Genomic DNA, 288,358 nt, shown 5'->3' with positions numbered 1-288,358 from the left:
AACAGCAAGGTCATTCTTCTGCACTGTCTTCTACCCAGCATAGTGGTATTTATTTAACAACAACAAAATAAATAAGTTACCAAAATAAAGACTTTCTCATCCTTGACTTTAGAATTCATGCTTTGGAGCTTCTGTTTTCTGTGATCTTACCTCCATGAAGAAAAAATGTCCATCCCGAAATGAAAACATGGCCTGGCCCAAGAAATGCCAAACACAGCAAAAGAAATATTTTCCTTTTCTCTGCCTTTTCCTTCAGTAACAGCCCCCCATTCAAAGGGGTGATTAGCAACTGGTTATATTTCCGAGTGTTATTCAGCTATGAAAGGGATCTCAGTGTTTTTACATAGATGAAAATTTTCCATTGAAATAACCTTTATGGGCTCTTATCAACTTTTGTTTGTTTTAGCTGTTTTGATTCAGGCAGCTCCATACAGTTCAGTTCACCTGATAATAATAGAACAAAAGGAGCAGAGAAAATCTAAGTAGACATGAAAAGTTCCTAAAGCCAAGATTTATTAAATAAAACAAATACTTATTTGATGCAAAGATGTTCAATATTTGCAAAAGCCATAAAATAACCTCTTCTGCTTTGAACACTGATGTATGTTCACCTTACTACTCTGGCATCTCACCTTACCCTAAATATAGAATAAAATTTGCTATAATAAATAACTGTTGAATTTTTATACATCTAGCAAAATTGCTTCACCTACAGATATTCATGAGTCCCCAAGCTAAACAACCTGTTGATTATCAGCTACAAAATATGTGCAACCAACCCCTGAATTGGTGCTACACACATTTAAAGATACTGTCTTCTAAAGTTTTTGCCCCCACAAGAGTAAGAACAATTTTACATGTGAAAGCTGTAGTAAATTAGACTATGCCTAACAGTTATTTAAACATCCATTTAAATAACTCTATGCAGACACGTTAAACAATGTTTTTGCTCAATACATAGTGAGGTAATTAATAACTAATGATATATATCAGCCTCTGACTATAGCATTTTAATTTGTATGAAATTAAGTAAAGTTAGAAACAAAAACATTATTGACTTAATAATTTCTCAGAACATATGATAAAAATGCATTGCAGTTTTAAACTGAAAGAGAATTTTCTAGAGGACACATTGCATTTTTGCTGCTGGAGGGACACAAAAATAACTAAATAAGCTGCTTTTTAGAAAGATGACCAGTGTAAAAATTCTGGAAACAAGGGCATATAAGTTTTTTACATTTTACTTTAAAGTAAAATCTTGTTACTAGGGTTGATTTTATTCCAGTTGTAGCTGGAAATGGGTCATGGCCTCCTGCAGATGGCAGAACTTTGGCATAGTGTCTAACAGCATGCTGAATGAAAACAGCTTTTCCAGGTTGACTATCTCTGCCTATTTTTAGATTAACTGGATGATCCTGTGGAGATGTATTTCTCATCTGATGATCAGTAAAACCTTGGGGCACAGTCTCTTCTTAGCCATTCCTATAACTCTGTGTGCAGCCATATTCTGGCAGGCTCAAAGAAAGCAGGGAACTCACTCTGTGTACAAGAGAGGTGCTGATCAGGCTGCCTGTCACCTGCCTGCACTAACCTAGAGCCTATGAGCTATGAAACTCATGGGTTATACCCACATGTTCTGGTGCAGCAGCGCCAGAACAGTCTGTGCAAGAGCAGCAGCATCCCGTGAATGTGGTCTGTGAGCTCCACATGTTCTGCCTGCACCACCCTGAGCAGTTTGGGAGGGAGCCCAGGACAGCTTGGGCTGTGGTCAGCAGCCTCTGGGGCTGCCTGTGGGACATCTCTTCACCTGGCCCCACTGAGTCCAGAAACATCCATCTGACCCCCCCAAAAGAGGTTTAAGCTGAAATATTGATTTTTCTATTCATGTCAGTTGGTAGCATTTAACCTTTGTTTTCTAAGCACGTTCCCTGGCAATTTTAATGTACGCTACAGCTTGCAGTTTTGTTTAGAGACAAGAGCATGTCCCTCCTTTTCCAATGCAGTGTCAGTATATGCTAATGAAGCATTTCAATCGTTTGCCCTCCTGCCCTGTACCAATAGCCTTCCTCTAACCAACATGTGGCTTTTCTTCATGGCTCTCCAGTCACCACAATGCTGCTTGAACCTGCTGAAAAAGTCATATTTTATGCTGAAATGGGGTTCAGTCAGAAAGTTAGATCACAGCTAGATCAAAAGCACTAGCAAAACCCATTTCTCTTCTTATTCATGTGAACTGGGTTCAAATCCTCAGATTTATTCAATTTTAAATTAAGTGGGATCAAATGCAGGGGCACTGTGTGTTGGAAATGATTGTTTGCCAGATTCTGTAATAAGAGGATACAGTAAGTAAGAATGAGATTGAAAGTTTAATTAAAAATTTAAAAAGAAACATAACAACACATGAGTATCTCCAAAAAGTAGGAGTGGAGGGTCCAGTGTCCTCTTTCTGACAGTTCCCGTCAGGTGTTAAACAGTGTAATATAGGAAAAAAAGTATATAGTAATTCTTCTGCATTAGTCCTTCTCAGTAAATTATGACATTTCTTGAAAGAACTAACTAAAGTTAATTTTTTCCCTTGTGCTTGGTAGTAACATCCCATATCATTAGATACTTTAAAGAAGAAGGATTCCAGGCAAATGGTCTAGTCTTGTCCCCGTGAATATGCCATGTTTTAGCTTTATGGGAGCTTTTCAAAAAATTCTTTCATTTTAGGTAAGTGACAACAGGTTTGATGAAAGAAAACACAAAAAACCAAACCAAAACAACCACAAAAAAACCTACCACCCCCCTGCCCATAATATATGCTTTACTGCACTTACTGGAAGTAATTTTACAGTTATAATATATCAGCCACTTCAACAACAGCATGAAATCTTTATTCTGAGGATTTAACTGAAAGCATCTCTTCAACAACTTGAGGAGGACTTGGTCATAGATTAGATAGCACAAGTAGAGGGTGAGGCTAAAGACTTTAAATTAACAAATGTCTTATTTGCTTCTGAATTACAATTTAAAGAAAAATATATAAACCAGGAAGAAAGTTTTGTTTATGTGAAAATTTTTTTCTCCTAGTTCACAAAAATGGACACCTTCAAATAGTACATGGCATCAAAACATTCTTGGGCAAAAGCAGATGAAAGTCATCCTGTATTAGAGAATGGTTTGGGTTTTGTGCAGCCAGGTTATGGAGTGACTGCTGCTTCATTTTAATGCAGAAAAAATATCTGTTACCTCTTGGAGGCAGGATGATGCATTTGCCTGATACTTCTGGTTGATGGAGTCACAGAACCAGCCATCAGGTTTGTTTTATGTCTTCTGAATTTTAGTCCAGCAGTCTCCCACAGTAGTTGTTGATTACTCATGACATTTTGCACTCACTTCATATACTAGCTTAACACAGGTATAAATATGAAGTCATCTGGTGGACTGAGGAAATCAATCCCTTAACCTATACTAAAAACCATCGTTTCTTGTATAGAAGCAAGTACAAGAAATACACCTGCCCTGAAGCCTCATAAAATGCATTTTGACAGGACCAAACCATCAAGTGTTTAACAGCTTTATATTTGCTGAAAACATGGAACATGAATGCAGTATAAAGGTTTCCCAGGCTTGGGCTAAAGATTGAAATATGAAAGTAGGAAGCAGGGTGAGAAGGAAACAGGGTGTTTGAACTTTTCCTGTTTTTACTTTTTTTGTAGAGCTGAAAAGTCTCCAATTTTTATTAAATTTGTGAATTGATAACATTTTTATACATTATCACACTTATGTTTATGTATTACTGTAGAACAGCTGCATTGATTCTCAGATGAGAAGAAAATCCAGAGACGAAGCTAAGAATTTCAGCTGGCTTTGTTCTGATATGCATCTCAAATAATGTGAATGCAGATACAAATAAATGCAAATACATAAATATACAAATATATTCTAATAATTAAGTATGCTGTCTTTATATAACTAGAGATCTGCATGCAAGGAGCATATAAAACACCAATAAATCATCATGATAACAAATTTAGATCCATTTTGAGCTGTGAAAAACAGTGAAGGATTGAGTTTATAAACTGTGTTGAATTTCCAATTTAAAATTTAATACTCTTCCTACGACCAGAACTACAAAGTCCACTTGAAGAAATGGAATAAAAACATAAGCTTCTTATTACCTCCACTGCTTACGATAAATAACCTCTAACGAGAAATTTGACTGACAATTTTTTCAATAATGCATGAAGCAGAATAACATACCAATTTTTTATTCCTGTGTGTATTGGATTTGCATTATTAACAGTGATAAAATTGTTATCTGCAGAGGTAAGATGGGCTGAGTGAAAGCAAACAGGAATTCAAAGCTATTTTTCTTTTAATGCCTGTTCAGATAGGGGCAAAATCAGAAGAGCCAATACACTTACAGTAGTGTGACTCTGTTATAAGTCAAATTGAAATTAGAGCCATGAGATCAACATTTCAAGGTAAAGTCCTGTGCCACTCCCAAACAAGATCAGTGGAGCTAATGAAAGTTCTGGAGCATGAGTCCTGTGAAGGGTGGCTGAGGGAGCTGGGAGTGTTTAGCCTGGAGAAAAGGAGGCTCATGGTGTGTCTTTATGTATGACAGGGAAAGGATATCATCCATATAAAATAGATAACTTGATGTTTGCCTTTGATGCCATTACAGAAAAGTAGTTATAGAATCAAATATAAAAAGAAATTAAATTATCACAGCATGGATAATTAATCTCTATACTTTTTTTTGAAATAAAGTATTTTTATGAGGCTATTACAAGTTAGATTGAAACAATCATGTATAAAACAGATTTTAAAATAAAAGCTCAGTTTTTGACTCAATTAACTTAGGTGATCATCTTGCTTGAAAATAATTTGTATTATTTTAGCCCATTCCAGATATGAGCTAAAGTTTGGCTCAAAATTTAAGAAATATCACTTCTTGGAGATGGAAAATGTGAAGGACTTACAGCACGATAACTTTAACATCCATATTCAGTCACAGTCAAGCACACACACCTAACTGGAGACTCCTGTAAGAGATTTCTTTAACCACAATTATATTCCTACCGGAGGCTTAACAACACATAAAATTAATTAAAAGCTGTTCAAAAAGGAGTTGCAAAGGGCACATTTGCTTCCTTACAGGTTCTTGTCTCATGGGCTCCTATGTACAATGTGCATTTTACCAGTGCCAAAGCCTGCAAAGGCAGATGGCTTGGAGAGAAGGTCAGAGCAGCACTGGAGAATGGCAGAGGGAGGGAAGCAGTGGAGCTACTCTAGCAGTAACAGCAAAGAGGTCCCTGCTCTGCAGACCACAGTGGAGCTGCCCTTTTCATACCATCCCTGCTCTTTTCTTGGGTAAATGACTGCAGGGCAGCTCGTCCAGAACTGCCTCTAGTGTCTTCTGCCAAACAATCTGCTGCAGCCACGGGGCTGACCAGCGGGTGTTAGTCTTGGCAGGTGCTAAAAAATATCTTACTCCTCAGGGGTATGTCTGGAGACTGATTTAGCAAGTGCTACAGCACACAGTGATATTTGGAAAACATAATATTCTTCAGTGTTGCTTGACTGTATCCCAAGGCTACATGGGTTTGATATGAGGCACTTGGACTAACCTCATTCTGTGGCAGACTATATTCCCAGAGGGTAGCTCAGAACACACCTGCTAGCAGTAAATGTCCCAAACATTACAGGAGATGGTGTCCCAGTGGCATCCTTACTGTTCTGGGAATCTCTGTGGGATATTATGGGAAGAAGGAAATCCTGTCAGTTTGCATAACAGCTGAAGAGAGGGGAGAAAATAGCTTGTGTTTACCATGAAAGCTGTGTTTCAGTGCAGTGTCTTTGCAGCTTGCTGTTATCATGTGCTGAGACTGGGTGGTGAAGGGGGTACCCCAATGCAGGAGTGAAGGGAAAGTGTACACAAGGGGTAGAGGGGGGGCAGGAGGTAAAAGAGGCCAAATGAGCTTCTGTGGATGTGCAGTGAATGTGTGCTCCTTGGGCATCTGGTGCCAGTTTGACTGTGGTGATATCATATTAACCCATTCAAGAGTTATGTGACAGGCTAAAGATACAAATGCAGCTGTATAAAGGGGGGTCTCAGGACCTTATTTTCCTGGTGTTGTGTTCATGGTGTCTTTTGGGGAGCAGGATGCTGGGTCTGGGATGGTTTCCCTACAGATAATGACTACAATGATAATTTATGGTGTATCTCATGCTGTTACTTTCAGTTCTACAGAGTTTTATGGTATTTTTTTCTCAGCATTTGAATTTATCGCAAAATAAGGAAAAGCCTGGATGCCCAGGCTTCATAGCCCAGATGAATTTATTTTTGAAACTCTGTTCCAGAGGTTCTGTTCTCAAACAGCAGCACAGTTTACTGTGCTTAACAGCAACAGGTTTAGTGTGTGAGAGTCTGCTCGGGTAGCTTTGGAGGACTGTCCTGACTAGAAGTGAAATTTAGCATTCTGTAGCTGTGCTGCTTGTAGGCTACTCAGTCTGTTTCTTCTAACATGCCTTATGGAATAACATGATCATAATTTACAAACAGCTACACAGGGCAGTATTTTCTGATAATAACAGAATATTGATTTCCATGGAATGCAGCTTAACATGATCCTTGGTGAACAACTTCTGAAAAAAATTGTGTCTTGAAATACAGTGCATTCTCTGCTTTTAAATCAAGTTGTCCGTCTATTTCTAGATGTAGAAATATCTCTGTCTCTTTTTTAATAAGATATGATATAGTGGAAGAAGGAAATAGTAATGCTTTTTCAGAAATAGATGACTTAGTTCTTTGTTAGATGGGAGGTGAGATTAGATGATAATTGCATTGTTTCTTCTGGTCCTTAACAGTAAAAGCATTTGTGGACTTGATTGAATAATCAGGATGCTTTTGCTCTCAAAGACATCAGTAAATGCTATTTTTTGTTGAATGCTTTTTAATAGAAAATGAAAACAGGAAAACAACATTGTGTTATTTTATGGATCAAAGGCAAATGATGAGGTGAATTAAAAGTGGGAAGATCTTTCTGTATGTGAATGAGGAGACTATTAAGAAAGCTAAATAAAATAGAAAAGGTATGAAAAAAGACATGCAAGCTGGACTTGGATATGTTATTCTTTATTTTTAAATAACTAAAAAAATTAAAATAAAATATACAGTTGGTAAAGAAGCACCATCACTTTCAAGGTTGACAATAGAGAAACAGAGATTGGCAAGACAGAAGGAAAAATTCATGGCAAGAATCATCTTATTTTGCAGGGAAGAATGATGATTGCTTGCACTATTCTGTTTTTTGTTTTTGTTTTTGTTTTTTTTCTGGGATGAGGGATTCAAAACTGTGGACACAACAGCAAAATATTCCTTATGAATGTTTTAAGTCAGTAAGCTTTATGTGCTATTCTGTCAAAGGAAATATTGCTGAGATCTTAGGGAAGTGGAAACAGAAAGAGCAGATGTTTTCACAGATATTTTCAGAAGTTCACTCAGTTTAGGCAAATTCCTGAGGACTGGTCACAAGAACTAGATAGCCTTCAAAAAGTATAGGAGTATACGAAATATGACAGAGGCTAGCTGATGGATACAAAAAGTGTAGGAAGTGTTTTAAGGACCTCAAATGGAGAAACATTTGTAAAAGCAGTGTTTGAAGATGGACTATCTATTTTCAAAAAGAGAAAACTGCTTCATTAACTTGACAGGACACTTGAAGCCCAAGGTGTTAACACACAAAAGGGGTAACAGTTTCCATCAGAAGGGCCAGCCTTTAACCAATTTGAGGTTATCTTATAACATATAAAGCTGAAGAAAAGACAGTAAACCAGTTGGGAATTTGACAAAACTAGAGGATAGCTTCACATAGACTGACTTCAAAATATATTAAGAAAAACGAAGAAAGAAAAGAGCCCACAACAGCCCATCCACTCTGAAAATGACCAGAGTAAGCCCAGTTAGAACCCAATAATAATGAGACAGACACCACTTATTGTGATAAATCTATCTTAGAAGAAGATCCAAGAAAGGAATGTTTCTGGTCTTTGCAGTGTTTCACTGGGAATATGGGACACTTGCTAGATATCAGAGCCCTGCAAATAAGTACCTACTAAGAGGGAGTCAAGATCCATACGGAAACAGCTGAGGCTGGTGAAGTGCTGTGAAAACCCCCAGACTGGGACTGTGAGATTCTGATTGTGGAAATTTAAAGTTGTTATGAATATAAGCCTTGATTATTACCTGTCCAGAAGTCTAGCTGGTGTTCATTACTGGGAAAGATATTTGGCCAGGAATGGAAAATGTGCTTGAAATATGCATTCCCTAAGATTGCATATATTTTGGGAACATGAAACAGCCAGAGTGCTATGCTGGATCGCCCTTCTCTGTCATTTTACTTCCCAGGCGTGCTACAGTCAAATTTCTTTCTTGCATATGTCTAATATCTTGTGCAATGAAGCTCAAAACTAATTTTTCTCTTTTCAGCCCAAGTAGTCTCTGAGAGACTCCAGAAGAAGTCTGGAAGGAGCAGTATATTGCACACACTCTCAAATCTGGATGTTTTATTATTTGGTTTTTTTGACAAAACTATGAGAAAACCTCCCCCAGACCGATGCCTATGTTTCATCTCTACTGCCTATCTGGCAACCAGACATACCTGAAATAGTTTGGAGAGGTGGAAAAAAAAAATTGGCTTAAAGAGATCTGAGCTCCTTAAAAATTTGGCTCAGTATGCAGTACAAAGTGTCTGTCTCTTGTGTACCAACTTCTCACTCTGTTTTCCTTCAAATTTCAGACATATAAGGAGTTGGTTGCATGGCTTACTAGAAAATGTGGTATGGATAAATACATTTCTAATTTGATTTGTCTGGCTGTATATAGTAAGCACTGTAATAATATAGCATTATCCTGTATTATATGGCATGATCTCTACTGCACCCAGGGAGATCCACCCTGGGTGGAGAGCATGGGCTGAGAATGTTTTTAAAAAAAATAAAGTAACACATGCTTGGGATCTTAAGTTTATCAGTAACCCAAAGTCACAAAACCAAATGCCTCGTAACCTCTCAGTGAATGAAGTTGTCCTGAGTGCATTTGGTCCTGAGTGGACCAAAATGTATTTCTACTGAAATATGATTGACTGTGGGAGATTTTTGTGCTCTGTTTAGGTTTAGGTTCAGGGCTTTTGTGCTCTGTTTAGGTTTATTCAATGCCATCACTGTAAAGCTTTCTCTTGTATGTTATTTTGGCTAAGCTTTCTTTTGCAAAATATTTTTCATAAGCCTGGTGGCAGTGGAAAGATATTTTTATCCAGAAAGAGAAAAAATAACTTTGCTACTGTACAAACTCTTCTCCCTCCTCTCTGGGAGCAGTCCAAAAACAATGCATCACAGGATGAACTATGTGTTATGCACTTGTACTTACTTTTACTGAAGCTCAAAGCAACACAGAATCTTCTAGTTGGTAAAACAATAGAATTTAAAAGATAAATCCATAAGTGAGCAAGAACAAAGAAGTTTTATTTTTTGCCTTTGGGATCACCCATTAGCAGATTTGCTTTATTTCTTTTGAAATTTTCATGCCCTATTTTCAAGGCAATTGTGAAGCGAAGCAATCTAAACTAGCAGAGGTGGAGTATCAAAATCTCCAGTTCATATAAAGCCAATGCTGATCTAAATTTGCCGCAGTGTCAATATGCCATCACAGACCTAAATAGCATGTGCCTATTAAACAAAGGAAAGAAGCTTCCTTGCTCTTATTTTCAGATATAAAAAAACCCCTAATTTTTCTGCCTTTTGTATTTGTTTTTCCCTTATGAAAATTACATGCATGTCTTGGCATACTAAAAAAATCCAACAAACTTAGTCTTTGTAAACTTGTTTTTCGTTTGGTTTTGGCTTTGGTGGGGTGTTTTTTTGTTGGTTTGTTTGGGTGTTTTTCCTTGTATGGCAGGAATATGCTAACTGTAGAAGCACTACAGATTAACTGTGTAAGGGAACTGTAAGGGGCCACAGAGAGCCCCGGCCTCATGGCAGACCCTGGCTGGAAGTATGGGAATGGATTAAAGATGTTTGGGTGGCCCCCGTGCTCTCTATGAGTTCATAGTGGCAAGAAAGCTATCCTCGCTTTCATCATACTTTGTTTTTTTTCTTCTTGCAATTTATAATTGTGCAATCAACAACTGCAAACCTGTATTGGGCATTGGAAGGACAAGTTCTGCTCGTTGCTTTCAGGCATTCAGAGTCAAGTAGTAATTTGTGGTACAGCTTTTTTCCATGAGAAAGAAAAGAAGGAAATCTTCCTTTTCCAGTCCAAACTGGTATTCTGCTGTTTGAGATTTTTTTTTTGCTGAGATGAAAACACATTTTTCTTATCAGAATTCCTTCCTGAGAAGTGAAGCTGTGGCCTGGCTATAAATATGCACTATACCACTAACATTTTAGAAGTCTTAATTTCCTCGAGTTTGAGTATTGATGGTGTACTTTTAAAACGGGATTTTATATTGGACTTCAAAACCGTAAGCAGATGAGAATTTTTGTGGCAAAAAGTGCTGAAGGTTAAGGAATTCCCTACTCCAATTTTCTGGCAAAAATAGAAAATCACATCCAAACCCCAAATTTGATACGCATAATTTTTCCTCAAAATAATAAACAAATTACATATTTGTTGGTAGTGGAAATAAAATGAAAATAACAGAAGTCTTCTGCTCCTCTGGTAAGGGATAAATTTGCAATTAAAATTCTAATTATTTTTTCATCTTATTTTCCTCTCTCTTAATTTGACCAATCTGTGATGAAGAACTACAGCCAAATGGAGTGTAGGCTTGTGTAATGAGGAAATAAGATCTGATCACGCTACTCAGGAAATTCTTGAGCACTGTAGGACTCCAGTATAAACTGAGTGGGGTTTAGTGAATGGAAGGTGATTTAGTAGTAGTAATTAAAAAGTCACACAGGTAAGCAGAGTTCATGGAGTCCTGCCAGAAGCTGCTTTGAGAACATGCATTTTTAAATCATTAATATAAGTAACCCATTCCAGTGTTTTCCCAAGTTCTCCTGTTCTCTACAAAATGGTATATTTTGTTCTACTCAAATTTTATAGCTTTGTATTATACTTGTCATTTTACCCTCTTCCCCTTACACATTTCCTTTCATTTCCTTTCCTTCTCTTTTAATCTACTGCAGGTGACAAATGCAAATGACAAGAAGCATAAACTGTCAGCAGAGTCCTGGTATAAATGGCAGACATCCTACTGACTGCAGTGGGTGTTACCTTTGCTCATGCCAGGACTAAATTTAGTTTACAAGTTAAGAAACTGGGGCAGCAGGGGAAGAATTCTGGCATTACTATGATCCTCCTTGCCGTGCTTTTATTTTGCTCACTTCTGACATTACATTTCTTTTTTTTTTTTTCCTGTGTGTTGTAAATCAAGAGAGCTATCCCAGACCCCCTGCATTTGGAGAGCTGAACTTCTCCATATTGGAAAAAAACCTGTCTTTTTCCAAAGCTCAGTCAACAACACTCATCTAAATTGATACAAAACCCACAAAACCCTTCTTCAAAGGTATCACGTTTTCTCCTTGTGAATCCCAGCTGGTTTGAAAAGAACTCTATCAGAATAGAATCAAATAGGGTAACATGTTTTAGGAAGCTGAAATGGACTAAAAAAATGTCTCTCCTCCATATTTATTAATTTCCAGTGTCATAATGTTCAAATGAAACCAACTATGTGTCCATAACCCTTTCCTTTATTTCCTCAAACTCTCCTTTATTCTTCTTTTGTGAAGGTTAGGGACAGAGGAAGATATGTGATGCTGGATGTTCAAGAGGCTGCTTCAAAACCCCAAAGTAGACTTGTGGGGAAAAATCTTTGAGGAATGCTCCTCTCTCCCCTGGAAATGGCTGTTTTAAAAAATTTTAGAATCACAGGACTGCCTAAACCAAGAAGTTGTAGTGCTGTTGGGATTTGCAAATGAGGAAACTCACAGGTATGAGTGAGATAAGGAAGAACAACCTCTAGCAAACCAGCTGAGTTTTTTTATGGTTATTTTTTTTGTCAGAGGACACTGCCTTTCCAGACAAGCTTTGTTTCTTGTTGAAAACTGAAAAGAAATTGACAAACTGAAACTCCACTGAACACTTTTAGAAGATTAAACCTAGATGGTAAAACTACTACTGATGTAGTGATGGGGCTGGAATGTTTCCCTAATTGAGAAACAACACTGCCTTTCTCAATGATTCTCAATGAGGCATTAATTTAGACTGTGCTATTTACTCTAGTGAGAAATGGTGACTTTTAGGAAAAGGAAGACATTTAGAAAGCAAAATGAGAGGAGGAGCTCAAGCCCAAATCTATTGGCCAGCCCATGCCTGTGCTAGAGGGGGTGAGGACAGAAGCCCGGGGCACATTTTAGGTCCCCCAAAGTCCTCTTTTCCCAGCTACTCCAATCCTCAGCAGGATTTAGCCACTGGCAATAAGGAAGGGGGAATACAGGAATACCTGTGTCCACCTGGGGTTATCAGAGAAGCTGTAGCTCCTCAACAGAGCAGGGGTAAAGCTGGGCCGCTGCCAGTCTGCTCACCAGTAAACAATGGCAAACAGCAGCTGGGGCTGTCTGCATGGGCTTTCACTTCTTCTGGGCCTGCAAACCTTCATGGGGCAATGAATGCTCCAAAGGAAATTAGCATAAAGATTGATTTTTGTCTTTAGGCTTTAGTGGACCCTAAAACTGGGACTTTTCTGTTCTGATATTGTTAGAAAAGATCGTAGTTTTTGTCCATATTTTTGTGGGGGCTGTCATTATCTATCTTCCGACACATTTTTAACTTCTGTTACAAAAATTATGATCCAATTTACTTTATTTTCACTGCTTGAGATAGTTCACTTTTAATTTAGTACAGACTTGGTTGATAATGAAATATATATTTCAAATTTCCACAGGTATTTCCTCCTTTATCAGCAAGAGAGAGTTTTGCAGGAAATCGCTGTTAAGTAGTGATACAATCCCAGCTACACTCGCCTTTCATGCAATACTCCTTTACTGTGATTTTCACAGCAGAATTACCTTTCTTCTTCCATTTCTCTTTTCTCAGCCTATTATCCTGGTTACCTTTAAATAGAGACATAATAACAGACTCAGATTTATCCTGTTGATGTTTGGATTACTGGAAGTCATGCTGTAAGCAAAAGTGGTGCTCTTTCCATACCATATAGTGGTCTAACTGCCTGGGACAAGTTCCAGAGCTATACTTTCCTGGTTTGTGGGGAGAAATCTAAATGAGGCATAAGGAAACTTGGCTGCAGAAGGTATCAGTTTATAACAGGACTCAAGTCTGCCCAATGTGCTCAGCTTCTTGAGAGATGACTGAAAGCAAACCTAACTCCCTCTCCTTCCAAACTTTGGATACAGCTGGCGTTCTTGTGTCATGTCTTGTTCACACGGGCTGCTCTTCCCTTTGTGAGAAGCTCTAGCACAAGTTTCATTGCAGATAGATATTGCAGTTGCAATGTTATGTTAATGCCTGCTGCTGCTGTACTTTGCCCTACACTGACAAGGTCCATTTGTGAAAACAAACATGTGAGCTGCAGATTTGCTTAAGGAAAAAAAAAAAATTAAGAAAGGGACATCTTAAGAAAAATTGCTTCAGCTGTGGTGTTGGGGGTATGATATAAAGACTAGACTGTGTATTTCTGAAATATGTAAGCACCTGAATTTTGTGGGTGCTTTACTTGTGGCAATACAGGTCCCTTCAATAGAAGCAGAATGTACTTGTGTCAGTCAGTGGAGCTTCTTCCTTGGTCTTTGAGACAATGGTGCTGCAATCAAAGGCTAACAGAGAAATAGAACTGGTCACAATTTCCCAAAAATAACTCATGCTTCAGATTTTTAGATGGGAAAATCTAATTATTTTATTTGTTGTGTTTTCTTCCAAGCTAGTTTGTTCTATAGTTTTTAATTCCTGAATCTCCACAGCAGCTGGGGAACTATTTACACTGGACGCCACAACACTGTTGAGTTTGCTCAGCCAACTCTATCAAATAACATGAAGGCACAGCGGACTGTCAGTTCTTGTGGCTTCCTTCAAGTCCCACTGGAAATATTCCTTGTAAATAACAGCTTTGCAGAGGACCACTGATTGTTAATGAGGTAACATGAGAGACAGTTGCCAGGATATCATGGATAAGGATGTGCTGTTCTTACAGGGCTTTCAGGACAGAAAATAAGACAGGATATTTAATAAAATATTTAATCATTCGTCAGCCATACTGGTAACCTGTTTGGCTTTTCTTTCAGAGCTCTCACTTAGCTTTTTCTATCTGAGAATTATCCTAAATGCTTATCCTAACAGCAGATGAGTAAAGGAAAAATATTTGCTACACAGGACTTCAGAATGTGACCAGGTAAAACTAAGTCTCCAATATTTCTGATTTTTTTTTGTAAAACAAAAAGAACCCAGCACTCTTAGTCTTCAGGACACATAGACAGGGTTCCATTTGAGTACACATCTACCCTCCTCACTTTTTGTGTCTAGTTTTATTTCTGGTAGGAGCCAGAATGCATTGAAGAAAGAGGGTCCACTCAGCTCTTGTACTGATGTCAGTACCTAGTATGGGATGCAGAGCCATGCGTGTTTTACAACTGGGTGATTTGGATGTACCTCGGGAGCCACTCTGAGTGGTGAGACTCAGAAGGACTTCAGAGACTGGCCTTCTATACAGCTATGAACCTAAGAAGCACCACTTCCAGATCTTCCACTTTTGCTTTGATGTTAGCCTAGAAAGAACCCAATTTAAGGGTGCTAATAAGCTTGCAAGTTCATTTCACTGGGCATTTTAAGGGCAAGGATTTTGGAGGAGAGAACCCCTCCTTTTTAAACCTGCCATGTGAAGTAAAACATTTATGTTCAAAGACAAATAAAAATTTGAGTTTAACCTATTGTCTGAGAATCTCTTAGAACTAATATAAGAATAACAGATTAAAGGAAGCAGAGAAATATTGCACTAGGCAGAATAATTAATAAATAAGAAGATTAGATGGAATTCATTTGGAGTCATTTCCATAAAAGAAAAAAAACCCCATGAGATAAGAAACTCTTTGCAATACCCCAGGCTCTCAGGTAACACATTCTTATGTTGTAAAGTTAAAGAATGTGTTTTTTTGTTTTGTGAAGATTTGTTTAAGTTGTGGATTTAGGATTGTCTTGTTTTACTAAATGGTCAGGAGCCATTGGAGTGCAGGAAGTATTGAAAATCAGGAGTGAAGTTGAATCTGCCAAGAAGGAAGGAGTGGGGGGAAGGTGTTTTAAGAAGGTGTTTTCAGATTTAGTTTTCATTTTTCTCATTACCAATCAATTCAAAGTAAAAAAATTACCTAATTGCCCAAGTTCAGTCTATTTTTGACGGGGCTGTAACCACTGAGTGATTGCTCCCTGTCCTTATCTGACCCACAAGCTGTTCATTGTATTTCTCTCTTCCCTGCACAGGTGAGGAGGGAGTGATAAAGGGGAGTGATAGAGCAGCTTTGTTGGGAACCTGGAGACCAGTCATGCTCCAACCACCTGTTTGCTATGTTTGGGAAGAGCTCTCAATAAAAGTGTGTGTATTTATTCATTTTTTCCCCATTTAAATATTTCCTTACATGCTCCTTTTATAATGACACCTGAAAATCACCGTTCTTTGTCAACAATAGTGATAACCACTATTGCTTTTAATACCAACAAGCATCTGAATCTACCAAATGTGTTTTTCTCTTCTTTCATCAGGTTGTCTAGTCACAGCCTGCATGTAGCCTGTGGCCTATGGCTATGAGGGTTTCAGAACTATTTGCAAAGTAGGAAAGAACTAGAATTTATGTGGGAACTATGTGATTCTCCTCAGAAAATATCATATAAATAGCTTACCTATGAAAACCAGTTTATGGATCTGTCTGTTCTATGTCTGATTTTGTCCTAGTTCTCCCCATGTTGCTTGAACTTCCCAGTACTAAGATGAAACTGGGCTATTTAAATAAGCTAATAGCACAGACTCTTTGGAAAAAAAATAAATTTTTTTTCTATATATGATTTCTACCTATCCACATGAGATTAAATTAAATAATTTCTTCAATGAAAACATTACCACTGTGTTTTACAAGTTCCCAGCCTACAAATTTCATGTTCTGTTGCAATGGAGAAATTGTTTTCATAATATCAGTAAGAATAAGTATAGTATATACTTATATATATGTTTCATATATATAACATATATAGAAAAAATACAATCTTATGCTTTTTGCATGCTAAATGGTGTATACTTCTTCAAATGTGATGGATTTTACTCCCAGCAATGCACTTTTGAGCAATTAGTACCAAATCTTTTCTGGTGGAGGGAAAATACAGTATTTCTTGACTACTCAGCAGGCAGGCCATTTTTAATGAAATGAAAACATCTTATGTAAAGCTAAAAGCATTTGTTTTATTAATTAATATGAATGCTCTTACTATCAGCTGCTCTGTTTGAGAAAGTAGTCTACTAAGTCATATTGGATTACATGCTTATATCCATTTTTAATTACATTTGGAGGAAACATGATAATAGAAAGAGGAAAAATAACATCCCTTGATTATGTGAGTAAGTCAGTGCTTGGCCGCCTCCTCTAGAATACCTAACTTTTATTTGGCTTTGTTTGGAAAGAGTCAGGGTCATGTGATTTAATAAAGAACATCATTATGCTCTTTAATCCTGCCTAAATGTGTCATGTTTGGTATTAAGGAATGCATGAATTAATGTTCAAAGAGAAAGTGCTGAATAAATGAATATAAGAAATCTGTGAATAACCTGTGAGGGAAAAAAAGGGGACAGAGAAATGAATGATGAATGGTCATATAAAATTTTTCATTCATCTTTTTAGTGACTCCAATTATTTTCCCTGTAAATTAGTAGGATTTGGTTTTTTCCAGTTGCCAAACTCTTCCCCCAGTATGCTGAAGCCTCTGTACCCTTTCAAAATAAGTGAATCAAATCAGTTATATAGAGGGTGGTACAGGTACTCCTAAAGCAGAGACAGAATCAGCTGTAAAGGGCGCCTTGGGCTTCAGGCTCACCTGGTGATGCCTAAATTGGTAGATTAAGTGTGCCATACCCCATTTTGAGTGTTGTTTCTATAATCTAAGTGTACATCCTTATTTCTCAGCACAATTATCACAATCACAGACCAAAATGTAAACCAGAGAGAGTTTGGATGACTCTGCAAAATTTATCTATGTTAACAAAGAGATTGGGAAATGGAAAAATTGTATTTTTTACTTTTGATTGCTGTAGTTTCTAATCTATATCTTAATCCATTTTTCCATGCTGGAAGTAATTAGTCAACAACTCTTCTATGAGCACATCAGGTCCAGATTTAGAAAGTTTCAGACAGATCTATTTTATTTCATAGACCTTACATTTAGTGTTCATCTGTGAAGAAATAATATTTTGACTGCACCATATTTTTTATAGGTTCTGTCCTACATCCTTAGAATGAATTTTCAGATCCTCTTGGAATGCCTAATTCAGCTGAAGAGGAACAATCCCACTGATTTTGTTCTTTTTCTCCTGCTGGAGATTTCCCATTAAAGGAATGGCAGATTTCTTTCCTTTCAAAGCTACGAACTCAGGAATTATACCAAAGAAATTTTTGGTGTAGCTGTAATAGAAGATCTGTCTCACTAAGCAAGCTAAAAATAGAAAAGACTCTCAGACACACAATGGCAAAAAACAACAACCAGATTTAATATTGGCACCTATACGCAGTGGTCCGACTGTCTACAATAGTGTTTAATATATATATATATCTATATACACATATATATACAATAGAAATGACCTCCAGTGTTGTTTGTGTTGGTTTTTTGTTGTTGTGGTTTAAATTTTTATTTGTTTTATTGCCTGTCACAGGTCACAGTTAGTTAGAAACAGACTTCAGCCTACTTAGGAAACAGTATCAGCAATGAACGTTTTTATTACCCCACCACTGCATGTCTAAAATTTAATGATGATGATGATGTCCCCAATGAGAGCTAGTAGTTTGACCTATCTTGTCCAAATGCACAGAGGAGGTATGGAAGGACTTTGAACAAAGGCAGGTAGATTTCCATTTCAGCACCCATTCAGACTCCTGTTTGCCACCAAGAACTATTCAAAATGACCTCAGGTAATTTTTGCTGTGTTTAGGGTTTCTCTGTTAGGGACAATCATCCATGAAGAACCTGATTGAGACCACCTTTTCTTTCCTTAGGGACTGCCAAAGAGGTGCCAAAAGACTGCCAAAAGGTAGTAGTGAGTTCCAGTCACTGGTGGCCTAGGCCAGGTTTGAATGTAGAAATTAGAAACAAAACAACATCCAGAATCTTAATTGCTCACCCAAATCATGATTTATCTCATTTTCATCCTTGTTGCAAAACTCACAAATTTTAATTTTTTATTTCTGGACAAAGCAAAAGTAAGTGGTAGATCCTAATTTGTTAATAACAAATCAGCTGGACTTGGATCTGGAAGCAGTGAAGAGGCAAAATCTGGGTAAGACCACAGTGAGTTTTTGGCTTTGACAACAAACTGTCTGACTTCACAACCAGTTTCCTTAATTTTCTTGGAAAGGCAGCAGGTTTTTGGGAGCTCTGGGTAGAAGTGTGCTTAATTGTGCATTTCACTCTTGAACGGTCATGCTGCAATAGAAGGGAAGCTTGTTGAAATGCCAGAGTAAGTTTTCTGAATATTGCTCTCCGTGATTTGGCCTAGAAACCTACTGGCTGTTGCACTAACTGGACCTCTATCAGGATGAACATTTGCTTTCTGTTTCATATTTGGAAAGATAACGTTTCTCAAAACGTAATGGTTTTTAAAGTCCTCATTAGACAATTCTGCAGTAGCACTGAAGTTTTCTGTGCAGGTAAGTGGATGGTTACTTCCATCCATGGGGCTGTCTAGTAGTAAGACCTTGCAAAATTTCTTTAAGATTGTTAAGGGATTTTGAACAAAGTAATTGTTAAAGGATTTTGAACAAATAAAAAAAATTGTTTTGCCTATGCTTTCTCTCATAATCCTAGGCTTATTGAATCACCAACATCTATTGCTGTCTTATGACCTGTGTTTCTCCGTCATGCAAGCCCTGTGTGCCCTTTAATGCTGTGCTGCAACAGTGGCTGCTATTTCCCAGCTTCGGTCATTCCTATCCCAGCCCCTTTCATATTCTGTACCTGATGTTCAAGTTCTTCTGTTTCATTGTCTAGGTCATTACCTTGTTATATAAATGCACTGTTTGTTCCTGAGAGCAGGGTTACACTTATGTAACTTCTGCCATTTAAAAGTTAGGTCTCTGAGCTGAGAGGGGTCTTCTGTGTTTCCTCTGTTCACAATTGAGAGAAATAGGCAAATCCAGAGGTGGATTTGTCCCATCTGTTTCAGGCGCTTAATTTAGGATGAGATGAATAATCTGCTGAATGCATTTTATCTTTCTGCTGTGACTATAAATGGAGGTAGATGATTATAGGAGGACAGATGCACAAATGTAACATAGTTGATGTTAGGTGAGATGAACCTGGATTCTAGACAAACTTAATTGTCCAAGTTCCCTCAATAGTACAGAAAAAAATTACCACAGCAAATTGGTATTTGTTCCCCTCTATATTTGGATGGCATGAGTTGCCGTTGGAGTGCCTCTAGAAATTAGGGCAGAAGCCTAGCCTTACTTAAATTCATTTCTGATAGCTAAAGCAGGAGACATGATGTCACTCAAACTGGACACCACAGATATACTATTGTTATCGGTAGTAATATTTAGTAATGTTTTCTTTCTCCTTAAAAAACAGACTTAAACATACTGCTACTCTTTCATCAACTATGACAACTTTGAATCTAATTTCCCACTGCCTATGGGCTAAATCTAACCACAGAAATTATACAAATGTATCCCAGAGTCTTTCCCATGTCACTGCAAATAAATACTATTTTTCTTTATCACTCCAATCTGAGTTCTATAGAAATTGTCCACATCCAGGAAGTCACATAGAAAATCACACTTCTCTTTTCACCATCCACAAAGATAATGTTAATTTTGTCTTAATTTTCTTGTTTTAATACCTTATATTTAGTAAGTTGAAAGATATTTAAAAAAAACAAACCCCTCCCCCCCCAAAAAAAAAACAAAAAAAGAAGACAGAGAGAGAATTAATTAAGAATAGAAAGTGAATGCACAATTCTCCAGGATAAAAATGAGCAACCCAAATACAATGAATGAGCTGTAAAGCAGAGTCTGGAATCTGAAAAGATCTGCTCTCAGTTAACCATGGTAAATTTGGCACATTGGGCCACTGGGAAATGACAAGTGTGATGATTTTCTGAATGGAGAGCAGCGAGTCTCATTTAGACTTCAGTTTTGTGAGATAACTATCATAACCAGTTTAGCATGAAAGTTTGACCTACTCAATAATTAAAAAAAATTGCAAGTTGGTCACTGAGAAATTGAACAGACATCTGCTATTCTCACAATGTGCCTTATTTAAACCCTTATTCCAGTTCCAGTTTGCAGCCAGAATCCATTAGTTACTGAAATCAGCTGGAAGACACCTAGGGAACTGAATGAGAATACTATCCCAGAAACAAGTAGACTTTGTTGATGGATTATTCATGTTTCAATTAACTAAACCAATTCAGACTTTGTTTGTCAGCTGTCAAATTAATTAATGGCAACCATTTTCCTTGGGTCAAAGTGAAGGCAAATGAAAATGGTATTGCAGAAGGATAGGTAGCATCTCCTGGCATCCTGGTGCAGTATCCAAATGGTTTTATGGGTCTAGAGAGGTTTTCAAACTTGAATTAAATATTCGCATACCTTAGAAGTGTACTTGCTCAATGAGCAGCTGCAAATTTTATAGTTTTTTAATTTAATATATTAATCTTTCCAGGCCATTCATCCTTTCTGCTGGGTTTTTCAAACATAAAAAAGTTATAGTGGTAAATTCTGACCTTAAATGACTTTCTCATAAGTGAGAATAGAGTAGTTTTTCATAGTCTTTATGGTGGAACCAGGAAATGAATAAGGAAGGAGCTTTGACTTGGCAAACCATCCAAGCCAGGGCATGCCATTGATGGAGTTAATGGGTATTAATGGAGAACAGCATGGCTGCAGAAAGTTGGGCATCAAGCCTAACATTTGTTTAGCAGGGACATCCCCACCATGTCAGGCAGCAAAGCTGGGTAAACAGAGAGGGAAAGACTTCTGTGAGACTGAAATAAGAAGAGGAGAAATTCAAATTAAATGCATCAGTGAAATGGGAGTCAAAGGACCTTAATTTATTATCTATGTTCTTCTACTTAAAAATGTCATTCTTTGAAGGAAATTTGGAATGCTTTGTCCCATTTGCCTGCTATGATGAACTACGTGTCACAATGAAAGTATAATTTCTTGAACTCTCTCTTGAATTATTTATTAGTCTAATGAAAAGGATTAAACACTTAATTGAAGTTTATATATCTACTAAATCTGGATTTCTATGTTATTATTAAGTCTGTGTCTCTATAGGTGATGTAACATTTCATTTGTTCAGCTGTGGGATTAGATTGTTTTTTAAACAAGGGAACTCAGGGTTCTTTACATGCCTTGGACCTATCAGTGAGATTATGCATGGGGAAGTGATGATCACTGGAAACAGTGGCAAACCTTGGCCCAGGTGCCAAATAGAGTCCACTGGGACATTTTGTGCAAGTCTCAGACCTGTTTCAGATCTGCCTCCTTTGCCCTAGTGAGCCTTGAGGTGCTCCTTACCCAGTGTCTGTGGGCTTGTGTTTCTCCCCGTGAGATGAGCCTCCTGCTCTCTGAGGACACACCTGCCTGTGGGATGGGTGTTTGTGGGCGATAGGGGTGTGCTGCTGGCTGAGCACCTTGACTCCACCACCTTCCAAATAGCACCTTAAGTCCTCTATGGGTGAAGGGAAGGATTTCTGCTTTGCTTCTCTGCTTCCTCGTTAAGAGAGTGCTTTGATAACTCAGCTGTTACTATTACCTGCCTCTCACATGGAAGCTGATGATCTCCAGAGTGAGAATGAGCACTGTTGCTGCAAGAGGCTCTGCTGAGTTCTCTTGTGTCTCTGTGCAAGAGTGATAGAATTTTTCTATGTTTTATGGATTTTTTCAGTGATTTGGGTCTTACACAATGGTAAATAGTTTATTTTCTTTTACTTCTTCCCCTCTGATCCCCACATTGCTGTGGGACATGCCACCTGAAAGTCATCTGTAGAAGCTAAACAGCTTCCTACATTGGAGTGCCACTCAAAATTCTTTCTCTTTTTTTCTGTTTTAGTTTGAAGAACAAATGGTAAACCAAAATCCTCTTTGCTAAGCCTAAGTATACCCTTTCTCCATTTTCCTGGTATTACTGGAAAACTGCAAAGCTGTCATACCTTTTAAATGATGCATCACAATGAAGTGCTAAACCAGAGTTGCAATTTACCCTGGCTTATAAATTTCTGACATACGCCAAGAAGAGGCAGGGTGCCCCATTTGACTAAACTGGAAAATATTCCACGGAAGACAAGTCTACCTCACTGTTTTATTTATCATTTCCGTGAGCTTGTCCACCTCTTCAGTCAATATCATAAATATCAAGAGCAAACAGAAAATGTCTGTAGCTTTATGCAGTTACACAGAAGACTGGCAGTGGATTCCTGTGCTTTTTAAAGGGCTGTCCCAGTCTCAGTCAGGGCTGTAGTTCACTGCAGGTGCTGGAAAAAAAGACTGTGCTGTGGACATAGCAGCAAGATTTCTGTCACTGAATTTCAGAGGCTGCCTCTGCTTAGCCCAATGGGATATCTCAGCTGACCTTATCAAACTCATAGGCAGCTGATTAATACAGTTCTCAGTGTACATTCTAAATACTAGACTCAAGAAATCTCTTCAGATTTTTGGTGTCACATTAAGTTTTACCTGTAGGCAATCTTTCAATGACTTTGCAAGATATAAAGAGGGAGAATTATAGCTCTAATTCTGTGCATCCCAGAAGGCAAGAACTTGGAACTTAAAATTCACATTCAAAAAAATAAAACTTCTGATCACAGTCTGAAAAAATTCTAGGGGAATCTCTTAGTGGGCAATAGAGCTCAGCAGGCATTTTGAGGTGGGACCTGTCAGTCTGTTTCAGACATCTGTATGATGAGATGATCTGCTTCCTAGAAATGTCTATTCATCCATTAGTGAAAAAAGCATGGAAAAGGATTATCTGTGTGGGTGCTGACTATCAAACTGACTCTGATAGTTTTGCCAATGTGACATTTACAAGGTCCTGACAAAAGCATTTGATAGAGAAAGAAGCTAATGGAAGTCCATGACTGACGCCTTAGAAAATGGACAATTTTTGTAGGATAATCTCCACTAATCACTACTTTAGAAAACCTAATTGTCAAACTTTGTAATAAATTTTAGTTGGATTGATGATTTCTACTCCAGGGTTTGTTCTGAACTGCAAAGCAGAGGGATGCTCCAGGTAAGGATCAGTGTTTTTTGGCAGAGGTGTGTGTGGGCAGGGAATGTTTAAACAGCACCTGTCCATGCTAAACTTGATTCAGATCAATGCCACAAGAACATAATATTGTGTGATATATTACTAATGAAATGAATAATGAAAGAGATGTGTCAGCCCAGAGGAAAAAAACAGGAAAACTCTTTTTTTCCTTTCCTTTTTTTTTTTTCATCTGCACCTGTATGGACAATTTCACTTTCAAAGCAATATGCTTCCAGAAATAAACTACTGGTGCAGATTCAGAGGGAAGTGTTTCCATATTAAGACAGGTGGGTAAAGAACACTTAAATTTTTATTATTACTGGTGAAAAAAAAAAGATGGGTAAATGTTAAATTCCTTCATGTCTGTTTTAAAATTTATATTTAAAATAGCCACTCTGAAAGCAGTTAAAAGTGAACATCCTGGAGAGAAAACCTAGATTTTTAAGATTTTAGCGATAAGTACTCCCATCCTACTATGAAAATTCAATATTTTCTACTGACTTGGCATATGATTCTTCAGCTGTGTAAGAAGTTGTGAGAAAGAGATAATGGGGCTCCAGTAGTGTGGATAGGGTGCAACACAGCAAAAATGTTAGGGCATGAAATTAGTCCATACTTTATCCTGTGTCATGCTTCTGTGGTAAGAATAATCTGCTGGAATAGGACAAGGATGGTAATGGCTTTTAAATGTGGCACATCCATTTTGTTGAAGATTGTTAAAGTTGCACAAGGAAGGGCACCATGTTGCCTTCAATGGTTAGCTATGGATCTGTTGTAGATGTTAAGGCAAGTGTAATTCCTACACAGGCTGGGAAAGAAGCAGAATGAACTTTCAAATGAATAATTGGTTCCCTTTCTAAGCAAATATTTTTCCATTTTTCAGTAGCTAGAGAATGCTGCTGTTTCTGTTGACTCTGCTCTCTAGCAAGAGAACAGTCTTCCTTTCCAGACCATTGGTATTTGCTTGAAGATGAAATCTGTTTGGAGATATTTCCTGTTCTGGAAATGCAGCCTGAAGGAGATGAGCCTACAAGTAGCTGACATCCAGAAGAAAACTGTGGTCTGACAGTTTCACTGGGGCTCAAGTGCATCACTGCATTATACCAGGAGTTTGTGCTGCCAGGACACGTGTACAGAGCTGAACATCATAAAGCAAGCTGAGGGAGAAGCAAGACCTGTGGAAAAGGAGTTGTAACATATCCTGTGACACTAAAACAGGAAGGGAGAAAAACACAGCTGATGGTCTGCTAAAGCCATGTTTATTCACCGAGTTTCTCTGTATTTGAACTGGTAAAAAGAACAATGCATGACTGTCTCACTTGGTTTCTAGCAACTGCTTAATCCTATGGGACATTGTCCCTCAGTGGAGACAAGTCTGTAAAAGATAAGGGGAGAAAGTGAACAAGGTACAAAGATTACCATGTCTGCGAAACCTCAGGGCTGGCAAAATCATGCAGTGATGGAGGTAGAGCTTACCTTGTCAGTCTGAGACAGAACCAGGTTCACTCAGACCGTCTTTCACCAGATATTTGACTTTATTTTCTTAAAACTACACAAAACTAAGGGTTTTTTAGCACGTCTGCTACCAAAACCTTGCCATGCAAACTCAATGAAAACATAAACATTCTTTGGAGCCATTATTACCTGCTTTTTACACAAGCATTAAACTTTGGTCCTTATGTTTCTTTCCTTCACTTTCATTGTCCACCTTGCAGAGGGAAATTTTTTTCCAAAGTCAGGGCACTTGGAATTCCACTCTTGACAAAAATACATTTAGGCTTTCCCAAGTTGCTTTGAGGTACTGATTTTACATGTTAATTGCACAATCAATTTTGGTTACAGCATCTAACCAAGAAGATTGCTTAGCAGTGTATTTATTATAGTGGACTCCTCTAGGACACTACTTCATTTGCACAGCCAATTTCATAGTTACTGACACATGTTCTTTGAGCTTGACTGAAGCTTCCTCTTGGAGTGTTCAAAGATTTTCTAGCACATGTCGCCTTCCCCAAGCTGGACTCACTGCACTCATCACCCTGCATTTGTCTTTTGCCTGTAAGAGTACATATTGTACTCATTGACCTGCAGTGTTTGGGAGGCCATTTGCTCTCTATGACCAGCAATTTTATAATCACTTCATTTCATTCTTCAAGTTTTAATTACTTTGGGGTAAGTTGTATCAGGTCATGATACTGGTTTATCCAAATATTCATTGAGGTCTCATGTCCCTATCCTTCCTGTGTTTTCATTTCTATACCAGGTCAGTTATCCTACACATATGGTCAGAAATTTCCTCCTCTTTATGTGTGTTTGTTAGGAAAGAATCAAACAGGATATGGAGTATTTTGATTTTATTAGTGGCACCTGACTGTTTCTTCACAATTGTTTCAGCATCTGCTTTTTGTTTTTAAATGGCCATGCAACTGTTTTTGAATGAATATTAAATGTGTCAAACAGTGGAGCATTCATGACGTGAGTTCTTGTATATATACCTTTTGTGCCCTTGGCTCATCCTCTGCCTTTGGACTGCAGAGGCTTTTTTCTCCTGCTACCCAGTATAATGCACTCCTTTTTGCTCCCTGCAGTGACATCACTGTTTTTAAAGCTGAGGAAACAACTTGAGGCTAGGAAAACCATATGAGAGCATAATAAAGATCACTGTGCACCCTGAACTACATACTGACTTTGTTATTGCTCCCGGTATGACAAAATCAATAATGCTAACTGTAATGTAAACCTCTGCTTCTCTTGAGAATGCTTGTAAACTTGCTGGCCTGGTTGTATATGGCTCCTGGTGTGCATAAAGGGACACTTCAGAGGTTTCCTGAGCCTGCCTTTGACATCTCCCCCTCTGAGCTTCAGGCTTCCTCCTGTGCCACTCACTACACATTTTATGTGTGTTTTCACGTGCTGCATGCTCTGCAGGAACTGAGCCTATGGACATGCATTTGTCACTGGAATGCCCTAATGGAGTGTTCTGAGTAGGGGAAATAATTATACTTGTAGCATCAGTCCAATTCATGCAAACAGATTGTGGATGTTGTTCAGGACTCCAGTTGAAGAAAGACAGAGAAAATGTTTGCCTTTAAAAGGCTTTTCAAGAGCTAGAATCTGTCAGAAACCTGAACTCATTCATTGCTGAACACTATGACCAGTTCACCTAAGGGGAGTTCTTGACAAAGAATGAGCTACACTTTCAGATTTTTTTGTGTGTGTGTAGGGGAGGAAGGAAATGATTTTTTTCCCCTGCTTTTTGTCTCAAACAGAAAAAGAAGACCTGGGCAAAAAATGATTAGAGGTTTCTGTGTTGAACAGGTAATACAAAAAATACTGTATCTTCCAGTGTCTTTTGAAAAAAGCTAAGAAAAAAATGAACCAAGCACAGTATGGCAAATTTATAGAGCCAAGTGTGTTCTGTATTCAGGTTTATAACAACCATTGTATTCAGAGAGCTCAATTGGGAAGCAATGGCAAGAATCAGTGTAAAAAGATATAATTTTTCCTCAGCCTAGAGATGGTTCCCCTTTCTTTGCTGGTGAGGCACAGGAGCTGTGTACAGGTGAGACGTGGGGAGCGTGGCAGGTACCAGCCATGGTGGGGCCCCTGGCATGGGAGGCAGTGGTGCTCATCCACTGGGTCATGGCCCGCTGTCCAGCCACAAGCTCACTTTGTCACCAGCGAAATCCTTCCTCACCTTCACTGCTGTTGCTCCATTAAACATTCATGAAAAAAACTCAACTTCCTACTGAGTATCCATTAGCCACCAATGCTGATGTTAATGAGCAAACTGTGAATGCACCAAAGAGCAAATTGAAATGAGTCACAAAATACACTTAGGATGTGCTTCCTGCCAGTATTGGTGCGTCATCGGGAAAATGCTGGTTCCTTAACAACAGGCATATAAAGAGCAGAAATACAGCTGATTGAAAAAAAGGCATTATTTAAAGGAGTTCCATTAAAAGAGATTAACTGATTTATGAGCAAATGAATCATATCTGCACATTAGCTCTTTATTTGTCATGCCAACTTGTTTTCTATTACATTAAAACACTTTTAAATTAAAACACAGCATTAAATTAAATTAAGGCCTGCTACAGGAAAAAAAAAAGTCTTTCAAAACAGACATAATTTAATTATAGTTAACCTGTGTAAATAAGAGTAAATAATTAATTTATGACAGTAAAAATGTGTTGTCTTACATACTTTGTTCAATTAAAGCCATATTAAGGCTTGCAAGTACAGTGCTTTCCTGTCTTTATTCATTCCTTTCAGCTTTACACCTCTGAATATTTAATGCAAAACAGAGTGCTGTTAAAAACATATTGACATGCATCACTCGGCTGGATGGGAGGAAATTCTTTCTGCATTGCACAGGATGACCGCTGGTACTGATCACAATTTCAGGTGACAAGTCAATCCTCAAAAAAAAAAGGCCTAAAAAGAGTTTAATCTGTGTTCATCCCAGCTTTTCTGCTGTCACCCAGGCAAGGGAAGGGACATGTGCATTTGCAGTGAGGTGCTGGCCACTGCCTGTGTCAGAGCAGTGTGGCCACAGCTCTGTGCCTGGGGACTATTGGTGCTTTGAGGATCCTCCAAGGCAGGGAAGAATGATGTGCAGAACTCCAAGATATCAGAAGGCTAATTGATTATTTTGTTATACTATATTATACTATAAATATATTCTTTAACAAGAACTATTTCTAACTGACTGACTAACTAGAAAAACTCTCTGCCCAAGAGTCCTAACACACACATGTGGATGCAATTGGTCAAAGAATCAAAACACCATCACCTCGGGTAAACAATCTCCAGAACACATTCCACATGGGCACAAACACAGGAGCAGCAAACGAGATAAGAATTTTTTTGATCATTCTTTTCTCTGCTTCTCTCACAGCTTCTCTCAGGAGAACCTGAGAAAGCTAAATCACTCTCTGTTCAGAGGGCACGTGAATACCACAGGGGACAGCCACTGTATGGCCTGCAGGAACCACACCAGGCTCCAGACACCTGCTTAGTACAGAATTTCTGTCTGGGATGGTAGCAAAGTGCCATTGCTTAAAGCAGGAAAAACCAGCTTGGAGTCATGTCACGAGGCTGGGGTGAATGGAATCCTTTCTGGGAGCCCCTTGCTTTTCCTACTCCATGAATGAGGTGAAAGACCCAACTGTGCTAGGGTGGCTACAGTTGGGCAAATTCAAATTCTAATATCTGGATATGGAATTATCTGATGCAGAGTAGAAACAGCTGCCTCAGAGGTGAGCTGCAATCCGCTGGCAATTCAGGTATGTACATGATATATAAAAAACTGAGAGATGAGGAGGTAAACACTTAGACAAAAGACCTCACGAAAAAAGTGCACGATCTCCTGAGATTTTACAGTGTTTGTTGTGACTAGACTCATATAATCCACTTCAGTTTCCCCTGAAGTCCATGGAAAACCACCAGCTGAGCACAGAGGGGATTGAAATTTGTGTGCAGTAAGAACATTACTTATGGTTGGTTGAAAAGCTACTATGGAAGTCTCCACTTTGACCATTCTTTGATATAAACAGCTTTGCTTTTGAAGAACTTTCACAAAAAATATTTGTATGAATGCTTGTGAAGATAAGCCTGTGAGCAAGCATTGGTTAATCTGGAAATCAAATTTACTTCATGAGAAAAATAAATTAGTTCTGGGCAGAAATGGAAGTAGTTTATTTATTAAAAGGGGGATTTTAGGCCATCTGTCAGGAAACTCAAATTAAACAATCTGCTCAATTCCCAGCAAATGTAAATCTGTGAAGCTCTGTGGATTTTGAGTGACCAACAGCGCAGCTCAGGTGAACGTGAAAAAATTACAGATAGTTTCATCACAACTGATGGGCTGAAATTTGATCACAGAAATATTTTTTAAAAAATACTCTAAACCAGTTGAAAAAAATTCAGTTAGAAAGTGAGATTAAATCTGCTACATTTTTCAAGCATGTATTTAATTTATCATTATTATATCTGTCTTGCTGCAATAACCCAGGATATTTTCCCTGGAAGCCTTTTTTTTGGTTTTGCTTCTTGAAGATCTGTGACACACAGAAAAGCAGTCCAATTACATGTACAGTCTTGCTAAATATAAACTACCCTATTACTGGGTGGTGCTATTGAGTTCTCTTAAGAAGTCATACTGGCAGAAATGATATTCTCCTCATGAAGGGGTCTAGAGAAGACAGTAATGCTGGGTTTACAGGGGACTTTCTGCTTTTGATCGGTGCTTTTTAGCATTCTTTCTTCCTAATAAGGGGCACAGCAAAGAGGAGAATATCCAGATTTAAATATTTGAGGATGTCTTGATTTATTTTAGGGAGGATGTGCTTGCTGGGAGATAAGTTGCAGCTTTCAGCACAGGGATGAACACTGGGTTGAAATTTCACACCAGATCTTAAACAAGCACCAGTGACCACTGTCCATAACAAACCATGTCCTGGCATGTTTGAAACACAGCTCTGAGTTTCATTGCAGAGCTCTATTGACATTTTGAAAAAAAAACAAGGTCAGTTTTTTAACCAAAATGGTGCATGATGAATTTTCCAATGCTTTATCTGAATTTTGACAGTCCTATACATTACCAGTATCAGCTCTGGAGTCATAACAGCATCTAAAGTCAGCAAAAATGCAGAGCTTTTTCTAACATGATAAAGTCTGTCTGTCCGAGCCCTGAAATTAGGACAGCATGTTTGCAATACATGAATAAAAAAAACCTAAAGGGGTCACACTCTGTGAATTCTCAGTGCATTTGTTGTGGTTTTTTTTTAATTAGTCTTATATTTGATGCCGTTTGAAATTTGTACATTCCAGAATCTTAAGGTTTGCTTCAAATTGGACTATAAAATAACTGCAGAAAGAGGCAAACAAGAAATGACTGGAGGTGAGAGAGAGAAAAAGGACATGACCTAAATTTCTAATACCTCATAATTACCAAAGTTGGAGTAAAAGTTTATTCCATTATAATTTTGTCCAGCTGTCTCTTCAGTCTCTGATTCTGTCCTTACAGTCTGTGGTGCTGCTGGTGTCATAGGGAGGTGGCTGACAAACTCCATCTCCAGTAATTCTCCTTCCAGCCACCGTTTGTTTCTTCTGCCTGGATCCCCTGAGCAGGGTCAGGTCAGGTCATGGGGAGGAGGGAGAATCTGGCTGCAGGGCTGAGCTGCCCATGTGCTACTGCTTTCTTTGGGCCTGAATCTGTAGCCACTCCCTCTTGAGAATTCCTCTTGATGGCTGTGGTAGATTCAAACTTGTGCAGCTGCAAAACCAAGCCCTAAATCAATTCTATGTCTCTCCTTGTCAATATTGTGCTACTGCTTATAACAGCATTGACAGAGAGGTTTATGTATCCATGTCACTTGTGTTTAGGTCATGAAAAGAAGGAAGGAAATTATTCTAGTGCAGAGTGAGTAGGTTCTGGGAGCAGGGGCACAGAGGGGAAAAATCCTTGCTGAGTTTTTGGCTTTTTCAAGTTTCCAGAAACTCTCAGTACAAGATTTAATGATGAACTGGAATATATGAATCTTCACAGATGATCAACAAGTACTTTGGAAGGGATTTCTGAATTCTTTTCCCCCATCAAGTCTTTCATGTAAAATAAAACAGTGCATTGTGGAAATCAAGAACTGAATCCTAAGAAGGAAGCTGTATGGATCAGAGAGAAGAATCTTGTAGAAGCCTTTGACAAGGCAGCTGGTGCTAGAAACAAGTACCTCCTAGCACTAGAAAAGGTGGAATAAAGTCAGCCTGAGTCATGTATGTCAGCTCTCAACCTGGGTTTGCATTTCTGTCCTTTTAAAATGTTCCTGCCATAGCTCTGTCAGCATTAATCTTCTCATTTTAAGGATGTTTAAGACAGTGAGGTGCAAGGAAAAACATTACTGAAATAATGCCTCTTTTCTCTGGCATTGTATTTATTTCATTTAACAAGCAAACAAAATGTACATAGCTCAGTCTCCCTGTAGAACTACTAGCACAGCTCTCTGGCTCCCAAGGGGCTTAATTACAATATTAGATTACAAACATACAGGGACTCAGATCCTGAATATATTAAATTCTTCCTCTACTCCAAGGCTTAAAAATATGACTCAGAGATGTTGGTGGCAGGTCTGATCCTTTTGAATCAAGAGGCTATGCTTGTCTTCTGTGGGTGGATAATGTCAAATTTCTTTCAGAAAATCCAAACAGGTGTTGCTCTTTTGTTTTAAGTGTGGCAGGAGAGAGGGGAATGCCAAGGTCTGGCTTAGCCAGGCAGCAGGATGAGGAGCAGAAGTGTCAGAAGCACAGGTCTCAGCTTTGCACTTCCAGGTGTGTCTCCTCCTGCCCATGAGTGGAGGAGGCAGAGGGGCTGCCATTTCTGAAAAGTCTGTGGGCAGCCTGGGAGGGGACAGTGGGCATGTATTGAGCCACTGTGACTTCTCAACCAAAATACCTGCAGTTGAAATGGTGTCTCTGGCATCAGTTGTTTCCTTGGATCAAAGGATTCGTGTCCATGTCTCCCAGGAGAGAGATTTCTGTTCTCTGAAAACTTGGATCCAAACTAGATATAAACTCTCTGTCTGTAGTTACATTTAATAGATTTCACTGATATAAATTTGTTTTCTGGTGAACTTTAGTTTGTCTAAGGGTGTCTTCACTGAAAGCAGATCGCGTTCTATCACAAGTGGGAGAGAAAAAAGGAAAAGAAAGAAAAAGTCTAATGCAGTATTAATAAGCCTAATATCCAGCAGCAGTTTCTGTTCAAACAGTGTTAAGCATTCAGACATGTACATTTTTAATCAGCTGCTGATTCTTATTGAAAAATGTACAAATACAACTTTCAAGAGAGGATTACACAACAAGTTTCAACTTGTTTCATTAATTACCTTTCTTTTTCCAAAGGAACAGCAGAAAATTGCTGGCAGGAACCTCAGTGAACCATGTCCATGGGCCATTAAGAATGGATTAAATTTACTTTTATAACCTCATTGATTTAAGACTTTTTATTTCTTTTTTTTCTAAGGCAAGCTCACTTGCTTGAAAATGCTATTCAAGAATTGTTCTTTTCCTGCAGTAAAAGTGCTAAGAAGAAAGAACACATTATTGGATTTTATTGTTCTTTAATACTGAAAATGACAAAGGGAAACAAAACTGAGAAAAGATAAGCCCATGTATTATATACCATCAGGCACAACACCTCTAGTTATGCTTTTGTCTGGTGATGAATAAATTCTACTGTCACTTGCTTTGACCATTATCATGAGAATTTAATTAAGAGACGGTGGTCAAAATGAACTCTGTCACCAGATTATAGTGCCCCACAGCAGGACTTCTACTGAGGCATTAGAGAAATGTTGACTTCATTATTCTATCTCATTTCAAACGTGGAAAATATTTTCCACTTGCAGCGTTAGTTGCATTAAGATTTCTGTTACCCTACTCAAGGCAAAGGCACAAGCCAGTGTGTGTCTCCTTGAAGGGGTTAACAGAATAGCAGCTCAACTCGCATGTTTAAGAAAGTAATGCACATCTACCACCCCATCATGGTTTTCCATACTTTTCCAATGTTTAGTTGGAATGCATGATATAATTTGGAGGCAAAACACTACAGTTAATATTTTTGTCCAACAACTAATTTAGTTACTGACTTAAATACAACCCTTTTACCTAAAATCCTAAAACCTAAAATCATACATAGTTCTACTGTTATTTTGGGGATGGTCCAGAGCATCAAAGCATGCAAGCATGAATCTTGTATTACACACATGCATTGTCTTCTGTAAAAAGTGGATTACTTGCCTTATAGAACTGAGCTCATGCTTAAATACGTTGCAGGATGACAGCTAATTCCAGGGACATTTCTGAGTTTCTCTATTTGTTTATCATTGCATCTGAAAGCATATTCCAATGCAAATAGAAAAATGTTCCGAATTTCAATGGTGTTGGTGGGATTTTGCAGCCTAACACAGGGTGTATGGCTGCATCTACAGGAGCAACTGAATTGCTTTTGTTCTTATATATTCAAAGTTCAGAAAACATTCTTTGGAACATCTTGGTCACACAGATTTAGAACAATCTTTTCAGTTGGAGGTGCGATGATGTCCAAATATGTCTTTTTGGGATGTCATTGAAAATGGTGGCTCTTAACATTAGCTCTCCTTAAGATTACATCATCCACTGGTGGTCCTTTTTAGAGGTAGGAAGAGTTTTGGCCCATGTTAGAAAAGTGCTTTTGCAGAGTGGTGCAATATAACCACAAAATGTGACAATAATTTACAGTTCGAAGAATGCATGAAATTAACTGAACCAACAGAATTTAAGATTGCAATATTAGTAGTGTGGGAATATAAAACATAGTAAATTTATTTTGTGGAAATGATTATGTGGTGGAATGGATATTTCATTTTTAGGACAGAAGACAAACAACAATCCAATTGTAGTTTTCCATTTTGGTATTTTAATAATCTTGACACAATTTTTAAGACAGATGATGAAACGCTATTAATCAAATACACAAAAAATTCACTAGGAAAATTACATTATAAATGAACTGAGGGTGAAAATTGCATTCACATGTACAATATAGGAAAAAGGCAATATGACAAACTGTACTGTTGAATAAATAATTCTGTGACAGGGAAGGGTTTTTTTTAGAAATGAAAGCTGCAATAGAATTTAACCTGTTTGCTTCCAGTCCTTTCTTTTTCTTTGAAAGCAGATCTACATGTTGTTCTTTGTTTCTATATTCAGCTACTTTCTGGAACTGCTGAGGCACATGGAGCATAAGGCCATAAGTACTGCCTGCTCAGACAACACTGAAGATCAATCTATCCTTCAACACTGGCTCCATCAAGGAAGGAGAATAAAATCTGGAACCAGACTAAGTAACATCCACCATCTACTCTTTCCATTCCTTTTGTTCCCCCTTTCTCTTACTACACAACAATGTCAGTGAGAAATCAGTGGGCCAGATGTGACCTTGAGAAATAATGAATCATGATTCCCCAGTCAAGTGCCTTTCTTCTCTCTGTGACTGCATTACACTCCTCCTCTACCCCAAATTGTTTTTTAATTTTGGACTCACCTTAGTTCTCATCCAGTGGCAGCTGCATATTTTTAATAGTTTAATGAAGGTCCTTTTATATTATCCAAGAGGTTTTATCAACGTTTTTCTCTTGGCTCCTTTAAAGATGTCCGATTGGGTATTATTTTCTTCTAGAGGCTGAAGGCTGAATAGATCTAACGAGCTACAATTATTTATTGATTTGTAATTATTTCTTACCAGTTTACCTAGCTTATCTGGCTAGCTCATATTTTCCAGGATCATGCCTGAAGTTTTTTAAAGAATGTTGTCACTGCTGCTGCTTTTATTCTTCTAGTGATTTAAGCTATAGGTTATGTGCTGTGGTTACTAGTTCCTCAGTTCCACATACAAGGTTCTTTTCCTGAATTTTTGGATAAATTCTGCCTGATATCTTGGTTTGATACCATTCACTTCATTACTCTGCTCTGAAGTCTCTTTTGTTAGATCATTGGTTCTTTTCCTTATCTTTCATAGTGCTACCTACAGAGCCTTGGCCTAATACAATTTCTTGCTTTATATGGTGTGCCCTATTCCATTTAGCCTTCAGAAAATTGGTCCCTCACAATATGAAATTATTCCATTATTTGCAGTGTGAGTTTTTAACACAGGCTCAGCATGACAGACAAGTTACCCCATGATAATTGACTATTTTATGGAATATCTACAGGTTTTTATATTTTCAACAGCTTATGATTACATTTTTGGGTCAAACACATTAAAAAGTAACAAGCAGACAATATAGCTTGGGGAAAATTGACAACTTTATTTTCCATATAGTAAATAATTTTCCTACTATTATTCAGACATATCCACCTGGATGGATCCATATTTTGGTACTCAATTTCACAAGTGCATTTTAACCAGCTTTCTCAGTGAAACTCATCTTTTTCAACAGAATGTTGCTTTAACTTGAATATCAAAAAGCTTGAAACTAAGGAAAGAGAATATATTAAACCCAAATGGACTAATTATACACAGCTGTAGATATTTCAAAGCATTAGAAGTTTTTATAGTTTTGGATTTGTATTGACAGAAAGAGACACAAGGGGAAAAAACTCAGAAGTCTTAGTTGTACTTCCCTCAAATTTTGCAGCTGGGGTTTTTGTATCAAAATGTGTTGCATTCCAGACTGGGACATGTGGGAAGGCCTGTGTTCTCTGCATGCCTGATTCTCCAAAAGAACCTTATTGTCATATTATTGAAAAGTTTAAAAAGAAACAGGAAAAAGAACAAACTCAATAAATGTAACGCCAACTGCAATAATGAAGTGTCACTTTTGGCTAGTGTGGTTATGTGGTTACACATACTTCAGTTTACTCTGATTCATTGTATTGCCTTGCCTTCTTTTTCTTTTAGGAATATGTAACAGATCATGCTCCATTTTAAATCATAGCTATATGGTCTGAAATACCACTGGATTAGAAAATAAGCTTTGTGAATCAATAGAACATGGACTTTCTCTGATTTATGCACATTGGGGATCTCACTCAATGTGTTGAATATGGTGATGAGTTAGGGTAAACAGAAATAATACTGTGATTTTTCTCTATGAGACTTAATTCACAGGACCTAAGCTGGTATTTTCTTGCAGAATGTATTCTTGGAAGGAAGAAAAACTTCTTTTTTTCCTTATTTCCATCTACATGCAGCTCCCCTTCTTGCACAAGTGAGGTGGCCCATAATGGGAAAAGACTTTGTAGACATCTTTTCCCTTTCTAGCACTGCAATTTGTGATGTAATATAATACAATTCCCATCAGTTCCCCATACAGGCCAGATACTTAAGTCTGCTCCTTCCTTTTTCAGTGAGTGAAATGATTGGTTTGTTTTCTTTGTAAAAATGTTCTTTTGGCTTTGACCTAGATGTCAGTTCATATAATGTGTTGCTCTTTCAAAGATGTGGCCTTGAAAGTATTTTAATGTAGCCCTTATAGTAGGCACCTCATGACAGGATAATCATAGTAATGATATTGATCTATTTCCAAGAATTAATGTTTCAATATTTATAATTTTTTTGTGTAGGAATATCAAAGATTAAGCGTGAGAAACTCAAATGCTTAACTAAGAGATTATATGCTCCTTAGAATGTATGTAATCCTAAATACATTTGCATTGTTTTACAACTGGCTCTGAAGGCTCTGATCTAAGTTGTCTCCCAGTCAGTCTTCCAAAAAAAATTGAGGAAATATAATTAATAAGATAGTAAACATCATAGGTGACATTCAGCTCAAAGCTGGATTTTGGTTCTTCTTTTTTAAGTTTTACATGTCATTTCTAATGTTATCAAGGTAATTCCTTTAGTAAGTTTTAATGGTGAAGATCAGAAGTGGAATGTGGGCCTTGAATTTTATATCTCTTCATAATTCTTTGAATGTATCCTGCAGTAGTTTCTGCTAAACTCAGCTATCATTAATAAGAAACTGTGCACAAATGAACAATTATGCTTTGTCACTTCAGCTTGACAGTGGAGATCAGCTGGCCATCAGATGATATTGCCAAAGGAAAGATGAATTTCTGTCTTTGGGCTGTGTTTAAGAGACTGTACCTTTTGGAATGCTATTTTGTTTTGAAATATATATTTACAGCTATGTGTTACAGTACAATCAGCTTAAACTGAATGATCTGTTGGTGTAATGGAATTTATCCCTGACCCTAATGGAATAAATCTATGGTTGCAGAAATGGTTTACCATGCCTTGTGGGTTTTTTTCAGTGCTAACAACAGCCAAATGTTTGCAATGTAAGTTAAAGCCATCTTGCACCTGCTTATAATATGTCAAATGGATAAGCTGCTCATCGGCCACAATGCAACAGGAAAGGCCATTTGTGGACAACAGGGTTTATGACTGCATCCAGTGCCTCAGACGAGACTTGTGATGGTTCTGGTTACATGTTTGTGATTTCTGTCCTCTGAGTTCTTATTCAGGTGAGATAAGACAGACTGAAATCCATCTTCAATCTTAACATCAGACTTGAAGTTTTTTCTGGCTCTCTTTCTTTGGTCAATGAGGTAATCCTCTTATTGTGGTTGCAAGTATGCTTCAAGCCTCTTAGGAGTAGAAACAAAATATGATATCAATCTAAAAAATCTCTCCCATAAAGTTAAGACTTTTTTGGTTCTCTGCGCAACTCCAGTGAACATACAACAAAAGTTTAAAAGCACAATAATGCCCACTTGGGAAGACTCAGCTCCAGACAGAGTGCTGGAGACATTTAAGACATCATCATCTTGAGCAGAAAGCTTTCTGAGATCATCCAATGGGGAACCCAGGTACTGATGATGCAGTCACACATGGATCAGGTATCTCAGTGAGGGCTGTGGGGAGGTGCTGGCACCTCCTGGGGACACAGGGCTGCAGGAGTGGGCAGCCACCACCTGCCAGCCCCAAAACAACAGGCATCCTTTTTCCGTTTAGGAACTTGATTCCTGAGGTAGGAGTGGATGGAAACAGAAATAAAGAAATAAATAAAATAAGAAATAAAGAAATAAAGAAATAAAGAAATAAATAAAGAAATAAAGAAATAAAGAAATAAAGAAATAAAGAAATAAATGGGGAAAGCTTTGGGAGATTCATCAAGAAGAGTGACACTGACCTTTTTCAGATATGTGCATCTGTGACATTCCCCCACAGCTGCTTTGAACTCAACACTCTTGGAAAGCAGAGAGATTTCAGACATCTCAAACATTAGACAACTACATCACTGCTGACAGGGTGTAGAAGAATTCACTCCTTTTATCTCTAGAAATTTTGCCTCTTCCTCAAGATGAATTATTAAGAAGGTAGTTCTGACTACCTCCAAGACTGACTGGGCTAAAAAGACACAATGCAGCAACTTACCTTCCAAGGCTGGAAAGGTAAGTTAGATCCTAGTTTAGAATTTAAGGCTTTTAATGTATTTAATTTTAGGCAGTTTTGAAATATAGAACTAAAAAACAATGGGAAAAAATATCAGAAATCCACATACCTTCTCAAAAGAAATGTCTGCAACCACTGATTTTAAGAGTCTTTCTCTCTATTTATCAGACATCTGATCTTCAGAGAGCACCAGCTTTTACAGGAACAACCCTGATAGTGCTCTGCCTACAAAATAGTGACTTAAGGCATGGGGAATCCCACCAGGCAAAGAAAATGTTTTTCCTGTACGGGTATTCTAATTGCTAAGCTAAAATATTAAGATGTTTCACATCCACAAGTCTCCTCCTCCTGAAGTCCTATTGCAAAACAAAGAAGAGTTCATCTCTGAATTTTAGGGTCTGCCCCTATCAGACGATGTCCCACTCATGCAAAAGGAGGCCTGGTCTTTGAATAGTGACTGGCTAAGGAGGTAAGTTGTAGGTTGCTCACACTTTGGTAGATTTGAGCATGGGTATGAGCAAGAACTCCCTCTCAAAGGGAAGGAGCACTATCAAGTGTATGCATGTGAAGGGCTGGCATAGTTAGTAGAATCACTGCCTGAGTAGAAGTTTTTATGACAGTGGTTTGAGATTCAGATCACTAAATTCTGCCCAAGTCCTGCTTTTGAGCATTTCCTTTATAATCTAGCACTTTGTTGTAAATGTCAGATCCAATAAGTTCTGATATATATATATCAGATATCTATATCAAGAAAGGCATATAGCTAGTGTATAATATAGAGGAGATGCTAGCAGACTGTAGTATTGATAAAAGATCAGGGACTATAGCACAGTTTCTAATACATGTACAATTACTTAAATCTACATGTAGCTCTGATGATGCAGGACATCACTTACAATTGGAAAGGTGGGATCATTGTGGGATTATAATTGCATTCATTTGAAGGCATGAACACCTGAACAACAGATTAAGGTCTGCTCTTTCCAAATGTCTGCTCTTTCCAAGAGTCTGCTTCACCCAGCTACAGGAGCTACAAGACAAACCTGGGGTGTAAGGCACAAAGGTGGATGGCATGGTGGCAGATGTATATGTAGCAGCAATTGAAAAGCAAAATTGCATTTGAAAAGTAAAAAAAGGAGGACACGATTCAATAAGAAGGAATCTGACCACTTGACAAGTTTAGCTCTGATATACCCAGGGGAAATTTGCTTTTTATGTGATGGATGTAGATATACTTTAGTGTTTAAATCATTGGTCTGAGGCTATTTATAATCATGCCAGTTTGACATTCTTGACAGGTTAATCAGGTCTATAGTCTCAGTGAGACTTTAATAGACAGGAATCAAAACAAAGCAACTTTATTTTTATGTGCTTTAGCACCAGCAGTGGAAACACCAGGCAGAGAGATGTCAGTAGCTTTTGAAGTTGATGAGTCAGTGTGAATAGCAGCAGCTTGAGAGTGGTTGAAAAGACCATTCCTAATTTGGACACCCTACAGGTCATCATATGTGATTGATCCAACACAGAAGATTGATGAAAAGTTAGATATGGATATTTGGGCATGATCTCTTTCATATTTGACCTTTAGAAAGTGTCAAGTATTATTTTTATCCATCTGTATTTGGTGATACTCATTTAAGGTACTTTTCAGGTGTTATTAATACTGGAGATTCTTTGGAGGTCAGTTTTTCAATTTCAAATATCAAGCAGTTTATTTCTGATTTTCACTAAGTGATAGGCATTAACATTTCTATAGGATTTATTGTTTCTCTGGATCAATGGAAATAAGTTTCTGTCCTGGTTCCTGGGAAAGGAGGTGGAGTTTTTAGTGCTGTGTGGGTGTGACCAAGTTGTTTGTTCCATACCATGTACATCATTGCTGGGGAGTGGGACTCATCTGGAAACAAGGAGTGCCAGAACTGGAAATTCTCAATTTTCAGAATATCAGGTGGCGTAGGTGCAGGAATGGCTGCCATATTGCCTTTGTCTGGAGACCATGTGGGTGTGAGCTTCAGGAAGTATTTGTTTTTGTTCCCACTGGTGAATACCCTTGTGTTGGTAAAACACCTTCTCTTTTGTATGCTTTTAATATTCCTGTCATTATTTTGTGCATTTCATTCCACTGCTCTGTGCTTTTAGGAAATTGTTTCAATTCATAATCTCTCAGTTATTGTCCCTCCGTAACTGGAAGGGACAGGGGAAGGGGAGTGGTTTAACTGGAGCTTAATTTCCCTGCTGGTCTTAAAACCAGAATAGTCCCTTAAGAATCTGACTTCAGAATCTGTTCAAAGCACAGGATTATTCTACTTAAACTTGTAAAATTTATTTTGTGCACTGGTTAGATATAAAGAAGCAGTTATTGTAAACTAATTTATTCATTCATGCATTCATACATTCATTAAAAAAACCCAAACAACTTTTACATTCTGGACCCTCATTATGTGGATCATGACATGTTTTAAATATAATTTCACATCCTAATGAATACCTTGAAATCTAGATTTTTTTTTAAGTCTGCAAAAATTAAGTTTAAAAAATGTTGTGGAGGAAAAAAAATAAAGCCACTCATTATTAATAAGCATACCATTACTCATATAGAAAATTAGCAGGCCCATACCATGTCAGTAACTGTATAGGTAGCTCAGCACCTGTCTCTGGCAGCAGACTCCAGCTGTGCAAGTGGAAGGTAAAGAAAACTACTGAATAATTCTCTCCTAAACGTCAGTTATTTTTGGTTCTGTGAATTTCCTGAGCTACATGTGGGTTTTGGGGCTTCAGTGACCATAGTGAATGTCTTTTCCATCTGTTTCTTCAGACTGTCCTTAGCTGTCCATAAACTTTGCACCCACAGCATCCTTTGGCAAAGAGTTCTTATGGCCAGGTGTCTGGTGTCAGACATTCTTTTCTCCTTGAATCTCACTTTTTCTTTTCTTTCCTATCCTGTATTTTTTTTCTATGGCAAAACAGAAGGAATAGTCAAGCCCTATCCAACCTGCCTATGTCATCATAATTTCTGAGAGTTCAATCCTTCCCCCACCTCTCCAGCTCTCTCTTTTCCAGACTAAATCCAGTTTACTTAGTCATTCATACTCCTAGAAGGTATTCTATTACTTTAGCAGAGATGAAAGGTATAAGGACTATAATTAGTTGCAAAAAGAGTGCTAACACACTTTGGATTAAAAACAGTGATTGGGGTATGGGAAGATAATTGAGTGAAAAACAGTTTAGGAGATAATGACAAGCGTGTCCCTGTTAGCTACATTTTCAACTCCAATTGTCTCAGAATTTGCCTCTGACACTGGTTTAATGAGGGATTCTTCCCAATATTACCCTGTTTGAAAGAGTGTTTTCTTCATATTTAAAAGAGAGAAGAGGGATGGTTCTTTATTTGGCTTTTTATCAGCAGTTTTGATATTTTTAAGATATGTTGAGTATTTAGAACAATACTATATCTAAGTAGTAAAAACATATATTTATTTTTCTTTCAAATACTGTAAACACTGAACAGTGAAAATGAGAAGAACAGAAATTAAAATAATAATCTTTTTGTGACTAAAAGATGGAAGAATATTATACTCTTTTTGCTGTTTATCCAGTTCTTTCCTAGGAGAGATCCAGTTGCCTGTGGTTTTGCATGTGATTTCAAAAATAGTAGAAACAAGAGCTGGTCTGATGCCAAATAGAAATGACTATGGTACTGAGCTAACATTCGGATTTGCAGAAATCCCCTGCCTAAATCTGAGATGTCAGTCCAGATTTAAGGTTTTGTCTTATTAAAAATAAACTGTTTTAAACAAGAGTTTATATCAAGATTCTATTTCAGTTTAATGCAAGAGGGATTCCTTCCAGCTGACATTTAACTCAATGTTTATAGATATTTATAATGCATGGGGAAGTATAGCTGGATTTGACCATATTGCTTTCTCAGAGGAAGTAAATGAATAATTTTTAAGATTAACTGTTTCTAAAGAATCTAGCTTTGATTTATGTGAACAGATTACTCTAAATTATCTGCAATGATCCCTGCTATGTCACTCTACTGATGGATCATTTCTTTACAAACTGAAATGATGCTGCTTAAATTGCATGGCAGTGCTGATAAGACATAAGGTATTTGTCCTGTTCCCTGATTACACAAATATGCACAGACTTCCAGTCTCAATGCCTTCTAACCTTACATTTAAATGTGGGTTTTGAAATTACTCTGAAATCCATTTTCCATGAACATGAAATGCAATCACTTGCATATTGTCAAAAAGAAATCCAAAAGGAACATGAACATAAATAAAGCTAAATTGATCTTAAAAATGGCGCTAGAAAATCTCAGGTATTATTTTCTCAGGTTTTAGTAAAAGATGTTAAGGGATTTTATGTAAATATTATTGGAAGGTGATATCCTCTCTTTTTGCAATGTAGACACACTGCTCATTGTGTCCTAATCCAGCTGCTGTGGTGTTCAGTATTTCTGTGGCAATTTCTTTATGGGAAAATACATATATTTCACTTTTATGTCCCTAAAGATTTACAGCAGCTCAAAATTAAGTTACATATAGAACTGTCCTATGCTTTCATTAAAAAAATTGTATTTGTATATTGCTCACTTCACGCAGAAGTGAAAAAACCCCTAGATTCAGGCTTCTAGAGATTTGTGAAGTTTTTATCATCTGACAAGAGTGCTTTTTGTGCTTACTGATACATTGTTTTGAAGGTAAAGTTGACACAGAAGCAGTTCACCTCCTCCAACATCTTTCCCTTCTAAATTATAATTTCACCTCTTCCTTCTCAGTTTAGCGTGTTACTTCTAACTTTTTAGCTGTGAAAAGCACAAATATTCCTGTACTTTGTGGTGAGTCCTTGGGTGATTGAGAGGGTGCTTCCTGGCACTCTTCTGTTTTCTGACTGTGGGCTGGAGACCATAATCCAGTTTTGGAAAGTTATGTTTCCTCCACTGTGTTCTTGAGTGGAGACTATTTTTATTATTTTGCACTGATTAATTCACTCAGGAACCTATGACATTCCAAATATTAGGTTTAGCAGAAGCCATGCACTGGAGCCAGTGATGTGGAAGTGAGAGACTCATATATTTCAAAATACAGGCAGAGTTGGCTGCAGCAATCTGTTAAGGAGATGGTGAGGGGCCAGAGGCAACTGTGAGGAGACAGAGATTGCAATTCGTTTGGGAAGGAGCAAAGGGATAGAAGGAAACCCCGCTTGAAAACTGGAAATGAATGTGCTTTGTGTGTCCAGGAGGAGTTCTTTCTGTCAGGCTTCCTTGGCCTGGCATTCCATGCAGGATCTGCAGTTCCACTAAAACCTCTGTGACTGCAAAGCATTTTTGGGGCAGGGGGGCATGACAGTGACAGCAGAGGGTGTCTGTGCAGAAACAGAGTCATGGAGAAGGGACACTGGGTACCATGCAGTAAGTGTGCACCCCCCAGGCGCAGCCATGGCAAACCCAACCTGCCTTGTTGTCTCGGGGTGTCCAGAGGATGTCTTGTGTATTACTTGTGTCCTATGACTCTGCGTTTCTGTCCATCGACCCCAGGAAAGAATTAACTGGCTGATCCAGGGCAACTGAATAATGCAGTTTGGGAAAGCCTGTAATTACACCTTGGGTGCTTAATTTAGGGGCAAGTTAGATGGTCTGAGAGACAGCAAGCCCATCTTATCCCTTAGCAATTTGAATGACTTTACTATGGCTCCCACTTAAAATCAGTGGTGAACCGTACATCTGCTCTTTGATGAAAGCTGTTCATTCCCTGAATCTCCAGTTGAGCCAGCTTCCTAAATACTTTACATAAACTCTAGTGACTGTTTCACAGCACTGGAATTCTAGGGTTCCTCCATGCTAATGAGTTTCTTAGTCTCATATTGCTTCTCTTGTACCATGATGTATTCAAAAGGTCCCTAATAAATACAGCAGAAATCTGTCAAACAATGTCACAGGGCATGACAATATATGCCATGCCATAGCTCCTGCATCTTAAAACATGAGAAACTTGACTTAGAAGGCATGGGCATTTGCTAACTTTTAGAGAGAAGGACACAGCTCTGGAGGGATTAAAAAAAATGCAAATATAATTCAAAATTGCAAAGAGAAAAATGAAATAACATGTTCTTACAATGACCATGATATGTTTCTTCTCTCACTGGTTAATGATTTAATATTTTTATGGAATGGTGTTCATCCAATTTTCTAAAGAAGCTGCTGAAAATGTCTTTTTGAAAAGTTTTGCAGTGTGCTTGCTGTTGAGGGGTGTAATGTTTCCAACCACACAAACTCAAGAAAAGTGTTGAGAAAAAAGAAAAAAAAAAAAAAATCCCACCAGCATCTATTCAGCTTGGGATTTCTTTGGCAAAATATCCACATAATTCCTTCTCAAATGGAAGATTCAGTTCAGGTTAAGACACCTAAGCATAGTTGTTTTCATCTGGAGTACCTAAGCTTCTGCAGAAGTCAATAACCCTGTTGTATCTGTGGGCTCTCAAGAGCCTTGCAGCTGACCAGCTGCCCAAGGCAGGAATTCAGGTACCTCAGCTCTCACATCTAGTGCTGTTTTGGGTGTCGGACAGTACTTAAGGCATCTGCAAGAAGCTTAGAAATGCGATTTAAAAGGAAATCCTTTTCTGGAGCTGGATCTGGAAGTTCAGTGTGATTTCTTATGATATTATTTTCATAAGGCACTCAACACGTTTGTGCAACAGAGCTGAAAAACACAGTAGGGAGATTTGTTTTCCCTGTTGTATCTACAAAACATATCAAATTAATTTGTTCCATTAAGAACTAAAGAGCTCAGAATATGGTTGCAGTATTTTTTGTTGAGAAAAATGGGTTTTTTTATGAAGGTCTGCAGAGATGCTGTATAGAGGTATTAAAAAACATCCTTATATTGATTACAAGCTTAGGATGCTTCTTTATTTTTTCCAAAATAAAGAATTTGGATCATCGTGGGGGTTTTTTGGGTTTTTTAGCTCTTGTGGCAGGAATAGACTCCATGTCTTCGATATATAGATTTAGAAATGATGTATTGAAAAATCCATTTACAATCATTATGACTACTATTACATTTAATAATAATACAAAGAGAATTGGCCTTCACACATCTCAATGCAGCATTAGGGTAACATAAATGTCCAGGTACATTCAATGACAGTAAAGTCAAGTGTGAATGTGAATCAGCACCATTCAATGCATCTTCTGATAAGTTTTTTGTGTCAACAATGTTTCCATAAAAATAATTTTTAGTCTTCAAGCATTTTTTTCCTACATAGAAATCACAGAAACTGTGTGCAGTAAGCATTGATGTTTCATATCCATGAGTTTCCACAGGTAATTACCACGCCTTTTATATTAGCAATAAGTGAAATGTCCTCTTTCCAAAATTTAAAAACCTGAAATGAGGACAAATAATATGATAAAGACTTGAAAACAAGGGGATCAGTCCAAAAAAAGATCCATTAGTCAGCTATTTACAAAAGCTCATTTGTGCCCTTCTCTGTTGTAGCAAGTACATCTTCAGCCTTTTCCAAGCTCTCCCACTTCCCTAGCAGATGTTTTTTAGCAGCCCTGGAAGGTGCCCAGATTCAGGCTATTTTGGAATGAGAGAAGGAGAAAGCTCTCAGTCCTGGAGCGCTCACAGAGAAGGCTCTGCCAGACACAACTTCCTTTGTGCAGAGAGGATCCATCCCCAGCACCCTGCTGACCACTGCTGAGAAATCTGACACGGCAAGAGGATTCCCCCCTGCAGAAAGCCAACACCGGCAATTTAAGGCTTTGTGTGTTTTAATCAACTTCTTTAAACAAACCGCACTAAGTAAATCTGTGTTTCTGAGTACACATGTGGGGTGATTAATAGTAGATTTATTAGCAATACAGTGTATCTCTGACAAGTCTATGCTTGACACAAGCCAAAAATGCGTTGTAAACACTTATGGGCCAAATAATTTCCAAATTCCTCATTTGTTGTGGAAGAGTTTGGTTATACATATTCCACATTTTTCCTTCTTTTTTTTTTTTTTTTTTTGACAGTAGAAAGAAAAATTTCCTTTGAGGAAGATGATTGCACCAACCCCCCTCCCTCCTATTTGATTATTTCTTGGGAAAGGTTCAGCACATTTTTCACTCTTTGATTTTATGAGGTGGACATAGCAGAGAATGGCCTCAGTGAACACAGTTTTTGCTTATGAGCCCTGGTTCCAAATTATCTTGTCATGGTTACAAATATCTTTATGAAAAATAATTTTTCTTTGCTGCATTACAGAGAATAGATAAAAGCTTGGTTAAGTTTATGCATGCTCGAGTAAATTGTTATATTTCCAAACTTGCAAAACAAAAGCAGAAGACAAAGGTGGCCTGAAACACTCTGAAGTATTTCCAGCTTTCTTTCTCTTTTATAGATCACCAAGTATTTGCAAGTAATTTAAGGAAGAAGAATAAATCATATAATTTCTACTTAGCTCTAGGTCACTTATTCTGTTTTACAACAGACTTTGGGAAATTCTTTTGATTGAATGCCGTTAAGGTAATTTGGGCAGGAAACTATAGTCTCTGCCAGTGGAACAAATAAAGTATTTTATTAGAAAAACTGAGATCTGTTTAGTGTATTTCTAATTGATATTTCCAGATCTTTCCATATACACTGTGCCTATTTTATTAGAGGTTGCCTGTGGAAAAGAACACTTCACATCCAGAAAGGCGAATGAACTGGGCCATTTCAGGATACCTTATAATCTTTTTTGTCAAACTTTCTTGGCACTATCACCAGAGCATTAAAAATCTGCTAATGCAAAAGGGAAAAGTTGACGTGTGGGATAAGAGCCTTCCAATCCAGACACAAAATTAATTAAAAACATACAAGATAGTCAAGAACTAGATAGTAAACACTTGGCTTCAGAAGGTAGAAATTATCTATTTTGCTTTTTAATTACCAGTGATACAAAGAAAAAAGTTATGACACAACTTTTCTTTTTCATCTTTTTCTTCTTCCCTCCCTCCCCACTGTCCCCAGTTTATGATATATTTTCAGGATAGCTGGACCATGAGCTCTACTGACTGGAAACCCTAAAGGAAGTTTAAATGTAAGGAATATTTTTTTGTTTCTTTAGACTTTGCTTGTTTTTGTTGCAAGGCTCTAAAGCCTGCAAAAATACTCTACCACTGTAAAAATTGGCCAGAATAGATACTTTCTACATGAAAATCTGTTAGGATTTTGAGTTAGCACAGATTGCATTGTGGCACAGAACTGCCATGTTCCTAAATGCCTGTAGCAACATTAATTTCTGACTGAATGTAGTTTTGGCTATTTTTAAGAGATCTTGGGGCTCAGTATTTTAAGGCAACGTTTATACCAGTGATTTCATACAGAAATGCTGGTCAGGAGATCACAGCCATTCAAAACAGTCTCCACAGCGCACATTGTGAAATTGTCAAGAAAGTACTTTCCTGTAATTTATATTAAAATCATATCTGAGTGAAACAGAAATGAAGCACAAATACTTATGTTGGTTTAATTAGCTTTCAGAGTGCTTTAAAGTAAACTTGAAATTACATCAGAGTAAGGTAAACATATTTCTTTTATCATCCTGATACAATCATACCATGGTCACCTGAAAGAATCCATAAAGTACCTTGTTGTAAAGCCAGAGGGCTCTCTGCTGCAGTATAGTAAATAATATTCTAAAAATCAAAATCACCTGAGATGAAGGTTGCTGTGTCCTGTTCATGCAAGTCTGGCTTCTTTTTTTATTTTTTTTCCAAATGGAATTACCTTTTGGCTATTCCTTGTAACATGAGTTTTAAGTTCTGTAAGCTAACGGGAGTAAAAATCAAAATAAGGCAAATTCAGCTCTTTCAGTAGCTGTACTTCTTGAACCTCAGCCTGAAACATTCCTCATTTGTACAAGATTCAGTTAATTCGTGTGCAGGAAGTTTTATACTCTTATCAGAAGTGTGGGAGGAAGTACAAACTGATAAAAAGTGCTTTTTCTGCCCTTGAAAAAACCAGACGTTGTTGATGGATGATTTACTGAGGCAAATAGAAATACTACTTTGTAAGGGATCCCAGGATGCAGTGTAAACTATCACAGCAAAGAGGGCCCAGCTCTTTTCAGAGCTGCAGGCTGGATGCTAATTCTGGCAGTCACTCGCTGGTCCTGTGAGAGTGAGTCACGCATCGCCTGCAGATACAGCAGCAGCAGCAGCAGCACGTGGGGCTGGGAGCCCCCCGGCCCCCAGCGCAGCTCCCTGCACTTGGGGCACCCCAAGAGCAAGGCAGGACTCCGCTTTTCCTCATTTCTCGTTAAAAGGTGCCTTCCCTTCCTTCTCAACACTGCTAGAACCAGCTTAGTAATGCAAAGAAGTTGTGCAAATTGAGGCAAATAGGTATTTCTGTACAAAGAAAGTAGCATAAATATTTTGCGCAGGAATCACACACCCACTTAAATCAAGTGAATAAGGTTACACTATGTACTGTAGAATTATGGTTTAGTGTTATGACTCATTGCAGGATAGTAGCAGATGTTCATGAAGCTCAGCACAAAAAAAATAGGAAAAAATGTCCCCATACATTCTTAATTTTCTCCCCACATCATTAAAGAGATGCAAGACGCCTCTCTCTAACACTTTGAATGAGTCACTCCATACAATATGAATAAGTGCAGAAAAATACAAGATTACATGAGAGTCAAGTAAGCAGGCAGAGTCAAGAGTTTAGAGACTTTCTCCTGGGAACCAAAGATTTAGATAAACAACTTTATCCAATGCTAGGACAGATACAACTGCTCAGCTGCTACAATTTTCTGGACATATGAAAAAGAATATAGAAGTTCATGTTGATGCACCGTGTTTGTGCCTGTAAACACAGTATTAGTAAGATGCTGCTACACTCATCCTGATAACCAGATCTGTTGAAGGATGTGGGATACATCAGAGTTGGGAAAAAGGCTAAAAAGTAGTCAAGAGTCTGGAAGAAAACCGTTCTGTTGTGAAGCTTAAGTGGTTTAAAGTGGTTCTTCTTGGTATAATCAAAAAAGATACTGAAAGGCAAAGCAGTCACTATACCAAATCACTGACAGGTAGGAAAAAACCTTACATCTGTTCAGTCTAGTTTGCAAAACCTTCCAGGATCTTGTGGCTGAAAGCTGACCTTTGACCAGTTTACCCTAAGAATTTCCTATTCATAAGGGTAGGAAAACCTCAAAACAACTTTCAGGGGTGATGGTGGAAGGACATTGTTTTGATTATTTAAAACTAAATTTGATCTCTCCAAGCATTGGTTTAATACATTGTATTAAATAGTATCTGAATTATACTGTCTGAATAACTTTGATGGATTTTGTGGTTTTATTTTTTTGAGAGACAACTTGTAGCCATTTTCCTTTCCTTTTCTCAGGCTCAGTTTCACTTACCATTCCTGATTCCTATAATGTCTTTTTCCTCAGCAGTGCAGAGGGTTGGGGAATAAGATTTGTTGTCAGTCCATAAGCAGCTCCCCTCTGCTGCTCCTTGCTCCACACACCTCCACACTCCTCCCACCCTTGCTGAACTGTGGGACTCTCACAGGTTCGCCATTCTTACTTCTTCCTGTGTGGGCTCTTTCCACAGGCCACAGCTCCCACCTGAGCCTGATCCTGTGGTGGATCTCCACAGGTTGCAACTTCCTTCAAGTGTGCAACCACCTGCTCCTCATGGCATCTGCCATGGGTTGCTTTTTGGATATCTGGTCTGCAGTGGACTTTCATGGGTTTCAGGGGAACAATCTGCATCACTTCATCACAATCTGCCCTTGTTGAGTTGGAGAGCACCCCCCCCCCCCCCCCCTTTTCCATGGACCTTGCCGTCTTCAGGGCTGTTTCCCTCACATCTTTCCTCACTTCTCTCTGCCAAGCAGTATTTTCCCAGAAAGAGCACTTACCCCAGGTCACCACCACGGGGGTTTCTGGGCCTGGCTGTGTCCTGTGGAGGATCTGCTGGAGCTGACTGGAACAGGCTGTGCCCAGCATGGGGCAGACACAGCCTCTCCTGGATCACTGAACTCAGTACAGGGATAACTAACTGCAATGCAATCACTTGTGACACAGAGGAGGTCAGTGTAAGTCCTTTATTTATTTCTTCTGGCATTAAACTCCATGAAAAAGTATTTTGAAATGGTTTCATGGTCACCAGGGCACAAGTGCTGAAAGAATAGAATCAAGTAGCATGAAGTTTTCACACCACATCACTAAAAATATGTGACAGCATGCAATTAATTTTATATAAGCTAGTGAGAGATTGCAGCTGGATGCCTACTCTATTTGCTACCAGTTTATGTTGCATTCAAAAAGAGGCCTTGGAGACAAAGGACTCTTTTTCATGTTGCCAGCATGTGAGATCAGGCTGCTAAGGGTGAAATCATATCGTGGTAGCTCAGGTGTGCAAATTTGATAGCACTATTACTTTCAAGTCACCTGCAATGTACAGGTACAGCTCCACAGTGCCATGCCCTACTGCCTCTGCAACAGGCACATAATGCAGTGTGCATTCAATTATAGATGAATTTTTATATCCAATAAATAAAACTGTCTACATTATATCGTATACCATTGTAACTCACAAAGGAATCTGACCAAACTCTCCAAAAAGTCACTTGACATCCTAAACAAGTCCAAAGAAAAAAATGTCTCCAAACTCCAATAAACCAAGATAGAGGAATACTTTGAAAAAAACCACTCTGACAATAAAAATGTATTTGTGTGTATGTCAAAGCCTTCCCTAACATGAATCGAGCAATACAGATTTAGGGCTGCAGATAAGCTCATTCCTAAACCTTAATTCACTAGCAAAATAATTTCACTGAGCTGAAACAGTCATCAACCTCTGCAGGTTTGAGTTTATGATGTGTAACTCAAGGGGGCACAAGTGCTCCCTGAGGCAGTGAGGAAGTGAGTTGAAATCCAACACTAAACAGCTACACACCTCCAAAAATCTCCAGCTTTTACTGTTGCAAGAACTCCAACTTAACTCTCCAGGACAACAAACCTTTGAGCTTTCAAAGAATGAAATTAATAATGAGTATATAGAAGTCATGGTTGAATATTGTACTGGAGGTCAAAAGTATATAAAGTAAGAGCAACAAAACCAAAAAAGTTGAAAAAATATTGGTGATTGACTCTTTGGTCAACATCTACCTCATCTCCTAGCACAGGTTATCAGCAATGCTTCTTGCCCCGTGGTCCTCTGGACTGGCAGACTCATGCTCACATCTTCAGGACAATGTAGCTACAAAGTAGTTTCTTTCAGTATTGTTTTTATTTTATTTTCTAATTGGTTTTATATTTATTTGTGCACTTCAGTTTGCATGTTAATATTTTGTCAGAAACAATTATTCCAGACATGCAGACCACTGCAGAAAAATATGCATTTAAGATGATGGTCTTCAAAGGTAGGTTCACCAAGAAGACATTCCAGCCAAGGAACGACTGTTTCTCTCCCTTGATTTTAGAGGGAGTCTAAATAACGAGCTCTGTCATGAACATTTGAATCCTGGAGATGTCTAATGGCAGGTCAGTATCTGCATCCTAGACAACACATTGGAGAGCCTGGAGTTGAGAGCAGAGAGAATTTAATGTCTTGGAGTAGGTGATCCTTGAACCAACTTTCTTGGGCCTGTCTTCCCTCCAGGGCTTTATCCCATGGTACTTGACCAAGCAGATCCTTGAAAAGGCTGAAGTCTGCTCTACTGAAATTCAGGGTAGTGAGCTTGCAGTGTACCCTCCTCACTGCCCTTGATCTTGAGTTCCAACATTCCATAGCTGCTGTCCTAAAACCTCCTATTTGCCACCAGCTCCTTCTCATGGGCAAGAACAAGGTCCAGCATGGCACATCTCCTCGTTGGCTCCTCTATCACTTGGAGAAGAAGTTATCTTCAGCATATTCCAGGAACTTCCTGGATTGCTTATGCCTCCATCTTCTTTGTCTTTCTGGTCAGGTAGCTTGTGTCAGACCCCTGCTACAACATCCCCTATCCCTGCCCTCCCTTTCATCCTCACCCATAAGCTCTCGGGCATCTCTTCATCCATCCCACACCAGACATCACATGCTCTGGCAGATCACTGACAGAGTGTGAATGCCCTTGTCTCCTCTACTTGTCCTTCCTAAAGAGCCTGTGTCCTTCCAACCCAACACTCCAGTCACAGCATTCATCCCACTGTGTCTCCATGATGGCACTAAGATCATAGCCCTGCTGGCTTGGTCATACCTTTGACTCCTCTTGCTTATTTCCCATTCTCTGTTTGCATGGAGGCATTCAAACTGGGCCCCCAGTGAGGCTGACCTGGCTGGAATGGCTGGAATTCCTTTGGACTGGTCTGCATGTGCTTCTGCTGACCTGTGATCCCTCTCCAGGCTCTGGGCATCTATTGCTGATGCAGGCATCAAACTGGTAGGAGTGGGATGGGCTGAGGTTTCCTTCCCCTGGCAAGTTTAAATTAAAGCACTCTCCACCAGCCTGGCAACCCTATGGCCTATGTGTGTGCCACAGATGCTTCGCTCTGGATTCCGAGGCTCTGCAGGGTCCCTTTTCACTGGGACAGAACCACACAAGGGTGCATGTGCACCAAGTCAATAGAGCAGGTTGTGAGTTTTGAGGATCTTGGAAAGTTAGGGTCCAGGTCCCATCCTTGAAAAAGGCACTGTAAAATAAGAATGAGATTCTTGTTATCTCAGTGCTATTTTTTACTTTCTGAGAAGCTCTTTTAAAAAGTATATAATAAATCATTGAACAGTTCATTGTCAGCCTCAGTCTGAACAAGTAGCAGAAGTTAATTATAAAAGTGTCTAAAATTAAAGAGAACAAGTTGATTAAAGGCATCAAAAGGTAAAATCAAATATGGATTTCTTTTATTTTGCTTTGTTTATTAAGTGCTCCTTCTCCTAAGTAAGCAGGGGAAAAAGACTATTTTTAATTTTTTTGTGTCTTTCTTTTTTACCTTCCTCATTTTTTTTTTTTAAAGTACAGCCCTGGATTTCAGACTGTTTCACAGGGGTGTATGAGCTGGGCAGCAGCTGCAACAGTCAGACTTTTGCTTGAAAAAAGGGACAGAAGCTTGAAAAATTTAACATTTAGCAAAGGTCAAAATGTGTTCCAGGCCAGGTTCTCACTTGGTGCTGCTGGAGGTTAGAGTCTGACGTCAATGGAATGGTTCTCATTTGCAACAGGTGCACTCCCAGCCTGCTAGAGCAGTGCTTGCACCATATACACCACAGGGGAAACAAAGGAATACTGAGAGAGCTTTATCTATTTGCCTAAAGTAAAAAAGCTGTTTTCTTATGGGTGAGTGCTATAAACTTGCTGGTTGAGTGCTTGTGCTCAAATAAAAGGCTACATTGTTTTCCCTGCTCAGTATAGTCTGTTGGATTTTCAGAGCTGGTTTGCTGTTTACCACAAACACAGAGGGCTTTGTGCTCACTCTGACCTTTGGATAAGAATTCATCCTTTGAAGTGTTCATGATTTCTCTAGACTTGACTAAAACACATTTTTAATTTGTGGTCTGGCCAATTCTTCCCTCAGGAATCGCTTGATGGTCACAATATGGGCCCTTCATTTCAAGAAAGACTGAGATACTGAGGCATGTCCAGAAAAAGGCAACAAATCTAGTGAAGGGTCTAGAGACTAAATCCTGTGAGAGGCTGAGGGACATGGGGTTTAGCCTGGAGAAAAGGCAGCTCAGGGGAGGATTTATTACTGTCTAGAACTGCCAGTAGGGAGGAAGAAGTTGACCTCTTCTCCCAGGCAATTCATAGCAGGACAAGAGGAACTGGCCTGAAGCTGCACCAGAGGAGGTTCAGGTTGGACATCAGGAAGCATTTGCTTGCTGAAAGGATGGTTAAGCATCCTTTGGGCTGCCCAGGGAGATGGTGTAGTCACCATCCCTAGAGGTGTTCAGGAAGTGACTGGATGTGGCACTGAGTGCTATGGTTTAGTTGGCATGAGGGTGCTCAGTCAAAGGTTGGACCTGATGATCTTGGAGGTCTCTTTCAACATTAATGACTCTATCATTCTACGTCTCCTTGGGAAATTTTATGTTTTTAAATGAATGAAGAAAACTTACATATCCATATGTTTACTTCTTAAGACACCCTCAAGGTCATCCTACTGCATCCTGCTGTAATTGTGGCAGTATGATGCTCAAAGTGGCTGAGGCGATTTCCTTTTCCTCTCAAGAAGACCTATATTGGAGAAGATTAAATTCAATGAAATGGCTCAAGTGATCCAGGAAGCTTTCAGATGACAAATCTATGGAAGTAAAATTACCTCTCTGTATCTTTCTGTAATGACTTTTGTGTCTCTCTTCACCCTCCTCTGCCTCACAAAATAGTTATTGAAGTACTCCTGCCACTGTCAAAGTCCACTGTGCTTTCACTTATGAAGATCATCTCTGACACCCTCTTATCATTCAGCTCTTGCTGTAGGACACCTAATAGGGAGGAGCTTTCCACTGCCTCGAGGGCAGAGAGGTCCTGCTGAGAGACCTCAACAAATTACAGAAATGGGCAATCATGAACCATATGAAGTGATATCATATGAGATGCAGTTTTCTAGAACACTGATCTTCATCAGGATTACCTTTATAAGTAACCCTTTGAATTTGCTGCTTCATTTTTGAAAGCAGCATCTTGTTACTGTGGTCACGTGTGCCAGGGCAATGAAGAGTTAAATAACAGACATTGTCAGAGCATTACTTTCAACATTATGGCAATGGTTTACATCCTCTAAAATTCCCATAGTTATATGTGAGACAATTCATTATTGCTTTCCAATGCTTGCCTACAGATTTTAGGCCCCTCTCTCATATCTTGGTGCAGTGTGGAGCTTTAGCCTGCCTTGTTCCAACTGCTTATTTGGTATCTTTTACAGAGATAGAAAGCCATCTTTCACCCAAAATCTTTCCAGTAGTAATACATTCCTTGCTCTACTGATTTGTACTGTTTGGATCTTCCTAGTACTTAGATAAACAAAACCTTTGATTTCAGATGTCTTAAATGATTGGTTGCTGTTTCTACCATCAGGTGAATGACCAGGAAAGAGACAGAAACCATCCTTGTTGGTTCAAGGAAACCTTTAAGAAGACTTAGAACAGCCTAAATCTCTTTGGGGTCAAAGGGCAAGTAGCAGCAACAAGAAAAGTATGTGTATGTGTTTCAAATAACTGTGTTTGTTCTCCAGACTTTTAAACCTCTAAAAATATCCTGTCTGATAAGATTTATGTATTCATAAAATTTTCAGTTTGCAACTGCTTGTTGCTGGATTAAAAATCTGTGAGAAACTGCAGACTTTCACTACACTATCTTTGTACATCCTACACTCTATCCTGTCTTTGGCTGGGATAAAGGTAATTTTCTGTGTTTTGGATTTAGGATGAGAATAATGTTGTTAACACACTGATATTTTACTTGTGGCTGAGCAGTATTTACACTAAACCAAGGCCTTTTCATCTTCTCATAGTGCCCTGTAGCAAGGAGGCTGGTGGGCCACAAGAACCTGTGAGGGAACACAGGCAAGATAACTGACTCAAACTGGCTAAAGAGATATCCCATGTCATTAAATGTCATGCTGAACAAAAATGCTGGGGGGAGTTGACTGGGGGATGGTGGATTGCTGATAGGTCAGTGAGTGATGAGCAACTGCATTGTGCACCTCTTACTTTATATATTCTTTCATCATTATTCCTATTTACCTTCCTTTTCTGTCCTGTTAAATTGTCTTTATCTCAACCCACAAGTTTTACAATTTTTTTTTTTCCAATTTTATTACCTCTCTCACAGCAGGGCAGTAAGGTGTTAATCCTGTTACATTAAATCACAACAATCCTTTATGTGGCCCTGTATGTGGCTTGCAGCATTGAGATAATGACAAATGTGACCAGAACATGTTGAAACAAATTTGTTACAAGCATTCATTGTATTAATTTAATAGTCATTGGTCACAATGATGATTTATTTACTCTCAGAGTTGGTACACTTGTTCTCAGGGTTTTGTATGCAACACCTTGCTTGCTGTATGTGTTTCCTGTTGTGCTGGGGGTTGGGTTAAGGCTATAATTTTGCTGCAAATTTTGTGTAATACTGGCTTATGATAAGATAAAATTACTCGATGTGAGACTAATCTGGTATTTCTACTGAGTATTGATGTCATCTCCATATTTCAAGAACTATCTATAAGAACTAATAACAATTACACATTTTACCATTTCTCCTCAAAGAAGGACCCTCCAGGCTAGCTCTTGAGAATGTTGAATATCCTTGGGATGTTCAACCAGCATGTTCCTATTACTATGCCTCCTGAATGTGCTGCACATCTTGCTCAAGGTTAAACACCTCTTCAGAACAACACCCAAATATCTGCCCTGAGGCTGGATAGCTATGAATGGCAGGATGTGTGGGATGGAATGGAAAAATACCAAGGACAGTGGGCACCTCTGGTGTTTTGGAACTTTATCCATTAACAAGTCCAGAATCCTGAAAAACTACTAAAATATTTGGAAAAAGTATGCTGTGAGCCTGTGAATTCCGGAGGGACACGAATCACTGGAACACCATGTGCTGGAGCCTGGTCCATGTCTTTTGAGCCATGTGCATTGTCCTCAGAGAGAGGAGAAGGTCTGTGCATCTGAGGACCAAACAACAGACACCACAGCTCATCCAACCCCTGCACTGCAGCCAAACACAAGAACCAACTCGTGCTGGTATCAGTCACTCCTGAACACAAGAAGAAATATTGGAAGTCAGATCATTTAGAGAGGGAACGAATTCCTGCTAGGAGTAGCAAGGAGGAAGAACTGGACAAAGCAGACTACTCCAAAGCACAGCCATTACCAGAGGAGGACAGGCAGAATTCATAAATGAGGCAGTAACAACTCAATCCCTATTCCTGAGGGAGCCACAGGATATGTAAAAAGCTTCTGGCTATCATCCCAGGTGAACACATTGTCACCTGGCTTCTCTGATGCCAGAATTGGAACAGCTGGGATTACTTCCTTGGAATGGGGGCATTGATGAGAAAATTGGAAAAGGGACACAAGTCCTCAGCCTCTGGAGAAGATTCTTTTCAGGCATGGAGGAAGTGAATCCCTTCATGAAGATGCTATATGTCACCCAGACAACTGGATGAATATGAAGGGAGATTTTCAGTACCTGAAGGAATTAGCAGTGCTAATGTGATTTATAATGACCTGGACTATGAAAAGTCACCCAAAGATCCAGATGAAGGCAAGTCTGCATGATCCATATAGTGAAAGTTTGTATAGAGCACATCACCAGCATATGCCAACTCCTTCATTTGTGGTAATGACTTGGAAAGATAATGAAGGAAAAATGGTGGCTGAAATAGCTAACCAACTCTGTCAATAGAGAAGAAGTCTCTCTTCACCCTATGGGCCTGCATCATGGCTGCAGAAAAACTCTAATGGGAAATTCAGCAATTCAAAAAGGATATGTTCTACTCCTCACCTGCAGACAGCAGTACCTCAGGTATTAGAAATAAGAGCTCCTCTCTTCAAGAGGGAGGATATAAACTATGGGGCAAATGCAGTTTGCCTGGGGTTCCACAAAGGGGGATTTTCCCACAAAATGGGATTTTCCATCCCATTTCCACTAGGAAATGGGATGGAAAATCTACCTCAGCCCTAGAGGTACAGGTGTCTGAACTGAAAGGAAAAAAAAAAAGGTTGCAAAAAGAGAAACCCTTTTGTGCAAAATTTCCAGGAAAATTGCTGCTTCAGTTTCCAGTGGGAAGGTTCCAAAGAGGATAGAAAGGCTGATCTTAGTTCTGATATTAATAAAGATACTTTTAATTTGTATTTACAAGAAGGGAATAACAAATACTGTATCAAGGACTAGAGGGGCCCCACCTTCAGCCAGGTGGGACAATATAGTTCATTGGACTGTGTGGATCCCGTTGGCCTGGCACAGTAGATCCACAGGCTCTAGCAGACACTGGTGTGGTCCCATCAGAGCCAAAAGAGGCAGAACCCATCTGGATTCTGTGACAGGAAGGATTTGGCTTTATCATCATCTAGGTTCATATTAATGAAAGAATGAAGTAGTATTGACTCCTGAGGACCAGTCTGACAACGACAAAACTGATCTGTGTGGTGTCAGACCCAGTGTGTGGTTCCATGGCTTTTGGCACAGAATTTTTTATCTCCTGAGCTATGTTGTTACAATCATTGGAGGAATTTAATCTGTGATTCCGTAAATAAGATCTGAATCCTCTTTTAATTTACAATTACAAAATAGAATATGCTTGGCCATTCCAAGCTTCATTGAGCTTGGGGATCTGGTTAAAATTTGGTTAGAATTTATTTTTGTCAGTGAAATGCAAAGTTTTTAATGCAACCAAATCCAGTATAAGGGAATAGTTTTAAAATATCATTTTCCGCATCTAGACCACATATTTCTTCTGACTACTTGGGCACATTCAAAAGTTTTTCCAGAGTCTAGGGCTACCTATTCCAGTAAGCTATTTTTCCACTTAACAATAAGAATAAAAAAAGATTTTCTTTTATGCAAATCTTGACACATTAGCAAAGTGCATTTTTTAATATATACAAAATCCTTCTGAAATCTCTCAGAAATTATATGCTCTACAAGTGATGCTAGATATAGTTTTGAATCTATAATGGATACATTGCACTTACATGTTACACCTCTCTTCCTCTCAACACAAGACTGGTATCCACATCCTTCAGAAGCACTGAAATATTGTTTTGGGGCAATTCTATTTTTCCCTGCTGACAAGATCTGTTGACACACTAGTACTCACATTTGAGACTGTTACTTTTTCTTTTTTTTTTTTTTCTTTTAAATAAGAAACAGATAGTCTGGGAGAATTTCATGGCACATTTTCTGTTTGTTTCAACAAATGGAAAATGATTATAAATGATATTGTTTCTTAATGAGCTTCAGTGGGTATAATCAAATGACAGAACTAAACAAATCCATTCCTATACTCTTCAGCTGCCAGCAGCCTAACACATTCATCAATTGACCCCTTTCAAGCTACAAGGAACCATTTTCTGCCTTGCTTCAGCCTCTTGCCAGTCTCAGACAACCACAGTAACTTATTTCATCCACATCTTTTAGTTTTAGGACCTTTTCCCAACCTACTGGGGATGGGAATGGAGGAGAGCAGACTATGTTTTGCTTGTGTCTTTTCACAAAACAGCAAAATCAAAGCTCCGTATCCCACCATTTCTCATATGTGAGCAGCTGATCCTTTTTTTAACACAATGTTGTCCAGACTTATCACTGGACAGATCATGACATTTGTTTACGATCACAACAAGGTAGGAGTGAATTGAACTCTGTGGCAAAGAGTTTTTGTGCTGGAGTATGTGAGACTTTTTCCCCCAGTATTTTAATTTCCAGACAAAAACGCTGTCATGCTCTTTTCCTAATGTTGTGATAATATGCTTCTAGGCTGCCAAAAAGGTATTGAATATTTCTAGGTTGATTAATTCCTAATTTTTATTCTTACAAAATGTTATTTTTACATTTTTTGATTTACTGAAATCTGTCACCTGACCCTAGCTATGTGGCAACTTGCCATAGGAATTAACAACTCATTACATTGCTTTCTTTTTTTGACTTCATATTTCCAGTTTTCATATTTTTATATCTATGTGGGAGGTTGATGCAATGGCTGATGTGCTTCTAAATGAGAAATCACCTCTCATCAACTACATCAATAGAGTACATTTTGTTGAATTATGCTAGGAGCTTTATGGTGATGAAGATCAAAATGAAGTGTCTCTTGAGAAAGAGAGAAAAAGTACAAGATTTTATCTTTGAAAATCTTTGAAAAAGTCCTCAGCTGGTTTCTAAGTATTTTTTCAAAATGTTGAATCTGTTTTACCTGCTCCACTCTTCCCCAGCAAATGTAATGCACAATCAGCAAGCTATTCTAGTGTTTGGACTAAACTTATTGTGCATCAAGGGACAGACACACTCAGCTGGTCTGAACTCCACTGAAGATGGAGCTAGAGTAAAGGCAGTTCCAATTGCTTTGCGTCTTATGCAAATGATCTCGGAAGCTTAGCATTCCTGGGCTTGTCCTGTGCTTGGATAAGAGACCATCTGGAAATCCCAGATAAAGTAGGCACAAGCCAAGACGTCGTGGCTGAACACTAGACCACAGAAAGTGAATGAGTGAGAAGGCAACGTTCTCCCCCTCATCACTGGTGGATGAGTCAGAGAGCTAAAGTTACCAGCACTATTTTCATTCCATCAGTGAGAAATGTCTCAGGCTTATACTGTAACTTGAAAACATTAAAATAAGTGAGGTTATATGAAACTTTAGCTTCACAGAGACCTTTAACCAGGGTTAAACAATCCTACCCTCTATGATGCCTACACTTCTGGAAAATTATACAAACGTACCAAAACTTGTATTTCTATATTGGGAATGAACATAGGGTACAGAAATAGCTGTTCTCTTGTTGCTGCTCTTACCTATCAGGCAAGTCCTGTGTGGTATGACTGGCATGACAGCTCTTTTTAATGCACCTCTCATTTATTCAGAAGTGAAGAGCTTATTTTGGCCCCCATTTCAGCAGAGAAAGTGAAAACTTTTCTGTGCTTCTGAAAGAAACCTCCTGCAACCATTCAGTGAACAATATGATGTGGGACATAGCCTGTGCAGTACAGTAACCAGCATTTTTCAAAGGAGAAGCTTTATGTGAAATATTCAGTATTTTAAGGAGGGTTCCTGCTTCTTTGTTTGATGTGAACTGGATTGTGTGGATCACAGAGAATGTAGCAAGGATGGGGAAAGGGAGCATGTAGAAAAAACTCATCTAAGAAAAAAGAGAGGCTGAACTACTAACTTTTCCTTTTAGGCTAAATTGTCAATTCTCTTTTTTCAATGCAATACCACTATAACCTGATAATATGTATACCATTGTTGTGGTTTAAGCCTAGATGGAAAAGATCATTAGTTACAACACAGGAGGATTTAAGTGCATTTAAAATTTGTGAAGCTGAAATTAATATTTCGTCTGATTATAACAAAGATTAAAGATATTCTTATGGCATACTAGAGGATGTGCAACTTTTAAAACAACTGGTTTAATCCCATAAAACCAGAAGAATGAAGTCAAAATGAAAAGCTACGGTAAATATTTTCCTCGCTACTTCTCACCATCCAAATTCTGAATATGGAAGCTATTCCAGCTTTGTGTTGCAGAATTTCTCTTCACTGAGTAGCTCTTTTCACTCTTTCATTCTCTCCTCCTTTTCTGGCAGTGAAGCACATTCTTTTCCCCTGTAATGTAATTATACACAAACTCACAAACTTAACCATATTGCCATGATCTAGCATCACCCACAATCTGGCAGATGCCACTGACTGAAAACACAGCTCTACTTTAAAGTAAGTCATACAGATGCACTGTTTCTATATTTAAAAACACAGTTTCCATGGCATGACAGCACTGTCTGTACATACAGAGGACTGACACTAAAGCTTCTTTGTGTGGTGATTCTTTCTTCATCTCTCAGAAGCAGCATTAATTCAGAATTAAAAATGTGCAAGGATTCTTATTTAAAGATTCTGAATTTTTAATAATTTTGAAGTTACGGTAATTTTTACTTTAATATCATTGCCACTTAGGTTGCCTGATTCAGAATTTGTGGTTTTAATTTGAAACAGCTATTGACTCTGTTCACCTGGGAAGCAGGGTCAGTATTATACTTGGAGATCCTCATACTCACTGAATTCATCTTTTCATTCCCATACTTTTTGTACATATAAGCACAGTACACAGACAGAATCTTCTGTCTGATACAGTGGGTTTACTGTAGTCTAGTGACAGCTATTGCAACTCCAATGAAGTTGTTTGGATTATAATGTCCAAGAATAATGTCACAGAACATGAGCTTGAGACCTTGCAAACATCGAAGTGCAACTAGCTTTACCTAATATGAATTACAAGCTAGTCACAGGAGAGACAAACAATTATATTTTAATTACTTGAATTCCTTTCTTTTTCCTTTGCCGTAGAAATAATTTAAAACTCTGCCTTACAAATAAGTTTAATTATTTAAACAAATAAGTTTAAAAATGTGTGCAACCTCACTATTTTAAAGTAATTTATCAAAGTTGTAAAAACAGAAAATCAGTGCCTAACAGTTTGCAAAGGCAGAAAGCTGGATGTCAGCATTTGAATCTAAAATTTCATGTAAGTTATAGTTCAGATAGCTGTTGCAAAGAAGAAATTTTCACTGTCACCATTGTTGTCTGAGATACATAATTTATATCTTTGCCCCATTTGTAGAGAAGCATGAGTTATGGAAATTGGAAGGCTGCATCAGGGTTGTAAATAAGCTATCCAGTCTTTCAGTTACTTAACTCAAAGGGTTAAGCATAAAGTAATCTTAGATGAAAAAGTATTCATACCCTACAAAAGCAAATCACAGTATTTAAATATTAAAGAAAAAAAATATGAGGAAAAGGAGAGACGGTCTTTTCAAACACATATTTTCAAATTTGTCTAGGCAGAGTTTCTTGGAAAGAAATTTTTTGAAAATTCTTCCTTGAATAGGATTCTAAAAGCACTGTCAATGATGATGATTGTTTATAGGTGAGGGAGTATTTTCATTTAAGGACTGATGAATCTTTCTTGTTTTGAATCACAGCTCATCATACTACTTTGTAAATAAGCAAATGTCATATTAATAACTTATCTTCCTGAAACCAAATACTTCAATCAGGGTTTCACATAAAGTTTTTATTCAAGGGGTTTTTTCAAACAGCCAGAACAATCAAGTTCAAGAATCTTAAATCTGAACCAGATCACCCTTTTTTTTCTTTCTGCTTATAAAACTTAGTCTCTCCTACAGCCATAAAGGGGATAGATGGTTTTAGAAGAAAAGTTCTTAAATTACACTCATTCCAGTAGCTCATCCAATAATTAAATCTAACCTTTCAACATTGTTTTTGTTTTGTTTTGACATCCCCCCAATGGCTTTCCAAAAGCTCTGGGACACTGTAATCTCTACTGGAAAGTCCCTTCCTCATTGAAATATTCTTTAGTTTCCTTTGTTCTCTTCTCTCCTTGATGGGCTGGTTGCTGCTTGTCCCTAGAAATTAATGGGATGGGTTCCAGTGAGCGTTGTAAAGTCAGGGATGTGAGTCAAGAGACAGACAGAGATGCTTGTTCAGAGTCATTCATCCAGTTACTTCACTGAAAGAGGGAAATTAATTTCTCATTGAAGAAAAATGTTTGCCTTTTAACTTAATTGCTCTTACACTCACACCATAAAGTGAATGCTACTAAGAACACAGAGAACTGGGATGAAACACCACAGTTACTGTGAGAGTAATTCTAGAAATTCCTTCTCTATTGCTGTATGTCGTTAAAAGAAAAAACACTTTGTGTTCTTGGCTCTGTCAAAATATTGGGAAGCCATAAGAGCTAAGTTTTGATTCTGCTTGATAACTAGACAGGAGCAGGAGGGAATACTTTCCACCCTCTTGCCATGAATGACAAGCAACATATGTCCTGTAGAAAAGACTCTGCAGTATTGGATCATCTAAAAGTTAGCATATTCTATATTGTATTGAATACACAAGGATATATAGTACACTCATAAACTCCAGATTTTTCAACATGTTGGCATTTTTTTTTTTTAACCAACACAAGCAGATCTGAATTATCTCTATTTACTTTTATTTATAATTCTCATCCTGGATGAGGAGATCGAGTATACCCTCAGTAAATGCATGGATGACACCAATTTGGGTGAGACAGTCAATTTCCTGGAGGGCAGGAAGGCTCTGCTGAGGGATCTGCATGGCCTGGAGAGATGGACAGAGACCAGTGATATGAGGTTCAACAAGGCCAAGTGCTGGGTCCCACACTTTGACTACAGCAGGTCCATGCAGCACTGCTGTGGCCAGAAGTAGAGGGAAAGAGTTCCTGGAGCTCTGCCTGGTGGAAAAGGACTGGGGGATGCTGGTCAGCAGCTGAATGTGAGCCAGCGTGTGCCCAGGTGACCAAGAAAACCAATGTCATGTAGGTTTGTATCAAGAATGGTGTGGCCAGCAGGACCAGGGCAGTGATTGTGAGCACTCAGCACTTGATGCCACACCTTGGGTGCTGTGTCCATTTCTGGGCCCCTCACTATAAGAAGAACATTGAGGTGCTGGAGTGAGTCCAGAGAAGGGCAAAGGAGATGTTGAAGGGTCTGGAGCACAAGTCCTGTGAGGAGCAGCTGAGGAAGCTGAGGATGTTTGGTCTGGAGAAAAGGAGGCTCAAGGTTGACCTTACTGCTCTCCACAATTTACCTGAAAGGAGGTTTAGCCAGCTGGGGGTCAGTTTCTTCTCCCAGATAAGCTGTGACAGGATGAGAGAACACAGCCTCAAGCTGCATCTGGGGAGGTTCAGGCTTGACATCAGGAGAATTGCTTTACCGAAAGGGTTGTTAAAAACTGGAATGGGCTGCCTAGGAATCTGGTGCTGTCACCATCCCTGGAGATGACTTTAACAGTTCTTTAAAACTATTGGACATGGCCCTCAGTCATGGTCTAGTTACATGGTGGTGTTTGTTCAAGGGTTGGAATGCAATGATATCAGAGGTCTTTTCCAACCAAACTGATTTTGTGTTTCTCTAGTTTTCCATTAACTTCTGGATAAAATTCAAGATAATAACACTATCTGAAGTCCCAGACCTACACTGCTTAGTTTTGGAGGGTTTTGTTGTGGTGGGGTATTTTTAGGACTCTGTGCTATTTCCTGAGGGCATCAAACCACATTCACATACTTCATACAGTGGTGACATCACAAACTGTAATTACAGTCAATTTCCAAACTCTCTACAATTTTATAGTATATTCCTTGTTACACAACATTTAGGTCCAAGGTAAGAATTCAAAGACTCATTACCTCTCTGATATGCTGTGAGTGTTTTAGCATAATTAGGAACTAAAAAATCAGCTCTCTGCTCTGAGGACTGATACACCAGCAGAGTCAATACATGACAGAATAGATTTGTAATAGTGCTGCAAAACTTTTTCTGTTTCTGCTAAATATTTAAAATATTTAAAATTTTGACAGCTTATGCTGTCAAAATTATATTTAGAAGAAAAGCTGCTAGGATAGTAAATACAGAGCAAATCATTCAAGGACAAAGGACCATTGTTGCTGGTAGACTGATGCAAGATGGGATTTTGGCTGTGGAAGCCACTAGATGTAACTGAGTGTTTTTAACTAATACTGTAGAGAAAGGGTATCTTTACTTCTATGACACCTGTTGTATCATAACTGTCCTGGGACTGGAAGATATTCTGTGTTTTATTCAATGCCTACGTTTGAATATGTATTTGCAAATATATTTGTATATATGTGATGGCACATTGACATCTACTTACCTATCCATCCATCTGCAGATAAAACTCTTAAAACATAATCATACAAGTCAAGAAAAAGGAAGAAGGAGATAAAAAAGGAAGCTGGATTGATTAATTTAGTGTCAGAGTTTAAGAACGAATTACAAAGTCCTGCCACATTAAAAATGCTTTGGGGAAGATTTATGGCATTTACTTTTAAAGACTGGAGTATTAATAACTGTAAAGGCAAAGGAAAGGTTTTCACTGACAGTAATAGTGCTTTTACAGAGTCAGAAGATTAAAGTTTCATTTCTTCTACAAGAAATCCATTCTTCTTTGGGAAATAAAAGAACACACTGGCTATGTTGTTGAGCACAACCAATCATGCTTTATTCAGCCCCTGGATGAAGGAAAGTTTGGAAGAGATGAAGCTGGTGTCCAAGAACGCAAAGGTGGCACAGAAATTTACTGTGAATTGAAATGTGTTCTCTGACACAGGAACCTGATATACTCTGCAGGTCCTTTGCTTGGAAGTGCTGGGAGGAGCTGGGACCCCAATTTTGGGATTTATTTGCTGTCAGAAAATGGGCAAAGCAAGACCTGATTTCACACATTGGATGAGAATGGCTGTCAAGGTTACTGATGCTGAGTGGAAACTATGTGGGAATGTGGGAGGAGACTGTCGGTATGAGATGTGGCATGGGAACAGATATTATTTCAAAGACTTACTAGAAAATGGCTTGGCAGAGAACATAAAGGCAAGATTAGGAGAAAGGTTTGGTAACATAAAAAGACCCGGTCTGATAGCATTATGGAAAACAAAGAGAAGGAAGAGATGCAGTGAAAAGCAGGTCTCTGTAGTGGTTGAGGCCTTTGTATTTGAAGCATACCAAGTAGAAAATAAATGGTTGCAAATTATAGGAATTTGAAAGTAGGCAGTTATCTTCAGCAAATAATCTTTAACGTTTTGGCCTTATGCCTTCTGTTAGGCAAGACTATCTTGGTGGCACTTACTTGATTAGATAGCCTTATGAGCAGCTGTAAAAACCAAGTGACGTCTGTTTCTGAGAAACCTTTCTTCCCTGATTTGCAGGTCGATATTCCCTAATCTTGTGTGTCCTGTGTGGACAATTTCATCCATGGCAGGTGCACCTGCTCCAGCAGGGATCAAGGCCCTCCAGTCAGTGGCTTGTGTCTGACCTCAGCCATGTGACATTTGGCTTCAGCCTTTTAGTACTGACCGGCCCTGGCTAAAGTGACCACATGTGACCACAGATCAGACTCAATGAGGGAATGAATGGAGACTCATCAGAGGGGCTCTGCTGAGTCTGTCCTGCTCAGAGCACAGGATCTACAGGGGATCCGCAGCTGGAGCCTCTCCCCTTGGGTGGGATTGCTGCCCAAGGTAACCCCTGGAGCCTGAGATCTCTGCCTGATTGGGTGGATGATTGCACAGTCTGGGTTATCCCTCTAAAACCTCAGGAATTCTTAAATCACTCATGTCCTACCAATTCCATTTGACACCACAAATCGACATTCAATTGCACATAGAGTTTTATTTGCTTTAATTGGTTTATGTGGTTTAACTGGTTTAGAAAGAAAGCCTAATTTGAATATATTATATCTCTCAATTTTGTAAGCTTCCCTGACATCAACTTGAAAGTCTATGCAGAAAGAACTATATATTTGGAAAGTGTGAAAACTTGCAATAAGCAGTACAGGAAGTGCGTTCTGCATTCAACATCTGAAAATCAACAAATATCACTGTCATCATCCAAGCTTGGATCCAAAAAAATTAAGGGAAAGACATAAATCTGAAGAAAATAAGGGAAAAGAGACTTCACATTACATATTTGCTTACCCATTCTTTCAGCCTTAACACTCGTTAATCAGTAAGACAAGATTACCAATATGAGAGCAGATATAAAAGCATTTATATCCAAACTACCCTCCCTCCTCCACCCTTATAAGTACTGGGGAAAATACAATAATCATATTTCTTTGTCTAATGAGACAGACACATGGCCCATTTTGGTTTTGCTGCAAGTACTCCTGATGTTTTGTTCCTAGCTCTTAGGAACTACTACTAAAATGTTCCAAAACTAATTGGCCTTTGCCTTTAAGTTTGGATGAGCAGTTTTTTTTGCCCACACAATTTCACTCAGCAAAACCATTACACAGTTGCAAAAACAATAACAGCATCAAAACTATAACCTCAAATTAGGTCTACTGGGAACTGATCATGTTTAACAGTCAGGTGAAAAATAAAAAGCCAAATAAATACAACAAACTATTTAGAAAATATCTCAGAAAATATTAATAAAAACCTTTCATATCAGACAAAGGAAAATACCACAAACTATGTTTGGAGCTGCAGGAAAATTAGTACGAATTGTTTCCTTATCATTCTAGAGTAGTCAAATTTTATCCCATTAGTGATCTGAAAAGAAAAGGAATAAGATGCAGGCATATATAAGACACTGCTATGAAAGCATTGAATAAAATTTGCAATGAAACCTTTGCAGGTTTGGGGTTGCAGGCAAAAGGTTTGGCCTTTGCAGGACAAATTCATTAGAGTCAGTGAGTAATCAAGATCAAGAAACAGGTCTATCTTGATAAGGACAAGATACTACAAAAGAAGAAATAGTTAATCCCTTCTTGCTTCTCAAGGAGAGTCACAAATTGGGCTGCTCTATCTGATAAGGTTTTCTGGACAGAAAAAGACAGTAAAACTGTATACACATGAAGAAAGATGCCCTTTCATACAGTTATGTATCTGGCTACATTGATTTTTCTTGTTTTGAAAGAAAATAGCAGCCCAAAGTAGTTCTTGAATAGTCACTGGTGATTTGCACTCCCAGTTCCTGATTTGGGTGAACTTTGGTTTTGACATCAATTGATTGTAAACAATTCATTGTAGACTTATCTGTTCATGGAGTAGTCTCATCATGAAGGTCTGACATGTCTTTAGCTTTATTCTACCTGTTCAACATTTATGTCTCTGTGTATCAATTCCACTGGACCTTTTTATACTAAGATAAAATCCAGTTTTGTCATGTACATCCAACCTAGTCCTACCAAGTTCTTCCTTTGATGTGACGCCAAGTAAGGGTTTAAAATCACAATTAAAACTCCCCTAGTATAAAATACCTTGTTGGCACTGTCTTTCACTGATATTTATAGACGATGTGGATATATTAAAGCCAGTTCATTAACTGGCATTTCTTCACTAGAAGTTTAATGCATAAAGGTAGGTGTTTTTAGTACTTGCATGTTGACTGCCTGTGTTATCTAAAGTAATCAGCTTTGGGATTAATAATCTTTTTGGGACATCCCCAAAAGGAGGCCTGAAAATGATTCCATGATATAAAAATGTGATATAAAATGCAAATGAACTCAAACACAGAATTAGTTTATTTAAATGTCTTCCTATTTTAAGAGATTTAGAGAATTGAGCAACTATGTAATAAATAAATCTAGATAGGAAATTTGCAGAGCCTTTGCCATGTATCAATTTTATCTATGGCAAAATTTCTCTGCTTCTTTCTTTTGGGGCTGATTTGCTTCAATGGAAAGGTCATCATATACAGCCAGCAGACAGGCAGATGCAGCATTTACACTACAATTAATAAAGTTCTTAGAGAATGCAGGCTTTCTAAATTCAGCTAATATAACTTTATTGTGTCAAATCAACTTCACTATGGAATGGAATGTCATAAAATGCCTTGTTTTAAAGCAATTCCTCAATTTATAAATTGCATTGACGTATCAATTAGAGAAGTCAAACCCACACATGTTACTCTTTAATATACTGGCCTCATTTTATAGCTCATTTTATAATATACTGGCCTCATATTTCAGCCCTCTCAAACAGCAGCTGAATTTTGCATTGTCCTTCTCCCTCAGACAGTGGAGTGGCAGCTGTTCCCCTTGGAAGTCCTCTTCCACCATCCTCATGAGCAATGTACGGATGTCTTTGATGCAACATTATCAGTGGTGGATGCCCCTTGCCTTTGCAGGAAGTGCCACTCCTCCTGACTGTTCCATGACATACTTGCCGTGGAATCCCAGTCTTCCTCTGGTCATTTTTCCTCCACCTCCTTCCATCCCCTTTGTTAAAATGGCATTCCCATGAACTGGCAGGCAGCTCTCTGGCTGGCTGGCAGGACCAGTGGTCCCTTCCAGTTAACTCTGAAATTCAGCAGAACAAATAATTCCTGACTACCACATACACCAAATTCATTATCATGGAAAATGTCATAACCTCACAGGCTTTCATGTGGCAGGTTTGCCATTTTGATCACATTGCCGTGTGATCACAAAGCACCCTATGACTGGCTGCTTGTTTCCTTTGGGCATGAAAGTGCTGTTATATAACAATTACCTTTACATTTTTTTCCCTTGATTTATAGAAACATGAATACAAATATTATGAGTACAAATATGAATAAATATTGGTTTAAATTTATTTATATATTAATATATCCAAATATAAATATAAATATTTAAACATCAAATATATATGCACAAGTGTTTAGGTATATATTGTATCAGACACTCTTTATTTAGAGCAAAGGAAACTGTGCAAGCTTGGGTTCCACCATTTTACAAGACTACTGAATAAGCCCTAGCTTCTTTAGAGTGGACAGAGTCCACAGAAGTGTGGGACCACGAGCAAGTCACAACAGGCATACAGTTAGTCTCTTTCTGACAGACCAGCTGCTGTTCTCGGGAGCCATGTAGCTGAAGGACAAGCTGACCTGTCTAGCACAATGGGCCTGGCCAGCTCTGACTGCAGATTAGTCTGGGAGGAGAGAAGAGCTCAACAGTATGGCCCCAGAACCCAGGGAAAACCCATCCCATCTGGCTGTGGTGTTCCTCAAGGCAGAGCAGCATCCATGGGTGTCTTTGGCAGCACAAGAGGACCAGCTGTCATGGCCTAGGAAAGCAAAGAGATTGGTGGCCAATATTGGCAGTGATGCCGTGCAGGCATTCAGGATAAAGGGGGCCTTTCCTTGTCCAGGCTGAACAGTGACTATCCTCTTTTCATATCTAAGATGCTTCAGTCCATTATCTCTTTGGCCCTGTGCTAGACTTGCTCCGATAAGTCCATATTTTTCTTGCACTGGGGTGCACAAAACTGGATGCAGCAGTCAACATGTCATCTCACTAGGGATTAGGAGACAGGAGGGGTAAACCAGATGGCAATGTTCTTCCTAATGCAGCCCAGGATACCCTCGACTGAAGAAGATATTAATTATATTTACAAGCAATATGACCTAGTGATGAAGTGAAATTGGAACAAGCTGCCAGACTGATGAAGGACGTAGTTAGAATTCACAACGATTTTCACCAGTTGGAGAAATGATCTGAAAAATATTGGGATTAAAAGCTACAAGTATGAAGGAAAGGATCCTTGATTAGGGGGAAAAAAGTGTAGAAAGAGCTACAGAAGACCTGTGAAAGAGAAAATAGTGCTTATAGGAAATGACAAACTGAACAAAGTTAACAATATCATGTGCTTACAAAAAGAGACAGCTATCATCCTGAGATATATGAAAAAAACCAAGAGATGTATAAAAAGAAGTTTCAATTACACAAAAGATAAAATTATCTTACCATTCTTCTCAGATTTTAGAGGTCAGAGGAGAGAATGCCTTTTTTATTCACCATAGCTGGAAAAGATGAGGACTTAGAGAGACCAAAGGAGAACCTCCAGAAATCAGTGTAAAGAGCTTACTCCTGCCAAGGCTGGCTTGAACTTCTGGATTGTATTCTGAGTTCACTGACAAGAGAAAAACCAACCCATCACTTTTTTCTGCCTTCCTCTTGCAAGACCTTCATCCCATCCCAATGAAAAAGTCTATTATCTTGAGAAGTATAGAAATAAAACCAGAAATAATGACCTGTGAACCTAGCATAAAAGCAACTGGATAGTTTAAGAAATATGATGGAAGAGAGAAATAATGGCAGTCTTCAAGATTATAAATCTCTCATAGAGAGTGTGGGATCTGTTCTTTGGATTGCCGTTGGACAGGATGAGGAGATTAAGTTGCAGTAGGAAAATTCAACTTGAATATTATAGAAACTTTCCAGATATGTACAGGTCTGATTAGCACTGGCTTTTATGGTTTGGGGTGTTGGGGAGGTTCTTGTCACCAAAGGTTTTTAAGAGATGTTTTGATATATATTTGTGAGAGCTTACATGGGACAGAGGATCCTGGTTGTGTCAGAGAAATATCTTTTCTCTCCAAACTTTTCCTTCCCAATGTCTTTTTCTGTAACTCTCTCACAACTTAATAAAACAGAAATGCTTCAAGGATGTTTTTTTGAAAGGGTAGAGTTTGGGATGGGCAGATTGATTTGTGAGATCAAAACAATGCTCAATATTCAAATGAAATTCAGAATAAGAGATACTTTAGAATGCAAGGCCTCTTTCTCTCTCCTTTCTTTCTTTCTTTCTTTCTTTCTTTCTTTCTTTCTTTCTTTCTTTCTTTCTTTCTTTCTTTCTTTCTTTCTTTCTTCCTTCCTTCCTTCCTTCCTTCCTTCCTTCCTTCCTTCCTTCCTTCCTTCCTTCCGCCACTTCCTTCCTTCCGCCACTTCCTTCCTTCCTTCCTTCCGCCACTTCCTTCCTTCCGCCACTTCCTTCCACCACTTCCTTCTGCCACTTCCTTCCACCACTTCCTTCCGCCACTTCCTTCCTTCCGCCACTTCCTTCCTTCCTTTTCTCTCTTTCTTTTCTCTCTTTCTCTCTCTTTTTTTTGTTTTACTTGAGCAACTAATGACATTTCTTTCACTTTTGGCTAGTACAAAAGAAGAGAAATATGCTCCTACAGACACAATTTCCTGTGCCAGCTCCTCTGGATTTTGAGTTTACAAGGATTATATTGTGTCAGCAAACTGAGACACATGTTAAGAAGTTACATTAATCATATATAAAAAGAAATTTTTACTGAGACCTGCTAACTCAATAAAAAACCTCACTGAAATATGTATAAGGACATTTATTTTAGCATAGGAAGTACAGAAAGTACAGTCAACATAGAAAAAATTATTCAAGAAAATTTCCTTAGCCAGAGCTTCTGTTTCAAAGGTGGAGTGATCTTTCCTAAACCAGTCTGGAATGGCAGGATGAGAATGCCAGGTCTGCTGGGGAAGATGAAGATCAGTTTTTGGCCTGTTGCAAGTCTCCTAAGGTTTACTTTGGACTTCCTATTACCACAAAAAAAGGTACATCTTTTCCTTTCATAAGTAATTCCTGCAGATAAGGGTAAAGGATTTTGTACATTCATGAAGACTGGAGATTTTACAACCCATTCTATAGCTTCCTAATGGCAATATTAGCTAAGGGAACCTGACACTTCAATATTATCAACCTGGATGAGTTTCAGGTCTTAGAGAAGGATCCCTAGAGGCAACATAGGTACCTCCAGTTAAGGTTTTGCAAAGCAAAAAATTGGTTTTCTTTGTCTGTATAAAGTGAAATAAATCGTACCACTTCCTCACTATTCTCATATGGTCAGTGAGAGATATAATTTCCTCCAGAGATGAGCTACAGATTTTAACAAGCAGCATAGAAAGCCACTAACTAAAGCAGAGCTTGGGAGTTCTACACACTTGCTCTCTCTTCAGAGGAAAGTTTGAGTAATATGCTCCCTGGGGAGCCAGAATAATTTCTTGCAACTCCCCTTGCTTCTGGGCCCTGAGCTCCTGCGTGTGGCCTGGCTGGGCTGTGACACCACACCAGGCTGAGCTCCCCTCCTAAGGGCTGGCTCCAGCTGGTAGGGAGCCACTGCGGACTCTGGAATGGAACTACAGCGCACTTCTAAATGACCATGATGTTCAGGTAACTTCTCAAAGACTTCCTGAAAAGATGAGGGAGTAAAAATGCACCTGAAAAGATGAGGGAGTAAAAATACACCTCACATTTCTTTCCCACAGACAAGCGCTACAAGTGTTCTTTAAAATGACCAACAACAACCACAGCAAAATTCTCAGTTTGTTATTATTGTAGCAGGATGTGAATTTGTTTAATGAGCACTTAAGCAGAGAGAATGGAAAGATCTTGATGTGTCTGCTCTTAGGGGCTGTTTTTCCAGGTATTTAGTAGCAGAACAGATGACTCTCTAATCCCATGTGAGACATTATTTATGCTTATACTTGGAACCTGGCCCGTCAATTAAAACTGGAATTAGATATGACTGAATCTCACACTGATTATATTTTACTGACTGAAAGGGTATCTGGATACTGCAACTTTGTTACTTAATCTTACTGCGATTCAAGCCAATGAAGACAAGTGCTAAAAATGTAAACTAATTTCCATGTTTTAAAGAAATGGTGTTATAAATATTGTGAAATAAAAGCCAGAGTTAATAGTATTTTTTCAATAGTTAATGTTTAATTGTTTATCAGCCACAGAAAGTGCTATCCTTTCTTTCATGTCTCAAAAGTTAAAAGATTTTATAACTGACCTTCCATTAATTTACTAATGTTGTACTGTCTCACAGAAGCAAGCTGTTTTGTCTAAATTTGTCTTATTCCAGCAGATGATAATGTAAGATAAGACAGTTGGTTATACAAGAATCCTGTTTTTAAAAATTCTGCTAAATAGAGCCAGGTGTTTTTGAGGTCAAGATGCAAGAAGAATCTATTTGTGCTTTTTCATTTATCAGTCTGTTACAGTTATTTCCACAAGCAATAGTGTATGCTAATAGGACATGAAAAATAAATGCAAGATAATTAAGATTGCATATTAATGTTTTCTACCTAAATTCTAAATTAAACAATTCCTTAATTTGTTCTGTTCTCTGCAGATGTTCCCTCTGATTTAAATATGATGGCTGGAAGCATAGAAGACAGCATGAAGCAAGCAAGTAAACTAGCCTAGTGCTAAGATAACTAGTTCTTGGTCCAGTTTTGGAGATGATGAGATCCATAGAAAGATCATATGCTGCAGATGTTCTCCAGAGTTGTGGATCTGGAATTACAGGACATACAGGCAGTTCAGATGCCTCATAGTTGTTGTGTAGCCATGGTCAGGATTTTCTGCTATATTTTACAGTTTTTAAAAGACATTTATTTATTTATTTATCAGAATTGCCTTGAAAACTTTAGAGTGTAGGTTGATCATTCCATGATCAGAATGAAATAAGGCTGTTCCATCTGGCTGTTTCAGCTTTTTGGGAGGGCTTAGAAAAACCTTAGGAATCAAAATTACCAAATTGTGAGCAGAACAATAAAAAGTAAAATACAGGGGAGAAGGAACTGAATCCACCACTAGCTGAAGACAAAAGAGGGCACAACCACCTGAGCTGACCTTAAGAGCACATATCAGTAGATATGCAAAGGGTTAACTGGAAATTCATGTAGTGATAATGAAATTATATCTACAACACTCCTCTAATGCTAGGAAAAACTTAAGCTACAGGTATATAATTTCTCAATTAAAGAGTTGAAGAAGTTAATCCCTCTTCAGTTCTGTTTCTAAAGGAGAAATATCCTAAGAGGAGATTTGCATAAAACTAGGGTTTTGAAGCCTGTCTGATATACCAACGTAAGGGGCCTCTGGAATCAAGATTCCTTTTTCATTAGACTTGAGAAATGCTGGCTGCAAAGAAATCTTCACTCTTCAGAACTGTTGCTTAACACTCAGTGTTGTAGGGTAAACTTGGGAAAATGCAATTTGGCCAGTTCAAACTGGGGCATTTCTCTACATTTCTCAAGTATGGCATTTCTCTTCTCCTCAAATGTGTACTAGGTACAGGAAAATTCACCCACTTTCCCATTAACTGTTGGTCAGATTCCTTAGTGCAAGAAGTTTTCTTTCTGTTTTATTATCCTGAGTGGGCACGCAAAGTTGAAAGCACTCCACAGTGATCATTATATTAAAATCATTCATCAGTATTGACCTCATTAACAGATAAAAATGAAACAGACATGAAAATTGAAGTGTGTGGGATTTCCTGCCATTTTCTCACTTTGTTAAGGTGAGTTTCATTCCAGTTGCTCTGGGCAGGCATAATAAGCACGTGTTCATATCTGGTACCTCTGACTTTCTTGGCTGGGCTATGTAATTTTCTAATTAATTCTCTGTTCTTCTTTATATTTCCAAACAAACTCAATGTTCAGGATGAACTGCCAGATTCCAGTGCTATTACTGTTCTTTCTGGCCATTGTAGATGTTCCTGTACCTGACACACGTAGATTGGTTTCCTTAGGCAGAATTCACTGAGACAAAGAAACAGATTTTCATGGATCCCCAGAGGTTGGCAACATGCATATAAATCTTCATACTTAATTACTGCATTGTGCTATGATGATAGAATTAAACCTTCTTTACAAAAGATTTTTCCCCCATGCTTTTAATTAGCGCCTAGATTATCTAAAGGAAAAATATTAAGCAAGAAGAGGCCTTTATGGTATACTGTATAATTTTACTGAGAACTGAATTAATTTAAGCACAATTAGTGACAGCTGAAAACCATGCAAAACATTGTTTACTTGAATCTCATTGTGGGTAAAAATAAGTTTTTTTGCAGGAGATTTCCTTTCCCTAGATCTTGTAAGGACTGGAATACTAGTAATTTTTTTTCAATAATACTACAGTACTTAGGAACTTGGTTTCAAAAAACTGTAGATTGATGGCAAATTTGTATAGCTGTCCACCTTTCCAAAAACTCCCTGGTTTTGATAGCAATTTGGAAGATTAAACTAGTTTCATTGCACGAGACAATAGCTAACTAATATGAAGTTTCTACACACCTATACTTTAAGCTCCTTGGTCTTTTCTTAAATTATCTTGATTTGTTTTTGAAACTTAGCAATGCAGATGAGAGTGATACAAGCAGATGTTAGCTCATTCAGTGGAAGCTAAATGCACAGAAGTTGAAATTAATCTTACAGATGCAATTTGTTTAAACTTTTGCAACTTTTCTAATAAACTGAATGTTTAAGATTCATGTTTTCTGAATCTAGACTGATTCGCTCAGCCATGTTGTGTGGGAAGAGAATTCTCTGTAACAACACATTGTGGAGGAATAACCTGTTATTGTATTACTCCATTCAATAGTGGTTTGTGAAAATTATGCGGTATAATAAAATGGAAAAAAAATGAGAATAGAGGAGAAAGTTCAGCAAAGACATTTCCACTCAAAAGTTTCCAGCTTTTGTGTCCAGTCAGAGCAATGCAGAACTGGAGTTGGGTCTTAAGGTCCCCTTGCATTTTATCTGACAGAGTGATCCTCAGAAACCTTCTCTCCAATAAATTTCTAGGCTGTATTGAGGTGAAATGCAGAGGAAAAGGATGAGTTTTGGCCACCTCACATTGAGCCACACAGGAGAGCTGGATGGGGACTAGACACAGGTCTTCGGTCTGAATTCCCAGCTGTGAACCTTCCTTTGGAATGCAATGCCAAAGGAAAGGGATGATTATACTGAATGTCACACAGGTCTTTGTTATGAAAATTTAAGGTCTAATTCCCTGCTTGAAGGACAGTTTTGAAGTTGTGTCTGCCATGTTAGAGGGGAACAGACACACTGAACTTTGGGTCTTTGCTAACTTCATTGTTTTCAGAGACTGGTAATTTTGCTTTGTAGTATCTTGGGATGTGGACCAAATACGACAACCCACCAGTTGAAAAAACCCTTCTCTTCCCAATATCTGTGTAACTTCCATGCATTTATTTACAGAAATTTAGGCATTTAAAGGCTTTAGTGATTAGGCAGCTGGCCTGAAACTGTCAATGACACTGAACTGAAAGACTTGGACAGATTTGGCCTAAGTCTGAGGTGGTTTGTTTGAACTCTTTTCCTACTTAGTTTTCAAAATTTCTCTCACAGTTCATTGCAAAAGAAGAAGCTTTTTGTAAAAAGCCAACCCAACCCAAAGCAAACAAACCTCAAACAAAATGTCAGGCTTGATTAGCTTTCTACTTCAGGATCATTCTATAAACCTGACACGTTATTGTGTGCTTTTTTTCCCCCCTCTGATTCAAAAAGACATGTCAGAAACTTAGGAAATAACAAGCTCACAGAGATTTTGTTGTTGTCAAGGAACACTTAAAACTCAGAGTGAGATAAGAATTGAACAAACAATTGTCATTTCCTAGAGCAACTTTTGTCACAATTAGTCAAACAGAGAAAGTGGAAGACTGAAATACAAGATTAAAGAAAATATTTGAACAGTTCTAGTAGTTGTCAAAGTTACTCTTACAATTAAATAGAAAAAGAAACAACATCATGGTTTAATCAAAACAAAACCACCAGTAGATCTATAGGTTGTAGTGTTATGGGGCTCCTTCTGTTAGAATCAGAAAGTATGCTGAGTTGGAAGGGACCCACAAAGATCATCAAGTCCAGGTCCTGCATAGGACCATGCCCAAGAGTCACACCAGATGCCTGAGAGCATTGCCCAAACACTTCTTGAACTCTGTCAGGCTTGGTGCTGTGACCCCTTCTCTGGGGAGCTGTTCCAGTGCCCAAGCACCCTCTAGGTGAAGAATCTTTCTCTAGTATCCAATCTAAACCTCCTGACACAGATTCAGGCCATTCCCTTGGTCCTGTCCCTGTCACCACAGAGCAGAGATCAGTGCCTGCCCCTCCTCTTCCCCTCACAAGGAAGCTGTAGCTGCACTGAGGTCTCCCCTCAGTCTCCTCCAGGCTGAACAGGCCCAGTGCCCTCAGCTGCTCTTCACACAGCTTCCCCTCAAGGCCCTTCCCCATCTTTGTTGCCCTCCTTGGACACTCTCTGATAGTTTAATGTCTTTCTTACATTGTGGTGCCCAGAGCTGCCCCCAGTACTGGAGGTGAGGCTGCCCCAGTGCAGAGCAGAGCAGGACAATCCCCTCCCTTGCCCAGCTGGTGATGCTGTGCCTGATGCCCCCAGGACAGGGTTGGCCCTCCTGGCTCCAGGGCACTGCTGGCTCATGTTCAACTTGTCATGGACCAAATCCCTTTCCCTGGCACTGCTTTCCAGTATCCCATTCCCCAGTCTGTCTGTACACTCAGGGTTGGCCTGTTCCAGGTGCAAAATCCAGTATTTCCCCTTGTTGAACTTTGTGTGGTTGGTGGTTGCCCAGCCTTTCATTTGTCAAGGTCTCTGCAGGGCCTCCCTGCCCTGGAGGGAGTCAGCAGCTCCTCCCAATTTTTGTATCACCTGTGAACTTGCTCAGTATCTCTCCCAGTACTGCCTGCAAGTCATTTATGAGAATGTTGAAGAGCACAGGCCTGAGGAGCCCTGTGGAACAACCCCAGTAAATGACAGGTGACCAGTCTGATGTCACCCCATTCCCTATCACCCTTTATGTCCAACTCATGGGCCAGTTGCTCACCCATCCCATGATTTGTTTATCCAGCTGTGTGCTGGACATTTTGTCCAGAAGGATCCTGTGAGAACAAGTATCAAAAGCTGTGCTGAAATCCAAAAAGATTTTGTCAACTGGCTTCCCTTGGTCAGCTAGGTGGGTTACCTTGTCATCAAAGGAAATCAGGTTTGATAAGCAGGACTTTCCCCTTATGAAGCCTGCAGGCTGTGACCAACGACACCAAAGTTGTTTTTCCCAGAATAATCTTCTCCACAACTTTATCAGGCACAGAAGTGACGCTGACACACCTGTGGTTTCCAGAGTTCTCCTTCCTGTCCTTCTTGAAAACTGGGACAATGTTAATCAGTAGCTGTAACCTCTCTGGATTTCCAGGACTACTCAAAAATCATCAAGGGAGGCTTTGGGATGACACCAGTCAGCTCTTTGATGATTCCCACCAGTCCCCATAGCTTTGTAGGGACCCAGCTGGAGCAGCAGATCCCACACGGTTTTGGGGTTGACTGGGAGTGGATCATTCTCACAGTCATAGGCCTTCAGATCAGGGCACTGAGACCCCCTTGTTAAAGACAGAGGCAAAGAATGTGTCAAACACTGTGTCGTTTCTTTTTTCCTGTTTGTGAAGTGACCATCCTCACCCTGTGTTATTTTTACATTTCCTATTGCCATTAATATAATTGAAAAAAAATTTATTGTCCCCCATGTTTCTGGCCAGCTTCAACTCCAGCTTTGGCCACATCAATTTTCTCTCTTCAGAGGCAGGCAGCAGGTCTGTATTCTTCCCATGTCACCTGACATTATTTGCGCTGGGTGTACACCTTCCTTTTTTTCTTTTATTTCCAAGAGAAGCGTCCTGTTCAGCTAAGCCAGCCTTCTGCATTGCCTGATTGACTTCCAATGGTTGGGAATTTTCTGTTCCTGTGCCCATAAGGGGAGATGTTTGAAAAGTGACCAGCTCTGCAAAACATTTTCTCAGGGAGCTTTACTTGTTAACTCCCTGAGAAACCTGAAGTCTCCTTTCCTCTTGCTCAGAGTTGAGGTTTTTCTCTCAGTTTTTCTCCTGTCAACAGAGATTTTGAACTTAGCTGCTCTGTGGTTGCTGTGCCCAGGATGGCCACCGTTCTCCACTTTGCTCATGACACCCCCTCTGTTGACAAGCAGCAGATCAAGTCAAGATGAAGCAGGTCAAGTCAAGATACTCTTATTTTTGTGCAAATTCACAAATCCAAATTATGTCTAATACTTCTCAGTACAGGACTGATTTGTTTGTGCCTAATCTGAGAGCAATACTTACATTAGACATTTTCAGATACCCAGATTGAGATGCTTTTCTATGGGTTTCAGTGTAGTAAAAGTCAAGGGAACGATTTCTGTCAAACAAGTTTTGGATCTGTTTCCTCCTGGTAGGATACTTGTTATGCAAGACAGTGCTGTTGTTCCTGCTGTCTTTAATATGGCAGATTTCTCTTAAACAGATGAAAAGGCCCAGAAATTTAAAAATTTACTTGCATAAATGCAGTTGAAATTGGTACAAAAATCTTATGCTATGACTGGCAAATGCCCGATAAAAAGAGTACATCATGCAAGACTAAAAATAGATTTCAACTGGTGGCACTCTGGTGACAGTAGTGTCTTGGTGCTCCATTGTAGCCAGCATTATTCTCGGAATTTGAAAATGGCTTTGTGAAATTATGGGATTTATGTTTAAAACAGTTTCCTGGACTGATATTTTAATATTGAGTAACACAAGTAAACACAAACATTGCTTATTTAATAAGAAATAGATACTGTATGTGAAGTTCAAGATACATGAATAATGCACCTTCATAAGTTAATTAAACTTAGATGTAAATAAACGTGGATGCACTCATTTGAATAGAGTAAAAGCTGGGGAGTGTTTTAGCCTTTTAAATACCTAACCATTACAGAACTGTCATTACTGTAGGAATTTTTAAATACATAAGCTGCAGAAAAGAACTGGGCAAAAACACTAGCTCTGAGAGATTTATGTCAAGGATTATTTTTCCCTTTTTAAAATTTTTTGTTTGCTTGTTTGTTTTTCTTCTACTTTCTTCCCAGTGGGATTTTCCTAGGAAAAAAGAAGAATCAGAAAACTTGAAATTAGTTCTTTGCACTCATTTAGGTAGAGTTAATCAACATTCACGTTCACAGGTATACGTCTGATATTGTGATCACAGAACTTTGATATTTTTAATTAGTTTTCATAAACTGTACCCTAAACCAGACACAAATATAAAACCATTTGCAGCTTTTATGCTTTAGCCCATGCTATTGTCTCATAAAAATCTGTGGATAAATATTTTGCTCATTCTCTTTTACTGGGTTTCAAAATATTTTTGTTTTTCTACTCACCCTAGGTTTGGATTGTAATCCATGTAATCCATGTAAAGGCTGCCTTTTCTGTGTATGCTGATGTCAAAAGCCAGAAATTCAAATAAAACCTTCTGTCAAAATCACCAAGTTTCACCTAATCTTGTGAAAAATCCAGAGATTTTGCATGGTGTCCATTCAAAACCACAAATCAGGACAGCTTTCCTCAGTACTATGTTTCATAATACAAGAATGCTTGTGAAGTTCAGAAAAACTTTCGAAGAACTTGGGCTAAGTTTTGGATTTTAACAGAATTAAAAACCAGATGTTTTATACGATTTGGAGTTTTACACTAAAAGCTATGCCCAGCTCTTATTCATGGCTAAATAAGACAACATTCACTAAGACAACAGTATTTTATAGAGACTTTTTTCCTATTTCTCTTAACAAGGTGGACTTTGAAGAATCTTTATGAGAAAATTGATTTTTCTGAGCCCCTAAAACGAAGAAAAAATAACAGAGATTGACTTGTCTCTTGGACTCTCAGTTTTATGACACTCTGAATGCATAGTATGTTGAAAGAGAAATAGAAGATTGCAGTGGAGATATGTCCTGGTATCCAGTAGATTGCAGAAGAGTTTCTAGCCTCCTACCTAACTCCAGACTGACCACATTCCATTGCTCCTTCTACTTTTTTTGTCATCTGAGTTGCTCATTTTCTCTCCTTTCAAATGTGTGATTTATAAATACTATTGCCACATTCAGCTTATGTAACTCTGCATGTGGCTGCCTAAATAGAACAAAAGACAATTTCTATGTAGCTGGCACATATTCTTTGAACATTACTAAGGTCTTACTACACCAATCATTCACAGACAACTGTTGGCACTACTAACTCATAACACCTCCCACAATACAAACTGCAACATGGCGAGTTCCTTAATATATCCTGTGGATTGTGTTGTGCTAAGGGAAACACTCCAGAAAATATTTTTCCAGAGGCATGTATCACATTGTTGAAGCAGAGCTCACTTTTCCTTGAATGTTTGTAGGGTGGAATGGGTTGAGAGTTTCTCTATTTTATATGTGGGCTGAGGTACTCTAGATAGAAAAATGCAAACCTCACTTACAGTTACTTTGAAGTTCAGTTTTCACATGTTGCCATTTATTTTTGTCCAGTCTCCTTCAGAATTTGCCATCTAAGCTCTGAAAATCTGCTTCCTACAAGAACAATCCAAAGAACAAAATTAGGGGAAAAAGAAAGACCTGTAGACGCAGCAATGTTTCAGTGATAGAACAAGGGACTTTAAGGTCACATTCTTGAAGCTGAGCATGGGTTGTAGATATGCATCAGAAGAATGTTCACAGAGCTTTTAAAATGTAATAGGCAGACTACAAAGGGAAAGGATGTGGGGAGAAAATAGAAAGTTCTCGAGAGTTTTAGAGAAGGTATAACAACTCCCTGAAACTGAGTTAGATAAGACTATATCCAAAATTATTCTGACACCTTGAGATTCTAGATAACTAAAAGAAATTTTAAAAAGAATTAAAGAACAACATGAAGCTCAAAGAAACTACAGCAGCCTGCTAATCCATACCTTTTAAGACACCAGAAACAAGCATATACCTAAGAGGAAAAATACAGGTTTAGTTGGAAACGGAAGACAGTGGAACTTAGAAATGCTTATCAGGTGGCAAATATCTCCTTGTTTTCAACCCAGCATATGAAATTTAAATGACAAAATAAGTAATAAGAGTTAAAGGAACACCAATCCTGAAACACTACAATCAGTTCCTTTAGCATTTAACATTTGCAGACTTGTACTTAAATGCCAGACAACATTTAGGTAAGTCTCATTTTGAATATACTGATCCTTCCACTGCAAAGACAGATAAAAATAAGAAGTTGACCCATGGAAAAAGTAAAGGCAAAAAGATATTTTACAGCATTGCCCTAGTAACTTTAATAGTTATGAAAGGTACACAGAACATCCATGATCTCATAGTAAAAATATATGTTTTTAACACTGGGCAATAGAGTTACGTAAAAAACATCTGCCAGCCAAGCTCTGTCTACCAGACACTTATGCCAGCCCTTTCAGGAGAGAAAGTGTAAAAAAAAACCTGAAACCCAACCCCAAAGAATCAAAAAGAAAACAAAATTATGCCATTAATACAAGGAGTTCAAGATAGAAGCCCTTCACAGAAGATCTCTATTAAACAAATACATAAGCTTACCTAACTGGCTTTGCTAAAAAAGAGATTTTTTTTTTTCAGCTGATCTGAAAGAAAAATAACTACTTGGCAACCTTTTAAAATATAGCTTATGGCTAAATGTCCTCACAGTTAAAGGCAAACAGAAAGAAGCTTTTGGTAACAGCTGCAGCTCTACTTTCCAATGATGTGACCGACTCTTCTAAAATACTTTGTTTGTCTTTTTCTAAAGCTACATTTAAAAAATATAATCTTGGAAATTCAGTGATTTCAATACTGGCCTTAAACTATAGACAATATATGTATTTTGTCCTTAGAGCAGTGCCCATAGCATGAAGGTATTTTTCCAAAATAAAAGTTGTGGAGGGAGTTGTTTGATTTTTTCTTTGTTTTGGGGTTTTTGTTTGTTTGTTTTGCTTTGTTGTTTGGTTTTTGTTTGTTTGTTTGTTTGTTTTCAGAAAGCAAGTTTTTCTCTGTGAAGGAAGACATGGGAAAAACTGGTATTGCTTTAGAAAACAATTTTGTGCTTTGTGTACCTTATGTGATATTGTAGTGTCTGCTTTTCTGTTCACATGGATTTTCCTCCTTTTTTCATAATAAATTAGCTTATTTGATTTATGGTTTTGAGTCTTTTTCCTTTAAGTGTTTAGGGATGCCTAAGCTTTAAAGGCAAGGTACCAACAACTACAAGCAAGCAAGCAAGACACCAACATGAAAGAAATGAAGAATGTAGTCATTATGAAAATGTTGCTGCTGTTGAAAAGTCTGTTTTATACAAATTCATTTTTTAAAAAATAGAGTATTATTAAGATTTATTATTTAGTGGTCATAAGCTTGATGTAAGTTGCTCATGTCTCTATGGGTTCTGTTGAGTTTTAATGAACTTTGGCATTGGAGGTGCAGATTTTATAATTTTAAATCTATTTGCAAATTTGTGTAGGAATTTGACAAACAGTCTTTGAAGGGAGTCGGAGTGCAGGCTCAGAGACATTCTGAAGAATTTACTGTTTCTTATTCTAACAGTTCAGTTGTTGCAACAGTTGTTTAAAATACAAACTCAGCTACTAGAGCTTAATGATGGCAATAGTGGGGTAATTTGTTATGGGTAAGAGTTTGAGGGAAGGCCAAAAAGGCAGATGTCATGGGGCAAGCCTGTTCTAGACCCCTAACTAGGATTAAGAGGTAGATTCTACAATTAGCTGGGAGATGTCTCACAATTGTGATGACATTCAAAATCATCTACTCCATAACCTTCTCCAGCACCAAGGTCACATTGACTGGGCTTGCTTTTAGAGACTAGTCTTGCTGCTAAAGACTTCTCCCAGAACAGTAAAGGGATTAGACCCAGCCAGTATAGGTTTATGAAAGGCAGATCCTGCTTGACCAAATTGATCTTCTACTTTGACAAAGTTAAAGGGTTAGTGGATGAGGAAAGGGCTGTGGATGTTGTCCACCTGGACTTTAATAAAGCCTTTAACACCATTTCTCATAGCATTCTGCTGGAAAAACTGTCTTTCCGTGGTTTGGGTAGATGGTGGCTTAGTGGTGGTCTTGGCAGTGCTGGGTTAATGGTTGGACTTCATGATCTTAAAGGTCTTTTCCAATAGAAAATCATTCTATGATCCCATTCTTTTTGCCTGGGTGGATCTGACTTCTCAGTTAGAGTATGGCTCAGGATCAAGCCAGACTAAAAGTGTGTACCTGCTGTCTTCACCTTGTGTAATTAGGGAAGTGCTTTCTGGATCAGGGATTGGAAGCCAGGTGTCACACCTCCCTGGCAATGCCCCAGCCTTCAGGCTAACAGCCAGATGGGGCTTATGGACTGATCCCTATAGAAAGTGGATCAATTCCAGTATTGAACCTCATGTAAGGACATTTACTAGTGAAAATGAGAATCTTGGGTTCATTCTCCTCAAAACCATGCATTTGACTTAAATGTCCCTTCCATTCTTTCATGTAAATCATTGTATTTTGCGTAAAATTTGGAGGTATTAATTGAATAAATAACCCGAAAAAAGATTTGGCAAGCTCAGTACTGAAGAGATGGGATACCTGAGCTCAGACACAAGGCAGGTTGATAGCAATAGCAAATAACAAGAGAACCACAGTCCAGAATTTCAAGGAGTTTTAAGGCTTTTACATGAGTAGGTATTCATTTCAGGGGGTGGGGAGGAGGGGGAAATCAAAGCATTTAAAACAGAAGACTAGAAACAAAGAACTTCAGAGAAGTGAGGCTCTTTTCAGCTGTTCAAGCTACAAGCCTGCCATACTTCCTCTTTTACAAATACCAATATCACAGTTCTCTCATTTAGGAGAGTGAAAAGTGTGTTGTATTACTAATCATTTCACAATCCATTTGTGGTATCAATTGATCCTCATGACCACGGAAACATCTTGGCACCTTTCACAGCTGTGGTGTTTGTGTGAGACCAAGAACTCGTTACACCTGCTCTGAGCTCAGTGACTGCAAGCACTGGGAGCAAGTTCCTCCCTGCTGTGGCTCTGGCCGGGTTATGTGCTGCAGCTAACATTGCTGACATGGCTGTGCAAGCAGCCTGGTGTTTTGTTAAAAAAAGAAAATGCTGTTTCTATTATATATGTATATTTCTGTAACTAGACAAGGTTTCATTATGAGTCTAATAATTTTTAATTGGTATTTTTCCCCTCCTCTAGCCCATCTCAGTGATTACTTTTGTGAGTAAAAAGGAGTCCTACCAGCTAATGTACTGGTCACAAATATAAATATTTCTAGGAATTGAACAAGAGATTGGGTAAGAAGTGGCTAAAAATATGATCATTGTACTACAGGACTGCTTCCAGCCTTCTACAACAAATCTGCATTGCAACAACTAGTTTTAGATTGGGTTAGGAAGACTTCAGGGAAATACCAGGTGACAGTTTGCTGAAGTTGAAGGGCTATACTCTTACTGTTCATCAAATCTTCAGTAATATAGGAAAGGTTTTTAGGGAGCTCTTCTTGCTTTCTCTACTTGCTCCCCCAGCTCCCAGGCTGCCAAAGAAACAATAACCCAGGACCCCAGCACTACTTGAGAGGGTGACTTCATGCAGGCTGCTCTGAGTTCAAATTTTCCCAAGTCCTCTTTTTTCTCATGTGGTCCCACAGCTTTTCCCTTAAAACTGGGACAAATTTAATTGCTTGTTTCACCAAAAATTTCAGAAATCTGGGACTGTGCTCCGAATCAGAGTATTTGGAGATATCAAAAACCTCTGTTGATGAGAGACATTATAAGTGCACAAGTTTCTTGTGTTTCTGACCTCCAGCCAGTCATTTAGGGATCTACTTCCAAGGCTTCTCCAACCTCATAACTTCAAATGAAGTTATGGGAAACTCAAAGTGTTTGAATATCAGGCTCAAAGTAGAATAGCCCATCTTGAAAATTGCTTTGATTTGCTCAGAATCCCATTAATTTTTAGCAGTGCTGAAACAAGTGTTTCATAGGATGTGGAATAGGTATTTATCATACATTTGGAAAAATGTTCCACACAGCTTTTGCATTTAAGAAATACTTCAGCAAGTCTTTTGGGATCCACTGGAGAATCAGTCAGTAGAAGGTTTAAGTGGTGTGATTACCTTTTCATGCAGGTATTAAGAAGAAATCCAGACTAAAGGACTGACGATATTCCCCAGAAAGACTCTTGTTACAAGACATGTAGAAATTGGCTCACCCTAGAATCTGGTAGATGTTAAAATTAGGTAATTATCCAAGAAGTCTTAACAATTGCTCTTACACAATGATTCACTTAACTGTGTCTTGTGAGCCCCCAAGAACTCAAAAGTGACCGCAGGGATTTAATGTGATTGCTAGTAGTCAGCAGCTCAGCTCCTCTGGCAGAGAAGGCCTCAAAAACAGCTGAAGGGATCGCATTAGGAAGAGAAAATCTGCTGTTAAGTGCTTGTAATGGCTCGGTCCCTCCAGGGCTGGAAGTGGCTGCTTGCACCTGCGGCCAGAATGTGCAGCTGCTCCTGCACCCAGCCTGGGGAGCTGAACTGCTGCTGGATGAGCTCTGGATGAAGACAGATGTGCCTGAACAGAGCTGGTTTTGACACAGTTCAAAAGTGCTAAAGGTCCTAATTTGGACCTTTCGGTAGCTCTGGCTGTGGGTTCCTAAATTCTCTGTCCAGTCTGGAAATCAGTAATTCCCCAAGTAAGTAGTTGTGAGCGGGTTTTTCAGCTAGCTGGAAATGCACCTTCAGTAGGGCAACCTTGTAGTGGGAGTGCTCTGATGAAAGTGAGACTGCCAGAAGCTTGCAGCTTGCCTCCTTAGCTGGTGGCAGGCAGCAGTCCTTGGAGCTGAGAGCTCACGCAGTTGGGATTTTTTTCTGCTATCTTTTTAGATTTGGGTTAAATACCTTTTTATTTTTTTTAAACCCCATCTAAATTACTACTATTTCAAAAAGCTTAACTGCCTTCTCAGCAGTTCTCAGGGAAGTCTTCTGCCTGGATGCCCTTCACATAAAATAACATTGCCCTGCAGATGCTTGAAGGGAAATTTTCAGAATGATATATTTATCTGTGCACAAACACCCCCTCCCTGCCCCCAGCCCCTGCCTTCAGTAAGTATTAACTTTAATTTTAGCCTGAGAGAAAAAGGCAGTCTGGTGCTTCCCCAGAGAGCACGTGTCTGTTTTTCTGCTTTCCAACAGTTTGCAGTGAAGAGTATCTGGATATCTTCATTTCTGTTCTAGTTCTCTTTCCCAGCTGCTTGTGTTTGATGACAACAGTACTTTCAGAAGTAGAGGTGCAATTCACAAGAAGCTAAACCACAGCAGTTTTATAGATACACATAAAAACACAGTGTTTTTTTGATTGACTAAAAAAGAAATGAGACCGTTTTCATCATCTGAGCTAAAAACCAAAGTAAATGGTCCTGTGAGGATGTAAAAAAATTGAAAAACTCTATCTGTTTCTTAAGTTCTATTTTTTCTAGAAAGATAAGTTGAAGTAAATGAAATAAATGTCAAGGGATTTTTTTGGTTGAATTATTTCTCATTCATTTACTGCCTCAAATTAGCTAATTTAAATAGGATTGGCAAGAGTGGAGATTTCATTCTGCTTCAATTCTCAAGGTCCTCATGCAGTACTTGCATTAATTTTTGGTGGACCCTGTAGAAAAGAAATACTGCCAAGAGGGCAGAAACTAAAGGGTTGAACTGCCTTGTCAGGAGAAATATTTTTCCTTCAGACAGAGTGGTTTCTCCTGCCTGAGCAGAAGGGTCCATACAAAAGAGTTATGAAAATGATGGCCAGTGCAGAGAGAGTGGAAAAACAGCTCTTGGTACTGTGAGTTGGAACTTGGAATTTGAATGATGAGATTTTGTCTTCCAAAGTCTAGAGGAATGAGGCTGTATATATTCGTGGTAAAGTCGTGTCAGTAAGTCACTGCTTCCATTAGAGCTTGCAGGGCCCTCTGAAGTCAGCTGGACATTCAGATTAAGATGAAATGTTGAGATGGAACATTGCATGGAGTCAGCAACCACCAGGGCAACAAAGAGACACTTAGAGGCAAGGAATGCCAGAGGTGGACACCTGATGGAATGAAGCTGTGGCAGCCCAGCCAGAGAGGTGTTGAACCAAGCTCCTGGCATGCTCCAGGGACCTGAGCCCGCCCTGCCAGCGGAGGCCCTGCTTGCTTCAGGCCTGGGAACATCAGTGACCAATGAACAGGAGTCAGAAAGGTCTCTCACTTAATGAGACTGGCTTTTGGATAAAGCCCAGTTCTCTTTAAAGATGAGGACAGCTTTGTAATCTACTTTACATAGGCTTTCAATTGTATGTGATAAGTAAAAGATAAACTTTAAACAATAAGCATGAGTTGAGTTCATTATCCTACCTTGATTTTGTGCAGAAAAGGAACGGATATTTAGGAGTAATGTCATGTGGTCTTCATATCTTCTGGAAGTATCAAACTGCTTATTGCCTCTTTGTCTTTGTTCTGGTTCAGTGATCTCCAATATCCTTCGTTTTACAAATTAAAGCCTCTGTTGTGTGCATTATTGCAAGAAAACCATTTATTCCAAGGTGTCATTTCTGAACTTTTACGTTTCCAAATAATAACAATCCCAGCATAGTCTCTAGTCACAAATTGAGAAATCATTTTCATTGACACATTTTGGCTTCACAGTAAGGCTGTTCAGCTTTTCAAAGGGAGCTGTTTCTGGCACTGACTGTTGTTTAAGGAAGTTACTCTTTGTGGAGGTTGTTGATGTGACTTGGCTGATTTTCTGTGAATTCAAAGCTGACTTGTTTAACAGATATTTTACTTCTGAATACTGGATTTTGAATGTCAATATAGTACCAAATGAACTATTTTAAAAAAGATTCACAGTAGGTGCTAGCCCAATTGAAATTATTTTTATTATTTGCATGTTAGCACCTGCTGTATGTGAAACTACAGTTACTGATAAACCATAGGACTGCATGATAAATGTGACATCAATCTTTAAGTGGCACACCTTTATTAATTTTCCAAACTAACTTCACACTGTGCACACTAATGTGCTTTAAAGAGGTCTGATGGCACATACACAAGGGAACTATCTCAATTTTACACAGTGGCTGTCACCAACGCCCATCTGGACGGAGGTGGAGAGATTACATCTCTAACCGTGGACTGCTGGTTATACAGTGGTTTTGAACAACCATATTCACAGGGAAAAGGGAAGCTATTTGAGGTCAGGAACCAAGCATAATCACTTCAGTAATTTTATGAGCAGTGTGCTGTGATAACTCACTATCTAATAGGTGAGTGGTGGATGGGTATGCAGGTCCCATTATGAAGTCATAAGGCAGTCACAAACAAGCTGTCATGAAGCCAGCTCGGGCATGGCTGCTGAAAAGCAAATCACAATGTCCTTTTGATGGTTTTCTGGTTTTTGGGATTGCTTTAGTCACCTGCAGTGCAGAAAAATCTGTGAAAAAGATCATAGAAGTGTATATTGTATATTATCAAGTTTACTGATATTCCTGTTCTGGAGCTAAAGAATGAGTCAAGAAAATGAAACACCAATCCAGCCTAAAATATTGAAAAACTGAAAGGCTAAGTGGACAAGAAGAAATTGTCCTCTTCTTGCTGGGACAGAGGCTTGATATGGAGCAGCAGCTGTCATTTGCTTACCAAGTTAATTTTGGATAATTCTTGCACTCCCACTGGTATATTTACTGAAGTGCTTGATAAGTGAATAATGTGGGAAGTGTCTAAGGTTTCATCTCAATGTTGTTAAATGATCAGTGAAACCCACCCTGAGAAATAATCAATCAGAACATTTGTGTACTGGTTAAATCTCTTTCAAAAGGTGCAGGGAAAACTCTGTGGTGAGTTTTCCTCTCACATGTAAGGCAATAGCCTTACATCAAAGAGCCTGGTCAAACATCCAGTCTGAGAAGACAGCAGGCTCCTTTTGTGTTAGGCACAGAATAAAGAGCCTTGGATTCAAAACCAGCCTACTCCTTGGTCTGAGGGGAGCAAAATCATCCCATTATCAAGTCTCTGCTCTAGAGCTCATGTGAGAAGAAAATGTCCAGGTCTAACCAGTTGCATCCCATCCCCTGTTTCATAATCCATCAGGGCAATGCTGGATAAATAGAGAGTGCTGATCCCTGCTCTGCAGGTGGGCTGTAGGAAATGAATCATTCTCAAATGTGGAAAGACTAAATGTCAGTTACAGCCATAAGAAGCTGGAAAGGAAAATGAGCGTGGGCTGCTGAAACTACTGGTGTGATGCTATTAAGAAATGAAAAGCAGGAATAACCTACTATGATGCTGCATGCCATGTCTGTGGATAAGCTGTTGTAGTAGATGGTGGTGTGACAGTGGTGTGACAGTTCCAACTGTTTGGAAAAAGATAAAATATTTGCCATGCTTCGCAGGCTGGTTCAGGAGCAAAATCTCCATTTCCATGAGATTGACAAGAGAAGAACTGAAGGAGAGTGAACTGCCACAGGTGTATGTGCACCGCTCAGAGCACAGTGGAAGGCTGGTGACATTGGTGAGGTGCTGACCAGGAGCAGTGGGAAGGCTGGTGGGCTCAACAAGGAGAGTTGAAGAGGTGCACAAATGTCAACTCCTCCCTTGCACCTGCTTAGCAACCCAGCATGGCCCCGTGAGGAGTGAATCAATCCTTTTAAAAAGCCAAACTAACTTTCCTATATGCAAGTATTTCTTACTCCAATCTATGCTGAGCCAGTGACTACATTTTCTTTTTTTTTTGTGATCGAAAACATTATTTTTCCTATGTAAACACAAGAATAGCAAATCATGGGGAAAGAAATCTCTTTAAACAACAAAGCAGAGATTCCTGCACTGAGCACTCTGAATTGTCTGCCTTAGGGGATCATACAAAAATGCTTCTGACAGGAAGAAATGAGATCAAAATGTGAACTTTTTTCTAGTTTAATATTTATATATTTTCCTCATATTCCATTTTCATTTTCTACAAGAAAAACGCCCTGCCTTGCAGGATGCTCTACATTGCAGTAATTAAACTCAGTTAGAATATTTTTTTATATTTGTAACTGATTTTAGTGAGGTGCTGCTGGAAGACGTTAATCCAGTTTAGACCTGCTTAACTATTTTTGCCTGACACTTTCTATTTCAACCTAGCAATTATCTTTTTTTACATTATTGTACCTTTCCACTGTAATTTTTTTTTAATACCTACACTATCTTTTAGCACATGCGTTAGCTGGATACTCTGGTGTAAAGCAGTGGATAGAAATTATGTTAGCCTCTAGAAACATTTGCATCACTTCAAGTTCCTTCATGTGAGCCAAATTGAACTGCTTCATTTGAGCTTTCCCAACTCAGGCTTCAAGCCTGTGTCTGGTGTTGGTCTTGCCTGGTTGTTTCTGTTTTCTGCCTCCTTCTTCAGGAACTCCAAGCATAGCTAATACTCAACCACAGTGTTATAAAAGACATCTGAGCAAGCTGCCCTGCCAGAAACACACAAGTTGTTGATGACATGGAGCTCAGCATGGGCTAGTTAACCTTCTAAAGTAACAACAGTCAAATTTCTCTGATTGTTACATATTTCCTCTTTGCCTACTGACGGGGAATTCAGTATGGAATTAATTCTAATAAAATGTAGATTGTTTGTAAAATAGTTTTCAAAGGGAATAAAAGACTAATCACAAATAAAAATAAGGCATATGTGGTCAGGGTTGTCAAAATAATATCCAGACCACTGCTGAAGCTTTAACACAACAAAAGATCATGTGGCACACAAGGAGGCACAATTGCTTAGGGCAGAATTTTTCCACCCTAATTTAAGTGCCTTAAGAGATGGACACCTGAGTCTAAGTAGGATGTATGAGTAAATACTGAACTAATAAAAAGAAGCAAGTGCTTCCTGGTAGTCATTCAGGTAATCTTGAGCTCAAGATGGTATGATGACTTTACCTCTGGAAGTGACTGTTTTCCCCTTGAATACAGGGGATGATTTAGCTATGTGATCTTTAGGCAGTAAAAGTGGGAAAGGTGAGAAAAAGAGATGCTGCTATGAAAAAGGGATATTTGATAGTGTGTTACCTGGAGCTTTTCTGGTAATCATTGTAGGGTCCTACTCAAGCAGATATTTATGGTTTTGAGAACATTCTGACAATACATGAGAAAGTGTGCTACAAGTGTGGCCACTCTGCTCCCCTTTTAAAATGTGTATTATTGCAGTGAAAATGTGTAGCAGAAAGAATATTAACACACTGAAACCAGAGTGCTGATTTCAGAGCACCTAGCATTTCAGTTGCTGCTGTAATCTGATGCTGGATGAACTATGCCTCATTAAGAGCTCTCCCCGTAATGTAGAAGTTGCCTGCAATAGAAATGGGTGAATTTAACAATGGGTAAAACTGGAAAAAAAATCTGTGAGGTCAACAAACTTTGTGAAGCTTTAGGAGGACTTCAGGATATTTACATACTTGATGCCCTTTGATTTAAATGAATGCCAGTGTCGCATAATGTCTCTGGCTTCACGAAACCAAGTCTTGACTTTCAGTGAAAGTCAAACATCAAGGTGCTTTCTAAAATAGCTCAGGTATTTTTAATTTAGGTGGTATTTACATTTTAAACTAAAAATTTAAACTGCTCTGATCCAAGAAAAGGTTACAGATGTCCCCTCTGGATATGACCACCAGCAAGGATGAGATAAAAAAGGGGCATAGGATGTGAGTCTCTGGATTCTGTCATTTGGAGCACCTGCTTCTCCCCTTCTCCAGCCTGACATATAGCACAGCACATCTGCTCATGATGAAATTAGGAGTGCAGATCCTGGTGGTATAAGTCAGGTCTTCACCTGACTTGGAGCAAGGCTGATAGTTTTATGGAATGCTTTAGGACCTTGATGATAGCATTCTGGGGGAGGAGAGGAGCAAAAAATCACAGGGCATTTTTTATGTCTCTTTTGTATTTCAAGTTTTTCAAACCTTAAAAAGCAAATAACCTAGGAAATGCAAAATTTGTAGTATAATAGTATTTCTTTAAACTCTTATGATTGAAAAAAGAATACTTCAGTCTTTATTAAAAAAATTCATGACAATAGACAGCTGGACAAGGATAGAAGTACCACTGTTAACCCTTTGATTTTTCCATTCAGCTACTATGCAAATACCTCGTCTGTTCATTTCTATCTGGTCAGTCTTGTGTCTAAAAGAGAAAAGAAATTAATCTTGGGCAGCTTAAGAAAACATCTCAGTGATTTTTAATTATCATATGGAGGATCCATAACTTCCTGAGTCATTTTAATGCAATTTCCCAGATGTGATGAATCTTCACCACCACTTGTCAATTGTGCTCTGCACAGGCTGGTGTATCCGCTTTTATTCTTTGCAAGTACTTTTTTTTTTCCCTCAGGAAATATGTACCCTTACAGTTCCAAAATAAAAGATACTGCAGCTGCTATACATACTTATCTCTTATCACCTGTTACTTCTATGGAAAATGTTAACTCTGGCACCTTTTCAGCAAGGAAGTCATTTCATGCTAACAAGCCTTGCTTGCTTCAACAGCTATCTTTAATATGTCAATTAGTCTCAGAAATGATGTAAGCATATGTGGTTACAAAGGTATTTCTTTAATATTTTTTCTGTGGCAAATTTATCATCATTAAATTATGTCCTATTTCAGAACTCCCTTTGTTTTCCTGAATACATACTGATAAAAGATATATGATTTTAGATATTCTTTAAAACAGGTGGTAGAAATGCTGATCTTGTGGGTAGTGTAGGGCAGTTGCAGAAAATTTAAATACTTCCCTCATAGAGTCCCTGATGCAATACTAAAAGTCACTGAGCTGTGCTAATTTACATCACATCTTGACAGTGTGTGCACTGCTATCTAATCCTGAGTAAAAATCTTCAATTTAGGGTTTCTTTTTTTCAAAACATATAAGACACTTTGTCAGTAACTAGAATTGCTGTGTGATTGACCAGGGCAGAGTAACACTGACCAGTCTGAGTAGCCAGAACCTGACTGTAGCCATCCCTTGAATGGTACTTGGGATTTGGGAGAATTTTGTGTCTGGCTCTCCACTCAGCAATCCAGGACCTAATTCTGCCAAGCCTCTTCATCCATCTGGCAGAAGAACCTGAAAGAGGAAGCAAGAACAAGGGTTATGTGGGAGACAGCCCTACCATTTTCAAGTCTGAGGACCAACTAGTAGTGCTCATGTTAATTTTATTTGGAAAAATATAATAATAAATTATAAAAACCTCCAGATTTAGAAAGAAACTCATAATTTGAAATTATAGGTTTTGCAAAATAAAAGAGATTTTTCTGTCACCATTAAACAAGAAATATTCTTTTTCTTTTACAAATGGTGTCATTGTGTGCTAATGCATTTTTTAACATTTCTGATTCATCCTTTCTCAGAGAATATCCTGGTAATATATCACACTCAGAGAGAGATTAATCTAACTGGCAAACAGTTACTGCATTCACTCTTCCTGTGGGCCATCACTTGTCCTGAGGATAATATTTTGTATCAAATCATTCTGCCTTGGTAACACAGGAGGTTTTAGCTCTCATTCCCAACTTACATTTCCCAAGATAATTTAATATGCATTCTATAAAGTTAAAGGTCATATATTTCATTGTTGGAAATACTTCAGTTGAACAGAGCTAACCAGTAGGAAAGATCTCATCTCAAAAGGATATTATTTCCCCAAACTATGCATTTCTCAAAAGGATGTTATGATTGTTGTTGTTTACAGAGTTAAAATAGGTCAAAATATTTTTTAATCTATTTTACTTTTTAATCTTTTGGAGTTTCCAAAATAGTTGCATTTGACAGATCTCTCCACCCGATTCCACTTATTGGTCTACTCTGCAATGTATTTGCAACCTCTGAGAGATTTTTTTTTGTTACAATACATCAAGAACAAATTCTTTGTTTCAAGTGGATGAAGTTATGACAGATAAGGACAATGAAGGAAAGAATCTCATGGAGATTTCTCCATTCTTCACCTACAGGTTGTTTAAGGTAAGATAATTTTACCCCTTTAATAAAGGAAAATAGCACAAATGCATGTAACTCATCATTTTAATACCTACTGATGTCAGTGGGATGGACCACATTGCACTTGGAAAAGAAATTTATTCCAGCAGTTAAGGAGTTGAAGCACACATGCTGTCTCAAACTAGTTTTTTTCTACTATCTCTTGGTGGCCAGTATCCACATATTCAAAGGAATGTTGAATAGGAGAGTATAATGAATAATTAGCTTCTAATGTCATTTCTGTTTGCTTCAGTTCTAGTTGAGAGAGAAGATCTGTGGGAGGATTCAAATATCAATGTCAATGTAGTCAGCATACTTCCAAGATGTAAGTTTTGAAAAGCCCCAATGAAATGTTACCTAGTTATTGATGCAGGTGAGATACCAATGTCTCAGAGTGGCCAGTGTTCAAATTCTTAAGACATTTGAAGAGTTTTGGATAAGCTTTTTAAAATGCCTTTACTGCAGATAAAGTTAAGCTCACCTCAGCTTTAACTTATTTTGAGTTTCAAAGAGGGATTTCTCCATCTCTTTTTGTCTTTTCTGTAGTGAAGCATACAAGTTTTCACCATTTCAAATGGTGGCTGAGTTTCTGGTGTTTTATTTCTTGCTTTAGTAAATTATTCTTTTTCACATAACTGTGCAGTCTTTCTAGATGACAACTTTGAAGCTTGTAGCCCTGTGAAGGAAATCTAAAACTAACCTGAAAATAACTGCAGGGAATACATGCTAGAAATCAATTTGATCCTGGCAAAAAGAACAGATCAGATAATTTAGTATCTTTTCAACTCTAAGTTCTATTATCCAGTACTGGTTCAGTTGGTCTGCTGTCAGATTTCTCTGTCATGTTGAAGAGAAAAGAGAATAAAGAAAATGGATGTTTGCTTTGTATCAAGTTTTCACAAGATGACTGTCAGTGTTGAATACGGTTTGGCATTTCCATCTGATAGACAAACAGTTTCTAAAAAATTTTAGTGAGGTTTTTTTTAATGTTAGTGACTTTCAGAAAGTTTCTAGATCTACTCTTTCACATTTAAACAGCAAAAAATTAAATGAAAAGAGAGGAAAATTTTGGTTTTCAAAAATAAGGTTGTTTTGGTTGTGGTTTTGTTTGTTTGTTTGTTTTGATTTTGTTTTTAATGGTAATACTGCTTTTAAGTCAATGTACAAGCCCCACAGCATCCTTCACCCCAGAAATATACTTGCCTTGAAGTGTTCATTCAGCAATTTCCTCCACATTCACACTTTGTGAACCCTCATATCAAAATACATTTTTTCATTATGCAACCTTTGCATCACCATTTCTCTGTTTTGTTCTTTCTTCATTATTTTCCAAAGAAAGTGAAAAGAGAAGTAACATAAAGACATGGTTTTGAAAAACCTGTCTCTAAGAAATCATTGTAAATGAGTTCCTGTACTCCAAGCATTAGGCAGAAAATTGGAGGGAGGTCACACTGGATTGTTATTAGCCCTGTCATCCTTTTTCAAAGTTTTCACACACTGTCAGGAGAGGCACTGTAATATTTGGTATTCTAGGATTAAATTAGAAACCAATTAAATAAATTAGAAACCAATCCTTAGAAACATATTTTTCAATCTGTTCTGTACTGTTCAGCTTTAATTGTCTTTGTTTGATCATAGATTTCTTAATTTCTTTTTACAAAAGTCCTAGTTATTAATTGAACAAATTACAATAACCCATTATTTCAGTATCAATGTGTTAGCAACACACAGTATGCCAGGAGAATTTGAAACACTGCTGGAAACCAGCTGTCAGTTTTGGGGGTAGAATTCAGAACAGTTTGGAAGTTCTCCATGACAGCATGTACAGGATGGAGGCACCTGTGAGGGGAGATACTTACTGGATTTAGGTTAGTGTCAGGTCCTTAATGCCTTTATTAGATCTACTCCAGTGCCCCTGTTGCCTCCAGCCTACAGCTACTACCAAAGCAAAGACTGGAAGAGGTGTTGCAAAGTTACTTTAAAGTTAACACTTATTTGTGAGACAACACTGGTCATGAATTATTACAAACAACAATCTAGTTAATAGTTTCCTTAGGCTATTTTACTGGATCTTTTCCTGTTGCAATTGCATTGCATGTGCAGTGATGTAACTTCATCTTTGTTATAGAAAGCATGAACCAGAGTTGTCAACCAAACATTATAGAGCTTTAATAGGAGCAATGTGTCAAAAACATCTTTCTGCAACATGGTAAACTTTGTAACCTTCATTTTTTCATACAACTTTTCATTTTATTTCTGGTTTCAAGATTTTTTAAAATTACCAGCATATGTTCATTTATCTCTATAAGTATATAAAACTCTCAAAGCCATATGTTTTTCTCTAGAAAGTTGGCAGAACACTACGCTATGTATACACAGGCCAAAAAAAAGAGGCTACTGTTATTGACTATCCTATGTACTTTTCTCTCTAATTATGCCATTTCTGACAGATAAAATGTGAAAAAATTATCATCTAGAATAGACTGTGCCCACTCTTGTTTTTTACACTACGTTGATATACCTAGGAGAAACACAAAATGCCTACATCATGGACTTGTGAAAAAGATTAGTATACTGCCAAATGATGACATTGTAATGAAGTATAAACAGATAAAATAAACAGTTATCTTTCTGAATTCATAGAGATCTTTTTGTGGCAATTAAAAGTAACAAGATGTTGAGATAGGGGTGTAGGTGGAAGATGAAAAGATGGCCTTGTAGAAAATGAAGCATTCAAATATGCCATGTAGTGCTTGTCACAAATCGTTCCCAGAGAATATCAGGGATTGTGAAATGCGGCTGCATCTGAGCAAGCATAATTCAATCCAGTACTTCATAACTCCTTGTTTATCTCTTACTTTTCCTTGTTCTTTGAAAATATTCCAAGCTATTGATGTAAAGGAGGTATTTTTCAAAGTCACTCTCCCTCTAAAGCTTCAGCTCAGTGAAGTATCTGGTAAAGCTCAGCCTTTCTTTTTCTCTGTGACCGATCAGCTGGAACCCAGCAGTCTGGCTGTATTAGCAGTCTATGACAACATTGTTCCTTATTTTAGTAATTCACCATGATAAAGGGAGATGCTTCAACTGAGTTTTCAAATATATAACAAATTACTTATTAAATCAAAACTTTGCTGAACTGTAACTGTGGAAGGTATGGCTGCTACCCCAGAATCAAGGGGCTGTGCTAATTCTGTAGAAGCAGTGATGTACATAGATCTGGGTTCCCCTTGGAAGAAAATGGCAAAGGGGGATTCACATTTTCATGTATGGACAAACTACATTAGATGTACAGAGTCCTGCATCTTGTATTCTGTAATCCCAGGTTGTCTGGGTGTTTGATTTCTTATTTCTGTGGGTTCCCTCATTATTCTCCATATCCCTGCTTCTTTTTCAGACAAGTGTCAGCAATGTGCATGCAGCACTAGGTAGAAAATCTCAGTGACCCCCTACTCAGCCTGACGCTGATCTCTGGGGGTAGTATTTTATAGAGAAGCACAGGAACTGCCAGGATACAACCACCCATGGATGCAACCTGGTACTGTCACCATGTCCCTTTCTAGGCAGCAGGGAACATGTACTTTCCCTAGAGCATCTGGTCCCCAAGTACATGGAGCCTGTTTCAGCTGTTTGAAGGTAAAATGGTGGTATGGACTTACTGAGTCTTCACTGACACTATGCAGGGTATGTGATCTATGCACACAATATGTGACTATAAGGAACCAACTCCTATTTTTAAAAGCCTTTGTTTCCTACAAAAGGCAGTGCAGTGAATGTTTCCTGAAAACATTTGTTCCTTAGGATCCTGGTCAGATTTGAGTCCCCATGTTTACTGTCCATGTGCTACACACTACCCCCTGGATTTTCCTGTGTCAGGACCCTGTTCTTTCCATATCAACATGGAGACAGAGATGAACTTTGCTTTTGTGAGAGAGATATTGAATGATACAGCTTAAATAGCGTTAATGGTCTCTCAGTGTTGAGTTTAGCCATTCACTGGGTTTGGTTAGTGATGATGGCTGTAGCTCTCTGGGAATCCCAGATCATACCATCATGTTTCCCCTCTTTTAGTGGCTCAGCTGCCACTGTCCAAGGGTGTCAGCAAGCAGGGAAATGAGACATTTTTGTCTTCAGCATTATATCAAGCATAATGGTGACCACAGCCTATGTTGTTACTAGAAAATAAGGACTGTAGAAGAAATAAATGTTTCAAATAGACACAAAGAACTTCAGAAAGCTGCTTGGTTCCAAAAATTGACCAAAAATAGTACATTGTGATACCATGGATAACACCACAGAACTGAGTTCTAAAAGTGGAGAATTTACAAAAATAGTGAATTTCAACTAATTTTGCTAAGAGATAGTCTACATTCAAGAGAACTTGTCATCTATGAGTGACAGGGGCAGTAATTTTTTTAGTGTCTTTTCTTAGGTTGCTTGTGTATTTTTTATAAACACTTCATTTCATGGACTTTATTCTAGGCCTTGTACAGTTCCATGGAAATTATTGACTCATAAATCAAACTTGGCACAGAAACAGCTATGCTAAAATAACTCATCATTTGAATCTTAGCACAGTAATATATTTAAACTCATGCTTTACTTGAAGTGAGGCAGCACAATATTTAGATGCTATAATGCTGTAAGGGAGCTTGCTGTTCACAGTGCTGACAGGAAGGAAAAGGTCATTGGTCTCTCACTGTACTCTGGCAGGAAAACTAAAATATGAATTTTAAAAAGCCCTTGCAGAATGAAATGCTCCTGTCATTTTACCATGTAGAATTTGAGTTTGGGGAAAGGAAAGTTAAAAAAAAATGCAACTAAATCTTTGGACATACATTTATTTTCAGAAATAATATGAGTGTGTGGCAGACATTGAAATTTACTGATTTGAATCTGCACATGGCTTGCAGTGTTGGGTTATGAGAGCTGCTTGTCATGGCACATCATAGCAGGACAAGTAGAAAATACACTCTAAAATAAAACCATGAACAAACAATGGAAAACAGACTAGGTTTAGATTCCTAAGGTATTTCAATGGCCAGATTTTCAGAGCATCCTTTCATCAGGAGCTGAACTCTGGAAAATCCCAGAATCTGCTTTAGTATCTCATCCTTGGAGTTGTCTTAGCATCTAAGCTTCTCCTGCTTTGCACAGAAGGAGTTAGACAAAACTCAGTGCCTAAACCTCTGTTGATGTGGCAGATATGATGAGACAAGCTGCCTCCCTCATGCACCTCTTGCTTGCACCCTTGAATCCTGTTTAGCAGGTCAAGTCTTGCATGAAGCTGGACCATGAAAAACTAGGAGAATTTCTTGGGCTATCAGCCTACTGCTTTTCAAGATCCTTAAACTCCATGGGTGCTGACAGCTTGTTTCAAAGGTACACCAGTAGTCTCCAGACATAATGTAACTCACCTCTTGAATTTCTCATGACAGCCATAACAACCAGAGAATATACTCATAATCATGGAGTTCTATTTATTCATTACATTTAAAGCATCATTTTTTCCAGTAAGAAAAATTATCTAAATATAATTGGATTTAATGAAATATTTTTTCCCCCTAGTAGAAACTTACCCTCAGATCATTCTCAGCCAATATTTTCTCTTGGATTTCTTCTACTGGCCCAAACCTTGGTGAAAAGATCCAAAAGATATTTTAGATGGAGAGAAAATACAGTAATTATAAATTTATATGTAAATCAGTTATTGATTTTTACTTGATACAGTGAAAAAAGTGCTCGTTGAAAGTAGGAAAGAAAATGAAAATCACCAGACATCAAACCCTCAATGTTCTCTCATTGTTGAGGAAGTTAAAATACAACTATCATTTCTAACTGAGAGATGGGAAGGAAAAATATGAGCAAGCATTGCCAAGTACTTTGATTTACTTTCTATTTTCAAGACCAGCTAGTGTTTTTTTTCTTGAAATTTCAAAGGTAAATTTCTCATTACACTCCAGATGGCAGATTTTTAGTCCAATATTCTTTCTTCTTTACCCACACAGAAGTCTTCCTAGCTTTTCTTGTTTCCAAAGTTAGCATACTGAGATCAAAATTTATAAAGTATTTGTAAAAGGTGACAACCCCCCAAAGCTGGAAACATGGTGTCTGTCCTTCATCAGTGGCATCAGTTCAATGGGAACAAACTTCACATTAGTCAGAACAAAGAAGAATAAAGTGCAGACCATTTAATATACCAAGGTACCAGCACAATGAACAAGGACAATTTGAGGTTTGTCCAGTTGTTGATCTATGCTTTACCTGCATGACTGAAGTCTCAGGGGCTGAATTTTGAAGGCCAGTGTTTTTTTTCTCCTTGGTACCTCTTCCTCTCCCATTTCATTTTCAGCTAGAAAATTTTCCTCATGAAAAAAATAGCTTTTGTTTGTTTGTTTTATGGCAGCTCTAAAATATGAACTCTGAATTGTCAGAGTTACAACAGTGATGTTATATCATGGCATCTGAGTAATATGAACATAGGTATATGCAGACTTCATAAAATTTGGAGTATTTCTACAAGCACATAGAAATATGTGCATAAAAGACAGAGATATTTTCTCTTTTATCAAAACTCATCCACATGCTTAGCAGTTCTCTACTAACCAGGGACCTAGACATTTCAATGTTATGAATATTTACAGTATCCCTGTAAATGACTAATTGCTCGTTAGACATTGAAAAACCACAATTCCCAAAGACCTAAAATCAAGAAGAATTTATTTTTTTGTTCATTTCTACAGTTCCCAATTCTTTTTTCAATAAGCCAGTAATAAGGCAGAGAGCAGCTGAAAAGCTTAGGCAGTTTTGTCGGATACACAGTGGTTTTTTCTGCCATACTCTCACTAGTCCCCAGCTAACCTGTATAAGGAACAACAGTATGAGGAAATTGTAGTGAGTACTGATGGATAACACTATCTTATAAAACTTTCCTGTTCCATGGGGGCGATGATACCACATAAGGTTTTTGCACCTGGTTATTTTGCACCTAAAAGTCTGATTAATGTAAAAATAAAAAAAAAATCCTGACAGGCGCAGAAGAAAATCCTGAAACTGAGGTGGCATAAACATGCACTACATAATGATTAAACAAGAAAAAAAATCTAAAAAAATTAAAAAAAAAAAAGAAAAGAAAAAACACCATTGGGTTTGACAGGAGCTATCAACTTTTGAACAAATATTGTAGTAATTTTCCAAGACAACAATTTCCTCTTGGCAATTTTTGTTGTACATTATCAATGGAGCCTACATATTTTCTTTCTCCTTCCTTGTTCTTTCTGTCTGCTCTTTGGATGTTCAGTCTCATAGGAGGACAAGATTTTATGATGCATTAGCTGACATTTGAAACAAGCTGAATAACACAGAAGCAGCCAAGAATTGTAGTGAACTAGAAAGAGAACAGCAGGTAAAATGATTTATATATTGCCTCCATTTATGATTAATATTTCTCCTTCTTAGTTAAGTCTGATCAGCTGGACTTATTTTCTGTAACAGAAAACTAGGAACAAATGTGGGGTTTATTTATTTACTAATCATTCAAGAAATTGTGTATTTGCTGTTCAGGTTTTTTCCTATGATCTAATAAAAAGAACTTTAGAATTAACAATAACTGCAATTACTGACTGTTTATGTAAAATCAGAATTAATTTTACACAGATGTCTGAAAATATGCATATATTTCAAGCATCTATTTGTTTTGGTTTACATATTGGCCTGTTTCACCATGACATGCTAAGATGATCCTTTTGAGAAACAAATTATTATCTTCAAGAATTTTCCATACTTTTAGAACAGATTTTACCACTTAAGATTTTCAAGAAGTCTCTGTATGAAACCATATGCTGTGCAGTGCACACATGTATACACATGCACACAGAGTTTTGGCAGGACCTAAGCTTTATCCCAGCAGAGAGATCAGACCTCTTTTGAGGGCCTGAGTTTCACAGACTGTTATTGAGGAGAGTTAAAAGAGTGGGAAGCTGGTCCAGAAGCATGACTCTTTCCTTCCCTGGGGTATGAGTTCCTTCCACGAACTAAAAATTAAACCTGCCCTTCCATTTGGGCTCCAGAAGATTTAGCTGATTTCTGAGGAGTTATGCCTGAGGAAACATCTCTTTGTCAAATAACTTTGACTGTTTGGATGCTCACCAGGCAGGATCCTTGACTATGTGCAGCTTCAGATGTACTGCTGCTGCAGACACCAGGATGATGTACTGGGGCAGTCTCTGTGACTCTCTGCTTCCTTTCTACTGAACAGCAGTGGTGTTGCAAGGGATACTTCAATCCTGGTGCTAAGAGGGTGCTTATTTCTATTCTTACGGTTTGGGCATGAAGGTGGGAGAATTTATGCTTGAAAATTTTATGGTGTTTTAAGTTAGTCATAAGGAACAGACTCTCATTAATTTTGAGGCAAGTACTCTCCTTTGTTTGTATCTTTTTTTGCTTCTGCCCCTTCTAGCCTGGTTATTTAAGCAATCATGATAAAACGAAGGCCATGCTTCAATAGAAAGTGGGAGAATGTGCCCATCCAGAGTATCTGACTGTGTAACATTTGAAGAAAATTTGGGCCCTGGTTCTCCAATGTTGGGATGGACAGAGCTTTGAGAACCATGGTTGCAATGCCCTGGTAGGGACCTCCGACAAAAGGTGCTTGCTCTGTGCCATGTGGGAGTTTGTAATTAACATCACCATCACCGACTGCAAATGAACTCAGACCTCATCCTGGACGATGGGGACAATCATCTTCCTATACCGGGGGCTTTTAAACTGTTTTGTATTGAAGTTTAGACATTCACAGCAATTTTAACAGCAACCTGAAAACATTTTAAATTACCAAATATTTGGCCAGTGTTGAAGAATTAACAGGCTGGCTGATAGGAGAAGACCTTGGCATCAAAGGAGTGACTGAACATCAGATAATATGGTTGCTTTACCTAACTACTGCAGGATTATGATTTAATTTGTTTTGTCATTTTCATTACAACATTGTCTCTGTATGCTTTTGTAATTGCCATAGGTTTGAGGCAGTTGTTTCATGTTTATCAAAGGCCAGAGTAATATGTCTTTAGAAGACCTCTACAGATATTTTTCTTCTGTTAAGCTGTAGTTTTAATTCAATGCAGCATCCACAATCTCCCACTGAAATTCTTGTCAGCATCTTGAAAGTGTAAAAAGATCTCTCGTGACATTCACAGATACTGTTTTGTCAGCGCTGACTGATTCTTGGAGCAATGTTTTGCTGATATTATCAACTGTTAAAGAAATGTAACCTCAGAGGATGCTTCAGAATTTTGTTCATAGTAGTCATAGAAGATGATCTGAACTGATTTGTAAAGCAGTATGAAAAACAGAGGATACAATATCACTGACAACAAGCTGGCCACTTTAGCATCTTCTTCAGTGTCAAGATAAGGTAGTAGGAAAATACTTATTGTAGTAGATTTTAAATGTATATTTTAGCTCCTGAGTAGATTCTGTAAAAGAAAAACTCGTGGGAGGATGCTAGGTGATATTCAAACATGATTTTGTAAAGTATCTTCTATGGCTGGCACCTTATTTAGGAACTAAAATAAAAAATCATATCCCTATCCAGATCATATCACACAGACTTGCTTAGTCACTAGGAACTTGCATTTCTTTCCCACAGGTTGTTGGAGCCGTCTATGTCCACAGCATGAGGCTGATCTCTAAACTTCCCCACAGTCTTCAGATTTACAAGTCTGAATTTGTGGTTCATATGGGTTTAGTGAAGTGAAATGAGCCCTCATGGTGCTTGAACTCCATCCTACATGCTTCTTTTCAGCACCTTGAAGTTCCCTGCTTTTCAGAGAAGAAAAAGAAAAGTCTGGCAAGGTAATCCTTGACAGGTGAATAAAAAGAACTCAGTGAGGAACTTAATTAGTTTCCCAGTAATTATCATACTAAAATTATAGTTAAAATTTATCCTCCTGTCATTAGTCAACTGCTGAATATTTGGCTCAGGTTTGGCTGTTTTGCCTGAAGATAAAAACATCAGGTAATAAGTGATTGTGATAAGTGATGATGCAGTCCAAAGTACATTCTGAGGAGTGATGTTAGGAAAGAAATGTGATTACCAAACCACAGAAAATCAGTACAAATGGTGAACTATTGCCTAAGCTGTTATAGAAATCTGTAAAATCTGATGGATAGGGAACTGATAGAAATGTTATCAAATGCAAGAGTGGAAAAGGAAAAAGCTTGCATTGTTATTGCATTATGTTCCTATATAAAAAAATTATAAGGAATAAATCAGACAAAATACAGTTTTATTAAGAGGAGACAAGGTGTTTTCTTAGTCCCTTATCATTCAACCATTCCCATAAAATTCTTCTTTTAGTTGTTCAAAAAATCAGTGCGGCTGCAGCTCATTTTTCCTATACCAACAAGTGTGCAAACAGCTTCCTGCACCACATCTGTCAGATTCAATCAGGTTTTAATATATATCTAAAGCATACATGAAAATAAATGGAAACAATTAAAATTTAATTGTTGAAACAATTGAAATAAATTAAATTGCTTTTGTTTCAACATTCCCTATTATTTCCAGTGGTGCTAACTTGGATGCTATTTATTCCTATATCCTTGGAAACCTTTGATATTATTCTGTTTTGCAACTCTTCATCATCAGTGGCCCAGTGCCCAGTAGAGTTTTTAACCCTGAATCAAACATTTAGCTTTTCATTAGTGGGGAGAACACTTTAGCAGCAGACCCCCTGGGCAGGAATCACTTAAATCATCTTGCAATGAAATCACCAGGGCAGACATAAAAGCTTAGTGCAGCTTAGACAGCTGTGACAGAGCCCTGATGCCTGTGGAGCGTGCAGAACCTTTCCTTCTTGCTTCCAAATTATCCTGTTTACTCATTAACTGCAGATCAGAAGGGAGGGACAGATACCACTCTTATCATGTCATTAATTCAGACAAACTAAAAGTGGATCTGAACTTTTTTTCATCTTCAAGAGAGATTGTGATTGAGGGTGAGTCATCTCATGCTTAACAATCAAAGAAAAACATAAATTCATTTCTATGACAACTTTCAATGCAATACCAGGGTGATTCTTTTGCAGTGTCTAGTTGCTGAGTCCTTGGAGAATTTTACATCCTGCATCTGAATACATTTTATTAGAGTATGATAAGCAGCCCATGTGCTAGACTTGCAGACTGACACTTTGCCTTTCCTTCTCCTTTTTCACCTCTGCTGAGACATCCATAGTGAGAAATGTTTCTTTTGCCATTGATGTGCTAATGCAACTCTAGATAGAAATTTTAAGTAGCACTGTATCAGACTAGAACAATTATAACTGAGAAGCCAGAGGAATTCCTCCATATTGCTTTGGCCTTGGCTGCTCTCTTGGTTAATTTTTGCAGTAGCAGTGAGGAGGCAGGGCCAAGACCCAAATGATATTGATACCACCTTGTGCCATTGTCAGGCCTGAGGGAAAAGGGAGTCTTCCCCCCTTCTGGGAAGGAACAGTGTTCCTTTCTGGTCCTGGGAAATCGTGGTGGGCAGAGGGTAGATTCATAACTGTTTTCATTGTCCCAGGCATGGTGGCATTTTGCATGTAAATCACCCTCTCTGGGTGACACTTCTGTCACTGGTATTTTTGCTATTTGTTTTCTTATCTCATTGCTGTTTCCAGTAAACTGTTCTTATCTCAACCCATGATCTCTGCCTTTTGTCTCACTCTGGTTTTTTGGTTTTTTTTGGTGGGAGTACTAAATTGAGGAATACCCATGACAGCACCACACCCACCAAGAGATCATCTGTGCCAAATGTTTCACCTGCATTTTCAAATATAGGCAACTTAAAAGTCAGTAGTTTGCTTTTATTAGGTATCTGTCACTGATTCCTAGGAAAAAATGAGATTTCAATAAACCAGATTGTGCAAACACTTTGATTATCCCTGAAAATGCTAGATGCTGTCCCATCTGGCTTCTTCCAGCCTAGTGAAGAAATATTATTTATTAAGAAATCAAAGAGAATGCACAGACCCAAATTTCTGGACTTTTTAAACAGATTATAAACTTTCCCTAAGTTTATTACATTAAAACAGGAAACTTCTTTCCAAATAACTGGTTCCTGCATAACAGGCAAAAGTGGTTCACTGAAGAGTATAAATAACCTAAATCCCAGCATATTAAACAACTGCAAGGGTTATGAATCTGTCTCTTAAAGAGGAGCAATCATCAAAAACAACTGATCATGTCTGTGTGTCTAGGATTTTCATTCTGCCTGTGTGGTAGAGTATTTTTTTGAGCTTCCTGTTTCAGTGAACTTTCCCACCTGCAAAATTATTTGCTATAATATTTACAGGACTTCAAAAGGTGTTTTCCAGAAAAAGTGAACCCAAGTTATATTTCTCTTAGTAAAAAAGCAGGACAAAGGCTTTCCTCTGGCATATGCTCGCTCAGCTGAGGTGCCTTAGCCCCCAACACTGCATGTTGAATCTGAGCTAGTTATTTATTAACAGTCTTTAACACATGTTCCCAACCAAGCACTGTCTGTGGTCCTGCCAAATCTCTTGCACCAAAACCATGCCAGGCAGTTTGGGAACAGTTAAACAAGGTACAGGTGCCAGACCTCAGCCTGATTCCTTCTTCTGCTTAGTTTGCTAGCATAGGCATAGTCTATACCTTTATTTGACTTGGTTTTTTGCAAATTTTGCAAAATAACAACAGGAAATGTTGTTCTTTTTTCTCTTAAATCTAATTTGCGTTAGATTTTAATATTAGGTTTCCAGAGAAGCCTTGCAATTTTTATATAAAGAAAGGTTTTTCTAATAATCTTAAAAACACATTTCTTTTTCTGTGTTCCTCAGCTATGCTATACTGAGGTTAGTAATGATAGTGTCAGGAACAGTAGTGATGAAGCAATTTCTGTGGTGCTTAAAAAATAATTTGCTTTTAATAAAATGGATTCGTTTTCACATAAATGTTAGAAGTGGAATTAATTCACATAAATCCAACCAATTATTGATAGTTTAACTGTGACAGAGATTTATATAAAATATAAGTATAGTTCACATATAAGTGCATTTGACAATAAAGGGAAAACAGGAGTTGTGCAGCAGAGAATTAAAGAATAAAAGGTGTTCAAGAAGAACATGGTAAATTGAAAAGAGAAGGTCAATTCTAATGCTAAAAGAATTGAATTTCAGATAGCTTTGCTGAAGTTTGAATGAGGTAGAGGACAATAAAGGAATCATGGCTGCATTTTCCTTTTTAGAAAAAAGTTAAAAGAACATTTAATTTAGTTTTCTTAGTGCAGTTGAAGGGGTAGAGTCTATGATATTCTGACCCTCTAAAAAGTGAAATTTCTAAAGGCTTTTCAATGTTTTCCCCCCTGTTTTTTCTTCTTTTTTTCCTTTTTTTTTCCCCCTTTGGACAATGAACATTGTGAAAAGCTGTTTTATATGGTAGAGTCTCCAGTCACCATGACAACATCTATACTGTGGGACTCAGGAATTCTCCCAGTTTCTGGTACCATGTGTCTCAGCTGTATTTTATTCCTTTGTCAAGGTGAAAAATGGGCATTCGTATCTGCCCAAGGCCAGAGATTACTTGGCTTAAGAACAGAGAAAACCCAGACATATGGGCCAAAAAGCAGACAAATCTGAAAGGCACTCCACTGCAGGCCAGCTCTCCTGATGCACACACAAAACTCCTCACTGAAGGAGAGAAAGATTCCAAAGAAAGATAATTATGCTAGTATCTGGTAAAAATAAATTAAAGTCAATGGTATTATTTGCATTTTATTTTATTGAAAACAAAAATGTAGGTAGGATTCTCAGTATTTCATAGTACACAGGGGTCTTTTGTCCATTAAATATTGCAATTTACACAGATACAATAAATAATATAATTTTCATCTCATGCTTCATGTGCTTTTAGACACAAACAGAAAATTGAAATATCTTTATTTGCAGAAGAGAAAAGAACACCAACATTCTTACCATGTTTACAGGAAGGTTTTGGTTTTTTAAAAAAGAAATTCAGCAGGAGGTATTACATATTACAATCAGCTTTACCTTTTCTCACAATACAATTTCCAAGTGGGTACTTCAGAATATGTTTAGAGTGGCATTTGTGTAACACTTCAGCATTCTTGTTAGGAGAGGAAAAGGAAGAATGTGAAAGAAACAAATTTTCAACCCTTTCAAAACTCCTATTTCACACAGCTGACTTTGCTCATTTCATTTTTCCTGTGCAAGGACGAGACCTAGATGCCTGCAAAAACTGTACCTAGATGCCAGTGGAGCACCAAGAAACATTGAACAAATCAATGAAGGTGCAAGGTCAGAGGCCCTGTGTATAATTTTCAGAAAGTTTCTTTCTTGGAATTTGTATGTCACCTGTTCACACAACACTACTTCTCATTAAAAGTTAATCCTTTCATAATGTCTCTGAGTAGATTTTAGGTTCATTCACTTGGCTTTTACTTTTTCTGTTGCATCTTCACAGGTAACAGCTTTTTTCCCAACTGTTTCTCTTCTAAGATATTTTAATTTTGATTTCTAGTTTTATCTTTCTTGGTCATTTGGGTTTTTAGAAGGTTATTTCAATAATTCTAGAAAAATTGGAAAGCATTTGTAATTCATGAAATGGTCAAACAACACATCATGGATTGCAAGTTTTATCCAAAATCAAAAAATGCTTTTCTAATGTCTAAACTGTCCTCAGCCAAGAAGTGAAACTTTTCCTCTAAATCCTGGAGATCTTTTCAAGTTGCTACTTATATTGATCCCTGATGCATTCTAAGTGGTTAGACAGACAGACAGACAGATATACATTGCAGTGTTTCCTATCCTATCTTCTCTTGTGAATCTATTAATGTCATATAAGAAGATCATAAATTTGGGGGGAAAGTTGGGTTGGTTACTTGAAGTGAGTGACTGAAGTAACAATGTTGAGATGCACTCGGTCAAAAGTAATTCTGATTGTCTCTCCTCTGTGTACAGCTCCGGCTGCAGGTTGGTTCTGCTGGCACTGTGAAACATTTTGGTTTAACAAGCTAGATCTGCAATCAGAGAGGGAGTAACCCAGATGTACAGGCAGGTGTTCTGGAGAGCTTCAGTCATGGTTTATGACTGTCATTGAAAGGCTTATGGGTACAGACATTTTCCATTACCTCAATGAAAAATCTGCTTGTGGAACTAAGAAAACTCGAGACATGTGGCAGTCCATAGATTTGTGGAGCCACCAGCAACAGATGCACATTTATTCGAAATAAATGAAACAACTAATTGTAGGGCAGAAAGCAGTGTAGCTCTTGGGTAAGATATGGAGGACAATATGGTATGGGTATAAGGAGAGGTGCATGAAGCAGAGTAAAAAGCAACTAGAACAATTAGTTTAATAAGTATCTACTGTCCATCTTATCAAAAGGATATATTTCCAGAGCTTATGAAAGATTTAAATGCCACTCCTTCTTACAATGGTTGGACCCCAAAGGATACACATTTTTGTGTGCCAACACTAGGAGCTGCATGAAAATCACAAAGGTCTCTTCAGTGCTTTAATGAAGCCCTCCACCAAGTAAGGGTTTTGCAGAGGCTTCAAGGCCAGATTAATAATGAAAATTGCAAATATTATGTAATATGGAATTTTTTCTATAAGCTTATAATTTGTGGAATGATTTCTCTTTTCTTTAATTCATATAGGTCTGACGCTGCAGTTCTTAGGCAAGGGAGCCTCTCAAATGTGAAGTTTAAAAGAGTTTTGTCTGTCTAGCTTCTGTCTTTCTACAAAAAAAAAAATATTGACTGGGACATCAAATTTACTTGTCTTGGAGTTATCATACCTCTCTGATCAAGTCTTCAACTCAGGTGGTCAGAGAGCATGGGCTTAGAAAGGATCAGAGTGTCCACTCTGGTTTTTATCGTAACCAGCACTTAAGGACTTCAGGTTTTTGTCCTGGATATCTTTTATCACTATCAATAATTCCTTGAACTTTAAATGTCTTACCATTTTTGTGTATGCCTGAACAACATCCTAAGCATGCTCTTTTCCACATTTTTTTTCTTTGTTGCTATTTAAGACGTAGCTGTGCTGAGTGATCCCCATCACAGAAAAGACTGAAATTTCTTTTTTGCACATTAAATATAGTTATGTCTCTGACAATTCACCGTTACTGCCTAGAGGCAACTATCCTTCCTATTTCTATTCCTAAATGCTGTCCTACTTGTGAGTTGGGACAACATTTATTTAAATCCTTTATATACCTGTAATGGAAGCACAATCCTTTATGTATCTTACACTGCTTATGCAGAACATAAAATAACAAGGGAAGGAGAATTTATATTTGAAAGGTGTGTTCTTGATCTAATGACTAGGAAGGTTTAGCCTGTTACCTGGTGCACTTTCTGGTCAGCAAAGAAGGCAGGGCTGGCCCCACCTGGGTTTTTTTCAGGCATGTGGCTGAGGGAAATCACAAGGCAAACCCAGGATGCATATAATATTTCACTATTGTTTGGTTGCCATATGACTTGGGCCAGAAAAACAGTGCACCACCTACTTTTTTCCTAATCTATTGGCCTTATATTCAAGCAGCAGTGAGCTAACTGGGAGCACAGTTAGAAAGACAGTGACAAGGGTGACAGGCACAGAAGCAGGAGAAGGTGTGAAGGGCAAAAGCACTGGGGTTGCTATGAAGTGTCTGTGAAGGGAGAAGGGAGAAGCAGTAGGAGAAAGGAAGGGCTTGCTAGCATGAGGGAGCTTAGACTGCAGCAAGCAATATAATGACACTTCAGTATTTTTTTGTCCTTGCTGCTGAACCTGCTGATATCACTTTCAGCTCCTGCTGTTTGAAAATGTATCATCAAAACCCAGGGGAAAAAAAAAAAACCCAGGATTTTGACCAAAATTATTATTTTTTCCAGATACCTCTTTTGTTTTTTTTGAAGAAAACATTGGAGAGTCACTGAGAGTCTCCCTGCTGTTAGCTTCCATTTCTTTGGGCCACCCTCATGGCTTCCTACGCTCTTGCTCTTCCATGGACCACACAGTTAGTTAATGAGAGGGAGAGGCTAAAAAACTCTGCCTGAGGAGGCTGGTCCCTCCAGAGTGCACAGTTAAAGTAACAACTCTGAGAGTTCTTGCAATCTAGTGATAGAGAAAAATTAAAAAAAAAAAAGACCCGACTGTGCAGATTTTTAACATGAATTTTGATAAGATTATGGATGTTAAAAATGTTGTTCACAGGGCACAACATCATCCTGTCTCTTGGTCAGAAACAGGAAAGTAAAAAGCTCCTCCAAAGTGGGAGATTGGTATTAGGGCTGCTGAACTACTGTCCACAAATTGCTCAGTTTTAATTCACGATCAAAGGTGAACAAAAGCCAAAAGTGAGCAGCAACAAATCTTTTCAGCATATATTGAGGATAGGGTGGTTTTAGTCTTTAATTGCAAATATGTATAATGAACATTAAAGCTGAGCTGTGTTATGATGGCTCTGTTTCAAGCACTCGTGTGCAGAGGGCATTTTTCTGCCTGTAAATAGTTAATTCTCCATATGAACTATGGATTAATCTGTCAAAACTGTAACATAAGGGTATGGTTTTTTTTGCATAGAGAATCTCTTAGGTGATCCAGAAGTGACACATACGATAACTAGATTATGCTGAGGATGCACTGATCCTTTGGCACAGCACTGTACACAGGAATATCCTCAGGTACTTTACTAAGTTTTAGTTGCTGAGTTTAATTTGATTGATGCAACTCTGTGGCAGAAGAATATGTCCAAACTTGGGGTCAATGACCTGACCCTTCATCTTTTGAGAGAGCTTGCACAGCACCACTGGCAAATGTAGTCTTTGACCCAGGCAGATCAGGTAGAGCATGCATTCTTCAGCACATTTCTAATACAAAAGTACAGAGGCACATCAGGCAATTGTGTCAGAACACAAACCTCCAGCAGCCACCTTGTCCCAAGGTTCTAAACACTTCAAAGACTGAACAGGACCAATTCTCTTGTCTGGGTGTATATCCAAATTTTTTTAGTATCTAACTGTTTTAAGTAAGACTTTAAAAGACGTCTTTCAGCTCATTTACTTTAGTGGAGTTACTCTAAGCTTATAGTTGTGTGATTAGTCAAAATCAGGTCCTACATAAGCAGCTATTCAGACTGTAAGACTTGGAAAGATACTGTCAGAAGAATAACTTGCCAGAATGCTGCAGCAGTCCCTAATGCAATGCATCTCCTTCACAGATGTGACAGTTGCAGCCAATGGGCCTGCTGTCATGATTGAAACCCTATAAATATTTCCAGAAGACTGAAAAGCAAAAAATGAAAAAAGAAAAGATTGAATATAAAAGCTAAAGATCATGTAAATTTTTATTCACACAGACAGATGAGCTTATGTAAAGTTCAAATTGTATCTTGGGTTTGCATTGCCAGGTTTTGATAGTGGGGGGATACAGGGATGGCTCCTGTGAGAAGCTGCCAAAATATTTCCCCGTGTCCAACAGAGCCAATGCCCCATGGCTCCAGGATGGACCCACACCTGGCCAAGGCTGAGCCCATCAGGAACAGTGGTAGCACCTCTGGGATAACAGATCTGGGAAGGAAGAGAAAAAACTCTGTGCAACTTCAGTCACAGAGAGAAGTGAGAATATGTGAGGAACAGCCCTGATGACACCCAAGTCAGTGCAGAAGGGGAGGGAGGAGGTGTTCCAGGCACTAGAGCGGAGATTCCCTGCAGCCCATGGAGGGCCATTCTGGGGCAGAGATCCACCTGCAGCTCCCGGAGGAGCCCACACCAGAGTGGATGGATGCAGCCCGAGGAGGCTGCGATGCCATGGGAAGACCATGCTGAAGGAGACTCCTTGTGGACCTGTGGAGAGAAATCCCACTCTGAAGCAGGTTTGCTGGCAGGACTTGTGGCCCTGTGGGGGCCTGTGGGAAGGACACCAGTTGTAGAAGTTCAGAAGGACTGTCTCCCAAGGAAACGACCCCACTCTGGAGCAGGTGAAGAGTGGGAGCAGCCCTCCTTGTTAGGAGTCATGAGCAGTTAAGAGGTAGGGAAATTGGGAGTACTGTTGAGCCTAGGAAGAAGGGATGGGTGAGGCAGAAGGTGTTTTAAAGGTTTTGTTTTTTTCTCATATATCCCACTCTGATTAGATTGGTTGTAAATTCAAACTAATTTCCCCGAGCTGAGTCTGTTTTGCCCATGACAGAAATTGATGAGTGATCTCTTCCTGCCCTTATCTCATCGACCCATGACCCTTTTGTTATATTTAATCTCCTCTGCCCAGCTGAAGAGGGAGGGATAGAGAAGCTTTGGTGGGAACCTGGCATTCAGCCAGGATCAACCCGCCACAAATGTGCACAGTTTTCTACCTTAATATTTAACATGTACACTAGGCTGAGATTTAGATTTAACCACTATTATAAGATAAATTGTCAACAATCAGGTAAAAAGAGTCTACTTCCACTCTGTAGGTGTGCAGCTCAGAGGTCTTGTACATACTTACTTATTTTTTCCTAAACATAGTATGAAAGCAAGCAGAAGAAATATGATATTTCAGGAGCTGAGACTTGGGTGAAAATTTGCCAGTAATAATAAACAAGCTTTTCAGCTGAAATGATGATACATTTCCTCAGGACTGAAACACAGTGACATTATGGTATTAGAGAAAATTGTTCTAGAAAATCATGCTTCAAACTATATATGGATTAACTGCAGGTTTAAGTTATTGTTGCTGACATTGGAAAATTTAGGATGAAAATACTGCTGGTTTAAAACCTGAAAGAAACAAAGGATGTGTTATACCTAAACGGACTAATTTTCACCTAATAAAAGAAATGTGTAACTACTCTCTTCACCGAATTTACATTTTATTTGCACTTCAGAGGCTTTGAACTCCCTGTGGAGAAGCACATCTGGGAAGCGTCTTGCATAGAAGGTTAGACAAATGAAGATGCTTTAATGTTTTATGGCAGTCATGTTAAGGAAAATACTTTCATTAGCTCTACAGACAGATTGTACATTTTAGGGCTGTTTTGTTTTATATTTTGAAGTATCATAGTTCATTACTTCCTCGAGAAAAGTTCTGAAAATGCAGATTAAATGCCTCAGATGAAACAGTACAAATGATACAATTTGTATCAGTGGAGAAGATTACGACTATGTCCTCAGGTAAAATGCCTTGTGAATTTATATTTCCCATGGAATTCCTTTCACTGCTCCAGGATAATATTGCTCTATTTGCATTACAGTCTGTGCTGTATGTGGAAAGTATGAAATAGGAGTTCTTTCCACCTGCACCACAAACTAGACATTTTGCTGCTTCTGTTCCTTACAGAATAATCCCCCGCCCCCACTTTTTTTAAAAAATTCAATTTGTTGTGACACAAAAATCTATTAAGTACATTAGCCTTTAATAAAGTTAATCTCTCAAGTAATCCCTTTTGCAAAAGTGTATTTTCAACCATTTTAATCTTCTGTTTATTTAGAAAACCAGACATTTTGAACAGCCACTGCACATTCTTGAATCCTGCTGTGCTAAATATGTGGATAAGAGAATTAACATGCATGGTTGTTAAGAAAACTAAAACTGTTTAGAAATTTTTTTCAAAAGATGGCAGTATGTCATTTCATGCATAGAAGTTTGGAGATTTGGACTTCTCTCAGCATTTACAGCAACAGACAGCACTTAAGGCAAAGGTTAACGAAGGCCAGAGGAAAATGACCATGAGGATGTCATCAGGTTGTAGAAGACAGGACAGGTTTTAGATCCTGATCATGATATTGAAGTGTGGGTGTCTGTATGAAGATCTTTATGTTCTCATTAGTCAGTGAAGCTCTGCTCTGTACAGGCAGGTGTTAGCCAGGCAGGCAGTCACCAGGTGCCAGCTTCAGAGTGAATTGAATCACTTTGAGGCACTTAAGAAAAAAAAAAATTACCTTATTCCTCCATTATTTTCTTTTTCTTTCTAAGGCTTTAAGAGCCTATTATGTACAGGTCACAAGCTGACATGGGACAGCTCTATCTGTACTAGAATACTGCATTTATCTTTGATTTTTTTTTCTGATACTGAGGTATGAAATCACCTTGTTTGTCTTGTATTGAACAGTCCTACCCTGCCAAATACAATGGATACATCTAGACTGATTCTGTGAGTGGTTTCTGGTGTCTGCTAGCTGACAAACTATGCCTAGGAATTACTTGTGAAACTGCTAATTAGATTAGGCCAAAACTGTACAAGGACAACTAACTACAGACTTAAGATCCAGTGATGGAGAACACTCCCTGGTGCTTTTTAATTTCCTAGCATGAACAGGACTACCAAGTGTGAGCATTCAGAAAAGCACTAATTTCCAATCTGAGCCATCTTCCTGTCTGCTTTAGGAGCCAATGACCACTCTGCAAGGCTGTTATCGCAGCTTCTATCCATTCTGTACATTCAGTGGTCTTCTCTGGTCCATGTTTCCTAGTGAGCAGAAAATAAGTCAGCCTTTGAATGTCATCAAGTATGCAGTGCAAAAAAAGTTTTTGGTTGCATCTCCAGCTGACTGGGAACAGTTGAACCCACTGAGGCTGAAGGTTAATGCCTCTATGGCTGTTCATTAGTCATGGTCTGCAAATGGTCTGGCCATGAATCTGTTACTGGACTCTGACCAAAGGCCTCCTAGGGTAACACAGATGTTTTTTGTCCTCTGTGATCAAACCAGGCTATAGAAAAGACTCGCCACATCATGTTCTTCTTGTCAGTGGCAGAAGGAAAGTTTGTGGTAGCCAAGTTTGAGACCTTTGATTTCCCGTCCCCATTGTCAGCCCCCCAAAGATTTTAAAACTGTAGAGGTGGAAAGCCAACAAGGCATTGTGAATCAATTTGGCCATAAATATATTCCAAAACCTAAAATAATTTTAGAAAGTGGGAATTCTTGTTTAAATAAAAATCATCTAAGACACAATTTTAAATATTGCTTTCTTTGCTTGAAATAACCCTTGTCATACCAAAGTTGCAGTAACTGTTGAGCTATGTACTGAGACTATTTGTCAAGCTGACTTTCCTCAAGCTCATCACAATCCCACATGAAGAAAAGTTCAGGCACCTTGTTCACATTGCAAGAACATAACCTTTGTGATACTACTGCAAGTTACATTTGCTTTACCTAAAATCAGTTGTTCCCAAGCTTTGTTGCACCTAAAGCAACAAACCGATTTATACACCTTATAAATGCCTTAAATCTTTGAGGTGTGTATACTAAGAGAATGAAATATTTTTTAAATTGTGGATCTTGTTTCCAAAAGGTTCTGTGACTGTCAAAATGGTCAATGTTTTCAAAAAAGATATAATCTGGACAGATAGTCATTGATGGATAGTAAACATGATGTTCCAGATAAAGTTTTGGCTCATAAGGTTCTGAACAAGATTCAGTATCTGGATTTTAGTACTTGTGCCAGTGAAATGGTCAAAAGGTGTTTTGGTGTTCCCAGCAAAAACTACTGGCCTCTGTTGAAGTCAGCCTTCAGACTGTTGATATATGATCATGCTTACCTTATTCCCTAAGCAAAACAGCATTGTCTTTATCCACAGACCCCTTTTCCTCACACTTAACTACAAGTTCAGTAGTCCCACTAGCCTACAACAAAATTCTATGAAATCAGTATGTATTTGTATTTTACAATATATCAGAACATATTTATTCGTAGTATAGAGATAGGAGGCAAATGTTATTTGGAAGAATTCTGAGTCACATGTGAGTGCTTCAAGTTGCTTAACTTGAGACAGACTAAGTAGCAGTTTTTTAAAAATAGTTTTGATGACTTGAAAGCTCAGGAAGTTAATACTGTTCAGCTCACTCCACTTGGGAGCAAAGCTTCCGTGGTATACCTCGGAGTCTTACACACACCATTTGCTCTTGCTGCCATCATCCAATGAATGCTTCTAAAGTACAGCATGTTCTAGGGATAACAGCAGCTGCTTCTGGGGGAGCTCCTCCAAGGTCTCTGTGTGAGCTATACATGATCTCTCTGCCAGAGCCCTGAGGAAGAGCTGGTAATTTCTTTATTTTTGTAGCCTTCTAGCAAGGCTAATGAAATGTCCATTTTTCAAAAACATATCCATAATTCTTGAAAACATCACTCACAATCTTTGTTGTAATTTCATATATTGTGATCAGCTGGAGACTTCAAGAGCTCTTCTGGCTTAACCCCAGGGTTATGTTATTCCACTGCTGATTATGAAAAGCTAAAACAAATATGTAAACTGAATAGCTTTTGTCATTGATTTCATTATTGTAATCCCTACTCCAGTTGCTCTGGTAAAATAATGAATCATCAACAACTTACTGTAAAAGAATATGTTCTTTCATCACCAACATGATTTTCATGGCAAGAACCCTATTCATTCTGAATTGTGAGTATAATCTTCTGCACATTTTTATGATTACATGCTTTTTTTCAGAAGTTTTTGTGTTGAATCTTAACAGCAGTGAAGAAGTAATGTAATGAAGAAAGGCTGGAGATGTAATGAAGAAAGGCTGGAGATGTAATGAAGAAAGGCTAGAGATGTTTTCAAAACCCAGATTTTTGTAGTATATTTGTGATTTATGCCACTGTTTTTGTGGAGTGAATGTATGGATTTACCAGTTGCTGCTTTTGTCATCGGTGGGGAAGAGGGAGATTGCAATTTCTGGTGAGATATCTCATAGATGGAAGTGCCACATGTAAAAGTCCCTCTTGAATGTTTTGTATAGCTTGTATAATTTATCTCAATGTAAACCAATGCACAAGAAAGTCTCACAGGTTTTTGTGTAAGGTCACAATCTTTTTTACATGACTTCCTCCTTTTCTGCAGTGTGACTAACTTATATTCTAAAATATATTTGAGATATTTAGGCATTTAAGGCATAATAGCGCTCAAGGAGCCATAAGAACCTTGTAGGCAGAAGTCACTGCTGAGAGACAAACTGGGTTGATAGAGCCCTTAGAATATTTTGAAAATGCAAGTTTTACCTCTGTTGTTCACTGTTATTCTAATCACTTGTCACTTGTTTTGAAACATGAGGTGAAATAGATCTGCATGTCACTACATCTAAATGGTCAGAAAAATAGGTGCGGTTCAGGTACTTTTTATTTATTTTTGATCTCTACTCTAAGATTCCATTAATTAAGTCTTAAAAATTATACAAGTCTTTTCTAAATTGTAAAGAGAAATAAGAGTGACTAGGTCAGATTTAGTTGACTAAAACTTTCATGCTTACATTCCACCAAACTTTTGAACTATGCCATCATCTTCAGCAGCCCTTTGAAAATTTCATCAGACAAATATTATGAGAAAACCCCATAATTCAGACATAAAGGACCAGGCCAAGTTTAGAAGGGAAGTCACTAACATGAATGAAAAGGAAAGGTTAAACCAAATATCCTGAGCAATGAATCTGCTGACAATCCCACCACTCTGAAGTGGGATTGTGAGATATTCTGTTCAAACTAAAAACAACTGAGGGCTAGGCACTGCAGTAAGTGCAAATTTAAGAATGTGAGAAGCTGTTTCATCTAACATCCAAGTCCAAAACCATGAGTTTAACATTGGGTTGATCAAACACTTGAATTTTCATTTCATAGGGACATGGTGATTTTTCAGTGGTGGGAAAGGAAGGTATGCAAAATAATTAAAAATATATTCCAGTCACACACAGAGCTTTCAGAGAAGAAATTTGTACAAAGGTTTCCAGTAGTATTTTATCACCTGACGCAGGATATTATTTTCAAGAATATGGTGCTCATGATTTTTGGTCCTCAACCTTCAAAACAATTATAACACAAAACTTGGGCAAATGACTTTAAATCCTATAATGTCTATAGCTACGAAATCTGCTGAGTGGAATAAAAAAGAATCTGCAGTTTGGGTACAGCTAACTCAGTTCTCTTACAGACATTGGGTCATGTTTGACCATGGAAATATTGACACTACAGAAAAAATATTATGAATGCACAGGTCATGGCAAATTACAACACACATACACACAAATGTGCTATCTTATGATTCACTGACTACAGTAGAAGTCTTAGTCTACAAGAATGTACTGCAACTCTTACATGAATTCCATTTCCTCCCATGGAGGAAAACAACATTATTGCAGCACCTACTTGTGGTGTGCCACAGTTGCATATATCCTCTAGTCATTAGCAAGCAATACATTTTACATTGCTTACAATAATCTTCTCTCATTTCAGCCAACTTTGTTCCAACACAGGAAAAGAACTGTCTACAAGTCTGATCTAATTTGTCAGGTTTGTGCATGGTTATGCGGGAAAATCTGGATTTTGTGGAAAAATATTTCTGTAGAATCCTATGGCTGTTCAGGGAAAAAAGGGTCCTAGATTGTCATCAGAAGGTTAGATTAAGTGCAAGACAGTAGTAAGCTGACTCAGATTTTGTAGATGTGTCAAGGTCCTGGCCTAAATGGCTTTACCAGAGCATGAGATCAGTTCTTTGAGGCATACCTGCATTGATGTGAAATCCAAGACCCCTGATAGTTGCTGTTTTGAAATATACTGCCTCCCTCTCCTCCTATGCCCATACACCCTTATGGAACTTAAACCAGGTAAAAGTGCCCAGTCAGCAAGCTACAAGAATTAGACGCTGTAACACAGAGCAGATTGATCACCAAGGACTTTTACTAGCCTTAACTAAATCTGAGCTACCATTGTTGGGACTAGTAGAGAATTCCAAAATCTTGAGACAAACCAATAAACATCAATTGTGTTTCCTGTTTGGTTGTTTTCCTCCATCCAACTGCTATTGTCTTTTTGAGGTCCAAACTGTGCCTGCTCTTCATCAAATTTTTAAAGTCATAATAAAATCTGATTATATTTAGCAGATAGAAAACCATTTGTATGCAGAATAACATAGTGAAAATCTGCACTAATTTCCCACTGTTCCCATCCTGCTGACCTTTTAGTTGCCTGGAGAAGAAGCCCAGAAAAAGCTCCTTGGATTAGCTCTTAATGGAATCCAGAAGAAAAAAATATCATGTTTTGTATTACTTATTCTGTATCATTAAGATAATTACATAAAAAAATCCCATCCGAGGATAAGGAAACAGCATTTCTGTACTGAAGAATTGGGAACTATAAAAATTAATTGCATACTTCTTTACAAATATAGATGCTGTTTTTCAAATTTTCTTTCCCACACAAGCTGTAGCCACAGAACCACTGAATTAAAACTTGTGAAAGGCTGGGGCATGTCCAGGGAGCACATCTGAATCTAGGAACTTGGAAGCCTTCGTTATATTCATAATTCATATAGGTCAAAGGCTACACCCAGTGTGCACATGAGCCCAAGTGGTTGAACTCCACAATATAAACAAAATTGAGGCTTTCCATTTGGAGGCTTCCTGAAGCTCCTATAAGTGGAGATAGTCAGGGATAGAAAAGACACCTCTAGGACATGGAATGAGGAAGAGGTGGGGAATTACGTGTAGTCAGGCGTGGAAGGAATGAGGAGCAGCCGAGGGTCCCTAGACACCTGTGAAAAAGTCAGGTAACCTGACTGCTGCTCCATTTCTATCTTGTTTTCTCCTAGAATCTGACTCTGGGATACATAAGCCAACTAGATATCAGTGCCTATTAAAGTCATGGTAACATAATAATTTGTGTTAGGAGAGATGTCTGGAAATCATCTGATCCAAAGCCCATTCAAAGCAAGGCCAGCTTCCAAGTCAGGCACAGGTCGATGGTAAACCAGCCTGCTCAGGCACAAATCCAGATCACTTTTTTGGAGATTCTCCAGTCCATCCTCACAACCATTTTTGCAGACAACACTAGAAGCTCAGCTGCTTCCTCGACTCTGGCCCTCCCAGCTCTGAGTACCTTTCTCGTACACACACCTCCTACTTCAGAGCTGCCTAACTTCCTGCTAATTGGTGTTGCTGTTGCAGAGCTGAATATTCTGTGCCACAACTGCCCAACTCTTCACATAATAGAATCATAGAATGGTTTATGTTGGAAGGGGCATTGAAGATCACCTTGCTCCAACCCTTGAGCCATGGGCAGGGACACTTTTCACTAAACCAGGTTGTTCAAAACTCCATCCAATCCAGCCTTGAACACTTCCAGGCATGGAGCATCTACATCTTTTGGGCATCCTGTTCCGGTCCCTCACCATCCTTAGAGCATAGAATTTCTTTCTTATAGCTGACATAAAACTAACCTCTTTCAGCCTGGACTTATTGCTCTTTGTCCTGCCACTGCATGTCCTTGGTGAAAAATACTGCAATTGTCTAAAAATCATCTGGGTAAAAAAATAGTAGAATAAAAGATTTGCATTTCTTATATCAGCATTGAAAAATTCAGAGAAACAGAAGGTGCAAGTTTAAAACAAACATGTTTGAGGGAACACTGTCTGATTTCTACAAATGCTACTACCTAATTATGCTAATTAACATCTGCCCTTGTAATGAAAATTATATTCTAAGGAATAACAATTTTTCAATCAATATTACAAAACTGAGCTGACAGCTAAAGATAAGAGGGTGCTGTGCCATGGGGAAAACACATTTTTATTAATGCATTGGGACTAGGAAGAGATCAGGCTGAAAATTTTTATGATTTATATATAACTCTTAATTTATTTGAGTGAAAATATTGAAAAACTAGCTTACTGTAGTACCTGGTAGACAGAGAAGGTAGAGTTTTTGCTTGTGTCTGAATACATACTTAATGCTAAAGGAGACTTTTGTTTTAGATGTTTTTCTACTTTCCAAAAATAAGAGAAGTCTTCAAATCCAATAAAAACCATTCTGCAGTAAACATGTTTTGTAAAAATATTGCTTTTTTTCATTTATTTTTAAAAGTAAGTATTTGAAACTAGAGACCTAATAATCTCTCTAGACTGAATATATTTACTGAATCAGTAGCCTGAACACTTCCAGGCCAAAGTGCACTCATCTGTTACTCAATACAGAATTCAACTCCTCTGACCCAGATGTCAAAAAGAGAAATCAATAAAACTTGCACTACTTGAAACAGACAAATCATGAGCAGGAGAATCATTCTCTGCCTGTTTAATAATAAGTCTCTTAAATATCTGAGAAGAAGGAAATACTGCATGAGTAATAGAAGTTTAAAAGAATTTCCTGGCTACTGTTTATACAACAAATATAAAAATAATAGGTTATATTTTAACAAGCAATATGTGAGACAGCCTGACATATGGTGATGATGTTAAAGCCTGGACCTCCAATCCCAGAGTTGTGGTAGGGAAACCCTGAAACTGGAGTGTCTTTTTTATTCTTCCAACTCCAATAATTTGCTTCTAAAGTTCATGTAGTGATTGTTTGCATGAGTAGAAGTCTCCAAAGGCCTTACTTTCTATGATCCAGTCTCACAATGTCTTTTGCAGGCTTGGTGTGGAAATTTGCAACACCCTGTTCTTCCATGGTTTCATTGCTAACAATGTGGTTTACTGATGAACAGCTGTAAGCGTCTGACAATTTGGAGAAGGGTTGTGCGTGCCACTTGCTCTGAATAAAGGCTATCTCTGTGCTGTCTGCTTTTTTGCTGACTGTATATCTTTGTAAAATAAACTGATGACAACTTTAGAGAGTGGTGCTTCTGGAAAGTCTGTAGCAGTTGACGGGTTGGATGGGCAGTGCTGCATTTCTTTTTCAGAAAGTATAATTTGCAGGAAATGGCCTAAAATTTCCAAAGTGACTAGAGAGATTTTGAGTGGTGCTTTTTAATCCTTTCTTTTATTAATATCTTTTTCTTCTGCTTTGTTTTTACCATCTTTCTCTCTCTCTCTTTTTTTTTCTTTTTTTTTTTTTTAATCTCTCTGGACTATGAAATTTAAAATTGTCTTTGTTCTTAGAAAGGAACAACTTAGCCAGTGCTGCGACAAAAATATGTTCATCTTTCAAATTAGGTGCACACAAATTCATGCTGCACATTTTACCACATTTTACTTTTTTTATACAAGGCCAAAAATCTCATAAGTGTCAAAGCAGACTTATTGATGTGCTCACAACATCAATTCATTGGAGCAACATGAGTCCATCCCATGAGCAGCAGTCCTCCCCAAATTGCTTCAATGTGGGTCACTCTTCCACAGGCTGTGGTCCTTCCAGGACAGGCTGCTCCCATGGGTGCTGCCTTCTCCACAGGCCTCCCATGGGGTCACAGCCTCCTCTCAGGCATCCAGCTGCTCTGGTGTGGGGCTCCTCCCTGGGCTGCAGGGGGATCTCTGCACCCCCATGGCCCTCTCTGGGCTGCAGGGGGATCTCTGCATCCCCATGGCCCTGCCTGGGCTCCAGGGGGATCTCTGCATCCCCATGGCCCTCTCTGGGCTCCAGGGGGATCTCTGCATCCCCCTGGCCCTCCCTGGGCTCCAGGGGGATCTCTGCATCCCCATGGCCCTCCCTGGGCTGCAGGGGGATCTCTGCATCCCCATGGCCCTCCCTGGGCTGCAGGGGGATCTCTGCATCCCCATGGCCCTGCCTGGGTTGCAGGGGGATCTCTGCATCCCCATGGCCCTCCCTGGGCTGCAGGGGGATCTCTGCATCCCCATGGCCCTGCCTGGGCTGCAGGGGGATCTCTGCATCCCCATGGCCCTCCCTGGGCTCCAGGGGCACAGCTGCTTCTGCCTCACCCTGGGCTGCACCAGGGGCTGCAGGGGGATCCCAGTTCCAGTGCCTGGGGCACCTCCTGCCTCTCCTTCTCCTCTACCTTGTTCCTCTTTCATGTTTTTACCCCACTCTTCCCCGGTGCAATACAACTGTGCAATACAACTTTTTTTTTTTGCAATTACAACTGTGCCATTACTTTTTTTTTCTTCTTAAATCTGTTATCACAGAGGCCTCACCACCATTTCTAACTGGCCCAGCCTTAACCAGCGGCACATCCAGCTTTGGAACTGCCAGGGATTGGCTCTGCTGAACATGCTGGAAAATTCCAGCAGCTTCTCACAGAAGCTGCCCCTACCAAAACTTGGCCATGCAAACCCAATACACCACTTTGTTCTCATGTGATTATAACCTAACAAATATGACACGATATTTTATAATGTACTGTAGTAATAAAAAAAATCTGAAAAACAGAATTATATATAATTGCATAATACAATAAATATAAAATAATATTAGAACATAATGTTTTATCATGCAACATGATACATATATATATGTGTGCTTTGTGTGTGTGTGTGTGGTGTGTGTGTGTGTGTGTGTATGTATATATGTACAAAAATATGGCTGTGTAATACCTTTGAAGTCCTTAGCATTACTGGACACACAGGCCATAATGGTAAGCTAAACATTTCAGTTCAAGCATCCTGAGGCCAGCAATGCAGCTTGATGTAATTTATACTATTAAATTGTCTCTCCATCCAGAGCGGGTGGTCACGCTCAGATATGATCCTTGGCACATACTTGCTTCTGAGACATGCCTAGGAGTAGTTTGGGAGATCCTTGATTGCCCAACATAACCATTCTAGGGACCACTGTTATTAGTTACAGATGTGCCAATAAAGTAGAAAAATCAGACAACTTCTCTCCCTTACTCCATGTTTTAGACAAGATTTAACCAATTCTCTTGGCAGATTTACAGAGAAATGCCACCCTGCTTTAACTATTGCACCTCATATAATTTCCATTTTAAAGAGTAGACCAATACTCCTACTCATGATTAAATAACATGCTGAATGAATATGTTATAAAACAGCACATAGTGTAGCTGATTCCAACCTTTTTCTTTAATTTACTTTTAAAAGACTGCTCTTACTCAAATGTTGATGCTAGGAGAAAGAAGCTTCTGCTGGAATGCCATGTTTTATATCCCCATTATCATCCTCATCACAATCTTGACTATGATATTTGTCACACTCATTATGACCTACAATTATTTATGTTTTGTGCTGCCATGCTGTTTAAAGAATCATGTTCTTGAGCACATTGTAGTTGTGTTTAGGTAGCATACCTGAAATTTCAGGTCTCAAAGAGTCCTTTTCTAAAGCTGTGGGAAGAAATAATAGTCAGAGATAAAGAAAATGGCAGTAGAAAGAAGAAAATTGTGATAAACAGCTTTAATGAATGTCAGTCACAGCACACCAGCTGCTAGAATTTTGAGTGTTTAGCCAAAGGGCTGATACTTCAACTACTTATTTTCCTGTATAAACCTAATGAACTGAGCATCCACAGGGTCAGGACCCCTGCTTGCATTTTGTTACAGCTGTCTGGGGAGCTATGAATTCCATGGTGTTCATGTTCTTAGCAAATTTCCGTGACTTTCAACATGTTGAGGTATTTGTGGATGGCTGGACGTGAAAGTAATCAGCTGTGCTAAATTCACTGAGAACCCCTGAGTGCTGCCAATTCAAACTTTAGGCTGAACAGACAGTTGATAGAAGTAATTCGGCCAAAAAATTTCTGTGGTAATATTGTTCAAACTGTAGTTCTCTTCATTTGTTAAGTATTGACCTCCTTTGTTTCTGGTGCCAGAAAGAACCACTAAACCTAACCTTCCTTCAAAGTGCAAGAAGAATGAAGGTAGTTAAGAACTGTGAAATTCATTTTGATTCCTTAAGTCTTTCTTCAATAAGATAACTATCATGCTACTCTTCTTGCTGGCATGTTTGTTGGAAAATAAGATTTTAAGGTTCTCTTCACAGGGTAGGTAGACAAAACAATTCCTTTTTCAGCTTGAGCCCAAGGACAACCATTACAAGCTTCAGGCCTAGAGGTATAAACAACAGGAAACTGAAGAAGAGCAAACAAGGAGGATGGGACTTCATAACCTGGAGTTATAACTGGACAATTAACTCCAATATGCAAATGGACCAAAACTTATAAAAGTGTGAGATTCGTGACAGGTCATCCATTTTGTGACCATTCAGGATCCAGCTTGGGTGTAGCCCTGGCCAGGCTCTTGTACTGCCCAAGGGATGTCCTTTAAGGCCTTTCAATAAATTTCTACTTTATTCCTTTAGCTCTGCTTAGTCTCTGTTCCAGGTCAGCCTCTCAAGGCATCAAGTCATCCTAAGTATTAGCAAAAAGCAGTACCTCTGCTGTTTTCTGTTTGTCAGTCTTTATGCCTGGAAGAATGATTTGCATGTGATCCTACTGCAGTATTTCTTAGGATCAGGCTAGATTCAATTTGGCAACTGTCAGCAAAAAGTCCTGTATTTTGGCTCTGAAAAAAGACCTTGGATCATTTTTTAATACTCTGCTAACTCTAAAGATACAATGACAAAGGGAAGCATGTAGGGTAAGATTTATGCCAGCTAATTTTAGTTGTTTTAAAATTTAACCCTAAAATCTAAAGCAGTTGCTCCCTTTATAGTGATCAACAGGCACTTTCAATGGATATTTATTCAGGCATCAATTAAGTACTTATTTTTAGAATAAATTGATCTGATTTGATATCCAGAGGTACCTATTTCATTGTAGGACTATAAAGGGACTCAAAGCACATTTAGGATTTATCTGGGATTTAGAGCCAACTTTTATTTATGCTTGGGCAGATGTATCCTTCTGTTAACACCAGCCAGAATGCTTTTGTATCTCATGGATCAATATCTGAGAAATAAATCAATTGAAACCATAGGAAAGGTTTCTTATTCTTGTGAAAAAATAGGCATAATGGTTCTAGAAAATATCCTTGCCATCTTACAGATGTGTTTTCACTCTCCTGAGTTTCACTTGTTATATATAGTCAGATGAAGTCATCAGCATTAAAAGCTCTTTTTTTATGATCAAACCTTATTCAAAATCTTTTCCTTCTCAAAATACCTCATTCTCAACATTAAGTGAGAGCTGCAATTTTTTTCTAGCTCTTCAGAGATACCTGAAGTTTAAGTGAACTTCTGGGCTAAGGACCATCAAGACACAAAACACCAAAGCAGAAAGTGATGTTACAGCTCTCTCCCCAGAGCTCACTTGGTTCCCTCCAATTTTGTCCATTTAAACTGAAAATCAGATTAGCAATCTAAAGCCCTGCTTTTTAATGCTGTGCTCCAGTTTACCCTGTGCCTGGAGAAATGGCATGGATAGGAAGTTACTCAGCTTACTGTAAAACTGGGCCCCTCACTCCTTGGCACATCACATTTCTTTCAGTCTGACAGCCAGGGCAAGTCTTCATTTAGTGGTGTCTGTGCTCAGCATGGTATTTTGTGGTACAAAACTTGTGCTGCTGCGTCACCCAGCAAACAAACCAGAAATTCTACAGCCAGATTATTTTTGGTTTCACTCATTATTTTCACATAGCTAATAGGATTAAAAATGTGCTGCTGTACTCAAAACAAATTCTTCTCAGATGCAGATAATGTCAGAGACACATGACAATAATCATGCTGGATGATCAAAACTGACCTGATATAGAATTTGGTTTCTACAGATTTCTGAGCATTAGGATAAAACCAGAATTAGGTGCCTAAATTGGAATTCTCCCATTATATTTTTCAATTATTTTGTTCTTCTTCAGTCCACTTTCTATCCTATCTCTCCTAAAAATAATTGACCAAATCCATATTTTGGAGATTAGTTTTACAGTTTTCTGCAGCCGTTATTGGCAAGAATTGAAAACAACAAGTAGATAACCTGGGAGGTGTTCAGAGGTGCTGCAAAGAACCTTGTGCCTTGTATTTATGTCCTAATAACTGTTTTGATGAAGCGGTGAGAATCATATGGACCTTTAAAGCTAGGGTTAGGAGGCAAGGTCAGGTTGTCAGGGAAGCTGTGGTCCTTTTACCTTCCTCAAGCACAGAATATGTTTCATGGCCTGGGGTTATTGAAGCCTGTTCCCTGCACAGGTAAGCCTAGACTGATTTTAGTGTCTTCTGTTTTGGGTTTGTGATTCACTGTTTAGGCCCATAACATTTCAAATTTCTTGTTTACAGTCAGAGAGTTTGGTACATTTGACCTTCCCTATGTGGAACTGAAAGCAGCTTTACAGCTAAAACAAACTTGTAGTAATGGACAAAAAAAAATGTCAACAGTTTAGCAAATTTACTTGCAAAGGAATGTGAACCACATTCCACAGGGGCTCTGTAAAATTTTTAACTAGTTGTATCCTTACCTTATAAGTGCACAGTAAACAGCTGCCGTGTAAATTAGACTTGGGATAGGTTTCCTTCCAGTCTATGCATTGCCAGAGGTGATATTTGTGCTTTCATATCCCGACAAGTGGATAACTGGTTTTAGAGACTAGACTTCCATAAAGGAGCAGGCATCACTGTGAGCTCTGAAACACTGGGATCATGTTAATGCAATCACAACTTAATGGGGAGAAGTCTTTAATATTAGCAATGATGTACAAGAAAGAGAGTAGGTCGAGTACTGCCAGTAACTGAAAGTATGGAAAGAGGCAGAAGTAGGCTTTTGACATAAACACATTTGATACATAAACTATTGAAAAAAGTAAAATATTTCTAAGGAGAGAGGTAAGGAAGCTGACTGAATGTAAAACATCCAAACTTTTTTAAAGCAAAGCAATAACATATATAAGAAAGTGAAAAATGTATATGAAACTGAAATTTTTTAATAATAATGCTTTTAAGAACTGTAGTCATCCTGCTTTTAATGTTCCTTATGATTAATGAATTACATTAAAATAGGTAAATACATCTACTTCTTACATGCAACAGCTATATATATATATCAGATTTTGTCCATATTTGCAACATATCATATATTAAGGGGTTTTTTTGAGAATGAATTGCATTTGCCATTGCAGATTACATACTGAAACAAGGTATTGGTATCAGAAAACACACCAAAGGCACTTGTGGAGCAGAGGCTGAGCATCCACTGTATGTGTTCCATGCCCTTCTTGTGGTTCACTGCTGCTGAGCAGCCCCTTCGTACAGAGTGGGTTGCAAGGTTGGTTGCTGTGGGGAGTGGTTTCCACCTCTCTGATCTGTCACAGATAAAGCAGGATCAGCCAAAGGAAGGTTTGCCCAAGGTTTCTAGGGCAGGCAGCCTTGTGGGGAATAGCTATTGTTGGTAGATTATTATTTCTCAGGATTTAACTGGAGAGCAATGAACGTGAGTTGGGTTTGCATTACAATTCTACAGTCAGCCTTAAACAATGGACTCTTCAATGAATTTCTTTTGGCAACTTCATGTTTTTAGTTCCCCCACATAGTATCACCAAGAGGGATGATGCACTAACCTTGTTAATATCTGTGTGAGTAAACTTATTGGCTGCTCAGGAGCTGGCTGCTCTTCTGAGGTGGGAACAAGGAATTGAAGGAGTAAAAAAAGAGTAAAAAAGGGCTAAAAATACACAATGGGAGAAGCAAGAAGGAAATTACAGTAGAAAATAACCCCCAACAAGAAGATATTCTTGTAAAACCTGGTTTTTAAACTTATATTTTAATGACAATGTGAGGTTCACTACATGGAATTCTTTGAAATAGGACAGATGCTTAGGTCAAAAGTATTCCTATTTTGTAAAAGAACTTGCAACTATCTGTTCACTATAGATACACAAAGAATGAATCTTCTGTTGCTGAGCTGGAGCCAAACTTTAATATCTGGGGTGGAATTTATATCTAATCTCCCTGGGTCTGTCTGGCTCACATACTGAGCTACTGGCCCAGGTAATTTAATATTCTGAAGGGGAAGCACACATGACATAAGCAAAGAAGACTTTGTTCTGATTTAACCTCAGATTATAATGCTTATAATTACACAGATCTGTAAAGATATCATGCTTGGAAAACTGCATATATTCAGGAAGGTTCTGAGTTTTTTTAAAAATGCCTGTCAATAACCTTCATCTTTTCCTAAGAACCCTCTGATTTCCTAAATTGTATAATTTTCCACTGCAGGTTTTAACTCATGTACCATATCTTAGTTTTGTCCTAAGCTTGGAAATATTAGAAAATTATGGTAAAATCATTTTTGATGATCATGATTACTTCACAGCAGCTGCTTTTCTTAGGCTTTTGTCCTCAGTTACTTCTTTATCTGTTTTGGCCTTCCTTGTTAATAGTTATTCCTGTCTTCTGAGAGTAAAATTGTGAGGAAAATAAACCAAATAGTGATTTTATATATTTTCTTGGCTTATTAATTTTTATTTGATGAAAAGTTTGTACTACTTTGATGAAAACATTTTTGCATATCATTTTTAGTTGCACCAGTACAGCTGCATTATTTTTTCTTTTTTTACCACCATATTTTGAACACAGGATATTTGTCTCTTGGCTCTATTTTCATGTGTTTTGTAAATGAGAAGATTTTATTTTCTTTTGAAAAACACAAGGACTGAGCACAACCCTGCAAAACCAGCAAGAATGTATCTCACCATCTAAGTACTCCCACTGAAATTTTAATACACTTTTAAAGTCTGGTCTTTCACTGGGAATTTATGTGGAAGTGAAAGCATTAAATGTTTTCTTAAGTCTGTTGATATGCATTGGATGCATTATCTCAGAAATATAGTAAGCAGCTCATGTTGCATTTTAGTTTTGTCAGAGTTTAGTTGGCCTTTGGAATCCCTTGTTATGAAATGGGAAAGATTACAGGACAATATTAACCTTAAAACCACTGGACAGTCAAAACAGTTTCCCATTTGTGTTTTAGGAAGTTTCAGAATATCCAACCCTATGTAAAAAAATCTCATTGACTCATATGGAGTCTATCAATAGATTATACCAAATTTATTCTGGATTATATGTCAGCAGAAGGAATTAAAGTTGATGAGAAGTAGTGTATATATTTATGGGATTTATGTGAGTTTTGTGCAAGTTTGTCACAAAAGGTTATGCAGGAACTCTTAACTAACTTTATGTGGATTGGAAGCTATTAGATTTAGTGAACCATCTAGCAGTCATACTTTTAAAGTTATTTTCTGACTGACAGTCACAATGCTGGTACAAGTTTTATATACACAGTAAGCAAAACTGGTAGCATTACATGTGGCTATAAAATCTTCTTGGCATCCATAATTGTAAAAAAACTTGGGCAACTCAGCTGAAGTGACTAAAAGAATGCACTGGTGCATTGTAACAACTGAAAACCAGACACTGCATTTAAAAAAAAAGGAGCTTTGAGTAAAAAGTTGCTATTGCAAAATACTTAGAGCTGTTTATAATTCCCTGACCTATAAAGTGACAATAATAAATGGCACACAAAGGATTTTTCTCTTATTCCTATAGTTTCTGGCAAGCAAATAGCTATAATGACTTTTCCAGGACTATGTCTTTAAAAAAAATCTTGTTAAATAGTATTTACACTACAGCTGGAGTTCCTCTGTGTAAATGTCTTACTGTTTAAACAGCCTAATGCTCAATTCAGTTGTGAATCACACTGAGAATTAGAAGAGGGAAAGAAAACTTTAATGAAATCCTGATATTTAAAGGATTAGAAACCAGCTCTTGCTGGGATTGCAAGAGAGTACAGAGCTTCAGCATATAAATTCATAAACCTTTTCTCATAAGTTTCCTGCTGACAGAAGACAACTGCATACTGTAATTAGACCAACAAAAGAAGGGAAAAAAGAACCTCAAAAAAACCAAACTGGAAAGAAAAAGGAATTATACTTGGCTTTGTCATTTATGAAGCTGAAGGGCAGGGGACCAGGGCAGGACAGTAAAAATATCCTTTTGTACAACTGCAGGGTTATTTAAAAAAAACACAAACAAAAACATCTGACAGCAAGGTTCCCAGCCTCCATCTATGTAATGGAAAACCTCTCATAGTATCTGAGAATCTACAAAATTATTTCAGTTACCCAGAAGTTATCTGTGATGGATACACTTGACTCCAGGCTGTACTTTGGTTCAGGCTGACTAAGAAGCAACAGAGACCTCATACCCTGTTATGAACCTGCAGGCTGGAATATTCCTTACCTGAGATTGAGATCCTTGCTCAAGGTGTAGACACCCCTTACTTGTGACAGATCCTCAGTGACTGATAACACGCTGAATTAATACTGAAAAACCATTATTAACCCATGTAAGTACTCAATATTATTACCAACATTGTATAGCTAATCCATTAGGCATAAACCATTGTCTAAATCAGAGATTAAGATTGGATCTGGCCACACCTAGGCTCCATCTAGAGTTTTGGGATGAAGCGTGTCCTCTCTGGACCTCATGAATCAAGGAGAGGATCTTCCTTACCCCTTGTGCCTCCAGGCTCTCTGTGGATCATTCCAAAATGTGTTACATTCCATCAAATTTATTGAACTCTCTTAAATTACTATTTCACTTGAATAAAACCTGTTACTGCTTCTCTCTTTTGAGTGATGTGCATTCCACTCATCCATGACACCAGCTGAACTGAGCAGCTACACCATAAGCCATAGGAAGCTATGAAATTCTTTCCCAGGACTGTGAGAGATTCAATTTAGCTAGCTGGAGACTCTGAAGGTAGAAAGAAGTCTCACAAGAAAACTAGCTGGATCAGCTTAAACAGCAGCTGTAAACATTTGATATTGCAAAAAGCCCCCAGATATTTTCTTTTATTTCCATCATGTCCAACTTTTCATCCTCAGCTCCACTTTCCCAAAGGATTTCAAGACAAATTCTCTGCTTTGCTCTAATCTCTATAAAAGGAAGTAATTATGTGTTGCACATCATCTCTGAGGATTTCCTGTGGAGGCATGGTGGGTGACCAGAATTAGCACAACCGACTCCTATTCCTGTTTGTGCAGTCTCTCATGCTCTAGTAGATCCAAGGGGGACAGAGGAATGGCTGGAAAATTATGTTCTCTGTTTATCCCCAGATGGCATCTGGTTCCAGTGGACCCATTGCCAGCTGTCACAAAGTTAATTTGAAACATATTTCATTTTAATTTGGATAAATAAATCTGTAATTGTGTTGAAAAAGCATAATTTATTTAGGACAACTCAGTGAACTTACACATAAAATTAAGTATTATGATTGTTAGCAATTTCTGAATTAAAGATACTATTGAAAAATTATGTCAACCCGATTCAAGTGGGGGAAAAGATGAGGAACATGTTTTTTAGGATATGAGTTTAAAATCTGTTCCTTCAAAACTACAACATTTTATCATTCATTGGCTTTTTCATCTTGATTTTCTTAGTGTCCTATACCACCCTTCATGCTGAAGTTCTAGCATGGACTTTTTGCCAGTCTAGAACAGAAGAGTTTCAAAAACCCCATGAAGAAATTTGGATATCCAAACTAAATTTTTCCCCTTTATCTGTTGGGTGGAGGGCTGCCTTGTGGATTGTTGTTTCTCCCCAGCCTGTTTTGTATGGGTGTGTAACTGGAACACTTTTCTAGATAGGTATTCTAGGATTTCCTAACAAATACTGAGATATTTCAGCTCCTGATAAGTCTAATTCTCCTTTGCTCCAAGAAATCCCTGTAGTTTGTCTGGAATGACTGATTTGCTAATTTCCTACTGCAAAGGCAATTCCCTTAGAGAGCTGCAAAGTTCTTGGAGTTCTTTCTACCAAGACTAAATGTAATGTGAGTGTGGCACTTCCAGTCATAGAAGGTTCAGTTTTGTGATGTGATATGTGTGTGAGGATTGATTAGAGGATGAGTTTTATAGTCTCTGTGTTGTTTAGGAGCACAGGGCATAGGCAGAGGTGGTATGGGAGAATTCATACAAGTGGTTTATGAGTTCAGTGGGTTAATTTAAATCCCCATTTCAAACATTTGCTATATCCACATGTTATTTATCAAACAATTTTGGGGTAGCTAAGGATGTCAGTCCATGAATTCCCATTCCAATCTCTTCAAGTACTTCTGATTAAAATTCAAGGTTATCTATAGAGTGTTTCCTGGCATCAGCTATAACTGGGAAATCTGTCAGTGCAGTGCTGTGAAATACTTAGAAACAAATTTTTTTGCTGGTCATCTCAAAGTGAATTCCTTATCTTGTTAAGACTTGCTCTACATCTTCTCCATTAGATTACTGACAATGCAAGTTGTTACAAAACACATAATTCACAAAATCCTGGTCATGCTGTGAGTACTTTAGACATGACTAAATGGTAAAAGACTTAGTCCATTGGTGGTGCTTTGTTTGTATTGTCCTGTGAGATTTCAATCCTACTTGAAAAAGCGGAAAATAGTATTTTTTTAAAAATCTAGTTATTTAGATTTCTAACTGGTTCATTAAATGTCGTTATATGGCTCAGGATGAGAATTGTAGATCTCTGAAAAAAGTTTCCTTAAGAGAAAAAATATGAAGCCCTAATCTTCTTGTAGATTTTAATAAAAACATTTCCACTAAAGGTAGGAAGAAAGAGAAAACATCTCTATTCCTGAAGATGAGTTTCAGGTCACTAGCATGAAAACGTATGGCACACCAGGAGTTTAGAAACAGACTTGGCACAGTGCAAGAAAGTTTATACTCCTGTGTACTTGCTGTTTTTTGATGGCTCTAATGTTGAGAGTGTGATGTTTTTTGTTTTAGAAAAATCTTGGCTTTGTGTTGAGGTAAAATGCATACGTATGCACATGTATTTCACCAACCAGACTTTTTGTCCAGTTCCAGTGAGAAGACCATAATATGACACTGGAGAAAATGGACAACTTTGATCCAGAATTGCTCAATTTGATCATAACAGACATACTTTTATTTAGTCCATTCAAAGCAAAGCAGAATGCCAGGACTGAACAGCAGAAAAAAGCTTCCAGTCACTGAAGTATTGTTTTTCTTAATTTTTTTAAGAGTGTCTCAGAACTGGTTTCATCAAAGCATTTCAAATTAAATTTATACAGTACTTTTTGAAAGTAATGTTTTTTATTAAAAAAATAATTAAGTGGAAACTTTTCATGTTCTTGGATGAGTATGGAAGATTTTGGGGCAGTTAAGGTTTCTAATTTCCTTCATAATTTTTTTATGGATTTTCTATTTTAAAATGGTTTTTAAAGACCCAGGTTGTTTTGCATGAGAAATTTTCTTGCACTATATTCCCTAGGTATTTATGATACGAATAATTACATAACTGAAAGCTAAATTTGCAAATCATCTGCTTGGCCTGATGAAGACATTAATATTCCCCAGTGCCAGAGGAAAAGTGGAGCATGCACCTTACATGCAGTCCCAGAGAGTCCTCCACGCAGCTCCTTCTGCTGATGGGAATCTGGCATCCGCTCCTCCTGCACCTGCTGCCTTGCTGTTGCTCAGGGACAAATTGTTGCTCTCGCATCATCTGCTTCTGATCAGCTTTCAACATCTGCCAAAAACCCAAGGACACATGCAAGACTCTCTGTAGTGGAATGGGAGCAAACACACTTTCTTCCCCATGAAAACTGTGCCCGTGCACAAGAACTATCAAGTACCATACTCCGTGTTACCACAAGCAGATCCTTCTTGAGGGACCTTTGGTATCAGATTTGGACTGGCATCAAGGCCTTGTTAACTGGAGCTTTTCCATTGATCCTGATGGCTTCTGAATGAGGCCCCATCAAAGACACTGGCAGAAGTTCAAACAGTGTCTGATGAATAACAAAGGCATTCCCAAGTGGCTGCCACTGTTCACATGCAGTCTTTTCTGACTCAGGAAAACAGCCTGTGGAAAAGAAGAAAGGTAAGAAGTGGAAAAGCACAGGGTGATTAAAGCAGCATTAATGTAACTAAAATTTAAAAACTACCAACAAATTGTTTGATGAAAACTACGTAAACTAAGTGCAGTTGCCATTGTGACTTTTATTTTATTTTATTTTATTTTATTTTATTTTATCTTATATTTTATTTCATTTTATATTTTATTTCATTTTATTTCATTTTTAAAAAATTTTATTTTATTTTTTAAATTTTATTTTATTCTTTTAGGTTTTGCTGTTTCCTATAAGGGTATAGGTAGAAACTCAAACTTAGTACTGCCCCTCAGCCCTGCCACTTCCAAAAATATATGCACCATCCTTGTGCTGATGGTAGAAAATAAAATAACTCTTCTGGTAGCAATATGTGTTTTCTCTGTGTTCTAGAGACATGAGTATCTTTCTTTGAACCAGTCTGTTAGAGAAGTAGTGGAAAAGCAGCTTTGAGGGAACCTATTAGTATGCTGAATGACATAAATCTTTCTGGAAGTCAGACTTTAAGTGCTCTGCACAGTGATACAGGCATCTGTCACTGGGTTATTTTAAGGGAAAATGCTAAGTAGGTTCCTGCTAGGTCCACCTTTACTCTACCTGGGGACAAACCAGAGAAAAGTGTGCTAAAACCTTAATGTTTTCCCCTATCAACCTAAATTACCTTTCATAGAATATTTTTTTCTGAGCTTTATTTCCATTATGATTAAAACCCCTCCCTAAAAGCAGTACAGAATATTTTCCACAAGGTTTGCTAAAGAAAATAAACCATTCTTTGTAATGCACACCACAGACATTGTCACGCTATGAGAGACTGCACATTCACTTGCATTCCATGAAAGTATCGTGGGATTAGGAGACATTCAGGGTAAACCCAGTCTCCCTTCCAAATTATTGAAACCAAGATTAATACCTGGGCACCTGAAAGGAAGAGGGAATAATTATCAGTTTGGCATATCCATAATAATGGGTGTTCTGTGTTTAATTAGGGAACCTGTGCTCTACTCACTGCTTGCTTAATGCGAGATCTGTTCAGACTTTTAAGGCAGAGAAGGCTCCTGGGAACAGTATGGCTTGAATTTCTTTTAACTAATTGCTTATAGCACACAGTTTTAAACTTAAAATAAATGGAGTCTAATGCATATCTTTGCTCTCACCATACTCCAACAGGTCTTGATAAAATAAAAAACCATGAGATATATTTTACATTTGTGTGTGTCTCTGTGTGTGTGTATACATATTTTATGCATTTTATCTACATCAAAAATTGTTATGGGCAAGTGAGCGACAAAAATTCTAAGGGTTCCAGTCCCTTCCATGAAAAGTCTAATGTGTTTTACAGAAATCAGAAGTGTGATGATGTACATTTAACCAGTATGACTAATATGGTACATGGCAACAGAGAAATAATAATAAAGTTTTACTTGAGAATGCAACTTTATGCTTTATTTCAGGGGGTCCCTTTGTCCCTCTGTATGATCCCACCAGCAGGGAGGAAACGCAACAGTTGTAGCAACACCCAGGATAGCAGCTAGGAAAAATGCTTGCCAGAACATAAACTGCAAGAAAACTTTGGAAGAGGTCTGACATGTCCTCTTGGTGCACGTGGCAGGAATCCAGCTGCATGTGAAACAATGCTCTCAAAAACTACCTTATACAATAGCTTGTAAGTTATTCACACAAAGATGAGATATTTCCTATTTCTTATCTAGTCTTCAATACATTACATGGTTACAGGCAGAACAATAGATTGCCTGGATGATGGTTGACAGAAAACAATGAACAAATGAAATGTCTGACATTAAAATATAACAGAACTGAACATGGATATCTGGAATTGCAGAACTTTAGCAGTTCTCTCCTTCTACACAAAATTGTTTCTCTCTTCTATTTGCAGGATTTCTGAATTTTCAAGAGATCAGCTCCAGAAAACCAGCATCTCATAGATGGGAACAGCTCTATATACCTCCACAAGCATATTCTCACTTGCCCCCCCTTTTACTCGTATGCACACATGCAGACTGGCACAAGGGGCAGTTTTACAGGAGGTGAGATGTTACAGCACCCCTTCACACAGAGCCAAGTCTTGATACATTCCAGCAAATAATCCCATCTAGCTTTTATTTTTTCTCACTTCCCACCTTTGCAGGGAAGTGTTGTCGTGCATAATGTCACCAGACACTGCCTTCAAATATCCTTTGACATTTTTAAATTACGCTGAAATCCCTTAGCAGATATGTTACAGTCTTTAAAGTAGTTATTGGGAAGGATAAACAAGGCCTTTTTTGTGCTCAGCAATATACTTATTTCTGGCTGGCCTAAAGACCAGTGCTGTGGAAAGGAACATCAGGCAAGAAGGTTTGAAAACAGCTAGGAGGAACACAGCGTTCCAAGTCCGAATATCTCCAAAAATACTTCCAAAGCAGCTTAGCATGAGTGAGAGTTAAAAGAATGAGCAAAGAGGAGAGGGACTGGCTAAAGGACTGAGTTTTTCCAGACAGGGAAGTATAACTCGCATTTGTTTGTTTTTCAGAGAAAAATCCCACACTGTATCTGAACGCCAGACTCCCTTATAAAGGGACCCACATAAATCACTCTCCTCCCTTCTCCCTGTCTCTGCACAGTGAACCCTGCCCAGAGTGACAGACTGCTTCTCTTCTGCTCCTGTAAGGGCCTCTGAGCTCCCTCTCTGCTGTTTGTCTGCAGTGATTCATCCCAGGATGGGAACCAGGAAAAGCAGGCTAAACTGTCTCTCCTGCTAGGAGGGAGGGGAAAAAAGGGACCCACGTGTTCCTGAAGTATCTGAGTGTCTGGTTCTCTCTGAAAGGGAGAAATAACTGCAGGGCTGGATTTCAGAAGACCACAAGATTTTAAACACCAGGGATGTTTTCAATAAACACTGAAGATATTTGGCTCATAACCTAGTTCAGATTATGCATCTCAGTCTGCACACTGCGGAAATGTGTCTCCACAACATATGTCAGCAACCTGAGCATTCAGTTGCCCTGAGTTTCTCAGTGGAGAGAGGAATCTGGTGCTCTCACTTCTTGCTGCTGGCACCTATGACTGTCATTTGCCTTAAGGCACCAGACTAGGAGGGAGGCTGAGGGGAGGGGGAAGAGGCAGCCAAAGAGTTCACCTTGATGCATGTGCTCCTGGGCCTTCAGTGACTTCTCAGAGCAGATTCTCCCATCTATTTCCCTGTCTCTGCTCCACTGTCTTCCTTTACCTGGAAGGCTGGAGCATTACTGTTCTTTAAGAACTCATGTAAACTTGTATTTTTTGGCTTACTCCTTTAGTTCCTGCTCTTCTCTCGAAAAGTTTTACTTCCTTAAAGATAAGACTGAAGTCTTATCATTATAACTACAGTGGGCTTCAGATAAAATGAAAGTAAAACAAAATAAAACCTTTTTTTTCATTATCTTCTTTGATCCATCTGCACCATACCTGCTTCTAAGTTTAGGACTCACCTTGCTTGGTGAGACACAGCTTCTTGTGAAGGATGTGCTGAGAAATCACGCACTGAGAAATCACTGTTCAAGAGTTGCCTCTGCTGTGTCAAAGTTTGGAGTTTTAAACCTGTCAGATAACTATTTAGCAAGGTTTTGATAAACAGTGGTCCCTGATGGCAGAAATTGCCATGAAAGCCATTCAGAGGCTTTGCAAGAAAATTGCACAGATGTATATTAGTAGCTTATCTACTAAAGCTAACAGTAAACACAAAAATAACAACAAAGGTCTTCAACAGAGATGAAAAAACACTTGGCTGTTAAAAGAGAGTTCATTTTGCAAAAGAAATTTTAAATTCTATGAGATAATGCCAGATAATATCACCCACTGGGTAGCCCTGTTAATCTCAGACAGAAAAAGATTAAATTTTCTACTATGTGAGATTAGCCCAACTGTATTTTTGCTTTTGAAATAATCTTAAGCAAAAAGTACAATAAAAAGGAGTTCTTTTAGCTTCAAACTACTGAACAGTTTTTTGGCATCTGACAGAGGTAAAAAGATATTCTAGTTTCAAATATAAGTGCAGTGGAACTGGGGCTTTACCAGCAGCAATTATTTGTATATCAGTAAAGCAACTAGCAAAAATAGTAAGCAGTTACATAAGAAATAATTTTTTTTAAATTAGAATGAATGCAAGGTTAAGATGATCTTCAGGATGATGAGGACACCCCCCCACACACATTACATTTGATTTCCTTCTTCTGTGCATTACCTGGCACTGAAGGTGCAGAGCCTCAATGCACCATCTCTTTTCGTGTAAAGAGAGAGAATCAGAGCACACAGCCAGGCAGCCACAACTTGGAGACAGCCCCCCTGCTACCCACACCACGGGCTAAGCACAGATACACCACTGTCTGGCATGCTGCAGGAGAAAGGGAGCACACATAGTGGCTTTCAGAAGTGCAAGGTTAACCTGATATGCTCAGCTGTGGAACTTACAAAATGGTTCAGAAGGAGATGCCAGTTGCACTACAGAGAATCTGGAGTTCCTTCACTTTTACAGTGAGGGAACTGTGTGCAAACTTGGCAAGGCACTGTGCTTTCCAGTGCAGGAGCAGGGGAGCTCTAAGCCTATGTTTGAAGATAATCACGCTATAGAGACTGGAAATTGCTAATTAGTGCAATATATAAGTTAATGACTTTTTTTGCTGCAGCTTCAAGATATCAATAAATGTGCAGAACGCCATTTCCCATTCCTTTCTGTGTTAGTGTTAATTTCATAGCCATGAATTTCAGACAATTTTCTTTCTTTTTTTTCCTAATTTGTTATCACTCCCTCAGTACCCATCTCATGGTGACCCACAACCCCTGCAACTTCCACAGGACTGATTAAAAGGCAGGAGTGTGGTTTGCTAAAAATAATGAGGAGCTCTATACAGAAGTCAGGATCATTATTACTGAGGGCTAGCTAGCAGAGTCTGCCAACTTTTGGTTTATGAAAACATAACATACAGCTTATACACACCACTGTAAGTGCTCTGTATCTAGTAAATCCTGTTAATGTCTGTGGATCTGTACTGTTTAAATTCATTATCTCCTTAAACTGCAATTCATACAAATTCCAAGGACTATTCTTCCCATCTGCTGCCAGGGGAGATATTCGGGACACATTTTGCACTGTGTTGCTTTATGAAATGACAGGTGGGCTTTCAAACCTTGTAAAGATATTCCAGAATTAACAACTATCTCAGGAAAAAAAAAAAAAAAATCTGTCAGAGTCTGACTATAACTTGGGGGAAGCATGTATTGATTTACAGCATTTCTTTGTACTGCTGACAAGCACTACAAAGTAATGTTCTAAATCAATAAAATGCGATTGTGTAGTAGATCCCCAGGCATAATCTATGTTTCACCTGAGATCTTTACTTCCCAAAGAGGAAGAAAGCTGGTTTTGATTGCAGTATGGACAGTAAGGACACTTTTCTATTGTTCAGTGTAGAAGAGCAGGGGAAAAGTGATGGGAGCTAGCTTTGGGGATCTTCTCCTGAGGAGGTGGTATGTGAGGGAGAAAAGGATAAATTCACTCCATTCCCTGCATGTGAAAAGGGCCCAGCACACAGCAAGGGATTGCCATCACCAGGGAGTGGATCTGCAAACTGCTGTGGTGATCCCTGATCAGCAGTAGCTCAGGATGCCCTGTGTGAAGGTTTTGCACCATGAATTTCAGGCCAGAAAAGGGAGCTGGAGGTTGATCCCCATGGGAAAGCAGATCCTCACAGGGTCCTACACAAAGACAAAGCTAGGGCTGCTTATTATGGCAATGTAAGTATTATAGCTCAGGTTGCATAGATCCAGCTTATCAGTTGTCAAGGAAACTGTCCTGGGACTGCCCCATTAGGGATAGCATGGAGTCAAGACTTCTCACTATTTGCTATGGTTCATCCTTTTTGTGCTTTTGGCTGAGTCATGAGAAGGACCCTGGGGAAACCTAGGTTCCATCTATAATTGTGTACCCCCCAAGCTGTGATAAAGAACCTGCTATTGCTTCAACAGCCCTGGAAAAGGACTGCTGAGGGGTTTGTGGACTGTGTGTGTGCTGGGGTAGGCAGGGTAGAACCCATGTAAAAGGTCAAGATCTGACTCCCTGAGTGGGTGAATGAAGTCAGAAATATTGTTTGGACCTCTCAAGACTCACTCCTCCGTCTTTGTTCTGTGTTTCAATCCTCACAGAATTCTCAGACACCTGAGAGGGCACTCTCTCTTCAGAGATAATGCTGCAACAGAGAGAGAGAACATCTTGCATGGGACCTTGGCGTGGAAGAGACAGCAAATCGAGCAGGTTTGATATGGAATGCAAAGGGTTTTTAAGCCAAGTCCATAATCACTTGTGCATGTAAAGTTGGGGGTCGTCCTGCCAGATTAAGGAAATAAAAATGCCCCATTGGGTCAGTGGAAATGTCCATCAGTGTTGGCAATGGCCATGGAGACAGCCAGGCAGGAGATCATGTGAGCCCCACTCTGCTGTCCATCCCATTGGCACCTCCCCAGCAGTCACAGCATCTTTAGAGAGAATGCCAGAGTTCAGGAGGTCAGAAGATCTTTGGGATCAGACCTGGCAGACCACCAGTGCTAGAGTGGGGTGTGTGCTCACTTATTGAGACTCAGTTTGCAAACACCTCTGCAGAGTGTGTACCTTGAGGTGTCCCCTCATGCAATAAACAGCTAGGAAGATAAATCTCAGTCTTGCCTACCCTGGTTTGGAGACAGGTGGTGGCTGGGTTGCTTTTCCTGTTCATTGGCATGAGTTAAGGGACTGCAGGAATGAAGGAAAATGAAATGCAATTAATTATGTACTTTCACCACTGCTGCTTCAGGTTTGTGATACTTATTGGTGATACTGAAATAATACCTAGTCAGAAATTCTTTGACAAACTGTTTTGTTTTTTTTTTTTTTTTTGACAGCGAGGTTTCCTTGTGACAAAGATTTGAACTCAAAGCAAAAATGTCTTTTTGAATATGTCTCTAAGACTTTTTCCACATCTTCTCCTTACCTCAAACTTTCTTCCATAGGAAAGCAAATTTTTTACTAAATTTTGCTATGAGGCATACCTATATGAAAGGAAGTCTGCTGTTAGCTTTTGGACTGGGACTAAGATGAACTAGGAAAGTAGCTGAGAGCCAAAATAAAGACATATATTTTATGTTAAGTCAGTTCTGAATGTCAATTGACTCACAAAAATGAACAAGTGCCCATATGCCAGACTACTCTCTGAGAAAAAGATATGCAACTTTTTAATGCAGAATTAGAAAAAATACTTGTTAATTATCTAATAGATGATTAATAAATGCCTGAAGTAAATTTTTTAAAATACCAAAGCAACATAATTTCTGGTTTTTGAAATAGATTAAAATATTTATGATTTAAGAAAAAAAGTATCTTAAAAAAGCAAATATTATAAAATTAAATACAGTTTTCTATTCAGGAATTTACTGTTCCTATCCTCTGTTTAAGTCTGGAACATTTCATCTTCAATAAATATTTCTATTCGTACATGGTCTTCTGGAACAGTCCCAGTTTAAATGAAAAGACCAACTTCTTCTAGATTGCCACCTCATTTATACAAGGCTGGCTGGAAAAAGTAAACTGAATGAGTTTGGCCTCGTTTTTCTAATCCTTAATTTATGCAGCAATACACATTTACATATTAGTTCAAGAGGGCTTTTTGAGAACTAGCCTCTGAAGAAAGGAAGTACATGTCTGAACATTTTTGCTTTGCCAATTTTCTTAAAAAGAGAAAAAAAGGGAGCAGAAGTGCTCAGAAAATTTCTGCAAATTCCATCCAGGTGTCATGAACTCAGATAACCCTTTTAAGGATTTTTAAAGAATGAACTTTAGGTAAAAATTATCTGTTGCCTCTTTGGTTTTCCTAGATGCTAGAATGTGAAATCATTATTTTTAATATTTTCTGAAAAACAGAGAGGTATGACTAGCAAAGTTGAATGAGGGGAGTTGGAATTTTCACACCTAGGAAGTGAATGGCACACTTGTGTTTCTTCTTAATTTTTGCCTTTTTTTTAATAAAAAGAATTAACAGTAAGGGGCAGGAAAAGTTACAGTGGTGATACTTGAGAAGAAACAAGATGAAACACTGGGCTTGAAGGGCAGATGTCAGTGGCACAAAATCCAAGGGGAAGGTGGGTGCTGATGGTATTTCTCAGGGAGTGATCTGGGGCCAATGAGTGTTTAAATGCATCCTTGGTAACTTACTTTACAAAGAAAAGCCATATGAATTTAACTGTCAGTAAAGTGCAGGGCAGGGTTGCAGCTCAGAGGAACCTCATCAAGCTGGAGAAATGGGCTGACAGGACCCTCATGAAGAATAGTGTAAAAGTAACCAGTGCCTGGCAGCTGAGTGAGGGCATCCTTCCTTTCTGGTCAGCACTGCTGGGATACATCTGGAGTTCTGGGTCCAGGTCTGGGATCCACAGTGCAGGAGAGACAAGGACACACACAGGGAGGTACTTCAGGGAAGATACATCCAGAAGGTGGAACACTGGAGCGCATGATGCATGAGGAAACACTGAGAAAAGTTGTTCAGCCTGGAGAAAAGGGGTTCAGGGAAGATTTCATTGCAGCCTTCCACTAGCTGAATGGAAGGTACAGAGAAGCCAGAGCCAGGCTGCTCTTGGAGTTACAAAGCAAAAGGATGGGGGACACCGGACCTGAGTAGAAGCAAACAAAATTTAGACTTTGCATAAGGAAAGTTTATTTGCTGTGAAGGTTATCAAACACTGTAAGACGAAGTCTGAAGATATGTGGGTCATCTTCACCCCTGCAGGCATTCAGAACTCAACTGGATGTTGCTCTGAGCAATTTCCTGAAATTTCACACTTGTCCTAGCTTTGAATAAGGGTTTGGGCAAGAAAACCTTCAGATATCCCTTTCAATGTGCATTATTCTTTGATTGTATGTTATCTTGTTATTCATGATGACTATATACCAAAAAAACAGATTACTTTACATATTAAAATTTTACCAGCTGGAAAAATCTTACAAGACAGGAAAGAAAGATGGGGTTCAGAAGAAATGTACATAATAAGTCCTCAGTGAATACATAGAATTTTGTACCATACATGAGAGAGAAAGAGGGATACAATGATGAGCAATATCAGGGACTGGATCTGTGCACATATGAGGATGCTTTGTCCAAGTGGTAAGCAGGAGAGGGTGTGGACCAGGTGAATGTTCCTATGAGCTGAATTCAGTCCATCATTCCCTGCATGCCATTTAGGCTATTTTGCAGATGATATACCACCATGATATGAAAAAACAGTTCTGGATTATTTTTAATCTAGGCATAATCACAGAATGTGCCACAAACCTTGTAAATCTCATTTGTGGATTGAACCACTTGTGATTTTTCCACGCTTGTTCTGATGCTTCTTATGTTTTACATTTGTCCTTTACATAATAGGGAACCTTCATCAAATGCTGATGTAATTACCATTAGAAGCATAAACAATTTCTGAAACAAAGTCAAAGGTCTCATTTTTTCTAAGCAGTTGCTAGGGAAAGAAATTATTTGAAGCTTTGAAACATATTTTCCAATTTCCTTGGTCTGTAGTTTTCATGAAGTATGCAAATGTTAAACACGTACAAATTAATTCTCTGATGGCCTGTCTTAGCAGAGAACAAATCTGTCAAAGCTTTTGTGGAGAGATAGCCTGCATAAAAGCTATTAACAGTAATTAAAGGTCTCTCCTTCTTTTATACAGTGTTTGTCTCCAGCTGTCTAAATGATATAAGCAAAGTCATTCATCCTCCCCCTCTCCTTCCCCTTCCCCTTCCCCTTCCCCTTCCCCTTCCCCTTCCCCTTCCCATTCCCCTTCCCCTTCCTCTTCCCCTTCCCCTTCTCCTTCCCCTTCCTCTTCCCCTTCCCCTCCTCACCCCTTAGCTTGTCTGGCTTATGGCCAAGTTGTCTCTTAACAAATGAAAAAATCTAGTTTTCACTGATTCTTCACAATTTTTGGCAAAAGGATGCTGCTCTGATCTCTACACCAGGGTGCAGGCCTAGTCCTTTGGCTTGGGTATATAATTGGGAATGTGAAACTGAAATGAATAAAAATAAATGAATTGTCTTTTAAGAGTAAAATAACCTGTTCTTAAAATCTGCTTTTTCCTCCCTCCACTTCTCTTTCATTATCGAAAAAGAAAAAAAAAATAGAAGGAGAGGAGAGGAGAGGAGAGGAGAGGAGAGGAGAGGAGAGGAGAGGAGAGGAGAGAAAAGAGAAGAGAAGGACAGTTTTTTGATAGTTGTTCTCACCTAAGCTCATCATCCTGTCTTTTTTAATCAGCTCATGCAGTATGCTGAAGGGATGGTGCTGATCAGGCAGTATTGTGACTTCAGATTTCAGTTCACTCTGGGCAGATCTTTGAGCAAAGAGGCATTTCTGTAAATGTGAATCTTTACAGCGAGCAGAGACAGGGCAGGGGCACAGAGTTCAGATCCAGACATGCATCACAATGTGAGTGCCGACCCAGTCAAAGCTCACAAAAAGATCTGTCAGCTGGAAAAGCTGCTCTCAGGGTCTGGTAAAATGCTCACGAAAAACCAAAGATGCTTTGAACACTGCCAGTGCATCACTTGCTGCTTTTTTAAATTGAGATAAATTTGGAATCAGGGTCACAGATAAACTCCATGAGCACAGAGTCAGCACTGGCAGGAATAAGTGGGAAGCACTGCTGTTATGCATTACAGAGATTTATTCCTCCTGAAAATTTTATTTAGCTGGATGTTTACTATTGCAGATCATGTGAATACTCAGAAAACCAAGTGCCCGTTAAATGGTTCGGCTTTTCAAATTTTATTTCGGAATGTCATCAGAATAGTGAAAGTCTAATATTCAAAATGTAATTTTCTGATGAGTTAAAGAATGGAATAAAGAGGCTGAATTTTTATTTCATAATCTAGTAAGATTATTTTTGTTTATTAAAAATTGCTTATAAACTAACTAGTTTGAAAATTTTGCATATTACTTTCGTTTCTAGCTTTTGGCTTTGTCCTTCCTTATATATACTGCACTTTCTGAGATGAAAGAAGTGAAGAAGAACAAATCTTTAAGGTAAAATACCCAATTCCATTATAAAAAATAATAAATTGAAAATAGTGCAAATATTTTTGCAAAAGTTTTGGAAAATTGAAAATTTTTATTCAAAATTAAATACTTTAAAGAAAATTAGTTGGATCAGAGAAATATAAATAGTATTTATCCAAGTTATAATAATTATTTTTTCTTGCTATCTAAATATATTTATGTTATATATATGTGTGTGTATTTTTATGCATATGTGTATGTGTGGATGGGTACATGTATATATAATAATAGTTTGTATGGTATTCAATTTTGTATTTGCACATAGAGTCAGAAGAAAGGTAATGAAAAATCAGTCCAGCCTAAATGATTAGATGCTTGCAGTTGTAACTCAATCTGGGAACAAAATTAATTACTTAACATTAATTACTGGTTGACTTTTAAGAAGCAGTAAGGTCAGCTTTGGTGTAACCTGAAGGATTGCAAATTAACAGTTTTATCCTTTAACATTTTATCTTGGGACTAACAAGAGGCTTGTTCCCAATTACTAAACCATTCCTTTTGTACTTTTAAAATTTTGGGGCTACATTATCAGTTTGTCCGCTTTGAAGTGTGCCTAGCCCTGCCCAGAAAGTGAAAAATTATGAGTGACTCCAGGAAAAATCTTCTTCCCTCAGCAATTACAAAAGATCATCATGAGTGCTAACATGAATACATACAGGAACATTTTGCAGCAGAAATTTTCTTACAATTGTTCTTATACAAGAATGTAGTAAAAGAGATTTCTGACTTACCAGCCTTAGATAACTCCTTAAATAACATCAGTTAATAGGTAAGCATGAGGGATGTCTGGATAAAATTATGATTAAATTTTCCATTTACGGTTTCAAAGTTAATACATATATGTTGCAACTTTATTTTCCTTAAGGCAATGAAACTGCCCATTGCAGACATGATAGGAAAACTCCCAAATTTCTTGCCCAGGAAAAACCTTTGAGAATAACAGAAAATAGTAATGAAAAATATTAATTGCACCTGTTTCCTGTCCCAACAAGAATATTTTCTAATGTTTTTCAAATTTAATTGGATATGCCCCAGGCAATGAAGTTTCCCCTTCTGCCTGCACAGGATTCTTCTATTGTCTAACAGATTTCATTATCAGGATGTTTTACCTGTTCTAAACTCCATGTCTTTGTTTCACCCCATTTCTCCTATTAAACATTATTTCCAGACACATCTGCACAAAAGTGTTTAGTGTGCAAGTGATTAAGCATGAGGGGAGCCATAAATACCAATAATAGACAGTAAAATCTATCCTACTACTTTCTCATTTTCTAAGGTGCTTTTAGTCCTAACACTTAATTGCAGCTGACATTTAGAGAGAGCCACATTTTAAACCTCAGGCAGGTAGGGAGCAGTCGGATTAATAGTTCATTACCAAATCCTTCATGTTGGCATAAATCCAATAAGATATGCTAAGGAGTTGTTATGAATTCTTAAAACCCTTTCTCCCTGGATAATTATGTACAATCATTGGAACATCACTGCTGGCATTCTCAATAGCTCACAATTATGTCAAAGTGAAACTGTCTGATATTTGTCAACATTTTTCTCTTTCATCTTTTAATTTCTCTTCATTTTGTTTTTTCTCATAAATATTTGGTGCGATGGAAGCGACATAATTAGTGCTGAAAGCAACAGTTTAAAATGAAGTGTAGTTCTATTATTAACATAAGCATATGTTTCAAATGGGTAATAACTTACTGTATATTATTTTATCATGTTTCTTTATGGAACTTGAATCCTGAAAGAAGATGACTTGTATAATGTCTTATGAAGACCAATTTAAATTTATTTTTGCCTCATTAGTGATTTTCAGAACATGTATCATTCTGTCTTACACTGCAATTAGATTCTGATGCTTAATTTTTATTTTAGAGTCTAAAAAGGAAAGGACTCTGTATAATAATATTGACACTTTTGATATAAACTAATGCAAATTAGAGATTTTCTGATGTCAGAGATAAGTAACTGTCCTTGATTAAAAAAAAAATCGTGTGAACTTTCAAAAATATTTTTTCAGTACTTTAAGCATATTTTCTGTCTTGAAGATCTGTGAAAGAAAGGAAATTAATTTATCCATTCTGATTTATTTCAGTTTGAAGATAGTTCATCCATCATGCTGTTAAAAATTTTAGAAAGTACTTCACACCATTTTACTTTTAGGGAGGCAAATAGAAGTACATGAATGATCTGCTAAAGAACATGCTAATTACTCCACCATATATGCAATTTGCTCTGTCATGTGAAATTAGGCTCAGGCAATCAACTTCAAGAATTTTACCCACAGGTGTTTTCAACAGAAATATAACCTGAATATTAATAACAAAAACTAAAATCATAGAAAAAGGTGTATTTTAAATTCAAATTTGTACTACAAAACATTTTTTTATTAATTTTACTGAAAATTCAAAGTATTAATTACCTCCTCATAGCAAATTTTATTGCCTCTGCTACCCAGGACAATTATTCACACAAATTTATTTCAAAAATGTTGTGAGGGATCATCCAGATGTCCAACTATGACAAGATAAAATTACAAATCAGGATAAGGAAATTTGACCTTGATTTTTCTCAAGGAACATGTGGTAAAAACTTGAAGGAAAATCATAGGAAATAAGAGACTCAGAGAAATTGTACTAGGCTAGTTTTTCCCTTTTTAATGTCTGAGCCATAGGTCCTGCTTTAGGCATAATTCCTAGGAAAACCAGACTGCTGTAATATTCATAACTGCCTGCAACAGATGTTGAATGCACTTTTCTCCTTTCCCATTCCTATGGATGGAATGTGCATGCTTATGCTCCAGCATACTTGCAAAGGGAGCAGACAGATCTGTCAGGAGACTCTCACTAAGGAGCATCACAGAAAGCTTCTCTTTTCCTGTACAGACAAAGGCCCCAAGAAGTGGAAGGACTTATTCATGTGTGCATGATTCATGTGCTATTCTCTAACAAAAACACTCTCCTGAAGGAGAGTGTGCTCATATCTAAGGTGATAATATTTAAAATAAGGAAGCAGAATCTGTAGGCAAAAGTATCTGTCAGCTTCAGACTAACAGTACATATTTCTACTCTAAAAGTTCTTTATTGCAAAAGAAATGTAGAGGTTATAGGGGCATTTCATCTCAGTATTTTTAATTCCTTAAATCCTCTAGGATTACTCCTAGAGGAATAATCCTTACATGATTTCTTCAAGTAATATGAGGAGACACAGACCTGTGCAAAGAGGGATTCCTGACCCCTATCTCAGTCATCTGTCTAGGGCATCACCTTGGGATGAGATAAAATATTTCCATTTTTTTACACTGTCTGTAAAAAAGAATCTGCTGACCACACAAGATTTCAGTCATCAACTTTTACACAAGAAATTAATTCTATCCATTAGTTTCTCCATCCCTGAGAATCTGGCTTTGAAGCATCTGGGTGCCTGTATCTTCTCCCACTGCCCGGCAAATCCTGTGTCTCCAGATGTTTCATTAAGCCACAAGAGAGTTGATGCACACTTTTCAAATTCTCATCAACACAGGCTGCTTTATTCATCCTTGATAAACTTATCACCAAGTTCCAGGTCATACTGTCAGATACACCACACAGCAAAGACACCTCCTAAAGCACCAGGTGAAGAACAGGGGAATGGATTACGTGGTAAATCCTGATCTAATGAAAGGTGTCCCTGCCCATGGCAGAGGGGTTGGAAACAGATGATGTTTAAAGTCCCTTCCAATCCAAACCATTCTATGATTCAGTTCTATGATTCTATGAGTCATTCATCTTGTGGTAAAGTTTTGTGGCAAAAAAGTAAATCTGCCTGTAAAAGACCAGGTGCTTTCCTACGTCCCAGGAAAGAAAAGTTAAGGTATTTTAGAGAAGATATGTACTCTTCCAAATCTCCATGTCTTCAGCTTCAGATGCTGTAATTAGCCCATGTGCATGGCAACATGTGCATGGTAATTGCACCCACTCAAAAAAGCCCAGAGCAAGAACATTTCTCAAAAACATGACTGCAGCACAACAGGTATGAGTGTGAAGCACATGGACGCCCGCTGCCTCCCTGTGTGAGAGCACATCCACCAAACAGCTCTGGTGGGAGGAACATGATTTTGGCAGCAACTCAACTATGTGAAAAACCCTTCTCTGAAGCACTGGGCTTTCTCCAGAGATATGAAAGATAGGGCAAAAGCACCTTGAAATCAGCTGCTGTCTTTGGGCTTTGGCAAAACATCTTTTTATCTACTGTCAGAAATCAAATCCTTAATGATAATTTTAAGCAAAAATCACCGAAACACTTTTTGCCCATCTAAATAGCAACTGTTCAAAGAGAGGAGTGGCTATAGTCTCAAAAATGGATCAAGTACAAAATAGACAATCGTTTACTGATATAAAGCCAAAGAGTAATTTACCCACAGTGTTGCAATTAAATATTTATTTGTATATGCAAATGTGCACCAAGTGCAACTATTAACCTATAACTTCTAAGTCCACCAGTAAACCATGTCTTTAGGTGCCACATTCACGTCTTTTAGATACCTACAGGTATGGTGGTACCACCACTTCCCTGGGCAGCCTGTTCCAATGATTGACAACCCTTTCAGTGAAAGTTTTTTCCTAATAGTCAATCTAAGCCTCCCCTTGTTGTGATGTGTTTTTAAATTCCCCAGTTTTCTCCCCTATTTTATGTATGCTCCCCCTTTGTTCTTTGTAAAATGGTTCCTCCCCTCACAGTTTTCCCGCCAGGGTGGATCTGACAGTTTAGTTACCATGGTTACCCCTTCCCCCTCAGCTGCCAATATCTTATGTTATGTAACTTCCCCTCCCCTACATTACCTTATAAGTAAGTTTTTTCTCCTCCCTGGGCCCAGTCAATCACACCCCACTCCTCCCAGCTTTCTAGAACTTTCCTCTCCCTGGGGGTTGTGGTTGGCTGGTGTCCCGGGGCCCCTCCTTTGCCTTACGATTATTTGCTATGTCCTCATGTCAGTTATGTTATGTACCTCCCTACCTGCTCATCGATTGGTTTGCTGGGCTTCCCTCCTTTCTCCACCCCTTCCCTTTAAAACCTTGTCACTCCCCCTGTTCGGGGCCATTTGCTGCGGGGTTTTCCATCAGTTGGTTGCCATTTGCTGTGGGTCCCTCCATCTGTTGGTTGCCCTCTGCGGTTGGATTCTTCAATAAACCGGCGTGTTACCCCCAGCAAATGGTCGCCTCCTCTTTCGTCTTGTCCAGCGCCAATCCAAGTCCGCAATCCAACCCAGCCCGGGGCCACGACGCCAAGGGGGGTTGGCTTTCCGCTGCGTAGGGGCGTCGGCCACCGTACCCCTTCGGCTAGCCGGACTTAGGGCCGCGTACACCCTCGCGCATCCCCTGATGCCCCTTGAGATCATTTTGTCTTGTCCTTTCACCTGTTGCTTGGGAGAAAAGATTGACCCCCACCATGTAGTACTGACAGGCATGCATTTCTGAACTTTCACAGCCATCCAATTTTAGGGCACCACTACAAGCTGTGAGACAACTGTACACAGTGGTGCACCCATTCAAACACAGGAAGACATAACAATGATTATGAGATGGCTTAAAAGAATAGATGGAACATATTGGATTGAGAAAGAAAGTGGATAAAGTAAGAAAGTGAAATGTAGACCTAGACTGCAGCATAGAACAGATGCATAGGTTGAATAACTAGAATACACTATGTAGGTCTAGTACCTTAATGCACACATCAATGTCTGCCTCAGAAAGGGAAGGGACAAACTGCATTAAAACTACCAGATCACCTTTTGATCAATTATCATAGAGAACTGCAAACAAATCAAATTCCAAGCAAGTAATTTTTTTTCCAAAGAGTCATGTTATGCAAATTCTCCTGTGAACCATGGATTACTATTGAGATTTCAGGCAAAAGCTGTCTGTGATGTCTACATAACAGAGTGCACATCAAACGTCAGGATAAAAATCTGCAGCGATAAGATACCAAGTTGGGACTGCCATGCAGGGACAGATGCCAAGATAATAGCACAAAAACTGTGCTGAGCTGGTTCTCTGTCTGGGATGGAAGATGTGGACTACTGAGGTTGTAACTTACACAGTAACCTGAATATGGGAGTGCTGCTGGGGAGAAAGGCAGGTGTATTCCTGAAAGACACTACAGTGCATTTTCTTGCAAAGCAAAACTGACATCAGAAGCTGTGAAAAATCAACAGAAAAAAATGTGTGCAATTCAAGTTGAGACTTTATCTGAGAACAATGCTGAACATTAGGTCATGAGCAGAAATGAAATACATAACTATGTCAACAGGGAGAAGTGCTAAACTCTGGTGACATATTTAATCAACATGTAGAGGATGCTTGCACAGGGTTCTATGAAAGTCTGCATCCTGAGGTGAATATATCACATTTTTGCCTAAGGAGCTTATGAAAAGTCACTTAATCTCTAAATCTAGGTTTTATTGAAATGTAAAATCCTGAACTAGAACAAAAGATCTAACTCAAACTCTGAATAGAAAATACCTGTACTCTGATGGCTAAGATAGATGACAAGATTAGGTTTAAAAACCAATCCTTCTCACTCCTTTCTGCTGTCTCCTTGAATGAAGGACCTCTTCTTCTACACTTATTGTCTTCCACACTTATTCTATGCTTTCCCAGGTTGCAAGCTCTGCATACACTGGTTTTTTTCCTGAAGAGGCTTTGCTCTTTGTGGAAATCCTCCAGCCTGAGTTCATGAGCAGTCCTTGCATCTCCCATCTCTTGCTCTGCCCTCATCCAGAGATGATCTGCACGATTGGTGCAGCCACCAACTCTCTCAAGAATGTTTTGGCCAAACATTCACCCACCTCTGGTGATTAGTCAAACCCTTGCATGAAGTAAAGCAGTACCCTGTAAGGCAGAAATAAGCATATTGACCAGAAGATCTTCCATCTCTGTATCAGTTATGTTGGTCTTTCTAGCTCTGCATATTGAGAGAAGGGCTTGATACCACCAGCAGTATTGTCTTCCATTCCAAAGATGGAATACCAGCAAAACCCAAGTGTTACAAACATGTGAGCCCTTAAATATTTTGACGTGGGCAGCCACATTCCTTTGCACTTTTCATGTAAGTGAATGCATCAGTGCAATATCTGTGCAAAAGATTTTGGAAACTCCTTTTTGTGTATGATATGGCATTGTTAAATGCTGCAGGTTGCTATCTAAACCTCTCAAACTTCTGTTTTGAAGGATTAATTTGTGTTTTTTCTCACCCCTCAGCATTTATTTGCAGTTGCTGTAGTTACTCTCACAAATTATTTCCTCTTGTGCAGATGTGAGTATAGGTGTGAGTGAGTGCACCCCTTTCATATTTCAGTTGTCAAAGAGCTCAGTACAGCATTATGAAAATTGAAAGCACTGCTAATGAGTAGTATATTAATAGAGTCTCCTTTAAACTCCTGTGTCTTTCACTATAAAGTTTATTTTATGGTTTCCCTATCTCTTGCTCCAGCTACAGCTAACTTTTGCAAATAGGAAATGACAGATCAGCTGTCAGACAGGAGTCACTAGATTGCCATCCCTAACATTAGTGGAGCGGCAAAATTATTCTGAAATTAGCATGTATGGATGGGATTCAACTGTATTTTCTACCACAGATGTCTAAAAGTTTATTCAAGATTGAGAAACCAAAAGTGTGCCAGTGTTAGCAATATCTTTAGTAACAACAATTTTAAGCATGCATTGTTTCTCCACTTTCACTGGTTTTATGAGTAACTCATTTTGCTGTTAGGGCAAGAAATGCAAGACTGGTGTTCTGCTAAAAGCACCTTAGCCTGGAATGTCATCAAACATTAGGTGATCAGAACTCCACAGTCTTGTTTTGCAGGATTGAAATGTCTGAGATATCTTTCAGTGTCCTGCAGGATTAGAACAGCCCTAAGTCCCTCTAATTCAGTGAAAGCCAATGAGTGCTGTCAACACACAGGGGAAAAAGTATTGCCAGCTTCAGAAGACCAATTCAAATCTTCAAATAGCCCACTTCTTTTTCCTATGCTATAATCAGAATTCTGTGCAGTTGACATACCTGAAGGATGGGATGGCATACAGAGGGACCTGGACAAACTCAAGAGAAGTGGATTCCTGGGAATATCAGAGATTTAACAGACCCAGTTCAAGGTGCTGCACCTGGGTCAGGACAACTGGCAGTATTGGGGGATTTGTGAGGGATCTATTCATCCCCCAGAGGTCAGGTTGGATGGAGCTCTGAGCAGCCTGATCTAATGAAAGGTGTCCCTGCCCATGGCAGAGGGGTTGGAAACAGATGATGTTTAAAGTCCCTTCCAATCCAAACCATTCTATGATTCAGTTCTATGATTCTATGAGTCATTCATCTTGCGTTAATTTTCTACTTACTGGTGAAGTCATGCTCTTCCTGCTGTGTTCTTTTTTCCTAAAGTCATTCAGTGGTCAAGTTTCCCAATCTGTGCCATTTTTCACATCATTTTCCTCTTTCTGAATTTGCTTTCCCATATTTGTTGCAGCTCTTATGCCACTGAAATGATTCATCATCACCAGCTGGCCCTGTTTGAAGGGGCAGAGCACCAGAGAGTGAGAGCTAGCTGATCAAATAATGTGGAATCAAATTTTTTAGATGTTCCCAGCTTCCTGGCTGTCCTAGAGAGTTAAAGGCACTGCACATCCACTCAGGGCTTCCCTGTGCTTGGGATCATAGCTTCGTTTCTGGTAATCCCACTCATACGGGACCTGGGTCGCACAGTCAAGGTTGGGAGCTTGCTTCAAAAATGAGTAAGGAGAAGGGCACTGGGAGAAGGATGGTGTGTAATATTTTGTAGAGAGTAATGAATATTGTTTGCTCTGTTCAGTTTTAGGGGAGGCTGTTTTTTGTTGGTTTTTTTTTTGAAAAGGGGGAGTAAAAGGAGAAGTTCTATATGGCAGGTTTTTAATGAGGCAAAACAGAGACTAGGACTTCTAGTCTAGAAATTCTCAGAAAAGTAGCAGAAAATTAGAAAGGAAATTTAAAATGAGTTAGTAAAATGCTCTTAATTCCTTGCGTAAAATACTTTTCAGAGTTAAGATCTCTCACGACAATTCAGTTTCCATCAATTACTTTGCAACCTGGAATAAACAAAATTGAGATAATTGGGGAAGCACATACACAAAAGTTTTACCCATTTTATCTAGCCTTTTAAATCATACATTTAGTTAAGCAGGCTTGTTGATGCTCTAGAGAGCTCCTTTAAGAAAGTCTTGAACAAGAAGCAACAAAGTAGATATACTTAACTATCACAGCTCTAATTCCCCTTCAGACAATTCAGAATAAAGATTACATCTGAGGCTGAAAAACCCAATGAAAGGTATTTAGATACTGCATTATCTTACGGATTAAAAAAAAAGTCTGAATATGGTTATAGCTCTGCTAAGAAATGCCTGAAGTACAAAAAAGATTAGAAATAGTCAAAGGTAATACACAGCCTAAGTTTCCAACAAAGAAGATAATTTCTGTCGCAGTGGTGCTTTGATGCCTTTCATATTTATTTTTTATCAGGTTTAGTCATTTGGTGTTGATTTGGCATGATTTTCAAAGCATGCACATGCAGTGCATTCTGATTTTGTCCACCTGAGTAGATAAAACTGCATCAGAATTACTCTTGCTTTAATTATTCAAGGATTGTGTGCAAATTAATAGCATGTGATGCATGTCATCCTAATAAAGAAAATACCTTGAATTTCTGATTCTTGGGTTTTGTATCTCAAATTGAGTGCTGAACGCTTTCAGAGAAATGTTCACAATGACTCCATAACAATTCTGCAATTCATGAATATGACAAAACCAATCAAATCCAGAGAAGAATTATTTGATATATAAGTATCCTGTGAACATATCTACTTGCTGAATTCAGTTATTTAATGCAAATTACTTGATATTCATATGCACCAAATGTGGGAAAGAAAGAACACATGAAGTCATAAAAACTGTATAAAAGTTCATTATTAGATATTAAAAGACATTAAAAATTAAACTTCCAGTAAATCTTAGGCAAAGCCTTTAACAGCAAGATTATTAAACAGCATCCAGGGAAGTGAAAAGAAAACTAGATCTTTGAGGCATCTAAAACTGGACAAGACGCAGGAATTTGAATTGATTGGCTTAGGTCTGTATTAGAAATATGGAGAACTACAATATGTCATCAATTACAAGATTATGCAGTTCATGCCGACACGTGCCACAAATACCTCCACTTGTGATGCAGGTGTACATTTTCTCAACATGGATAATTCCTTTGGGATACAATGATTCCAAATTAGACTGGGAATGAAATAAAGCATTGTGTGGGAAAGTGAGCTACTGAAATCCATGCTGAAAATGGACATGGGAGTGATAGATTGGTTTTGCTGGGCACCTGGTGTCCAGTCTGGGTCAACCCATTGCAATAGACCACTTCTATAGGACTCACTGGGTGAATATTTCCATTCTTTGTTACTGCTTCATTGCATATTGTGACTCTAAGGCTGTACTGTTCACAGAATATGGTAACCCAGAGCAAAAGTTACCCAATACATTTCCTTTGCTTTCTTAATGAATAATATTATATAGAATCACAGAATATTAATTCCCTTTTTCTGGTCTCCTTCCTTTTCTTTTCCTCAACTCTAGACAAGCTGGAGAATGACAGTTCTCAGTTGCTGAGAACTTCTAGCAAAAACAAGGGATTTTTCTAGCCTAATGCTAAAAATCTTAACACAAAGAGAAATCTTATTGGCCAGATGTTTGGGCAGGTATCCTTCCTGATAGACAGTTTACCAGCAAAAATTGAAATGAAAATTTGATGGCAAAAAACACAGTATTTTTTTGAAAACAGAATTTCTGCTTTTGGTAATTATCTGGATATAGAATAAGTGTATGTAAATAGAAACTCTCTCTTCCCTTGAATTCTTGGCCACAGTTTTATCAGGCCGAAGAAATAAGCTCCAATAGTACATTTGATGGTAAGGGTATATGCAGCATTTTATATTGAATACTGCAAAAACTTCAGTGAGGAACCATGGCTCCATGAGTCTGTAAACCTGCAAAAATAGGTTTTTATGTTGCTGTTGCACTTGAGAATGTTCAAAGTCCCTTAATCTTCCACTTATATTATTGCCTCTAGATTTCTGATTCTGCAAAACACTTCAATTAATTCTAGACTCTGGAAAAGAATCATGAAAATGGCATATAAACATAATGAAGAAATAGAAAATTTGTAATTATTTTGGATAAAGAAACCAGATAAACAAAGGGATCATAACATCATATTCTGATTATATGTTTAAATGAGCGACATTTTTAAATCAACAATGCATAAACACTATATGAGTCACATATGAATAACTCAGCATCCCAAGAGTTGCTTTCTTGGAACATTGCATTAATTATTGAAACAGTACTTAGAAATTATAGCCTAAGAGAAAGTTAAACCCTAAGAATCTTAACAGAAGAAATATGCAAATGTTAAACAGTGTCATGAAGTGACAAATATCAGTGTTGGTGAAATTAAAATTAGTAAGAAAAAGAATTGAAAAGTTAAAAATATTAGAAATTGGGCCAGATTTATTAGTGGTCCCTAGATCCTTACTGGTGCTTATGGTATAAATCTTACTGCTAAAAGAAACTGATAAGAAGCTAGGAAAGCCAATTTCCATTTGCTTCTAACTAATATCTACATTAAGAGTAATGGCTGAAATTAATATACCAAAGCCTGATTATTAGCTTGAGTCTTTGAAGAGCAGGAATCTGTTGAAAATATCACAAGTAAAAATGATAAAAAATATTCTAAATATAATATGCCACAAAGGGGAGAAAAAAATGTGTTTTCTACTGTGAAAGACCTTATTTTTTTTTCTGAGATACACCTACCCACAAAAAACCAAAAAAACCCCAATCCTAAACAAACCCACCAACCAACCAAGAACTTCAAACCAACACTTATATTTGGAAAAATTGAAAAATTATGCAATTTGCCTTCTAGGTAAAACAATGGTAAGCAACTCAGTTCTCCATAGGCTCTATCTGTATTAAACAGTTTGAAATAATTACAGCATCTGAATGTGCTTCAGTCTAAAAACAATGGCTTTTTCTTACACTGGATGCTGAAAACTCATTCCAGTGTCAGAATTGAGATCAAGCTGAGTCTCTTGTCAGTGCTTTTGATTTTCCAATGTGTTCATTTGGCACAAAGCACAAAGGTGTGGGTGAGCTTTGAGAATGAAATACAGAAGGTGGCAGAGTAGATTAGGGGATGGAGTTGGTAGGGAACAGCTGATGATCTGAAGGACATACTCAGAGTGAGATGCTAATAGCAGCACATGATAGCAAAAGAGGTGAAAGTATCATCCTTGAAAGGAGACAAGAAAAGCAGACTTTCAGTAAACATAATCAATCATTTGTATTTGCTTGTCAGGGACACTGTCTGCTTCAATTCATGTCTGTGGGCTTGAGGTGAGGTCATGATCCACAAGCATTCCATTAAGCAAAAGTTTCAGTTCACTGTTGCCTCAGAAGTTGCATCTCATTGTTTCCCCTCCCCTGGTGTAGCTAATCAGTTCGAGTTCCCAGTGCCATGGTGCTCTTTGGACAAGGCTGTTGTGGGAGCAAAACCAGCTCACCTCATCCATGGCAGCAGAAACAAAAGCAGCAATGCTCAGGAGGAAAAAATATTTTTGTTAAAGGTTAAAGAATGAAGTACTGTGCAGTAAGAATTATTGCCTTGCTGATGGCAGCAGGCAATGCTGCAAGAGAAAAGGCGGCATCTTGATCGTGAGAAGGAAGAGAACAAAGCACTCGATGCTGGAAGTCTGCAGCATAGCAAAATCACTGAATAAAATCCTTTCCATTAATTTACTGACCTGACAACGTCTCAAAGGCTGGCGTTTCTTCCCTTGCTGCTTAGCACATCTCCAGTTCATGTAGCCGGTTTCATGAGCTCATTATAGTACCTCTGAATAATGTATTGCTATTCTACCCATCCCTTTTGGAGTTTACAATTCTATTTTGTGCATGATAAACAACATGTCCATGTGGGGCTTTCTGAAGGTGATGTGTTCCAAATTCTCACTGTGCTTCCATACACCCAAGAAGTCTCCTTTATTAGCATGAAAGTTTTCTGCTGCACTATTTCCTTAGCTTTCCCTATTTTGCTCCAGTAAGACCATCAGTATCTGTTCTCTCTCTTAGTGTGGTTCTTATACAAATTGTTGATGACATCCCTGGTTAACATTATTTAATAGAGAAAGAAAAATGAGTGTATGTGAAAGAATATGATCTAATGTATCCTGCCATTTGAAACAGCTGGCAGTCCTTGCTGGCAAATTCCTAATTCTCTGCTCTAATTCTGTTCTTGGCTTTATACCCTCATTCTCCAGATAAGATTTTCACATGGTGGAGTTCTACATAATCAGTCATACCGAGAGTTATATTCTTGCTCTTCACAAAGCACAGTATGGTTTAAAAGCAAAAGTGGTGTGCTGAATATAGACCGCAAGCACAGGAGATATAAAAAGCAGCACCTTCAGAAGAAGCTACTGCCGGTCTGGTTTGGATCTTCCCTGGTGGTAATGAAAGACCACCAATTCCAGCAGGAAAAAAAAATCCCTCCTAAATACCATTCCAAATGCAGTATATTAAAACCAATATTCTTTCTGTGATACCCAAAACTCTACATTTTTCCCAGATCCATAAACCCCAGCCATGGTAGAATTTATTATTAACAAAACAAACTGAATCATTCTGCTTCCTGTTTTATTTTCTAAACATGCACTTTTCCCTTTAGAGAAGGTATTTCTGAGATCAAAACCACACTATTTATTCTCTGCTAGATACATCCAAAGCCTCTTACCAGACCTTCTACACTAAAAAGTTCTCAGATCATTAATTCACCATTTATTGCAATTAATTTATTGGCATTCAGTCTGTTGAGAATAGCACAAAACAAAGCTAAGGATTCATGTTTAAGTCTTCTGATGATCTTCTTTACCAACATGAAAATAACAATAAATATGTTACAAAGAGCTGGATTTCAGACTTTTTAATCAGAAGAGCAGACAAAAGTCTTTTTTTCATACCACTCATAAGAGAAAGTAATTAGAACACCATTTAAGTTGTGTTCACATTCTAACCACAAATTAGGAAAAGCTATCTACAGTCTGACATTCCTAAACAAGTAGCTACACAGAGCGCCAGCTAAACATAAGGAATGTGTGAAGTGGGGAGAGAGATGGCGAATACTTTTCTCAGGAGCAGGTTTATAGATTCTGTATCTAAAAGAAGAGTTCTTTGCAGTCCATTTTATTCTAATTTGTTGACATGTTTTCATGCAGAAGTACCAAATGCTGATTTGAACCATGCATGCAAGTGCCAGCAACACAAAGTTGGAGTTTTTACAAAAAGCTGCTGGTGGATGACAGTACTGAGATAAACAGGTGCTCATTGTCATCCACAGCACTGCTTCCTTCTCTTTACTTGTTACACAGCCATTCAAGTTGTTGTTTTCTTTATGAAGCATAATTTTCTGCCCCCTCTAGTTTCCATACCTTGTTGTTTGAAATAACACTTGACACTGGTAACATGTGAAAGTTTTTCAAAATTATCACTGTAGAGAATTGTAGAGCAGGAGAAGATTCAAAGTTCAGCAGATAAAGTTCTGCTGCCTCATTCATGATTGGTTCATATCTGAGGAAGATTTTCCATCTTTACAAAGCATATAAGGTTTTAAGAGGTCATAAATGTGAGTTTTTTTGCATTTGCTTCACAAGTGTAAAAATTATCCTAGCTGAAAACCAGAGAAGATCAGAAGGGTAGGAATTTTAATATTATTTTCCTTTACCAATTGAAATAATTATCCATAACCATATCCATAATCCATAACTATATTTATAGGGAAAAAAATCATCCCATTGCTCACTGTCTAATGCAAGGGAGTGAAAACAGTAGCTTGCAGTCCTTCCAAGTGATATCTTGGAGATGCATGAAAGTGATTCATAAGGAAGACATTTAACTATAGGGATAACATATTGAGACTATCACTCAATATGATTAGAGGAGTAGAAGCTGAGCACAATGTATCTTCTGCTTGGCAAATAAAGGATATGTCCAAAAATAATCTTGCTTTCAGAAGTGAAAAATCCATTACCAGACTTTTAATGACATCACTTCTGAGGTACTCCCCTGGAAAGGTATTCCTAAACATTTGAAATCCTGACAAAATCCTGTAACTATCTACTCTGAATACATTTCCTCTTGAAAACATTTTTGGCAAATTGGCTTGTTGAAAATGGGGAAATAACCTATTTTCCAGGAATAATGGCCAACCACTGACTCTAGTCTCAGCAATCAGTGCCAAGCGTTTTTACGTTTCTTTGTAAATCAAAAAATCCAGGAAACAAAAGACACCTTTAACAGATAACACTGACATTTTAAGTCAGCAACCAGATGTGACTTTAAGGTTAAGGAGTCTATGAATTCCCAGTATCAGCTTTATCTCCTGATACTTCCATTTGTACAACACAGTAAAAACTGATGGATGAAACCAGATCTCCTTAACATGCCTACCAGAAAACAAAACAAAACAAACAAAACATCACAAGTTACACAATACATGAGAAAAATGAAGCATGTGCAGAACCCTCTCTCCTACACAGACTAAGCAACTAGTTTTCTTGGAAAAGCAATTATTCTGATCTGCTGTTTAGTTTTTCTCATCTGTACCACTTATTAGTTCCATGTCATTAATCATTGGATTGTACCTTCATATTGCCAAATTTTCAAAATATTTAGTTCTTATCTAGACAGTAAGAAAGTCAGCTTTCAGCATTCAGTATCAAGTGTCAAACAGGAAAATAATGGTGAGTTTTTTAAACCTCTGAGAACTCTGAGAATTTTCATTTTTATATATGCACTTCAAAGGATAAGCTCATTATTTACTTTTTTTTTTTTTAATCTGTCAAACTTTATCACTCCAGATTTTGAAAGCTTCCAGTCAGTGGTTTTCTCTGATGCTGGTTATATCTTCTCTCTCAAATTCATAAAAAATTAAATATATCTACAGTCTGATGAAGCAGAATAAGTGTATGCCTCATGCACTCAGACTTCACTTTCCTGAGCATTTGGTTAGCATTTCAGGATGAATTTTCCTTTGGGTGCCACTGCCACATGAAAAAGCAGAGTAGTCTAGACACAAAACTTATTGAAGATAGACAAACTGGGGCTACAGGATCTCTTCTTTCACATTTTTATCTGTGAATCTGTCCAACTTTTCCACATCGCGGTAGAGACTGATGTGTTTCTTATTTACACAGCATGGTCCAAACCTGAATTAGGTCTACTTTAGTAAATACGTGTGAATCCCATTCTCTAGCCCTGAGAGCAACACAGTCTGCTTCCTGCCCAAACAGATAAAAATATCTCTCTTTCCAGTGTCTTCCAAACTTCCTACAGGAGACCCCACTGGCCTGTTTTATCCCCCATATCAAGCCAAGGTATTGTTTAAAAGTGCAGTCATCGTTATGGGCTGATACTCCACCCAGCCGTTTCACAATATGGAAAACAGCAAGCCAGCAACTGAGCCTGGTCAGCCTTACACTACAAACACCACCAATACACAGGCTGGCAATGGTGTGAACTTCTTATACATTTGGTAGGTAAAAATTCCATTTAGGTTTCAATTGGGAAATTTTTCCATTTTTGAGAAAAATCACATTATTCAGAAAATAATATTCCCTGCACTCTTTAAACCTGCAACAGTTTTCATTCTTCTATAGTGTAGTTGACAAGTAATTTTTTATCATTCTGGATATTATTTTTTGCCATAGTTACAGACAGGAGGGATGCTGTCTTCTCCAGTATCTTTTTGGGTTTTTTTCAAATGGGAACCACCCTTTGAAACATTTTTCTTTTTAGTTATGGTCATGCTCAGCTTAGTCTGGTCCAACAGGCAAACAAATGCTGCTTTCTTTTGAAGAGATGATGGAATTGGTAGCTACCCAACAACAGGGTGTGCCTGCACTGAATATATTCAGGAAAAGGCACAGAAATAGCCTGCAATTAAAAAGTACACTTAGAAATAAAACACCCTGACCATGATTTCCTTTGGATTCCTCTCATGACTGCATGAAAAATGAAAAAAATTATTGTAGAAGAACTACTACATCAAAACAAAATCATGAATAGAGTTATAAGCTATAAACAGCCAGTAAATGAAAAGGGAAACATCAGCAGTTTGGAACATGTAACATTCCTCAGAGGGTTTGTAATGTGGGAAGAAAAAAAGCATTGCAGAACATAAAAATATCCCCAATTTGTGTGGAAGTGTCTGGGTTTTACATTGAGTGATTTAACAGTAGGTGCAATGTTCCATATTGGTGTTAATATTTATCAAGCTGTTGATCCTGCAAGTTTAAGAAAGAATTAGGTTCGGAAATCCATCCCAAAAATATTATACATTACATTGATGAAGAGAGATATTTTTATATAAATCAGAAAAACAAATACTGCTCTGTTTGTGTGAGCTGTTGCATTCAGTATGATTATTTTTTGTGTGAAATTATGAGATGAAAGCTTCCTAAATGTCTACATATTTACTCTGCGTGCATTGAGTGCTCTCATATTGTCATTGTGTTTAAATCTTGCATAAGTCAAACCCCAATTTATCTATGCAGACATGATTTGCTAATTGCTCAAATTGGTTTACTTTTGCTCTTTTCATTGCTAAAGCTGCTGCAGGTTAATTTAGGATCTTTTCAGACGTTTTCCTTGGCCATCTTAAAATGAAACCATAGGGTTATAGATGTTGATTGTCTCACCAGTTGAGGGAGCAGCCCACGGTGGGGGTTTTATGGGAGTCCCCATAAAACCATTCAGCTCCCAAGGGACAGAGATGTGCTTGGAAGCTTGTGCATGGCACTGGTAGCCCACATTCCTTTGGCATGGTCCATATTCCATCCCATGGCATTCCATGCCATGGCAGTTCCATTCTCATGGCACTGAGCATGAGGACATCACCTAAAATCAGCAAGAGAGCACATACATTGTAAGAATCAGAATGCGCTATTAATACCAACTCAGCTTTGTCAAATAGCTCTCTCAGACCTCATGCTGCATAAATTGAATTGATCTTTCTCCTTCAGGGGCAAGATCTAAACCTCTTCTCAAGCAGTATGCTTGTTACATTGTTGACTGTTCCTGTCAAGGAAAGTCTATCCCACCAATGGGAAATATGCAAAGGAGAAATATTTTTATAATGTTTTGCTGCTCACAGTGCTCACATGTTCCACTTTTAAGGGTCCAGAATTACTACTGCTACTGAGCATGACTTGAGAGGGTAGTGCCAACCACACACACATGAAGAGTAAGATTTGAGGATAAATAATGATAAATTACTGAGTATTGACTTAGTCCTAGTCAGTTTCAAATGGAATTAAATCTTTCAAGATATCCTCTTTCCACAGCGGGCTTCTCATTAGACTGGTGAAATTAAAAACTAATTAGAAGCAGCAAGTTGGATTCTACCCAAATTCAATCTGTATTTGCAAGTTGAATGAACTGTCAATTTAGAAAACAAAATGCTACAGGATGAGGAGAATAGAGTATTGAAAAAGTCAGACAATTGAGTGATGTGAAATAACAGGATCTGTGCTTATGTGAATTCTGCTGAATCTTTATTCATTAAAGAAAATTAGAATGCCATCGTCATCTTTGGCCAAGTTTTAACACCTGTCACAGAACAGTAAAAATCAATTTTAAACTAATTGACACTCTGGAGAGAAGAGGCTGGCAGCCAGTTTTTCAATATGAGGGAGCAGAAGGACAGAAGAACAACTGTAGGTCAGAGATGGCAAAACTATTTCTTGTGCAGTGCCTGAGCAGAACAAAAAGTTTTAAATTGCAGTGACAAAGTCTACTGTTTAAGATTAATCTTGTCTTCATGGCCATAAAATATTTCTCCACTGTGAGCAGTGAATGTGGTTTTAAATGTCATCAATCTCACCCTTTGCTATTCTTTTTCCTATCTGCCTTTACTCTTTAAGTTGTTTAAGGAGAGTTGTACTAAATACACATCTAAAAGGCCTTGCCATAAGAAAATCTGTAATCTGTACATTTGAATATCTCCCTCTGTGGCAAGAAACTGAATCAAGGAATCTGGCTTCAGTGACATGAAAGAAAAAGAATATCATGTCTTCACCAGTATTCTCCTAGTGATTGTCTCATTGGTCTTTGTGTTGCATCCAAATGATTTCTTCAAATAACTGCATACGCAATTAAATACTGAAGAACCTTAATGAGAAAAACAATCATCAAAGAATGAAAATGTTATTCGAAGAAAACATGAAAATAATAAACATTTAGGTAAAAACCTTCAGGATGAAATAGTAAAGAAATGTAGTTTTGTACCAGTGTTAAAGCAGTCTCATCTCAATCTAATCCAATTACAAAGATGCTAAAGTTAAATCTAAACTCCTGGAAAAATTTCTGAACATAGCAAGTAAGGAAGGTGTTTTTCATGGTTCCTAGGTAGGAATATTTCAATTAGGTAATTGAAATAGGTAATATATCAATTACCTATTTTGTTCTCTTTTCACAGAGAAATCAAACCAACTCTGTAGGAAAGCTGATAAAAAAGCTGCAAAGCCAATGGAAAAACCACTCAGTGTTAACCTGTCTCTGCTCCCCGCAGTGTTTACCTTCCATTTCAATGGGGATAGAGGTATTAAGTGCTATGGATAAATCCAATCCTGAAGCTTCAGATTGTAAATTCCATGTTTTGAATTAAAGAAACAAGAACCTTAATGTGCATCTCTATTTTTCTTACAAGATTCAGCTGTTTTTTTATTTCAGGTTAATTTACCTTGCTTTTCTTAAACCTCTTACAAGGTTTCAATTATACACTCAATTATGCTAGACTTCTTTTGTGAAGAGTTGAGTTATTCAGAAGTTTATCTGCATAATAAAAGTCATAGTTGACTTTATTTCACAGCCTTACCCAGTGCAGCTTTAAATATTGCTGATTCAAAATTATTCAGTTCCATACCAATAGTTGATGGTAGCTTCATTCACATTCAAAGGCAAGTGAAAAAGTAGGACAGTGTTTAATATTGCCACATATCACTATGAGAAGACAGTTCAGATAAATTAATCTCCCTGACCTAGATGACAGCTATCAGGAAACAGTGGTGAGCAACCAAAGCCTGAGAGACACACAGACTAGTCAAGGAAGTCTCCAGAAGAAAATCACATGATCCTAAACTTGATTTTTACCTCCTCCTAAACTTATTGTTGTGTGTTCCTTTTCATGTGGGGGCTGTTGGGGGAAAGGATAACCTTTCATACTTTTGTGGATATTTAAGTGATATTCCCCTTCTATAACTCTTTGTCAGCTTTTTGTAAATCTGAGTGGAAAATTAAAACCTAGATGACAGTATAGGATTTCCTTTTGTTTATCTTCCACTGGTACCCACTAAACATTAACAACTGAATATTTCTTTGACCTATATCATATAAAATAGATCTGTTCATCAGAACAATGAAGCAACACTGGCACACAGCTACTGAATTACATAGTGTTTACTGAAAGTAGGACTATTACTTAGACGCTGGCAATAAAGTAAAACAATAAGGAACATTTATGCAGTCTATGAAATTGTTTTATAATGACATTTAGGGAGAATAAAATTTTTAAAAAGCACTACCAGATCTCCATTAGTGTCTTACTGAAAATCCTGAACAGTTTGTCTCTCTGCCAGGAATTTAGGACCTTTATTGAATGCACTTGGCTTCATTACAGTGCAATGAGGTTTTTCAACTATCAGCTGAAACAACATGTGTATTTATCTGATAAAACAGATATAAGAGATAGATTTTTCTATTAAAGGCACCTTTTCAGTGAAACAAACTATCCCTTATTTCTTGAACTGAAGATAACATAAAATTCACTAGCACATCTCCATAAAAAGTACTGCTGTTCCACACGAGGGTTATCTAATAGCACAATTATAGACTGTGCTATTTACAACAGTGGTAATTTCAATTGTCCAACACTTTCCATTTTATACTATTTATACTATTATAAATAATAAAATAAGATTACTTTTTTTACTTTTCTCCTCTAATTATAACTGCTTTTATTCTCATGTTTCAAAGTTTCCCCAGAAATGGAAAACACTGTTATCAATTTTGGAATGTTATCCAACTTATTCAAATTGTTTTTATTATGATATTGCTGCAGTATGCAGTAGCCTCAAAGTCAAAATATGTTTTAAGTTTTGAAACCTCCAAAATAACACCTATCTGAGCAGCCAGGGAAGTCCTAGCTTCAATTCCATTGCCTACACATGAGCCCAAATATTCCAGGCTGCAGGGTAAACCAAGATCTTTCAAAAGAAATATGGGGAAGAATCACATTGTCCATGGATATAGCACCACAATAATGTTGACAATTTTGACATTTTGCATCGTGGTTCTGGGCTGGAGTCTTCAGGTCATATTTACTGGAAGCACAGCAGAGGTGGAAGGATGCTATTTAATTTCTCATAGAGGAGGCAAACGAACTCTAAATTGAGGTGTCTTGTTTCCTTTTCTGGAAGCACTAGTGTTGCTTCTTCTCATATGTAAAACTACTTCCAATATAAGAAATGGAAGACAGCTGCCAAAATACCAAGGGAATGATGTTATAAGTTTTCTCAGGAACTCTGCTCATGCTTTGAAGCTTGCATTTGGAGAAACTAATTACATTTTTATCTTTATCTGAAGCATAGACTTTACGTACAGAAAGGTCAGTCAAACACCATTATTCACCAGAAGGCTTTGTGCTTTTATAACTTGAAAATTTGCTTCTAAGCTACCAGCCCAGTTTTTCAAGGACTCCTTTGACTCAATGAATGTTTTCAGCAGAGGTACAAAAGTGCATGAATAGATTCTTTGCAAACGTCTACTGGATAAATTTCCATGCAAAAAGACACCTTTGTCCACAATTGCTATTATAATTGGAGACAATGAATTTAAAAGGCCTTTTCATGTGTGACCAATTTCATTGATCTTTCCCAACATGAAAAGCATGCTGTTTGCAAAAAGCAGTTTCTAAAACTCATGGTAATAGCAGCCAAGTGAGCAGTGCCACACACATTTGAAAGGTTTTGTTGTGGGGGTAGCTATTTTTAACAAATCTTAATTATTTGATTCTAAACACTTAATAAAACATTGAATTAAATGGAGACAACAGTATGAAGAAAAGAAATAAATTAAAGAGCATGCCATTCATATCTGGAAAATGTTGGAGCCATTTTTGGAGAGCTTCTAAGGGAGAAAAGTAAAGAAAAATCAGCTCACAGATCACGGCAGACTTAGATGCACTAGGCTAAGTAATCCAATATCCACTGAGCTCATTACTATCCTTATTTCAATTCTATGATGGTTTGAAGGGGGTTTATAAACAATTCCAAGATAATTTAATTTCTAAAAAATAACTCTAGCACTCTGTTTACAGTTTCTTTAAAAAAACATTTTTTCTTTGAAAACAAACCAGAAGGTAACTTCAAAATATTGGCAAATGCATTTCATCCAACCAACAGGAATCAAAAGACTGTTTTCAAGAAAAAAAAGATTGCTTTTCATAGGCCTCATGGCAAGTTGATGTGTTTTTTAAGCTCACAAATATCAACTGTCCTCTCCAAAACTTGGAAGAAATATCTCATTTCAAACACAGGGTTTGGTTTCTGTTATTGAAATAGCACACTTTGGCTGAGGCATAGCCTGGGGGTTCCTAGACCAGGTGTTACCACTGCACTAAGTTCAGTGAGAGAAATAACTCTGAGAAAAAGTAGAGAGGCAAAAATATACTTGTTTTCTCTGTACCACCAGGCTCAGCATACTTTTTGAGTGCTGCTGATAATATGTCATGGTTAGTAATTTCCTTTTTCCTCCATGTCTTTTCACATGGTGAGGTGTGAAGAGCTGACCATCGTGTCTCTGTGCCTGCCCATGCAAGCCTTGAGGAGCTTGTGTGCTGGCTGCTGTTTGGTTTAGAGATTCTACAATGTACAGGAGTACCTGATCTAGGAGCAGCTCCATCTGCACAGGGGCTCAGCGAGACAGCTCCTCTGAGGCTGACCTGCAGGGTCAAACGCTGACATGCAAGGTCACCATGATTGACCTTTCTCTTTCAGCCTGTATCTCTACCAGGAAACCAAGCAGAGCCAAGCGTTATTCTCTGCTCCTGTTGCCAGCTAGCACAGTCCAGCAATGTACTCATTAAACCACGTGAACCACATAACTCTTCTTATCAACATCCGAACTGCAATTTGGGAACAGTCTTGGAAAGCTGTAAATTTTGAGAATGCTACCCAGAGTACAGCTATGCTGAAGACAATTAAAAAAGTAGATTTAAAGACATTTGCATTACCATACAGAGGCCAGAACCCTGGTGCCGGTAAATTCACTAGAAGAGTTCCAATCTCTGTCCACAGAGGGACTTGTGCTTGTGTTGGAGATTTTTGCTCAGACATGGCTTGAAGGAAAAAGACCATGAAAATATACAGCTGATGGAAAAGTAGAAGGCTGCTGTAAGCAGCTAATTCTCACAGCCTGTTTCTGTAAACAACAAGAGTTCTCAGGCATGTTTATGTAAACAGCAGAAGTTCTCAGGTTGTTTTTAATAACAAGTAAATATCTTGTCCATGGGTAAGGTATGGGAAAGCAAAAGTGACAAACATGAAGGCCTTGAGAACCTTTCATACCAGGGTTGTCAGACAGTTTTCTCATAACAGGTGAACATTCTATCTTTGGCTGTTTTGGGAAAGTAAAAGTAAGTTTTGAGAACACAAATCTTGGTATTGAAAACAAAAGGAGGGGTTGATGTGTAATCTCTGGCCTATGGTGAGCTCGAATTTTGCAATATGCATGAAGTTAATTAACACTGTTATAAAAGGTGGCTGATTTGATCAATAAAGTGGAGTCGATGCTGGTCAACAAAGATGGGTCATCTCCCTTCACTTCAATATGCTTGATTTAATATTTTTGTGCCTACTTTGCGTACTAGATATGACTATGAACTTGAGAACAAGATCACACCTGTTCATGGCTGACACTGCAGACATACCATACTAACCCAAAACATACTGTGTACAAGATCTGTCTATTCATTTGAGTAAGCTTTGCATCAGAACCTCAGAGTGAAATCTGCATGGAATATTACAGTTTTGGGTAAGTGACTTAAAACAAAAAATCCTTTTGTGTATTGAGAGTTTTGGGTAAAAAAAGCAGATCTTCCATTCTTTGTTGCTCCAGGAGAGCCACAGTAAAAGAAAAGAAGAAAAAAAAGAAATAAAAAGAAAAAGAAGAAGAAGAACGAAAAGGAAAAGGAAAAGGAAAAGGAAAAGGAAAAGGGGAAAAGGAAAAGGAAAGAGAATGTCTACCTGCCAGCTTCTAAGCTGACAAAAAATCACCTGCTCCAGTGCAGGAACAAAGAATGTCTCCAGTGATACTACATGTGCCCTCCTGCAGTATATCTCTACACCTTATGTGTATTGTCTTTTTCCTTTTCACTCTTTTACTTCTCATCAGAAGAAAGTACATACGATGCCTTTCACTTCCTGCCTTCTTGTACCCTAAGAATTCTCCTTTTTTGCTCTGAGCAGTGGTTCTGCAACAGAAGAGTAAGACTCTCTCTGGCCCCATTCCTAGATTTCTTGTAGTTCTTGTTGCTTTCTCTACTCAAGTATCTGCCATGAATTTAATCCTTTCCCCAGATTTTGTCCCCACTTTTCAAAAGCATTTCTGGAGAGTGTATCTGTTTTTCTCAAGAATAATTCCTGCATGCTGAAGTCACAAGTACAACAAATGATCCTGTCTTTCACCTAAGGAATTTAAAAATCCTTCCAAAGTTACATGAAAATATCAGATATCTCTGCTCTGAAATGTGCTTTGGTTGCCCCTCTAGTTCTTGGCCATGGGTAAAGTAAACCAGTCTCATTTTAAGGCTTAGTTTGTCTTGGGTCACAGTTTACATGAAATTACCTTATCAGTTGTTCCAATGACTTTGTTATTACTGGCAGTCATGCTTTATTCACTTCTCACCTCTCATCTACCTCATGAAATAGGGAAAGCAATATTTGTCTGCTTTTTCTTCTTTAATCTCCAGCTATGCCAAAGCCTGTAAGATCTGAATACAGATACACTTCTGGCTCCCACTGTTTTCCTGATTTTACAAGGGCTAGAAATTTATCATTCCCACTGGCTAGGTGTTGTCTTTTCCCTTTTCTTCTACTTCTTCATGCTCCTTTCTCTGCTGTGGATCTTGATCTTGATCATCCAACCACCATTTCAGCTTGGAATGTGAGGCAAGTTCAAAGGGTAAAGAGGCACTCCCACACACTTTCTTATGGATTGAGATTCGTTATTTGGATTCTCTCCTTCTGGATGTCCATTACTCATGGTAGAGCTTAGAGTTCAGTTAGTGAAGGCATTAATGGTGTTCCCTCTCTCTGCAGAGAACCTTCCTCATGAAACACAGTTACTGCCAAGGCTGCTCTATTTTGCTAGACTTGGCTGAGCTCAAACCAGAGCGCTAAAATTCAGAGGGACGAAAAACACACATGCACAATTAAGTCAATCTAGAACCTGAAATCCCTGGCAGAGGGGCTTCACTAGCAGCCAGCATGCAATCCAAAAATCTTCCTTTCTGCAGCCTCCAGTCCTCCTTTCTGTCTGAAAGCAGAAGTGGGATGTGACTGAGGGATGGGCCTACTGACCAGGGGCAGCATTGGGGTTATGCCTCAGACTGCCCCTCACTCCATGTAGCTACATTGCATTGTTTTGCATTGTCCACTGGAAATTATGCACTCTCAGCTCCATGGAAAACAAAGGCCTGTGGGAGGTCATGGAATGCCTCATGGATTTTTGTGTTTTGCTAATCCAGTTGGTGAATCACTCTGACTGCTTGCTTAATCTTACCTTCATTGTGTTATTTATCCTCAGCTTCAGGCAGCGGATGGGTGTCATCATTTGTGTGCCAGGCTGCCCTGCTAACACTGGGCACGTTGATTTACCCTCTAAACAATGTGGTTTTAAGAACTAATGCCCTACTGCGCACCAAACGTGTATGTGTCTTGATAAGAGGGTTTGGCCAAGGTTTCACTGGTGTGAAATACAACACAGTTCACATAAGTACTGGACATATCACAAACAGGGAACCTTCAGGGCAATAAAAACATGATTAGCAATTCAAATATGCCCAACCTCATCCTGTATTTTGTTCTTTCTCAGACAATTCAATTCTGTCATTTAAGGTAAGGTCCTGCAATGGCTTTATCAACCACAAAAACAGTCCCATAATATGTTCTCTCTAGCATGCTGATTACGGATCTGATAATTGGGCAGGACTAAAGAACTAGAGTGCAGCTGTTATTTGCTTATTAAATGTCTCAGAGGAAAAGATACAAACACACAGAGACACAGACACACAGACACACACAGACACACATACACAATTTAAGTGTCTCATTAAACTGAGGAGATGTTTTCTCTTTGATGGCCTGCACTGCAGTCTGATCCAGGCAAAGCAAAAAAATCTTTTTTTGCCTGAGTAATTTGAGAGAAGAAATTTCAAGTGCTCAGTTAAAAATTTCTGCATCTCCACATTGGGCATAAGTACCGTGGATTTTGATACAAAAAACATTGAGAACCCCTTCCTTTTTCCATCAACAAGTAGAGTGTTTCAAATTACAATACTGTGCCAGGTCTATGCTTTTCCCTCTATTAGAGGCAGTCGTTGGTGTTGAGACATCCCCCAGATAGATTTCAAAAGTCTTTGGCAAATATATTTATTTTCTGGGCCCACAAATTACAAAACTCATTTCCATGATGGACAACTGACTTGAAAACCCATTTTCTTCATTACTCCCCACTGCATAAGCTACTGAAAGTCTTACAGTCAAGATATGTTAATGAAACCAAACAATACTCAGGAGAATACTTTGTTGTATCTATTCCCCTTGAAACTAAAAACCAGGCAAGCGAAAACTCTCCAGATGCCCTAGCAGTAAACAGTTTGATTAAAATCTGCTTTTCCCATTAGATATCCACTATTCTTTAATATGCCAGTTCTGTTTACAGAGCATGGTGACACAGTAAAAAATCCACAGGCAGATTACTTGACTATTTTGATATACTGAATGACATATCAAACTGATAACTCCAGCCTTTCTCACCTTCAAATGTCATCAAGAAAATTGCAATACCATAAGGTTTGTCAAAGATATTGACAAGAATTACAGAGCTGTCACCCAGCTCTGAAATTTGCAAATTTCATCGATTTCTTCTGAGTCTTGCTCTTTTACTCCTGTTATATCTGTGCCACCAGAGAAATGCAAGAAATGCAAGTTATGACTTTCTCCTGGGCATTTCTCACATAAAAAAAAAAACCATTGCAACATATAAACTCACAGGTTTCCTGATGCAGCCTACAAAGAGTTTTCCAAACCAGAGTGTTGCTTCAGTTTGAAATCCACAGTCAGCAACGTGGAGTTTTCTAACTCTGACAGTACACACCATCTGTTCTAGCCATGTGCAGGACAAATCACTTAAGGTCTTTTTCGTCATGGATGTCACTGAAGAACTGCCTTTTTCAGAGATTTCTAAGTCCTGAATAAACCTAGCCTAGGTATGATAAATTCTATAAGCAGCTGGGAAAAGTCTAACTAACCACTTACTCTTGTTCTTGTGGGAGATTTCAACTTAGCAGATGTCTGCTCAAATCACTACACAGCAGAGATGAAATGGTCCAGAAGGGGTCCCTGGATTGTGTGAGAAGTAACTTCCTGACATGGCTGGTGAGGGAGACAACCAGGGAAGGTGCCTGCTGGGCCTCCTATCTGTGGGGTAAAGTGATGTCTGGAGGCCACCTTGGGCACAGCAATCATAAAAATCCCAGAGAGATAAGGAGGAGTGCTAGCAGAATGGCTACCTTGGCTTTCCAGAGAGCAGACTTTGGCCTGTTTAGGGGCTTGTTTGACAAAGTCCCTTGGTAGACATCCTGAAGGGCAAAGGAGTCCAAGAACACTGGATGTTCTCCAAGCAGAAAATCTTAAAAGCACAGGACCAGACAGTCCCCATGAGCTGGAGTAAGGAAGACTGGCCTGGATAGACAGAGAGTTTTTTCTGGAACTCAGGAAAAAAGGAAAGAATATGATCTTTTGAAGAAGAGATGGGAAAATCAGGAGGACTACAAGGATGTTGTGGGGTTATGCAGGAAGAAAATTAGAATAACCAAACCCCAGTAAGTACTTAATCTGGCTACTGCCATAAAGCACATTAAAATGTTTCTATAGTTACATCAACAACAGAAGAGGGCTAAGGAGAGTTGTATGAAATTAAACAAGGCAAAGTGCTGGGTCCTGCACTTGGGTCACAGCAATCCCATGCAGAGTTACAGGCTTGCGGAAGGAAGGTTGGAGAAAAAGGACCTGGGAGTTTGGTCACTGCCAGCTGAACATGAGCAGTGTGTGCCCAGGTGGCCAAGAAGGCCAATGGCATCCTGGCCTGGATCAGCAATAGTGTGGCCAGCAGGGCCAGGGCAGGGATTGTCCCCCTGTACTGGGCACTGGTGAGGCCACAGCTCATGTGCTGTGTCCAGCTCTGGGCCCCTCACTACAAGAAAGACATTGAGGTGCTGGAACAAGTCCACAGAAGGGCAATAGAGCTGGAGAAGGGTCTGGAGCACAAGTCTACGAGGAAAAGCTCAGGGAGCTGAGGATGATCCGGGGGTCTTCATCACTCCCTACAATTACCTGAAAAGAGGGTGGATCAAGGTGGGGGTTGGATGGTCTCTTCTCCTATGTAACAAGGGACAGGATAAGAGGAGATGGCATCCAGTTGTACCTGGGGAGGTTTAGATAGAATATTAGGAAAAAATCTCCACTGTAAGGATTGTCAAGCATTGAAACAGGCTGCCCAGGAAGTAATGGTGCCACCATCCTTGGAGGAATTTAAAAGATGTATAGATGTGGCACTTTAAGGGGCATGGTTTACTGGTGGACTTGTCAGTTGGACTCAATGAGCTTAAGGGTCTTTTTCAACCTAAATGATTGCATGGTTCTATGATTCTAAGTAATTAAGAAGATACATAAATAGGAAAGCATACCAAGTAAGAAAGCATACTGTGACAAGTGAAGTCACAGTAGTTATTGTTTCAAATGTGTTAAGGAAGGGCAGAAATGACAAGCAAAGCATTAAAATAGTCACAACACCCAGATGGACACCATCCTGAAGCTTGCTCTTCCCTTTGATCAGTGATGTGGTGCTTGAATAGGAAAATGCATATGTCAAAAAATGGACTGTTTCAGTTCAAAGTTATGCTGCTTTTCCTGAGCATTTTCATATGTGTTTCAGGTCTGATCTCCTCTCATTCTAGCAGTGATTTCTGCCTTCAGTTGTTGCCAAAAGAAGTTTGTGACCAAACAGATCATCAGGAATAGTGTGCTCCATTTCAGTGATGATAATGTAACATGTAGGGCTGTAGTTAACATTTTCTTTATTGAAGCTGCTCTATCCAGGATGGTGAGCACACTAATACTTACCCAAATAGCTCATTAAATCTCAGCTATGCTTTTTTTGATGTTATGCTTTAGTCAATAAGTAATTGCTCTAGACTGTCAATCTGTGTATGATTGTATGATCTGTGACACCTGCCAGAGTCTTTTCTCCAGGACTGCTTAAAGATGACTGAACAAGCCAGTGCAAAAGAGGGGTTGTAAAAGGGCTTCCATGAGTTTGAAATGAGAAGAAAAAGTATGTGGTCAAATCCAAGGCCATGAAGGAAGTCCGTTTTCCATGGAACCTCAGTGAAATTACTCCAGACTCCAGCCATTGACCTGAAATCATGCATCAGCGCCTTTCCTTACCAACACAGGTGGACTGCCTCACTATTGCTAAGTTTAGATAATGTTCTCTTTGCCTTACTTCTATGTTATTAGGTAGATGATCCAGACAGGCTTATCACTGGCTTCCCTAAAAATTGTGATTGCCCCCAGCTAAGCATTTTATAAGTTCTTTTCAAGCCTTTGTAGGAGGCAGAACTTCTTATTCTCACACGTCCATGAAACATGGGGGTTTCTTCCCTTTTGGAGACAAGACGTATTTCCATATCTATTTATTCTACTGTTTTTCTCTCCCTTACCTTGATAAGTGTATTCTCAGTATTTGTACTTTCTGTGAACCCCGTGACTCCTGGCAGCAGCCGTAAATTTCCACATATTGCGTCAACAGCTATGTCAGATGAAGGTAGAGTTTAAGTAATTGTTTTGCTAGCTGAACAGCTTTAGATGGCAAACAGAAATAATTGTCTTTTTTCCATTGGTAAAAGAAGTGTAGAAAGCCAGATCAAGTGTAAGTTTAAAAGAAAAAACAGATTAAGTAACTCAGCAAATAAGGAAGAAGAGATTTGCACACTATTTGCAGTATGCTTATAGCTGAATTAGTTTGACAAGACATGCATTTTAACCATGCAGAACCCGAAAACATATCGAAGTCTTTTCCCGATGCAAATGCAATTAATTGCTGGCTCTTAGTTACATTTTAAACGAAAGGAAAAATTCCTATCTGGCTGAAGATTCTAAGTGATTGTTCTGACACACAAACTGGCAAAAATATAACCTTATGGGCTTCATAGATTTCCATAAGTAATGTGTTCTGGCACTGTACTGCAGTTGTTGCTGAATGCATATAACGCTTCTGAGGGGCTGGAGGCAATTCTTATTCATCCTTCAGTAAACGGGATCATGACCTGATGCTGCATTGTTAGCCCTCCTCAATCTGCTTACAGCTATTGTTCATTTACAAGAACAATGAACAATTAATAGATGGAAGAAAGGCTTTGTTTGCCTTATGTTGTCAGCTGGACAAAGGAAGATGTTAATGCTGTTTTACAGTCAACGTGATATATTATCTAAGCTGCATTTGGTTTCCTTCTTTAATTTGCTAAGTGCTTCACAATTTTCCTCCTTCTGTCCCCATTATTGGGTTTACAGCTGACTACTGTTTACCATTTTCTCTGATGATTTTTGATTTCTTTTTCCATAGTTTGAAGCAACAAGGAATTTTTTTCTCTGAACATATGAAAAACAAATTTCTCTGCTTCTGTGTGTGTGGAAATTGGACTGATGGGGTGGGACAAGCTGAAAACTTTCTGTTTAATGTCATTAATGCTTCTCCAGAAGCTTAACATGCAGGGGCGTTATGACTATTAAGATATATAACCTTTCCTTTGAAAGCAAAGTAGATTCCAGCAACTGGATAACTCACTAAATTTTAGATTTACATCATGAGTTAGTCTGGCTCTAGCCAATATGACTCAAATATGACCTAAAAGACTGACATTTTTGCACAATATTGCATCTTTCCCCATATTTTCCCTGCCTGTCACAAGCTTATTAGAAGTAAGCTTTTCCAGCAGTAACTGGAAAAGTTATTTCAGTTTCTGAAAAATGAACAAAAAGAAAAGGTAAAATCAGGAAATCTAACAATGTAGAGAAGGTCACATTCCTACTGGAAAAATAACTAATATATTTTATTTTGGTCCAAATCAACACACATATGGGGTACTCCAAAATATTTGGATATGTATTCATCCTGGAGAAGAATACTCTGCCTTCCTTAAGTTCTGCTTCCCAGCAGTTGCAGTTCATTGTCTCCAAAGGGCTGAGAGCAATGGACCAAATCTGCTGTCTTACAATGTGGGCTTGGGTGATCAACCTGAATTACACACCCATGTACCTAAAACAGCAGCCTGAACAGGCTGATACACAAAGGGTACATCCTACTGGTCCTTTGCATGTTTTTTTAATATATCAAGATCTCCACTCTTGCACTTGCCTTTGAAGACAAGACTCTAATGCCTGCATGACTGTGGATGTTTTGATATGGCAGATAATCAACTGGGAACAAAATAATATCATGTAGCTTACTGAGCAGTCATTTGATAGCATCTATTTTTATCTATATGAAAACCAGATGTCCCAACAACACCTCTTAAATGATGCACACTTTCCTCTCTGGTTTACCACCTTGGAAAATGTGGTAGAGCAAGCAGTCACGTCATTGCTTAAGTCATTCAGCAGCCTTGTCACATAACATTTGCAACACAGCAGCAGCAGCAGCAGGGGCTTTTTACAGGTGTTAAATGCATTTGACAATGCAATAGACCTCTTGGGTATATTTACTTCCCAGCTAAAGAGCCTGCTCAGTTTCAGGATGAGGGAGTTGACACCACTCACGACCCTGTGAGTCTCATGCTTTTGGGTGGTGCCCACAAGAAAGCCCAGTTGACTCCAGGAGCTTGCCAGAGAGCCCTGCTATTTCTACTTTTTGGCCACAAAGGACAGCCACACTGTTTCTGTTGGAAACAGCTGTTGTGGCTGCCAGAGAAACTGCAGCTTTTGCAGTCTGTGATCAGAGGATCCCTTAGGCAGAGCAAAGCTGCCACCCCATTTCAGCAGTGTATTCAATGCATTTCTGCTCTGCCTAGAAAATTGCTGTCATATTTCCAGAAATCCACTTGGGACCTCAGTATTATCTGCTTTGCAGGAATGCTTGCCTGAAAGCCATAGGGGATAGACAACCGTATAAACCCAGATTTACACCCCTGTCAACAGACCCCCTCCACTGGGTACACAGGATTTCAGGGCAATCACACAATAGCTCCATGTTTACACAGTAATATCCTGGCAGTACACTGGCCTTTTCCCAATGATTCTTATAAAGAGAGGTCAGAGAGAAAACCTGTTCAAAGTTTCATTGCCAAAGTTCTGTAATTCCAGGTGAATCCCTTTGTGGAAGTTCTCTTCACTTCTAGCTCAGATCTCCCGTCTAACATGTGAATGTCAGCCCCTGGTTGAACCCCATATGTGCAGAGCACCAGTTCCTGCATGTAAGGCTTCTGATGCAGTATCTGCACTGCTTTAGCAGAATTCCCCCCAAATGACTGTCTCTTACCTTTTCAGCACAAAGAGCTGCTGGCATGCATGCTCGAGGAGCGTCTGTTGACCAGCTGTGTTCAAAGGGTTTGATAACACGTTATAAAACTCTGCAGACTGAACAGCAGCTGTTCTCTATCAATTTCATATATTTGATCCAGAGAAGGGAGAGAATTTTACTAAGAAGAAAAATGGAGTAGACAATAATACCACCCAAAAAATAATGATATACTTTTAAATAATTTAAAAAACCTCACCATATCATCCCTTAGGGACCCAACGGGGCAGTTGTTTTCTGTGGATTTGTCAATTATAATTTCTGCAAAGAGCAAAATTAAAGGAAGTGTCTTTTTTGAAGCTGGGTATAGCAGAGGAATGCAAATCCAAGGCCCAGATAACTGAGCACTATGCATTTCATGTTGGTGCCCCACAAAATCTACTCTATGTAATTGGAATTTTGTTTCATAAATTTTAATGTGAGAAACATGGCGTTCTAGACAAACAAGAATGCAGGCGTATCCTCTGCATAACATTGGCATTTTAAACAGCCTCAGACTCTCTATTCTGAAAAAAAAAACAAGGAAGGAAGTGATTACTGCAGGATTTGTACAACTGTGGAGCCCAGCTGATAATGCTGATAATAATAAAACTCCCTCTGTGTAGCTGTGTTCTCACCAGGAGAACTCAAAGAGGTTCTTTGTTTGCTTGTTTGTTTTACAAAAGAGGTTTGTACCATTAGTCCCTTTTTCCAGATGGTGAAGTTGAGGCATGAAGGAGTGAAATCTTGCAGAAATGGCTAGGAAAACAATCCAAGTGTTCCAGCCCCTAAGGTCTTATCTCTCTTCAGTACAACATCTTATTCTTTCATACAGTAAAAGGGGATGTCCCAATGGAAAATCTACAACCTAGCACTTCCTCCTTGTATGGATTAAATACAGCTAAATAAAAGGTCCTTTTTTTTAGTATAAACCATGAGGCAGCCTAGATACGTGTAAGGGGGGAAAAAAAAGCTTAATCTAAGACAAAATAGTCAAAGATTTTAGCCAGGTAGAATATTTTTGCATGAGATTTTCACTGATAACAAATGCTTCAATTCAACCTATTAATTAAAAAACCCCAAAACCAAAATAAAAAAAGAAACAATACCTAAAAATCCCAGAATCCCAGGGAGCAGTATACCTCAGTACTATGTTTTGTTATGCATTGTTCCTGATGATGAAAATCACATACTCCGGTCTGAGGCTACATCCTGCCATTAATGACAGGTATGGAAAAATATTAAATAGTAAAATTATAGTAAAAGAATCTTCTGGATTCACATATGAACCAAAATATAAACTTTACTTGCATGCCTCTTCAGTTTTTGTAAAAATTATATGTTTTATGGAAATACTGTGGAAAACCAAAAGTTTCACTGTATCACCAATTGTCTTAAAAAGAATTGGGAAAGCATACATACCTTAAAAAAAGTTTATCATGATACAGTGACTTGAATCTTTTTAGAAAGATTTTGCACAATTAAGGAAAAAATATATGATTGAAAAATTCTTTCCCTTTAGATCTCATTGTGAGGATATCAACAGAAGTAATTAAAGAAGGACTCCATAGGTTTTTGAGACAAAGCAATATGTTTCTTAGAATGTTGCCAGGATGTCATGAGGAAAGGGAAAATATTAAAAACCTGTGGGATCACTTGCATAAATTAATCTACAACACACATATTCTTTGTCCTAGGGACAAAAATACAGAGATGAGGTAATCTGTGTGCTTTAATGCTAAGCAATATATGAAAGCAACTGCCCTCACTGGTGTTTATCCTGTTATATATGGACCACCATATTTGTGTAAGTTATGGATATGGACAGAGAATATTCCCAACATTAAATATTAATGACCACAGAAAGCAGGCACATTTTCTCATAAAGCAATCTGGTCCAGAATGTATGAGCTGAATGAGTCTGACTTGTCACTGCATGACTCACGACCAACAAAAGACTTAAGACATCTGTCAAATGTAAAATGCTGGGGAAAATGATGTGTCACTGAAAGCTGTCATTCTTGGTCCAATTTTTGCTTGACCAGTAGTGATCACTTTTTCAAACAGTCAGGAGCCACAGTTTTATCAGTGCTCACACTGATGGCACAGGTATAAATAAGCACTCCTCCATCTCAACAGTGGCTGGACCTGAATGATATCTGAAAGAAATACAGGCTGACATTCCCCTCCTCTTTTCTTGTCAAAGAACATAAAGAAGAGGTAATTGACTGGAATCATTGTAATCTTTGAACAAAACAAAATGCAACTAAAATCTCACAGATACTTGAGAGAATATTTTTGCCCTCACTGTTTACTTCTGAAAAGTATTTGTGTCTAGACTGCTCAGTGGATAAGGCATCAAGTTCCATTCATATCTTTCACCATGTTCCAAAGCAGATCATAACACAGCTTATTAATGAGCTATTAATGTTTATTTATTAGCAAGTGTTAACTTGTTCATTCCATTACTTTAACTACTCTTATAGCTTTGCGGCTTGAGACAAGCCACAATCAGACTTAAAGCATACTATAAACAAACTAGGTCTTGTATAACTTCAAGAAAATATTTTTCCATTTCTAGAATTTGTTTTTCAGTGATGAGAATGTGGTTGTTACAGCCTGCATGAACTGGGCCCTTCAAACCCATGATCTTTGGTAAACAACTCATACCATACTAGTTTCAAAGTGGGCAGAGAGCTGCAATTTCATCCACAGAGTTTCTTGTTTCCTTGTTTCTAATAGATCTACATTTGCCATTGGCTCAGCAATGCTTGCAACTGGATTTTGTGCTTTTATTTTGTTGGAAACAAGAACTAGCTCTTGCTAGTCCAGTCCTCAACATTTTTTCTAGAAAACATCTTAAAGTTTCTTTATTAACCCAAAAAATTCCAGACACACAAAAAGCAATATAAAGTTTTCCACTGAGTTCCTCAAAATTGAAAGACACAACTGCACATTTCTGTGAGTGGAGGCTAGGGGCTTAAAGAAGACCAATTTCTTGCATTGTGTTAATTTGAAGGTTTGAATCAGCCTCGTACCCAGTCTATGTTTCCTTGTGATATAATCTACATGCTCCAAGTAAAAATTGAATGCTAAAGGCACTCCTTTTTGGACAGAGAAAAATAGTGAAAAAAACCCAAAGTAAAGCTACATAGAAATTAGGAACAAGAATCTCAAAATTTGTTTCATTGGATGTCTTGCTATTGCTTGAAAAAGTGGGAAAAAGCTGCATGGAACCCTATTATCTCTCTTACCTTGAACAGATTTGACTCCTCAAACAAAGTTCACAGCACATCTATCATGATGGATTGGTGCCACCTGTCACATGGATATGATGCACATAAAGAAGACCATTGATTCAGGCAGGGTCTCATCTCCCCATGCTGTAAAACTGATAAGAGTACTGGTTCTGTGAGAAACAATACATATTAGAGCAGCCAGGCTTGTGCTGCTCCTGTTGAGTCACAGTTATTCTGATTCATTTATAGGATGATGAAAAAGCAATTGCAAATGAATTAAATGCAAATCATATTCAAAAGCAACATCAACACTCTGTTCCCTGCACATAGATATCCTCCTGTCACTCAGACACACTATTTCAACCTGTACTGGTTTATCAAGCCAGGGAGACCAAAACACCATGTGATGAAACCCAATACTATCTTCTAACCTGGGTGTTCAATGCTGGTTAAGCTGTTATGCAACCCTGACATTTCCAAACACAAAATGCTGGATCCGCTTCCTTGTTTGCAGGGTGTACAGCCCTGCCCAGTGCACAGAGAGCAGAGGGAAAGCAGCACTCAGTGTTAGTCCAGCAGGAGTAGGTTCTGTTTAGCCCATCTGGTGGAATTTGGTTATTGCTGCTACTCCAGAATTCCTCATCCCACCTCCCTCCATCAGCAGGTGTGGGTTGGTGCTATTGTGGTTCTTCCATGGACAATGCACAGAGGTGGCCTCAGTTTTCTCAGCCCTCTACAGCATCCTCCGATAAGGAAACCAAACCACAACTCCATTGGCACCATGTCCATGCCCTTTTCTCCCTGCCTCATCACTGTCCCTTTTCCTCCCTTGTCACTTCTTAAGTACTACCAAGAAAGCCCTCAGATAAGGTGCTGGCTACTCATCATTCTTTTCTTTGCTCTTTATTTTCATCTTTGGTTTGGTTTGGTTTGGCTTGTAAGACTTAAGAAACAAGAAGCTTCAGGAAATCAGCTTGTGCAGTCTACCATAACTTGGGATTACTTTTAATTACTCCTTAAATGAAGGCACAATTCTTTCTTTTTGTCTTATCCCAGTCATCACCAACACCTCAACATATGGACATAGACAGTATATGAAGATTGTAAGGGATTCTATTTCTGCTTTTTTTTTTATCATTCTGCTAAGATATATTAGTGTAGATATTGAGGCAAGTGGAGCATTAAAGATGCAGAGATAAGGCCTCAGGCATAATTTTTTCCCAAAGAAAGCTGGAACACAAACATTTAAATATTTGCTCCTAAATTTATTGAGCCTTACCCAATTAAAGTCATTGAGAAATTTGAAGAAAATAGCACAGAAAGGAATGTTGTAGTCAGAGTTGTAAATAATTGGAATGAGCAAGGATAAATAGCTGCTAATTTTGTCAGATACTCTAGGGCCATATCTATTATGTTCTGACCAGACTTTAAAAGCCAGCTGATGGACTTAATTATCAAGAAAAAGACTGAACAGGCCAGCTAAATAGGACAAAAGTTACTGTCAGATTTTGTTACGCAGCAAAGCCAGAGCGTTGGAGGATTGATGCTGCTATACAATGGGAGAAGAAGCTGATATGGCCTGTCATGGCAATGATTCTGAAAACATAGCAAACAAATAAGGTCTGCCTTTTATACCTGAATTCATGGTGAACAGTAAGGTGCAACAAAACCAGATGATATATTAGCAAAGACAAGATTTATGGCTTGTTAAAGAAAGTTATTGTTAACACTCATGTTTAAAATTATTCTCGTCTTGGTGTCAGCTGATAGTAGAGCACAAGAGAAGATTTTTAATACAGTAGGTTTAATGTGACTCAGTTAATTAATGAAAAAAAGAGGTTGTTAATGTGGGACATAATTTTTAGGCACTTTCAAGACACCATGCCTTCGTCTTAGTACCTGAGAGTTATGAGTCAGATGCTGATATTTTGCCCTAGGGTCTTATGGTTGGAGGATTCCAATTTTGGTGCAGCACTTGATGCATGTAATTAAATGAATCTGCTATTTGTAGGCAATATTGAGACAAGTATACTGCATTTTTCTGTGCAGAGCTTGGATGCTATGGTGTAAGGGACCACCTGTTGTGGGATAGGGCAAAGCACCCTAAACAATTAATGCACTAGGGTTTGAGATATCAGAACATCCTGTGCATGGTAACTCTTTGTATCACCTACCACCCTTTTTAATATTGTATTAGGGGACTAACTCAAAGAGTGGTATCTATCCATTACTACAGAAAAAAATGGTAGAAGCCTTCAGATCTTTGTTAAGGTAGGGATGGGGAAAAAGAGAAAAAGGTTAAGACAAGTTTCTAAATCCATGCTCTTAAGTTAATAGATGTTGGATCTTTGCATCCTAAATTTCTAAGAAATACCTGCTGACTAAGTACTAGGAATGCTGATTTTCAATAACCTAGCTGGGTAAATTCCAGAACATATCCAGTCATCAGTCAAATAAAAACCTGCAAGAGGAAGGTATTATTTATAAAGAATTTAAATTAGGGAAAAAGAGCTTGTGTCAATCAATATAAGACTACAGGGAGAGTGATAGTTAAAGTTGTTATTCCTTTAATTCGCTCACATGATTAGCTTAGAGTAGTTATATCATTAGATTGTTATGTATTTTCTAATCACAACATTTATGTATTGAAGATATAAAGTAAAATAGTGATTAGCTTCTTGAACCATATCAAAAAGTGTTCAAGTGCAGCAATGATAATTGAGTGTTTGTTTCCAGTGAGAACTCCCAGAAGACAGATTTTGAAATGATGAGGATTTTTCTCATGGTTTTTGTAAGGATATAGCAATTAGCAGAATGGTAATCAATTAAAATATGAAACATTCAGTACCGAGCAAGGGGGATTGCTTGCTAAACAGAATATAAATTCTGATTGTTTTCTAAAAAACACAGATACAAAGATACATGCTGAAAACCACAATGCAAGTGGACTTTTCAACACAGAAAACAGCTACTCTGAAAACAACACCAGGTCCATAGGACAGTCAGCTCATTCTCAGCCGTCTGGGAAGCACTGGGTCCAAAAGGAAGGGGCCACTGCTGACTGGGTGAAAAGTCCTGGTGGATCCTGCCTCTGAAGTGGAGCAGGACAGAGGGATCTTGCCGGCACTGGGCCTGCAGAGGCTGCCTGGCTGCTGGTAAACTCTCATTGACATCAGGTGGTGAGGAGTGAGAGAGGGCTCAATCTAGTTTGTTTAGGCTAGACTTTGATATACCTATAAACAGGGTACAATAAAAGCTAAATTTGATAAATGTGAGGTCTCCAGTATGTCAATGAGGATGTCTAATAGGGTTCATTTAGTGCAATTCGGAGCTGCATTAACATAGGCAAAGAATAAGGATATTATCTAAAGCTAGTATTCAATTTTAAATCCAAATCAAACTAGAAAAGTTACTGTTTTGCTGGTTTAATTTATCAGCTTCATTTTCTTTACTGAAAATATATTTTCTTGGCAACATTGTGTCTGATAAATGTGTCCTCCATGCATTGTGCTAACATAGTCATATTTATTATCAATCTAATCTTCTAATACTTCTAATCAGCCTAAAAATTTCAGTAAAATGTAAGTGTAGACCAGGCTTATATAAGCCTTATCAGTCATCAGCTTTTTTTGATAATTTGGGCTCTAGGATAGCCTTGATCCATTATAAAATGTTATAACTCATAAAGCCCATGCTTACGACATCCAGAAGTTTCTCAAAATTCTTTTCTTTATGCTCCCACTTAAACCATGCTAAAGATACCAAGATATTTGTTATGATTTCAAGTCTGGTATAGTTCTGTATCATTCTTTGAAGGACCTCCTGGTTTGCAACACTCCTTGCGAAACATGCCAACCTGAAGACTTCACAGAGGTAGTGTTACCTGTCCACAATGTGCCAAAATAGAAATTCTACTGGAAGAATGGAGTAATTTCAGACTAAAGTCTAGGTCTGTCAGCAATAAAAACTACATGGGAAAACATACTAGTTAAAAGATCCTTTGGCATTTTGTCAAGCCAAAAGTATTTTAATTCTCCTAATATAAACAGCTTTTAAAGTCTAACTTTCCAGACATATCAAAACAATAAGTATTTTATTAGAGATGAGATTTGATAAACTTTCAGATTCCACGTCTCATAAAATCTATATCTATGACTATATAATCCTATTTTCTTCATGCACATAAATAAATGTAATCTAAGAGATTCTTCCCCATCCACATTACACTAAAATAAGTTGGAGATTATACCTCTGAGGATATTGTGGCAGATTGTAGTGCACACTGCAATAACCAAAAACTGGATGTGGATCATTTGGTGTGCTGAGCAGTCTATAAATAGTGTGATGCACTAAGAAAATGTTCTGGTGAGCACACCATAGGATGATAGTTACAGACAATGGATATGCTCCTAAAATACAAATTTAGCAATTAAACTGCAAAACAAATTTGATGAAGGTCACAGGTCTAGTGAGAGCTGAATGTACTTTATTGTGAAGACTTTAAAACAGCCCAGAGGCTGAGACAGCTCAAGCTTGTAGTCAGTGAAAAAACAATCACTAAAAGCTTAACACCCTATAACCTCTTTTTTATTCTTGAGCTCTAAAACATTGATTTAATTTTCTTCTCTTTACTGCCTTCAGATTTTGAATCTAAAAAGATTTTTCAAACAACCTGAATAACATCAATGCCTTTACTGGAAACTTTTTCTAAGTTGACTATAAATCTAGAAGATCCCTGGAATGGGCTGAATATTACTGGTATTACTGGTATTACTGAATTCAAGAACTGAAGAAAAATGCAGTCAAGCATGTATTTAGACTGCAAATTTGATGCATTACTCTGTAAGTTCACTTAGGTTTGAAAAGGCAATTAACAGACAAGAAAAGGCTTTGGATATATCTATGGATTGGAATAGAGAGGGAGGAAACAGGTAAGGGTAAAAGGGTATTATTTATTTTCCAAGAACATAAAAAAGGGCAGAATTCCTAAAAAAAATGGTTTTAAAAAAGGAGCATAAGGAGTAGGTAACAACCTAGGGGAAAAAACCAAGAACATTTGTGTGTGATATGTAAAAGACATTATGAAGAAAGCAAGAAAGAAAAAAATAAGAATCACAGAATTGTAGAATCACAGATGACACCAAAAAGAACATTTAGTCCAGTCCCTGTTCATGCAGGCTAGAGCCAGTTGTTCGTGACCATGGCCAGGCAGGTTTTGAATATTTCTGTGATTTGAGACTCTACAACCTCTCTGTGCAATGTCTGGGCAGTTTCTCTCCTCAACCATCTTCACTATAAAAAAAAAAACAACAAAACATTTTCCTGTATTTGGATACAATTTCTTGTGTTTCCATTTGTGATGATTGCCTCTTGTCCTGCCATTGGACACCACCGAGGAAAGTCTGGTCTCCCTTCTTTCTCCATCAGGTGTTTAGACATCTCCTCTTCCCTCATTTGAACAGTTCCAGCTCTCTCAGTGTCCCCTTGTATGAGGGATGTCTCATTGTGCATCATCTTCACAGTGCTTTATTGGACTTGCTGCAATAGCTCTGTATCTCGCTTGCATTGGGAAGCCCAGAATTGATGCTCCCACCAGCTTTTTATTTTATTTTTCAGATGGTTGAAATGGAAGTCCTGAGCAGGAGGACAGGAGATGATCTTTAAAAATAAACAAGTTCTCTCAGACTATTCTTCTTTACAGGACCATATCCCATGAGATTCCTCCAAGCAGATCCTTGAAGATGTGAAAGACTCCTATTCTGACATCCAGGATAATGATCCTGGCTTTTGTCCTGCTTCCCACTAGCCAAAGGTTAAAAAGTGAAGAAGGAAATAGAAAAGAAGCAGTCAGAAGATGAAATGAAGATTTCCATCATTCTACTTTACTTCTTTTTATACTTCCCCCTTCTTGCTTTTCCTTGCTTCTAGTTGTGTCAAACTCTTTAGAATCATTTAGTTTGGAAAAGACCTGTAAGATCACCAAGTCAAACCACTAACCCAACACTGACCTTTCCAACACCAAACCATGACTGTAAGTGCCACATCCAGGGATGGTGACTCCACCACTTCCCTGGGCAACCTGCTGCAGTGCCTGGCAACCCTTTTCATGAATAAATTTTTCCTAATATCAAATCTAAACCTCCACTAGCACAATTGGAGTAAATTTCCTCTTTTCCTATCGCTTGTTACTTGGGAGAAAAAAAGTTACACCCGCTTTGTCACAGCATCCTTTCACATAGTTGTAGAGAGAGATACACCTCCCTTTCTCCAGGCTAAACACCCCCATCTGCCTCAGCTTCTCCTCATGAGACTCCAGCCCCTTCCCCAGCTCTGCTGCCCTTCTTTGGACATGCTCCATTCCCTCAATGTCCTTGCTGTAGTGAGAGGCCCAACATTAACACAGGATTCAAGGTGTGGACTCACCAATGCTGAGTACCGGGGTGATCGCTGCTCTAGTCCTGCTGGATACACTATTTCTTATAACAGCAATTGATGCTTTTAATATTTACATTACTTTTAATGAAGTGAATAGTTATAATGTATGATGCAATTGCATAATTTTAATGAAGTGAAAATACATGAGAGAAACAACCTGCCTGATACCTAAATCTGTTTTAAAAAATGAAATTCTATCTACATAATTTAAAGTTTTAGAGATGATCTGAAGACCAATTCATCTGGGTACAGAAGTTTTATTTGCTTGATGACAAGTGAAACATTTTGAGATCAGTTTCCAACAGATACATTGTAATAAAATGTGAACAGCATTGTCAGCTACACCCCTCTTAATCCATGGCTCAAATAAAATGCATTCCACATGAATGCTAGCAAGGCACTGGGAAACTTGCCAAACCAAAACCATAAGGTATTGTACATTTAATTCCTTATAGTGGAAAGTCAGGGAAAACTCTTATGTTATTTGAACTGTATTATTTGAAAATTATGGTAATCTTTTGAAAGTTGGGATTGAAATATGGCTTCCATTCAAATGACATCATGAAAAGCAGATGAACAATTTTCCTAGTGTTTAAGGCACAGTCTGATGACAGGTAAGAAATTTTGTTGGAGACTATAGGAGAGATTATTTTGGGGAAGTCCTCCCCCTTCCACTTCTCCCTCCCTGTGTTTCTTTTTACATCCCAATTCAATGCAGACATTTTCTATTTCATTGTTTGTATTCCTGAGAACATGGTTTCCCCTCATGGACATTTGTTCCTTCATCCCATTCTGTCATAGTCACAGTCTCAAACATCGAGAACAACTACACAGTAGACACAGACTAAGAAGAAGAAGATACAGAATCTGCAGTAGAACACAGTGAGTATAACAGATGTCACAAGCACACTGATCTGGAAAGCATTAGACACCTCACCTTTAACTGGACTTAACCAAATTAGTCGAGATAAAAAAAAATGGAACTTTTAAAAAATTGTATTTTTAAAATGAGTCAGATATAATTTCTAAAGTAAATTGTGTCTAGCAGATGCAGCAGCTACTTGGTGGGACTACTACTCTACTTAGTTTCCCAACCATGTTTTAACCAAAATGCTGCTTGATGTACCAAAATCACTCAGTTCAGTCAGACCTGGAACTTCCGGGGTTTAAATGTTGCTCCTGAAAAAATTGTACTTTCCAGTGAAATCCAGTTTACGAGAAACTATGCTGCTGCTTGGCTCCTTCCTAACACTGGCTGTTTTATCTGAAGAAGGAATAATTTTGAATTCTTCCTTTGCATCTGAACAGCGCCGTACCTGGTAGGAAATCATCCAGCAAGTATCTTCAATATAAGCAATGGGGATATGATGTCTACTCTCACTGCAGCTTCCAGCCACCTTATGTTTAATATTTCCTTTTCTTATCACATTTCTCTTTCTTGACCTGATAACTTTTAAAGAATTAGCTGATTAAACTACAGAAGACATTAATTAATCATGTGTTATGCTCATGTCCGCTTGCATAATCTCCTCCAATACATCAACACTTTTGTTGGACTTAGGTCAGGACAGATCCAGTTCCTTCTGCCAGTAGCACTAATTTTCCATACAGAGTAGGAGATACCAATTTGCTTTCCTGGGGATTTCTGTCAGCTATAAGTAAGCCCAGGAGTTTAGGAGGAGTTTTGCTCTCTACAATATAAACAGCCATGGCCCTTTTTTTACGTCTGCAGTATCTGACCTCTTCACACACTCTATGTCTGTGGGTAAAGCATGAGACTGGGGGCAATGCTGATCCCTTTGTTCTACCTCTCCGTCATACCAGCTTGCTAAAATAAGGCCAGATCAGTCATTTCTCTGTGTCTGAGTTCTCAAAGTGGACTAGTCAGCCACAGTCATGGCTTTAGTCATGGTCATTGTCAGGAAACAGTCAGAATTGGTTAGAAGTAACGGGAAAACTTTAAAATAGATTCCATTTTCGTGTTTTTATTACTGTTGACAGTACTGGTGTTAAGAAACATTCCTTGCATAGCCTGTGGTGCTACCCAGACAAGACAAGATAAAGAGATTCAAAGTATTCATACGGCTCATAAATACATGCTTATTTTCATGATATTCAACTCATCCATGGGAAAAAATCCTCTTGGCCCTGTGAGAAGTCCCCTATACGAAAATAATCCTCTTTTTTTTTTCTCAAATCCGTATGGACTTTAAAAAAATTCTTGCACTTATTTTTGTTTTCTTTTTACCAGCAGTAACATATTTTTTATAGGTGACTTATTTTATTCTTTTAGTAGTCAGAACAATAGCAAAGTGTGTGAGCATTTCTTTCCGACTCAGAATAATCAGAAACTTAGATTAGGCAACAACACGTGAAGTAGAAACTTAATTGTGTAATTGATCATTCTGCTCAGCAATCTCTAGCAAATTGACAAAACCAATCTTAAAAAATTTGGCTACAAGTAGTAAGTGTAAAAAGCAATTTATTAAGCTGGATAGGAAGTGAACTATGCACCTGTATCTTGAAATCCAGAACACTTTTTCTTTTTAAGGGAAGATATACCAGAAGGATCAGAGCAATAAACATAGGTAATTTCCTGTCCACAGATAACACTGCTGCCACTTTTGTGAAACACAGATAGATCCAAAAGAGCAGTCTATGAAAATAACTATGAGAATATGAAAAGTCCTTGCATTTATTTCAAAATAAGTTGGAAGCCAGATGTTGCAGAAATGAAGCCACAGTTTGCAATCACTAAGCTGCAATTTCTAGCTGATTTCTTTATTCAGGGACCATGTTGAGCCAATGAAACTATTTATTCTTTATTGCTTTATTTTATGGCACAGACAACAGGATGCACACAAGTGCCACAATGAAAATTTTATAAATTAAAAATTCCTCCTTTATTTACTTGTCTGCAATGAGTACCTATTATACCATGCTTCCCTTAAAAAATATGTATAAGCCTTAAATTTTTTTACTGTATTAGTATTGACTTGAGTCAATAAAGAGCTTTTTTTAAAGCTGCATTGTACTAAGGGAAATATTCTCATCATGCGATCAAACTATCTTTTAAACCATATTAAAAAGCCAAATGAGAAGGAAAAAAAAAATATAATACCCAAGCTTGATGGAATGTCATTATGCAATTTAATTAGCTTTGAAAAGTCTCCATTTTCTCATGCTCTTCCAGTCTTGCTCAATGCTTACAGGAATGCTCATTTTTCAGATTAGTTTCTCCAAGTGAGAGATTTTAACATGCTCCATTTCAGAGCTGGCAGCTCTGATGATAAAATTTTTAGCTACATTCTTCACCTTTCTCTTGGAATAAAAAGCATGAGAGATGTGACATGCAAAATGAGTTCAGCCCTGTAGAAAGTGCTGTAGAGACTCAACACTACTAAGATCAATAGGAATGAATACGTGAAACATGATGAAAATTCTTGCTTTTGACAATATTCAGGTCATGTAGTTCACAGAGCAAGAAGATGGATGGGAAACTGAGAGAGATCAGTCAAAGATAGATTTAAAAAAGAATGCTATGGCTGTGAAATACTCTGCAACAAACAGAAAGCTTTGTTACAGCGTTGTAAAGCTACACATAATAGAAGTTCTACCAGCTCTACAGAGATATGAAGAGGAAAGATGTTTTGACAGCAGTGTTCTCTGGTTGCTGATTGATTTACTATCCAGGAAACATTAGTCAAGTAATAGTTGAGCTGAAGTATTTTATATCATCTCAGAGGCAGAACAGCTTTGTTTGACACAAGCTCTTACGCAGTGTCATTTGCAAGCATTTTGTGGAACACCACAGGTTTACAGGCAGGAAGATTTCCTTGCCAAGAAGGATTTATTCAACACACACCTAACCCCTGTACGTCAGTGACTGCCTTGCACTGATCTCATGAATGTCTTTCACAATCTATTTGAAATGCTACTGCTGTTGCTTTATTTTGAAATGTAGCCTGATAAACCAAAGTTTCCCATAAATCATGTACCTCAGTTTGGTTTATCATAAGGTCAAGAGGGAAGAAGAGGTTCCCCTGTCCTTAAAGAGATGCTGATATTTGAAAAGCTGAAGCATTGAAGCTGTTCCTTGGTTCTAAGAACCTTTTACCACAGGCATCTTGCAGCATGTTGGTACTCAGCTCAGCATCCTTCTTGGAACAGCAAACAAGATACTAAAAGCCAAATAATTTCTCTTTCCTGCCAGAGATGGCCATGATTAGCTGGCTCCACGCACCAGAATGGCTGGGAGCCTGGAGCAGGCAGCTTGGACAGGGACACACTCACCTCTAGGGCCAGGTACTGCGGTGCTCAAAGAGCTTCCCCTGCCTGTGGATGGGGGCAGGAGGGAGAGAGGAGTGGGCTCAACTGGACTCTCAGGAGCCAACAAGACCTACTCAGAGGCAGAAATTGGCCTGTCTCCACCAGTATCCTGACACTGGACCCTTTCTGGTGGCAGGTGCATCTTGGCTTTGAAAATGATCAAGATAAATTGCATCATTTGAAAAAAAAAAAAAAGAGAGAAAGAGAACAAAATTTATGCCTTTTCATTGGCAAATATAATCACCTAAATCAAACATTAGAAACCCAAAAATGTCAGGATGAAAAATTAGCCTATTTTGCAGTTCTCTTGTTTAATTAAACCAAAATAAGGAAGCTAACTAAAAAATCAGCCTGTAGGATTGGAAATAAAAGTGAAGGATGAGACAGGAAGCAAACTCCAGGATGTAAAATACTATAGTCCTGATCAAAAGTGCCTATGAATTGCATGAATTTTCTGGAAATGCTTTGACCTTACCAACTACTTCATATCTCTACTTATATCTTCTTTATTGTCCCTGAAGAATGTTGTTACATAGGTTGCCTTTCCACAAAGAAGCCTCTGATGTAGAGCATACCAGCAATCAGCATATTTTTCACTGAGGGATACAATGGACAAGAGAAAAAAGATGGTAAAAAGAAGAAGCTCCCTTTTTTTTTTTTTCCCAAAGGACACTGTTACTGATAAATGTAAACAGGGAAACATTTCAGGCAGAATTTTTGGCAAACTGACGGGAGGAAAATCCATTAGGGCTGATAAAAGTAAAACTTCATACTCTTGGCTCAGGGATCTCACAGACTGTAGATGAAAGAAATATGCTTTCCTGGTAATTTTTCACAGGTTTCAGCTATTGATCTTTGTGAGGGGAGGATGGTGAACTGACAGATTTTCCCAGACCAGATATGGGAGTCTAGGTAGTCCTTTTTCATGATTTGAACATAGATATTCATATGTTCCCATGTATGGTCATGGTTTAAGTGTTAAGTTTAAATATCTGCAAAAGTGAAAGGCAATCCCTCAAGAAGTCACTGACACAAACTCAGCACCTTGTTTTTGGAGGATATGCAGGCAGGCTATTATAATAGAAAGGAGATCATATGGAGGTGAGAAACCTCAGCTGTGAACAGAGTGCTTCATGGGTCCTGCTTGTAGGGCTGCTCTAAAAGAGTCACGTATGGGTTTTATACACTTAAGTAAAGTATATGGTGAATGTGGGCACATGTCAAAGAAACAACTTTTTTATGAACAAATTAAGCAATACTGTGAATAAGCAATATGAACACGTATGGGTTTTATACACTTAAGTAAAGTATATGGTGAATGTGGGCACATGTCAAAGAAACAACTTTTTTATGAACAAATTAAGCAATACTGTGAATAAGCAATATGAACAAAGAGCAATACTATACTCATCCTCAAACTGAAGATTTCCTTTGTTTTATAGGAGAATTACTCTCAATTTTGTATACATGCTTTGATTTTTTAAAACTTTGACTTCAACTTGCTTCAAAGTGCAGCTACCCAGTGTCCACCATTATTTTTAAAAGTTGCTTACCACTATGCCCTAGGTGTATAATCTTTTCTAATTTTCAGAAGTGTGTTAAAACCTGAAAGTGTAACTTCTTGTAACTCTTATCCCAGAGGACAGGAGTTAAGTTATTGAGGTACCTAAATTTAGGGGAATATTTCAGTCATGTGTTTCAAAATGGCATTTGAGCTAGCTGAATTTTTGTTTTAAAGGCTAACCAAAAAATGAGTCCTCTGAGCTAAGAGGACTTGGTTTGCAAACTTCCTTTGGGTTTTTCCAGTTTTTCTGCTTTTCCCCTATCATTTTATCATTTATGACCTTTTATTTGCTATAAAATAAAATAGAATGAATAATGTCAGGTATTAGTTTCCTGTATTGCCCACTCCAAAACAATAATTTTTCATTTCCTTCATTTTTTCCTTTGCTATTCTAACTTTTTTAATAGATTAACAAGAGAAAAAAGGGGAGAGAAAAAGTGGAAAAAAAGTTGAGTGTTTCCATTTTATTCTGTTCAGCTGGTTAAATAATAGTTGTAGGGATGACTTTAATATTTCATTTTTGAAACAGAGACCAAAAGTATAAATATTTAAACTTTTCACAGAAAAAGAGCTATGATCCAAAATATTTGACTTAATTGTTTCACGATGATCAACCACTTTGAGCTTCTTCTTAGGGTGCACTGTGGTGTGAATACGATTGGCGTCGAGCCTGATTCAATCCATTTTAATGCTCCTCTCACACTGTGCCTCCAGGCAAAGGCAGCTCTGATGCATCCCACTGCTGTGTGGATGTGGAACAGGGCTGCAAGGGGGTACATTTCTCTCCCTGGGCACAGGCCCTGGCTGGGCTTTGCCTCCAAGGAGGGATCTTGGCAATGCAGTTCCCTTGATATGCCATAGGGGTTAAGTCAGGATCAGAACAGCTGAGGGACATGGTGTGCTGCAAGTCAGTGGAGCTGGAAACTGGAGTAGAAAACACCTGGATTACTGCTTTTCTGAACCCGTGGGTAGATCCAGTGAAGAAATGGAAACGGAGATTCCCCAGCTGCTTTTGTGGGTGCATAAGGAGAGGAAAGGTAATGGAAGCTGAGGAAGAAAAAACTGGCATTCCTGAAAAAAAATAAAACCAAAAGTGAATGCAACATTCTCTGTCATGAAATTGATGACATACAAAACTGTCTGATGTTTCTCGTAACCATCTTTGGCCACTCACATTTCTACCTTCAGGTCTCAGGTCAGGTACCAAGGCTGATCCTTGAGCTCATCTCCATGTGCTCATGAGGACAGTGAGTGCCCTCAAAACCACGTCACTCTTCTGGGTGTCAGATAGCAAGATAAGAATCAACTTCATTTTGGGTTAGATCCATTTCTTTTGTCCTGATGGGAATATTTTCACCTATTTTGGGTTTGTAAGTGCTTTTAAATAGCAATATGGGAGGTTTTTTTCATTAAAATTTCAGACAGAAATTTATTTATCATTTGTTGACAATTAATTAACTTCTTGGAGTTAAACCATGGCTAGTTTGTTTTTGGTGTTTTAAGTTGTTCTTTCTTTAATTTCACTGATATTTCTACTTAGTTTCATTGAAACAGTACTTTTAAATTTAATATAGCAATACCTTATTTGTTTGTAAACATTTCTGAGTTTAAAGAGGTCCATAAGTGACATAAGAGAGACAGGATGTTTGTAAATTTTTGGAGGAAAATATTTAGTGAAATCTCAGACTGTAAAAATATCTGGGCCTTTTATGAGATGGCTTAGTACTGCTCAGTACTTTCTCTTATATTTAATTTTGTGTTGAAATTTCCATTTTTTCTTGAAAATTAATATAAAGAATTAATCTGAATAATGACCTTTCCTTTGGTATGAAAATGTATGCTACATTTTTGATGAAAGCCTTAACTTGATTTAATTTATTTTCCTGTTAAATGGTTGATTTTGTTAAGTAGAGTAGCTGAAGAAGGAAGGTCTGGAGTACCTGTCACTCCAGATGCAGTCCACAGGGCTGATTAAACGTGGGAAGGTCTGACTTCACACTGAGCCTTCGCAAAAGCTGTCTGTGCACTTTCCTGTGGATTCATTGCTCTTTTGCTCTAGTTTCTATTTTGTTCTAATTATTCTGATAATTCATAAATACCAGAGCATAGACAATACTGTGAAAAGTATCTCTCCTTCATTTTCTGTTTTTGCTTAGGTATATTTGGACTTGGGACTCTTTAGGAAACTTCAGTGTATCAAGGATTAAGGAAGAAACCTGAAAATTTTGGATAAATCTGTTTCCTTTATATATTACACAGTGAGAAATTAGGTCCCATCAACCTGGGTGAAGTTATTGTCTGAAACATAAGGAGCAGCATGTAACCCTTTGAAGAGTCCAACTCTGAGACAACAAACTTGGTTATTTTGAGAAGGAAGCCAATGTTTTTGCATAAAATTCTATCTGGAGCAATACCCCTCCATAGCAAGTTCATTTACAAGCACTTACTGCATGCCAAGACCTGCTCTACAAACTATGACAGTCTCAAGGCCTCTCCACTAATCTGATTATTTTTGATAATGGAAAACAATCTTGTCCTCAGCTATGAAAAATATGATTCTGTTCGCAAATCTTATTTTGTAAGACTGCCTTTAATTTAAGTGTGTCAGCTGCACTAGCCATGAAGTTTTGTGTTTAAACAAAAGTGAATAATATGGCAGAATATTTGAAATATCTAAATGTTAAAGTAACCGGATGATTCATAATTATCAGCTTCATCTGCAATTTTTTTTTCTTTTACTTTTGCCTTCAATGAGTCATGAGTATGTCTGGATTGCTCTGCAACCCTGAAGGAGTGAAATGTGCTCCTAATGGACGGCACAAGGGTCACACATACCACGTACATCCCCAAAAATAGAGCTCTCAGTCCTGTTGCTATGAAATTTTAGTCCTTCCAACAGCTTGCTTGTGCCAATTAGCTTTTTGCTCACTGAATAGTTCCATTCACCTCATCAGGGAGGTACAAGTGGCACAGGGAGCTGCTTGTCATGACGGCTCCAGGATGTGGTCCTCTCACAGGGGCGGCGCCGTGCTCACAGGGTGCTCTGTAGCCTCCTTAAGCTGATTTCCCTCACAGCTTCTTCTGGATCCTTGCAAAGACTCCCTTGTATATTTATGGTTAAATGTGTCTTCATTCATTACTGCGAGGTCTTTCCTTCCAAAGGAAGATTTTGAACTGGAAATTATAAGGTTCTCAAATTCCACAGCCATAGCATCATTCTGAGCTTTAACTGTGGCTTGCGTAACTTCTCATATTTGCTCTTTGCCAGCCTCAAGTGTAGGGAGTTCAACAAGATTCCTTCTCTGAGCTGTATTACACTGTTTCCATTAAGAAAAACAAATTTCAGAGCTGTTATGACTCAGTTCATATCCTTAGGATCTGTATTTCACATAGCAAACACTTCCCAGTCTGATGTCTGAAAATCCTCTCTAATTAGTGCTCCTTCACAAACTAAGAGGAAAACTATTGTTACAGTGTTGTCTCATTTCATACACTTTTATTGATGCTATGTGGATGATCCGTAAACTTGTGTGCTTTTAAAAAGCAAGAAATATTCCTTTGTTACGACTCACAGGCATAACTTTCAGGGTAATGAGCACTTTGATGTCATGGAAGTCAATGCACATGAGCTTGAAAGAACAAGCTATTCTCATTTGGGAGAGTTGGGTGCATGGGCTGATTTAATGTTTCTGTTACAGATGCTGCTCAGCAGCCTCAAGCTTGAGGTGTTATTGCACGAGTGGACCTGCAAGACAGTATGTGCAGTTCCCATCTTACACTCCCTGACCAAGGAGGGGGGTGGCACATGAATGTGGAGACGATGTGAAGAGAGATATCCAGATGTATTCATTAACAGCTTTTGAAAAGAGCTAGCAAAGAGCATCCATCTGCACCTTTTCCTCAGTACTTTAAGTAAATACTTTTCTCAGCACTGTATTAGAGAGAGAGAGAGAGAGAGAGAGAAGCATGCAGGGCCATTGAACCAGCTCACATTGAGGACAGCTAGCACCACAAAAACAGCATCAGGAGGTACTTATTCAGAGCTGCTGCTAAAAAAACAGTAAGAGAAGTTGGCACCCCTGGCAAGTAAGAATGAATGCCTGTTTGTATCCTAAAGCAGCTGTCAGACAGGATAGTAGACAGCATGTTGTAAGCTTGTTTTGTTTCATTTTTACAGCTACATAATAACAATAAAGAAGAAATTATGTAATCTTTAAAAATATGCAAAAATAAAGAGAACAGAGCATCCAAATGTTTCTTCGAAGTAGTGAAACTTGGACATGTGGTTTTCAATTATTTATTCAAGTCTGTAGTGAGTGCTCAGAGTCTGTTGGTATTGTTTACTATCTAGTACGGAAGGATCCTACAGATTCAGAAACCCAGCTGTGTTTATTTCTAATTTTTTCTGATAGCCAAAATCTCAAATACATGCCATGTACTGCTTTACACGGACTCTATTAATCTGATATAATTTGTGCCACTGTAAACAAGGCTGGAGAAAACCACCTCCAAAAATGACCACTGATTTCTATGTAGGTGAACAAGCCCATATTGAAACTTGCAGGTCTCCCATCTGAAACAACATGACAAACCCCGTGCCACACAGTGGCTCACACAGAAATAAAGAGGGGCCTCAAATTATGGTTTAGTGAACAGCGTGCTAACATGAAAAAAATCTGTTTTTTGAAGTACTCACGTCTCTGAATGGCTGGAAATGGGACTCCAGCAAATTCTTTGCTAGGGATTTCTAAGTGAAAGCCTAGTTTCAGGAAGATCAATGAGGATGTTGCCTATGATTAGGTCAGTGCACTATCCCTGGCAAAATGGACCCAACTCAAGAGATTCTTTCTGTATCCTAATCACCTCAACGAGCATACCCAGACATTCTCTGAACTTCTTGAAACCCCCCCATGCACAAGAATCTTACTGCACTGCCTGCAGAGTCACCTGGCACTCAGGCCACTGACTTCACCAGCCCCTCCACGCCCCTAGGAGAGAACCAGCGTCATGGATGCTGGCTGCTGTCATCCCTGCAAAGGTGAGTGATGTAGCTGGAGGAAGAAGAGTCAAACCCTTCAGGGTACATCTCAGACTGTGTGCTTAAGGACTCATTTGCCTTACTCTTGGATTCCAGCCTAAGGACAGCCAGAGAGGCAGTCCTGGGTTGCTCCAGCCAGCAAGCAGCTGTTTTGGCTTTCAGCCTAGCATGAGGCTATTTCACAGAACCTAGACGATGAAATCCATGAGTAATAGATTCTTGTTTCAGTCAAACCTTATTTCCAGTCAAACCTTAGCTTCAAATCAGATGTCCTCCTCACTTTTCTAGTACCTTCAGAGGATACTTCAGTGTTTGCCCTTAGCAGCAGTGGGATTGGAACTTACTGATCTGCTTAAAAAAACCCCCAAATTGTTTTGGTTTTAGACAGTAAAGTCTGTTAGATCTGTTATTTTGATACATCCAGATTACCAGTTCTCATTAATGAGTTGAAACAGCCATGTACAAGCAATCCTATCGATTTCCTGAAGTGCAGTGCTTGTGCTGTCACTGAGTAGATGTATGCCTCCTAGATGGAGCCAGAGACATGACTACTGGTGCATAACAGGGTCTTACAGCACAGTGAAAGTACATTTTTCAAATATGAGCAAGCAGCACATTTAACTCATTTCTCAAGATCAAATATCTTGTCCTTTAGATGGTGACAAAGCAGCAATATTTACTTCCTGTAGATATATATCTAACAAGACAGTTCATCTTGGTGTGTTTTGCAGTAGTCATTTGATAATGAAATGTTTCACTACCACAGAAATTTTCTTGTAGTTGCATCTGTAAGTTATGCATTTTAGCTTTGCAGTCATGCTAAGTGGTGTTATAAATCATATAAAGCAGCAGACAGCCCTGTGAAAAGATACATCAGCTGTATTACATGTAGACCTAAACAACATTCAAAAAAATGCAGGAAAATATCCTCATTCCACAGAAATGAATGACAGACTTTCACAGGGTCACAATGTCAATTTTTACTTTCTTTTGCTTTGAAATGAACTTACATGATATTTTTATACTTTAAAAAATACCTTATTTTAATATTTCTTTAAAAATTTGATATGTGAGTATGTATCTTCATATGTACATAATCATAACTTTATCTCTCCTGGACAGTGTTTTTCACATCTCCAAAAGAGTTCAAAGGTGATTTACCTTCAGTAAAAATATCCTTTTTCTAACTTTGCTCATTGATGTGCAATGACTTAAAGTCAGTGACTTAAAATATTTAAAACAGTTTAAAAAACTATTTCTGTTACTTTCAATTTTGTGATTCTTTCATTTCACAAGTACTCCAAATCCATTCACCGACTTAGTGCAGAATTTAGTATTCATTGAAGGAATGGTGAAATAGTTAAAATAGTGGTAAATCAGAAAGCAGATGTGTCTGAGACATGTAGAAGGAATATTGAAAGTCTTTTGTTTTCCCTTTTCAGTTCTGATTTGTAAAAAATGGATTTAATTTCAACATAATTATTCAGAGAACTCTCATTTCTGTATGCTTCTGAAATCAATTCTCTGTTCGTGTTCTCCCACAATAGAGAGAAAGTTTACTAATGCTTTGAGAACTAACCTGACTTCTTGACTTTCATCCTTTTTGGTGTGCTGCTGTTCATTTTTCTGTGTTTCAGTTTTCTCCTAAGATGTGACTACAGACAGGATCATCGCTCCTATAAATAACCCCATCAACACATGAACAAAGATGCCTAATTCACCAGTTGCTTCATTCTACAATGAAAGCATAGTAATTAATTAATATAATTTATTGTAGATGAATTATTGCAATCCATTTTTTTCCATGATTTTGGGTTTTAACCAGTTTTAATCAAGGGGAAATCTCCTCATCAGAAAATTTAGGCCTCACAAACGCAGCCTTAGTTATGCTTTTGCAGACCACCTAAAAACAGCGCAGGCTTTCCCAAGGTTTCAGACCACAGACTGTAAATTACCACTGAAGTGATTATCTAAAAGGAATTAAGATCAGATGTGTGATATAATATGTCTAGAATTTATTTTAATAAAAAAATTAAGATCAGTTCCTAAATAATTCAGTATCATTTGGGAGAACCACTGTAATCAAATAAACTGAGCAAAAAGAAGAATGTCCAAGTTCTCTTGCACAGACAAAGAAAAGTCAAAAAAATCCAAAAAACAACCCTGCCATTAAATTAGGTGTAGGGAAAAGCAAATTAATTTCTCTGAGTCAAACTGTCAGCCTTGAATATAAAACTCACCAAATTCAGCTTTTATCTGCAGAGCCTGCAAGTCATTAATTCGTAATCTATATGAAATGAGTGATCCCAGAGAAGTGAATGATTGATAATTAGAGTTCATTTCTTAAATGGCAAATTATCTAGAAAGTTCCCAAAAGAAAAGAAGCAGGAATTTCTAGTCATTTTTCTGATACTTCAAGTGCAATAGCTCTCATGATGTTTTGGAGAACAAGTCATACACTTCCTCTGGGTGCATATCAAGGGGAGTTTTTAAGAGCACCATACAACACATCATGAAATGGAAAGCAATAAGAAAACATAAAAAATCCCAGTATTTGGTATAAATGCAAAAGGTATGGAGTGCAGCCATTAAGTACGGGAATAAGGAAATGTATACAGATGAAGGGTGGCCAAGTTTTCTGAGCAAGCAGTCATCAGAAAGCACTGGTTAAACTGGAAAGGCACAAATATTCACTGAACTATTGGCTTGAAACTACTTCCATATGTGCCTCCTAGCACAGAGCAAAATGTGGGTCCCAGCACTTCTGCTTTGTTTGCTCCTTAAGAAAAGACACCAGAGGTTAATCAATAAAGTTTTCCTAATGTTCACAAGAAGAAATTCATTAGACGCCTGCATTTGGTGAGGATTCCTGGAACAAATGTGTTCCATGATGCAGGCATCTTTTGAGTCTCTGGTTAACAGAACATTTTATATAACAGTGTGTTTTCAGGCTGGGGCCAGGAGATCACAGCTGGACAGCACCAGTTCCTAGCTCTGTGAAAGGACTAACATTTGTGAAATTCCCTCTCCTGGAAAGGCAAGTCCCCAAAATAGCTGTGTCTGACTTGGAAAATAGAATTTCATGGCTCCTTAAAAGGCATTTAAAGAGATTATACTCCAAATTAATCAGAAGAGCGAGGTTCATTTTTAGGACAGGAATGCAAAACCAGCAATGGGATGCAATTCTCTTTAAGATTAGAAACAGAGATTAGTAGCCAGATACTGGTTTTCAAATTGCCAGAGGAAGCTTAAAACTGAATCTGTTCTTACTCCTAAGAGAGTCGTGGTGTGCGGGAGTTACTGGATGAATCATGCTCTTCATGATGACTCAGAGACTTTGAAAGAGGCCCAGTTTTTAAATGGATATTGGGATTTGGGGGTCCTAATAAATAAGGGCTTGTATTTAATATACAGATAGTTTTGCTACGCCAAAGTTAGTAAAGAGTTTTCCTTCTGGCTTAATGCAGCGTGTTACTGTACATACAGGAGTACATTTTGTACAGTATTATGCAATAAGGCATATGGGATTTATCCCTGCTGGTTTCTAATGTATATTTTCTATTAATATTGTTCATTTTTAATGAACAATATGGTCAAATGAAACAGCAAAGTTGTCTCTGAACATCAGCATAGAGAGAAGGATTGGAGTTGAGAAAGAACAGAGAGGAAAGATAGTATGGGGTTGGAAGAGCTTCTGGAAAGTTGCATGCTGATGGCACACTATGTAAAATTCTTTCTGTGTTTGCATTCTGGACCTAATTCCTGACTTAGTTTACTTTCCTGTTAGCTGAGTGCCAGCCTATTTCTGCTGCTGCTGCTTCTTCTACCATGATCTCCTGCCACCTCCACACATTTTGTACACGCACCCCTGAACAGGATGATTGCACTGTGCAGTTTGGTAAGCACCTTTTTAGTTATCTTTAAAAGAGCACTTAAGAATAAGATGAATTACAGCTTCCAGGGGCAACATATGTATGTTTGAAGTCACCCTGCTGGGTTTTATTACATTGCTATCTCTGTGCAGTGCACAGAAGACAGTGCACAGCACTTTAAGGTCAGACTATGAAAGGACATTCCTAGGAGTTAAAAGTTATACTTTCCAGATGGAAATTTTGAATTTCAAGGGGAGAATTTGGATTTGACTATTCCCCACTATAAACTCACACGTGGTTTTTTAATTAGCCCATGTCCCAAACTGGACAGCATGTAGTTTCTACTTCCTTTTCTAGAAGTCACCACAACCTTAAATTAACTGAAATTGATTGATCCCGTGAATTTCTTTTTGTTGGAACTCGGAACAAAAAATAGCAAAAAATGGGAAAAAAATTGATACCAGTAATTAATAGTCAAAAATCATCCCAAATTAGCCTTGGTGTTAACAAATTTGTATGGGCTGCAGAGGGAATAGTCACAAAATATTGTTTCAGACTAAATAATATCCTTGGAGTGCCCCTACAGATGATGAAGAAAATAGAAGAGATCTATCTGCAGGAGCACCTTCTCTTATGACTAGAAGAGACATCTGTGAACATATTCCTACGTTTGCATTAAATGCAAACAGAGTTTCATATTTTTTTTCAAAAAACTTCCATTCCTTCCTTGTTATTTTGGTATTCAATAACATATAGAGCTATTCAAACCCCACAGCTATGGTGAGGTCATGGAACAGAACTGATCATGAAGAGCTGGCCAGTTCAGACTGGTTTTTGAGTATAATCATTTGTACCAAGTCAGTGTCAGAAACACTAAACAACCCTATGCAATTCATGTGAGGAACAATGAACGATCCTGCATCATTGCACAAGTGCTATGTGCAGTTGTAATTTCTAAAAGAGATCCGTGCTCTGGACAAAGTCTCACATTTGCCTGAGATTTTTACCTTGGGGTTAGGATGGTCTGTCTCCACTGTGTCTTGGTTTGAAAAGACAAGTGTCTGCTAAGGAAGGCAGGAGACTCCCCTGAAATGGAAAATGTAAACCTTCTCCCTCTGACTTGTTATAATTTTGAAATTAAGGGGTGCTCAGGCAAAGATATGGGAGAAGGAATAACAGTTCTTTATTAGGGAAGGAAATTAAAAATAAAATGAACAATGCAGTAATACAAAACAACATTGACAGAGTAAGAATATGACCTGATCAGAGTGGTCAGGGTGTTGGTAGCAGATCTGATTAAATGGTGCCTGCAGTGCTCCCGGAGTGACTAATGTGGTTCTGTTGAAGCAGTGATCCTGTAGAAGGGTGTAGTCTTCCTCTGAAGGTCCTGTGGTGGTGTAGATGGGCCTGGTCCTCTGGGAATCCAGTGGAAAACCCTGGCTGTGGTGTTACAAATCTCAGATTATATACAGGTAGGAATGCTTAGGACCCCCCTCTGGGTGGAGCTTCTCACAGTGGCATGATGTAATTTTATCAGTTGTGCAGTGAGACTCAAAGGCCCATTAACAGAAGGTATCTCCCTGGAGGGAGGATTGGTTGTGGAAGAGACAAAGAAAACTGCCCAATTAACAGAAGATAACTGCCCCACCTCTAACAGATGGGGATACAATACACACCCCCATTTCCAACCTATGATGCTCTCTAGTTTTTTAACCTTCAATAAACTCAGACTTGATTCCCTCCTGAAACAAGCAGAGACAGTGCCCACACCAGTGCAAAATCCAGCACCACAACTTATCACAAAAGGGAATGCACTTGCATAGTAGCTTTTACAAGCTAAAAGCCATTGGATGTGCCAGTGAACACATTATTTTGCTGCACAGTCTTACATATTCAGTGAGGTGAAGCGGGCCCTCATCAGGCCCAAACTTCCTTCAGTAGGTACCTTTTCCCTTAGAACATTTTTTTTTTCTTACCCCTGAGCCAAGCCTGGATATCCATATGAGATTTCAAATGTCCAGAAACCTGGATAGACCAAAGATCCTTTTACAGTGTAAACTCTTGTCTGTGGGCAATGGACTCACCATGACAGCACTGCAGCACAATCTGTGCACCACTGAAGAAACCAGGACTCACTGGGTGCCACCATCCATCACACAGGATGAACAGTCTGCCTCTTCCTCTGGTTGAGTGAAATGTAGCACTGTCAATGAAAGATCTCAAAAGTGGTCTGTGCTGACCAAGGAAGGGGATGCTCAGCTGGATGGAGACTGGGATAATATTTTTTTCCTTCCACAGGAACAGCACTGAAAAATACCTACACTTTCACAATGCAGAAGTTAAGTCTGAAGTGTTTCTTTTCCCTGTTTGAAATAATAATTCGAGCTTTGTAAAGAAAAAATTCAGGTCAAATCCCTGTGGTTATTATGTTACATATGATTCAATTCTCTTTGAGCCAACAGCCTATGTATTTGCAAAAGCCTTGTCACCCTGGGAAATCAAACTCACCCTGGGAAATCAAACTCAGTCCCAAAAGGCAAATCCTGAATGTTTTTAAAATCTAAAAGGGACATACAATTGAAAGAATCTGTACATCAGTAACAAAAGTTGTGTTAGGATGGCTTTGTATTATTTGCTTTGAGGTCTTTCGTAGGACTTAATATTTTTAAAGTTAATTTTAAATTTTGACAAGAGAAACAGAACCAATAGCTTATAATATACAAATATTCACTTTTTTCTTTTGTTTTACAAACAGCTCTTGAAGTAATCTTTTCAATACCTTTGCATGTCACTTAAGTAATTCAGAACTAGGTGACAATTAGACAAACTCACAAGGTTTAATTTCTGTTTACAGTTCTGTCGAATGCATTGCTCAGTTACAAAGCATGAATTGCAATGTGTTTGGCACAATTTAATATTTTTTATTTAATATGTGTGTTTTTCATACCTAGTTCCTTCAGTTTATAAATGTTCTGTCATGTAAATTTTTATTGTCTACAATAATAATGGAAAATATATGAGGCACAAGAGATTTGAAAGTCAAACCCAAGTAATTAAAGAGCAGTCAAGTTTTAATTTTAGCAGTCCCTGACATATGATTAACATTTTGTAAGGAGAGCTGGGGCTCACAGAGTGGATGCAATTTATTGTACAGGTGTGCAATATTTGACTTACATTTGTATGCTAATATTACACTGGAATCAGTCAGTCAGATTTTCATTTGTGCGATTCTAATGTTAAAGGGTCCTTCAGAATGGATTTTCATTAAGTTTTGTTCGTATGCCAGAATCACAATGTGGAAAATGGCACAGAGAAGGAGTTGGGTGTCCTGATCCACTGTGCCCATGGGCAGGCCCCAAATCTCTGCGCTGCACTGCTGGGCCCACAGAAATCTCCAGCCCCAATGTACACAGGGCACTCCTCCAGAGCCATGCCACTTTCTCCTCCCTCTCAGCTGCCCACACCAGGTCCTGCACTGAGCTGAGCTGAGCAGGACCCAGGGGCAGAGGCAATGAGAAATCATAGATTACTGGAGGGAGCAGGCATGCAAGCAATGGCTCCATCTGAATCCTCCTAAACACAGCCTCCAGGCACAGCCTGGAGCAAATTAATCAGCCATCCGTTAATCCATCTATTGGACACCAACATTCATATGCCCAGAAAAGACAATAAATCCAAACAGTTCCAGATTTGGCTGCTCATAGTAGCTCTTCCAGTCACTCTGCTGGAAGTGCTGTGGATGTAAGCTAGGAACGAAATGAACAGACGCATTCATGCTTAGGCAGAACGCACCAGGGAGGCACACCACAGATAAACAGCGAGAGGAATCTCCTGCTTTGTAAATAGCTTGAAGTGCTTTCAATTTAGTCAAAGGACTCAAAGGCATACTTGTGACGGGATTTCTTTGTGGAGAGGTTTGTTTCTGTTTTTCAGCCCAGAACCAGCAACAGTGGTTTGGGTTTTCACCCATCTCGTTTATTTGGTCTCATGATGGAAAGATTTCTTACAAAGGAAAATCCTGACTAGCAGTTTAGCAAGCCTTGAGTGTAATTATTTTTCCTTAAAGAAAATCCATCATTTAAAGACCCCTGCAGCTAACGTGTGATGCAGTGATCCCCATTGTGTCTCCCCAGATAAAATCGGCGCAAGAAGCACAAGGATTGCTTTGTACAACATTAACATGTCACCTAGGTTCTAAGGAGTGGGTAAAAAGGAGGGAAAAGAGGGCAATTTGAAGTAAATTGTACTAAATACATAATTGCAATAAAAAATAAATTATGCTAAATTTATATTCAATCAATATGGCTGCTGAGGAGCTGCAGACACTCCGTCCTTTTATGTCTCCCTGCGGGAGCACAGCCGCAGCATACTGTTCCACGGCCAGCTGCATGGGAAAGGAGCTGTTATCCAAAACTACAGAGTGCACAAGAGTACATTCACGCACCACTGAGAAACACTTCTAGCAATATGCAGACATATGTACTCTATTCTGGCAGCTCTGACCCAAGTGCCTACACCAAGCCTGGAAACTGGGACGAGCTTTTCAATTTTTTGGAAAAGAATACATAATTTCCATAGCACTGAATGGTACAAAACTAGCTTCAGCAGGAAAGGTTATTTAAATAATGGAGAATTCCAGACAGTGAAGTGTAATAAATAAACTACTGGCAAAATGTGATCTATCATGAAGATTTTTATGTACCTCCTTCCCTTTCCCAAGTGCACTGTAATGGGAGTCTCAGACTATCAGAGCAAGGCTGAATCTGTAAATATCTCTACACATTCTTTTGGGCAAAATGTTTAGTGCAGTAACACCTCACTGATGCAGTAATTTGTTCAGATCAACCAAGTCACCTTGCCAAGAAAAAACAGTTGCTTCAGAACATTTTCAGAATACTAAAACCAACACCAAATGAATACAAATGTAGAAACAGGTAAACAACTTTTAACCTGAGGTGAAATGCTATTAAACTTATGTTCTTTCAGTGACAATAAAATCCCTATTTTAACCCCAACTAGAATGCCTCTCCTTAGTGCAGACAGCAATATCTCATTTAGAGGAAACTGATCAGGTGAACAAAGTGGTAATCAGCCCCCTATGGACATTTTTCTGAGGATCTAGAAATATTTGTCAGTATTTGGTCAGACAGAAGGGGCCACCTAGATTGGTTCAGTCTTTGATTTTGTCAATATACGATTCACAGTGAAAAGTAAAACCAAGGCATATCATGGTGCTTCCTTTTCCCTATCCCATCTTTTCACAGAGTGCTCTTTAGAGATTTCTTGAGTCAGAGCAGCTTTGTTCTTAATGGCCCTTCATGGATTGCATCTTCCTGGATCCAATAGGTATAATTGCATTATAACTGTACTTTGCACTTCTCCATACAAGTGAGTCTGATGGAGGTCATATAGTCCTTCTGATACCAATGGACTGACTGATGGAGTTCTACTCTTCATTTTCTAAGTGAATGATGCTGACTTTTCAAGAGGTCTGAACAAGGAAATTTCTCTTTGATGTACCCTTCATGCCCCAGTTTGGATGGAGAGATGGAATACTTTTCGTATGTGCAATAGCATTTATTTCATCTGTGTGAATCCTGCCACCTGTACCTGATGTTCATTTGTATCCGACATGACCTCATACAGTGAAACAGCTTTCCGGCTAAATTACCATAAGTCAGCCAGGTGTAGTTTTCTTCCTTCTTTCCATGAGGTGTAAACTATTGTCTTTCAAGTGTGGAATAGAGTGGAAATGTCTGTTCAAATCTCCCAAACACTTTATTACTCAGTTTATAACACCCAGTTCAGTCTTTCCAGCTTTAAATCCAAATTGCAAAACTACATTGCTAGGTGAAAGTCCTGAACTAGTGATGACCAAAACATCAGTACTATTATACTAGCACTAGAGATCTCAGGCTATCTGTCAGCTGATGACACATTTCTCACAATTTTCTCCTGTTCTCAGGGACCAGAGCTCATTCATGAAAAAGCAGCAGCATTTGAAAATTACACTAAATGCTTCTGTATATGGAATATCCTTTGGGATTCAAGAGCTATCACTAGCAGAGGAGAAACAAATTTCTCTACCCAAAAGTGTTCTGGAAGGAGTCTGAATCTGTGATATCTTTACAGCTTTGCATTGGCTTTTACTAAACATTGATGGTTTATACTCATGGTCTGGAGAGGCCTCTTCAGAGTCCATGTTATTCAAGAGGAGGATTGAAATTTAGGTTTGTCTGGATTTAACTAGGGTAATGCATGATCTCCATTTTTAATCTGAAATCACAGATCCAGCTCTTCTGTTTGATCATTGTGCAAAGGAGCAGGCAGTACACTCCCTCTCCAAAAGGCAGTACCAGTGATATACCATGACAGATGTTTTCCCCCTCCCCTATCTACTAGACAGGAGCTTCTTCTGCTGTCTGTCCTCAGCATGTCACCAGATTGCTGACTGAAATGTTTCAGGAATCTTTGAAATCCTGCCTGGTTTCCCACAATGTTTTACAGAATGTTTTCAGCACCTCCACTTTTATTTATGGAAAGAAGAGAGAGTAATCATTTTGCTGGAAGGTGAAATTTTGATAGACAGGGAAAGTATGTTTCGCACACATTCAGCAGAAATTTCAAACGCATCAGAGGTCAGCACTACATGGCCTGGTAGATGAAAAATGGAAGCAATAAAATTGACCATTTTGACAATATGAGCTTACCTGTTACTCAACTAGCAGGCTCATCATTTGTCCCTGTGTCTGTTCTGAAGATATTAAAATAATGAGCATGGCAAGTCATGAAGCAGTTGAACAGGCCAGTCTTTAAGAAAATCAAACCTTGTTCACAAGCCAAAGATTGATCTCACACATTTTCGGTGAAAACCATTTAGTAAAACAGCCAGATCCATGGTGATCTTTAGCCAAAGTCAATTTATTTTTGTTTATTTTGTTGTGAGGGAGCTATAGCTTCTGAGATTTGAATGAAATAGACTAATCTTTAAGGTGTTTCAAAACAAATGTTTGGGCAGTGTCTTCACTTACCTGCATTTTTTCCCCTACTACTTCTCTCTCCCAGTATGTATGCTGCCCTTCTGCAAGGGAGACAGCAATGTGAGGGGATTCCCAGTGTTCAGATTCCTTTTCAAGGAAACCCATACTCAAAGAGCAAAATGCTGAGCTAGTTTTCTGAATTTGCAGCTGTGAAAAAAATTCCCAGTTTCAGTTTCAACCTTGCTCAAAGGATTCTGTCTTCCTGAAAGATGTTTGGAATTTGCATACACACCAATTAGCATATCTACATACTTATTTTTTTTTATTTTTCCTCATAGTCATATAAGGAATTCCATTAATAACTTTAAAATCCACCTATATTGAATCTGTTTTAAGTTTTATTGCTTCTTTTTACTTAAAAAGTACAAAATATTTCTTGTCATTTCTCTCTAGAGTTATAAAATCCCCAAAAGGGCTTCCAGTGTTCACCTGAAGCACTCAGTTGTGGAGACCCATTGATAAAATTCACATCCCTTTTACCCCTTTTATTTGAGTGTCCAAAGGAAAAGCATCTGAGCACCGCACAGGCTGGTGTCTCCAGAGTGAAATGGGGACATGCATCTCTACCTTGTGGCTAAGCACACTGCAAATCACATTTATAATCAGTGTAAATTCAGTTTAGGTGTCTATTGAATGTACACTCTGATGATAGTCCTGGCACCTTCCTGAGTATCTTTTTCACTCTTTTAGGCTACAGATACTGCAGTGCAACACAAGCAGATCTGTAAAACAAAAAATTCAGGGCAAGAGTGCCTGCTGTGCTTACTGCACATGGGAGGGTATTTCTGTTTGGCTCTACTCCAGTCCCATGGACCAAGAAACTATCAGCAAATGATGCACATTACGTGCACTTTGTGAGAACTTCTTCCAGCTTGGTATAAAAAGCATGACATCTAGTTCATGTGTTCTGACACAGCTCACAAACCAAAGCACAGAAAATAGTCATGTTAGAGACACTTGGCTTAAAATGCACTTCTGATTAGAGGAGGGACGCTAACGTAGGCCTCCCCTCAGGCAGCTGAGATGTCTAGGGTTGCACCATCTTTCTCTAGTTAGAGGAGTGAAGATATTTTAGAGGGCAGTTGAGATCTTGGAAAGACTGAACTGCAATTCTAAGAGGCCTCTGTCTTCCACAGTAAATGAGCAGAACTGACTGCTTCAGAGAGTCAGCTGAAACTCGGCATGATGTCAAAGACATTCCTGCGACTTGGAGATGAGATTTTATAAAAGAGTAAAAATAAGAGGATAAGACAGCAGGATAGATCTTTCAATGCAGAATTGATGCTAACAGTCTGCTCTATCAAACTGCCCTGTAGGACTCTACTCTTGAAGAATGGTTCTCTGCCAGGATCACAGAATCTCATCTGCTTACAGCTGCAGTTCTCTTTGGAGAGATTTAGAAGTCAATAGAGAAATGAAAGGACACCCATGACACCAGATATAAATAATGAGCTGTGTAAATAAAATATTTGTCTTCCTTCTTTGAGTGAAGTTCCAAAAAGTGGATCCTTGCTGTTAGCAAAAATTGAGAAGCGTCAGCAACTCTATTAGCGGGTCCCTTTGTTTGGTGATTTCTTTTTTTAAATGGAAACATTTTGAGACCATAAATTGTTTAAGAAACAGTAGGAAAGATTTTTGGGTTTTGAACAATGCAGTCTATTCAGCCAAACATAGCTAATGTAGTATAGAGACCACAACTGGAAAAAACTGTTAGTCATGCATCAGTTAGCCTTGTTTTCAGACTGAACATCATTAGACAGTGAAACCACCTAAATTAATCTAAGTGGTAAACTAAAAACAGGCGTTCAGATTGTATCTTCAAACAGGACTCAAAGATTAGGACTCATTTGTCAGAGGTTGGGCTGTACCTGAAACAGTCAGGCACTGGAGCCCAGCAGTCCACCTGCTCTTCATGTGACAAGTCTGCTGTGCACAGTAGGATCATTTTTGGACATAACATAGCCTGTGTGCTCCATCTGTCCTTGCAAAGAATGGCATACCTAAGACATGGAGGTAGACATTTCGTGATGAAGTAGTACAGGAGGGAGCAGGATAAAACACTGAGACCCTGTGACAACACTCCATAGCTTTCCAAATGGCATCTAAATTCCTGGAATAGTCCAGGGAGAAAGGCCCAGGAAACATGTGTCAGCAGTTAGGTATGTTGGTATCCTCAGAAACATGTTAAAAACTGATTTCAGCAGGAAAATAATTTTTTTTCACCTTCTCATTAGTGTATCCCAATTGTCATCTTCATTACATTTCCTCTCCATGTCCTGATATTGCCCTCTCATTTGTTGCCACAATCCAAATGTTCAAGAAGTCCATGGTCTGCTGAGGACCAGAGTTACAGTGTCAATGTTCAGTCTCAAAAGCCTTACCTGTGAAACCTAAGAAGCAGAAATGGAGGAGGGCCTCAGAATATCATCTCCACCTAAACCTTTCTTCTGTATACCACCTCTTGTCATCACATGCCTCAGTATAAATATTCAATTTTCTTTCAGGTCCTGTCTCAGGCCTCTACAGAACTCCTCCATTCATCTCCCCTCCCTAGTCCAGACTCTGCCCAAATCCAAACTTAAAGCACTCAAACTCTCTAGCCTCTTTATACACTTTATTTTGGTTATCAATATCAGCTAAGCCTTTCTGCTGCCTCTCAACAATCCCTACCTGCCTCATTTTATACTAAATAATGGGTGTTGTGACAAATGATGCTCTTCCTGGGCCCTCCATTTGTGCCAGAAAAAACACAGATTTGCTTCTCACTGATAAAGAAGACTGCTTCAGAAGAACTGGATGCTGGGGTTTTAAACCACTACATGTACAATTTAGGGCATTCAAAGATCATAAAAACACTGATGTTTCCACTATGGATGTGCAGAAGAGGTGATCTGTGTACCTAGAGACTTTTAGCGTCTAATTTTAGGTATCTGAATTGATAGTAGAAATTTGCAAAGGTCAACAAAGTCAAAAATGGCTAAGAAGATGCTCACACCAATTCAGGAGGAAGGCTAATTTGACCAGATGAATCACTGCCAGTGACTCAGAAGCAAAGCAGCAGCAGAAGAAACCAATTCACAGTTTGCATCTTCACAAACTCCATAAAAGTATCCCAGATGATTTGTCTACTGTTCAAATGTTCTCTACCAAAAATTATGTGGTTGTGAAGAGATGTTCAAGGGATGAGGGGAAGAAGCATTGTTTTCTGCGGCTAACATTGGAGCCAGAAATCAGAGGTGGAGAAGAACTACACAGAGTGCTGAAAAAAAAAATACTGAAAGTGTGGCAGCTTCACTTTCAGGCTTTCATTTGCCAGAGTTTAAAAATACAATAGCTGTGCAGTGTGTGAAAAAAAATAAAGCTACATAAGATAGATTTTATAGCCACTTTTAAGAGTCTTAGTAGTGTATTTTTAACTTGATAATTTAACTTGCCAGCCTCCCCATGATACTTGTAAAAGTAAAGGAATACAAAATAAATTTCCTTATTTTAGCCAAAAGTACTATATAAACAAAATCCAAGGAATGTATTGCATTAGAATGTTAGACTACAATAATGAGTGAACTTGATTGCATTTCCATTTCACAAAGCACTTCACCTTTGCTACTAATATGCTAAAACTTGTGCCAGTCAAAATAAACTTGACTATCACAGCAAGAGAAAATTGTCAGAACACACAACTCAATTCCTCTCTCAGTCATATTAATGTTATGCTAGAATAATTTCTTTTTTCTTTTTGTCCCCCAGAGATATTCTTGACATGACAGCTAATGAGCAAAAGAAACTGTTTGGATAGTTCTTCTTGAAAACTTTTTGGTTATCAATCTTAGACAATCCATAATGATCTTGAAGGAAGCACCCAGATGAACAAACTAGGAAAAATATGTAAAGCAGAAGAATCTTGGGAGAGTTCCATATGCCTACTAAATCCATTCCATTTCTACTAGATCCACTCCATTTCTGATGCTTTGCTTTTTGCCTGGAGTCCATGAGCCATTATCTTTCCCACTGGTCAGAAAATCATAGACCACTCCAATCACAAAGAAAAAAAAAAAAATCTGTAGCATGAGCTCATGGGATGCTGTTTTTTTGGCTTGGAGAGACAAAAAGAGAATTGGTTAGTCTTCTCACTCACTCAATAAGAAAAATGAGAGCACAGAGTGGTCTCGCTTTCAAAAGTGCTTGTGTTACCTTTAGTGTTATCCTGCTGGCACTAGCTGCAGGCTCTTGTCCATTCAGGCAACAGCAGTACAGCATTTTTGTGCTGCGTGGCAAGTCACCCACACACCATCCTTTCCTCCTTTTGTTACTGCTGTACTTCCAGTGCAGGCATTGCTTCCACTGGCAGACTTTTGGCAAGACTTGAGATGTACAGCTGGTTACACATCAATCACACATCAGTCCCAGTATTAACTCATTCTTGCACTGGCTCCATCCCATGTTTGCATCCTCCCTTTGCAGCAGTTATATGTTACTTTTACCAACATTTCTTATTAACCAGAGGTATGTTATCCCAAGAGACTAGGATGTTCTTTATCACATTCCTTACCCCTGAAAACACATTGATCCAGTTATAGCTTCATGTATAGCTTCAGTTATGGCTTTTCCCACAGGATTACAACACACCTGTGTGCAGGAAACAACATGAAATTTTCAGCAAAAAATGCTAACATTCAAATTAACTGATCAGATAAGCTAAAATACATGGGCTTTGACAGTGTGACACCAGACGACAAAGAACTTCAAAACCTGACATCAGCCTGAGGGACTAGCTAAAGACAACAAAAAAGTGTGATCATCTTGGACCACTCCTAAAAATGCTGTGCTCAACAAATGGCAGCTCAGCCAAGAGATTAGCAAACAATTGCCACAGTCAACAGTCTCTGCAGAGAGCTACAGTAACATGCTGACAGCATTTCCTACCGTGGGCCTCGGGAGCAGGATGCTCCGCAGCAGAGCCAGTGCGTGGGAAAGCTGGCATGGGCAGCACAATCACATCAAAACGGGCTTGGTGCTCACACTTTGCTAATGGTGAGCAACGTTTAGACAATGACCTCTGAAAAATTATTTTCATTTTGTGGGAATGTTTTTGCAAAGAGGCTTTCTTCTCTTTGTAAACAATCGCGGGAAAAAGATACACAGGTTTCTGACAACTTTTATTGTCAATCTTCATTTTTTGATTAGAGCTTTGGTTTTTGCACTTTGCTTGAATTAGCTTTTTACTTTCTTATTCCCATACAGCACTGAAATACAAAACTCTTCACTGATCGGTGATGAACCTCAGAAATAGCAGGATGTGTTGAAGAGGGAATTCTGGTAATACAGACAGTTTCAATTTCTCTTTTTGCCTTGCAGATTACATGTCTAAACAGGAAGGAACTGGTAACTGAAACTGATTTAGTCATAAATGAGGTCTAAAGAAGAAGGAAAACACAATTACATGGTATGCAAGCTTCATCTTTTAGAAACATAACTGCCTCTTGTGCTGGAAAGGGGTTATTTTTCCTCAGCAAATGGGTGTCTGACTTTGTTTTTTTGTATGAAATTCCATGTCAAGAAATGAGCAGATGTTGCACAAGTTAGTGGTTTCTCTAATCAATCACCACTGGGTTTTTCAAAACATCTAGACATCTTCCCTGCCTGCTAGCAAACTGAAAGGTGCTAGGCTCTTCCTTCTATGACAAAATAACAACTTTCACTCATTTTCAATGTCCCAGAGAGAAAAACTGATAATAAAGCAAATTTGTTGCCAACAAAGTATCTTTATTGTGTCTCCCATCATATTATTCATCACCTCTTAGGAAAATGCTGTTTCACTGTGATTCGAGTAGGATGGAGCAATGTGAGACAGCTAACAAGTCTTATAAAAGAAGCAATTGCACAATTTTTATGTTTTTCTGGGTCAAATCACATTCACAAAGTAAAAAGTGTAGTAAGAAGATTGGGACTGACAGAAAACAACTGACTCTTTTTGGGTGGGAGATATGGGCAAAGAACTGTGAGCTTCTCACAACACAGTGAAAGCTGAGCCAGGGATAGACAGTCTGGCCCACAGCAATGGTTCTCATCCTCCTCTGCCTTGGGCTTTGAGCACTAACCTGCAGGAAGACAGGTGGTGGCATCATGTGCAGAGACACAACAATATCACAGTGAATGGTGTCATTCACTGGTGAAAAGTTAGTTTTCCTCTGTGCATCTCCCTGCCATTGTTGGACTCTCATATGTTAGTGGTTTTGTTTGTTTGGCTTGAGTCACTCACATGGTTTACACTTTGTTGTCCTTTACAAAGTAGTTTCTTTGAAATGCATTAGTAGAATGGTTTCAATATTCAGACTGTTATTTCTCTCTGAGTAGGTGGCCATGCCTATATCTGGCTCCACTCTCCAGGGAATTTTGGAATGGAATGCTCATGGTACTGGGACTTGCAAGAGCACAACATTCTTTTCCCCCTCTCCCTGCCTCAGAAACTGAACAGGTCAAAAAACACCAGCAGAATCTGGAAAGCTGAAGGATGGGTTGCCAGTGATGCCATGATATCTGGCTCTGCAGCAATCCCTCCAGAAGGCTGAGAGGGAACTGCCAACCTTGGAATCTGCTGGCTGGGCTCTCCATTCTCGGACATTGATTTCCAGACCTCGGACCTGCCTGGCTTTGGGATCACTGAAATGCCTTAGTCTGTGTTTGTGCTGGTTTTAAGGACTCCTTGAAAAAGCAGAAGTAAAATAGTGTCTGACTTTTTGTAGGTGAAGGCTTCTTTACGCCTTTGTTTTATTTGCTTGGTTGGTTTTTTAATGGGGCTCAGAGAGTATACAAGAACATGCCATCTTTTTAAATAGAGCTCTTTTTAATTTTTCACTTTGAAAATTACTAGGGAATAGGAATTTCTTGGCAGACCTAACCATCTCAAGGTATATGCCTTATCATGTTTTATTCTTAACAGTAAGTTCTGAGGAAAAAATCATAAGTAGAAACCAGAGCATGGGGAAGAACAGAACATTGCGACAGACAGAACATATGTTCCTATCTAATGAATTCCAGATTTACTCATGACCCTGTTTTACACAGATCTTGAGAAGCATAAATATTTGATTTATGGATGTGTGTCTAAGGTCACCAAACAAAGTGCTTAATGCATTGACAATGCCTTTGGGAAAAAAAGAAGAAGGGCTTGTATGTCGAAATCAATTAATATGTTTTCAGGAAAATAATTCTTATCATTAGAAATTAGTTTAAAAAAAAGAGACTGATTTCTGAAATGAGAGGGCTATTTAGAGTATTTTGAGCTTTATCTCCACCTTTACCCCAGGAGAAAACAAAACTAGAAGAAACTCAAGTTCTCTATGCATGAAATAGCATTTGGAAAATTACCATGTCCATTCTCTTTTTGTTTCTCCATCCTGTTCATCTCACTGAACATACAAACACAAACATTTATTTTCAAATGCATATTCAGTGTTTGATCTTAGAAAGACTTTTCTTAGAACAAAGTATTATCAGATGCCAGGTCAGGAAATAAGATATTATAAAAGTGAATCATTCTTGTCCTGGTCTTAGAACGTGAATAAAATAAAAAATAAGAACTTGAAATTGCCAAGTATGTTTGGCTTCAAAATATCTAAACTCTCCAGCATTTATCCAGTGCCAGAGAGATATTATTTTATATGTGATATCAACATAGAAAAACATTGCACTGTAAATGCCTTCTGCAAAACCTAATTCTTAATGGTTTCCTAAATATTTTGTTCTCAGACTGATTATTTTAGTCCCCCCCAGGTTCAAAGAATCTTTACCTTAAAGCTATGATCTATGTTATTCAGAGGGCAATGAAAAGGTTCAAATCCATGTCCATTTATTTCTTAGTGTTTTAATTTGTAGTGGAAGCAAGAGAAAATGGCAGAGATCCCTATGATCTTCCCAAAGTCACACATAACATTACTTTCCTGCACTCAACCTCCCTGAACTTCACCAGCATCCATCCAACCCTCCTTCACCCAGACTCTCTTAATGGCCTCTCCACAGCCTCCCTTCCTCCCTGGGGTCAGTGCACACCCTAATGTCCCTCTACTTTCTCTCCCGTCCACTGCAGCAACCCCATGTTTACTGCTGGAAAGTCCCTGATATTTGCACTGATGGCAGATCCTGCAAGGGGCACTGCCCAAACCTGTGCACTTGTGCCACCCAAAGAGCTGCAGCTGTGCAGGCACATCGCGCGCCACACAGGCAGAGCTCCTGTCACCCTGGCACATCTTCCCCCTGCTCTCCAAGGCTTTGGAATGTGTCCACTGCACATTTATAGCAGGTCCTAATAATGGTGCAGCTTTAATATCCACTTGGCTTTCTTTACCTTTATTGGGAATTTATGAGTAAGGTATTGACAGCTTGTTACCTAATTCTCTGTGATCTTGCTCACTAGATTTTTGATTTACACAAGGACCTTAACTAAAAGTGCAGTTCTTAAGGTCAATTAAATTAGGGTGTATTCTCTTGCAGGGACACTTTCAGATTGATCTCTGTCTGTTTCATATTGATTTTTCTACTTGCAGAACTCAACCAGTGTTGCTAGCTCCAAATGAGCCCAAGAATGTCTGCCTGGGGCTTTGTGAGGATGTAACATTCAGGGGGGAAGAAAAGCACTGACAAAGTGAGAAGCTGCACTGCTGTTCCCAGAGCAAACAGGCATCCTGAAATGTGAGGCTCCATCACCTTGAGCTCAATTAACTCCTGCTGAGTAAATAAATGCCTGGCACTGAGACAGAGTGCTTTCTGAGGCTATTTATTAGAATTTGGTTTTGAGGGAAGGAGAGAGGAGAGTGGGGCTGTGAATCTGAACTCCAATGGTAACTAAATAAATCTAGTATATTATTCCTAAATATAGAGTTCTTCCTAAAGGGCAAGGAGGAATATACTTCCTCCGCTGGATGGCCAAGGTTTAAATCTTAAGTTTGTGTCTGTGGACTGTGCTAGAAATATATTTCTTATTTTATTTCCTCATCCCCACTAAAGGTCTTCAAAATAAAAGGTCAATGAGCATGAAGGCATCTTGTACAGACATTTAAGAAACCAGTCACTGATAACATAATGCATAGTGTTTAAAAGCAGGGACAGTTCTCTGTCCTGTAATCATGCAGCACACAGTTTTGGTGCCACAGCAAACAGCACAAGGCAGAGTTTCCAAATCCTTTAGTACTTCAGGAAGGTTAAACAAGGACTCTGTAGTGCTTTTTAACTCTTTAGTGCTTTCACCTCCTAAAACAGCAGTCCAGCATTGCAAATTAAGGTAAGCAACAGAAGAAAAAACAACACCAGCTCCATTTGATGGTTTAGGTAGTGGGAGAAATTAACGCCACATCCCCAGACTCCGGGCAGTGATCTGTGATGGTGATGGTCCAGGTATTTTGGAGGAGTGGTACCTGGCAGACAGGTGATCTAGGCACCCTTGTGTGACAAGCCAGACAGGATAGAAATTATAAAAATCCAAGTTCACACCCTAAGGATTAGCTAGTTATTTACTCTTTACATTAAAAGCTGTGAAAATTAAAGGGTCAAAAGGAACTGCAGTGACCCCAAGCTTACAATCATTGCAGTAATATGTTTGTTTGGGTTCTGTGATCATTTGGATTTAATGAGAACATTTCTATGAAAGACACAATTCAGTCATGGGGCAGCATGCTAAGCCAGCCTGACCTGGAGACATCAGTCATTTATCCTTCTGCTCGTTCCCAGCACACCCACAGGCAAGCTACTGTTAAGGCTTTTCATGAGGTTGTATTTACTCTGCACTGCAGCTCGAACATGGTCTGGGTCTGGATGATTTTTTAGAAATGATGGTGCAGACACTCATCCCATTCTAAATCATCGCGGTTGTCTAAAATGTTCTTCTGTCAAAATAGCCACTTGAATTAGAGCCATGCTTTCCACTTCACCCTGTTGGCCAACATAAGTGAAGAAGCACAATGGATTTCTCTCCAAGTGAGGAGCTCTTGTGCACCATTGCTGCCCCTTTCAGCAGGAGCAGAAGAAAGCTGCCAGTGGGGATGCAATTGCTCTGCCCTCCCAGAAGTTTTGTGGGAAAGACTGTACCTTGCAAAACTTGGATCTGTGCAGCACCCTGAGGATGTACATGTACTGATGGGCCCTTCTGACAGCCAAGCGCTAATTAAGGCAGCCTGTAAATTTTGGACTCTGGCTTGCTCCACAGGCAGATATAAGTCCAGTCTGAATGAAAGGGTTTTGCAGCCGGGAAGCCACAAATTGACCACAGGGTCCAGGACCCTGCATATTGCACCAGGTCATACCTCTTCACCCCTCTGCCAGTAAATCCACCGCAGAGAATCTTGATGCAGCGAAAGGTGCAAATTACTCATCAGCCTTCCCTAGAGCTTATTAACTACACAAGTTTTCTTGGACCCACAGCAATGTTAGGGATTTCTTTAACTATAGAATATAGATATGATAATGAAAGTTTTGTGTACGAGCCAGGAGATGTTATTTTGCGGTAGGTGCCTGGGAAGTGAAATCCATTTCACAAAAGTTAATTGCTTTGAGTCTGAGTATGACAAGCAAGTGTGCCTAATTGTATCTTTTTCTGTCTTTTGAACACTACAGTTGGAATGTTAGTTAGAGAATTTATTAAAAACCATTATTTTCTTTAACTCTTTTTGGTTTCCGTAGTAAGTAGACCAGGTTTGTACGGCTAATGTCTAGCATACTTAAAATAGCCAAACCCTGCAAAAAACCTCCATAAAATAGATCAACCAGGAGCTTCTAGATCTCAGCATCCACCACTGGATATATCTAGATTCTATCTCAAGAGTGAGACCTGGGAATGCACCTTATTATTCCCCACATCTTGGCTGTAATAGGAAGAAAGACTAAATGCATGAACTAGGAGGAGTCTGAAGTATATGCCTGCAAATTCCCCTGTTGGGATGTTTCTCAGACTACTGCAGACTGGTGGTGGCAGGCACTTGATGTTGGGACCCTCATTCTGAACCAATGTCTCACTCCACTAGAGCTGTCCACTAGAACTCCACTCCACTGTCACTGACACCAGATAAATTTGTCCCAACCACTTACCACAAAAGTTCATTCTGCATCTCCTAGAGTCCCTGCAGCCCCACTATGTCTCAGCAAAGGCTCATACTCATCCTCAATGAACCATTTTTTCCAGTGAATGTTCTGCAGAATCCACTCCCTGGTTAGCTCTCCACATTGCCTTACAAATGTGAATGCCAAGTGGGGGAGATTATCAGCAAGAAGAAGCTGTGGTCATCCTTTTGATGTACTGGCAGTTGCTGTATAAAAGTGATTGGGAAAATGTAGGTTTCATCTAGATGTAGTGAAATCAGGCCCATAAATTTGCATATTGCACCATGATACTCAATGAAATTGGGCATGAATCTAAATATGCTATTTTCAAAAATGTCACTGTTCCCAGAACCAAAATTGTTTCAAGCACTTTGAGGTGCACAGGGTTGTAAGCAAGTGTCCATTAGGATTATCCTCTAAGAGTCATGATTTTCCTCTGTGTCACCATCACATCTGCTGGTGACTTTATTTACACTTTTAAGGGAATAAATACATTGCTAAAGATTGGCTTTTAGCAGCTGTTGAAAATTAAAGGAGTCATATTCTCACTAATACTTCTGAAAGAGAGATGTTTGCTCCAAGTGAAAATCTGCATTGGTACCACAATTGAATAGGCAGCTGACTGCCTCTGAAACAAGGTGAGTCACTCAGGAAACCCCTACAACAGTCCTAAGTCTTAGGAAATGCTTTCCCAATGCAACTTCCTAGAAAGCACTGGGTAAAATAACTGCTGACAAACAGATCAAATGTAGTGTTAAAGCACTGACATCAGTCTGAGCCATGTACCTCCTAAAACAAATCCTGAAAGGGGACAGTTACTAGAGTTGACATTAAAGAAAATAGACACTTTTTATTGAGACTGAATTGAGGGTCTCTTGAACCTCATAAGTGGTAGATAAGCATTTTTGGGAGAGAAGGACACCGTGCCATGGCAACTGCCTTTTTAAACTTGTCTTTATTTCTGTTTCTATTGTAGCGTGAAGTCTGCAAAATCTGTGCAAATTTAGAGGAAGAAAAACCTGTGTATATCCTAAAAAAGTTCCTACCATTAATATTTTTCTTGGCATTTACTTTTTATGGCTAAGTCAGTGCTTTGTTTTGTCTGTTATCTGGAGAAAGCAGGAGAAACCCTGGAAGTGCATTTTAATGAAGGCAAACAGCTACATCTCTACAAAGAGAACCTGAGAGAGAATATGGAGGAAAAAACCATGCCTGAAATTTTGCAGAACTCATTCACAGGACACAGAACAAAAGAACAGTGGCAATACTATGGGATGGAAAAGAAATCCAGGGTGGATATGCTGAGTGGTGCTGCTCTGATTTCAGCAGTCACAGCAGGACAGACAAAGCTCTAAGAAACTTTGGAGGTGAGTGAATTCTAACAGATAAACTTAATGAGACAACAAGGGCAGTAGAGCAGCTGGAAAAAATTGGTGATGCTACTTATAATACTAATGAGGCATCAGAATTGAGGTACTGCTCTATTACTGTGAAACCACACTGATAAGCAAATGCATTTTTTCCTCCTTACCCCTGTTTAAAAATAAAACATACTCAAATATTCCTTGGAAGGTAACTTATTCCAGAGCAGACCTATAAAATTCCAGACTAATGGATTTCATTCTATGATAGTTATCTGAGAATCAATGTGATTTTATTAAGAGACCACAAACAACAACAAAGAAAGCAAGTTTACAGCCAGCATACTTAAATTTACACTGCAGGAGTCTACAGTAGGGATTGAAAATATTTAGGGGCATGCATTTGAGACAAAGTCTGAAAAACACAGTTGGTAAGAGCATACAGCCCTGGGTTGTAGGGTTCCCTAGAGTGCTGCTGGCAATCTGCCACAGACATCTCCACAGAAGCCTGGCTCACACAGGTAACACAAGCTGACATTCTCCAGAGCTACTTTTTTTCTTGGCAAGCATTAGCCTGAGCTGCTTTAGGGAGGAGCTAAAATATAAAATCTGTTTGGCAGATATCAATATGAGCTTTTCTATATTTCATCTTTTCTGAGAGCTTCTGATTAATAATGTGGTATAGAAAATAAAGAGCTACTTTCCATGGAGTCTCATACAACACCTTGCTTACCCTGCACCCCGGCAGAGCAGGCTCCGTCTATTGCTGAGCCTTTCTAGCAATGCTCGGACAGACCTCACTGGAGGTCTGTCTGCAGAAGACAGATGCATAAATGTGCACACTCTTACAATTTTAAGCATTCCCTTTCTGATGGGTATTGCTAATTCCTGAAAAATGCTTACTGCTTCTTTTTCTTTCTTTTCTGAAACCATCACAAATAGAGTAGCAGAGGGGAGCAGCTCTTGGCTGGGAAAAAGCAGAGGAAGCCTCTCTCTTCCCCTTGTGAATTCCAAGCCCTAAAACACTAGAAAGTGCTAAATATGTTTAACCGCAGTAGAAAGTAGTTTATATTTTAAAATAATTCCAGTTAATTTCTTTATACCTTTTTTTTTCTGAGTAAGCACAGTATTTATCACAGATGTTCCAAGGCAGGAAGTGCATACTTTCTATAGGCCAACTTTCATTCATTTTTCCCTCACTTTACGCCACTTTTGTCCACTAAGAATTTTTGACTTAAGCATTTTTTTAGCTGAGAGACCTCTTCTCAGGTGTAAATGTGAAAATAATTTGTAGCTCCTACTGAAGGGGTCTTGGCCTAGCTAGAGGGAAAGGCAGGGATGTGTTGTGTCCCAGGGCTAGAGGCTATAAACTCCCTACTCTTAATTACACTTCTGGCCATGTATGCATCACAAGAGGGAGATTATATAATATAATATATTTTATATATTTCATATACTCGCAGAACCTTCTACTACGTGTGGAGTTGGAATGCATGCAATTGATACAGCAAAATCCTTACACTTTGAGCTGTTAATGCATTTTTGCTTTAAATAAATACTCTGCACACTGAGTTTAAACACTTATTCAACTGTTCAGTTAAACTCTGGGATCATAAAACCATACTGTCCAAGTATTTCACAAGTGTTATCCCCTCAGGGAGGAAATCATGCATTTCCAGCCCTGGAAAGCAAAGGATAAAAGTGGAGCAGGATCATCACTCTGTGTGGACTGCTCTAACTAAGAGCACTTAGCTAAGGTGGAGCAATCATTGGAGCCAAGGTGAAGCTGAGCCAAGGCAGCCATGGTTTCAGGGAGATTTAGCAGCAATTAATTCCTTATAGCATTAGCATGTAAACAGAGAAGTTGAAATCCAAAGGAGGCATCTGAAAGAGGTAGGATGAAGGAAAAAGAGACCATAGTCTGAAATAGATCTGTCTTCCCACTTTCAGAATACAGTTTGAAATACCGAATGATGTGTGTGACAGATGGATGAGCTGTGGTAGAAAAATGTTTTTGGTTGCAGAGGTGCTGAATTCAACACAATATTTGCTTTCTAGTCAAATGCAGTTCTCCTTTGATGAAATAAGTAGATGGATCTCTTACAATAGTAATGAACAAAGAGATCCATTTATACTTCTGCCTACTGTTTGAGTTATTGCTTTTCATTATATGTATATTTGGGAGAGCAGACAGTAAAATAAAAATTGGTATAACTTATATAACAGTATAAATATGAAAATGCTGAGGTTAAAATGTGTTGTGTTTCTTTTATTTAGTTTGTACTTACAGAGTATTAATATAAAATGTTTTCAAGAAAGACAGTCCTTTTGCTTTTATCACTGGTGTCTCTGCATGCCTTGTCTTGAAAATAAAGACATATCTATCCTCAGATGAGGAAGAAGGAACTGAAATTGAACTCTTGAAAAGAAATAATGACATACAGGATAAGTAGACATTTCACTCATTCCTATGAAACATATATGAGTAATGTGATTGAACTAGGTACTGGGGATGTCTTGGTTGAAAAACTTGTGTTGGCTGGGAATCCAACAAGAAAGAGTGGATGATAAAAAGGATGATAAAACTATACTTTTCGATGACACAAGAAAAGTCCTGATTCCAGGAAGGAGAATGAGTTTTTTCAAAGGGAGTAAGAATTAGATTTTTATTCATCTATCTAAGCTGCACCTTCTCCATTTTAAGCTTCTCCTCTCAGCCGCTCTGCAAGACGCAGAGTGCTAAGTTTTGTGGCCTCATCTAATCCAGCATGTGAATACCTTTATGAAGCAACAGTATGAAACTCAATAGGAAGTTTCACACTGAAACTGAGTGACCTCTTTTAGCCAAATAGCAGAGCCTTACTCCTCAAGATTATAGTGGAAATAGAGGGGGAAAAAAAATAATATAACCCAGACAGATTTGCTGTGGATGATGCTCAATCCCTGGCAATTTCTCTGTGTTCTAATGGCTTGAGGAGGATCAGAGGCTCGAGACCTGCTACTGTGAGTCCCCTGATATATAGTATTCCTTCCTTTAGTTACACCAATATCCCTACCGGACATCAAGGAAAGTTGTTCGGGAGTTCATGGTCTTCAATGTGCACTACAGATACCTCAAATGTTACCTGTAATGCAGGTACCTCTTGAGATGTCTCACTAAATTCCTGTCTAGTTACTGTAATCCCCACTAAGACCCCAGCTTTGGCTCTGGTCTACAAAAAGCAAGGATTTGTAGGGTGTTCAGGAATCTCCACAGTTAATTTGGCTACAAATTGCCCAAAGGCATTCCTTTTCCAGATGAAGAACATTCTGGATGATTCATTAAAGCAGAGAAATGGTTGGAAGAAGTGGTTGCTTTCTAGAATTCTGTTGTCATTTTTGTTCATTCACATTTCAGAAAGTAAATAAAGAAAATACAATCTTTTGATGCATTATTCACTTGGCATGGCTTGCCCAGAAAATATGGTTTCTATTGGTCTGGAATTTCTTCTTGGAAAAAACTTGTACAGATTCAGAGCAATGCTTTGCTGATTTGACTACATTAATGGAATATTTTAAAGGTTTTTTTTTTAATGTTTAGTCAACAGTCAGAATATTAAGGTGTTCTTCGACACACAACATGAAAATGGACTCAATAAGACCTTTGAACTAAAAACAAGTGAACTTTGGATTGAGTGGATTGAGTTATTTCCTTCAAGATTCCTATTCATTCTAAGAAAATAAGTTCTGAGTAATTATGTAAATTTTTGACTCAGCTGAGCAATGAAGAAGTGAAATTGAAGGGTTAGTGCTTCTGCAGTTTCTTAGGGAAGAATATATTTTGGCTGTTCAGAGAAGGATCTGAAATGCAGTATGTAGAGAGGAAAAGCAGGTACTGTTCATATTCCAGAAAAGACAGCTGGAAATCATTTCAAATTTAGAACTACTGGCATGCACAGTGCATCCATTAGGTATTCCTGTTAGTCAGCACATTCTGACAACCATCCCTACACAATGAATTTGGAAAAATAAATGATAAAGACCTAGTGAAGGAGAAAAATAAAAAACTACAGTTGTCTATATAATATTTCTGTGAGCTTGTGATTCCAAAAGTCTTTTCAAATATCTGAGGAGGCTCAAGAAAACTAAGTTAGAAAATTGTTATTTTGTCACTCCATAAAAAAGTGTTTTGGAATGGAAAAAAAATCAGTAATGCACTCAAGCGTATAGCTCAGTCTGGTGTCAGTTGCAAGGAAGCTGGAAGAGAATAAAAAGGGACAAGTGAAAAGTAATATGGATGTTTTGCATTAAATACGAGGAAGCTAAGCCAATGAACGATCAAGACATTATAAGGCCCAAAAGGGGCTCCAGGCTTCTCCTGCTTTCTGTAATTGCTCAGTGGTTCCTCTCCCTCAGTGAGGACTTCAGTAGCTTTCTTTCACCTGTTGTTTTTGGCACTATTTTCGTCCTTTCCAGCACTAGCCTAAGCAATGTAGGCTGGTGCAACTCTGTTCACATGCCTGTGTTTCTGCATGCTCTGGACATCACTTTTTAGGGACAGGACCACAGCCTTATTCCTTGGGGCAGGAGGACTGGCAAAAGGATCTCTTCCTCCCCTTCCCACTCCCCAGGTCAGCCAGAGCCACATGTGCTGTCATGCCAAATAGCCAGGGAACACAGCCCCTTCATTTCAGGCAAAATGTCATCCTTGGTTTCTGTGTTCCAAGATCTACAGTGAGATTGAAAAACTCAGGTGTTTTCCACAAGTTTCAATCTCCTGACAGGATAAGATGAGAATGGGAACTGCTTTGGGGAGCATTCTGACTGCTCTTCTGACTTCAGGCTAAATGCTGGTCTTCTGCCCTATCACAGGGTCCACCCTCCCTGCTGGTGAGTCAGGGTTACTCTGAAGCATCTTATGGGGAGAAAGATAAGAAAAAGCAATGAGGTTTGTTCTTTTGGTGTCTTATTTAAGAAAATTAAAGAAAAATTAAGGTAGAAATTAAGTTCTGATTACTTACCTGGTTTATTTTTTTATAATGCATTGGGAGACTCTGTAAGCGCTCTTGCCTTTGATAGTTGCATTCCTTGCAATTGAATGAACATCATGACTAACACTCAGGAAACGTGTGGCTTCTTATAAAATGTTTCACCATGGTAATTAAAGCTAATAGTAGCTGGACAATTAGCATGGGTGCTGACCCTGGAATACACAGGAGGGCAGCGTAGCTGGGATGTGCAATTCTGCTTAGTTACACTCCTGCTAAAGGCCTTGCAAAGCCAAAAAGTGGTTATTCTCACATCTCCAGAAGGATGCTGAGGCTGAGCATTTGCAATGGTTACTTTGCACAGGTCTTCTGAGCAAAGGGCAGGATGCTTTTCACTCCCTTGCAGTGGCTGTGTGGTGATGCCAGTTCTCATCCACCCCAAGGCCCAGGCAGCCTCAGACACAGCGAAATGGTCAGTAATGCAAAGGAAAAAATATCATATAATGTGTCAAAGCCTGGAAACCAAGTCAGCCTCACCTTGGAATGGAGCCAGAATTTCAGTCACCCATACCTAAATCAGTATTCTGTTGTCCAGCACCATGGTTCCAAGCTGGGACAGAGTTTCATAAGTTATGATGCTGGAAAACATAAGTAGTAATATTTGACTAAAGTCACTTGGTTGCACTTGCTTCTGAAGAATATATGCATCAAGACTATTTAGGTGATCACAACAGTAAAAGAGTCATACCAGACTGAAAAAAATTACTTCATTTTACTGGAAAATAATCAAGATATTTAGATATCACAAAATAGCAAATTTCAGAGCAAAAACTTATTTCTGCATTAAATAGAAAAGCATTTATTGTAAAAACATCTAATTGCTACCTTTTGACTTTTTCTCATTTTTAATATGAAATATTTATTGGAAATTGAGTTACACATACTAAATGTTTCAGCTGAGCTAAATCTACAAATTTTGTTGGAAGACAAAAAGCTGGATAGGATGACTTGATGACAGCTTATGCCTGTCTCTTCTCAAAATATTGACTGATTGGATAATAAATGCTCAGTTTAAGTACATATCACGCCCTCAAATTTGAGGCTTCAAAAATGACACTGGAATTTTAGAGGGTATCCTATTTGCAGACTATTTTTTTACTGGTATAACCTGGATTGGCTATTTCATTTTTTTCCTTTTACTACTATTTTTTTCCTTTTACTTCTCTCTTTTTCTTTTTTTTTTTTTTTTTTTTTTCTTTTCCCTTTTAAATTACCTCATCTTTTTGGACTTCAAATCTGAGACTTTTAAGGTTCTTTCTTGGAAGGCTTAGACCAATTCTTATTTTTATTTAAAGCAGGCAAATAAAACTTTGAGAAATTTAATATAAATAAAACCATGCTGGCATCAGCTAAACAGAATTCATAGCATTAGTGGAATGTGGTAACAAAGTGTAGGAGATTTGGATTTCATCTGAACAGCCTCTAGCCTTTCAGGTGTCTGTACAGTCTTCCCATTTTAATCACTTTTGCATAGAAAATACCTAATAGGAAAGGAAAAGGTCATAGGTCAGAACTAACTAACTAATTAACATGCAGCCAGATGTTCATGCTGTGGCCTGTTGCAACTACCAGAGACTTGCAAACATTCATTTCCACATATCTGTGCTAAGCTGCTCAAGCACTAAAACTTGCAAGCATTTTCTCCTTCAAGCCCCAGGCTGCACTCCTTCATCTTATATCTTCAAATATCAGAGACCAGCAGCTTCTTAGACCCATGTTCTAATGAGTACTTTAGACTTCTTCATTTCCTTTGAAATTGACTCCCACTGGTCACTGGGCATCTTCCCCTTACTAGGGTCCTTACCGATGGGCAGATGAAATACATGTGTCACTAGATTCAGTCTCACAAAAAGGCATCCAAAAGAGAAGTTGTCTCCAAGTTGGTTGTGCTGGACCATGCGTATTAATTTGCAGGAGCAACGTTGAAAGAGTAATGATATAGATTTTTAGACCTGTACAGGCACATTCACCAAGGGATCTTCTGGCTCCCCAAACTTCATAATCCTGCTCATTCCTGCTGCATAAGCTCTGTTAGACAAAGCGCCCTCCCAGAAAAAGTCTAATTGCAGTAATTCATTCAACAAGGCCAGACTTTAGCAATGGTTAAATACAACTTGGTTTATTAATCATCTCCTTATGGTAAATCACATTATCTTACCCTACAGAACATAGGTTTCATTTTTTTCATAGCTGTTGGGGTTTGTTATTAAATAAAATACAACAAGATTTCCACAAATGATAGGCACAAAGATTGTTTCTCAATTCTAATTAAGAACAAACTAACCAAAAAACCCATTCAAACAAAATCAACTCAATTTATATGAATATTAGTTTGATCTATTCTGTTTCCATTGAGTATAGGACTGGAAGAGTGCGCAAAAAGCTTCATGGAATTGTACTAAGATGGGAAATTGCTTATTACCAGAAAAATTAACAACACCAGAGGTGGGAAACAAAGATTTGAATGCAAATGTTTACGTACTTAACAGCAACATAGTTCAGTTCTGATACCGAAATCCACAATACCTTGCAGACAATTAGAATGGAAGAAATATATTACCTACCTTGAGAATTCAAACTTTCCACTGACAACAATTTGTAACCATTAGGCCAAGAACCACTTAATGGCAGAGAGAAGTGATAAACAATAATGGCAACACATTTGTTGCAGTTCTTTGTGATGTTGGCAGTCCCTGATGATGAGGTGAAGGAGGAGCCATTCTTTGCTTCTAATCAGTCTCTCTCCTAGGCCAGGAAATGGTTTGTCACATTAACCTGCCATACTTAAGTATAAGAAGTGCAGGAAAGGACCTGACCTTACATGTCTTATTGAGGTTTGTGGAATAATAAATACGTTTCTTCATTTATAGCATACGCTAACCCAGAGAATGAGAAAAATCCTCAAACTCCACAGGTTCCTATATACTCCTTGAAAAACTGAAAGAAAAACAGGAGATGACTTCACTTGCTAGCAGAACTAATTTTGGTGTAGTACTGGGGATGGCAGAAGGAACGCACAGACAGAAAGCCAAACGAGTTGACAGACTTTCTGCCAACGCATTGTCACCAGCTGCAGGCCAAACTGAACCAGCCTGCTCTCAATTCCAGGCAGTGAGACACTTTCTTCCTACTCTGCTGTCTTTGCATAGTTCCCATTAGCTGTAACTTAGCTAGATGCTACTATTCAGATTTTGATATTTTCTCCCCTGCTAACTCTATTGTGGGTAGAACAAGAAAAAACAACCAAGAGATTCATAAATCAGTAATTTGTGCAGCTTCATCTTTGTGATCACACATGCCTTTGCTAATTTCCCATCACTAAATAGTCATAGATGAGAAAAAATCGAACCAGTATAACTCAAATCAGCCTTTATATTTGTAAAATTGTCTGGGTTCATTCTCTTATCTGAGAATGACTGGCTTAACTTTGATTCAGTTTAATCTGTGACTAAATTATTTAAAGCAAATCCAAATAAATGTTGCTGTTCCTTTGAAATAAGATGTGAAAAAATATTATTTTTTCTACATTGCTTTAATTTCACAATATACATTTACACCTAAATTGATATTGATATGTTCTCAAGCAGCAAAGTCTTTTGGGACTTCCCGTCTCTCTTTCTCTCCCATCTGTTTTCTTTTTTTTTTTCATGGTTAATGGCATGATTACCCAAACACAGTGATTTATTCATCCCTTATTATTCCAAGGAAGTTGTTAACAAGTCATGGATTGGGTGTTAGGTTATTTAAGGCTATTAATAAGACATGCAAATACTCAAGCATGTACCTATGTCTGACATAGAACTGCATTAGTAAAGCGCATACATTTTATAGTTTTCCCTGGCATAAACTGCACGGGTAGCATGGCTAAAGGAGTTGTCCTCATCCATTAAGGTCTTCATTGCACAGAAATTCTGCTAACTCTTTCTGACTTTTTAATTTCTCTTCAAAGGGTGCTGGCAGCATGCTGGGCATACCAGGCAGACTCAGCACAAACCAGAGCAGGAGATCAGTTATCAAGCAAGTAACATTATTCCTCAGGAGAAAGCTAATGTCCTGACTGAAGAGGTCATGAAGGGAGGTTGTTTTGTTTGGAAACAGTGAGCTCTTTGGCAAAAATGGAAGGAGAGTCCAAAATAAATTCCCTGAGGTAGAAGCTGTGGAATTAAGGAAGTGGCAGGATTTGCACAGGAGAGCTAAGAATGGGAGTGCTTCATAAGTAGGATTTTCTTCAGTCTCCTTTTTGCTCTAGGAAAGAGACAGCAGAGGAATTATTAGGGAACAAGGAGAAGTGTGAAATCCTCTTTCACTGCGACTAAACACTCCATTTACCAAAGGGATCGAGTTTCCAGGAGGACATGGCTGTCTCTAAGCACAAGTGAGGAGTTTTAGACACAGGAAGAGGATTCACAGAAGTCATTGCAAAAAACCAACCCAAACTATTCAAATTAGTAAGCTATACTGAGGTGTGTTCCTTGTACCTTCCTTTTTGGTGCAAGAGACACCGGTTGACTAACTTAGAATCATAGAATGGCCTGGGTTGGAAAGGACCTTAAAGATCCTCTAGTTCCAACCACCCTGCCATGGGCAGGGACACCTTTCACTAGACTAGGCTGCTCAGAGCTCCATCAAACTGGCCTTGAACACAACATGCACCCACAACCTCTCTGAAGGAGCAACTTCAGTCTGAATGGTTTGGTACCAGAAGCCGGGAAGAAGTGTTAGCTGAGATCCGAAGGAAGAGAAGGTAGGAGTAAACTGGAACAGCAGGAAGGCATCAGTGCTTCTAGAAGCAATTTGGGTAGGACTTGTTTGGGATACGTCTCTTGCACTAGTCAGGCAGAGCTTGCACCTAATACTGTCAGTCTGGTGCCCAACAGCCCTGTTGATGCCTAGTTGGGTGTCTAGCAACATATAGATGGGCATGAATAGACTTTTCTCAGAAGATGGAGCAAAGCATGTTTGTTTATTAGCCTCTTCCTTTCAAAAGCACAAGTTCCTTCCAGGAAATACTTCAATATAACCCTTACCTCTGATTCTCTAGCCAAGAGTCTGGCATGAAAATAAACATATTGAACATGTAAACTCAGTCTGTCTGGATCTTGCATTCAGATCTCAGCCAGACTGCTTTGTTCTACTTTTCCCCAGAAGAAGCAAATAGTGTTGCAACTAAATAAAATTATTTAATTTTACATAAGAAGTCCCTTCAGCCCTGGTAAAGGCTGGGTGCCAGTTTTAGGAGCACAAGACCAATATTTATTTTTGCAGAAAGCATGATGGTACATGTAAATCTTGTAACTACCTGTTGATTTCACCTAAACATTGTAATTAATAGTCCTCAATTAAGTGAGTTTAAATAATATCATTCTGATTCAGTCTTGGACCTCTCTAATGGGGAAGTGCAATATCCTGCGGCTTGCTTTGCTAGATCCAAGCCTTATGGTCTGAACAGAAGTCGGGAGAAGGCCACTGACCCAGCTGCATAAAACTGGCCTCAAACCACCTGAGAACCTGGCCACAGGACATGTGGCAATACATTCATTTCCAAAATGAGAGCAGGTTGCACAGCATCAAGTTACTTGTTTTACCCATTTGCCCCAAGGCATTATGAGACATACCTAAATCTCTCAGAGCTGTTTGTCCAGAATGTCTGCTCTCTTGCTGGAGAGAGGCACACTGCAGACCTTTTGTCTCAAAGGCAGCTGAACCTGTGAAATTGGATTTTCAAATCAAAGTCCTTACTACCACTTTAGAAGTCAGAGTAAAAAGGGATTGCTTTTGCCCAGAAGCAATGCCCATGACAGTACCAAAATGTAGATGTATAAGGTAGCACATATGCTAGTTTTATAATTTTATAGATAATGCTGTGAAAGTCAGCTCTGACCAAACAACACTTTCTGCATTGTACTCTTTTGCAAAAAAAGTTGCTGAACTTTCAGCTGATCTAATCCATTGCTAACTGTATCCCCTTTCCCCGAGCAAATATCCCGCTGTGCATGAATAATTAGCAGCTGGTCGGGGGCCAGGGAGCCGAGCAGCCCTGCTCACCTCAGCGAGGCTGTCTGTCCCACAGCCGTGTGTGCTCCCCACGTCACCATGGCAGCAAGTGCACATTCAGCCATTCCGTACCTTGCATTCGGCTCAGCCCTGCGGCCTGCACAGCACCTCATTCCTCTCCTCTGACCTCATATGCTCTGTTTGGAAAAGACCAACGTAAAACAGCTATTTTAGAGAAGCTGCAGAGTGAGACAAGTTATTTTTTAAGACCAAGTATGACAAATATTTTGGAATGCGTTCAGCACTGTGAAACTTAAGATTTTGGCAAGGTTCTTTGAAATTTCTGTCACACATGTACTTCACACAAGCATTGTGATTTTCACCCGGTCTACAAATGTCCGTTCATCACCACAACCTTTAATCTCCATCTCTTCATGACTTCAGTAAAGCACTTGTTCCTGTGTTCAAAACTCAGTGGATACAGGAATGCTTCTCCATCCTGGCCTTACAGATCACACTGGACCTGTACCTGCCTTGGAGAGTTGGCTTTAATTTTGGGGTTTGTTTCATTTGTAACCTGAATGAACAGTTCAAAGTCTAACGAATAGAGTATAAACGTATGAGAAAAATAGATGACAAGGTTCTAGGAAAAGGAAAATTACAATTTTGTTATAAAAGTATTCCATCATGGCACACTAATTTTACAGATAACACTGCAAACTCATTTGTTGTCACAGATGGAAGAACAACTGATTAAAAATGCCAAATTTCCCTCTCAAATTACTCTTTTATTATAACCTGTCAGAATACTGACTCACAAATTTCTGAATATATAATGATGTTCTGAACATTTCTTAATAGAAACATTTGCAAATAAGCTGCCTTACAATAATGAAATATTTAAGACTGCTTCTTTTTTCTTATTTTCAATATCTGCGACTTTGAAGTCTGAAGAAAACAAAATTATTTTTAAATACAATACAAATTCTAATATTCTCTTTCAGTCACCTCCAGTAACTTGTCTAAACATCTCTACAAATAGACAATGTGCACAATTTTATTAATTTCCCTACTAGCTAAGAAACACATTTTTTGTCCTGAACTTCTTTTTTTTAAGTTGAATTCCTAAACAGACAGTTTTTCATGGTACAGAACTTACTCCTTAAGCAACATACTCAGAATCCACAAATGAGTTATTACAGAATAGATAAAGACTGGCCCCTCAGGTTCTAAGAATGTGTCTTAACCAGTGGCAAGAGCACAAACCAGGTCTCTGCAGTAGAAGTGGACATTGAAAGAGTTAGCTATCTATCTCAGCTATAACTATTATTTGAGAAAAAATAAAAAGGTGATAAAATACCTCTCAAATGATAGTGTGATGGTGATAATCCCTTTCAGAACAAAGTCAAACAGGTGAGATAAAATTACCTTCAAGCTCAGCTTAAGGTAAGATGCTTGGCTTTGTTCAGGAAGAAGAAATCAGTGCTCACTTGGATGAGTTACAGCTAAGGAACATTTTAAAAATATTGCCCCTCAGCTGTTCTCTAGCATATCTCATCTGCAACATGGTGTTGAGAGCAACAATGTAGAAGGATTAGTGGATCATGTGAGAATGAGATTTTCATAAACCAGGCCACAATAGGCCCATATTTATACAATAATGTGCTTCATATGCATTCACTGAGTAGGGCTATGATATAGGTAGGTAAAGACAAATATTTTGACCTGTAATAAAGTACACATTTCACATGCTTATGCTGTCACAAAGATCTGTTTCATCTTGCCTACCAATATTTTTTTTCTAATTATGAGGTTTGAGATTTAATGAGATCTTCCTGAGTCTGAGCTATGTAAATTGATGCCTTAGGATTTTAGCTTTTATATTTTTCATTAATTTATAATCCTGCTGTTCTTTAGTGTCTAACTCTAAACCCCATATAGAGTGTTAGCTACTGTCTTCACATTTTAGTCAGACAAAACAAGTGCACTTTAGGCCTGGAAATCAACGACACCTCACTGTCTCAGGCCTGGAGAAATGTAAGCAAAAGTGAGTTGGGAAGAAGCAAACTTGGGATAAATGACTTCATTACCTGAAACTCTAATTAAAAGATTAACCTCCAATATGCAAATGGAAATAACTTATAAAAGTGTGAAAACTCATGACCCAGCATCCATTTTGGGTGTAGCCCCTGGGTAGGCTTTATCTGCCCTAAATGTACCTCAAGGCCCTTCAATAAATATAACAACTTTTTGCTCCCTGAATTTTGTCAGGCTTCTGGTTTTAGGTATCCCAATAAGGCATCAAATAGGCTGCATTCTGATACAGCACACTTTAAATCAAAGTGCATTTTCAATGCATCAGACAGAAGAATGTTTAAATTGTATTCATTTTTGAATATGGTGCAAACCCTTTGCTAACAGTAAAAGACAAAGTAACATGGACTCAACTTCTAGCATTGCTTAAGTCAATGGAATTTTGTCACTGAGGTTGATAAGGACAGAATTTAAATTAATTATTGTGTAAATCAGTATTAGACTCTCTTTGCCATTCTTGGGCTTCTAAACCATCCCACTGTTTCATATAACAGTGATATGCATGTGTTTATTGCAAGTCATATCATGAAGTGCGTAACATAAACATATAGATAAGTTATATTTTCCTCTAAACAAACCATCCACATCTGGACAATGAAGGTTCAAAGCAAATTCCAGGTGGATTATGATGGCTTCCTCCCAGACACCACGAGGAAATACTTTGTTTTCTGTGTAAGCATTCTGTGCCTTTTAAAACAATCAAACAAACAATATACAAAACTGCTCTTCTAGTCTTTAGCTCTTACTATTCCCCTCCATTATATATACAAATTATATATACAGATCTTCTCCATTATATATACAAAATTATATATACAGTCTTTGTAGTGCCTCATAGACAAGTCTAGACTCCAGAGCTGTGATTCTCAGCACAATCGCTATCGCATCTTTGTCCATATGTGGAAATTCAGGGGGAAAAAAGAAATTTTTAAAATCTGATTTTCTGATGTTTCTTACTGTTCTTTGCAATCTGAATCTCAGGAAGACATATAATTTTTTTTTTTTTTTAGAAGATATTCTGCTGAAATTTAATGGTCAGACAAAGACCAAAAATCACAAAACAACTCAAAAATAGTAGGTGCCTTTACTTAAGGGCACAATGGTCTTGTCCTTCAGAGAGGCTAATCACTCAGGTTTTGGTGAAGCCACCTATCTAAATCAGGGAATCATTTTCACCAGTCTTAGCCTGAGATTCCACACATAAAAATCACGTGAAGAAATGTGGGTATTTATAATGTTGATGTTTGCATCTCAAAGTTAGTAGTCTTAAATTTTCTGTACAGTCACTACAGAGAAATAAGCATTTTTAGGATATGAGTCACCTCATCTTACCACAGATATCTAAATATGTCATAGCAATTGTGCCCAATAAGTGCCTGTTTCTTACCAGTGATTGTAAAGGAAGTCTTAAGTAGCTAGCTGAGATGGACGCATCTGCATGTTTGAGGATCAAATTTCCTGAGACAATTCAAATTTCCTGAAACAATTCAAATTTCCTGATTCTGTTTCATGACAAAGCATGGGTGAGGGACCTCACCAAATTTTGCAGGAAGCACCTCTAGCAATAACCTTTGCTGCACTGGCCATGCTTGTTGCCAGCTGCAGCACAGGGCCGTGGCATGGAGAGCCCAGACACCCAACACAACAGCCGAACAGTGGACAGTGGCTCAGGCTGACCACCACATGCAACAAGCTGATGCTTCATCATTTTTTAATGCTGGGGGGTGGATATGGGAGTCAAGGCAAGAATTATCATCACTGGTACATGAAACATTAGTATCAGGGTGCAAAATAGTTTATTAGTAGTAAAAGGTGGAAAATATGCTGCTGACAAGATGAGTAATTGGGGAAAAAGCGTAGACAGAGTTTTATGAATCTCCAGTGGTGTGTTCTAAGCGAAATCTTCTATTATGAACAAGTGAAAAAAAAGAATCTTAAACTATGGAGGGAGAAGCCAAAGATTTCTAGATTGGTTAGATAATGTAGAAACTCTAGAATGAAATAGTAATTAAAACTATTTTCAATGTAAGATAGGAACAAATGATGAAACTGACTTTGCAGCAGAACTGTGAGGTTCAATGCTTCCTGAATAAGAGCAAATAAATGCAAAGTAAGAACCAGATTTGACAACTGTGTAAGTGGGTGATTAAAGGGGGAGCTTCTGCATTGCTACTTCAAATATTTTGTGGAGTAATCATGAGGAGCTTGTTTATTGATGAGGAGACTGAGAAGACCGTGGTGAAATACCATAAAGGCAGGAACACAAAAAAGATATTAAGATAAATTATGTCCAAGTGTTAAAAAAAAGGATTAAAAAATAAGTATGGGGCTATAGACACTATTTAAAGAAATAGAATAAAATGAAAGCATCACTGAAGACAGACCCACTTGAACTGAGTATTGAGGTCTTGGATGGGTAACAAATGCTGTGTTTGGAGGAAGCACTATCATCCTCCCTCCAGCATTTGACATTTCTGATGTCAGCAGGTGACAAACAAGTCAGATGAACATCTACAGCATGTGTCCTGTTGTTCTAGCAATACGCCTTCCTATTTATTCCTTGAATTTTTTACTCTGACTGTTCAGCATATTCTACAAGCTTTATAGTAAAACTGTGTAGGTGGTTATGGTAGAAAGTTAGAAAGGGGTTTTATGAAATGTGAAACTGAAGTGGATATAGTCAGATATATATATATATATATATATACATATATATATATATATATATATATATATATATATATATATGAAGTGGGTATACTGTTTTTAAATATAAAACAAATTATTTCACATTAAAATACCAAAATATATTTTGTCTTCAAAATATATTTTAAATTGGTTCATTTTCTCTTGGCCCCCAGCCCTTTGAAATGTGTTCAGGAACAACTTTCTCTTTGCGTTGTTTTCTAAAAATGTAAAGCACAAGCATTTAGGTAGTAAATTTTTTTGCTACACACTTTAGAAGGACAAAACAGTAGGAGAGCCAGAACCACTATTTTGTGTGGGAGAAAGATGAGTCACTGACATGAGATAAAATTAAATTGGCTCTTACATAAGTTTATCATAACCTTCACTTCTTCAGCATCAAAGCTGATGACTAAGTATTTGTTTTTAAAGGGTGTTCATTGCAGTATAATACCTGGCCGTCACCAGAGATGATTTATGTGACAGCCATCTATATCTACATTTTATAGATCTCTAAGAAGATTGCTGTAATTCCTTTATGACCAGATATAGATAATTATACCTCCTGTGATACTGTCTCAGAGCCATCACTCTTAGCAGCTTTGTGATGAAAAATTATAAGTTTCTTCCAAACTCTCTAAAAAAATCTCACCTTTTGTTTTTTTATTTTTTAAGCAGAAATAAGGGGGGAAATTTGCAATCTGAGCTATCTACAAGATTTAAGATTCATATTTCTCTTCCAAGAATAAGAAAAATGGATCAGAATTTTTTTTCCATAGTTATGAATCAATGCAAAATTTCAAGTGATTAAGTCTGAATTACTAAAATCTTGCTCAAGAATTCTAGCAGGACATGAATTTGGTTAATTGTGAACTGATTGTTCCCCATAAATTAATATATATTCTGTCTCAAAGTAGTTTTATTCTAAGGAGGTTACTTTGAAAGTCAGTAAATGCAGAGTTCAGCTCCCTCTTTCATCTAGAAAAGTAGCACTGCTGGAAGTGTGTTGGACAGTACCTTGAGTTTCCACTTCCACAAAAAAATTAGCCAAATCATCAGTATTGCAAAAACTTAAAGGCTGACCCTGAAGCCTACTAAATTGTTTCTCCAGAAATAAAGGCCAACATCCAACAGAAGTTTGTTTCTTTTTATTCCTCAGGAGGAGCTCAGATTCCACCTACCTGCTTGTGCACGATGACTCCTGGTGGGACGTGGCTGACACCTGCCTGCCCTTATGCCTGCAGAGTAAGAGTCCCTCCGCTGTCCCTTTGAAGTCTTCATTCCCACTTTGACTAGATCTCTAATTGCATTTGCCTGGACATAGTACCCCACTCTTCTTGAAGTTCCCAGATCCCTTGTGATTGCAGTGGGAGCACAACTACTGTGACTGGATGTGTGAGAAAGCCTCCTCTTATGGAGAGAGGATGGACTGTTCCACAAATAGGAATTTTGGTGGACCAGCTGTGATAAGTAAGTGGCCAAAATTCTCTCAAGCAACAATGGACATTAGAAAACAGCAGACTGATAGCAGCTAACTAATGTCTTCTGGAATCCAGGCTTTTGCCATGTTCACGGTGCTCAAAAGGCAGAAAGCCCATGAAGCATAAGATAAAAAATCACAAACGATTGGTAAAAATATGTTAAGAGACTGGCAAGGATATGCTAGGAGTCACCTTGGGACTCTCCTGACTACATCAGTTCATCAGCATAAACATAGCTGACTAACACTTTAGAAGGAAAAAAACCAATACAGTGATTTCTATTTTTTTTCTTCAAAATAGAATAGATCTACACATAGCTCCTGAGGAGTAGTAGCAGTTCTATATCTATGCCAAGACAGCTCCATGTAGGGTGGGCCCCCTGTCTTTTTCCTTTTTTCTGGACTATGTAAAGCTGACACTATTTTCTGAAAGCGCCGTGGAAGGAAAAGCATATTCTGGAGGAATGTGAGGATTGGTCCAAAGCCCACTAAAGCCAGTGGAACTCTTTCCATTGACTTAAATGGGTTTGCATCAGACCCTAAATGAAGAAAAATGAATCTTCAAGTTCTGGGCTAAGGAAATAATTTCATTGGGAGTGACATGGAAAAAACACATGAAGGTGAGGGAACTTGAAGAAAACAAAAGGATCTGAAAACTTGGAAACAGCAACTGGTTCAGTATTTTTGGAGGTTATAAAAACAGATGGGCTTTCTCTGGTGCAAATTCACCCCCCTCTAAGCAGGCTGATTTATCCCTGTGTCAGGAACATATCAAGAACATATGAGCCTCATCTCCTGGGCTTCTTTCTTTATTTGTGCTTCACTTCAAAATTGGTTGTCACAATGGAAATGACACAATGTTGTCAACTCCTCCCAGAATGCTGTGTAATTTATGACAAGTCATTTCAAATACGTGGTTATCCAATTTTCCATTTCTTTCAATTCCATAAGAAGCAAAAATTCCCCAGTGTCCTCAGTGTCCCCATATGGCCTCTCTGGATTGATCATTATCCAAAACTGACTGTTTTATTAGCTGCTGAGTTTTCAGATCCCATTATAAATGCCTTAGAAATGCAAGTGGCGCTTCTATGTTAATGTGCATGAAAACCAGCTTCCAGGTGAATTGGATAAATGCATATTAAAAAGAATCAGTATTTGTGGTAAAAGTGGGCATTTAAAACAACACTGATACAGTTTTGAAGAAAATGAATCAAGAACATCAGTTGAACATAATTAAAGCAGAGAGGAAAGAACTCTTTTCATTTAGATTAATGCAGAACAGCTGCCTATTAAAATAATGCAGAAAAAAATGAACCCAAAAGAATTCAAAATAAAAGGACTGAATGTAAAGGTGCAAATTTAAGCTAGATCAAGAAAACACATTGAATCAAAATTTAAGTTTCTGAAGGATAGGTACAGTCATGTGCATTCTCATCTTGCAGAAGCAAACACAAAAGAACGGCCAATGTTATTGGCTCCTACAGGAACCTGCAAAATTTTCCTTTTGGTTGCTTAAGAGAGCCCTGCTTTTCAAATAGCATGGCTGTAGATGTATGCTGGGGAAGAGGGTTGGACACAAAAGCATTTTCTGAACTCCAGATTTTCTCTCCTGGTATAAATTAAGTGTGCTGCAAAGACAGAGCAGGCACGCCAACTAGCAGTCCTCTACAGTGTGCTTCATCTCTTAATTTAAGAAGGACTCCCTGCCCTAAAAGACTTAACTGTGAGGCAGGAGCAAGTGAAAAATTGCTCTTTTCTGCCATCAGCACTGAGTAGTATGAAAACATATAATTGCTTTCACAGGTTGGTTTTCTTTTATTTTTATATTTTGAAATATTCCCATTTTTTATATTAAATATTTTCAAGGGGAGGGGATCAGAAGGAAAATTTTTGCATTAGGTTCCAAAATGTATAGTTTTATCCTTCATTAATAAAATGAGAGAAATATTACTCAAAGTTCTTATTTTAGCTAGAGAAAAAGCATATGTCAACTCTCTGTGTTATTCTTCCCATGATGTCTCTCTAACACGCAGTACCTTTGAGTATCAGGGACATCAAAAATACAAGGAACATCCTTGCTTATTCTGGGAATTATTTGCCCCTTGCTGGATGTTCTGAAGGAATGTAGTTTCCTTGTGTAATATAAGTCTTATATTTGTGTTTAAGATGTCAGGTGAGTTTCTATGCTAGCCTTTTTTTTACTGACAACTGATTCTTGAGTTCTGGACTGTATCTTTTAAGAAACTTCTCTTTAAAGCTCTTTCACTTCAGAAAGCTTCAAAATTCACCTGAAAATCACCTCAGTTTTCCTCAAGTATGAATTCTGAGTTTCTCAAATTCTTCAGGTACCTGCTTTCACATGAAACTGAAGGAGAAAACTTAGCTTTTCAGCACCACTTGTCCTGTCACACGTGTTACTTTAGATGTGTGAGGTAAACTGGACCAAGGACCTCTCACTGAAAAGTGTATCACTGAAAGGAGTGGATGAGTGAACATTAAATATCCTTGCATGGTGAGCCCAGAACTTAACATTTCCCACAGCACAGTGGCAGAGTTTTAGGCTAAAACTTCTATTCCTTGCCCCTGTTGATTTTTGAGTGCATGGGAAGATTGGTTATTCATGCAGAGTGAAGCTTCATTGTTTATACTTCCTGGAGAGGGGATAATATCTTCTTTAGTACCACTACCTTGTTTTAAGGATGCTACGGAAATGGATCTGAACAGTCATGTTCTAATTCTCTTTATTGTCTGTAGAAGCCAGGTTGGCTAGACCAGAGATGCTTCAAGGTGGATGAGGAGAGTTCTATCACAGATGCCTACCAGGATGAGAGTCGTGGCTAGCACACAAGTCATTTAAGAAGTCAGTGGGGACACATAATTTTGATTATCATATGCTGTGCAACATAAGGATGAAAGGCTGCAGGCTCCTTGTGATCCTTTAAGTAAATTTTCTCCCTTATCTTTATATTTCTAATTGAATTTTACCTTTAAATTTCTTATTGAATTAAATAGAACAATCCAATCTTTCTAACTACCCATCAATAGACCTCCATCCTAGATTGTGTGTGTGTGTGTGTGCATATTTGTTTATTTTTGTGTTAGTCAGAGCCATGTATTGACATTCTAAGATCTTGGCTGGTCAGATAAAAATCTCTTTCTTTGTAAAGATTGGCCATTTTTCAAGCCACAGGAACTTTAAACAGTTTCCTGGCAGATACTGAGCAAGCAGGTTGAAGTGGGCAGTGTGATGAAAGGGGAGACCACCTCTTTAATCCTGCAAGTTGCTGAAATTTACAGTAGATTTTTCTTTTTCTCATTACTTGTTTATTTTTTATTTTACTATTTTTTTTAAGTGGTTAAATTCATTACAGTGTATGTAAAGAAAATATCTTAAGGCACTACGTGCCTTATATTAATTTTTTTAAAGAAAGTCTTGCATAATGCTCATTCTGGTGGGTACAATGTCTCCATTCACACCTGCTCTGTGGTTACATCAGGCTCCAAGTGGAAACTGGTTCAACTTTTACTTGACTTCCATGGAGATCTGCCTGGATAATGTTTGCAGTCTTGGGCTCAGATCAGACCTGTAAAATCCTAGGTTTATGTGAATCTGGCTCTCCATGCACCTCTGAGAAAGAAAATAGAAAAGTTCTTTGCACCTCCATAATGCAAAAAAATGCTTTGCAATCCAAGGGCTCCTTAAAGCTCATGCTGACAACTGCAGAAGCTGCTGAGAAGAAATTTGGTGAGGACAGGGACAATGGATCCTTTCAACTTGAGCCCCAGTGTTATGGCCAGGTTTCTTTAGACACCTGTAGGTGCTGGTCCAGCTTTTCATTTGGTATGCTGTGATAATAACACCACCAGAGGAGCACAAGCTTCTGAAAACCCAATGCAAGATATCATCCATGAAATCTGGATATCTGTTCTGAGCTTCATCCAGACTGTCAACAGGTTCTGACTCTGGGATTAGAAGGCACTTCTAGGAGGAGGATAGGAGAAATCTGCAGTTAATCAAAATTAAGGTCCACTTTCTTTCACGTCTTCCCCTGAATTGCATTTATTTTTCCTTTGTCTTTCTTTTCCCATAAGAGTGTTATTTCCTATGTCATTATGAATGCAGTAGCAGGGTCATGTCATCTATCAAAATAGTTCTACAATTGCCTGTCCCTAATTTTGTGGTTATCAAAAGGATTGTCCTTAAGGAAAAATGTTCCTTTATTTGGTGGGGATTAGTTCAGTTCATGCAGGAGATATCCTTGTGCAGAGGCACAATCCTCTGAAGAAACAAGGTCCTGGAGGAGGCATGAGGACAGAAGGGTTTCACGCCCTCGGAGATGTGTCTGCACTGCACATTAATCACATTAAACTCATATGTCATAGGCCAAATACAACTATAAAAGGGACAAGGGTTTGTGTACAATGCACATCATACATAGAGAATATTTATTCTCTCAGAAAGAGTAAAGACAGTCCTGTACTTCAGCTCATTCAGAATAAAGATTCAGCTAGGCTCAGGTTCTTGTTAGTTGATTGGATGCTAGAGAGTTTTTAATATCAAAATGGTTTACTAGAAGCACACTGAAATTCTTTTTAAAAAGAAAAGCCCGATAGCAATCAGTGCATTCAAAACATGAAAAAGTTGGGGTTTTTATATATTTGAAAAAATATTTGTAAAGAAAATTTACTTGTGGATTTTAACCTTAAACAATTATCACTCAATGTTATTTTATTCATTTTGGTAATCGCAGCCTTATATTACAAGCAGTGAGCAGTGAGCTCCAACTTTTTCCCAAAAACATGCTCAAGTGTGCAAGGCTTGTGCAAATCTTCTACCACAGCAGACAAATCCCTGACTTTCTTATGGCTCTACCTCAAAAATGATTTTGTTTCCATGTCCCTATGTTATTCAAAACCATGTAACCTAAGCAAAAGCAAACTCAGATGAAAGGCAATGGAAACTGAGCACATTTCAGATGCAATAAATACAAAGAGAATAGAGACTTATAAGTGTTTTCTCAGTGGGAATTTGGGGTGAAAACCTGGGTATGGTGAAGTCTGAGAATTTTGTCATAAAGAATGAGGTTTTCACCCACTCTTCAATATTTCTGCTCAGAGGATGAAGCATGGACACTTGACTTTCCTTGCCTCGTCAGCTGTCATGGCGAAATTTTTTTATGAATCTTTCTCCTGGAAAATGGTTTTGCTACAAAAGTAGAGAACTGCTAAGACAGTAATTTCAGCAATGCAGTTTCTGGGGTGGTTTGGTTTTGTTTTGCTTTGGTTTTTATCAATGTGTGATACTTATTTTTCATGCCATGCAGATGTTCCACATAGTCTCCAAAGTTCTCAGACCAATTTTTGCAAATTTCTGGATGTACACCAGCATAATTTATCAAGACTAACATAAGTCAAGAGCTTTATACAACTTGGCACAGATGGGCTAAATGTCCACTTCATCTGTGACAATGTGGAGTGACAATGTGGTGAACTCTAGTTACCCTAAAGGATCTTGCCAATAAAGAGCTGCCTAGAATATGTTATATCATGCTATTGGCAGGAAAATTCTGGAATGGAATTTTGTAGGTACACACATGATGTCTGTTTCACATGAACCATCAAAAGTCAACAGAAACCCATGGTCCTAAATCATTGAGATGTTTTAGAAAAATCCCAGCCTTAGTGATCTCCTCAGCTTGAGCCATGGGGAGGAAGGATCTGCCATCTTCTCCCCAGCCAACCTGTAGACCTGTACAAATAGAGTATGGGGAAAATCAACGCGTGTCCTGATGGAAGAACAGGCAGTAGTGATGACCTGGCTGCTCCCACGATAGTTAGGGAACAGAAACACTTCTAAGTGGATCCACAGTCTGGATGAAATGTTTCACCATATTTCTGAATTAAAAAAATATAAATGGAATAATTCCAGGGACCCTCTTTCTTAACAGAGCAAGCTGTTCTTACAGTATTATATAGCTGACTGAGTTTTCCAAGTAAAATTCCATCTCTTCTTCACTCTGTTGGCTCACAGATACATAGGTTTTGCTTATAAAAAAAAAAAAAGAATAAATGCAGGGAATGATGTTTTTTGCATATTTCTGAAATATCTTGGGCCATTAAGTTGAACAGTTTGCTTCTTCCAGATACCAGAATTCAAAGTAGTATTTTCAATTTACATTAGGAGGAAAAAACCCCAGGAAAATACTAGCAGCAAAAAGTGTTTCTTACAGATAGCAGGTCACTAAATGTGCCACATTATAATTAGAAAGTTGCATCTTCTCAAAGAAATAAAAAACCCCTCACTCTTCCTTAAATGATATCTCTAACAGCCTCGAGACCAATGCAAATACAAAATGATGAAAGAGCTGTAGCAGCATCTAATACACTGATGGAACATAGGTAAATGCATTCTGCTCTGACAACTCAATGAACACTTACAATAAAATCTAATTGCAGACATCTTCAAATATTGCATTAGAGATAATGACTTTGTGTAAATATCAATGTGTTGCTTTTTGATATAAACTACAACTCAGTGCTCTGACAGCTCTTCATGATTTTCAGAGTGAAGTGTTCATTAGGTTTTTTAATTTAAATTTTGCACAGTTTTGTTTTCTTTTGATATTTATTGCTACTTCTCCTGAAAATTAAAAATTGCTATTCCTTCGACATTTTCTCTCTCATTTTCCCCTCAGAGACTTAGAGAAAATTTGGATATTTTATTTAATTTGAAATAGACCAGATTTCCTAAAACCATCATAACACGGCACTTCTGATCTCTATACAGATTCTGTATGCCTGCGTGTATATAAAAACTATGCAAATACAAAAAAATAAGTACACCAATATTCATCCTCTTCATAGAAATATAAAATTGCTAAATACTGGATTCTATTACTGTTACACTTGACTCTTCCTGCTATTCTGCTCTCTTTTAGCAGTGCTCCTGTGAATTTTATTGCATGTCTGTTAGGCCTTCCAAAACCAAGGAATAAATTCTTCATAACTGTCTCAAACTGTCTGACATTTTAAAGTGCTAACATATTTGAAATACTTTCCTATATCCTGTACCCCTCTGCATTATATTTAATGTCTATGTCTGTTGCTAATTAGGACCATCTTTTCACTTGTTTTTTTCTTTTTCATTTGGAGATTTTACATTTAAATTTCACATATTTCTTTTGTCTAAGACCCCTCTGTTGTACAGGTATTGGTTTCATAGCTATTCGTGTTAATTTGGCTATGTTTCTTTTTCCTTTCTAGCAGAGGTTTGGGGTTTTTCTTACTGCAGTTATGAACGAAGGTTGGTTTAAATTTAGACCAAGGTAACAGGCATTCACTTTATTTGGTTGGCCGAAAATTCTGCTCAAAGATTTATTTCAATTATAGTTTCCCTTTTGGAGAATGCATTTCACTAATACTGTGCACAGAATTTTGTTTAAGAAACAGGTCTCTTTCGTCTCTTTCAAACTATTTGTTATGATTGGCATTTTGTAAAATAAAATCCTTAATATGTTATGTGAGCACTTCCCTGATGTTATATGGTAGAATTCAGCTAAAAATGTTGTCATTGAAAGAAAAGGTGCTAATGGGGAAAACAAAAAATGAATAAAACAGCCAAGGCAAGTACCGGCAAAATCAAATTCAAAGAAGAGAAAAGAAAAGCTCTTAGGTTCAAGGGCACATTTTATTTCAGAAAAAAAATTCTTTCTTGAATTTGAAGATCTGTCTAAATATGTGTCTTGCTTCAATTGTCTCTTTATACTCTCTAGAACAGATTGGCTCTCTCAGTGTCTATAGCTCTGCTGTTTGCAAAACTGAACTATTTAGCTGGAGCAATGGAAAGATGCTTAAGAATATTTTCAGTTTGAAAGCATTATTGAGTCTTGCTCTCAATCTCCTTATGTAACATATATTTTTAGTACCTGGGAGTTCAAAGCTGCTAATGCATTGTTGTTTCTGAATGACAAATAGAACACACTAAAATCAGCACTACACTGTTTTTTTTAAGAAGGTTTCGGGGAAATTCATGCAGCTCTGAGTGAAACTCTACCCTGCCTTTAGCCATCCAAGTATTTCCTTCCTTGCACAGAAGGCTGAATGATTCATTGTACCCAGGATCTCTGTTCACCGGTAGGTACGAAGCTGACGTGACTGCATAACGCAGCCAGAGAACAGGAGCTCTCCTCGGGCTGAGAATCTGAGACACCGAGCAGCAGCTGCAGAAAGGAACCTTTCCTCCTCAGGATTTATTCATGATATAAGGTCTTGACAGCTGACAAAAAAAATGGTACCCATTTTTCTTTGCAGAATATCTGAATTGCTTTGTTCCCAGTTATGGCAACAGCCAAGGAATTTTTCACCAGGAGATATGCAGTGAAACTAGACTTGTAGACAGAATAAGCAAATTATTTTGTAAAACTGAAGAATTAAAGAGATATGTCTGCTGAAAATTAAGAGACTGAGAAGAGATTGTACTTTCTAACTCTATAACTTTATGTATGCCAATGAAAATCATATTCAGTTAATTCTTCAGATTGAATTAATCCAACAAAACAAAAAAGCAAGTGACTGACACTCCTGGGTCATGACCCCACATCTCACTAAACTTTGGCAAGCCATTTACTAAGCCTCAATTTCAACCCACTCTTCTAGTGTATGTCCCTATTTTTCAAAGATAAGTATGCACTCCCAAGATCTGTCTCTTTGGGGGAGAAAGATTGCCTCCTGCAGAAGACCCTCACTCTTCCACGACAATAGAGGAAGATTAGATGATCAAGCAAGACAGACTGTTTACTTTTTGACAGTCAGGTTATGTGAAAACAATCCCCATCCAGTCTGCCCCTCTCTTACACATATTTTCTTTTCAGAATCTGACATCTCTTGTTCATTCTAATGTCTTCTATTAGGAGCATTTTCTCTTACTAGTCCATCTAAACCAGCACAGAAAGAGTAGAAACTGAAATGGAGGTAGAGGGTTGGAGGAAGAAGGACAAAAAAGACTAGGCAAGGGGTGTAGGCACGGAAATAGAGAGCTATGGTTATAGAAATCAGAGTTGTATCAAAATGAGAGAAATAAATAGAAAGAACCATAAACCCAAGCAGTCTAAATATAAAACCAGAATGTGGCATGTCAAAGAAATGTCTGATAAAAAGAGTTGCAAAAACCAGAAGAATTGTTAATATATCTTTTTCAAGCATAGCAGGAATAGGAGGAGTGCAAAAGAAGCTGTAAAGCTAAAAGAAGCATTCACAGAGTATAAGTTAATGGTAGGAAAAGTCTAAATTAGATACATGTATTTTAATATAAGTTCACTGTAGGGGAGCTCAGGAGAAACTTTGTGGAGGAAGCATTAGAAGTGCTGCCTGAAACTGAAATTCTAAAAGAAGTTACAGAACTCTGAAAGTTTATAGAGAAAATCAATGTGTTTCTCTAACCATTCTTTTCTACAAACCATCTAACTCATTCAAAAAGGAAAAAAAAACCTTTTTATCTACGTATCTGAGATGTCTGTGAACAAATAATAAAACATAGGACATCTCTGTCAAAAGGGACTAACTTTGGACTTAATGGGAAAGAAATGCAAGGAATTAGACTGAGGAAACAAAGCAGTTGCTCCGCACGATAGACTGGCCATAGGACCTTGTGTTCATATGGGGCCCATGCAGCATTTGCACACCAAAAGACAAGAGGAAATTCTTTGTGTTGTAGCACCAGTTTACATGGCAAACAGCTCTGGCCATCTGGTGACCATGCACTTTCACTATACTGCTGGCTTTCGCAATCGTGCTGAAGAATTTGGAGTGCATGGTACTCACTACGGTTTGGGATCTGTGGTGGTTCCCCATTGCAGATGAGCCCTAGCCTACAGAGATGTAAGAAAATGCAGTGAATGAGTGATTTCCTGACATTTTTGATGTGGAGCACAAAGTTAATAAATTTACCTTCATGCTCCCGCCTGAGTAGAGGATTCAATTCTTGAATTTAGAACAACTTACAACTAGCTTACAAACAGCAACTTAAATGTTAAATTTTTATCTTTAGGAGATTTGTTGTTAAATGCCTAATCAATTTATTTTGCTTTTTTTAAAGATATTTTTAATTAACTAATTTTAATTGACTAATTAATGTTAGGTGCATTTAGAGAGACATTACAAGATATTTCAATGTGAGGGTTTTTTTCCCTAATTATTATCATAAGTATTCTCTCTTGCTGTGGACTTACACTACAGAAAATATATTGACCTGAAAGATTTTGCCCTAATAGGCTGCAGTTCAAAACAAACAAAGACCTCTCTTTCGATTCAATTATGTCAGTCCATCATTTTACTGATTTAGCACAGAAAAAAGACATTAAAGTCCATCATATTAAATTCAGGCCCCTCTGGAAAAGACCATCTGACTTAGTAGATAGATTCAGCTTATTTTTTATGCATATCTGTACTGAAAAATGAATTTATAAATGAGTTGCATATAAATAACCAACATACATAAAAATTGCATACATAAACATTATCCCCTTAGCATAGAAAAAAGGAATTAAATGAAAATGTGTTTCCATTGATAATATCAAAGACAAAATTATTCCAAGAACAAAAGAACAGATAAAACTCCTGTGTCTGTAAGTTGTTGATCTGTGCTGACCCATCCATTTCTGGTTTCTCTACCAGATTCCTTAAAAAAATCCCTGCACATTGTGTTGCTTCCCTCTTGTATCTTTGACCAGAACATCCCAGTTTCCACTCCTGACTTTCAGCTGTTCAGCTAAACAAGAGCAATGCCTGCTTTCACTATTCATGCCGATGTTTCTCTTTAAAATAAAAGCATCTGAATATCTCTGAGACTTTTCCCACTTATCAGGTTATAATGAAATTGGCTGATGGACCAGCAAAGAGACCAATAATGAGGACACTAACAGTACCTTTTCACCAACACCATTTCCCTAGAAGAAAAATTAAAATTTTTGATCACCTCCAAAAAGTAATTTTTGAAGGGATGTGGACTGCATATAGAAAAGGGGAGAAAGATTCTTCATTGTCAAGTTACATTCAGCTTAGAATTTGATACCAGGATCCTGGAAGGACAATAGGTAAGTGTCCGTCAAACTCAGATATTTTTTGGGCCTTATTTGGGTACAAACTGAATTACTAAGCTGAAAGCTCCATAAAATTTCCATTTGATAAGAATACAGGAAGAGTGAACTATGTGTGACATGGTCTCTTTACCACCCTCCCTAGTTTTAACAAGCTTTATGCTTCCAAATGCAAGTGTGTCCCACCTCTTGAAAACTTACCAGTTCCTAGATTGTACTGCATCTGGCCCCCAGAGACACATGCAGAAACTCAGGTCAGTGTGAGCTGAGGATATTTCTCCCAGCTGTGAGAATCCTTGCAGCCTGGGCCCACACCAACACCATACACGTTCATGTGTCCGTGCTTATGCACACATTCTGGAAAATGGAAAATGTCAGATACACCAGCAGCCTAACTGGATGCTCAAAAAAAAAAAAAAAAAAAAAATTGGAAGCCAGCATCAAATACAATTCAACTGAAGTAGGGAAAGTACTGCCAAGGATAATTTGAGAGGTTAGAAGTTTTTAGCTGAACTCAGACTAGAAGTATTCCTGGCTTTGACAACACAAAAAATGGGGAAAATAATGATCCATTTAAATATAGCAACAATCAATCTTCATCTCTTTGAACAAGCACTACAAACTGTAGATGAAATCTTACATCTTAGCTAACCTTGGCTGACAATAATCTAATATTAACAGCAAACACTTTCTCAGTGTGTACACTCCTCTTCCCGCAGTGAATAGCTTACAAGTGTTCCTACTGCACTCTTGGAAGTAATAGGGTCAACTATTGATTAATAAATAAGCCAAAATAAACAGCCCTTACAAAACTAACAAACAAAACCCAAACCAAACCAAAACCCAGAGAAATCCACAGCCCCTTGGCTGTAAAATACTCATTTATTGGGGTGAAATATGAAAGCTGCCAGCAGTTTTATTCACTGCCTGTGTGAGTGTCACAAGAAATCATGGGGGAGAACAGAACTATTTCCATGTCCTGCATCATGCTGCAGTTCTAAAGGGCAGATGAACTTCAAGATGCATAATTTACTGTGGTTGAAACATGGAATGAGTAAACCTCTGCCTGATTCACTGATACATGAACAAATCCACTTTAGAAGATGACCTTGCTCATATCTGAGCTGTGAGTATCACTGAAGTCCCCTCAGTACAGAAGCTCAGTTCTGATTTTGAGTGTTTACTTGGTATTTCTGTAGAGCTACATGAACACAAGTGTTTTAAAACGCTGTTCAGAGTTCAGGAGCCCTCTTTGTTAGCAGAGTCAAAAAAAGTAAAAAGGAAGAGGGAGATTAAAAAAATAAAAAAAGCACAAACTTCCCCCAGTAAACAAAAGGAAAGCCATATGTTCTTAAGAATTCACTGCCACAATATTTCACTTAAAAATCAGAAGATAGTAGCAGACAGGAAGAAAAACGGCAAATTAAAGAAAATAAAACCAGTAGCCATGCAGTGTTTTTTTCCCAGAGAGTTATTCTGGGTTTCTGTCAGCACCATGCCTGGCAAGGCGCCGGCAATGGGAGCTGCAGGGTGGTCACTGTGAGGAGAGGACACTGCCAGCTCCAGCTGTCCCCAACTGTCCCCTCACAGGGTATGCCTGAGCCCCCCAGATGAGGCGGTGACACCTGTGGGAGGTAGTGTGGGAATATGGCATTCCTCCTTTGCCACAGAAAGGTGAGATCGCTGTACCTTTTTTTTTCTAAAAGAGGAAAAAACAAACAAACAACAACAGAAAAAAAAAAGAAGCAAAAAACCCCAATAAAGAACTCATAAGACATTGACTGTGGGAGTATTGCCAAATTTTCAGTTTATTTTTTCCCTAATAGAGCTGAGTGGAGTATTTAGTCTTTTTTAGTAATGGAATATATCTTTTCACAGTCAAGGCCTTTTGAGACTAGAAATGAAGACTACTAAGAGAAGCGTTGCATGGTTTAGTAAAGAAATTCCCATATGACACAAAATTTAGGCGTTTTTTCTCCTTCTTTGTATCTTTTCTGCATTCAGTGAAAAATAATTTCTACCTACCTCCTCCCCCAGATAGTCTCTTAAGACCATAAATTTTTCACTTTTCAAAATATGTAACTCCTTGGAAAATAAAGCAATATTGATGCAAAATATTACAATAAAGGAGAAGTTTTTAGTTTTTCATATGCTGACTCTTTCCTGGAAATTCAATGCATAATTGTACCTAGATTTATAAGTTATTAATGCTTTTAATGGAATAAAACATTAATAATGAGACCTCAAGTTCACAGCCTACTTTTAAAAAATACAATTTCTTCTCATTCTGAACTCCTACACCTTACATTTTCTAGCTCCCTGATGTGCACATAAACAATCACTGCAAATCAAAATCAAAACATCTGAATGTTCATAGTCATTCTTTATTTTTTTGAACATGCAGTGGTCCTTCAAAAATTCACTAGAGTTACATGTTCAGCTGATGCTTGAGGTGATACTGCCACTTCTATCATAAAGACTGTGAAAGGTATTTATATATGTGACAAATTGTCTAACCAAACTGAATAGGTTGCAGTTTCTCATGTTTCTGATTGATTAAGGGGGTTGTTTGCTCCTAAAAGGAAGACTGAAACAACAAAATGTAATATGAACTACCACAGTGTGAAGGCAGAGTCCTGTGAGAACCACAGTCTAAATAAAAATCAATTAAACCAGGCTGGGAAAGTGTCTGAACCACTGTTTGTATTAGCTTTGAAGTTTTAATAAATTATCTATAACATGGCTTTATAAAACAAAACTTCACTTGAACTAAATTGCACACTAGCATGGAAAAATTAGCTTAAAAGCAGAACTATTATTTTAACCCCCACACTGATTTAGCAGAATCAGCTGGGAGAATAACTGCATTAAGTTCCTCTAGACTGAGAAGTAACTATGATGTATTCACTGAATACATAAAATTCACTAAAGCTGAATGTTAGCCTTATAAAAGAGTTGAGACATAAATTATTACATTTTTTAGTTTTTCTCAGCAAGTTGATGTGCTCTCTGAAGAAACACATGCAGATTATTAAAAATTTTTTCTTAAACTCATCTAAAGTTGGGGATTTTTAAACTATATTTGTGTTAATGAAACAGATGGCCATCAGGTAATCAGTACAGTGCAGCTGTTTCACCAGAATGCAGAATGTAGTCAAAGCTACAAAAAAAAAAAAAAAAAGTTACAAATTTAGGCTCAAACAATTCCTTACTTCAGACAGAGAAATGACAAAGTAACTAGCTGGTCAGTCTGAAAATGCTCCATTTATACTTTTCCATAGCAAAAAATTCAGTTTTACAAAAAATTTCAGTTTTTTCATTTTTATTGCAGGCAATTCTAATTATATCTCATGAGAAAGAAATAATATTTTTGGAGGAAAAATTCAAACTCCTTGTTAAGACATTTGGAGTTTTTTCCCCAAATGTTACTCTGCTTCTGAGTAGATGAAGCTCAGAAAATAGGATCCTCTCAAATCCTATATCATACTAGGATTAAGAACAAAATTAGTACTCATTACTTAAAATGGACAAGAAAAGGAACCAACCCTGACACCCATTGCACTTTTACTCATGCAAGGACTGCTGAGAAGTAGTGATTTTTTTTTTGCATTTTCAGCTCTTCTATTTCTCTTTCCACTGTGCACTTTAATATGATACATTATGTAACTGTGATGGACAAACATCTGTGCAATCCATGGGAGCAACTCAGCAGGTTCCATGGTCAAATATATCAGTATTCTTGGAGCTGTGGCAATGAATTAGCTTCAGGCTCAGCAGAACAAGTGCCACATACGTGTCCTAAGTGCAGGGCAATACTGGATCATGTCCCTACACCTTCATATGCCTGTAGTGGAATAGTTTGTCTCCAGTTTCTTAAATAAAGAAAAGAATTTTGAATGGAAAGCTACACCCATGACTTTTATCTGTAAACAGGGTTGTCTGCCAACAACAGCCAAACATTGATTTTCACCAAAAGTTTTAGCTCTTCCAGATGTTTTCTTCTTAACAGGAGGTTTAAACATAGTCACTAAACACAATCAATGCCCCAATGCCTCTTCATCTATGCATGAAGACACAGAAGGGTGAATGAAACAAAGCCAACTTTGACAAATCAGGGATTTCAGAGCAAAGCCAGTTTGCTGATGGTAAAATTATTTTTGTCAAAAAGGGAAAAGAATCTAAGAAGAAAATGTAAATTACCCTAGTTATGGAGCAGCATGTAATACTGGAACAATTTAAAGATTTGTGATACCTTCAAAAGGCCATATTTTTCTTTACATTTTACAACACGGAAGATGAATGTAGTGTGTGTTTTTCACCTATCATGGTGCCTCGAATTTGATAATTCTTTTAAGGAAAGCATTTTCCAGTAATAATGTCTTTATCTTGGGTAGTGCAAAACACAAAAATCATGGTAACAGGCAAAATGAACTGATTCTACAAGCAAGGGGAACAAAGGATGTAAACTGATTGTTGAATGGTCATTTTGAGATTTCAGAGGTGGACAAAGGGCTGTTTTGAGATTTACTTTGATTGAAGCTGACTGCCCATGTTCAATGTCTCATTCTGAAGCAGCACAGAACAAGGTAGGAAGGCAAGTTCTTACAACAGCAGCAGAAATGAGGCTGGTTTTGTGCTGCAGAACCTCCAAAATATTTTCCAACCATGGAGCAATCTAATTCCAGCTATATCTTTCATCGCCATCTATGTTCCAAATCCTTGGGGGTTGACTACAAGGGCAGACAAGGATTGCCACAGTTATGATGCTTACTGAATGTTCTGGTGAATCAATTGTTTAATTTACCCATTCCCTTTGACAGAAAACATATTTCAACTGCCAGCAGCCTGTCCTGACATTCAGTGCCTATGCTTTGGAAAGCCTACTGTAAAAAGTAGCTTCAAGAGACTTCTTGCCCAAAATTATAAAAGATTTTGCCTAACATCTACAGCATATCAGAGGGTAAGCTGTTCCTTCTCGGCTCCTTTAGTTGACTCCCAGATCCTTCTCCTATTCCTCTCAATGTAAATTTTGTTCACAAAAATACATCCACAAAACTATGAAGAGAAAACGGACTTTGAAGGACTTTTCCTGGGGCTTTATGGGGTTTTGAAGATATGAATCAGAGAAATTCCTCTCATCATAATTCATTATTACACTTGGCTTACCATTGTCTTTTGGAGCACTTTTTTGTTTTACCTTCAGGATGCAGACACATCACATTGTGCTGCAGTGCATTCCAGGGTCAGAGTACTGCTGTAGCATGAGTTACAGCAAAGCTTTACTTGCTCGTCTTGAAAATCTGCCTTTGAGCATCTGCTATGGGGAGGAATGTTAATGGAAGTGATTTGAAAATAAAACAAGGTACCCAGACTTCCTGAAAGGTCACAATCCTATCTGAAAATTGCATACATGTGGTAGAATCTCAAAGTACATATATATCTGCATAAAAATGGTTATTACTATATAGTTTTCCAAGTTGAAATTTTTTCTGAATGCAGAAAATTATTGTGCATGTGAGAAAGGAATGTAAGCCCAATAATTTTAGCAAATCCTATCAGTATTATATGAATGTCTGGACACAAGAGAAATTTTACTTCTGGTTTGACTATGTCAGGTTATACATTACATGTAAAATGGTTATCTTTTTACTTACTGATAGAGCTAACTGACAATTTGGGCTTTTACTTTTTGCCATGATCTCTTTTATTAGTTTTATTTGTAAAGTGAGAGGATCAATTAACAAAAACATAGTAAGCAATTTGTACAAATTTACTACACTTCTTGAGAAACTGCCATTCTGATTTTATTAACAGACACACTGTTTTGATGCTGGTATGTGCAGCCTCAAAATTAACTCGCCCAGTTCTGTTGTCTACTACAAGGAATATTTTGGTTATCACTAGAAATCAAGGATTATCTAAAGCAGGCAGCACCGAAACTCAGAGGCAGCCCATGAAACACCAGCTGTAACAATGAAGTTTACTGCTCCATTTTGTAAAAAAACACCAGATAGTAGCTGCTAAATATACTTTATCCTTGGTGTTTCTGGGCCTCCTTGTCTCTTGTAGACTTTAAAGTGTCTTAAGGATAAGGGATATTTTAGTATACTGTCAGCAGCTTCACTTACTGATGCAGAGAGTGGCCTCACAGCAGCCTGTGATTCATAGCTGCTGTCCTATTTCTGGATTCATACCTGCCACCTGTGGGAAACATGGCTCCTCCCTAAGACTTCTGGATCACTTTCTGGGAAATCCTGAACATGTGAGATACAAAGCTAGTGAACAAGAGAGCAGTGCATCCAGTACATTCTAAACAAAAATATTAATGTTATGCAAATCATCTCTATAGCACACTGGTTTGATTATTTAGGTATCAGGCAACCTACTTGGAAACAGTTTTTCATATGAGAAGTCGTACCACACTGCACATGTGGTACAACCCTTCAAAAATACATGTGAGGTTCATCACTGTCAGGCTGAAAAAAGTTATGGAAGAGTTAAAGAAGAAGAATTAAAGGTACCACAGATTTTTTTGCCCCAGAATTCCCCTTCCTGACATCTTTTACTGATCTAACTCTCAGCTTGGGAATAAAGAACAATCTGCATAAAAGAAACCTTAGGAATAATCTAGAGAAGTGGTAAAGCTCCACACTGAACTATTTTGAGGAACACAGTGAATGCAAGCTGAAATGCAGGAATTTCATTTTGAACATCAAGGACCACTCTTTCCCTGTGAGGGTAACCAAGTAGTGGCACAAGCGGCTTGGGGAGGTTATGGCACTTCAAGAAATTCAAAAGTCATTCAGATGCAAACCTGAGTCACCAGCTCTAGGTGGCCCTGCTTGACCAGGGGGCTGGACAGGGCATCTGGATGTTCCTGCCATGTTCCTGCAATCTCAGCTGCTCTGTGACAATGCCCCTCTACTTTCCTCTGACCTTGCCAGGCAGCTAAAGTGTTAATCAACATGAGACGTATTGTTAACTAGCACTTTATGTCACCAGCACGTGTAAATAAAATATTCTACCCAGGTATCTGACTTTAAAGACAGTGGTCTGTGGAGGGAGAATTTTCCAAAGATAACAAGAATCTTTGATCAGGTAAAACCAGTATGCAACATTTGTTTGCATTCACAACAGCATCTGGGACATTCTGGTAGTCCTGGTTATGAACCAGCATCAACAGAAGTGGCACCTATATCATGATTAGTTACTCACCAAAAGAATTAAGCAATCCAATTGTCTGAAACTTAGGAAAATTTATGCTGGATTAGTGACACAAAAATCACAAATCAAGTAATGAGATATGAAAGTTTAAGCCCTCTGCTAAGTTCCTCAGATGAGTAGGTTTGACAGGTTTGGAGGAAACAGTGGGCAACATCAAGGTCCTCCCCATGCCTCCTACAGATATTCAGATACCAATGTGTAAGTAAAGAGAAAAGCAGAGAGCAACAGATTTACTGACAACACTAAATGCAAGGAAAGGCTATCCACACACATTTGCTGTTAATGATAAGAAGCTTCTTTCTACTGTCTTTATAAATAGGATCTTTCCCTTGATATTTCATTTTGGAATCATTTCAGAGATCTAATTTTTTGTCAGGTTTGTAATTATTTCCAGAATTTACATCACCTCCAGTTTTAACAAGCACTAGCAAGATAAGCTCTAAAGTGCCCCAAAAAATAGACGTATTCCCAAAATCTTAAACCTATCAGTCCTGCTTAAATTGACATGACGTCATTTTTCCAGCATATTAAACTCAACACCAGTTTGAAAATCAACAGCATGAAACCTGTTACAACAATGATGTAGAAATTCCTTCAATGATCAAAGAAAAAAAAAAATCATTCAAGGCTAATAAAAAAATAAACTAACTTTGCCTTTCCTTTCTTTTCCTAGGCTTGATGCTTCTTCAATCCCTTTCTGCTTCCTGTATTTCCATTTTTATATAAAGGTTACAAAGTGTATATCAAGTATGTAAGAATTTATTTATGAATAGTCCAAAGGGAGGGGCCAACAAAAAGAAATGATGGGTTAATCATATTCTCCTCAGTTTTTTATTCTAGCACAGAAGGAAAATCATTCAGTCAGCAGCATTGCATTGCAGGATTTCATGTACCAGTGACAGAGGAATCAGACCAGATGTTTCTCCACTTCTAAATAGTTTTTTTTCGGTTTTCTCTTTATATTAAAATAACTGCTGTTCTTACCAGAGATGTTCTTACAGAGGTGGAGACAGAGAGTCAATAGCATTCATACATTAAGTCCTGTTTTAAGTGCTCATTCTATTACTACCAGAGGATTGATTTAATTAATTACATACCTTATCAATTCCTTCTGGACTTCATGGAAAAGACACAGCTGCTGTTTTCTCTTATAATGTTTTCATTCATAATCTGTAAGTCCAGTGTTATTTAGCCTAGAGTCTAAACTTTTCCTTTCTATAGTGTCTGCACAAGAACTGAAGTGGTGCAAGACTTTTATCTCTGTAACAGATGCCTAAAAATGGAGATGGGCAACTAGCTTAATTTTTCAGAGCTATTTGAATTCAGATCCCAGCAGCAAGGATAGGATGGGTTGCATCTGTCTGGATCCTGTGTAGGAATTGAGCAGTATCAGTTTTAACAGCCCCAGGAATCAAGCAGCTTCAGAAATCTTCCAGCCAGAGGAAGAGCTGGAATTGGTCAGGGATTGAACTCTTCTGTGGCTATGGAAAACAAAAGCAGAAAGGCTTGGCATCTTGACAATTTTTTGATAAACTAGGTAGAGGGAAAAAGAATTTGGCAAATAATAATATTATTATTTTTTCAACTTGTTTTTGCTTTCCAATTAACATTATTCTTCTATCCCCAAAATATTTTTCTATCACATTCTGTTATATCAAAAAATTCCCTCTTTCCATCAATATTTAATTTATATTTTTTTTTGTTTTAATCAAACTATAATTTGGTTCATAGAATATTCTTGTGATTTCTCTTTGTTTCTCCCCAAAAAATAGAATCTCTATATCTACATCAGATAAATAGATTTCTTCTAATGCACAAAAACTCCATAAAAACTTAAAAGTTTAATTGTATAGGATTGGAAAATATAGCAAATGTTTTCCTATATTTATCTTTCAGTTTCTTCCCTAACTTTGTTTCCTCTATGATTTGAGGAATATGTGGAAATCTTTTTTGTTTTAATTTTTTTTTCAGCAAAGATAAAATGTGAATTCCAGCTATTAGGAAGATTGCCATATCTTGCAATGTATGAAAGACTGCAGTGGAAAAAACTTAGGGCTTTCTACATTGCAACTGAGATAGAATAGACTGCGAGGACATTGTGGATTTAAGGATCCCACTGTCAAATTTACCAATTAAAGTAGTAATCTGCTACTGCTACTTTTAATGACTTTCAATGAGGGGTTTTCAGTAGAAGATTTGCTACTTCCTGAATGTCACCATTCACGTGGAATTAGTAAAACAGAGCTGGAGAATTAAAGTCAATATTGAAAATGAAGTACAGCATTAATGTTCTCGTTACAGTTCATGACATGAACGTTTAAAGAGAAGAACACGCCTTATTATTTTCTTTGAAAAGGTAAAAACTAATTCCCAGGTTTAAATCCACATTTCCTCTGAGTAGATTTCGTTTCAAGCTTTACTGCAAATTCAACATAAGATTATACAATGGTGACAAGTATGCACTTTTCTCATAAAGTTGTATAAGGGATTTGTAAAATCAGCCTGCTGATGTCACTTGCAGCCAAGACCATTTGCTTTTTGGGGCTCTGAGAAAACAGATATACCCTTTCAGTAAAAATATTCCCTTCCAATAAAAAGGTGCTTACCCCAAATTGGAACAAAATTCATAAATTTGAGCTTTTCCATGGAACGTAAATTTTCAAAATATTTTCTTTTGGGAGAACGAAATGGAATATGTAAAAAAATCCAAGCCACAAAGCCAGCTGGCTAAATAGCTTAGATAGAAATCACACCAGACCATGGATTTAGCTGCTCCTGAGAGTGGGAAGCCCTGTAAACCAGCAGGGAGGCCCAGTTTGCCTGTCTGGTAGACTGGAGTCTGTCAGGGACTTCAGTGAAATTAATGTGCTCTCACAAGATGATTTCATTTCACTGAATCTGAATTTTCCAGGGCAAACCAATTCCCCAGAACATTTGTCTCATTCTATTGTTCATGCTTTCCATAGGAATAATTTATTGCTTGTTTGTCAATGGGTCCCATACCCTTTTGCAGAATTTGTGTCCACACTACAGTGGGTATTTTTATTGCTACTGAGCAACCCAACAGATACATCATCTACAGACACTGAAATGCAATGCCTCCCATAAAGAACCTCTAACAAAGGAGATTGTGGTAAATTCCATGGGTCCTCTATGCCCTGAGGTTTGTTGTTCCCTTGCCTGTGGCTGACTATGAGAAATTAACATGTAGCTCATTAAGAAAAGGATATTAAACTCCAGGTATACAGCAGGATAAAGAACATATCTTTGAGTTGGACAAAGAAAAGGCGAGTGCAAAAAATGGATCTTTCACTGCTATTAGAGCTTCTGAAAAGCTGCACTTTTGTTCCTTTCCCCCAAATTATTCTTCTATCATATTCTGTTATAAAAAAAATCCCCTCTTTCTATATTTATGTCATTTAGTTTATACAATTTACATATGCAGCTAAAAATAAGCTCTGAGACTCAAAAGCAAAACCAGAAGACAGAGGAAATTGCTGGAGCTGTTATGGAAGGCAGAAAAAAAAAAAGAGTAATTAATGTTAATAAGTCAAATGTTAACAATATGACTTTTTTACAGAATCTCTCTATTAGCAATGAGTTTGAGATATCATCAAGTAGTGCTTTAAATTATATCCTTAAAACATCCCTGAAAGAATTTTAAAGCCAAGCAATAAATGCTGAAACCAAAGTGAAAGGGTTGAAGGTGATTCCCTGATTTCAGCAATTAAATGTATTCAGGAATATATTACAAGAAATGTTCTTTTGCTTATCTTTGAAAAATAGAGCAGATAAAAGATGCTTGATCAGGGGGTAGGCAATAATTCCATACTATTTTATTGGTAAAGGAGTTAGCAATTGCAGTGGCCAGTGATGTATTGATACTGCCAAACTCTGTGCTGAAGAGTTTTGACATGGAAAACATTATTTATGGTACACATACAAAAACATGTAGAGAATCTTTATCATTAAATCTATCCACAGCTCTTTCTTGACTTCTTCTTTGAAAAATCATTGGTAGGAAATTAGACTCTTGAATCTTGTATCATGTGATGATGGCAAACACATCAACTTCTACAGACATGTAAGATTTTTTTCTTTATCAAAAAAGGCCAAAAAATGGCTTGACTTCATCTATGGAATCGGAATGTGTGCCTTGTCAATATGGAGAAGATGGCACTTTTGAGCCAATTAATTTATTAAGTTTAAAAAGTGCTATACACTGATATTTCATCAAAATGAGACAGATCTCCAAGAATGTGATTTTAGTTAATGGAGAAACAAATAAGGGGGAGAAACTCCCAAGACAGCAGATAACAAAACTGCTATTGACTTTTTTCACAGTTCTTACACATCAAAGAAATATTGTATGAGTTCACATAATGAAAATGACCATATTCAAAAAGAAGCCAAAAATGTAGATTTAATCTTAATTATTGTATGTTCTTTTTTAATTCCTAATATTTATATCTTTAAATGCCAGGATTTGGGGGGAAAAGTATATGTCAACAGAATTACCAAATTTTTAAAGAAACATAATTTATGTTTCAGTGACCTATCTTCATTTTTCTTGGACATTAATTTTGTTCTAATTGATATTCCCAGATGTCTTTCTTTCATTATGTTTCCAGTTTGTGAAGCAGAAGTCATCAGTGTGTAGGTGCTGTAGAGCACTCAATGGGTGATTGCAAGGAGTTCAATTTGTGCAAGCGAGCTAAAAGATGTTACCAAGGTGGCCAAAACCACTAAAAAGCAAATGAAATCTACACATGTTTTTGTATTCCAAAAGCAGGGTTTCACTGCTGACTGTGCTTCAGAACTTCTCATTATTCAATACTTTCAACAGATACTATGTACTGTGATGGTCAGGGATGAAGGAATACTCAAACCAGATTGTTCTATCCATTTTCCATGTTGTAAACCATAAAAAAATCTGTCTATTCTGAATGCTTCAGCAGGTTTTTGGGGGCAAAATTTATTCTACCTTTGTGCATTTCAAAGGAAATAGTCTCATAGAAGTACTGAACAAAAGAAATTGAGAACTGGAAGGACTGCATTTTTCTCAGCCAAAGTAGAACATAATTAGCAACACAGAAAACTGCAATTGTTCCACAGTCTGAAGTGAATTACTTCAAACAAACTGAAGAAAGCGAGACTTTTATTTGAGAGTTCATTAGGAACTTGTATTTTATGTGGGATATTTTAACCATGTAAATCAAGTCAAAACTCATTAGTATAAAAGTAGAATGTTACAGTGAGAGCCAGTTTTGTGTGTATCCATGAAAACTAGTCACTCTTTGTATAAACTGAAAGTAACGAAGATGGTTTTTGTTGTGGTTAATGGGATGTTGAGGATTATCTCAACAGATTATCTCAACCTGTAAAAGTAAAGTCAAGCAGGTATCATTGTTTTTGCCATTGTTTATGTTTGCATCAAGTATTACACTCTCAAAATGTTAGAAGCCCCTTGTGAAACAACACCTTTACAAAAGGTACTAAATATATCTGTTAATTCCAGAATTAGTTGAGTTCCCTAAAAATATATTTAAAATATTATTTATTCTTTCAAAAATATATTTAAAATACTTTTTTATTATTTTTTTCTTTTCTTTTTTCTTTTCATCATGAAAATATTCCTGGTTACATCCTATGAAGTCATATTTACAGTATATTTTCCTATATTACAATTTGTTAGTAAAGGTTGCTCCAACCACATGCTTGAGAAGAAATATGTAGGCAAAGACCTAGAGATCAGCCACCTTTATATTTTTAAGTTTGAAAAGTGCAGGAAAACTCCTGCTTCTCTGGAGTGAAAGACTGAAAGTGCTACCTGACTTTGGGACACTCAGGATTTTACCATAATTGCTTTAAAGTCTTACCCTGCTCGGCCCAAATTCCTCTGGGATTTTGGAGGCCAGTCATGGGAGTTTCCCAGGAAGATCAGGGAAATGCACCCCTTGGGCTGGGGGAGGCTGACTCAGATAGGATGGTGGGGGTTCCCATCCGTTGTACATCCAGCCCTATCCACACCCCGTGTATCCGAGAGCATTGCTGGGGATGACCTGCAGCCACCTGATTAAGGACAACTTCATTTAGTGTTGTTCTGAACTTGCATCACCAGCTGAACACCTTCTCCCTCCCACTCATTTCAACTGAGGTCAACTGAAATAAATGGCTGATAAGTCAAGAAAGAGTGCTGACTCCCCTCTGCCAAAGGGCAGCTGGAAGACTGTAACCTCAGAGAACCAGACTGCTCCTGGAGTTATCAGATCAAAGTGTAAGAAAGTGGCGAAACGTACAGACAGAGCAGTTATGAAATAACTGAGACAAATGTTGCTTGACCCCAGAACAGCTTTTGGGGAGAGGTGAAAAGCAGTTCAGGACAAAACTCACTTGAAGTGCTCAACTCTGTTTTGTGAAATCGTAAGTCTCATCAGACACTTTTTCAAGAAATATCTTTTTTTTAAAACCAAGGACTTGAATAAATTCCTTTGATTTCTTCTCATTAAAATCCTTCTCACTTGTGCACAATTTATTAATCAAATATTGTTTCTTTACAGGGGACATATATCACAATAGATGCAGAAGCAGATGGAAAAAGCAAAGTATAAATATTAAAAATTAAATTCTTAATGCTTAACAGAATGGTATCTTACTTTAAATGTTCTATATTTCAATGCTGACAGGTATAATTTGACTAGAAAGTGTACAATAGGATGCTTTCAGAAGCATTTACTTTTTTCACGTTGAAATACACCTTCATTGTTATAAAGTTTATTCACACATCATGAAGATTGTAATTACTACTTTACAAAAGGATATGCATTATTTAGCACACAGGTGTGCTATTCCTATTCAGTGTCTACAAGTGGTACCTACAATTGTAATAACTGAGAATTACAGAATTCTACAAATACTGAGAATTATTAGTAGAATTATTGGCCTATTACAGAATAGGCCAAAACACTAACCTTACCTTGGGTACCTACAGAAGAATGAAACAAAGACCAAAGAAGGGATTTTAGAGGGAAGCATGTGAAATTCTGGTCTATATTTACCCTCAGCTAGAAGTAAGAAAGCCTGCTGTGAGAAGACACTCTTGAAAAAAATAATCCATATGAATTTATCATGAAAAAATTCATATCACAGTTTATCCAAAGAGGAGGGCAAGTTGGAAGTAGGAGTACCAGTATAATTGATTAGAATTGATCACTGTAAAGTTCAACAGGTTTGTATGATGACTATTCAACAGATTTGCAGATAACTACATTTATTTTTAATCTTGAATGAATTTGGCTAATGATATTTATAGGATTATTTTATTGTATTTTGTTATATCAATAATATAGTATCAACAATACATATATAATATAAATAGTATTTTAATTATATTGTATTATAGGATATAATATTATAATTTATTAAATCGTATTGGTATATTGGTGCAGTCTAGAGATGCTATATGGTACCATACGTATTTAATTTCAATAGATTCAAGTATTTGAACCACAAAAGCAATGCTCATAGAATAACAAATGTAATGAGGAACTGAGAGAAATGGAAAAAATGTCTGGAAAAGCTGGGAAGCTGTACTGGTCATGAAAAATTTTGGTAAGTAATGAAGGAAGAAAGTTGAAGGAAAATGAACAGACAATATATTTAGCTCATGATCAGCAGAACAAGGCATAATTCTTTGAATTTCCAAGTTGTATATTATTTCATAAAGCTGTAACATAGCATGTTCTTCTGTATTCTAGTGTCTTAATTAATAAAAATATATGAACTTTTTTTTGACTATATATCAAGACTTTTTTTGATAGTCTCAGGACACTAAGAGAAATGAAGCAAAATCAGAGGTACACTTTCTTCACTCAGGAATCTTATGTAGGAGCCAAAATCCATGGTAGTGTCAACAGTGATCAGGATGTAGACTCTGACCCCGTTCTTCATTCATGGTTAAAGAACAGAACATCTGGACCCCACAAAACAGAGACTTGTAAAGAGATTTGTACCTCCCATTATGAAGCCAATAGAACTCTACTCAGAATTACAAAATTACTCTCAGTGATCTCATCATCCCGTTCCAAATGTGATCATGGGACATAGCATTCTGAAATGCATACATGTAGACTCTGAATTTTAATCAATATAAACATAAAGAAAATTTTTAATATATTTGTACCAAGGTGTTTAGCTGCAAAGCAATGGCTGTAGCAAAAGTATATTTTATGGACCTCTAAAGGTACATTTGTATGTTTACCTGTTTCCTACATAAGACAATAATAAATATTTGATTTCTCCCCCTTCCTTCAATATCTTCCTAGGCAGTAAATTAAGCTATGTCCATAGTCCTCTAAAATGTAAATCAGCTTCCGCACAATGAAATTAATGAGCAGTGTTGCTAAGAGCCAGGTGTTGCAGCCTGAATGAAATGTCTCATGGGAACTCAGACTTTGAACCATTAGCCATGGCTAATTGGCATGGCTATTTTATAAACGGAAACAGATGTCCCTCTAGAACAGTCTTCATTTTTTAGTGTGCAGGTAGCAGGTACTACCTTAAAGCAAACTTTATACATTGCTCTGAAGGATTTTGGAAAGAAGGACTGGTGATATTGGTTCATCTTTTACTCTGATTTTATTTGATAATATATCTACTTGCTATGGTGGCCGAAGACAGTGCAGAATTCTTTTGTTGCAAGAGGCTAAATTTACAAGAGCTTGTTTGACTAAATGCATAATATCTCTGCAAGTACACAGAATATGCTAAGGTGCCTTTTTTCCTTCCCCAAACAAAATGCGGCCTTTTTAAAGTGTTCTGGGGAAAGAAAATGAAAGATGCCAGATGACAAACGCTAAGTGCTCATTGCTTAGCAAACACTCTGAATAAATATCACAAACTTTGTAAAGCCATTAATTTCAGGAACTCATTCCACTGAAGCCCAGAGCAGGAACACAAATAAAGAGTTAGCACTACTCTCATGATAATATAGTTGAAAGCAACTGAATTGTATCTAAATTGAATGTTAAGAGACATTTATTTTGGTTCAACTATTTTGTAACACTGTATTACTTTATATTACACTCAAGAATTTCATTTTAGGATAATGAAAGGAGTCATGACAGAAATGACACCACCTTACAAAAAGTGACAATGAAATAAGTCTTCTTATTAAACTTAAAATTTAATCTGCTCTTTTTACTTTCCTCTCTGCAATAAAGGAATGGACATACATTCATATACAGCCAATTAATTATCTTTCAGTTGATTTCCTAATATATAGTATTTCTAATTCTTGCAAACTAACTAACATGCAGCACAAACTTTAACATCACTTACATTTCATGTTACTGCATATGAGAGTAGGTCTAAGAGTTGTCACAAAGCTGTGTGGAAAGCTAGAGGCAGGGAGAAGATTTGTAAGTCTAGCTCTCTGCCAAAGGCAAACCGCATAGGAAAAAAACAGGAGTCTACCAGATTCATTACAGAGCCCATCATAATGAAAATTTAAGCATAAGCCAAGGGCACTTGTGTGAAAGCAGAAATTATTTACTTTTCCAGCAAAAAAAACAGACATGTTCTTAGCACAGAGGGATTTTCACAGGATAGCATACACTGCTTACTAAGTTACAGTAAATCTGTTTTAGCAGTTGCACCCATGTACTAGCTTGATAAACAAATCTTATGTTTTAACAAAGTCAACTTATAGCTCTGTATTTAACCAACAGAGGATAATTAGCAAAAGACTAACTGGCCACCTGAACAACCCAAAGTTTGGATCTAAGGATAAATCTTTTTGGACACATGCTTTATCACTACTTAAAATGCCATTTAGTATGTTTACAAGAGAATTCTCTGAGATTTTAAGAGCTTTATAGTGCAATATTCTGGCTTTCTATTTTAATTTTTTTAATTAATTATAAAAATGTTTATTAATTGTAGTCACTGCGAATTGTTTGCTCCCAGCATACCAGAACTAAAGGACATGCTGGGTCACCTGAAGGTCAGTAAGTCAGAGCTGGAACTGCAGTGTGATGTTATCTAAACCATCTCACTCCTCTGTATCTGCTACTGCTGTCAGAGGGCCCAAACATAAAGTGAAAGGAGTGAGATCATGAGCCAGCAGCTGAACGATGTTTTGGATCCTGCTTGAGAAGAAAGGAAAAAAAAAGGCAGATGAAAAATGAATGTTTCATCTTTGTAGCTCTCTGGCAGAGATAAATACAAAACTGTCAAGTGTGGTCAGTGGTCAAGTAAGGTTCAGAAAACCAGCACAGATTCCTCTTCCACAGATAAATGACAAGATATGGATGTGCTCTCCTCACATCCACGTCATTCTTGCCAAGAGCTCTGGAAAGTGGTGTATTCAAGCATTCAGATGAAGGTCAGTGTTTACTGGAATCTGCTGTGAATTGCAAAAGGATACATATATTATTAGGCCTCAGAACACTCATTGGCTCCATCTGGGGAAATAGTTTCCATACTCTCTTCAGGCTGTATCCCCTGAAGGAAATGCTGCAAAGAATCATTTGAATGAATAGAAGCAACACTTACCACAAAAAGAGCCAATAAGGTCACAAACTTGACAATAAAACTACAGAAAGTGGGCTGCTAACCTGCAACAGTTCCAACCCAGTGTTGCTGTCAGATAATTTCTTGAGGCAGATTTCACTATAATGTCACTGTTAGAAGAGGTAGGGGATTAAACTCCCCCCAGAAAAACAAACAAACAAACAAACAAACAAACAAAACCAAACCCAAAGCCCAAATAACCAAACCAAACAAGCAAAAAGAAAAAACCCTCAAAATAAAAAAAAAAAAATACAAAAAAACCCAAAAAAAACCCCCCCAAAAACCAAACCAACCTTTAAACAAATCAAAAGCAGAACAGGTTAGGGTTGTAAACCCACTTTTTCCTAGCATTTCTGTTTCGATGTGTATAGCAAGTACTTGCTCTGCCCCATAAGATGGTCACACTGGCTAATGTACAGGTCTGATCTTCAACCAAACAAAGTGGAGCATCAGGCAGCAGGTCTCAATATCCTGCTTTGGTAAATCACACTAGAATATCTGTCAACAACTGGCAGCCTTCTGAGATCTGCCTGGAAAACGTAGCTGTTTTCAGAGAATCACAGAATATGCTGAGTTGGAAGGTACACACCAGAACTGTCAAAGTCCAGCTCCTGGCCCCGCACAGCACCATCCACAAAGGTCACACCAGGTGCCTGAGAGCATTGTCCAAATGCTTCTTGAACTCTGTCAGGCTTGGTGCTGTGACCCCTTCCCTGAGGAGCCTAATCCAGTGTCCAACCACCTCTGGGTGAAGGATCTTTTTGCTGTAAACCTCCCCTGACACAGCTTCAGGGCATTCCCTTGGGTCCTGTCACTGTCACCACAGAGCAGAGATCAGTGCCTGCCCTTTCTTGTCCCCTCACAAGGAAGCTGTAACTGCAGTGAGGTTTCCCCTCAGTCTCCTCCAGGCTGAACAGGCCCAGTGCCCTCAGCTGCTCCTCACACAGCTTCCCCTCAAGGCCCTTCCCCATCTTTGTTGCCCTCCTTGGACACTCTCTGATAGTTTAATGTCTTTCTTACATTGTGGTGCCCAGAACTGCCCCCAGCACTGGAGGTGAGGCTGCCCCAGTGCAGAGCAGAGCAGGACAATCCCCTCCCTTGCCCAGCTGGTGATGCTGTGCCTGATGCCCCCAGGACAGGGTTGGCCCTCGTGGCTGCCAGAGCACTGCTGGCTCATGTTCAACTTGCCATTGACCAAATCCTTTTCCCTGGCACTGCTTTCCAGTATCCCATTCCCCAGTCTGTCTGTACATCCAGGGTTGGCCTGTTCCAGGGGCAGAATCCAGCATTTTCCCTTGTTGAACTTCATGTGGTTGATGGTTACCCTGCCTTTCATTTGCCAAGGTCTCTGCAGGGCCTCCCTGCCCTGGAGGCAGTCAGCAGCTCCTCCCAGTTTTGTATCATCTGTGAACTTGCTCAGTATCTCTTCCAGTCCTGCCTCCAAGTCACTTATGAAGATGTTGAAGAACACAGGGCTGAAGATGGAGCCCTGTGGAACCCCAGTAGTGACAGGTCACCAGTCTGATGTCACTGCATTCACTGTAACCCTTTGTGCCTGATCCTTTTGTTGATCCTTTTCGTTATATGATTGTGGATTATTTTGATATTGAAAGTTTTCAGAATTGACAAGTTTTATTCAGTCTGGGAAACTGCAAATATGTTCATGCTGAGCTGTAAAGAATAATAATAAAAAGAAATATCAGGTTTTCAGTTTTCTACTTTATTATAGATTTCAATGGACAGCCTGTGATATAATACTGCTGACCTTAATTATCTTTTTTTTTCAGAGCAAGTTGATTTGAAATTCTGTATATGAACTATATAGCCAAGTGTGAATCTGAGCATGTGTGTGCTATTAGTGACATCGGGAATGGCAAAAGGATTTTCAGTGTTTAAAGAGAAAGGATGATTCAGAACTTTAGTTAAATTCCCTTTCCAATTATTTATACAAATGGTTATCAAATTTTTCCTGTTATATACACAAGCTTTTCTTCCATGCTTTCATTGACTATATTAGAACTCAGATTTGTATACTGCATCCCTTATGCTACTGTGAAGAAAAAAATTTACATTCTGCATAAGTGGTTGCTGTAATCTTAGCTCCATGGGAGAGAAATATCATTCTCAGTGTAACTCAGATGTCTTACAAAGCACATTTACAGCCAAAATTAGTAGATTTTAACTTGAATTGCAGGTGGTGATACTGTCTGCAAAGTTTTGCTTCTTCATTTGTGTGCAACATGTTGGAAAAGAAATTACCAAAATTCTAACTGGAAGAGTGTCAGAAGAAAAGTTAGAGGCTGTTTTTCCTTCTTCTTTTTCCTTTCCTATTAGCTTGTGTCAATTATCATGCATTCTTAGATGAAGGAAGTTGCACACACACATAAAAAAACAGAAGCCCAGACTATTGAGTGTTTTGGAGTTGCAAGTTGGTTTAATATGAAACCAATAGAATTTGACTATTGAGTGTTTTGGAGTTGCAAGTTGGTTTAATATGAAACCAATTTAATAGAATATGTTTTGAAACACTATAACACTTCCTCATGTAGAAAGAAATTTCTGCAGTGTTCTTGTGTTCTTTAACTTCACAACCTTGGTGCACTTTACAAGCTTCTTAGATCTGAACTCTTTCTTTCCCTCTAATTCAGTGTAACCAAGACAAATAGTCATTAAAAGGCTAGACCACTCAGTTAACAACACCTTTCAAATATCAACCAGGAAGAATTTCCTTCTGAATAATGCCTTACTGTTGAATTAAGATGTTAAGGGAAAAGAGTCACCCCTATCATAGTTTACATTGGAAAAGGCAGGTACATTAACATTTCTATCAAGCCACTGTATTATATATACTGAGTTTGAATGCACAGGGGATAGAGCAGTAGCTAGGCACTTTTTATGGAAAAAAAGTGTCAACATCACCACATCAGCCAAGAAATACTTGTACTCTTTCCTTCTCCTCTGTCCCTTTCTTCCCCATCCTAGACTTCCTCTTGTTTTAGGAGTTTTTACTTGTATTTTATTCCTTAAAACACAGATCAGTTTTCTAAACAAATCCATCTGTTCCATTATTATTGCTTATACTCACAGAGAAATGTATGTTGGCTGTGCTGGTTCTCAATATTAATCTAGGATATGAGATGAGAAAAATTACTATAAAAAGAGAAAGAATTAGAAAGCTTAAGTTTTCCTAATCTGTTGGTTATTTTCCTCACTGAGTGCATTAGGTAATAACTGGTAATGGTATAATTTGGCATAGGTTTTCACACATATGTGCCAAATATCAGTGGCCTGATTTTCAGAAGTAAGATACTCTCTCCAAGACTGACAGACATATTAAATGAATATGTAATATTTCTAGGAATGGGTAAAATTGGCGATGTCTACATCTTCATTTAGACCCACCAAAGGCAGAATTCAATTTGGATCATACTCAAACTTTGGCAGTTATTTGGATATGAGCTCCCATGAGTTTAGAAAATAACATTGTCTGGGGAAAAAAAAATAAACTCTACTCTTACAAACTGGTTTGCTGTGCCAAGATTTTCCCTGAGTCAAGCAGCTCTTCATCACCTGTAGTGTAAGACAACAATGTGAATGCTTATGAATTTCTAAAGGGGAGTTTCTGAATCTGAGATTTCAAACTTTGACTGAAGGGCTTGTTTTCTCTCACTGCCATTTCTTAAATCCATATGGAAATAAAAACAGTAGCAGGTGACAGGAAACACTCTTGCAACTTGTCAAGGAACAACCGGGAAAAGTTAAATAAATGCTGTTGAAATTAGAAATACAGGTGCTGAAATATTAAGTGCTTAGTGTGTTAAATTCATCAGTGTTCTGGTTTCATTAAACAGGCTCAACATTTACCTGTGTTAGTGGAAGCCAGTCAGCCCTAAATGCCCAGTGAGCCACCTCACAGTCACTTGCAAAGCTCTCTTAAATGAAGTGATTGCCTTTATCTGGGTGTGATTAGGGGAGGCTCACAGAAGCTGAGCCAACTCCAGGTTATCACAGTTTCAGACAAAAGGGTGTCTGATGACCATTCTCAAGCTTAAAAAGCAGTCCTGGTTCTATCAAATAAAAATGAGCAAAGGTAGTGGTGAAAACACCTTTCAGTTGACTCACTGTTTGAAAGGACTGCATACATTTATACAAAACCCCTGCTTCCACTGTCCACACACATTTATAGATACAGAAAGAAAGCATGAAGTGCTCTCAAGGAACAATATTTTTTTTTAAATATTGCTTGACCAGACAGAATATGTGACAATACAGAATAAAAATGACATTATATGAATTATAACCTCTGTGAAGTAGAAGATGGCGTTTTCAGTATATTTAGATATGTACTAGCTGTAATGGAAGATTTTTCATTGCTATTTCCATGTACTGTAGTTACTATATATCTGTATGTACCATAATTTTAAACCACTGTTTCATAGAACTTTTCCCAAGTTTCCAAATCCGGTTTCAAAGTATAATATTAAAATTATAATTTAAAAAAAAGAATGCCTTAATATTCTAATTGCTCATACCAAAGATAAATGCATCTTTGGAGAAACATATTTATGGCTAAGTAGAAACTCCTCCATAGCCTCAAATTTATACAGCTTATCAGTCATGTCTCACATCCTAATGGCACAATTTAGTCAAATCCAGAAATAGCTGATAAATACCCTGCATAAAAATATTCCTCAAAGCGTATCCTGAGGTGTTTGTTAGCAGAATTAGATGGGTGTTTCCATCCAAGTGTTGGGTACAACACTTGTAGACTCATCTGGTCTGTATTCACCATAGCAAGGGTGGGGAACAGGATGTCTGGCTGCTGCACTGAGGTTTTCATAGGCCATGACAAAGCTATCTCTACATACATGTTTTTAAGATTAACATGACACAACAGAACAGGATTATTCCCCAGTCCAAAGAGTTAAAACCCTATAAATTCTGTGGTTAAACATTTGGCTGCAGTGTAAACATATCCCTGGGGACAAGTTCTCCCTGTATGGATGCACAAATGTCAAATGGAATGTATCAGTGATGCTAAAATCTGGACCAGACTTGCCCATAAGGTTTTGTCCAGATTATGAGCCTTAACAGAATGGGGGGAAGGGAGGAAGGGGGAAAAGCATATATTTAAGTCTAATTATTTCATAGTGTATATATTTTGGTTCAAAAACACTTAATGGATTAGTTCATGTGGAACTAATAAGTATTTCAAATTGGATACATTTTGAGCTATTCAAAAGTGAAAAAGTATCTTAAACAATAAATTTTGGATTTTATACCTTCTATATGTGGACTGCACAGAACCAGACAAAATTTTGATCAAAAAATTACATCTTAAAGAATTATTTTCTAATTCTAATGTTGAGAAATACTATAATTTTCTATTAATATTATAATTTAGAAACACTCTGGAGTGTTTAGAAGCACTCAAGAGTGCATTTATATGGCAAAGTGCATACACAAGAAAAACACATTTCATGAGGGGAGAACACACTTGACTCTAACGATAACATAGCCAGGGGCATCATTATAATCATGAAGACCTCACTTGAGATGTCCTTTCTGCATGCAGACATTGATTTTTAAATACCAATTCACAGTCAACAAAAGGATAGATTCAAGCAGCTTATACCAGCAATTCCTAGCAACCTACAGAATTAATTCACTTATCAAGAAGACTTTAATCCTGCTTCCAGTGATTATGAATCATCATAAAATCCATGATTTATGAGATGCTTTTATAAATCACAGTAGCTACTGTACTATGAATATAAAACTATAGGGCTGGATAAAATATGGTTTGACTCTTTCAGGTTTTAGCTGTAAAATCTCAGGGACTCTATAGACCCAGCTCCAGCTCAGACCTCTTAGCTTAAATTCCCAAGGTGAAGGCCACATTTATTTCCACTCCACTTTTACAGCTTCTAACACTATGTACTTTCAAAATGGAAAAATATTATTTTGCCCATGGTTAACCCTGCACTTTTTGTATGTTAGCTTTAGAAAAAGGCCATAATGTGCATACTGCTCAGAGTCCAGCTCCCCCAGGTTTTGATGCCTCCCTGAAGCATTACTGTAGGGCCAGGTTTTGTGAGATAAGAGAGAAAAGACACTAAAGTCCTGGATCTCTAGGGGCAAAATATGTTTTCTGCAATGGCAATGGGAAAATGCAGAATGAAAATTATTTCAACTTTTGCTTAAATGAAAGATGAGCAGAACAGAATTTAAGGAAAAGGTACAAAAAATGGCTGACTTCATTGTCTTCAGTAACAGGGCTTTGACTAAAGAGTTGAAGAAATGTGGTGTGGAAATGGAATTTGCATCCAGCATGTATCCAGTCTTTTTTTTTTTCTGAAGTGAGACTATAATACTGATAAGAAGGCACTAAACAATGGATGTTTATAGCATGTCTTTGAAAAAAATTACTTTCAGCAGACAGACACGCTGGAGCAGCAAGTTGTGGTCCCCCATTTATGGCAGCCCTGGTGCAGCTGGTGTCCTATAGCCGTGGGAAGTCTGACCCGGAGCACCAGATCCTGCAGGATTGTGGGCACAGCTGCCCTCGCTCCAGGTCCTCTTCTTGTGGCCATTGAGAAGGGAAATGTTGTACTGTTTGGTTGTAGCCTGCTCACTGCTGACAAGCTAATCTCTCGTGGCAGACTGCCTCTCCCTCTTACAAACATGCTCAGGCTGCTCTTGCTGTCAGCTGAGCAAACCCTGCAGAGCTCGTATGTTCTGTATTTTGAACTCTGATATTAACAATTTTCCTCACTTAGGCCATGCTGGAGCTGAGGGAATGTCAGTTCTTTTTTTATCCTTATGCTGCCAATAACCTTCACAAACTCCTGAGCCCTTTCTTATTTTTATTAAAAACTGAATGCAGAAAAACAGATTTATATAGTCCTTCAAAATTCATATGAGGAAATTAAATTGACACAATACCTTACATTCTGGTGGAAAAATCGAATCTTAAGGGCAGTCCAAGACAATCCCTTTCATGCCCACAAATGCATGAGATGAATAACATGGCTTCTTTGCCCTGCACAGTGTGGCTGTGGGGTTCTCCTGTCACTGTGCAAAGCCCCTGCAGGAAGCAGCAAGCTGTCAAGATCCTTCCCCAGTGAGCTAATGGCATCTGACTCATATCAGATGAAAACAGAGGATCCCTACACAGATGCACCAAGGCAATGCTGCTGAAAGCATGATAGGCAGATATTTATGTTCCCTGACAATGACAGGCTAAGGGGAGGATTGTTGATTAGAAGAATAAATAAATTAATTCCAAATTTTGAAAAAATCTAGTTGCAAAAATGTTTAGCACAATTATCTCTCGCCAGGGTATTTGGCTCAAGTCTTTGTCAAATATGTTCTTGGTCCTGTTAGACCACTTAAGTGAGTGGAAGAATTTTGCCTCTTTGCTGGAACTTGCCTTCCTTGCAAAGACACAAATATATTTGCAGGTCGTGGTGTAAAAGACTTTTACCCTGAAAAGTATTCAGCCTGGGCAACAAGAATTGATACCTCATCATTCATCATTCAAGTTCAGTTCAAACTTTTGTCATGGAAGCTCCCTACCTCCAATAGGGAATCTGTCACAGAGCAAGGAAGACATGAGGCTGCAGGGTTAAAAAAATGGTGGTTCTTTAGAATTAATTATATTTTTCACTTGTCTAAGTTTTGAGATGTCAGAATAAAATGTGAACTAGTCTTTCTCTTATTTCGGATGTTAGCTGTTTAGAATGGCTTGGTATTCCTTCTGACTGAAAATCTAGCATTTAATGAGGGAGATTCACTTGACAGTGAATGACAGGTCCTTGCATGTTGCTATCATGTTCCCTGGCAGGGTTAACATTCACCTCTCTTATTTTGATTTCTAATAATTAGGTGGATTGAACTAGTAGAGTAAGTGGTTGGGTTTTTTTCCTTGCAGAATGGGATGTTAGTGTAAAAAGAAATCTTAAATTTACTGCTTTACACTATTTACTGAACGAATTAACAAAAATTTCTTTGTGAGAAATTTTAAATTTACAGTCTGAGAGAATAACTGGACACATACCATATTCAAATGTAGTCAAATAATTTTTGTGTATTACACTTTAAAATACTGAAACAACAACCTTGGCTAACAGAGCATTTGATTTTCATATTTTTCCAAAACTTTCAACTGGTTTAAGTCAGAGACAGTAAATTTCCCTTGCTAATAATTGTGTCTTTTCATCTTTGAGCATACATTGTGTCTGTCTGGGAAAGAGAGGTTCTTAGGTACAATATTCAAAGGGGAGGAATAATAACAGCTTACAAAATGCAGTGAACCACTGATGTAGAATCCTTTTTGTGTGTAACAAATGGTGAAAAGTCTAGACAACTACTTTCACAGTCAGCCCTAGTTGTTTGTGAGATTTATTTATATTTCTTTTTGCTGAGCAGGCTAGGAATAATCTCCTGCCTGATGAATGTGAATGGTCAGGATTAAGGGTTCTGGGGCAGGAAGGACAAGAGGAAATAGTGAATTACTGTCATATGCAGAGGTCTGGGATGGTGCCAAGTGCTGTGCAGGTGCGAGATTACAATGCAGTTTCTATTTTTTCAGCAAGCCCTTCTGTTCATTACTGTACTTTGTTATGCAGGTTACCTCCTTAAGGGGCTCATCTACATCCTTGGGTGAAAAACCTCCATGACAGAATTCAAATTCAACATGGGAAACAGAAGAATTTTATATCAAACTCCTGCCATTGCCATTTAACAAAACAGTAGATTCCTAAAGGTTGTCACAGCACTGGATGCTTTGTATATGCTACTCATCTAATTGGGTCTTTGCAAGTGAATTGCTCTGGCATCTCCAGCATATAAACCCACTTTTTCTTAAAGCAATGAGTTTGGGGTTAATTGAACATTCTGGTGATATTTTTTTAACACTCTATATGCTTATTTATAGCACTACACTATATATGTTTTGTTAGCAATATATTTTATACTTTACATTACCAACATTACTTGAACATAGATTTTATATGTGTTCCATTACATTTTATAGCACTATGAAAACTATTAAATTTGTCAGTCACATTCTTGTGACAAAAAGTTTGTGAATTTCAATTGAGAATACAAAGTCTATAATTCCATTGGTCAAGGAGAGATGTGTGGGCCTGAAAAAGCTACCCCATGCCAATAGAAGACACATAAACATTTTTATTACATAATCCCCAGCACAAACCCTCAGTGATTTTGGTAAATGGATGCACTGCAAATTTAAGGCTTCTCTATTGCAACAGCTCTGTCACTATGTCCATAACTACTATCCCAAGTCCAAAGTTGTGCAAGAACAAATGTCTAGTTCAAAAGTCAAGTTACATTCAAACCTTTTAGACAGTAAAAAATATTGGAACAAAGATAGTACCTTGAGAAACAGATAAATAATTTGAATCCTAACTTCAAAAATTATTCAGAGCCGGGTCTGAAAGGGGTTTAGGTGTTGAAAAGTTCAGGTTTACAACTGCAAAATGTAATTTAATTACAAGCAATTACTTGCTCTGACACAGGGATGAAAATTCCCTGTACAGTGCTTGGAGAGAGTTGAATACTTAAAACCTGGAAGAACCACCCACTATTTAATTCATTGGAAGGGGAAATACAGAAACTACCATTGAAGAGAAGGGAGTACTCACAATATCCAGCATTTGGATACAGTGTGCAGACTGGATGTTTTAAATCCTGCAATGTTGCAGAAAATATTGTGATGATACATGGTCAAATCTTGACCACAGATTGCTCTCCATTCAGAATTTTTTGCCTCCAGCAAATGCCTCCCCAATCTTCATGTGCTTAATACCTGTTGGAATGCCCTTTTTTTGCCCCAAACCAAAGGTTTAGTTCTTTGGTGTTCCCTTTCTGTGCTACAGATACATGATGCAACAGTTTCAGGGTCACTGTGGTCTACCTACCCTAACTATACAAACACTTTTTCTAAAAGTAGATCTGAATATCAGAATTTATTTTTGATTAAATGTCATTCAACAGCTCTGACTCTTTCAAAAACTAACTCAAAAAAATTCTGGCTATGCCCTTGAGAAGATTTTTTTTTTCGCAAATCTGAGTATGTTAGAAACTCATTCCTTCCTTCTTGCAATGAATGTATGCTATACATTCCTCTGAGGCCCATTTGTTACCAAACAAATACAAATGCTAATTGGAGGAAGTAATATTTTCCGCAATGAGTGTGAGATACAAACACCCACCAGAACCTTTCTGCTATGTTCCACCTAAAATATGAGAAATACTTGGGAGTTAGCTCATCCACTTCCTCTATTTTCTCAAAGCTTTATTTAATTCTTTCTGGCTGTACATAATTAAAGGATCTAGATTCTTTATTTTGGTTCTAACAAGACTGGTAAAGTTCCCCTTGTTATATATGTGCAAACTGTACAATATTTCCATACCTACCTTCTCTTGAAATACACTCTTTGTTTTCACGAAGAGCCAGAAGTGTCCCCAGGTGACAATGGAACATCCCTTCCCATTGACTTCTGTGGGAGCTGGGAATAAAGCAGACCACCCAGAATAGGAATTTTGAAGAAAAAGCTCTCTTCACTTGAAGAAAAGCTTATTACAGGCTCCTTTCCAAGTAGGAAGTGACCTTTAAAATTAATCTTTAGCAAACCACTCACGCATCACTAACTTAAACAAACATTATAGTCTTAGCTAAACCAGGGAGTATATTTCCTTCCTGCTGATTTGCTCTCAATTACTGTTGCAACAGAGGGAAGTAGAAGATCCTCAAAGGAAGTAAGCAACAGATGCAAGATGTTTGGAAAGTTATTATAATTTGTGTAAACATTATCCTGAAAAAACCCAAGCATTAGCCAAATTAGGGACATCAAACATACTCATTACCAAATTTTTGCTCAGCAAAACTGATGTGTCACAACATGGATGCTTTTATAAAATAAGGGATGGGATCTTATAAAGTCCTGATGTCCTTTTGCTTGCTCTGAGCTCACTAAAGATTGAGAAATGCCCTGAGAAGGATGCCATTCATCATGCAGACTGTGGCCTCTCCAAGCTGTCCAGAGTGAGATTCATACTCATAAATGACCTTTCATTTACACAAAAAATCACTGTTCTTTTTCTGTTCAGTAATATGCAACCTTATTAAAAACAAGGTCCATTTAGGTAAAAATTATTAACTTTCTCAAAAATTTAAAATTGGTTGAAATTGGTGGAAGCAAATGGAAAAATGCCCAAATGTTATTTTCAGTGCCTAGGAAATATTTCTATGAGATGCATGAAAAATTATTAGGAAAGGCTTTTGTAATCAGTAGACTACAACTCACTATGAATCCTTCAGATGTCCCCTGGGATGTGTTTTTCTGCCAGATGCTGAGTAAAACAAAGCAAGACTAACAACATCTTTTTTTTTCCTACAGCATTACCCACCTTGGACATCTCTAAATTCACACATGAATTTGTCTGAGTCTCTAAACTGTCAGAAGAAAAATACAGATTGACTTACTATATTCAGATCACCCCATCAGCATTGACACAGTGGTGATCTTGTATTTGCTACAAAGCTCAATCAGTCTTTACAAGTCCTGCACCAAGCCCCACCTGTACATGGAAAATGTTAATGCATATCTATATAAAGAAATATCTATCTATCTATCTATCTATCTATCTATCTAAATATATATCTATACTAGTAAATCAAACAGGTCTAGGCACAGAACAGTCCTTGTTAAAACTTTTAAAATCATTTCTTCTGAAAAAGCAGGATTAATGGAAAATGCCTATAAGTCTGACCTTTATTTGGGATGCTGGGATGCTTGGGATGAGGATGGTTGTATGCTAGGAGGCAAGGGCAGACCTCACAGCTGAACAGAAACTATACTTCCAGACAATAATCTATCAAGCTAAGGCTTATAGTTTTTGCATCTTCATACCTATATTTATTTTACTAACCAAACCCTATTTTGTGTAATGCCAGTTTTAAATCTGAGGTGTATCTCTGAAATATTAACAAACATACATGGCCCTTTGCTTTTGTTGAGTACAGTGGCAGAAATGTTCCTCTTACTGTAGCACTGAACCAGATTTCTTCCTTGCTGTTCCCTTTCTGTTTCTCATTTTATTGATGTGATTGGGCTGCATTTTTTAAAGCTAGCTAGTTAGTCCTTTTTTAATCTCTTTGCCAAAGAAAAAACTAATCACAAAGCACGATGCATGCCTGTGTGTGAGAGTACATCCATGTGTGTTTGACAAATATTGAGTTCTTGCTAATAGGAGCCTGTACAGTTAAGCCTGACTAGAGGCTGCTTCAGGCACTACTATGTTATTAGATGCCCATTAATGCAAAAGGAAAATTTGCCCTTCTGATTCCCAAATGAACAGAAAGCCTGGAGCTCCAATAAAGAGAATATCATGGGAAACTGAGAACTGTTAGTTTGGGTACTAGGAGGGTGCTTGCTTTGGCTATCAAATCCTGTTTCACAGTGTTCAGAGGTGATGTCACAACACTGCTTATCTATGCTGACCACTGTACATGAGGACACTGCAATTTCTCACTTGACAGAAGATGTGTCCACCACAGTCCAAGAGACAGGTGTCAATTCTCTATAGGTTAACACCTTAAAATATTTGGGGTCGTGTGCAACCAAACACTAAAAACACACAAAATCATAACAATTTGCAGCTACTTAGAGGTCCCAGCCTGGTGAGTCACATTGTCACATGGAGATACCTGCCATCACAACTGACACTTTTGGGTAATGGTTCAGAAAATGAAAGGTTGGGAAATTTATGACCTTTCCTACTTTGTCTAAGTTAGACAACGCATGGCATGCAGAAAACATGGGAGAACTATGGGACAGTCAAGGTAGCAAAAACTGAAGTGTTCCTCTACATCTTATTTGCCACTATAAAATACCCCAGGTTTTTTCATTCCAGGTCTGAAGCTCCCCTAAACCCAGATGATTATCTACTTTGCCAAACAAACTAATTAGAATTTTAATAGCATCTTCATTATATATCAGGTTTCTTCTTTTCATCAGTCTAAACATGTAACACAAAATTTAATTCTCCTGTCTAAATTAGAACCCTTGAAGCAAAATATGAATACAGATTTTTCTGAAGCTCTTGTAGCTGCTAATTAACCTGTTGCCCAGGTGAGATGAATGACTTCCCTTTACAACTGTCCAAGCCAGATAGGACCATAGGACATTTGACACAACTTGCTGTCATGAGATTTCAAATTTCTATACATAGAAAGTAAATAAAAGGAAAAAAGCCAAAATACCTTGAGGAACAGTCCTTCCTTTGGAAGATACCATGACTGACCTTGCCAAGCCACTCAGTTGTTATGCCTGTACTGAACAAGCCAAGTGCTGAGTTTCCAAGCAGGATCTGAGCAACCTAGTTAACAAACTGTCAACAAACTGTCAGCAACTGCTTTCTAGGGTAGGTAGTTTTCAATTGTGAGGCTCCTGCTGCTTTTGTAGGTGACCCTATCCCATCCACAGCTTATGAAATAGGGCAGAGATTGTCCTATTTCATGTCCTGAAAACTTCAGCAACTTTTGACACTTCTACCTCCCATATTCATAACTTCTTGGTGGGAGATGTCATGAACTGCATTGTTCTACAAACTTCAGTCTTACCATCCCTGGTATTCATTATATTTGCAAAACTCTTGAATAAATCACTAAGGTCACAGAAAGTCTCTACTTTTGTATCTAAGAACACCTTGGCAGTCACCCAAAAAATATCCTGGAAATGTTTCTCTGCTTTATGTAAAATGTGAGCAGTACCAATACTTTTCAGTTATTTTTACCAGGTAAGAGGTGTGCTGTTGTGGCTATGCCTAGGGAAGCTCTGATAAAAGGCAAGGACATATGTGGAAGTCAATTAAAGACCTTTTATTTTCCTTTATAATTACTGTTACTATCAGGAGTAGCTCAAATTAAGGAGGTGCACAGCTTTAGAATAATCTTTATCCACCATAACTAGATGTCTATACACCATCTACAGAAGCACCTACTTGCTTCTATATAACCTGTTCCTATCAACCCCTTTCTCTGTCCAAGGAAATAAGGACTTGTAATTTAAATACCCTACATGGAAGTTTTGCAAAGAGCTTAGATATCTGTAAAGACCTCCGGTTGATAATGGAGGCAATAGCACATCCACTTTACTATAACTGGAATGGAATTGTGATTAGATTTATACACTGATTAGGTTAGATTTATGTTCATTTAACATAAAAGCTCATGTCCTAATAAAATGATCTCTGGAGGCAGGTTTTTTTCTTTTTAACACATATTAACTTTGTTTTAGTCTTAACTTCCTACTAAAATCAACACTATTTTTTCATGAAAATTCAAAAGAATATTTTTTCAACTAGAAAAACTATTATTAACCTAACCTTTTTCCCTCCTACAGTAAATAACATTTTATAGGCCAAGTCTGAAATAATAGGGGAAAAAAAGATCTCAATTATGCAATTCAGTATATTTCGGAAATGTAAAACATCTTTTCCATACACAGTTGCACTTTAACTAAGATGTTTTTCTTCCTTTAACTTTGTAAAGACACGGATTGTTAGGACTGAAATTGTCCAGATAGAGGACAGGTGTATTATGAGAACTGGCCTGTGATTAGGGAACTCCTATCTGTGAGGCAGGTAAAAATAATATAAAATTCAGTGGCAAGACAACAGACATTATCACAAGCAGGACAAATAATTCAGTTTGACTTTTTCTTCCTTTGTTTTATGTGTAAAAACTATTATAAAGCATTTTGAAACTTTTGCAACATGGTTATTCCTATATAAAATGCTTCTGAATTTTTTAAATAGTGCAATATAAAATTGTGCTATACATTTGTATTGCAATATAAATACTGAGAACTTTTAAAAATACACTAGACTTCTGAACAAATTAGAACTGGGCTTTACTGAGACCAGCGCTAAAATACAGTAATGACATTTAAAGAAAGAGATTTATTGGTGTAAATAGATCTTCTTACTCATATTATCCTGTGATAAACCTTGGTAATATGCAAATTATGGCTAGATATATAGTGAATTTATATTTTAGTTTGATTTTGGCCAGCTCTTTTTCTGCAAAATAGTGCTACCTAAGGGACAAATAAAGACAGACATCTCTTGTATTTTCCACTAACTTGCCTTTGGGTTTGATTGGTGTAATGTGCTCTAGGATGACCCTGCTTGAGCAGGGAAGTTAGACAGGATGATTGTTGTCCCTGCCAAACTGACCTGTTCTGTATTTCTGTGATTTTGTGATGGGAGCTTATTGTTATCTAATACATAATTTTGTCCTTTGTAAACCTAAAACTTTTCCCAATGCTGTTTGAATTGTAGAATGAAAGTTGACAAATTTGGTCTCCCAAAGAGAGATGGAGAAATTAACTAAATAAAAGCTGTTGCTTACAAATCTACATTTCACTTCCTTAACTGGAGATTGTATGAGTAAATACAAATCCTAACATTAGGTCTTCATTCTTAAAGATAAGTTCTCCTGACATCCAAAACTAAAATCTGAAATTCCAAATTCTACCTAACATGATGAAGATGGAGGGACTCTTCAGAGAGGATCCCCTTTCCTACAGTTCAGATACAGATTTCTTTGACTTGAATGAGCGACTCTGCAGAGGTGACTGTTTCTTGGTGTTGGCTCCAGGAAGCAGCTAGGTGGCCACCTGAGACAAAATTACTCACTTTGAGGTAGCTGTAAAGAATGATCCCATACTGAGAAAATTTCAAGCAGAATAAGTAGTTGAGCTTTTGCCAACACATTTGCTATAACCTTCACTTTACAGACACTGTTGAAAAAGAATTGCCTGCATTTTTTAGCTTCCTTGTATAGGTTTTAAAATATTGATTTTTCAGGGAAAGAAGAATCTTTTGTTCACCTAAAAAGAACATCAATTTATTCTTCCTTTTTTGATGCAATTTATTTCAACCTTGTGCACTTTTTAATGCTAGTTTACATACTAGACATATTGCATGTACGTTTTTTTAGAAGTTAAAGACCAACATAATTTATTAAATATGTAAATATAACTAACTGCAACATGTGCTTTGTTAGTATTCAGAAGGTTCACAGCTACTCATGTGGAGAGATCAAAATTGTGGCCTGCTGCCTTCTTTCTCTCTGGCCCTTAGTGAAAATTTCAACCATTATGTTTACTGAAATGGTACTTATGGAATTATACCAGCTCATTAGTGATTTCCTAAGTTGATCTGACTCAGTTCTGTTCTCTATTTAATAGTTTAAGCTTCATACCAGTAGTAAGGTTAATCAATTTCCCCTCTTAAAAGAGATTTTGTTCTGACTTTCAACAGTCTTTACTTAAAGAAAAGCAAAATCTGAACCTTTTTATTATTCCCCTCTAAGTCATGTTTGTGACTTTGAACCTTTTCCTT

The sequence above is a fragment of the Melozone crissalis genome, unplaced genomic scaffold, assembly GCF_028551555.1.
Source record: "Melozone crissalis strain CALT ecotype California unplaced genomic scaffold, PUWL_Pcris_2 ptg000027l_1, whole genome shotgun sequence".
NCBI classification, from domain to species: domain Eukaryota; kingdom Metazoa; phylum Chordata; class Aves; order Passeriformes; family Passerellidae; genus Melozone; species Melozone crissalis.
The sequence above is the reverse complement of the archived record's forward strand: the minus strand, read 5'-3'. Positions refer to the sequence as shown.